This window comes from Hyaena hyaena, unplaced genomic scaffold (assembly GCF_003009895.1).
Source record: "Hyaena hyaena isolate Hyena2069 unplaced genomic scaffold, ASM300989v1 scaffold_334, whole genome shotgun sequence".
Classification (NCBI taxonomy): Eukaryota; Metazoa; Chordata; class Mammalia; order Carnivora; family Hyaenidae; genus Hyaena; species Hyaena hyaena.
Window position 1 is genome coordinate 1,744,974 of NW_024080967.1, and position 216,046 is coordinate 1,961,019.

At 35.5% G+C, this 216,046-nt stretch overlaps 1 protein-coding gene across 2 annotated transcripts; it reads right to left on the reverse strand.

Moving 5' to 3' along the window:
• Positions 1-983: 983 nt before the first annotated feature.
• On the reverse strand, positions 984-175,124 carry CNTN1 (contactin 1). 2 transcript variants are annotated; one of them, XM_039249355.1, is made up of 23 exons: positions 175,044-175,124; positions 173,506-173,538; positions 162,922-163,054; positions 158,745-158,917; positions 156,284-156,379; positions 153,658-153,864; positions 150,242-150,341; positions 149,907-150,088; positions 144,320-144,444; positions 143,585-143,702; positions 137,646-137,796; positions 132,598-132,725; positions 132,109-132,284; positions 112,349-112,469; positions 85,528-85,686; positions 67,565-67,714; positions 57,333-57,403; positions 53,041-53,275; positions 50,201-50,304; positions 41,012-41,198; positions 38,448-38,560; positions 37,508-37,664; positions 984-3,282 (listed from the first exon to the last, which is right to left on the reverse strand). In XM_039249355.1, exons 1-23 carry the CDS (start codon positions 175,102-175,104, stop codon positions 3,206-3,208), a joined length of 3,057 nt encoding a protein of 1,018 aa, XP_039105286.1. In that variant the 5' UTR covers positions 175,105-175,124; the 3' UTR covers positions 984-3,205. The 2 variants fall into 2 exon arrangements, with proteins under 2 accessions (XP_039105286.1, XP_039105288.1); XM_039249357.1 differs by lacking the exons at positions 984-3,282; positions 37,508-37,664; positions 38,448-38,560; ... (4 more) ...; positions 67,565-67,714; positions 85,528-85,686 and adding an exon at positions 94,214-94,518.
• Positions 175,125-216,046: the final 40,922 nt, after the last annotated feature.

The window sequence follows — 216,046 nt, forward strand, 5'->3', positions numbered from 1 at the left end:
CCAGGATCCAGCGTGGAAGCAAGTTTCATGAAACAGGAACAGAGGTTGGAATGCCAACGAGAAATCACAGTCAGAACATGGAAGATTGTAAGGCAGAACCTGAGATTCAGAACTTTGGGCTTAGTCTAAATCAGGATTCAAAGAATCCTGATTCAGAGAATCCTACAAACAAGAAGACCAGACTCTTGTTTGTAGAGACCTGTTTTTATGCAAATTCCTCTATTAGAATTTCAGTTCATTCAGGGTTGAATGAGTGCCCCCCCCAACCCCTGTTTTTAGCTTTTAGCAGCATGCTTTAGTGTCTAGCATTGATTTGAGTGATATTCATTTAAACCCCCCAAATTAAAGTTATTTACCAGATGATCTTATCTCAATGTAATGATGCCTGTGTGTGTTAACATGTACATGCAAGTTTGTGTGTGTGTGTGTGTTTACATCTGTGTGTATACTTTTTGTAGAACCTTTCAAACAATTAACTGTTACTTATCAAGTAATATTTATTACATGCTATTGAACTTACAGTGAAAACCTCCTGGGGGTACCTGGGTGGCTCCGTCGGTTAAATATCCAACTCTTGATTTCAGCTCAGCTCAGGCCATGATCTCACAGTTCATGGGTTCGAGCCCTGCATCAGAGTCCACACTAACAGCACAGTGCCTGTTTGAGATTCTCTTTCTCCCTTTCTCTTTCTGCTCCTCCCATGCACACTTTCCCTCAAAGTAAATAAATAAACTTAAGAAAGAAAACCTTCTAAAAATGAATTGAACTTTAGGTAAATTGAAAGGACAGTTGTTATTTTTTTTGGGTAACAGTAAGACATTTATTTCTTTATAATCTGTTTTCATTCATAAAAAGGACAAAGCACAGTCCTATACTACTCCATTGAAAAAAATGATAAAAAATAACTAAAAAAATCAATTCAATATTTATCAGTATCAAATAAAACTACTATCACCTTTCCTGAAATACAAAGAAACAACAGATGTCTATATCTATATAAAGTTTAATTAAGAATCTTGCGTCTTAAGCAGATGATACATTAGTTAGTTTGACAACAGTTTAAAACTGATGGTCCCAGTCAAATTTATACAATTATATGAGGAAATGAAAAGCTTGAGTTATCAATGTATGAGAGATTTTAATCTACCTTATCTCTGTCACAAATTTAAAATGAAACAACCTCCAAAGTCTGTTTTCTTCTTACCTTTCAGAACCATATCATGCAAAATCTAACCAGTTTTGCTTTTTATTGCAATACATTAGAAAATAAAAGGCGAGCATGCATTTGGCAAAAGATTTTGTTGTTGTCGATTATATAAAAATGCCCAACATGGGTCACATTGCAAAAGGAAAACCCCAAAGTGTAACAATGAAAACACAAACATTTGTACAGAAGGCTTACACAGTATTCATTTCTCTAAAGTATGAAGAGATTTTGTTTCTTTTTCAAATAATTATGTATTTTATGAAATCTGGTAATGATTTTAAGACTGTTGACATACTTCTACTGGGAAATCATCCATTTCACTTATTATTAAAAAGTTTCATTTTATAACAAAGAGTTGAATGTAAACGAATGAAATATTTATTGATATTTTCATAATGAAAGCTCTAAACATTTACACATAGATATATAGTACAAAAATTATACAAATTAAAGGAAAGGGGGTAAAGTAGTAATAGTTCTATTTTGCTTCCTGTAAATATTTTTTGTATGATCCTATAAGGTATCCTTTCTAAAAAGATAAACTCTGTCTCTAATTAGCTAGCAAGGTTGTGCTAATAAAATAGGATTATACCTCCTGAATCATCAGACATTGCACTATTTCATGAGCCAGCTAATCCTTTATTATTCCATTTCTTTCACATACACACTCAAACACATTTCTTTGCACATCATGGAGAATGAAGAAATGTGCATCTTCCTTTTTACAACTTATGAAAACCTAAAGCACCAACATTTGGGAGACACCATTGGACAGACACATTATCTGTCTCCTCCTGGCCTTCCAGATTGCATACTTTCAAAGTATCATTAGCAACATATTGATTTGGTATCTTTAGCCAGTTTTCACTATTGCATTGAAGTGGGAAATGAGTTTAAGAGTAAATTAAAAAAAATAAGGTATATTGTAGATTTTCCAACCTATAGGTGATTTCTTGATACCTTCAATAAAGAAAGGTTTTACTTAGAAATGGAGCACAAAAACAAAGATACTAGAATATTATTAGATCACACTTATACTCACTTAACTGTCATTTATTTCTAGCTGTGTAAAGACTGTCACATCTCAATTAAAAAATGGAAGCACTCTACTTTTCAAAATTCATTATTCCATGTCTGAATAAATACAGCAATATGATGATACTCTAGAGAAGAGCTATGATTTTTGAGGTTTGAAACTGATGACCAGAAAAGCATAAAATAACTTCAGAAAATAATATAAAAGTAAAGAAAAATCTTCATATGGTATGTTAACTTTACCACTAAAAAGCTAACGTAAAAGTGTTACCGTTCTAAAAATCAAGCATTTAGAAAATTACTTACTTCCAAAATAAGAATACTGATAAAAAGTTCTAGAGTTTGGTTTTCAGTATTCAGAATCTTTCAACTCATTCAGTAAAATGAGTTGGTCATGGAATTTATGTCAAAATGTTTCTGTTATACTCTATTTTTTTTTCAAGAAAATTCAAAATGTCATGAATGATAGGGGCCATTCAAAAATATGCGGACCCGAAACAGAGAATAATACAAGAGACTGTTTTACTCTTACATTTACCACATACGATCAACATTTCAACCTCTATTATATTTCACAACTTGTTATTAAATTTAAAGCACCTGTGTATGGTGATTTTACTTTTCACTCTACAGCCTATAGTATTGAATTGAACACTGTAACTTGTCCCATTGGATTAAATCATGCAACTGTCACAGAATCAGGTTAAGTGGCTTATAAGGCATATTGGAACGAGTTAAAAATCATTTTATATCCATTTAAAAGTTTATTCTTTTGGATGAAGGGGTTCCTGAATGCCTCAGTCATAATGTGTGTTGTAAATCAGTTGGAAAGTTTGTTAAAGTATCATTTATTTGGCTTAAGGTGGAGCCACAGAAATTGGAAGGAATTGTATTCATCATGGGGATGAAGGTGTCCTCTGTGTCTTCTAAGCTGGGCGGGGAACAGCAGCTGTCACACCATACTCAGAATTCCAAGTAGACAAGGATGCCAAGGACAGGCAGCAGTAAGCCAAGAAGACTTGGTGATAGGGTGGACACACCTGTGAAGTAAACCAAAACGTGCATATTATTTCATTGAGGATGACTCTGCTTCTCCTTTACCCTGCTTTGGGGGAGGCCATATTATGCAGGCTTGAAAAACAAATGGTTCCTTCAAAAAAACTTCTCGTTCTTAAGTTATATAAAAAAACACAGTTGATCAAGAATTTGTGTGTGAGAGCATGTGACTTTCTACAACATGTTCCTATAAAGCATTTATAATAAGATCACAAATGCTTAGGTTTTCCCTACAATCCAGCAGTCCCAAATTCCTACCAGAAGGTGATAAGTGAAGAAACATATGTAAATAAGCAAACAAACACATGAAAAAAATTGTAAGCTGTTAAAAAAAAATAAGATAAACAGATGTACTAAAATACTAATAATGTTACCTGGTATAAAAACATCATGGATATACAGGCTAGATTTTGCATAATTTCATCTCCCAATGGTTTTAAGGCCTTTAAATGCTCCTACACAAATGATTTGAGGAATATATTTTTGATAATAGTAAATAACCTATTCAAATTTTTATCTAAGGAAAAATTGCTCTGAGATATTATGTTACTAATTAAAAATAAAAACAATGTAGTATACTCTGGACTTGAATTACAGCTTGGGGGGTCTAACCATTAAATCTAGAAGGGTTCCTCCTGTGGTCGGGTTTATGGGTACAGGTCTTCCTGAACATTGGAATTCTTGAGAAAAGGCTAAAAGATGGGACCAAGAAGCCACGCTCTTCCCTTCCACTCTCCACGTCTATTAGGCACTATCTTCAATGAACACACTGCTGGAATGAATGCTGAGCTAAAAACCACAGTCAATAGCTCATAAATATAATAGATTTGTACAAGTTATAGAAGTTATTTTGAAACTTTTAAACATTATTATCTACCATATTAACAATGGCCCCAAACAGCCCTTTCTTTGGAATATTCCTCTTCTATTAGGAAGAGTCAGGGCATTTATCTCGACTGTCTGATCATTAAAAGCACATTCACATTCCCCACAGGATGGAAGATGATTGTGTCTATCTGCATGCATGTTTTCCACTAGCGCCTATTAGTAGCATTGAGTACTGCATGGAAAATGTAAGAAGTATTATTAGACACAGATTAAAAAAAATACACAGGATGGTGAGGATCAAAAGTGTGGGCAAACAAGAAGGGCAATATAAGTAGCTGCTTGTAGCCCATTAATGCCAGTGCTGCATAACATTATCAATAGCAACGATAACACTAATAGCGAACTAGGAACACTACTACTTTTTGTTCTACGGCCATGAGACAGACACTACGCTGGGTGTTTGTATATATTATGACATTAACACAACAGCCTGTGATGGTAGGTCTTACCATCTTGCTTTTATAGATTAGGTTCCTCAGAGTCAGGTAAGATGACTTGCTCAAGGCCAACTGCCAGTAGATGACAGAGCCAGGATTCCATCTCAGATTGACCAGGTCCCAAAGGCCATATTCTATCTTTCTGACACTTTCTACAGATAGCTTTGCAAAAGGACCAGTTCTAGAAATGCTAGGGACACGACCCTCCACACTTTAAAAGGCACAGAAGGAAAATTATATGAGACATATGAGAAAGCATAGCACCTAAGTTGTTTCAAAGAGTCTTTGTACTCATGTAGTATTTTTTTCCTTCTATTTTTCTACATAGATATTTCTAAATATGCCACAATCCACATGTTATTTTATTCTGATAAGGTGACCGACAGTAAACCTCAGTGACACAGAAAAACATGAGTTTTCAATGTTTGACCTAAGTTAAATGAACTGTTCTGAGGACTTCTGTCTGAGAATGAGTGCAGGATCTCTCTGCACTGCTCCGTCCTTTGACCACAAATTGCATTGGTGACGGGTCCACGTTCATGTACTTGCCTAAATGTGTGGGTTGGCTCATACAAACTGTGGCTGCAGAAGAAGTTTAGTCAGTTGTGGATGCCATTTTGAAGTTTTGGTGTTAGTATGAAAACCAAACACAATTTCATAATTTGTGGCTTCAACATCAGGATATTTGATTTATTTTAAATCAACTCTTCATGTTTATGTGTGTTGTATTTAATTTCGCTAATGGCTCAAGCTTATGTAATTGTGGTCTTCATCTGCAGTTCTCTCCCACATTCCAAGCACAAATTAGAGACCCGACTGAATTACTATTTAAAGGGCATGTTAAATGTGGGATACCCATATTCTTGAAGAGTTTTCAATATATATTGGTTTTATATCTAACAAAATGGATATCAAAATAATGCTATCAAGCATAATGTCAGTAATTATATGGTAAGTAATAAACATATACTCTGCTTTCATATATATACTGCATGTCAAACATGAACAAATCATCAATCCTGAGAATCATTTTTCCCTATCAGAACAAAAGCAAAACCAATTTAGAGTACTGTGTCTTTTCCACTGGATTTTCTTGATATATTTTTTTAAATCTAACTTGCCCTGATTTATTCTTTCTTTCAGGAAGGATTCCTGCTGGAGGGAGATATATATTAAGAAGGGAAATTCTAATTAAATGTTAAGCAATGCTTAACAATCTTTGTAAGTTTTATGATATGCAGAGAACCATTCTAGTCAGTTTTAATACAAACCTAGTTTATTTATTTATTTATTTATTTATTTATTTATTTATTTATTTATTTTAAGAGAGTGAGAACAGGGGAGGGGCAGAGAGAGGGAGAGAGAGAAACCTTAGCAGGCTCCGCACTGTCAATCCAGAGTCTGATGGGGGGCTTGAACTCACGAACTGTAAGATCATGACCTGAGCCAAAACCAAGAGTCGGATGCTTGACTGACTGAGCCACCCAGGCATCCACAGATCTCTTTTCTGATGCTTAAATTTGGACACCATTATCCAATACAAATTGCCACTGTTTAGCTTTTGTGCATGATGCCATGCCACTTTTGTGGTGTCACTTCTGTTCACAACTATTAATATTTCTGGACTGTAAACAACTTCAGGACAAGCAATAAACCCAAACTGTGTTTTCAGCTGTGTTGACTAACACTAAGTGCAGCGTATAGCGAGTATGTGACTGTAATGTTATAATATAAATAATTCTTCCAGCTAGAAGTCCTGAATCTTTTCTGATTAAGGGTAGAAGTTGGGAGAGAAAGCAAAAGGGTAGAAAATGGGGCTTAAGGAAGAAGACAAAGAACACCACTGTGATCTTTAGTGGAACCCTTGGTATTCCCTTACATTTTATATTCTTTCTATTGCATGATCTCTCTAACTTTTAGGGATCTGGGGCAAGGAAAGGGGTTATCTATTCCCGTTAATGCTTTTCCTCAGGAAATCACATTCCCCCCCCCATCAGAGAGAAGATATTTAAAAAATCAAAAAGACATTTATTGTGGCACCTGGATGGCTCAGTCAGTAGAGCATGTGACTCTTGGTCTTGGGGTGGGGAGTTTAACCCCACATTGTGGGTACAGATTACTTAAAAATAAAATCATTAGAAAAAATCCCCATCTATCTATTTTACTGCTTGGTCAAGGAATCTTCCAATTTGTCTTGTTGGAATATTACTTTGGATACTTTTAGCTTTATAATTGATCCAGGATTTAGGGAAGAATGTTTTTAGATAAGATGCTTGATTCCCCACTGCCTAGTGGCATGCTTAATATACATTCAGTGTATTAGGTACATTTCAGTGGGTGTTTGGCGTTGAAATTTGTTGAGAGAACAGAACTCTTGTTGGGATAGCAGCAAGCTTAGAGAAGTGAAAGAGTAGAAGTCTGTCTGGGACTGAGAGTGAAAATCAGCTCCGATGGTAAAAGAATAAAGCTACATGTCTTTATTCAGATTAGTATGAAGTCACAGATAATGCCAACTGTAAGCTTAACTGGAGATATTTCCAAGGTCAAGCCACAGCTATGAAATTCCATGACTCCTTCATCGAGTGGCCAGTGTTGTGTTACCAATGATACCCCAGGTCTGCTTTACATCCTGTCTATTACTGGCAATGCTCAATTGCTCAACTGCCATCTGCCCATGATGGCCCCCAACCCTAGTTAATCTCTGCTTCTCCTATCCTCACTTGGGAAACAGCAGATCCAGAACTGATTGCTACCTCCCTTACATCCTGCTCTGAATTCTTCAACAGGAACTCAAACCTTACATAAGAAGCTTCTCCATCTCACGTGAGTGGTGTTCCACAACTGTTCTGATTTCTTTCTTTGCTGCATCCAGTCTGGCTACATGTCAGACTACAGACTTGTGCTTGGTCATCAGCTGTTTAGGTTTTCACAGAACGAAGAGGCAAACATGAGGACCATTAAGGAGGTCACTATCCTGGTAGGAGCTCTAAGGGTGTACTGGCAATAGAAGAATGTGGCAGATAAGAGTATCTTCTGCTTTCTTTGCCTGGGGTGAGGCAAAGAAAGCAAAGTCCAAATCCTGCCTCTGCCTTTTTTAAGCTATGTAATCTTTAGTGTGTGGCTTAATCTTTTTATGCCTTAGTTCCTTCAGCTAAAAAATGAGGATAATAATATGTCTCATGGCTTTATTGTGAGAATTGAGAAGATGTCTATTAATGGTTCTTATATACATTTTAGCAGCAATCTTTAGATTGCAAGCAATCTTTAGAAGCAATCACACATGGAAGTCCATGACCAAACTAAAAGGAAAAGGGATCCTTTATTCAAAGATGTGCCTGGAGCAGGAGACTACAGATCTTCGCTTCCCCAGTGGCCATGCTGGTACCTGTACTCCCCAAGCTGGTCACTCCGCACAACATGTGCAGATCTGCTTACCACAGTTTGAAAACAGTTGCCTTACGTAAAGCACTTCAGAAAATGCATGGCTAATAGAAAATTCCTACAAATTGTAGTAATTCATACTACATTTACACCTGATCTTAGCCAAAAGACCGAGAAGCGATGTTTTTCATACTACATTTGATGCTGTTTATTTTCTTTTTTAAAACGTTTATTTATTTTGAGAGAGAGAGAGAAAGTGAGAGTGCATGTGTGTACACAAACAAGGGAGGGGCAGACAGAGATGGGGACAGAGGATCCAAAGCAACCTCTATGCTGACAGCAGAGAGCCTAATGCAGGGCTCGAACTCATGAACTGTGAGAGCATGACTGAACCAAAGTTGGACACTTGTTTATTTCTTGCTATAGATTTCTTGCACTATATTTTTTGAAAAGTAGATGGGTGAAAAGCAAAGAAAATTTTTTAAAAAGGCAGGTGTCCCCTGCATACAACCTACATTTGAGACATACATGTCTACTTACTGTTCCCCAATCATACACATGTCCTTTTAGAGCACAAATATTCCTTGAATATCCTTCCACCTATCAAGAGGGGACATATTGATCTTTACTATAATGGTCTAGCTCAAGTGTTCTCTCTTCTGTGGCATCATAGTTGGGATCTTTGGTTTCCGGTAACAGGAACCCAACTAAAGAGCCAATGTTATACTGCTTTGGGACACCTGGAGCCAGAGACTTCAACCTCTGTGTCTTCCATGTCTCTGAATTTCATGTCTTCTTCCTTTGCATATTGCCTCAGATTCTCAGACACACTTCTCCTCAAGACAGACAAGGGCTCTGAGCTCACCATCATATAGTGTCAAGAACAAAATGACATCTTTTTACCTGAACCCTAGTGAGAAAATTGTCAAGGGAAGATTCTGATTTGCAGAGTCTGGATCAAACAGCCACTCCCAGACCAACTACTGTGGCTGAATGAGTGAATTTCTATAATAGAACTAGCTTGGAACAGCTTCCCACCCCTTTACTAATCACTGTGGCCAAAGAGACAAGGTGACTTAAGAAAATATCAATGTTCATTCTGATCTCAGGAAGCAGTACTTTCCCCAGTGAAAGAGCTATGAGGATCAAAAAGCAAAATAAGAGTTCTGAGAGAAAATGAGAGTACACTTCAACTAAAAAATACAAATGTCCACTGAGTCACTGAAAGTAACATAGAATAATCCTTATCTCCTAAATCTGTTGACTATGGTATGCTTTTGTCAAGGAACATGTCACAAGAATAATATTCTGCCCATAACTTTGGAAAATGTGTTTTGTGGCTCACCTCCCTAACTTGCCTTTCTCAACTTTTACATATTTTTCCAATTGCTTGAGGCAAATCAAGATAAGAAAAGCAAGTGATCTATTTAGCTACTTAAGATTTAAGGACTAATTATTTCTGTAAACTAGTCACAGTAATGGAGTAATTTTTTATGGGTAAACATTGAAAGTCACTCAGGATGGGTGCAGCATTAGACACTGTAAGCCTGGAGGCTACTTTTTTTTTTTTTGGGGGGGAGAGTGGAGTACACAAATATGTATGGTTATATTTACCCTAAGATCTGGAATTTCAGCAGCAGTGATAATTACATAAAGAATGAGCTAAGAAATTTAATAAACTACTATGGCTGGGTCTACATAAGATCAGCATTTCTGACATTACTTATTTGTATAGGAAGACCTAGAAAGAGTTTGTCATTTTACAAATTCAATCAATCATAAGGCTTTAGTCTGGTTAAGAAGTGGTGAAGGGTTTTATTTTTGGTTAGTCTAACCCACTGGAAATTCTCCGTCTATCTTTTACTAATTATATACCCTTCAGCAAACTACTTATCTGTTTCTCACTGGATGGTTGTATTAAGTTGGAAATGATACTTATTTTCTTAAATTTTGTGGCGAGTGAAAACAAAGATAAAAGGAGGATGAGCTCTTTCTGACTTTGAGGTACTTTGAGATGGGTGTGTTTTCTTACAAAGACAATTAAATAAAAAATTAGGTGATCCAATTTTCTTGCAGGGCTTAACACCTGAGCAATGTTTGCCATTAAGGCAAAACCAAACTACTTTACAATTTTATTTAAAATTTTTCCTTGACCATTGAGATTTTATGAATGTTTTGGATTTGGTGGAGTCATTTCTGGAATTTCCATACTATCTTCGTCTCTTCTTTGCACACTTTCTCTTGCATGATTCTCCTGCCTTACCAGCCGCAGCTTCCCACCCCATTCTTCATCCCATCTAAATGATATCAATAATGAGGGTTTATAATAGAGCTGACATATAAAACTGAAAAACTTATAAAGTAGGAAAGTTTTACTTGCCTGGAAACTGGCACAAAATTTGTAATAAAACGCCTACAATTCAGTGAGGTTAATATTAAAATTTCCTTTAGGCCATATACCAAAATTATTTTTATAAATTGCCTAGTGCTTATTAAAAATTAAAGGAGGTGACTTTTTAGAAAGGTAGTTGGATTTGCTTCAAATAGGACTCTAGGGGGAAATGCTGAGACACGTTTCAATTTTAAATCAATTATTATAAGCATTAACTACATGCCCTTGACAAAATGAAGTAATGGATATTTACCCAGTTGGTTTTAAAAGTTTCTTAAAAAAAAAAAAAAAAAAAGCAAAAGAGAAACCAGAAAATAAAATGAATTTGCTCTTTGAATTACAGCAGATTTTTTCCAAAAATTTTCATCATTTTTCCCTTTAAATATGAAGTCTGTGTATATCAGCTTACTCATTTTGCTTCTGAAAATTTTGTCTCTGTCTGTCTCTTTAAGATAAGAAAATACTAAGCTATGTGGGGAAGGAAAAAGACAGCCTAAGGTCTACTTCCAGTTCTTTCAATAGCTAGTTGTATAACTTCAGGCAAAATAATATTTGGACTCAAGATGTGGCTCTGAGGCTGGTGTGATGTTTGGCTATTTTACTTGTCAAGGATGTGGATTTTCCTTTTGGAAAATGATAGGGTTCAATGTTATAAGTCGAAAGGCTCCTACTATGGCCAGGAGTCTATGATTCTAAATAAGTCATAATGTATTTAAGAATATCAAGCATTGAGCCATCAAATTTGCAAACATATTTGTTATATTTCCCTTCATTTATAATAATCAAATTTGATATTAGTTTATAAATACACATTAAAAGTTTGATCATATAAGTGATAGTGGCTTTGACGAGTTTTTTTCAAATTCCTGAAACCCACTAATCTTTTTTTGGCAAGGGTACATGGTTTGCTGGCAGCTTATCTTGGCAATTGTATTCTTTCCTTACTGTTGACTCTGGCCCTTTCCATGTCAGAACGCTAGATTGCCAGGATGCATTTCCTCTTTGAGAAAGAAATGAGTGTCTCCAATATAGCGATGACAAATATTTGCTGGAAATGTAAAAGTAACTTCCAACTGCCTATTGGCCAATGAGGAATATGCTCAAATAACCTACTTTGATATAAGTTTTGGGCAAGATAATACTGTAACTATGAGGACCTTTTAGATTAGTTTACCTACTCCTTTAGAAATGCAATGTGGCGGTGCCTGGGTGGCTCAGTCAGTTAAGCAACAGACTTCGGCTCAGGTAATGATCCCACGATCTTTGAGTTCGAGACCCACATCGGGCTCTGTGCTGACAGCTCAGAGCCTGGAGACTGTCTTTGGATTCTGTGTCTCCCTCTCTCTCTGATCTTCCCCTGCTCTCTCTCTCTCAAAAATAAATAAAACATTAAAAATTTTAAAAAAAGAAAGAAAGAAATGCAAGGTGATGTTTTCACCAGAGCACACGACTCCACATTAGAAAGAATTATATTTGAATATATTTGCCTTCAGTGTCCTATGTGAATGTATTTGAATATATTTGGCTTCACCAAGGTACTTACGTCTTCAGAACCTCAATTTCTTTATCTGTAAAATGGGGAATATAATACATTGCATAGTATTTGTGATAACTAAATGAAAAATAACTGATAAAAATGTATGGTAAAAGTGGTCTGATAATTATAAATTTGAAATATGAAATATAATCTGTGTATTAAAACAATTCTTAGTTCACAAATTTTTAATAAGAATACACTGAGCCTGGGGTAAGACAGAAGAGACCCAGACCTCAGTATTTGGGTCTCATTCTACCAATGTGCAACATGTATATAATGGATTTCAGGAGTTTATTTTTTTTTCAACTTATATGAAACTTTTAACGAATAACATTCAAATTCTTTATTTGTGATTAATTCACAAACAACCAGAGTCAGCTTGTTAGCTCTTTGTATTTGGCTTTGAAAATAGCTGTTAGAGGGGCACCAGGCTGGCTCAACCAGTAGAACATGTGACTCATGATCTCAGGGTCATGAGTTCAAGTCCCACATTGGGTGTGGAGCCTACTTATAAATAAGTAAATAAATAAAATAAAATAAAATAAAAAATGGGACTCTATTAAATAAAAGGAAATAGCTGTTAGAACATTCTTACATGGGTAGCCCTGGCTTTGTGGAATGCATTATATTACCACGAGAATCAGTTTTTTCGCAACCTTGATTAAAGTTGGAGAGAATGGAAATTTTAAATGCTTATTCTACTTTCCCATACTTGTAAAAACAAATACTAAATTACCTTCTCCTCCTCCTTCATCTTCCTCTCCCCAATCAGTTTTTGAGATTAAAGGACAGTAAGTAGAGTCCAAAAGTTTAAGAATTTGTGTGTGCCCTTTGCTATGGCTAATGGTTCTCTCTTTAGTGCTAGGCTTGAGCAACCACTTGAGCACATCGGTACTAACACCTCCTGGACATTTTCAGTAGCTACAGATACATGAAATTATTATTGGGTTTGCTTACAGATGAAGGAAGATTGTTCTCCGCACCTCCCCCACTGACACATTTGCTTGGTCTATAGCTTTGACTCTTTATGCTTTTGGGAGACCAGCTAGTGTTTTGCCTTGTTGACAATAAAGAGTAAGAGCAAAACCTATTGGTCATGACAGTCAATTTTCCTGAAACGCATAATTATATCTAATCTAAAGAAATCTAACTTAAGGGAAACAGGCAGATAGATATTTGCACAGAGCTCAGTTTGTCTCAGTAGTTCTTTTTTATTTTTTTATTTATTTTTTTTAAGTTTTTATTTATTTCTAGGAGAGAGAGAGATAGACAGCATGAACAGGGGAGGGTCAGAGACAGAGGGAGACACAGACTCTGAAACAGGCTCCAGGCTCTGAGCTGGCAGTCAGCACAGAGCCCGACGCGGGGCTCGAACCCACGAACCGCGAGATCATGACCTAAGCGAAAGTCAGACGCTTAACCGACTAAGTCACCCAGGCGCCCCAGTTCTTTTTTATTTTTTAATTTATTTTTTAATCTGAGAGAGAGCGAGCGTATGAGTTGGAGAGAGAGCCAAAGGGAGGGATGGAAGGAGGTGTGTGTGTGTGTGTGTGTGTGTGTGAGAGAGAGAGAGAGAGAGAGAGAGAGAGAATCTTAAGCTGGCTCCATGCTCAGTGCAGAGCCTAATGAAGGGCTCAATCCCACAACCTTGAGAACATGACAGGAGCTGAAATCAAGAGTTGGAGGCTCAACCAACTGAACCATCCAGGTGCCCCCTCAGTTCTTATTTTATATAAACTTGAGTAAATGACCTTTTGCTGATTTTAATACCCATGTTCAAGGTCAGGGTGGCACACACTGTTTATTTGTATGTGAGACAATGGAATCCAAAAAGTTTACCATGTGGCAGGATGTCATGACTATTCTACTTTCTATAAGCATCCCTAAAAATGTAGGACATGACATATTTCTAGGAGATACATATTTACATGCATATTACTAGTACCAGTATTTGTGGGACGCATCATTCCCCAGTTGCCAGAAAGGATAGGTCTGCAGTTATTTAAAATTTGCTTAGAATAGGAGGCCCTTCAAAAAGATGAGAACTATGAGGATAACATAGGACAGTCTTTGTCAATTGGTGCTATAAGCTCCAAAGTAAGAGTTGTGTCTAGCTTTATGTGGCTCTTTTGTGGGACCCTAATTAGTAGCAGTCACTCAAGTGGGTAGCCTGCCTAGGGGTGATTTCCATGTCTCATGCCTAGTTGTATTAAAGTATAGATGCAGATTAATTTCTATTTAAATTTTACTCTGCTTTTCTTTTTAAATAGAATCTTCATCTAACAATGAAGAAAACTCCAATATTTAAATATGTGGATAGTGATAATATGAGAGTAAAAAGGAGATTTATTTAAAACCATTTCATTTAGGGGCACCTCAGTGGCTCAGTAGGTTAAGTGTCCAACTTCGGCTCAGGTTGTGATCTCACTGTTTATGAGTTCGAGCCTGGCATCAGACTCTGCTGTCAGCACAGAGCCCACTTCAGATCCTCTGTCTTCCCTCTCTCTATGCCCTCCCCTGCTGTTTCTCGTTCTTTCTCTCAATAAATAAATAGATAAATAAATAAGCTTTAAAATTATTTCATTTATTCCTAAATTTTCTGGACAACCTGCCCATAACATAGCACCAACAAATATCTATTCAGTGGATTGATAAGTTTTTTATAATTTATTATGTGCCAACTCTGGGGAAGTTTGTAACATATTATTTTGTGTAGGTCATATAATACACAGTTGAAGTATCATTATCCTCACATATAGATGAGGGTCCTAAGGCTCAGATTTGCCCACCTAGGAAAAGTCAAATGAGGTATTGAACTGAAACCAGTGCTATTTTCCCTACCACACGGATACTTCATGAGTGTCTCCTGCTATGGCTAGAGAACGCAGGGATGCAACCTAGCTAAAGTAATGAGCTGAGAGCTGGAAATTACCACCCAGATCTAAGCACCTCCACAGCACAAACAGTCAAGGATCGAAGTTCTCCACTGGTTTCACTTGGTGATTCAGAGACACAACTATCTTGGAAGCTTTCCCAGAGTAAAACTGTGACAAAAGTATTTGATTCGTCTTTGCTTTGGGGCTCTGACAAATGAGTGACTCACCTGTTTGAGGTAGTATTTTGGTAGTTAAGATTTTCCTTCTTAATAGGAACCTGAACTCATTTGTTTGTCAGAACTTGTGGCCTCACTGCAGGATTCAGTGTCATCCCTCTATCACCAAGGATTAATTGGTGTCTCTCTGTTTTTCCATATGCACGTTCAGTTCTTCTAAGAAATGGTCCAGATTCACTGAATCTCTACAACTATTTTAAGGATCACAACCAGCTGACTCTTCGTTTGCACTTCCCCAGGAGAAACAATTTCTCAGCTGCTTTAACAATAGTCTGAAACATGGAAGGAGTTACTGGCTGAAACTCACCACTGATTACAAGATTTCTAAGTGTGGGCTTGTTTAGCCTCTCAGCCAGAAGATTATAAAATAATCCAAGCACTTTGGATGGTATCTGCATGAAATTTTCCAGAAATTCTGTTTATACATTTTCCAGAATGCTCATCCTCTGTCTTATTGTCAGGTGCTAAACTCTGAAATTATAAGTTCTTTTCAAATTCTTTAGGTTCAAAAAAATGGAGACAAGGAGATTGGCTTTCATCACTTCCACATGGAGTTTATTTTAAAAATCAGCAAAGTAGTTACTCCTTGCTAACCACCAGGAATTCTGGGAAATTCTTTAAGAAACCATTTTGTTTATATTGAACAAGCCAAATTCCCACACAGTGAATGGAAATTGAAATTCTTTCAACGTTTGTCTGTATTCTTACCAGTAGTGCCAGTTTACTTCTAGTCACTTCATTATAAAAGTTTTGGAGTCATTGCTGTCCTTCTTTCCTTAAGACTTATGCCTTGTGTCTTTATGCCTTTTGACAGTGCGTTTTATACAGAGACTTTTAGACAGTGGTGATATGCTAATACATTTGATATAACTCGTAATTAATTTTCTAGACATTGAGACAAGGATTATAAAATCTAGCAACGTGTTTTGAGATAGTATGTCTTACCTGGACTGTCCTACCTCTCATTTACCTGAGCTGGTTTTTCTACATTAGAGTTCTTCAGAATTTGTCACAGCATCACTTCCCTCTCTGTATATTCTCTCTGTTCCATCACGGTCATTGTTCTTATAAAATGTGCCCATCCTACTGAATTTCTGAATTACTTCACTCAGTCAATGATGTTGCCATGGACTCATGATTCATAATAGGAAACACAAAGTCATTTACAAAACCCTTTTTCCCTCATTTGCAATATATCATCTTGGTCACCAAGTACAACTGAACAATCTCTCTGTTCCACCTTCTCTACTACTTCTGCCTTAGTGATTCAGGACCTCATCATCTCCTATTTAAACATAAGAATAAGTAAAATGTGAAAAAAACAAAAATCGTAAATTCAATATGCCCCTTTCTCCCAGTCTGAATAAAATAACCTATACTCTGCTTATTTCTAAACTACCCTCCTTTTTTGAATGCTACATCTTACACTTAAAAGGATGTTATTTTTATGTGTTCTCAGTCAACATTTATTTCCTCGGACTTGAACCCCCTTTTATTCCTGGAAAATTCTCACTGATATTACTAGATTCATCAAACATGCCATTCCTTGAAACAGCTATGCATGGATTTAATCACTTTCTCTCTGTGCTTGCTGCTATAACATTTAATAAATATGCCACAATTACTTTTCTGCTTCTTATTCTCCAGGAGCTTAGAACTCCTTGAGACTAGACACCATGTTCCTATTCTTCTTCAAATTTCCAGGGACTGAGTCTTGTCTAATACATGTTTGGTGCTCAGTAAGGTTTTACTGAATGGGTTGAACTAATGGTAAAAACCTTTTTTTTTTTTTCTTTTTAATTTAATCACCAGCTCCTGCTTTGGTTTCCTCTTCTGCTGTAGTTTTGTGCAGGATATCTCTTTATCTATGCATGTCCCAGAAGGACTATTCCAGAGAAAAAGTAGTATAAAGAATTAGTGTCCCTATAAAACCCCCACTTGTTGTAGACTCAAAATCGAGCAATCGCTCCATCTAATCACATCCATTAAAGTACTCAATTTGTAAATATAAACAAGCAAGGTCAGATGAGCATCCAACTCTGGATTTTTGGCTCAGGTCATGAACTCACAATTTCTGAGATTGAGCCCCACATCTGGCTCTATGCTGACAGTGTGAAGCCTGCTTGGGATTCTTTCTCTCCCTCTTGCTCTGCCCCTCCCCTGCCTTGTTCTCTCTCTCTCTCAAAATAAATAAATAAATATTTAGAAACTACTAGGCATTAATAGCAATTCTTACTTAATTGACAGAAAAATGCTTACAATCAAATATACCTTAGGCTATACTTATAATTCTGAGTTTAATATTGCTTACAATGTATATTCTTTATTTTTCTTTTAATATCAATGCTGTAACTCCTGGCATTTATTACTTAATTAGTCACAATTTATAACTCATTTTTATTTATTTATTTATTTATTTATTTATTTATTATTACTATTTTTAATGTTTGTTTATTTTTTAGAGAGAGAGAGAGAGAGAGACAGACTGTGAGTGGCGGAAGGGCAGAGAGGGAGACACAGAGTCTGAAGCAGGCTTCGGGCTCTGAGTTGTCAGCACAGAGCCCAATGTGAGGTTCAAACTCAACGAACCACAAGATCATGACCTGAGCCAAAGTAGGAAACAACTGACAGAGCCACCCAGGTGCCCCAGATTATCTTATGTCTTTATTTGAACCCAAAGTTCTACAGAAGTGTAATAACTCAACAGATATAAGGCAGTAGCTTTTTTTGTAATGATTTTTAAATATACCTTCGTTAGTTTAAATGTTCTAAAGATCAGTTAAATTTTTTTAGGTAAAGACAGCGTTTCAATTCTAGGTAGAACACAGAAATAATATATGGCCTCAGGGAACTGCAAAAAGTTGTGTTCAGCCATCCAAATCATCCTTACAAAAGGCAAAGTAATTGGGGCGCCTGGGTGGCTTAGTCGGTTAAGCGTCCGACTTTCACTTAGGTCATGATCTCGCGGTTCGTGGATTCGAGCCCCGCGTCGGGCTCTGTGCTGACAGCCAGCTCAGAGGCTGGAGCCTGTTTCAGAGTCTGTGTCTCCCTCTCTCTCTGACCCTCCTCTGCTCACGCTGTCTCTCTCTCTCTCTCCTAGAAATAAATAAAAATATTAAAAAAAAAAAAGGCAAAGTAATTAACAACATCACAAAATAACCTGTGTTCCAGAAATGAGCCATCCTCTAAAAGACCAGCTCTGTGTTATCAGCAGAAAAATATATCAGTGAGAACAAAAGATACAGAAGCTAAATACATTTTCATCTGTGTAAGACTTTATTCTCTACATCAAATTTGTGTTGGGTATCAGGTACCCATGTCAGAATATTTACATGTTTGGAGGTGTAGGCAGCGACTTATAATGACTATATAAAACAAAAGAATGCCCTTTCATTTATAAAAACCAAAGCTCTATACAAAACCTCAGTATATATGATGTTACTACATTACTTGAGGTATTTGGAAGAATATATATAAGAATTATGATGGCTATATATTTCATATATGTTAGCACCATTTTTCCTACCTCCAATCTTTCTCTATTAAGTTGGTTGGTCTTATGTTTTAGGTTTCTCCTTGGATTAAAAGGTCTTTGTAATCTTAGAATCATATATAACAGTTCTCCAGTTGCCATGAAAATCATCATACTAACTAAATTAGCTCTTTTTAATTGTGTCAATTTTTCTTCATTTTTAACATTTTGTCTAGATTTTATTCACCATTATGTTTTAGAAAACATTCTTTATAATTTACTATATTTAAATAATTACTTTTATTTTATTATTTTAATCATATATTTTAATCATGCTTATGTTAGAAATTTGATACATGTGTCTTGTAGTTCTTGAGGGTCAATATATACTCTTTAGACATTTATGATCTGTGTTTTTAAGATGTTTTAACACATTAGTAATTAGATAATATTTTTTTGCCAGTTAATCTGAAAAAATAAATATTGAGTCAAAATGTTTTGCCAGGTTTTTTGGAGAATAAAATATAAATATTTACTAATAAGCTTCCTCATTCTAAAAAGGGTTTAAGATAGTTTGCAAAGATACATAAATTATGACAAAGGAAAAAAATAAGGAAATTGAGAAGAAAGAAAATAAATTTAGGAAAAAAATCAGACTAAGTTAAGAGAAAATGATGCCAAAATAGCAACAGGTACTAATGCTACTACTAGTACTACTAATATTTATTAAGTAGGTATTTAAAAAGTACTTTACCTATATTCACATATCTTTAATTAAAATATACAACACCAACTTGACAATAACTATTTATTAAAAATTTTTTAAATCATAATGTTGAAAATAAATAAATACATAAATAAGTGGTAAAGTTATTAAAACCACAAAAAAATAAAATATACAATGGTCTATATGCTTTGCTATAGGTATGTCAGAAATATGGCTCTGAGCTTTGGCCAAGCAACAAAGAGAAATAGATCAGTCATTAAGTTCATTACCCAAATGATTAAAAAACAAAACAAAACAGGTAATGGGCTCAAGAAAGGCTTTCCTATTCCTGGTCTTGAGATCAGAGGTTAAGGGGCAGTCCATGTGGGTAGGTCCCCGGAATAGCAATCCAACATGATGCTAACACAATACTGGGAATGCAACAAATCAGGAAAGTTATTTATTTAATTTTTTATATGTTTTTATTTATTTTGAGGGACAGCACAGGAGCAGGGGAGGAACAGAAACAGACAGAGACAGAATCTGAAGCAGGCTTTAAGCTCTGAGCTGTCAGCACAGAGCCTGATGCGGGGCTTGAACTCATGAACCATGAGGTTGTGACCTGAGCCAAAGTCGGATGCTCAACCGAGCCAACCAGGTGCCCTGGAAAGTATATTTACCAGGAGAATTTTCTTCTCCCCTCCCTCACCTGAAGTCCTTTTCATGGAAAGTACTGTATTGAAGGAAGATATTTATAACCTATTTAGAGTATATGTGCATACAGCATAGGTTTCCTAATAAATATACTCTAATAAGTAATATCTAGGTTGCCCACAGATGAGAATGGATTTATGTAAGTGTGTATTTTTCCTTTTTGAATGTGTGTGCATGCGTCTGTGTGTGTGTGTGTGTGTGTGTGTGTGTGTGTGTGTGTCAGAGAGGGGAAGTGGTCCTGAGGAGATTGATTTTTCTAGAATTTAGACAACAGTGGTTATCTTTCACACCCTTCCTCTAATAAAATCTCATCCTTTCCATTAAATTGTGTACAAAAATTTCAAGAATACTAATTTAATGTTAAACATTAAATTATCTTATTTAAATATTTACTTACTAGCCTGGCCCAGGGCACTCACTTCTCTAGGTTCATCCTACTTGAGAAAATTTTTAATCATCATTCTTTAAAAGAAGGACACTGTAGTACAGCAAAACATATCCTCTACAATCATGTAATAATATGGTAGTAGATTTTACATAACTGTTTTTTGCTTTTGTTCCTTTTTCTATAACGTCCCTCAGGATAAGCGAATAGCAAAATACCATAGTACAATATGATAACAGTTAATCATATGAAAGAGCAAAACAATGTCTTCTAAAAACAGAGCTCACTGACTCTATTTTGGATTGATAAATTCATAAAATAACTGCATCTCTTGGGAATGGATTGCATCTCTATGTCCCCATAAAGAATGCATTCTCCATAGGGACAATATGGCCTTCATGGAGATGCAAACTAGATTTGTGAGCTGAGAGGATCTAAGATATTACAATGGTTTTTGTATCTCCAAAGGACTACCGTACATAAACAGATACGCAGAATTTCTGTGGGTGGCATGGTTTCTGGGCAAAAATGTATAAAAGGGCTTATTAGACAGCTAGAAATGAAACAAGGCTGAGAAACACCATAATATGGAGTATTAACTCTCCCAATCATGCTTTTGTTTGGAATTGGGTGGCAAAAGTTTAAGACATAAGAAAACAGATTTTGTTATTCATTTATTATTCACAATAATAGTAAAAACTCACTTGTCATTTACTATTTATAATAATAGGAGGTAACAATCTATTCATCACTTATTATTCACATAAAAGATAGACATTTAATCCTATTCTATATATAAAAAATAGACTATACCTTTGCTAAATAATCAGTGCATATAAGTAATACAAATATATACAAATATATAGGAATAGTACAGACATCTTGATTAGAGGAATCAAATTTTGTTTTAATAGAGTATTTAATATTCTATTAAATACTCTTCAGTAGAGTATTTAATAGAGTTTTAATAGAGTATTAGAAAACCAATTAAGAATGTCACAGAAATATATATATGTGTATATATATATGTGTGTGTGTGTATATTTATATATATGTGTGTGTGTGTGTGTGTGTGTGTGTGTGTGTGTGTGTGTGTATATTTCATGAGCTCGGGAGTTAATGGTAATGACCAAGGTTGATACAGCTCAGACAAAATACGAAAATGAATATGGGGACTAGTCCTATTCTGAGTAAGATGTAAAGTCATTGGAAGTTTTTGTACAAGTAAAAGCTGACATATGTGATAATGAACACTGTAGTCATCCTGTTGAGAATGGCTTGTAGGGTGCTAGCTAAGCCAAAGCAGAGAACACAGTATGATGTCTAATGCAAGAATCCTGAAGAGAGAGCATGATCACTGAACCATGATGATGGCAGCAAACCTAGAGGTTTCTGGATATATTTTAGTGGTGAAACCAACAGGATTTCCTGATGAGATGAATATCATATGTAAGGAGAAAAAAAAAGTCAAAGATGACTTCAAGGAAGATTGGAGATGTTTTGTTGAGATGGGTAAAAATGTAGGGAAAGCAAATATAGTGGGGGCAGGAGATGGTTTACTTTAGATACCTAAGTGGAAACAGTGGTTAGTGATTAGGGAGTCGAATAAATCAGAGATTTATAATACAGAGCTTTCAGCATTTAAATTCCTGAAACTGTATAAGATTACTTTGGCACTACAAGGGATATAGTTACTGAAGTACTGATTCTTAGGGCATTTTAAGTTCAAAAGTAGGAAATATGATCAGGAGCCAGGAAAGGAGACTGAGAACAGCAGCTTGTGAGGGATAAGGAAAATCAAGAGAAACTGGTGCGCAGAAAGTCAAGGAGGAGAAAGTAATCAACTGTATTGATGCTACTAAGAGATTAAACAAGGACTGACTCCTGGATTAAACACATGAAGGTCATTGGTGATCTTGACAAGAGATTTTTGATAGAGTGTTAGAATGAAAACATGATTGAGGCAAATTCAAGGCAGAATTTGAGAGAGGAATTACAGATTGTGAAGATGGACAAATCATCTGTTGCATTTTGCTCTAAAGAAAATCATAGAACCATGCGATAACTACAAGGACAGATTTTCCTTCCTTCCTTCCTTCCTTCCTTCCTTCCTTCCTTCCTTCCTTCCTTCCTTCCTTCTTTCCTTCCTACCTTCCTTCCTTTGCTTTCCCTTAAAGATGGGCACTATTGCAAAATACTTGTATAGTGATGCAAAAAAAATATTGGAATAGAAAAAAAGAAAATGATGATGCAGAAGAGAGAAGAAAGAATGGCTGAGGCAATACTCTTGAACTAACAAGAGGTGTTGGAATCTGTATCATGCGTGGAGAATGGACCTTAGGTAATAACATAGAGTTCATTCAAGGTATTAGGAGGAAAGGCACAACATGTATTTAGATGTTGGCTGCTTCTGATTTCTTCCATTTTCTCAGAAAAACAGAAGAAGTTATCGACAAAAGAGGAAGATAGGAAAGATTTGTTGGAAATTTACAGAAGGAGAAGTGCAAAATAGTTGCTAAGAAGAGGAGAAGTATGAATGTTTGAGGAAAACCTAGTGGAATAGCCCAGCAGCACTCTGGTCCCGCTTAAAGTGAGTGGTCATGAATTCAAGGTGGTGTAACCAGTCTTAATGTTGGGTATACTTCTTTAGCCACCTTTAGCTTTGATAGTGTAAACATAGATATAAATGGACGGCTGGACTTAATCCATGATATATCAAGTGAGTATATGAAGTAAGAGAAGCAAAGGGACATGGGGGGCTCTATAAAAAGGAGTAATTATAATTTGTGGCTGTGGGATTTAAGCTAGATATGAAGACATTGAGAAAGAAACATAGAAAAATGATAATATCAATGGCTTATGGTTTCTTGTGGGTCAAAAATTTAGAAGTCAGAGTACTAAAAGATGAGAGGAAAGATAGGTGGTGGTCAGAGACTAGAGTCTTTGATATTATAAAAACAGCAATAATAAGGTTACACTAGAACCAGAGAAAGGACAACATAAATGAGCAGTGTTTCAAGTGAGAGGACAGGATAATGTAAGGATCTATATGCATATTGAAATCAACAAAAAGTGTGACAGAAGTAGTTCTGGAGAGATTCACAGTGATCTGGGTTTGTACCTCCTCAAGGAATGAATAGACACGGTCCAGGGAATTGGTACAACACTTCAAAAAGGGAAAATGAACGAGAGAAGCAAATGCTCTGAGATTCTAAGCAGGGCTTTTGGGGCAAGAAAGGAGAATACTATGGAAGCAACAAAAAGAAGAACAACTACCCTGTCACCAGGCCCCGTATCTAGGGGGTCTGAGTAGATGGCAGGAGAAGCAATATCATTGGGTAGAGCAAGGTTTCAGATGAATTAAGAGGAAGGAAACATTCAGTAAAGAGATGGACATTACAGGAAGCTTTGCTGATGACTGACCATGAATTCCATAGGGCAGAGTGAGAAGGTTTTAAGAGTTATGTATTGATAGAAATGGGGTCATAAAAGGAGCGCCCAGAATTGTATTAATCAGGGACTCCTGGGCTACTTTTGGTTAGTGTCATAAACGAGACCTATGGACATGATTAGACCTGAGGGTCTCCAGGTAGATAGTGTTGGGGAGCTGGTAAATGTTGGGGATGGGGATGAACAAGGAGATCCTGGGCTATTTGGGCCCACAGGACAAAAGGAATTTGTATTTGATCAGAGTTTGGCTTTGGTCATGTGAAGAGCATAAAGGGAGAATGAGGCAAAGTATAGATAAAGTAGTGGTTTTAATTACAGGTCATGGAATCCAACCTCCTTAAGGAGGGAACTGAGGACATGAGTGGAATGAGGGATAAACAAGTAATGGGTTCAATGGGAGGTCTGGGTGGGGGAGGCTAGAAGAAATGTTGGCACTGGGAGGAGATTTGAAGGAATAGACTAGGACAGTAAGAGTCAGTGGTCAGAAAATAAATGCTTAAAATATTGATTTTTTTTGTGGTTATTAGTTATATCAAGATTTTTAAGGACTCTAAATCTCTTTGTGCGTTATAGGCACTTTGGCAGACTGTAAGTCTCTGAGAATGCTGCAAATAATGCTTTCACATTCATTAAATATGATATCTAGAATTAAAGGAAAATAATTATATTGAAATACATTTATAGGAATATCAAGAAAGCAAATATATGTTTATTAGCACATTAAAATACTGTGCTTATTAGCACATTAAATAATAAGAATATCAGGCCTAGTAAATATCATATTTATAAAGACATGATACTGTAACAGCTGAAATATTGTATGAAAATATATGCAATTGTTATTGGTGAGAGTAATTTGTTGCTGTTGCTTCAATTCATATTTGAAGGAATAATACATTTGAGTTAGCAATTAGTGAAAATTAACACGTCATTTTTTTTCTCATTCAATTTTCAATGACCACGCATCTTTTTGTTTTTGTTTCAATGTTCTATTTCATTATTTTTGAGAGAGAGAGAGAGAGAGAGAGAAGGGCAGAGAGAGAGGTAGAGGATTCAAAACAGGTTCCATGTGGACAGCAGTGAGTCCAACGTAAGGCTCACATCCCGAACCATGAGGTCATGACCTGAGCTGAAGTTGAATGCTCAACCTACTGAGCTATGGAGACTGCTCATGTTCCAATTCACATTTAGGTCTGTGAACCCCTGTCTTCTTTGTGATCAGAAGCAGGGGACTGAGACAGGGCAAGAGGACAAGTTCATCAAGAAAGGAATTAAAAGGCCAGGGCATTGGAAGGATCATCCACACAGATGTTCATATCCGAAGAATTCACAACCTTTGGGCACATCTGGACTTTGAGGCAGCCCCCAGGGGCTAAGAGTCTACTTAAGCTAGTCCTCTGTATCCGAAAGCACCCTTCACCCTTCCTGCTTCTTTCGGCCATGTGACCAAGGCTGTTGATTCGCTTTAAAGCCGAGTCAGTTATGCAGGGCCTGGAGTGGTAGGTAACTGAAGAAAGACAACTGGCTGGAGAAATACATACTTTTGGAATATGTTGTAAACAATTTATTTCCTCTTGGTCTGGCTCATTTTGCAGAAGGTGTCTGTAAAAAGTGTCTCTGGAATGTCTTTTGCTTCACTGAATTGGTTTCATACTGTGAATAATCTACTGACGGGGCTGGCTTCTAGCCTTACCTGACTTTAGGAAGGATTTTGAGACCCAAATATTCCTTTCATAAATCACTAAATCTGGTCCCTAAGGTAGTATCAAATGGACCATTTTAATATGCTGATATATCACTTTCCAGGTTAAGTGTTTCATATTCCTTCTTATTATATAAAGGTTTCCAGTTCTATGTGTGAGTAATTTCCAGGGATTTCATTTTAACAATGACAAACTCATTTTCTTTTCTAACTAGTTTTAAAATTTGTGTTGCTGTGGGCAAATATCAAACCTCCAGAGTGAAAACTGAAAGTCAACTCTCTTTGTCAGCACAAATAATTTATCTTTATATTTTCCTCAGAGGGTTACACATTTCAACATAGCCTATAATGTTTCAAAGGAAATTAATTTTGAAATGGTGTCTTGATGGTTGATGTATATATTAAAGATAACATAATTATTTTAATTCATTTATTTGTTGCTCTTATTTAAGGAGAAAATATACCGCAACATCCTATGATTTAAGGGGAGGTACATATATCCTAATATTTCTTCCTTAGGATTATAGAATATTTTCACTCTGTGCATAAGGGATATACATCTAACTGTAATTTTTATGCTACTAACATATCAACATTCATCAGCATGCATAATTGAGCTTACTAGTAATTAAAATTATACATATAAGACCTGCCATTGCACAAGATTATTCATTTTCTCATGACCAATGTATTGATGAAAAATAAAATTTGTTGAAACTTTATATTCCAGAAAGTTTGGAATTACGCAAACAAGATGAACAAACAGATTACTGTCTAATAAAATTGGAATTTTGCTGATACTCAAAATTCAGAAAAATAAAGCTCATCTCTGAAATGAAGGTATCTCCCTTAGGACAACTTCTTTATTTTCTGAAACTTCTTCCGTGTAATTACATTCTCAAAAAATGATAAATTCCTTTAATTTACAACTCCTTTTTTGAGAGCACTTACTTTATGTAGGAGTCTCTTTCCATGCTAGGTTCCATTAGCAATGTTCTTTTCAGATTCTAACCTTCTAGTTCAACTTTCTAAACTTAGAAAACATCACCAAATGTAGCCTTTGAGGGGAAAGGACTGTCTCATAGTTTTGAGTATTGCAGAGTATAGAATTTAAACTACAAAATAAAGCAAAAAGTTACAATTTTCCTACGGGAGTAATTCCTTAAACTCTTCCTTGAATATTTCTGTTTATCCATCTAAATATTCTTTAATGGTTATTGACTTTATTTATTTATTTATTTTAAATATTTTTATTTATTTCTAGAAGAGAGAGAGAGACAGCGTGAGCAGGGGAGGGTCAGACAGAGAGGGAGATACAGACTCTGAAATTGGCTCCAGGCTCTGAGCTGGCAGTCAGCACAGAGCCCGACACGGGGCTCGAACCCACAAACCGCGAGATCATGACCTAAGAGAAAGTCGGACGCTCAACCGACTAAGCCACCCAGGCGCTCCAATGGTTATTGACTTTAAAGCAGACTTCTCAGTTTATGGACATAATCCTTGGTAATTTGTTCACCATTATCAATCCTTGTTTTAATCTCAAAATTCACATTGATTACCATTCCTTATTATGCCAATAAAAATAATCCTGCCTAAATTATCTATTTTTGAAGCTAAGTTTGTGTCTTTCCTATAACTTTCCAGCCCTCTGCTGCACTTTATGAAGCTGCTCTTTGACCCAGTTTTCTCTTCTTCATTTTCATATATCCTCATTAATTTATTTTAGTTATTTACCTCATTATTCATCTTGTTACTTAACTTTTAATACTAAGTAGAAATCTTTTTCTGTTTCCTTGCCAATATACTCTCCAGATTTTGCATACATGTTCACTCCTCAAAGAAAGTTTTACCATCCCCACTTGAGTTAAATCTTGGTCATTGAGAAACCATGGGAATGCCATTTTACTAATTTAGTAAAACCAAGTCTAGACAATATGGAAAAGATTGTCAGAGAGTCTCTGGTAAAGGTCCTTCATTTTAAGATGAAGTTTTTGACAGAGTCATACCCTTTCTTCCTTGGACATGATAGGGTCTGTGTGCACTAGTTCCTAGCTCTGCTACAGCCATACTACAACCACAGAGAGAATGAACCTTAAATAAATCCGATTCTGAGAATTCTCAGGTTAGGATGCAAGAGGTTGGGAGGGGATGAACCTTGATTATATATTTGAGACACTGATTTCACCAAGGCTTAAAAGACACCTATTTCTTAAGCAATTTAGACAGATAGCCAAAAATAATAGATATAAACTCTCTGCTCAGCTACTTAAATTATTCTTCAACTAGAGGTAATGAATCCTTATTTCCCTTGGTCTCCTACTATATTAACCATGCAAGTTGCCAGCTTTGGGTGACATCAACAACCATCTGCTTTCTCTGCATCCAGGCTGGTATGAATTGCAGATAGTTATATAATTATGCTACTTGGTTCCCTGACAAATTTGTTATCTGACCTCAGCTGGTTATTCAGTTTTGCTAGATTATTCTTTTTCTTTTTTAAAAATCTATCTCCACCTAGATGACTAATGGACATAGCATGAACTAGCACATCAAAATTTGAGCTCTTTCTCATTTTCTCCAGTCATCTGTTTTTAGTAGACGATTCTGTTAAAGTAGATGATCCTGTTGGCCCCTTCAGTAGATGATTCTGTTGCCTAATCTAAATTCTTAGGCATGCCAAATCCTCTTTCACATCCCTTGTCAACTCATCAGAACATATTGTTGGGTCTTCTTCCAAATAAATCCTGCCTGTACTTCTCACTTCTACTGTGACCACACTAGTCAAAGCTGACTACATCTCTAGCTTGGACTGTCACCTGTAACCACTCTCCCTGCTTTTAGAGTTTTACAGAGATTTCCCCCTCCTCCCACCATTTATGAGATTTCTACTTCCTTCCAATGAACAGATAAAATAAGACTTGTAAAATATACACCTGATCATGCCATTTCCCATCTTAAAATGCTTCAATGGCTTCTCATAACATTTAGAGTAAATCCAGTCCTTAATCAGGACCTGTAAACCTCGTTATGATTCAGGTTCCATTTACTTCTCCACCATAATTATGTCTACTCGTCCCATGCCTTGCTCAATCTCAGTAACACTGTTCCTTGAACAGCCAAACACACTCCTAGAATAGGGCTTCATATTGTTTGAATAGGAATACTTTTCCTCCAGATAACCGTATGGACCTTTTATATACTTCATATGATTCTCTTTTCCAGAGTTATCTCATCAGAGCAAGCTGTTCCTCCCACTCGTACTGAAAATGTAGGTCCTAGCTATCTTCTATCACTATTTACCTACCTTCTTCTGTTTTACTTCTTCTTCAGGTATTAGCACTATCTGTTGTTATGTATTGATTGATTGATCTTGCCTCCTCTCTTTAGAATGTAAGCTCTGTGAGACTGGCTTAGAGAAATAAGACCTTCATCCACAGTATTTTATGGTAGATTTTCTCTTGAAATTGCCAGAAATTACCAGTAATTTTGTCATGGGCTGAATTTTGTCTCGTCAAAATTCCCATTTGAGGCCCTAACCCTCAGTACCTCAGAATGAGATACTTTAAAGAGATAGTCTTTAAAGAGGTAATTAAATTAAAATAAGGTCATTAGGGTCAGCTCTAATCCAATATCACTGGTGTTCTTATAAGAAGAAAAACTCAGGACACAAACACAGAGGAAAGACCACATAAAAACAGGGGAAGACAGCCATCTATAATCCAAGGAAGGCAACCCTGCTGACATTTTGACTTCAGACTTCTAGCCTCCAAAGCTGTGAGAAAGTAAATTTTTATTGTTTGAACCCCTCAGTCTGTGGAACTTTGTTATGGTAGCACTAATAGACATCTCTAAAATGCCAGATTCAATAAACTTTCTTACTCTTCAACTTTTTCAATCCTCTTTTAACTTTTACAACTTTGAAATAAATTATGGAAATTGGTACTTTTAAAATATAATTTAACAACAACAACAACAATAACAGAACACTTGCATACTTAACAGTCAGGCAAAGAAGTAACACTGTCACCACCCTTTAAGCCTCTTCCTGACTGCCCTCTGCCCCCTCACAAGGCAACATGGTATGACTGTGTTAATCATTTTCTCTTTTGGGGGTAAGTTTTACATGTCATTTATATACCTCTTTCAACATTGCTTCATTATTTTCTGCTTTTGGAGTTCATGTAAGTGGACTTAAATTGTATCTATTATTATATGGCTTCTTTATATGCACTAAATATTTGAAGTTTTTTTAAAATGAGAATTCATTATTTTGTATAAAAATGAACCATATTGATCTAGCATCAATGATTTTGAAATGCAAACTTGAAAAGATATTTACTATAAATATGGCATGAAAATGCTAAAAACCCTGCTTTGTAAAATAAGCATAAAATTTTAAGGAAAATTATTAATGTTAAACAGACAAAAGAATAGAACTTCTAAGAAATGAGTGTAAGTAGCTATTAAACATATTAGTGTATTCATCTCAATAGTAATTAAAAATAATAAAAATTATGAGATGGTACTTGGGCTCAATTAACAAAGAATTTTTGAACACTGAAATGATAGTAAAAATTGTTTAATGATAAAATATGAGCATTGCTGCTTGGATAGCAATTTGGCAATTATCAAATATTTGCCAAGTGATTGAAAGGTTCTGCCTTCTAATCCAGTTATTCTACTTCTAAGAATTGTTTCTAAAAAATTGGAAATTTTGAAAGAAAGATTTATATACAGTGTTGCCCATTATGATGTTATCATAACACTGAAAAAGAAAATATAGAGAATAAAGTCACCACATTGTTATCTGTGATTGTTGGTGATCAGGTGATATCAATCATTATTTTCGATACCTTGGGTAAATCTCCCTTTTAGATATGTTTGTAATGCAGCTTCGGTTGCTACAGGTTTTCTTGTCCTATAATTTTAATAGTGTTTCTAATAAGTTGAATTTGTATATCATGAAATCAATCTAGAACTTAAAAGTAATGTTACTTCTTTTCTCTAATTTCATTTAACATATCCTAAAAAGCCATGTTTGGCTGGGGTTTTCTTGTCAGTTTTGATGGTTATCACATAAACCTACTTATTTTTGGAGAAAGTGTGCTACCTTTCTTCCTAGAATTGCAGCAGCATTTCTTGTGGTCACTTTTTCCTTCTACCTCTGGGATAAAAAGGTGAGAACTACATTTCCTAGATGCTCTTGCCATGAAGAGGCACAGAGTGGGGGTGGGATGTGGAAGGGCCTGGAAAAGCGAAGCCACTGCTGCTCTAGCAGGGTGGGCAGGGCTCTGGGCCTCAAGGGTGTCCAAGGCTCCGGGGGTGCCAGTGCTCTCACAGCCTCTCCTGTGGTTCCCTCACTTTGGAGCTGCAGGCAGATGGACCACCAACAGGGGCTCCTTTCCTCTGCAATTTCTTATTTCTCTCAAAGACAGCAGACGTTCCCTCTAACAACTCTTATAAAAAGTTTTATTTTCTCTTTTAAGAATCTGATTCAATACTTGATTAAAATGTCCAGAGATATTTCATCTCTCCACCAAGATGAATCCTCTTTCACTGAAAGAAGACAGAACAGAAAGAACTTTATAGAAAACTACGGGTTGATCCTCTGAGCTAGATTTTATCAGAAAGTAGCTCAACCACTATCACACTGATCAGAGATCTATAATCTATTGTTTAAAGCTATTGATAAATCTAAGGGCTGCTTGTAAATTGGGTGAACTGACTCCCCATCACAGATAGTATTTAAACTGAGGCTGAGAGAGCATAAGCTATGAATGTCCTCCAGAGAATTCCAAACCTTGGAAAGGAGTCAATCAAGTTGATCTAGACATTTCCCTCCAGCAACTTTATGAATATTTTTGCTTTTCCTATCTTTTTATCACTAAATATCACATATTTTGATAATTTGTGCAAAAAACATTCTAAATGTACATTTCCCCCCTCTGAAGTATATATATTGTCCCCATAAACATTCATTAATCATTTGTCCTAGAAAAGGTCTTGTAATTTGCTTTGCATCTCAGAGCACTAAAAACCTTAAGTTATCTTATAAAATGATTCTTTCTGGAAGGGAATCTTGCCTATGCTGATGGGCTGTCAGACTTGCTCTAATTTCTCAGATTAGTAGATAATTTATTCATGGCCATCTATTTATCCCAAATAATACATTTACAACATTTCAGATTTGGGGGTCCCTAAGTTATATAGTAGCCTATCACTAAAGAAGGCAGAATACAGTAATTCTAAGACCATCATGTTACTACCCTCTCCTCCTGTTATATGGACCACTGTACAAGATTAGATGCCCAAAATAATTTTGGCTTTTGAAATGCTTACACTATTAAATGTGATGATGTCTATATAACATTTTAATTTCATAATGTATGAATTAAATCTAAACATCCCAACTACTCTCTTGTTCCTTTTATAATGTACTACTAACTTAGGTAGTAGAGAAGGGAGGATGTGGGTAACTGAGCTAACATCTAGAGATTGTCCCTAGAGAATGGTTTCCTAGCCCTTCCGTTACTGCAAAGAAAAGGACAAAGTGAGAGAACAAAATGTGTTTTTCATCAGTGTTTAAGTCAGTGGCTTTGGTTATATAGTTTAACTTAGTAACTTGGAGTCACCAAAAGTAGTAGGTTAAATGTTGTGATTACATCATCTATGGCAACATCAGAATAAATTACAGATTTATTAGGAGATACAAAATCAACAGGATGAATATATAGCAACTTTAAATCAAATGGAAAAGATGCCTTGTTCTTTTAAAACCTACCCTAGACTTGGCCACTGCCCTCTTCCCAGTCCAGACCATCATCATCTTCTAATCATTCTATAATAATAACCTTGTAATTCTACTTCTTAAATCTTTCTTCCCTGTTATATATATTTTCCACAATCACCAAAGTGATTTTTCAAGTATAAACATCTGATCATGTTATTCCTACCTCCTTAAAGTTTTCAAATGACTATGAATTGCCCTAAGTAAGAAGTCTGGCCTCTAAAATATCCTTAAAAGTCTTCTTTGATTAGATTAAGGTATCTTATTAAAACTAAAAAGAAAAATAAAAGCTCAAAATATGCACATTCACACATAAATAAGGAAACACATACTTCCCTGTGGATATTTATTTATGACCACAGATCTTTGATAAACTATATTCTTTTAAAAAATTTTTTTGAAGTTTTTATTTATTTTTGAGAGAGAGAGAGCATGAGCAGTGGAGAGGCAGAGAGAGACACAGAATATGAAGAAAGCTCCAGGCTATGAGCTGTCAGCACAGAGCCCGATGTGGGGCTCGAATCCACAAACCATGAAATCATGACCTGAGCCGAAGTCAGACACTTACTTGACTGAGCCATTCAGGTGCCCCAATTATCTACATTCTAAACTTTATAGTGAATATGCAATAAACCAAACTAGCTTATTAAAATTTACTTTCAAAATATTTTGTAGCTTTTAGCACATTCTTAACTCATAATGATGTACAAAAACAAAAGATTCTTAAGAGACAATATAGAATTTCTTAGAGATAGTACATTTGGGATGAAACAAATGTGGTGTTACATTTGCCTAGATGTGAACTGTAAATATCTGATAGGGAATAATGTATTAAGACAGCAGAAACAGTGTTCAGGTCAGAGAGAAGCAGAGATGCAAACTGCCATGTCAAATAAATTTTCTAGACTATCTCTCATATGAAGTCTTAAGTTTTGTAAGAACCAAACTGTGAATTAGCATATGGCATAATACAAACCATGTGCCTAAAGGAGAAAAGAGTATCAACATTCTGGAAAGGTAAATTGTAATTTAAATCACCCAAATTATTCTTGTAACTAAATTGTACTCTATGCAAAACTCATACATTCATTTAACAATTATTTGTTAAGACCCTGTTATGTGCCAGATATGTCCCCGGGGCACTGGGGATTCAGAGGTTAAATAAGTCAGATAAGAGCTTGTTCCTATAGAGCTTACATTCAAATAAGGACAGGAGATAGATGATAAACAGTATAAATTAATACATAAGATAATTTTGAATAGTTATAAATATTATAAATTAAAGGGTGATGTGATAAGATACTGAGGTAGAGTAGGGGCTACCTTAAATGGTGGTCATACAAGTCTCTGAGGAGGTGACATCTGAGCAAAAACAAAAACAGCAAGAATGAACCTGCCATGCCAAGATTCAGAGAATTCAAGCAGCCTCAGGAACAAGTACAGATGCTTCAAGGTAAGGATGCCATCAGAATATGTTCAAGAAGAGAAAGAAGGTCATGGAACAAAGATGCAATCACTTAAGTGAGATAAGAGAGTTTGGCCAGATTATTATAGCTCACTAAAGGCCATGGTCAGGAATTTAGATTTTATCCTATGGGGTGTCTTTTAAAGAGGAGAGTTGCATGATTTGATTCGTGTATAAAAAGATCCCTCTGGCTGCTGCATAGGGAATGGACTGTACGAGGCCAAAGTTGGAAGCCAAGAGAATTGTTAGAATCACCGTAGAGCCAGCCGGATGATAATGATGTGGAAGAGGAAGCATGTGAAATATATATACTGTAGCATATTTTAAAAATATGAACTGTGGGGGCACCTGGGTGGCTCAGTTGGTTGATCATCTGACTTTGACTCTGTTCATGATCCTATGGTTCAGTTCAAGCCTCACTTCAGATCCTCTGTCCCCCTCCCACTCTTCCCCGACCTCGCTCATATACACATATGAACTGTGCCTGACATACTGTAGGCATTTAAAGTATATTTGTCGAACAAATAAATAAATGAATGAATACATGAACAGCATAATGCTTATAAACATTAAAACCTAGCAATGTACTCTATTCCTGGCTACATTTTTTAGTCATGAAAATAGAAACAGAAGAAAGTATTACAAGTCTTTTAAATTTACAAGAAAGCCTAAAATTTTCATTTGCATTTACATGTTTCTCTCATTACAAATAAAATAAATAATTTGAAAATAAATCTAACTTAAGAAAATTTTAGAATTGGATTATCCACCAAACATCTGACATTTCCTAATGTTAATGGTGTAGTTTCTTCGTAGAGTCATGGTTAGAATAAGAAATAAATAATAGAAATTCTGCCTTAATAAGAATATTGCCCATTAGTTGGCAAAAAATGGAAATTATTCATTGAGGTTTCTAAAAAGAGCTTGCTCTGTGCCTGCTGTACGTGGGCTGTTTACACTAGTGTGTCTGGGTGCACTTGTGGTGTGCAGCCGACAGTCTCTACCACCTCCCAAGAACTGACTGTTAATTTTTTGGGAAATCTCTGAGCAAGTTGTTAAAAACATTGTGATTAAAATTGAAATTATGTAAATTTACTAATTAAATGAGGAAATTTAAAACAAGGTAGTGAATTCTCAAAACTCATCACTTTCTAATTACTTTACAGAATTTTTTTCTAATTTTTTAATGTTAATTTATTGTTGAGAGAGAGACAGAGCATGAAAGAAGGAAGGACAAAGAGAGAGAGGGAGACACAGAATCTGAAGAAGGCTCCAGGATCTGAGCTGTCAGCACAGAACCCAACACAGGGCTCTAGCTCACTGACCCTAAGATCATGACCTAGGCTGAAGTTGGACGCTGAACTGACTGAGTCATCCAGGTGCCCCTGTTTGGCACTTAAATTTTTTTTTTCAGTTTATTTATTTTGAGGGAGAAAGGGATAGAGAGAATTTGAAGCAGGATTTCTGCTCTTAGCACAGAGTCCAATGTTAGAACCCATGAACCATGAGATCATGACCTGAGCCGAAATCAAGAGTCGGATGCTTAACTGAACCACCCAGATGCCCCTTTACTGCATTTTTTAAAAGTTTATTTATTTATTTTGAGAGAGGGAGAGGAAGAAGGAGAGGGAGAAGGAGAGGGAGAGGGAGAGGGAGAGGGAGGGGGAGAGGGAGAGGGAGAGGGAGGGGGAGAGGGAGAGGGAGAGGGAGAGAGAGAGAGAGAGATTGGGCGGAGAGACAGGAGAGGGAGAGAATCCCAAGAAGTCTCCCTGCATTGTCAACATGGAGCTAGACACGGGGCTTGAACTCACAAACTGGGAGATCATGACCTGAGCCAAAATCAAGTCAACGCTTAACCGGCTGAGCTACCCGGCTACCCTTATTTTACTGCATTTTAATATCATCGATGTTCTTGAGGTTATTCCTCTGCATCTGTGTGGTGGCAATTACATATATATATCATATATATACATATGTATATATATATGTGTATATATATGTGTATATATACACATATATATATCATATATATACATATGTATATATATGTGTATATATATGTGTATATATACACATATATATATCATATATATACATATGTATATATATATGTGTATATATATGTGTATATATATATGATATATATAGTGATGTCACGTGGGAAGTTTGAAATCAGATCGAAATATTTACACCACAGAAATTAGCAAACTATAAACCAAGGCTTCTCCTCACCCCAGGAAAGTCTGTTGTTTAACATTTACCAGCACATCACTGATTATAACTATGCCGAGGTTACTGTTACTGCTACGGCATCTCTAGCTACAAACTTCCTTAGTTTTAACCCTAGAAACCGGGCTCTGCTTCACATTAGGGATGACAAATGAAGGGTAAGGAAATGAAGAGAGTGAGAGTGGGCTATGGCGAGCTTCTTAACAAGGGAGGTTGGTTTTCAAATCAATTTACTGGATTCTTTTGCACTTTACTACCCTTGAAATAAAGTGCACATTTCCCTCTGATTTCCTTCGTGGATCAGCCCTGTTAAGTGTGAAACTACTGAAAGTATGTGCTAGCAAAGTTCAGAATTAGAAAATGGTTTAAAAATAAAAAGATGTCATTTTCTCCTATCACCTTAGTAATGAATAAAAGGAAACTAATGTTGGGGCAGTGAAATATGAAATGAACTCACGTACAATGATAACAGGAAAATAAACAAATGTATTTTTTTAATTTGGCAATATGAAAGTAAAGTAGTTTATTGAATTATTTCAATTTAAGCTACAGAAAGATTAATTTACAAAAATGTATTCAAAATAGTATTATTTATTATAGTAAAAACCAAAATGCATAGATACATTTTATACTTTTGTGTGAGAGAATATTATGTATAATTTTAAAATTTACCAAATTTTTAATGACATGGGGACTATTTGTGTAACATAATTCATAAAAGTATAAAAGTATGATATAACATGATACATGCAGCAGAAGCAAAAACACAAAATTATACACACACACACTGAACAGTGTAGCTAATTTAGAGTGTTTAGCAAATGACTACGTTTTCCTTCCAAATTTTGGTATTTTAAAAATTTTCTAGAGAGACATAATAATAATGTCTAAACTAAAAAATTTCAATGTAAATTAAATGCATGAGAAAACCTATTTAAACAATTTGCAAATAAATCTAAACTTGAATAAGAAAACTCTAGAATGGTACTATGCACCAAATATATTCATCTACTTAGCTATAAATTATCATTTTTTTCTAAATCAGTGATCCCTGTCATTAATTTAACATCTTATAGTGTTTCACAGTCTCATAAAGCTCTCAAATAAACATCAATTTTAATTTATTATAATTAAACTACAGCACGCAGGATGAGAAAAAAGTACCAAAATTTAAATAATAGAGTTCTACAAATCCAAGCGAGAGAGGAAGTCAATGCCTCAAGTATTTATTTTGGATTACCAAGTGCTGTGAGAAATAGAGTTTGCAGAAAAAGGACACATATGCTGGGACACAGAGAAATTGGAAAGGAAGAATCTACCATCTAGTGTCTTTCTATTTTATTACTATATTAATATATATAGGACAAAGAAAAAGGAGTTAGAAGAATATTAATAGTAGTCTGGTGATATAAGAGAGTCTGGTCATTTCAAATTTACTTAGGAAAACACTGACATTGGTGTGCATACCAATCCCACCTTTACTCTTGAGAATCCATATGGCCTACAAACATACAAGTCCTTAATGGAAATGAGTCTTCAATGACTGGCTTACCTGAAATTTTGACTTGAGACACTACTCCATCTCCTCCATCACTGTGTGCACGAACCTCTACAACGTACTCTCCATCCCTGGGGATTGGAACTTCTATGGAGTGTTTATGAGTTGAATATAGCTTGCCATCATGCTGGCCATCAGGTCTATAGAGTACCTGAAAAAGTCCCAAAATATGGTTATTTAATAAACCAGTAATAAGGAGCCAATGCCAAAACACTAAAACCATAATAAAAATGCTTAAGACTTCTATTAATAATTTTTAAAAAACCTAGGAAGCCATGTTTAATACTTGGTAGAAAGTACATGTTATTTTTAATTCACGGAAATTGATTTCACCCATTTTTTAGGGTAATCCAAGAGGAAATACCTTAAGCATCTGATTTTTTTTAATGACTTAAAATAAAAAGAGGGAATTTTTTGTGTGTGTAATATAAAATGAGGGCTCTTTCAACGTCTTGTAGTCTTAAACACTGCCTTAGAACTAAATATTTTCATGCTATTCCCAAATTTTGGTATCCAATAAAAATGTGTGATATAGAGAATATATGGAAATAATTTTTTTTTCCTTTTTTTGTTCATTTATGGAATGTAACTCAATACACCCAAGTTCACTGTGTGCCAGGCAACACTATCTTAATCATTGCCAAACAAAAATGGATTTTTTCTCCTCTTTATGCACTGATTATTTTAACAACTCTATTCTTTAAACTGGTTATTCTACCTATCTTGCTCACTTGACATAGAATTTTTGTAGAACTCAATGAAGATCTTTACTCATTTCAAAACTTATCACAGTACTATGTCATCTGATTCTACTATATAGCTAGAATAGGAAAGCTGGATGGGTTTTGCTGAAAAAACATCATTCAAGTTCAGACATCAATCACTCTGTAAGAATAAAGCCTGTGTGGGGAAAATCCAATAATCTTTTACATACCTTATATCCTGTCACCGTAGATTCATTTGATAGTGCGACCACATGATCCCAGGTGATTATGTAGCGTGAACCAGACCTTATGGAACTGATGATCCTTGGGGGCTGGCTCGGCGCTGTGGGAAGTAATAATATGCAAGTGACAGCCACCGTATCCAACTTGAATTCTGCAAACTGCCTCTAGTCAGTGATGATAATGATGTGACGACAACAGCTAATTTTGAGGAGTGCTTACTACATGCCAGGCACTATGCTAAGCACTTTATATCCATGGGTTCATTTAATGTACCCATGACCCTGTGAGGTCGGTAATATAACTATCTTTTATTCTCTTCTCATTATTCTTTACTTGGGTTTCTTTCTCCACCAGTCTTCTGTAACTCTTGTTTTCAAGGCCATCAATTATCTCCAGTTGACCAAATAATGCCAGGTTTTATTCTTTTCAGACTTAATATCTTTGTAGCATTCCACAAAGTTGACTTTCTAATCCCTTTCTGAATTTCATTCTTTTCTTAAATACACGATCTCTTAGCATCTGGGTCTCCTACCTCTCAGGCTGCCCCTTCTCATTAACCATCCTGTGCCAGCTCCATATCCTCTGCCTAATTTCTAGATGTTGGCATGACCTAGGACTTGTTCCTGAGCACCCTTCTCTCCCCTTTATCTATGTATCTTCCCTAAATCTGATATCTGGGCCTATAGCTTTAAGAAGTCACAATTTTTTTTCAGGTGTAATCTTTCTCTTGACCTCTAGACATATGTGTCCAATTGTCTCTCTCTATTTAAATGTCTACAAGACTTCTCAAATGTAATCAAGATGGAACATTGCCATATACTCCCAAATCTGCCTATGGTCTTTCCCATCTTTGGCAAATGGTACAAGAGAATCCTCAGTTTCTGAATCAAAAATACAATACTCAGTCTTCCATTCCATCCATGCCAACATCGAAATCAGCACCAAGCTGTCAACTTTCTGCAGAAAAATTTCTACTTCTCTTTATATCCATTATCACATAGTTTTGGTCACCATCATTTCTCCCCTTGACATCTAAAGCCATCCCCTAATTGGCTCTTTTGTGTTTACTGTTAATCCACCACCACCATTGTCTATCCAAAAGCCAGAATGATTTTTTTCAAGCATAACTTAAATATCCCTCTCTGCCTTAATCTCCCAATGGCTCTTACCAGACTTAGAAAAAACTTTAATCCCTAGCATGATCTACAACTACAAGGCTCTTCATATTTCAACCTCAGCACACTTACTCTTTCTCACCTCCAGCCTACATCCCGGCCCAATTGGTCTTTCTACACCTATGGAATACCAAACTATTCCCACCCTTAGGCTTTACCCTAGTTACTTTACCTACCTGACACAGTCCCTTTCCTGACAGTCATCACATAGTGGGTCCTTCTTATGATTCATATACTCATATTTGACTCCAGTGGGATCTTCTCAAAGAAGCTTTTCCTGACCACTCAATTGGAATTCATCTTCCATCCAAGTCAATTTCCATTTTATTATCTGTTTATCTACTTTATTGCCCTGTCATCTGATATTAACATTCATATTGATTTGTCAGGTTTTTTGTTGTTGTTATTGTTGTTTTTAATGTCCTTCCATTAGGCTGTGAATCCCCTAAGAAGAGGCTCTGGATTTGGCTTGATCCCTTCTGTATTCTTAATGTCTAGAACAGTGATAGGCACATAGCATACTTTTGATGAATGAATAAATGGAAAAAAGAATAAAGGGATGGATGGTCCTTTTACAAATTACAAAACTAAGGCTTAAATGTGGGAGGTAATTTGTCTACTGGCACACATTTAGTAAGTGGAAAATACATATCTGAGGCCCATGTCTAATACTAAAGCCTGGTATCTTACCACCATGTTCTCCTATCTTTTCCCCAAGTGAATTTCATAAATTTCTAAACCCTAGTACTGTTCATGTCTTTATATTCTTGAAAATCTCCCTAGAGGCTCAAATATACATTCTCTTCTTCTATATATTCAACTTGAGTTCAAGAAGGAGATATCAAAGCAAAGCCAGGGAGGTGAGAATGACTAGAAGATTTAAGCAGGATGAGCTGTCTTGTTGTATAAACAAAGAGTACATATGGTAATAAAAGATGAAACATAATGCTACAACATTTAACTCACATTTGCAACTGTGCAATGATGAAGGTTTATATAAAAAAAAGTATAGAAAATAACAGAATTTTAACATTCTCATACTACATGCTATTTATGCAGTCCTTTGTTAAAAATAATAACAGAATACAAATTGATTATTTAATGACACAAAACTTACAAAGAGAGGCTCTGTAATATTATTTCTATAGTGGGACATTAAATGTGTGAAGGCATTCTCCACATTTTTTTATCACCTACAATAACTAACAATGATTTTTTGTTTGTTTGTTTTAAATCTTGGGTGATTGTAAAGAATAAAATTTTAAATTCAATGTGCTAAGACCGCTAGGTAGTAAATTTCTCTCAGATGTAACTTGCATCGTGACCAGATGGACTGGTAGCTTTTGACGAGTCTATGTGCAAATGTGGAGACTCACGTGCTTTCTTGGTGAAGGTCTCAATCATGTCACTGGGAGGTCCACACCCTGCACTATTGCAGGCCCTGACTTCCACAAAGTACTGGGTGTCGGGCAGAAGGTTCTCCAGCCTGGCCGAGTATTCTTGGCTGGTGACTTGAACTCGGTGTGCAGCTGCTTCTTTGTCATGGGCAGCCCAATACCGAATCTGCAAGCATTCAAATTGAGGAAGACTTTGTCATGATTCAGTGGTGAAAATCCTGTTCCCTTGCTCTGACACTGGTGATGTTGCCTGAGTGTCATACTCAAATGTTTCTTAAAGCTACTTACACTTCTATCGGTCTTAGAATATGGCAAGGCACATAATGTAGATCTATTAAAGATGTCCAAGAAAACAAAGTCTCACCTCATGGCCTGAATGTTATCATTCTAACATAAAAAAGAAAAAAAGAAGAAACCAAAAACTTCTTCATATGATTATCTTCAAAATATAACACTGGTTTCTGTTTGGAAGTATGTCCATAATAATTTTTATCATTTATTTCCTATTTTATTTCTGTTTATATAATATCAAATTTGTCATGGGTTATTGATAAAACAGTTTGACGGGAATATAACTTTGTTTTATAAAAACATTTATATCAACATGCAAGTGTAATAACTTTCTGCTAGCTCATTTTTAAAATATATATGCAAAATTATTTCCTTTGAACCTACATTGAAGCCAGATATCAAAGAAATATTATGTTTAATAGTTTAATTAGTTGAGGAATTATTATCTTGAATATAAATTTAATTTTAAAAATGTTATCTGTGATTAGAAATTATTATTTGTGGGGCCTCTGGGTGGCTCCGTCAGTTAAGCGTCTGACTTTGGCTCAGGTCATGATCTTAGGGTTATTTGAGTTTAAGCCTCACATCGGGCTCTGTGCTGACAGCTCAGAGCATGGAGCCTACTTCAGAATCTGTATCTTCCTCTCTCTCTGTCCCTCCCTCATTCACACTCTGTCTCTCTCTCAAAAAAACATTTAAAACATTGGGGTACATGTGCTCCTATGCCTCAGCATTTCTGTATCCCTTGGGTAAATGCCTAGCAGTGCTATTGCTGGGTCATAGGGGAGTTCTAGTGTTAGTTTCCTGAGGAACGTCCACACTGTTTTCCAGAGGGGCTGTACCCGTTTACATTCCCACCAACAGTGTAGGAGGGTTATGCTGAGCGAAATAAGTCAGGCAGAGAAGGACAAATATCACATGTCTGCACGTATAGGAGGATTAGGAGGAACTTGACGGAGGAACAAGGGGGAGAAGAAGGGCGGAAATGGTGGGGGAAAGGGAGAGAGGCAAACCATGAGAGACTCTTGAATGCTGACAAAAACTGAGGACTGATGGATGTGGGGGGGGAGGATGGGCATGGAGGAGGGCACTTGTGGGGATGAGCACTGAGTGTTATGTGGAAACTAATTTGACAATAAACTATTTGTAAAAAAAAAAAAAACATTTAAAAAAAGGAAAGAAATGATTACTTATCTCAACCAATTTATTAATGACACTCTACCTTGCCTCTTAAAATTTAAGTAAAAAATTGGGAATTATAATTTCCATCCTTCTAATAAGACTATTTTATTGGTTAGAAATTTCTATATCTGGGGCGCCTCGTTGGCTCAGTTGGTTAAGTGTCCAACTTCAGCTCAGGTCATGATCTCACAGTTCATGGGTTCAAGCCCTGTGTCAGGCTCTGTGATGACAGCCAGCTCAGAGCCTGGAGCTTGTTTCAGATTCTGTGTCCCCCTCTCTCTCTGATCCTCCCCTGCTCATGCTGTCTCTGTCTCTCTCTCTCTGAGAAATAAATAAAATATAAAAAATAAATAAAGAAATTTCTATAAGGTGTATCTAAGGTATAAACAAAATGCTTATAAATATATTGATATTTTATATATTTTACATTCCCTGGCTATAAAATAATGGAAATTTGATTTCACAAATACTCAAAGTGCCTAGACAATTAATTAGACATCTAATATTTAAATAATCTTGAATGATTCATTTACATAAATCAAATGAAACCATTATAAAATAGAACTAGATGGCTCCAATTGGTAACAAAGTAAGGTTTATATGTAGAATGAGCACATTTCAGAACAACTAGTTACTAAATTGCTAATTGGTTTCCTTTGCAATGATTTTATTTTGTTTACTAGTATTCATTTTGATCTCCTTGGCATTTCTGTCATCTGACCAGAAGGATGGCCTCAGAACCAAGGAACTAGAATTGCACCAAATGTCTCCAGAGGCAGATCTCAGTTGGCACACAAAAGACGTGCTAAGGAGGGGAGCCTCCTCGAGAAGATATGTTTCGGATTCTGAAAGGGTTCAGGTAGTGAGTACATTCTCTGGGAAGAAAGACAATGGCCTATATTTTAGTGGGCACTTGAACTAAATAGTACATAAGGCCTTTTCTACTGCTTGACTAACGATAAATAAAATAAAAATTTATATTCTAATGAAATGCCAGGAACTCGAGTAGGATTATCCGTATACATTATCTTCATAATAAATCTAGAATGTTTTTTAGCAATCAAAACAAATCCATGAGGTTGATGCATTTTTATATACATGCTTGTTGACTGAGATGTAGACCACATTTTAAAATGTTCATTCAATTATAACAACTTTTCTATCATCCAGATTAAAGAGCAGAAGATTTTAAGCCAGATTAATATCATAAAGGTTATTTCTAGAAGACAAACACTATGTAGTAAACTGAGGAATTAAAGTGATGAAATTTTTCTGGCTTCTTACTCAGATTTCCATGAGGCATTTTGGCAATATAAAAGAAAAGAACAAAGTTTTCCTTAAGTTACTATTTGTATCTATATCTAAAATGACAAATGACTTCATTCATTTAATTTTAGCATGGATCTGTGTGGTCAATCTCCATTAAAATTCACAATAGGGGTTCCTGTGTGGCTCAGTCAGTTAAGTGTCCAACTTCAGCTCAGGTGATGATCTCATCATTTGTGAGTTCAAGCTCTGCACTGGGCTCTGTGAGGATAGCTCAGAGCCTGGAGCCTGCTTTGGACTCTGTGTCTTCCTCTGTCTCTATCATCCCCTACTTGTGCTCGGTCTGTCTGTCTGTCTCTCTCTCTCTTAAAAATAAGTAAACATTAAAAAATTATAATTCACAATAAATTAAAATGGTGACTTAGCTATGCCTTTGTAACCAGGGAGCAGAAAGAATGTGCCAAATAGTCCATGATTTCCTTATTTTAGAATATGAGATTTGTTTGAACTTTTCACACTATAGTTAATCTTTACAGATGAAAGCATCTGAGACAAAGTGATTCGATTTCATAATCTGTCTCTCCTTAAAATATATGTTTACATAACATTTATAATGTTTTCAAAGTATACTCATGTAAATGGTAGATAGATACATGTGAGATATGGCATCATCTTTTTTCTCTGAACTAGCCACTGGCCATGTACTTCATTTCCAAACAGATAATAAATTTGGGCTATTGCATCTTGATAGTCTCACTGAGTTTCTCCATGTGGTGAAGCACCAACATTAATTTGTGAGCAAATTGCTTAGAGTGAAGGATGCAACCTGTAGTCATGGAACAGAGTAAATGTGTTGCTTTTCATTAATCACTAGGGAGATCAAAAGAGAGCCTAGATGAATGAGTGGAAAGGAATTATCACTACTGGAAAATACATACACATATACATACATATAGCTGGTCTTGCATTATGGGTAGTAAGCCATAAATTCATCTTCATATGCTGCACTAACATATAATGTATTTGTTTCTTTTTTAATGCTGTGGCATTATACAATTTTCTCTCTTCATCTACATGTTTCTATAATCCCCATAGCATCCTTTGTCTATCATAAAACTATCATAGGCAATTATGACTAATTAGATTGCCTCATGACTTGTCTTTCTCCACTTCTACTAAATTATAAGCTCTTTGAAGACAGGTATTTACTATCTACTTTTGACACTATGGGCACTGGACTACATTTGACGTATGATATATTTCATTCATTGGATGAAATATGAGCTATTAGGTACCCATTTTGTCCCACTTACTGTGCGAGGTGCGGGAACGCAGTGAACGCAGGCACACATGTTCTTTGCCATCATAGATCTTATTTTAAAAATGAAGGAAACGAGGTATCTGGATGGCTCAGTTGGTTAAGCATCTGACTTCGGCTCAGGTCATGATCTCGTGGTTCATGGGTTCGAGCCCCGTGTCGGGCTCTGTGCTGACAGTCAGCTCAGAGCCTGGAGCCTGTTTCAGATTCTGTGCCTCCCTCTCCCTCTGACCCTCCCCTGCTCATGCTGTCTTTCTCTCTCTCTCTCTCTCTCTCTCAGAAATAAATAAAACATTAAATTTTTTTAAAGAAGGAATCAAAAGGTTTAAGTTCACATAAAATCACTAATATCTTTGAAAGAGAGATCTATCATTTTGTCCCCAAGAAAACTTACTCTTTACAAAAGTGTTAGGAAACTAAAGAACAAAGCCTTAGCAAAAGAATATTACACTTTCCATGAATTTGTGTGCTGCACTAATACTACTTTTGTACAGTGATTATATAGTTCTATCCCTTCTCAGAAATATTTAAGAAATTTGCAGGAAAAATGGCTCCTTTAACCTCATTTTCTCCAAAGAGTTTTAGGAAATGGAATGGATGTTACAATTATGGAAGTGCCTGAAGATGTTTAGCACTTTTGAAAATTATGCTTGCTCCATTTTTATTATTTTCTACTTCAGTAAATTAAAAATTTTTTTTAACATTTATTTATTTTTGAAAGAGAGACAGAGACAGAGAGTGAGCGGGGGAGGGGCTGAAAGAGAAGGAGACACCGAATCCAAAGCAGGCTCCAGGCTCTGAGATATCAGTACAGAGCCCTGATGTGGGGCTCGAACTCACGAACCACAAGATCATGACCTGGGCTGAAGTTGCATGCCCAACCAACTGAGCCACCCAGATGCCCCTTTAGTAAACTTTTTTTTTTAAGTTTATTTATCTTGATTGAGAAATAGAGAGAAAGCATGGAAGAGGCAGAAAGAGAAAGAGAGGGAGAGAGAGAGAATCCCAAGTGGGTTCTGTGGATGTGGGGTTATATCTCCTGAGCCAGGAGATCATGACATGAGCTGAAATCAAGAGTCAGAGTCAGATGCTTAAATGACTGAGCCACTCAGGCAGGTATCCCTTAAGTAAACTTTTGTATCAGATTTCTAAGTTCTGTCCTTTCAATTCTGAATATGCTGGAAAAAAATCATAATCATGTGACAAGTAAAGATTCTTTCATAAAGGGTTTAATACAGTATTTAGGAAAACATTTAATATGGTTATTTAAGTGAAAAAATGAGACTCTGATACAATAAAGCTCAATCTCTAAAAGTATACAATATCTATATTATCACAATCTTAGACTACATTGGTTATTAGTATGTTCTATGGGAAAGGAATAGCAGTAATATAAATCATTCAAATCTGTATTCTTTCACCTTTTGAGAGCTATTTAAAATTCTTTAATTCCAGCCACTGGCAGAAGAACCAACCAATTCTATGGAGGCTTCACTTAAGTACTTCTCGTAAGGATGACCAGGTAGCATGTCACCTGTGCTAGTACTGCTAGCCCCTGACTCCCAGCCTCAGGTTGTATTTGATGCTGTGATGTGAAACTAGTCCCATAGTCCATGGAAGTGGGAGAGGAGGTGATGCTGATGGGGCCACTCTTAACCAATGGGGGGCAGCAGTGGATGAATGCTCCTCTCCCTTCCATCCCAGGTAGGGCAATTCTGAGCCACATTCTAAAGGTCCTCAAAGATCCCAAGAGATAGAGCACCAGTTGCCCACAGGGTTTGCCAAAAAGTTAGAGCTTCTTTGTATCCAAGCTCCCCCTTTTCCTGTTCACCTGTTTTTTCCTCATTGTTGCTCTACAGGATCATATTAAAACAAACAGATAAACAACAACAAAACACTACCTTCTCCCACACTTGTTTGTCTGACTTTGCTTTGGAGAGATCAAGATGAAGATAGCTGTCTTCTCCAAAATAAGAAAACGAAGCACTTCCTAAATATTATTTTATGCTCACCATAATCAATTAACCTTTAAAAAATTGAGTAGATTACTCAGGATTGATAATCTTTTAAGATAACTGCAAAACTGATTATCTGCATTAATCTCTGATTCAGCTGCTAAGAGTTTTTGCATTCATTATTCCTAATAGCACATTTTGCTTGTTTTCATTACGTTAAGTGGGTGTTGTACCTGCTGGGTGAACAAACTAAGTCTTTTGTGGATTCTGGGCAGGAGCTCAAAGCTCTAATATACCTTTCCTACACTGCAGGAAAAGTTAGTGGCATTAAGGTTAGGAGTGGGAGCTCTTTAAACAGGCAAGAGGAAAAAATGAGTAGAACCTAACCACTCTACTGAGATACATTTTAAAACCACAGGGGAAGAGATTACTTTTAAACTCAATTGCTCACAGTTCTCATTTGAAATATCAGGAAATTAACCTTGAGATGGGGTCAATCACACAGGGCTCGGGCTTCTCCAGGTTTTTATTTTATTTTCTTAATGTGTTACTTTTTTTCCCTCTCTTTCTTTATAACTTAGTCCCTGAGTACATTTTTGTAGGAAGTGCACTGGGGGATTAGTTTTCTCAGTCATCTATCTTGTTAAACCACTGGCTTCTCCCATCATATTTTAAAGTAGAAACAATAACCACATTATAGTCAGTCAAGCTACCCCCACCCAATACAAGGGCATTTTCTTACAGGAGAATAAATGTTACAGATATTCTCTTTTAAACTTTCATGGTTGTCTCTTTGATATTCAAAGTTCTGTGTCAAAGACTCAAAATGTTTTTAAGATAGAACTGGAAACAATAATTTTGTGATTTATGCCCAATATTTTTAATTTATTTGGAAAGGCAAGACCTAGGTTCAAATTTGGTTATGCCAATTATTACACAGACAAATATTTCCAAACTTCAAATTCTTTGTTTCTAAAACAGGGAGAATAATAATGCCTATTCTCTAGAATCATAGGGATTCAACACAATAAGCTTAGCTGTTTAGCATCATAAGGGCTCAACAAATGTTATCATTCTTATCATTAAAATGATCATCATCATCTTCATCACTGTCATTATCATAATATCATCATCATTATTATCATTGTCTTCAAATGTCCAAAGACATAGAACAGGGAAAGGCATAAAATGTTTTCATTTCATTCGACACAACAGTTCTATTTCTCAGCTTTCTGGTGAGAAAACAAGGCTCAGAAAATTCAGATATATTTTACACCAAATTCTTCAGTGACAGAGCTATCAATGCACATCTGTGCTCAGCAAGAGATCTCACAATTTTCTACTTAATATGGAGTAACAAAAAAGTGAGATATCTGTGAAACTAAATTCCTCAATGTCATACATTTGTCCTTGAAATTATCATTTGCAAAGATATTATCTGCTAACTATTATTTTTTGTGGACTACTTAATTGAAAATCCTTAACTGATGTTTACTTCCACTCAAAAAAGCTTATGTTCTGATTATTGCCTAAATTCACTGGTACCAATGCTAGGTCAATGTTTTAAACAAAGTAAAATATATAGTTAACATCTTGATTCAATGAGTGAGTTATATATTAAATAATCTTTTTTCCTTTTTTTTTTTTTAACTTAAGAATGAATAACATGAAAGAAGAAAAAAATCCTATGGTCCAAGATGACTTTCAAGCTCCAAATGCTAATGTCCTCTCTCAAGGATTCGTGGGCTTGTTTCCTAGAGGGGTTTGTAATGCCCAGTGAATTTCTCAATTTTTCCCATTCCTTTTCTATGAACTGTAAATGTAATTGTCAATTTAATAAGTTATGAATATTGTTCTTCCAGTTCACTCTTACCATTCCACTCTTTTCATAAGAACACTTGCAAAGATTATCTGAAGATACCTTGAGATGTGCCCAAATCATAACCTATGTTACCAAAAAAAAAAAAAAAGCTCCCTGATATTTTACATGTTTAAAACTTAAAACCTTAGGTTGGTTTTGTAGTCACATCTCATAAAAATGGGTTTGAGAAGGTCAGTTTGTAACACATGATTTAATTATACTTGTAGCTCTATTTGGTCTGAGTACCTGTTTAGGGCCTACCCTGCACCCAGCACTGTTCTTGGCACTGAGAGCAAAACAGACAAAATCCTGTCCTCAAGGAGCTGATATTCCAACAGATGATGAAGCGAGGGTGCACAAGAATTGAGAGGGCAAGTTGACTGTATGGGCAGTTCACTGTCTGGGGCTGTGAAAGGGCATTCACTCCTAAAACAGAGAGGAATCTGTGGTTTGGCATAAAGCCTGAACTTTGAATCATCAAAGCTGAATTGTAGATACTGCTCTGACACTTAATTTGTGCTGAGGCAACTTGTTGAATTTCTGGCATCCATTTGCTCATCTGCAAAGACTGGATGTTGCCAATTCCTCTTAATTTTCACTCTATGTGCTTACGCATATGAGATGATGTCACATTTCCTGCACAATCCAGTCTAAATTTTGCTAGCATTGTATTAAAGACCCACACTATCATTCTAGCTTCAGTTTTCCAGGTCTTCTTCCTTTCAACTAAGACAAATCTTCCCCTTTCTATCTGGTGAATTCCTACTAGTCTTTTAAGACTCAACTCAAGTAAAATTTCCTTTGGGACATTTTGAATGTTGCCAATTTTCTACCTTCATAGAGAGCATTATAAGACACACATTTGGTATATTTGTAGTTATTTCCTTTATAGGGACTGTTAGAAGTGGAAATGCCGAGACAAACAGAATAAACATTTTAAGAATGCTTCTACAAATTACCAAAATGGTTTCAAAAAAACTTAAAATTCGGCACTCATTTCATGAAATTGACTTGAGATCTTATTTAATCATGGGTGTTATTACCTTAGTTTTCATTTTAGCCAACTCTTTGTCAACACACAGGACTCTACATATCTCCTTGATACACTAGTTAGGAACCTCCACCTTACTCTTAACAACTAGCTTATAAATGCCGAACATATTAGACAAAGAGATTACAGTATTAATTACCATATAATTAATGGCCACAGAACATTCAAAGATACAACATATTTGAAAATGTATGCTAATAAACTAATGAATAAATGTATATAGTGTGATAAAAATTGAACTCACCTGATAGCTTTCCACTATTTTTTCTACAACATGATCCCAATGAACAGATATCTCAGAAGATGATAAGACTTTTACACCTACTTCTGTTGGGGCTTCACTGGGAGCTGAAATTTGATGAGAACATTACATTCTTATGTAGGATACTTATATTCAAACATAACCATTTGCTGTATGAATAGATTAAAATTACATTTTAATATTTTCAAGGAGTTTTCAAATTTGTAAAATAAAATAAGACCAATAATTTTATTAGCTTTTTCTCTAGTTTTGCTAATATTATTTTATTTCATAGTCAGCAATGATATATGCACACACACGTAGTCATCTACCTGAATGTTAATATAGACTCATACACATGCACACACACTCTTTTACAGAATATAAAAGCTTTCATGGATTTCTCCATTATCTGTGAGCAACAACGGTACTAATACTTTCTTGTATTTCTCCCTACTAATCTGCATAAGAAAACCTATGGATGCACATTAAATTCATTAGATTTAAATCAACTCTATATTATCAAAAATAGGGAATTTGGTATTTATTATTAAAAAGTTGTTCATTACAATTAATTTTCAATTTTCTCAACACTTAGTATTTACACAAGCTACAGATACACAGAAATATTTCACTCTTCCTCTTTTATGTTTAAGCTAAATTGTTTTTTTTCACTCCAGATCCTTTGAAACAAGTTGTGACATCCACTGCTTCTTGTGCTCAGGAAAGCTTTTATAAGTCTAATCTTCCAACTGGGCATCAAGTCAAGTATGTATCAAAAAAGGTCTCTGTTCAGTGAAAAATAAAAAAGTAATTTACATCCCTTACGGAAAAAAAACACAAAGAAACTAAGCAAATCTTTAAACAAGAATGATCAATTTTTATTGTCTTTTATTCACAAACTATAATCCTCTTCTACGTTAAAAATGTCCCACACATGAACATTGTTGCCTTTCTAAATCAAGGTAAACGTGTAGCAGTATGATTGATTTCTTAGCAGGAGAAGAAAAGACGAATGCTTATACAAGCTTCAGCACATGCAGGTTTTATGAGACTCATGAAACATTTAGGAAAGAAATATAATTAAGTGCAGATGGCCACGACTACAGAGATGACGAGCATGGCCCTTTGCCTGATTACTTTAGCATCAAATAAAGCAGTAAAAAATTGATATTGGGTGAGAAGATAACTTGTAAAATGCTTTCTGCTTTCATTTCTTCTGTGGGATGTACTCATATTGTTCAAACTGGTAACACGGAGTCAAGTTATTTTTCTATTGAATCAGAACATATATAGAGAATGTAAGATTTATTACTCAGGTCTGAAAATCCATGACCTAACTATAAACTTAAAAAATTTTCCATTTTTTATTCTTTCTATGTATTCAGTTAACTAATTTAATAAATAAGTTAGTTATTTCTTATGTGTGTGAATGTGTGTGTGCACCTACATGCAAATTATATCCATATATATAAGACTGCCCTTCATGTTTGAGTTGTAAGTAAAGATCATGGAATGATGGGAATACACATTAAATTTTTAACAAGTAGGAAAGCTAGTAACTTTATGACTGAAGAGCATATGTGAGTTCTATCTGATAGCTAAATGTATTTTGAAGTAAAAGTTATGGAAATTGGGCAAATGGATAGAGTGTTTTTCCTCTAAGAGATCAGAGGAATATCTCCTGTAGTTTTAAGTGCTCACATTCTTCCGTTTGTGCTTCTTGCACGTGTGTAAAGAGAACTTAACCAAGGACAAATGTGTCAGGTCAGAAGGCAACGGAATCTCCATTTGCTTTTCTAGCCATTAATTGTTTACTTAATGCTCGTGAGTACAGAGCTAGAATAAGGAGGTTTTATCTCTCTTTAATAGGAAAACAATAAAAAAAGGATAGAAATGTAAACAGAAAATCACAGAAATTGATGTCATTATGTTTAATCCAAAACTATATATTATTTAGCAAAGACATAGAAAGTCTTCAGGAGCATGTTCAGTTCAGTTAAAATTTCTAGAAAAACAAAGAGAACCAGTATCTATATACTTTTCCCTCTAAATAGTCCTCTAGACAAAATTTTCCTTTCCCAATAAAAAAAATTCAACTGACTTTCTGGGGCACCTAGGTGTCTGAGTCGGTTAAGCATCTGACTTAGGCTCAGGTCATGATCTCGCAGTTTGTGAGTTCGAACCCCGCGTATGGCTCTGTGCTGACAGCTCAAAGCCTGGAGGCTGCTTTAGATTCTGTGTCTCCCTCTCTGTCTCTGCCCCTCACCCACTCACACTCTGTCTCTGTCTCAAAAATAAACATGAAAAGAAAATTTAACTGACTTTATGATTTGTTCTTCACAGAATTATTCCTAGATTCCCATTAATAAAATTTCAGCACTCTATTGAAATTACAAAGAAGTTACATAAAGGATATAATTATACAGTTTAGGGGTTAAAAAAGAGAGACTTTACTCCCAGAAAAGTATATGTTAAGGAATTTGTAAGTAGTAAGTGTTGTGAATGCACAGATATACTAAGGTACCAACCAAGTATGGAGAATTTCTGACTTCACAATTAGAATCAAGAGGTCAAAAACAGGGGTCCAAAGCCAATTATTTTAGTGGAGATTTCCTAACGATCGTGGACATGATCTAAAGGATGAAAAAGATTTTGGAGGTATTCTTATCTTTAAATGGATAGCATGACATTTTAGTTTGGATCAAAGTAATATTCATTTACTAAATGCTTAGTACTATGAAAAGGTCTTAGCAAGTAAGGCCTGAAAGACAGCAAAAAGAATGCCAGCAGAAAAATTAGGTTTTTCTTCCCTCATCATGTTAGTGAGGTCTTTTACCTACCATCTTGTGCTGAATTAATGACTGCTGTGAGGCTGTAAGGTCCATCTCCTTTGTTGTTGAAGGCCTTAACTTTGACTTGAAATGCAGTGGAAGGGCGCATGGTCTCATCTTTATGGACATAGCGGCCAGTATCTGGATTAGTTACTGTAACTTTTTTCCATTCTTCCCCATCAAAAGGCTTAAATGCCACTATGTAACCAAAATTGTTGCCGTAGTGGTATTCTCTTGACAAAGGCTAAATAGAAATTGATATATTAAATAGGTTTAAGCAATATAGTTCATAGGGGAAAAATCCAATGCAAACAATAGTAACAATGTGTCTTTGTAAAAATGTACCTAAAAAAACATGTTCATAGGTTAGTGCTGCCTGAAAATGCCAGGGCAAAAACATACCCAAACAAGTAGTGACTTTACTTACCAAGTATTCTCTTCCTGGAATATCTTAGGTGGGGGCTCCCACTCTGGGGCTTTTTACATTTAATTCCTTCTGCCCTGAATGCTCTCCCATACATCAGAAGGTCACTTTCTTGAGGTAAAAATGGCCTACTTGTGGTCTTCCCTAGCCACAAGATCTGTCATTTCAAGACCATTTCCATAATACCCCATACATCGCACCTCCCTGTTTTATTTTCTTCTCTGTAACACTACCATGATCCACACTACATAATTTATTTATTTATCCACTTCATTGTCTTTCTCAACTACTAGAATATAAGTTTCATGAGGGCAGAGTTTCTGTGAGTTTCATTTACTTTCATCCCTAGAACCTAGAAGAAAGCCTCAGGAAATATTTAAGAGAGTGCATAAGACTCTAGAATACCTGTCTTGTTATCAAACAGTAGACACTGGCCAGAGGATAAAAGAGAGAAGAGGAAGGAAGAGATGATACTGTCTTCATCTGGAGGAGGCTGGCTATGGGCCCCTGTCTGACACAGCACTGAAGAATGTGCTCTGTTTGGCATTATTTCCTGAGTTTCTTATCTTTACACATGTCACCTGCCCAATAAGGAAGTTCATGTCAGCTTTAACAAGTCATTATTTATAAATAATGACAAACCTAGTTCTAGTAAATACTCATCACTTACTCTCTTTCAGTCAATAAGATAAATAAGCATATTGTGTATTTACTTTTTCACCAGAAAAATCAGTTATCTTGAGGAAGAACCATGAAGTAAATATACCACAGTTACTTGATCATACTTAAACAGGATGCTATAGAAACATACATCCTGAAGCATAATCCCAAGTATGAACATATTGTGATTTTTAAAAATTATTAGATAATATACAATCTAGTGTTTCATAGTAGTTTCAACATTTTTCTTATTGATAGTTATCTATGTGATTTTTGCAGTTTAGAGTATACCAGGATCAGCTTGAGTTTTCAAATCCCAATGAAACTGGAAAAATTAAAAAAAAAAAAAACCCTAGGGAAAAAAATTAATGATTCTTAGGTCATATCCCCAGAGACTTGATTTTAAATCTTTAGAATAGGATTTCTAATTATGAATTTTTGACAACCTCTCATTTTATCTTGAAACAGATACCACCTAATTTTTTTTAAAAGAGTAAAACATTCCTGGGGTGCCTGGGTGGCTCAGTCAGTTAAGTGTCTGACTTTGGCTCAGGTCATGATCTCACGGTATGTAGGTTTGAACCCCGCGTCGGACTCTGTGCTGACAGGCAGCTCAGAGCCTGGAGCCTGCTTCGGATTCTGTGTCTCCCTCTCTCTCTGACCCACCCCTGCTCACGCTGTCTCTCTCTCTCTCAGAAATAAATTAAACATAAAAAAATTTTAAAGTAAAATATTCTAATTTCTCTAATATCTACACTTATGTATGTTACATCGACTAAAACTTACAAATTAAATAACTTGATATTCAGCACTTTATTTCTAAATCTTACTTAATAATGTAACCTAAATGTCAAGAATAAAATATGATGACACAGCAGCTAATGAAGTCATTTTTTGCTAAATATCCACTTATTATTTAAATCAACTTGATTTCTAAAAAAATAAAATCTATTATTGCTTTTTGCACTTCTAAAAATCCCTTGGATCTGGGTTATACTCTTGGACTATCTGCAGTAATTAAACATTAGAGATATTTAATGGGTACACATGAAGCTATATAAACATGTTACCTAGATAAACATCAGATGTCTAATGCAGACAAGTTCATACTATCGCAGCCCTCTCCCCCACCAATATCTGTCTCGTTTCAAAAATCCAGATGACAGGCACTGTTTTTTAGACACTACGGTCTCCAAGACAGACCTCACCTTTGGGTCACAAAAGATTAACAAAACATTTTGGATGCCTCAATAACAAGTCCTTTGGTTGACTCCTGAGACAACATATTGTAATAGATTATACTAGGGATCAAGGTAAGTCTCAAGTAAGAAAGCAAACTTCAGTTTGAACACAGGTGCTAATACAAAAGTTTTTAAACTAAATCTCTGGGGTTTTGAATGCTCAGAAAAATGTTATAAAGTAAAATTGGGTTATTGCACCACAGTGAGCTCAAAATCTATCTGGAATCAAATAGCAGAATGTCAGTTTAATCTTTTAGGCCAGCAGATCCCTTAGCATCCAGGATAAATTTTCGCACAGGAACTGTACACTAAGCCATAGCGACCCAGGTAAAAATCTGATTTGCATCTGAGAAAAAAATACTTTTATTAATTTATTTTTCCTTGTGCTTTGAGCATTGATTTTTTTTTTTCCTCTTTTCTTTTTTTTAAGTAAAGTTACATTTTGGATAGGGGATTGTGAAGCGAACAATTTTCATGAAGAAAAGTCATTATGAGTTTGGCAGATACTCCGGAAATAGATGCCTTATTGGAAGTTCAAGTTGGATAAAACTTGAAGATAAAATTTGTCTTTCAAAAATGCAATTACAAATGTCATGAAAATATGTTGAAATGAAAGTTAGTATTGCCTTATTCTGTGCAAACAAAATAACAAAATCTCAAGGAGTTGAAACACAAAAATTGCATGCAAAATAACATTAAGTTTAAAAATGAATTATACAAACTTTAGGATATCATATGTAAATTAGAAAGACCACCCCAAAATGTCAATTTGGGTGATTTCTGACTTGTGTGATCATGAGTAAGTTTTGTTTACATAATAATTTACCAATGGAACTGTCATTAAATTTTAAAATTGGCTTTCTAACTTAAAAAGTTATTTTTACAAAACAAACAAAAGAAGAACACCCCCGCAGTAGAAATATTACCATAATAATGGAAATGGTGTTTGGACCAGCTGAGATTATATTACTAATGTGTAAATAGACAAGGACAAATACATCCCTTTAGTGTACTGCACAAGAGCAGTGCTGAACAACATCCAGGCTCCTTCTGGATAAATGTTCCCCAGTTGAACACCCAATTATTCCAGCAGCTTTTGCTGAAAAGTTTTTCTTTGCTCTCAGTGTATTGCTTTGGAGCCTCTGTTGCAGATTAATTGATTATATGAGTGTGAGTCTATTTCTGGGCTCTCTATTGCATGATAGAGATATGCCAATATGATTGAGTAATAGATTAATTTGTGAAACCAACTTTGCATTGATGGGATAAACTCTACTTTGTCATATTGTGTCATTCTTTTAGTATTTTGCTGGGTTTAATTTACCAACATTTTGTTAAGTTTTGCATCTATGGTTATAAAGGGAATTTCTTCATTATTCCATTTTAAAATAAAATTCATCTCATTTATATTAAAATACATTGTGAACAACTTATTTGTTTCACCAAAAATAACAGCAACAACTTTTATACTGTTATTATATAAACCACAAATTCCCATTTTTCTCTAGGTAATTCCTGTAAACCAAAAAAGGTGATAGATATGGTCATACAAAGAAAACCAACAGCCAGTATCCTTGGCCTCTGATTCTATCTTGACCATGAATAAACGTGTTCAATGTATACTCACTAGAAAGCTTATGACTGAGTTAAGGTATAAATCAACAAGTGAGTGTAGATAACAACCATATACAGAACAAAGTGGATTGCTTTTCATTCAAATTTCAATTTTCTCTTTATGCTCACTTAATGGAGACCAAATCTACACTGAAATCTCTGGTGAACTCAGTTTCTTCTACTTGTTGATAATTTCCCTGTTGCCAATTTGAATTTTGTAAATTATATTTAAACAAAACAAAACAAAAAACAGCTTATGCTGGGCATTGTCTTTTATTTCACATTATGTCAGGAAACAAAATGGGTTTTAGATTAAGTGTAGGTAAAGCCATCTAGAATATATGCAACTTATTTATATTTACCACCCATGTTATCGTCAGTTCTCTGTTGCTTCCACCTCCACCTCCTACATCTGAAGGAGCCACATTAGGTGCTGAAACAAACAAACAAATAAACAAAACAATAAAAAATGACGTTACATAATTTTTTTTCTGGCACTAGAGTTCTTATTTACTCCCAAACCATGATTTTTTAAATTTTTTTAATAATTTTTTTAATGTTTTATTCATTTCTAGGAGAGAGAGAGAGACAGCGTGAACAGGGGAGGGTCAGAGAGAGAGGGAGTCACAGACTGAAACAGGCTCCAGGCTCTGAGCTGGCAGTCAGCACAGAGCCCGACGCGGGGCTCGAACCCATGAACCGAGAGATCATGACCTAAGCGAAAGTCGTACGCTTAACCGACTAAGCCACCCAGGCGCCCCGCAAACTGTGATTTTTTTTTTCTTTCACTAGGAAAGACAAGCCGCACACATGATCCCCTCAATTATAGTAATAATGCCTCACAGTAGCTGCAATATATATATCTAATATATGAATAATACATGTAATATATATAATGGTTTTCTGCCAAGCTAAAAATTGATTCAGTGCCATAGGAAAGTATGGGTATCCTTCATCAGGGGATAGCAAAGCATTTGCCCTCCCCCCACATATTTTTTTTTTTTCCTGTGTCCTTTCATTTAATATGACTCTAAAAGATTAGATCTACTTTGTTGGGAAAATATTCCACAGCTCTTACTTTTGAAATCTATGACCTTCTCATAATTTACTGTTGTGTTAGTTTTATGCTTCAATCTATAAATAATATTAAATAGCTCCTGTGCATTAACACTGCATAAAGTTTCCCAACACATCTGGAAATATTTGAAATCTAATATTGTTTCTGGTACTCTCACTTCCAGTTACTAAATACCTTCTAGAAACTTGCCCTATCAGGGACTCTGACCCTCCCATACTTCTATCTTTTTATATCTTCCTTTAGTTTCAGTTGTTCTACGGGATTCTACCTTACAGCCTCTTCATCTTTAAACATTATCTGTAATATTGCCTTCTTCTTATTCACCACACCGTTAAACACTTTGTTACTGAAGTGCAAAGAACTGTTATGTACTTCACTTATAATCACTTTTTAATGACCCAAATCTGTTTTCCACTTCTTTATATTACTAAAATCACTTCTCAAAAATCACAAATCCAATACTGCTTCAAATTGCTAAGTCTAATGACCTCTTCTTTGTTTTTCTCCATGTTTTTCCTTCTCCCTGTATGTCCTTCAGGGTAGTTGCTGTATCTCATCAGATTTGTTTACTATATCTTATTGTACTCTGTATCTTATTGGATTTTCATCTAACTGGAGCTGCTCAGATTAATAAAGCATAGTTTGTCTTGCATTGGAGGCATTTAGAGACCAGCTACTCAGCTACATAGATGAAGTCTGTGTTTTTACCCACAACTGTTGTGGCTCAGCCTGAGATATTGTTCCCAGATCTGTTAAAATTTTAAAGAACAGATGAAGGGCACCTGTTTGGCTCAGTAGGTTAAGGGTCCAACTTCAACTCAGGTCATGATCTTGCGGTTCATGGGTTAGAGCCACAGGTCTGGCTCTGTGCTGACAGCTCAGAGCCTAGAGCCCACTTTGGATTCTGTATCTCCCTCTCTCTCTGCCCCTCCCCTACTCTCCTTCCCTCCCTGTCTCCCTCCCATTCTATCTCTGTCTCTCAAAAATGAATAAACATTTAAAAAAAACAGATGAAAGACGAATTATCCCTGGATTCCCCACACCCTTCCCCATAGGAAATAGTCATACCTTCTTCAGAGTGCTCAAAGCAACATGTTTATTTACTAAGCTGCAGATCCCAACAAATAATTATGCCTCAAAGATGAACACTTCACAAGTTCTCCTATGTTAGCCATGTAAATTCTTTGTTGAGATATGTACATTAATTGCACAGAAACAAAATGTATGGCTTTCTTGATGTCTATAAACCATGTGATGATTTCCATTTCTGATTAGGAATTAATATGAATTTGAGAGACTTTATTTTGCTATTCAATTGTCACCACATATGTGTTAGAAACGAAAAATGAATGCACAGAGGGGTTAAAGATAATTGTAGCACTTTAGATAAAATACATACTGAAGGCTGGATATTAAAATAACTCTTGGAAACCTTTTAAACTGCGTAACTCATATTCTGAAGTTAAAACTCTACATGTTACAAGAAATAAGAAATAAAGAATATGTGGTCTTACAATCAATGATTAGATGAGATTTTGTGTGTTTAACTATATGTACAAGTACTGTGGTCACAGGCAAATAATTTCAAAAATAACTCTTAGAATAATTTATTATACTGTAATTTGTTGAATCAAAAACATTGCCTTCATCAGATCAAGTATCTTTTACCAAAACATTTTACTGTAATCCTTTATATTATAATCAAAAGTAACCTCTTTATTTAGAACACAGTTAAAAATGAAATATGTTTACTATGTTAGATTGAATTTTTTTCCATTTCATTATGTTTATCTCAAACTCTTTTAACATGCTTTAATAAATCGAGATTGACTTGCTCTTCAAAGATCATCCACTCAGCTCATGATGCATAAACAAAATGCTGAAATAAAGGTAACTGCACCTTCTAATAGAGTATTTTATAACTTGCCTGATTTATTGACTTAATGTCCATTTAGCTTTGAATGTTCTGCTGTGGTTTAGCAGCTAAGGGACATTTTTTCACAGGTGGAACTGACATATACCCTACATATCTGACAAGAATCTGAACACCTTAGGGCCCTTAAATTTTTTTTAATGTTTTTTATTTGTTTCTGAGAGAGAGAGACAGAGAGAGAGGGAGAGAGAGAGAGAGAGAGAGACAGCATGAGCAGGGGAGGGTCAGAGAGAGAGGGAAAAACAGAATGTGAAGCAGGCTCCAGGCTCTGAGCCAGCTGTCAGCACAGAGCCCAACGCGGGGCTCGAACCCACGAACCGTGAGATCATGACCCGAGCCAAAGTCAGATGCTTAACCGACGGAGCCACTCAGATGCCCTAAAGGTTAAGTGTCTGACTTGATTTTGGCTCAGGTCATGATCTCATAGTTCATGGGTTCAAGCTCCACATCAGCCTCTGCACTGACAGTGTGGAGACGGCTTGGGATTCTCTCTCTCCCTCTCTCAGTGTTCCTGCTCCTCCCTGTTTGCACTTTCTCTTTCTCTCAAAATAAATAAACTTAAAAAAAAAGAATCTGAGCACTAGATACTGTATATTTGTATTCAGCCTTGCAAGAACAGAAGACTCGGGCAAATCATGATTCCTTCCAAGGAAGTAAATATCTCTAACATAAGGCAGCTTATTCAGCATTAGGTTCCAGAGTAATTTAACAGTGAACAAACTAAATTTTCTCATAACATTAATCATTAAAAAGATTTTAATAAAATATTTAGGAAAAAATAGAATATTATTGAATTAATCAAGTATAAACAATATCATTTTACTGTGAAGCATTAAAAATAAATAGCTTTTAAATTTGCCCTTCTGCCTTGAGTTCAGTCTAACAGTGATTTCCTAATGATGTTTATAAGAGTGTTTCTGTATTTCAGTCACAGAACTTAAAATTATTTAAAAGGAAAATCAAGCCAATGTCATAATTATTCTTTCAGTTTAGAAAAAGAAACTGATGCTGACAATTTTACTTTTAGACTTGAAAGCTTAGGCAATTTCCTTAGAAGTACCAATTTGAGCATTGGTGTTTTATTTAACAGTGTACACATTGGTTTATGACAAATCCTAAATTGTAATAATCATGAAGCACATAAAGACAGGCCCTTGATTCAAAATAAACTGTTGACTGCTTAGTTCTCATTAATTACTGTTTAACTTGTATAGTCATTTTTACAGAAATAAAGTTACCATGAATGTAACTTTCAAATTTAATGTGCATCAAAATCTCATTCTGATTTAAAACAAAATTTTTAGGAAGAGATTCAAATGGTTATATATGTGATTTTCTAGAATCTAGAAAATCAAAGGGATTAAAATTATGCATTATAGTCTTACATCTGCTTTTATTCTACTTTTAAATATACATTCTTTCTGATTAGCTGTTAACAAAATCAAATGAACTCCGTAATATTTGGATATTCAAATGAGAGTAGCTATTTGTAACTCTTAATGACCTGTTCTGCTGGTGGAACAGGTTGCTAACATTCCTAATGCATCTACCATGTTAAACTGATGTACTTCCCATAACAGGTAAAAATAATAGGAGGTCTGAGATAGATAGTTCACAATAATGTAATGTCTTAGGGTTTTCTTGAGCTGAAGTTGTAGGTTTATTTCTTAATATAGGCTTTGATCTCAAACAGGAAAAATTTAAATAGGTAGAGCGGAGTATATTTGTTAACTGCTCAACAGCATGATAATCTAAAAATAAATCATCTGAGGATACAAACTGAAATAATCATAATGCACAAAAGTTATTTTGAAGAACTCAAACCAATTAAGCACTATTCATTCAAAAAAGAATGAAATCTAGTTTCTCTCAGTATATTAAAAACAAAAGTATTTAATGCACATGTGAACTTTGTTTTCAAATAGAACAAATTATATTTGGTAACGGGTTCCTCTCAATCATAATGTGCAATTATCACTGTGGCTTTGATCCCTGCTTCTCTTTTTCTTCTCCTCTATTACCTATCAATTTCTACAACCACCATCTTACCCTTCTTGTTCCTCCTTTTCTCTCCCACAAATAATCTTGTAGCACAAAAGACAGTAACATAAATAGAATCTGATTCCAGTACTAAAGATGTACTTTCTTTAATTTAGCAACAAGTGAATATGTACGGCTAATTTTAATTCAATTTGTTAAATATTCCTAACTTGTGAAAGTTTGCTGAAGGGATGAAGCAGCTCAGCTTCATAAAAGACTCATCTAGAACTCAGAAATGATTTTTACATAGTGCACCTAACAGGATACTCAGATCAGCACTCTGAAGTAAGTATACAGACAAGTAGCATTATGCTATTTTTACAGGAAAGGCAAATGAATCCCAAAAGAAGTTCCTTAATTAACCAGGTCACAGTGCTTACATGTAGAGCAGCTTTAATGCAGGCCTCCTCATGGCTTAAAAATGTATACTTTTTGCTACTTTTAAAAATATTTATCTCTTTTAGTACCAATGATAGCAACTAAATTTAACAGTAACATGCTAGCTACAAAATACGCTCTTAGCACCGTTTCTCTCCATTATCAGACATAACTAAAAAACTTAAAAACAAAACTAAATAAAAAGCAGAATGGCTTCATTGCACATGAAACTAATGCTCTATGTAAAGCATGAAAGTGCCGATTCTTGTATTATTTTTTTTCTCTTTTCCTTCTGAGGATGATCCGGCATAAATAAATGCCAAAGCTGTCAAAACAAACCCAAATGCACCATTTTAGGATATCAACTCACCAACTGCACCTGCAGATCCATTAGCTATGAGGGTATGTCTTAATGACACATTACTTTGAAGGATGCTTTTGTTATCTCTTTCTTACAGTCAAAATTAAATGGGCTACAATGAATTACAAACACATCTTCTAATTCTTCATTTGGGACCATCCATTTTATAATGCACTTGTCTGAATCCAAAGACTATACCCAACCTTGCACTGTGATCTTAACATTAAGTAATTGGACAGATAAGGGCATGTGCTGCATTAGATAATGTTGTGTCTTTCAATCAGCATAATGAGGTGCAGGGGCAACCTTTCCATCAAATGGGAACCAGCCTTTATCCCACATAACATATGCTGGCATCTTTTAGAGAGTTGCTATAATGGTACATGGCAAGACAAACATCCCCTTGTTTTAAAAAGTATTTTTATTTTTTCGTAAGAATGAACAATGTGAATGTCCAATTTTGTACAGATTAAATTTTTTAAAAGGGGGAAGAAAAGAGAAACGTTTAAAGATAACTTCTAGTTAATTTTATTATATTAAATGTATATTCCTCTATATTAAATATATATATTCCTCCAAGATGATTAGAAATTACATGAAGTTATATGATTCTCTATATACTTATAAAATTGTAAATACAGTGCCAAATGTGGTGATCAATTACAGCATAGACAATATTTTCTTATAAGCATGTTAAACTGTAAAATGAGAATAGCATAATAAATACATTTTATTCAGCAAATATTATGCACCAGATAGTACTGCTTTAGTTATATGTTTTTAATCATAAAAACCATCTAAAAATAAATAATTTCCACTTAGAGATGAGAAAGCTGTGAGAGGTTAAGTTATCTGCCTCTAATCAAAGGCTTGAAACAACGGTACTAAGATTCTACTGAAGAATCAGTGTCCTGGAGCTTCAATACTACACACTGCTTTCAACTGAGGTTGAAAGGTCTTTAGAGTTACATATAAACTATTGGTAGTGAGTATTTCAAAAGGACCCTGATCTTCTAAATATGATATTAAATATAAATCATTAATGCAGATTCAAAAGTCAGACTAAATCTTTCTCTGAGACGCTTTTTGTTCTTATTCCTAAAAACATATTTAATCATTTCTACTTTGAGATTTTAAAAAAAATCTTAAAATAATTCCTTCCAGTGATCAACCCAGGTATACCACAGCAATCACCTTCTGAAATTAAATAATTAAGATACTGTTTGTAACAGAACTCCTGTGGAGGAGTAGAGAAGGTCTATATCTATTATCAATGCCAGAGAAAGTATCTTCCTTCCTCTATGAACAATTTACTATTTCAAAATGTGTGTTCAAATTAAGTCTTAGTTCATACTGTATTAGTCAAGAGATCATGGAAGGTTAATCAACCTCAAGAGATTTTTTTTTAAAAAGGCCTATATTTAAGAATGATATATTTTTTTATTTTAACTTATTTTTTTATTTTTTATAAATGTCTATTCATTTTTGAGACACAGATAGAGACAGAACACGAGTGGGGGGTGGGCAGAGAGAGAGGGAGACACAGAATCTAAAGCAGGCTCCAGGCTCTGAGCTATCAGCACAGAGCCCAAACCATGGCTTGAACCCACAACTGTGAGATCATGACCTGAGCCGAAGTCCAATGCTTAACCGACTGAGCCACCCAGGAGCCCCAAGAATGTTATAATTTTTTAACTGAAATAAGTTTACATAGGCATAAACTTAATCATTTAATTTTATTTTTGCAATTTTATTTTGAAAATGAATACTTGTCAAATCAAATCAAGAATAAGATCTCTCAGCATGAAATTATGTGGTTAAAACCACCAGTCAGATCATGCCCATGTTCCTTTTTATTTTTATCTTTCAATAAAGGGAAACTGCATTCAGTCCATCATACAGATGTTTCTATTAAAAACAAAAGTGACTAGGAACTAATAATAAAAACCAAATACAAGGATCCTGGCTATATGGTATCTGTACTCTATAAAGCTTCAACTTATATTACCTCTTTACCCTAATGAGATTCTTGTGAGAGAGAACAAAGGAACAGTTGTGTTCATTTCACAGGTGGATATAGCAAAATGAACAAAAAAAAAAAATTAGTGTTTTGTCATATCTAGCTCTATAGTTGAGGATGAAATCTAAACTACTATAAGGACACTAATAAAGGTTTATATAAATACAGATTTTGGGGTTTTTCATGCTTATTTACTTACTTTGAGAGAGAAAGAAAGCATGTACCTGTGTGTGAGTGGGGGAACGGCAGAGAGACAGGAGAGAATCCCAAGCAGGCTACACACTATCAGTGTAGAGCCGTACAAGGACTTGATCTCACAAATTGTGAAATCATGACCTGAGCTGAAATCAAGAGTCAGAAGCTTAACCAAATAAGCTACCCAGGATCCCCTAAATACACATTGTTAGAGTCCTACTTGAGAAAACAGCTTTAAAAGAGAAAGCTTAATATATGAGAAAAGGTGTCAAGCAGATCTGGATTTGAACTGAGTCTTGCAAGTAATTACATTAACTTAACGCTATTTACTGTCTCTGAGTCTATTACCCATTAATGAACTTTGGATAGTAATACCTACCTTAAAATATTATTAAAAGAATTAACTGAAACGTGAAAATACTCAGTGAGGATCAGTATTTCAGTGTTTATTATCTTCCTATATTACAGAATCATCATTTTTATCTGGTAAATAATGTAGCAGACTACATGAAACTTTCAGAGATTATTGACGGCAGTCCTGTGAATAATTTATCTCTAAGAACTAAGACATTAGAGTTCATAATTCTATTTAGAATTTAGGCCAAGAAATTGAGGTAGCCCAAAATGTGGATTAGTGATATTAAGATATCACAATAGAATTTTAACAGCAGTCTGTCATTTTTAAAATTTTTCTCTCACAGGCACCTGGGTGGCTCAGTCAGTTATTGTCTGACTTCAACTCAGGTCATGATCCCATGGTTCATGGGTTTAAGTCCCATATCAGGCTTTGTGCTGACAGTGCAGAGACTGCTCGGGATTCTCTTTCCTTCTCTCTCCTCTGCCCCTCCTCCACTTGCACTCTCTTTCTCAGAGTGAATAAACTTAAAAAAAAATATTAAAATCTCTTCTCCCAAATAAAGCACTAAACTTTGGCAAGGCAAAGTAAAAATAAATTTAGAGAGCCTACAAAACATTTTCTTTTTCATAGACAAAGAACAATAAAATAAAAGAGCTATTAGTAGAATCAGAACAATATTTTTGCCTGGTAATGCAAGGAAAAGGAAAATAGAGCTGAGTACTTCTGTACCAAAGACTATTAATGGAATTGGTATTTAGCATAAAAATGTGAACCTGAATTGGAAGACCATCCAAGGTTGAGCTGGGGTCAAAGAGCATATTTAGAGTGACACCTAGTATGAAAAGAACACATTCTAGCTATTTCTCAGAGAAACTATGACTCCCCTCATGGTTTAGATCTGAGAAGTTCTAATCCCATGGTCTCCACTCCCTGTTCGCCTAACCCACCCCCAAACACTTGACCACACCACATGGCCACACAGTTCTAAATGTCTTTGAGGGACATCCAGAATTGTGAACCTTCTAAATCACAGAACTTACTTACTTAAGGATCTCCCTGGTTAAGATTCAAAATTTACATGAAAGTTTATATTCTATTTTTTAATGTTTATTTATTTTGAGAGAGAGAGAGAAAGACAGAGAGAGCACAAGTTGGGAAGAGGCAGAGAGAGAAGGAGAGAATTGAGAATGATTAATGGGAGTTTGGCTCTAATATCTGCATAGAGGTAGACATATATTCTGAGAGAGAAGAGAGATTAAGTGCAGGTAAGGACTTAGTTCCATTTTGGAAAGGGTTCTCCATTTATTTATGTAGAACTGTATTTCTATCTAGTCTAACTTTCCTAAGAACTTTTGTAATATGTCTAATGCAGTTTGCTGGAGTCAAAGAAAGAGCTTCAGCCTTTGTACATTAAGAAATTTTTCATTTCATATTTGTGGTAATTTTTTGAATATAAGTTATAAATTGGTTTTGAGCATTTGAATTTTTAATCTTTAATTTTTTTAAGTTTATTTATTTTGAGAGACAGAGAAAGTGGAGGAGGGACAGAGAGAGAGAAGGAAAGAGAGAATACCAGACAGGTGCCATGCTGTCAGCATAGAGCCCGATGTGGGGCTTGAACTCATGAATCATGAGATCATGACCTGAGCCAAAACCAGGAGTTGAATGCTTAAATGACTGAGCCACTAGGTGCCTTTTAATTAATTAATTAATTTTTTAAGTTTATTTTGAGAGAGAGAGTGCGCATGCAAGGGCATAAGAGTAGGAGAGGGGCAGAGAGAAAAGGAGAGAGAGAATCCCAAGTAAGCTCACTCAGCATGTCAGCTCACAACCCGACACAGTGCTCGATCGCATAAACCATGAGATTATGATCTAAGCAGAAATCCAGAGTCAGATGCTTAACTGAGTGAGTTACCCTGGTGCCCGAACATAAAGTTTATATTCTAAATACTAACTTCATGTTAGTAATGCCTAGCGGAATTTGCAGTCATTTCTACTTACCTGTTACCTTACATTAATTATGTAAAAATATTCTTAAACATCATACTACCTCTTCTTTTATTTTTTACTGTCTTGTCACAGAATACACACACCTGTGTGAAATACATACACACATTTTTGATAAATTACTTACCTCAGAGCATTATTTATTTCCAAATACATTCAACTATATATGAAAATGGCACCATATATATAAACCTTTTCAATTTTAAAAAGTTTCTTCAACATACCAGCACCATCTGTTTTAATTCTGTTTGATGGTATACTGGGCTCTCCTATACCCAACGTATTGGTTGCTACCACACGAAATTCATACTCCATCCATGGGATTAAATCCACTGCTCTTGCTGCCTCCATATTTCCTTCAATGATTGGGGGATCTAAACAAAATGAACATTAAACAGAATATTAGTTGAATAACATCACTTTTGTAATCCCCCATTTTAATTTTACTATTTTGAGAAGATGGCACATATTCCATTGAGCTGAAATAAAAATAAATACTAGACATGACAGAATATTAAGTTCAAGGGAGTAAGCAGAGAGGTCATTTATAAATAAAAAACTACAAAAAGTGATATGCATGTGGATCATCTATCTCATAAGCCTAAGGTCAGAGGGTTGAAATCTGCACTTCTATTGAGCTCCCAGGTCATGTATTTACTGCTAATCCATGGGGCTTACCTGGAATAGCAAGGAGCTATATTCTAAACATAGAATCTAGAAAGACTTCCTGAGGCAAAAGTACAACTGGGGCAGTTAAAAAACTTTGTGGACATCCACTGACATTGCACATGGGCAGTGAATAATTTATTGTTAGAGTACCTATAGGTTTATACCCTTTTTTAGTTGGTTTTGTATATTTCTACACAAAACATTTGGGGCAATGATAACACATGTTATAATAATTTATTAAGAACTCATGCTGCTAGATAATGAAAAGATTATAAATTATGGAAAAAATATGATCTGAGATTGTTTATCTCATTGAGATATGATAAAACATACAACCAAGGCAGGACTATACAGTATTTTAAGCTCTCTTAAAATATTTCCACAGGGGCGCCTGGGTGGCTTAGTTGGTTAAGCGTCCGACTTTCGCTTAGGTCATGATCTCGCGGTTCGTGGGTTCGAGCCCCGCGTCGGGCTCTGTGCTGACTGCCAGCTCAGAGCCCGGAGCCTGTTTCAGTCTGTGACTCCCTCTCTCTGACCCTCCCCTGCTCACGCTGTCTCTCTCTCTGTCTCTCTCCTAGAAATAAAAAAAACATTAAAAAAAACATTTCCACATGTGTTTTTAATAACAAACATAACATACATATGCATGTAAATACCTGTACATCACTTGTTTGGAAAATCTGTTCCTTTAGGCTTGTCTATGACTCATTATCTCATTATTTAGGGAATTTTTTCTGGCAATGTAGACCATGAATCTATAGTTTTTCAAGATGCTCTTCCCATCTCTACAATAAATGCCCAATGTCCCAGTTTCTGCTTTTGGTCAAATTCCTGTGTGGCTCAGACCATGCCATGCCTCACCCTGGCATTATAATTCTCCTGGATACTAATTTTTCCATCTCTTCTGTTATTTTGTTATGAACTTATTCTATACATTTGATGTTTATTTTTGACTTTCTGATGGAAAATTTGGCTTCGCCTTCTGCTGTTTTGATTCTGCCTCTTTATTTTCTATTTCTTCCACCCTTCCTTCACACCAATTCAGAATACGCTTTGCTTCATATACCTAAGGACTTCTTTTAGGTAGCTGGAGGAAGAGAGTGTAGTTTTAGTTTGTAAAGTGCTCTTCGTAAAGAAAAGAGAAAAATACAGCTGGTTGTTATGACACTGGGTAGTCCTCTTTCCCTCTAGAGGCCTTCAAATAATTTTGAGCCTACTATGAAAGAAAAAACTTTTATAGTAGTGGGTTGAACTGTGCCTACCAAAAAGTTTTGCCTATGCCCAAATTACAAGAACCTGTGAATGTAACTTATCTGGAAAACCAGTCTTTGTGTATCCTTTCAAGTGTAAGACCAGAGTTAATTTAAGGATCCTGGGATGAGATCAGCCTGGATTACCTACATGGGCCCTAAAACCAATAATAAATGTCCTTATAAGAAAAACATAGGGGAGAGACATATGTAGAAAAGGAGGCTGTGATGTGACCACAGAGACAGAAGTTGAAGTGGTGTGGCCACAAGCCAAGGAACATCTGGAGTCACTGGAGCCTGGGAGAGGTAAGGAATTAATTGTTCCCTAGAGCCCTTGGAGAGGGTGCAGCCTTGCAAACACCTTGATTTTGGACTCTGGCCTCCAGAACTTTGAGAGTCTAAATTTCTGTTGTTTTAAGCAACCAGTTGGTTACCACAGCCCTAGGGAACCAATATATGGTTTTAAAGTCAGAATCTGATGGAACTATTTATGAGTTTGTAATCTTATGAGTTTGGGGCCTAAGTAAAAACATATGGTAGAAGGCTCAAAGAGGCAGTACACTCTTTCCCCTTCCTGTGCTGCAAAATTCCAGCACCATTAAAATGTTTATTTATTTATTTTGAGATAGAGAAAAAGAGAGAGTGGGAGGGACAGTGAGAGAGGCAGAGGGAAAATCCCAAGCAGGCTCTGGAACTGAGCCACCAAGATGCCCCTTAATCCCAGTACCATTTAAATGCTTGAAGAATAAGAATGTTGGAAGCCCTCCAAAGGGTCTCTCTTGACAAGTGTATGGTATTCTCACGATGGTCAAAGCTAATCAGAACTTTTCAAGCAGCTGGGCAGTTAACAGGTATGGGTAAGGGTAGGTTGGCTCAAAACAAAAAGAACCAGAAGGATTTGCAGCAGAAACTGTAGCTGATAGACTAATTTTGAGCATGTGTCAACATCCAGGATGAAAATACTCCCAAATAAATGGAAGGTCAAGAATATGTTCAAAAAGTAGAAAACCATACTTGACCACAGCAAATATCTGGAGGAATGGTGAAAGGTAAAGAAGGAAAAGTCTACTGGGGTCATTTTGTGGTGAACTTTGGATTCCAGGTGAGGCTGTCAGTCTTCTGATTTAAAGACTGAGATGAAGAAAGAAGGAGTAAGCAAAAAGTCTTGGAGTTACTACCATAAGATAAACACCAGTGAGAAACCATCAACTCAGGGATGCAAGCAACTCTTTCAGAAGGGGAAACAAGAAATTGATGGTAGCAAGATGGACTTCTGAAGTGAATCTTCTGAATGGTTAGGAAAGAATTGGTATCTGTAAGTTAAGGATAGTATTCTCTACCAGTATTGCTAAAAGTATGAAAAGTGCTCTTTCTGGAACAAAACCTATTACAATCATTCTTGTTAATATACATTAACATCAGTACTTATGAGAATATATATATCCCAAACAAAAATGTTTTGGTATACTTTTATAATACCTCCTAAATAAAACCATTTATGTAAAAAGTAGGGGTAACTTAGTAAAAAAAAAAAAAAAAAAAAAAAAAAGACTAACATGTTCAGTTTAGAAAAATGTATCTAGAATTAAAAGTGGCTTCGGGGCACCTGGGTGGCTTAGTTGGTTAAGCGTCCGACTTTCGCTGAGGTCGTGATCTCGCGGTTCGTGAATTGGAGCCCCGCATCGGGCTCTGTGCTTACTGCCAGCTCAGAGCCTGGAGCCTATTTCAGAGTCTGTGTCTCCCTCTCTCTCTGACCCTCCCCTGCTCACGCTGTCTCTCTCTTTCCTAGAAATAAAAATAAAAATATTAAAAAAAAAAAGTGGCTTCTATCTGGCCTGTTTTCCATTCCACAAATTGGGGCAGGACTTTTGAACAGCTCATCATAAGAGGATTTTAAAGCTTGTGAGAATTTCTCTTTAATTTTTTCCCAGCTCTAATCTCAACACAGGCAGTCCACACTAAACATTTCTTCCGCCTCCTCTTGTTTGTTGACTTGTGCACATTCACATTTCTTCTACTTCTTCTACATGTTTTGGAACTCTCTGGGCCTAATATACCTAGCATAGTATTTTGCAAATAGTACTACTAAATAATTATTTGTAAAAATATAAATAAAATATAAGTACCAAAGTTCTACTTATTTAGAGAAGACAGTGTATCAATGCAAGAAGCACAGCCTCGTGTATAACACTCACTACAGTCTCCTTCATCCCTGAATCATGTAGGCTACTGGTGAAAGACAAGAAGGGCATTCCTTTACCCGGCCCCACCAAAGAATATCCAACACTCTGTGGCTTTGATGCCGATATGCAGTCCATAAATTATCTTCATTTGTCAGACAGTACGTTTTGTCTCAATCCACTTAAGTAAGCCCTCTCCCAATCTCTTTAACTGTAAGTTGCTCTTTTCTCCTGGACTGTTATTGTTTGTTACACCTCTATTATACATTTTTATTTGTTTTATTCTGGCCCTGAATATCCCTATAAGTGGATTTTTACCCCATGCAATCCTCTCCAAACTCCTTCAGCCTTGGTAGGAACCATTGGATATATTTTATTTTTCCCAAACCACCCACAAAGACAGGTTAGAGACAGAGTTCAGCTTTGCTTTGGAAGCAGATTCAGTCTGAGCTGAATGAAGAACAGTCCGAAGCAGAGGGACTTTGTGTTCCCTCTCTTCAGCCAAATTCCTTGCAACCTGTTTGTTCTTCCTAGAGTTAGAAAGAGAGGACGTTACTTTGCACAATTGAGGCAAGTGCTAGGAATCAGGACTGGGGTCTCAAGATCCCGAGTTTTAAGTGGGTCAGTTCTGAGCCAGGCCATTGTTTAACAGATAATTTCAGTATTGAAAATCAGATTTTAACTGTATCATGACTGTCAGAGGCTTCTTCGTGTAAAAACTATACTGAGTATTAACATGATAGTTACTTAAATCTTGATTTTACTCCTGACTATAACTCTCAATCAAAGGGATATAGAGCAGGAGACATACTCTTTACTTTTTTTTTTCATGAAATCCAATTTATTCATTTTCTCTCTTTTTTTTTTTTTTTTACAAATAGTTTATTGTCAAATTAGTTTCCACATAACACTCAGTGCTCATCCCCACAAGTGTTCTCCTCCATGCCCATCCCTCCTCCCCCCCACATCCGTCAGTCCTCAGTTTTTGTCAGCATTCAAAAGTCTCTCATGGTTTGCCTCTTTCCCTTCCCCCCATCATTTTCCCCCTTCTTCTTCCCCTTGTTCCTCAGTTAAGTTCCTCCTAATCCTCCTATACGTGCAAACATATGATATTTGTCCTTCTCTGCCTGACTCATTTCGCTCAGCATAACACCCTCAAGGTCCATCCATGTTGCTACACATGGCCAGATTTCATTGTTTTTCATCGCCATGTAGTATTCCATGGTATAGATAAACCACATCTTCTTGATCCATTCGTCTGTTCATGGACACTTAGGCTCTTTCCATGTTTTAGCTATTGTGGAGAGTGCTGTTATGAACATTGGGGTACATGTGCTCCTATGCCTCAGCATTTCTGTATCCCTTGGGTAAATTCCTAGCAGTGCTATTGCTGGGTCATAAGGGAGTTCTATTGTTAGTTTCCTGAGGAACCTCCACACTGTTTTCCAGAGGGGCTGTACCAGTTTACATTCCCACCAACAGTGTAGGAGGGTGCCCGTTTCTCCACATCCTCGCCAGCATCTAGAGTTCTCTGATTTGCTCATTTTAGCCACTCTGACTGGCGTGAGGTGGTATCTCAGTGTGGTTTTGATTTGTATTTCCCTGATGAGGAGGGATGCTGAGCATCGTTTCATGTGTCTGTTGGCCATCTGGATGTCCTCTTTGGAGAAGTGTCTGTTCATGTCTTCTGCCCATTTCTTCACTGGGTTGTTTGTTTTTCGGGCGTGTAGTTTGGTGAGTTCCTTATAGATTCTGGATATTAACCCTTTATCTGATATGTCATTTGCAACTATCTTTTCCCATTCCGTTGGTTGCCTATTAATTTTCTGGGTTGTTTCCTTGGCTGTGCAGAAGCTTTTAATCTTGATGAGGTCCCAACAGTTTATTTTTGCTCTTGATTCCCTTGCTTTTGGGGATGTGTCAAGTAAGAAGTTGCTGCGGTGGAGGTCAAGGAGGTTGTTTCCTGCTTTCTCCTCTAGGGTGTTGATAGTTTCCTGTCTCACGTTCAGGTCCTTTATCCATTTTGAGTTGATTTTTGTGCATGGTGTGAGAAAATGATCTAGTTTCATTCTTCTGCATGTTGCTGTCCAGTTCTCCCAACACCATCTGTTAAAAAGGCTGTCTTTTTTCCATTGGATATTCTTTCCTGCTTTGTCAAAGATCAGTTGGCTGTATACTTTTGGGTCCACTTCTGAGTTCTCAATTCTGTTCCATTGGTCTATGTGTCTGTTTTTGTGCCAATACCATACTGTCTTGAGGATGACAGCTTTGTAGTAGAGGCTGAAGTCTGGGATGGTGATACCTCCCGTTTTGGTTTTATTTTTCAGTATTACTTTGGCTATTCGGGGTCTTTTGTGGTTCCATACAAATTTTTGGATAGTTTGTTCTAGTTTTGAGAAGTATGCTGGTGCAATTTTGATTGGAATTGCATTGAATGTGTAGAGTGCTTTAGGTAGTAATGACATCTTAACTATATTTATTCTTCCTATCCATGAGCATGGAATGTTTTTCCATTTCTTTGTGTCTTCTTCAATTTCCTTCATAAGTTTTCTATAGTTTTCATCATACAGATCTCTTGTATCCTTGGTTAGGTTTATTCCGAGGTATTTTATGGTTTTTTGTGCAATTGTGAATGGGATCAGTTTCTTGATTTCTCTTTCTGTTGCTTCATTATTGGTGTATAAAAATGCAACCGATTTCTGTACGTTGATTTTGTACCCTGCAACTTGGCTGAATTCTTGGATCAGTTCTAGTAGGCTTCTGGTGGAGTCTGTCGGGTTTTCTATGTAGAGTATCATGTCATCTGCGAAGAGTGAAAGTTTGACTTCCTCTTTGCCAATTCTGATGCCTTTGATTTCCTTTTGTTGTCTGATGGCTGATGCTAGGACTTCCAGCACTATGTTAAACAACAGTGGTGAGAGTGGACATCCCTGTCGTGTTCCTGATCTCAGGGGGAAAGCTCTCAGTTTTTCCCCGTTGAGGATGATGTTAGCTGAAGGCTTCTCATAGATGGCTTTGATGATGTTTAAGTAGGTTCCTTCTATCCCAACTTTCTCGAGAGTCTTTATTAAGAAGGGATGCTGTATTTTGTCAAATGCTTTTTCTGCATCTATTGACAGGATCATATGGTTTTTATCTTTTCTTTTATTGATATGATGGATCACATTGATTGATTTGCGAATGTTGAACCAGCCCTGTAACCCAGGAATGAATCCCACTTGATCTTGGTGGATGATTCTTTTGATATGCTGCTGGATTCGATTTGCAAGGATCTTGTTGAGAATTTTTGCATCCGTATTCATCAAGGATATTGGCCTATAGTTCTCTTTTTTTGCTGGATCTCTGTCTGGCTTGGGAATCAGAGTGATGCTGGCTTCATAAAATGAGTCCGGGAGTTTTCCTTCGACTTCTATTTTTTGGAATAGCTTGAGAAGAATTGGGATTAATTCTGTTTTAAATGTCTGGTAGAATTCCCCAGGGAAACCATCAGGTCCAGGGCTCTTATTTGTTGGGAGATTTTTGATCACTGATTCGATTTCTTCACTCGTTATGGGTCTGTTCAGGTTTTCTATTTCTTCCCGTGTGAATTTTGGTAGTGAGTGTGTGTTTAGGAATTTGTCCATTTCTTCTAAGTTGTCCAATTTGTTGGCATATAATTTTTCATAGTATTCCCTGATAATTGCTTGTATTTCTGAGGGGTTGGTTGTAATAAGTCCATTTTCATTCATAATTTTGTCTATTTGGGTGCTCTCTCTTTTCTTTTTGATAAGCCTGGCTAGAGGTTTGTCAATTTTGTTTACTTTTTCAAAAAACCAACTCTTGGTTTCATTGATCTGTTCAATTGTTTCTTTGGTCTCTATGTTGTTTATTTCTGCTCTAATTTTTACTATTTCTCTTCTTCTACTGGGTTTAGGGCGTTCTTGTTGCTCTGCCTCTAGCTCCTTTAGGTGAGCTGTTAGATTTTGGACTTGTGCTTTTTCTAATCTCTTGAAATAGGCCTGGAGAGCAATGTACTTTCCTCTTAGGACTGCCTTGGCCGCATCCCATAGATTTTGAATTGTTGTGTTTTCATTTTCATTTGTTTCCATATATTTTTTAATTTCCTCTCTAATTGCCTGATTGGCCCATTCATTCTTTAGAAGGGTGTTCTTTAACCTCCATGTTTTTGGCGGTTTTCCAGACTTCTTCCTGTAATTGATTTCAAGTTTCAAAGCATTGTGATCTGACAGTGTGCATGGTATGATCTCTATTCTTTTATATTTATTGAGGGCTGCTTTATGTCCCAGTATGTGATCTATCTTGGAGAATGTGCCATGCGCACTTGAGAAGAAAGTAAATTCCCTGGCCTCAGGATGTAAAGTTCTAAATATATCCGTCAGATCCATCTGGTCCAATGTGTCTTTCAAGTCCATTATTTCTTTAGTGATTTTCTGTCTGGTTGACCTATCCATTGCTGTAAGCGGAGTATTAAAGTCCCCTGCTATTAGCACATTCTTATCTATAAGCTTGTTTCTGTTTGTGATTAATTGTTTTAGATATTTAGGTGCTCCCATATTCGGTGCGTAGACATTTATGATTGTTAGTTCTTCCTGATGGATGGACCCTGTAATTATTATGTAGTGCCCTTCTTCATCTCTTGTGATTGTCTTTAATTTAAAGTCCAGTTTGTCTGATATAAGTATCGCTACTCCGGCTTTCTTTTGATTTCCTGTAGCATGATATATATTTCTCCATCCCCTTACTTTTAATCTGAAGGTATCTTCCCGTCTAAAATGAGTTTCTTGTAGACAGCATATAGATGGATTTTGTTTTCTTATCCATTCTGCTACCTTATGTCTTTTGATTGGAGCATTCAGCCCATTTACATTCAGTGTTATTATTGAAATATGTGGGTTTAGAGTCTTTGTATCCTTTGTAGGGTTCATGTTTGTGGTGGTGTCTCTGGTATCTTTGTTCCTTGCAACCTTTCCTTCAGAGCGTCCCCCTCAGGATTTTTTGTAGGGCTGGCTTCGTGGTGACAAATTCTTTCAATTTCTGTTTATTTGGAAAGGTTTTTATCTCTCCTTCTATTTTGAATGACAGGCTTGCTGGATAGAGGATTCTTGGCTGCATATTTTTACCGTTCATCACATTGAAGATCTCCTGCCATTCCTTTCTGGCCTGCCAAGTTTCAGCAGATAGGTCTGTCACCACTCTGATAGGTTTCCCTTTGTATGTGAGGGCCCTTTTCTCCCTAGCTGCTTCCAAAATTCTCTCTTTGTCCTTGTATTTTGCCACTTTTACGATGATATGCCGTGCTTGCATATGCCATAACTTGATCGATTCAAGTTACGTCTGAGGGGAGTCCTCTGAGCCTATTGTATTTCAACATTTACTTCTTTCCCCAGGTCGGGGAAGTTCTCTGCTATAATTTGTTCCAGGACTCCTTCAGCACCTTTCCCCCTCTCTTCCTCTTCTGGGATTCCTATGATACGGATATTGTTGCGTTTGACCGTATCGCTGAGCTCTCGAACTCGTCTTTCCTGTTCCTGGATTAGTTTGTCTCTTTTTTTGTCAGCTTCTTGTTTTTCTATAATGGTGTCTTCTAAATCACTTATTCTCCTTTCTGCCTCTTCAATCCGTGCATTGGAGGCTTCTAATTTATTATGTATCTCATTTATCGCATTTTTTAATTCTTCATGCCTATTTTTATTTTCCATTCTGTCTGTAGCCATAGTTTCTTTGATGTCCCCTATGTTTTTTTCAAGCCCGGCTATTAATTTTACCATTATTATTCTAAAATCTTGTTAGTTATGCTGCTGATATCTGTTTTGAGCAGTTCATTAGCTGTCATTTCTTCTTGGAGTTTCTTTGGAGGAGAGCTCTTTCATTTCGTCATTTTAGTTAGCTTTCCAGCTCTTGTTGGTTTTAAAGACATGTTATGCTCTCTGTATCTATGAGCGCTGCTATATTCAAGAAGACTCTTTGACTGTCCGGGGCCTATCCTTTCAAACAGTGTTTGTTTTTTTTTTTCTTAATTTTTTTTAATGTTTTATTTATTTCTAGGAGACAGAGCGAGCGAGACAGCGTGAGCAGGGGTGGGTCAGAGAGAGAGGGAGTCACAGACTGAAACAGGCTCCAGGCTCTGAGCCGGCAGTCAGCACAGAGCCCGACGCAGGGCTCGAACCCATGAACCGCGAGATCATGACCCAAGCGAAAGTCGGACGCTTAACCGACTAAGCCACCCAGGTGCCCCATCAGACAGTGTTTTTTGAATGGTATCTCTTCGTCTTCCTTGTTTGGACCTTACTTATTTTATTTTCCTATTCGTAGTGATATTTGGGACTCTCCACCTTGTGTGCTCTGGCTTGTTTCTTGAGATAGCCATTAGAAGACTTTCTCAGTGGCTTCTGCGTCCTTTTTTCTCCCAATCTCTCAGGTTTCATAAGGTTTCCAATGGCTTCAGATCTTTTCTGTGTGATGTATGGGCGCGAGTGCAAGTACGGAGCTCCTTACTTCTCCGCCATCTTGCCCCCTCCTCTCGACATACTCCTTACTTTAACATTCAGATCAAAAGACCCCCATGAGAAGGTCTTATTTTAACAACCAACCATACACAATAATCCATAAATTTATTTGCAAATGCCTTGAGTCCATGAGGCTTGGAAAAAAAAAAGATTCTTACTATTCTTTGGAGGAAAAGAGCAGCAAGCCTCGTGGGTATCCTAAGGTCAGTAATTCAGATTGTTTTGGTTGCCTGGAAGCCACACTTATGGTATTCTGCTGTCAGACTACAAGCACTAACTGAAAAGCTTCAGAAATAGCTGAATGCCTATATTGTTTCAAGAATAACTCTAGGCAATGTAATTCCACCTGTTCTAGATTCTTTGAAGTTGACTAGTAAATCCTGGTATTTCCTTAGCATATAAATAGATTCAGAATCTTTAGGTTCTTCCCTCTCAATCCAAAATTCAAGCATTTGAAACTATCCAAAATCCACTCAGAGGTTCTAAGTGATAAAGTAGGTCTGTGTTTGCGAATGGAAAAGGGGATCTACAGGCTTCTCATTGGCTCTGTGTTATATTAGAGCCTCTAGACCCAATCCACAAGGTCTTCTGGCAGACCTTTGCAAGAAGCCAAAGATTTGGCAAAGTTCTCTGCAGCGAAAGAGAAGCAAATTGTGCTCTGGCATCTCAAAAGATGTAATTCATTGATTTTTTTCTCCAAGGAAATTTTGATTGTAACCTCATAAAACCCCAGAAATTCATATTTGAAATAAGAACAACAAAAAGTGAAGCTACAGAAAGGCAGAAGAGAAAATGGTAAATTCTATACCATTGCACCCGACAATGAGTCTAGTAGTTTTTTTTTTTCCATCTTTTGAAACCTATCAATGTGGCAAAGAATTTTTAAAAATACTAAAAACTAAGTAAAGACATGGTAGAAGAGATACTCATATACTGGTGGCAGGAATAAAAATTGTTTCTAGCTCTCTACAGGATAGTTTTTTAGTATAGTGCATGGGTTTAGGCATGTTTACTCTCAATAATTTAGTTTACAAATATCTATTCTAAGGAAATAGTCTGACTTTAAAGAAACATTTATATACTAAGATGTTATCACAGATTTTCAAATGATAAATTCTAGGCTTCCACATGACAGAATTTTAAATATAAAGACATTTTTCTTCTTCGTTTTAGAGAATATACCCCAGGTTTGTTCTCTTAATTGACCTTCATAGCATGTTTTCTAGGCCTCTTTATGTTCAATCCCCTTCCACATATACATCCTATCACCAACAATATTCTGTGAAATTTCCTAAGTAGCAGCATAGAATCAAACACAACATTATACATCTTATCTATGCATCTTGTAGAACCGTGAGAAAATGGCATCAAATTTTGGCTGTCTATCCCCTAAAAAATCCAAGAGAAATAATATTTACAGTAGATTGTCTCAAAGATATGTAGACTATTATTTCATTTCATTATTCTAAATGTAATCCTTGGACTGCTGAAACATGCTATCTTTGAAAAATATTTATTGAATACCTTAAATAACTACCTTCATAAAATGGTGTTTAGTCTTATACATTCTATTTTCACTGTAAATAAAAACTACATAACTGCACTTATTGCAAAAATATTTTTCATTTCTACTTAGCACTGTCACAAGAGAATTTTACTTACATAACTAACAACAAGAACGGGTAATACAATCTACAAAATAATTATTTTTCAGAGCCTATCAGAGAGCTGAGTTTGTGAAGTTTGTGAAGAAGAATAGGTAGAGGAATGGGGAGAGGAGAACGCAGTCATTAATGTTCAGAAGAAGAAGAAAACAGTTTAACTTTTCAAAGATATTGAAAGACAAAGTGTAGGTTTACATGGCTCTTTAGAATCCCAGGAGGTCCCAAATCAAGGAGTATCTGTACCCATCAGTCAGTTCTTTTTCTGCAGGCCTTCACCAAGCATTCTAAAAATGGTTGCGGGCAGGACAAGAGAGCCAAAAGAGACCTTCTTCTATGGCACAGACATCTCAGATCTGTTCAAGTCTAAGACCAAAGCAGGAAAATGGAGACTGCCATATGCACTCCAGGCCTTATACTGAATACGTGCATGGCTGTGTGTGGTTGCATGAGTGGCAAGAGAGCAATGGCAGATCTGCTTCCCTGGAAAGAGACAATGGCCTTGGGTCTGCTGAAGTCTGAATGAACCTAAGAGAACTAAGAACCTCTCCCATCCTTGGAAACTCTGGGCTTTCGACTAATTATCAGACAACAGCTGCCGAGGGCAGAAGAAAAGAAGCTGATAGAACCCTCCCTGAGAGCCAGGCTAGAAGAACAAGCTGAAGTCTGATGGTAAGGCTGGAAAACATTCACATGTGAGAGAGGGTTTTGATCAAATTTTCTTGACCCTCTCTCTACCGAATTGAATCTAACTGCAAAGCTTAGATGACCTCAACTACAGACTATAGTGACAAAACGACGATTTTGGAAAAATGACATGCATTTTCCAGGGTAAAAGTAATATCCGCTTTATGTTCTACTGTTCTTTTTAACACAATGTTTGGATATTAAAAAAGTTATTAGGACATGAGAAAACAAGGAAACGTGAATCATTTTCAGGAAAGGAAAAGAAAAAAACAAACAAACCAAGAGACAGAGCCAGACTTAAAGATGGCCAGATGTTAAATGATCAAAGATTATAGAACAACTAGTAGAAATATGTAAAATTATCAAGTGAAATAAGGTGCACAACTTGCACGAACAAAAAGGAAATTTCTATGGAATACTATGTAAACAATATTAAAAGGAACAAAATGCTGGAAACAAAAAAATCCTGGAGATAAATAGAAATAAAAAATCTAAATTATTTTTATGGGATCTTCAGCAAACTGAATGTAGCATAGAAAAGAATCTGTGAAGGTGAAGGCAAGTCATTAGACACTATCCAAACAGAAGCAAACATACACGTCCATGATCTATGGAACACATCAAACAACCTAGTAACATGGCAACACAGACCAAGAAGACAAAGAGACAATGAGACAGAAGCAGTATCTGAAGAGATAATGGCTGAGAATTTCCAAAGTTGAAGGAAGATATCAACTCAAAAATCCAGCTTGCCAGTAAATCCCCACCAGGATAAATATATTTTCATCAAACTGAAAAGCAAAAAGGAAAAGAAATCTTGAAAGCAGCTAGACATCATGGACCCATTAAACATAGGAATACAAAGTAAAAGCAATAAATAGTTCACTTCTTATCAGAAACAACGAAAGCAAAAAGACAAAGAAATAATATTTTCAAAATGCACAAGGGATGCCTGGGTGGCTCTGTCAGTTAAGCCTCTAACTCTGGATTTTGGTCCAGGTCCTGATCTCATAGGTTGATTCATGAGATTGAGCCCAGAATTGGGCTCCATGCTTTCAGCTCAGAGCCTGCTTGGGATTCTCTCTCTCTCTCTCTCTGCCCCTCCCCTGCTTTCTCCCTCTCCCTCTCTCTCTCTCTCTCAAAATAAATAAACTTAAAAAAATTAAAATAAGAAATAAAGGGGTGCCTGGGTGTCTCAGTTGGTTAGGCATCAGATTTCAGCTCAGGTCATGACTCACAGTTTGTGAGCTCGAGCCCCACATCGGGCTCTGTACTGAGAGCTCAGAGCCTGGAGCCTGTTTCAGGTTCTGTGTGTGTGTGTCTCTCTCTCTGCCCCTCCCCCATTCATGTTCTGTCTTTCTGCCTCTCCAAAATAAATATACGTTAAAAAAAGAAATAAATTATCACAAATATGAAATGAAAGAAATTTCCAAAGGCTGAAGGTCATTGACTCCAGCAACCCGAACAATTGAAAATATTAAAAAAGTTCTTCACTTAGGAAAATTATACTAGATGGAAATCCAGTTCTACATAAATGAATGAAGAATCCTTTCCAAAATGGAACTAAATCCTCACCTGCACTTAATTGCTCTTCTCTCTCAGTGAATGCTTCTACCTTCTACAGTGAATGCTTCTATGCAGATGCTAGAGCCAAAATCTCATTTCTCATTCTCAATTCTGTCCTTTCCTTCAATCTCCATACTCAATTTGCTAGAAAGTTCTGCTTTGCCTTCAAAAATATATCTCAAACCCATGCACTGCTCTCCATGCGCATCACTATCCCACTGTCGTAGCCTCTGACATCTACCACCCAGACATCTTTCACCTGCAATGTCCTCCTAGCTATTCTCCATGTTTCTAGCTTCAGCCTCTAGAAATCCCTTCTCCATACATCCGCCAGTGACTGTTCTCCCCTTCAAATTAGAAATCAGATTATTGCTCCTTCATGTAAAAATTCCTTATAGGATCCACAAGCCCCCTGCATATCTTGTCATCCACTATTGTTATTTGCATTATAAACTACCCCCAAATTTAGTGGCTGACATCAACTGTCATTTTGCTCTGTCTCATGAGTTTTATATACACAAATTATTTATTATAAGGGTGCCTGGGTGGCTCAGTCAGTTAAGCGTCCGACTTCGGCCTACGTCATGATATCATGGTTCATGACTTTGGGTCCCTCATTGGGCTCTCTGCTGTCAGTGTGGAGCCTACTTAGGATCCTCTTTGTCCCTCTCTTTTTGCCTCTCCCCCATCACACTTTGTCTCTCTGACACACAAAAATAGACATTTAAAAAATTATTATACATATTTTATGAGTAAAATAAAAATTTTTGTTGGGCCTAAAACATACAGAAGTGTAATATATTTGATAATATCTTAAAGGCAGGTGGATGCAAAGTCCTATCAGAGTAAGGATGGTAACTCACATACACAAGAACAAATGAGAAGGACTATATAAATAAAAATGTTAATTTAACAAACTCTATAAATAGGTACTTGCCTTCCTTCCATCTTGTGGCTTCTTTAGAAGACATTAACAGAAGAATAACAGGTTTGTAACATATAAAGAGGTATAAAAATAATACATAGCACCAAAAAGGGGGGTGAAGATGAGCCTTATAATAAATAAGCTGTCTAGCAGTAATATTTCTATAACTCACTGAAACTAAGTTCCTAAAAATAGAAAGTCTATTCTTATAAGTTCAGATATAGCTGATAAGCCCTGGAGTAACCATTAAATAAATATATATTTAAAATTCATTTATTTATATACAGTTATGTATATGTAGTATATACACAGTAACCGTTAGCTATATATATGTAAACATATATATGTATATTCATTAAAATAAATAAAATGTTATACTAGAAAATATTCACTTGAGCAGTAAGGAAGGAATAAAGGAACAAAAACAAGTGAAACACTTAGTAATCAAAAATACAATGGATGATTATCAGAGGGGAGGTGGGAAGAGAATGGGGTAAAATTGGTGATGGGAATGAAAGAATGCACTTGTGATGAGCACCAGGTATTGTATGGAAGTGTTGAACCACTAAACTGTTCACCTGTAACTGATATTACATTGTATGTTGACTAACTGGAATTTAAATAAAAACTTAAAAAAAATAAAATACAATGACAGATATAAACCCAACTATATAAATAATAGCATTAAATGTTAATTGATTAAAGAATCCAAAAAAAAGGTAATGAGTGTCAGAATGGGTGAAAAATAAGATGCACCATATGCTTCAACTGAAAACATACTTTAGATTCAAAGACTGAAACAGGCTGACAGGTCTATAAGACATAGGATGTAAACAAGAATCATGAGAAAGTTGGGGTGACTAGATTAATATCAGAAGCATCCTTTTCTTCAAATTCAACTCCTGCATCCTGATCCATCTTCACTATTATTTCATTTCTCTTTAGGAGAAATCACCCAAAGTACACCATAGGACTTACTATACATTTTAATCTTTCCTACTAGAATGTAAACTCTTTGAGGGTATAATTAGTGTGTGTGTGTGTGTGTGTGTGTGTGTGTGTGTGTTTTCTCTGTTTTGTTCATGGATCGCCAGGTGTATATCAAGAATCTAGGACATGTTCTTGCATACAATTGAAACCCCACAAGTATGCGTTTAATAAATGAGCATTATTGGTCCTGATCTAGGAGTGAGAGTTAGGGCAGAGGATAAAACAAAACTTCATCCTCATGGAACTTAGTTTCTCATGGAATAGATATTGATATAGATGTAGACATAGATAAAGACATAGCCATAGTTATTTTATTGACAAGTATATTTCAATTCAGCTACCTAGTAAGAATATATATTTAATGGAAATGATTATAATTATTACTCCTTTTTCAAAGCAAACCAAATTTAAATTTTTTTATTGCATTTTGTTCTCCAGTATATATAATCAGTGTCAATTAGGTTAGATATCTAATATTATTATCATCCATTTTCATTCTGTTCAGAGAAATAGAAACTATTCATACTTTAGGTTTATCAAATATCTAAATGGTTTTTATATTATTTTTCAAATGGTCTGATTATGCCAAGTTTATTTATAGATAACTCTTACATTCACAAGCATAATGTAGTAGAAATATTTTACCTGTTTCTAACTCATGTGTACTTTATATATTATATGGAGAATACTGTGACACTAAAATATATCTAAACCCTCATAACAGGCTTCAGGTTTATATTTGGTTAATTTCCCATGATAGGAATAAATTATCAAAGAACACTAAATCTAAACTAAAACTTCTCAGTGATCTATACCATTAAATCCCATTATCTTAGTTAAAGAAAAAATAAGAGCAGGTTTGGGATATGCTGGGACTTCTTCTTAGATTTTTTAAAGGATAAACATATTACTCATTTTTGTTTTCTTTTTCTCTACTTGTGACAACTGAGCACATATTTCTATGTCTCTTCCTTACATCCAAAAAACTCTACCAATTATAAGTTTTTTTAAAAATAATGTCACAATGACAAACAGAAACAGGTTATTTTATCAAAGGGATCCTCTATTTTCTTCGACATTATAAGAGATAAGCTGATGTGTGATATTGTAGTCTAGTCATGACAAATGGCAATGGTGATAGTTATAAAGGAAGGAACCCACTTACTCATTTATTTTTCCTGATCAATTTTTAGAATACCTTAGTATAAGAAAAAATTGATACCCAAAACTTCATTGAAAATATGTTTTGAGGAAATTCAAAGCAGGTATAATCATCTTCAAAAGACAAAGGATATAGTAATGAGAAATTGGGTGCTTAAATTATTTATAATCAAAGTGGCTTTTCTAAAAATGCAGAATCATAGTACCTATAATTGCAATAATTGCAATACCTATAATTGGGATAAATGGGTCATAAATAATAAGCTATGCATGCCATTTCCCAGAAAAAGTTTTCCCAAAGTTTTTTTCCTAATAAATCTTAGAATTGCACATAGCAAACTGGAAAACCAGGAGACCTCTCTTTGCTTTCCCATTGTTGATTCAGAAATGTCACTTCTCCTGCCACCTTTAAAAAAAAACTAAGTTCCTTGTAGTTTTCTTCACTACCAATCCACATGGATGCTTGAAAAAAAAATAGAAAAGCATTTCAATGTAGGTGATGAAATCCTTAAGAAGTCCAGATATTCACTTTTGCAAAAAAAAAAAAGTCATTTAAAAATATGTACAGATTAATCAGACAAATGAAACTCACCTGTCTTTGCATCTTTCCAGTCATCTGAAAGAATAGTCTTGGTCTGAATAGTGTACTTAGATATAGGACTATGATTGTCTGAACCACGGCTCCAAGTAAGTGCAACGGAAGTGGCTCTAATGTCTTCTATTCGCAGACCACCGGGAGGGCCTGGAGGGCCTGGAATGAAAATTTGGGTAATGAACCAATGAATCCCAACTAGCAAATTAAGTGCACTTTAAAATACAAAAATGTCTTCTATAAAATTAAAAAACCTTTGTATGATATAATCAGTGGTGCTACATTCCTTTTGGAATATATAAACCATAATAGGCAATAATATAATATTTACGGTCTTTACTAAATGGGTTCATGGTGTCTCTTTAAAAAAGGAGATAAATGCTATCATTTAAAAATGGCATTATTAATCAGGATAAATATGACAATCATTGGCTCATAAAATGGATATACATGAAAATCTTTGAGTTACAAAATCTAATTGGCATTATAGGACCCAACAGAGTGTAGCGATTTAATAAATGTTTGCTGAATGCATAAATCAGATATGGTAGCACAATTCAGTCCAGATGTAGAGCAGTTAGTCAAATGTTTCATTGTACTTTCCTCAAATGGAACAAAATCTTTTGATAACCCTAAATGGTATAGTAGTTTATTTTACTTGTAGTGGGAAATTCAGGGAATGATTGTATCATTTTTGATAGCACATTTCATATTTTTTACAGTAATGGGAATAAATAATATTTAAAAAAATCTCTATTTCCATAAAATATAGTATATATTTAGAGATATACTAGAAATGTTCTGAAACACCAAATAATATATTGAGATGTAGGACAGAAAGATTATTAATGCAGAACATAAAACAATGTTAAAAATAGGTTTTCATAGATGCTCCATAACTCAGTACCAGTATTATTCATTGAGAGCACTATGACAGGTAGTAGAAAAGAAAAGACACAGGATGCATAACTTTCGGGTTTGGAAGAGCTGTTAAGGGTCTTGAAAAGGGTGAAATGGATCTGCAAATAAAAACTATAATTGTCCACGCCAGTAAGTGTCACAATGATTGCAAACAAAATATTTATACTTTGCATTATATTTTCTCATTTTCAAACATGAGAAAAACATCCTTTAGGTGGTAGAGTGGCATCCATTGCTTCCAATACTACAGAAGGTTCTCAGTGAATAGAAATATCCTTGTATAGGCATTTCAGAAAATACTCTCATTTGTTTTTTCTGGACCAGAAAGGAGTCCATCCCCAACTAAATGAGGCATATTAAACATAATAACAACTTTGGCAAAATGATACCTTTGGCTTTTCATTGTGAATGTAGTACTAAAGACATCTGTTTTTATCTTGTAGCTAAATATAAATACTTTACTACTTATTTACCAAATCAGATGCTTAGCCTGCATGGCTTTTTTTTTCTCCAATTGGGTTTTGGTTTTGCAAAGTTATAGACGGTTTCCTTGAAGTTGGGCTCAAGGGGGAAAATGTGTAGATAGATCCACACAAATATATTACTGCTAATACTAAAATAACACAAGACACATCCTATTGGTGGTAGTAAATTTTATTATTTGGAGGTTTATATAACATATAAATAAACTTTTATAAATGGATCATCTCTAATAGTTTAATTATATTTCATTAGGTTAATTAAAACTAACATATATACATCATCCAGAATAAATGAAAACAGACACATAAGTAATATAGAACACATGCAATATTCTGAAAGATAAAAAACTTCATTTTTTGTGTTTAAAAACCACATTGATCAGATACTTTTTATGAGCACAAAGGTATGGCATCAATAAAATGTTAAGGGGGATTTAAGGTATAATTGCCATAGGTTAGTCTATAATCATTAAAGTATAAATTATTTCTCTGCTGTTTTTCTCTGAAGTTCTTGGAGTGGCAAATGAATAATATTTTAAAAGGTCAGATTAGAGTTGCATATTAGGAACATATTTGTTGGAATACAACATGCCAAATAATTTCACTCAGTCATCCATTAATTGAAGAGTAACACTGTAGTGCAAGACATTGTAATTAAATTTGTCCATTCTTTTCCTCTGATGTATGTGTGGCTGCTAATGGGTTTGTAACAAATATTTTGGCATATACATAAGTGCATATATCACAGGTGAACTGCACACAGTTCTATAAACATAGCGGTCATCCACAATACAAGCTCCAATCTTCCATTTGCCTTAAATATCATCCTAAGGAGGTGAAATTGAGAGAACAAATGGAAAGGTGGTGGTTGAGATCCTCAAAACCATGGCGTGGTGATATTACTTAGTAATGTGAAGTAGACTTTTCCATCACTAAGTGACTACAAATATCTCCCGGAAAATACCTGAGAGAAAAATACTATTAAAGGCAGGTACTGTAATGTTTAAAATAGGCTTGACTTTAAATTCTGTGCTCTTTTCCTGGTGACTCAGTTGATTAAGTGTCGACTCTTGATATCAGCTCAGGTTATGATCTCACATTTGAGATGAGATCTAGCCCCACTTCGTCAAGTTGGACTCCATGCTGAGCGTGAAATCTGCTTAAGATTCTCTCCCTGTCCTTTACCCCTCTCCTATGCTCATACAAGCTCTCCACACACTCTCTCTATTATGTATTATTATATTATATTAATTATATTAATTACATTAATTATATTATGTTATTATACTTGTATATATAATAAGTTCTATGTCTCATTTATCATGGGCAAATTTTTAAAATTTATTAAGTTTCCATTTTCTCATCTGTAAAATAAGAGTAATAAAAATTTATCATAGTATTGAATTGTTTCTTAGGATTGAAACAATATCTGGGGCATCTGGGTGGCTCAGTCGGCTGGGCAGCCTACTTCAGCTCAGGTCATGATCTCACGGCTCGTGGGTTCGAGCCCTGTGTCGGGCTCTGTGCTGACAGCTAGCTCAGAGCCTGGAGCCTGTTTCAGATTTGTGTCTCCCTCTCTTTCTGACCCTCCCCTGCTCATGCTCTCTCTCTGAAATAAATTTAAAACAATGTTAAAAAATTTTAAAAAAGGCTTGAAACAGTATCTCTAAAGAATATAGTGGTAGATCTGGTCCATAGAAAGCCCTCAGTAAACTTTAACTACTAAAGTATTATTGCTGTTATTCCTGTAAGAGTTTCCTGGGCATCTGAGCTACATAAGAGTAATTATTGTATTGGGAGTGATCTCTTTATCAGCTTGCTCATTTACCACTTGTTTTCACTTAAAAATAAAGTTTTTCTAATACATTTGTTGAAGGTGCAGAAAGGTTGGCAATGTGAAGTCCCTTAGTTTGTACTAAGAAATCAGGATGTAGCAAAAACCTAGGAGTGGTGCTATCAAGAGAGACTTGCAAGCCCGGGAGGTCAGCTCAGGGCCAGTACTGTACTATCTCCCAAAGGAATATTTTCAAAGCAGCGTAGCTGATATTACTTGCTCTTTTTTTTCTGTTCATAATGGAAAAAAATGTTCTGGTAGAATATAAAATAATGCAGCTACGAGTCCGTCAGCACTCACACAAGAAGGCATTCGGAACTGGTCACCTTTGTTATTCTTCCACCGATGGGGGAAAAAAGCAGTACGATTCTGATTAAGAGCATCTCTTCCTCTCTCCCTCCCTTCCTCTCTCTCTTCCTCTGCCTCTTCTCTCTCTCTCTCTTCCTCTCCCTCTCTTTAAGCTCCTACTGTTGTACAAACACTCTCAAGAAATATACAAGCAATGAATTGAAGCCAAGGAAAAATGTAAGCAAATGGACTGTGACATGCAGCTTATTTCATTATTACCCTACTAATAGATCTTTCCAATTTCTTAAGAGGTCCTCAGGCAGATAGCTAATGGTTCCTAAGAATGTTATTTATGGCATGTTAAATTATAATTAGACAGTGACATTGCTCAGATACAAAGGAACTTTGGAATTTGACATGCATTTTCAATGCCTATATACATTAGATGAAAAATTGTTTTAGTCTTTCATTTTCTTTCGTTTTTCTTTTCTCTTTTTTAATTTTTAAAACTTATTTATTTTGAGAGTAAAAGAGAAAGTGCATGTGAGTGGGAAAGGGGTCAGAGAGAGAGGGACAGAGAATCCCGATGACCTGAGCCTACATCAGGAGTTGGATGCCTAACCAGCTGAGCCATCCAAGCACCCCCATTCTTTTGTTTTTAATCATGACAGATCTGGGACGGTGTGGGGAGGGGAGGCCTGTGTGGAGGAACTGGGATATTTCTCTGACTAGCCCTAGCAAAACTTTGTTTTGATTCTTCTCACTATCATTAAATACCTATGAAGCTAGAAAGAGAAGGGTAAGGAGAAAAATAAGAAGGATCTGGGGGAATAGATAAAAAGTTAGTTAAAGGACACTTTTTGTTTTTAGTTTTTATGAAGAGAGTCGGAACAAATTCTCCTAGGATAAAATTACCAGTGCAAATATCAGTATTGATTCTCTCTATTCCTTCTCCTATTCAAAAGCATGGTGCTCTATCACTATTTTTCTTGGAGCTACCTTTCTGTACCTCAGATGGAGGCTGCCACTATGCACTTCCTTCTCTATTTGCATTATGCTCTCTCTTACTATTCTGGTTTTTCACTCATGTTCTTTTCCTCTGACTTTAAATATCCCTCGCAGAGATTTCTGCCTGAGAACACTCCATAAAAATCTCACCTATAGGGGATAATTAGTGGTCTGTCAAGGTCCTTGTTAGTGCTATGTTTCTACATTGTGGGTTCTTCCTCAAAGTTAGGCAGAAGGAATCTACAATTACTGAAGCTGGTTCTTTTTTTCTTTTTTCTTTTTTTTTTCCCCAGTGAAGAAGGATTGTAGGAAATAGCCAGAATGGTCTTCTACCATCTGTGGTTCAATGCAGTCTCATCTGCCATATCAATACTTCCTTCCCCTATATCTCTCCAGGTTCTCGATGTTTTAACTATGAAAGCACTGATTTCAGGCAATTTCATTTCAGTATGTAATATGGGGCACATACGTTTTAGAGTGCATGTAAGCGAACATCTGTACATTTACCAAGGGATCCAGAAGTCTAAAAGGGTTATTGCCAGACCACACAGTTAGTCTGTAACAGAGTACAGATCGGGACAAGAGACTGGGTTTTTCCTGGTATAATCTCATATCCTGGTATATGAGATATGAGATTTCTCATATCTCAGAAAATGAGAAAAGGTCCATCTGAAATTTAGATCCTGTAGCCCAAATGTGCCTGTCTGCAAAAGTCTTCCCAAAAGCTACCTGAACATTGACAGGTTTAATCCTGCCATTTTCTTGGATTTGTCCGTATTTTTTAATGTTTTTCTTTTTTTTTTTTTTAACTTATTTCTGAGAGAGAGACAGCGTGAGTAGGGGAGGGTCAGAGAGAGAGGGAGACACAGAATCTGAAGCAGGCTCCAAGCTCTGAGCTGTCAGTACAGAGCCCAAAGTGGGGCACGAACCCACGAACTGTGAGATCATGACCTGAACCGAAGTCGGACACTTAATCTACTGAGCCACCCAGGTGCCTCTGTCAGTATTTCTTAAAATAATATAGTGTATTTTTTAACAAGCATGAACTCATAACAACATAAAATTTATATATGACAAAATGTTAGTGAATACAAATTTTATATGTTTTATTTTAATAAAAATAATATCTTTTACTGAGCCCGTATTATATTAAAGTCATGCTAAATCTGACAATTCTTACAAATAACCTTATGATGTAGGTGCTATTATTTTTGCTATTTTATCAGTGAGGGAACAGAGACATGGATAGGTTAAATGATCAGAGTGATACAGCTAGCAAATGACAAAGCTAGGATGTAAACACAACCAATTTGCCATGAGACCAACTTTTCAATAACTATAGCACAATGATTTAAAATTTTGCATTATCGGAGTCAACTTAAAGAAATGGTATTGAGCTTCCTTTGGAGACCTTTCTTGTTGGGGATAATATGAATATCTTGGGCACAAATGTATATTTTAGAAAAAATGATAAAAACTGTTATATGATGACCATCACTTTTTAAATCTTTGCTTGATCTGTTAACTCAGATGAATAAAGATAAATTCATCGCCCATCTATAAATTCATATTCAATAGATCCCCACCATAAAGCCATCTATTAATCTTTCCTGAGTTTTACCGGTGTCTTTCGGTAAAAAGGCCTACGTATAAACAAAATATACGTGTGACTTCCACTCAATTCTTGTTCATAGGTAATCAGAGGAAACACTGAGCAAGAACACAATTATTATCAATCTGGCCATTTCTTCTTTGGGAATGTAGTAACATTCTATGAAACTCTATGAAAAGGAGTTTCGACACTTGAGGAAAAATTGCCAGGAAAAAAGTATTTTCAAGTTTCTCCATCAATAACTGAGACACATTTTCTGGTGAATCCAATGGGATAGAAGATTTGAAATTAGGACCCTCCAGAATTAAGCAGGATGCACACCAGCCATGACTCCACCCCATGCACTGCTTGAGTCTGTGCTGACACTTAGGCAGTAATTACCAATGTACTTTCTTCTTCTTAAACACTGACTTTCTAAACAACCGGACCCAAAACCTCTGGTCCTTTTGGGATCTCCTTCCACACGGCACACATATTTAATATAAACCTTCATGTTCCAGAGCTGCTGCAAGCGTCAAATGCCTCTAGCATTACTCTCTACCTGCAATTCCCAATAAGTAATTAAAGCAAACATCACATGCAAATACTCTGTAGTTCATGGTTAATTTTTACTAAAATAGCAAGCTTTAATGAAAAGTTTGAATGTTAGGGAAACAAAAACTTTTCAAATTTAATTATTTTCCCTTTTAAAATAAAATTATCTTTAAAAATCACATCACTGAAAGGACACCAGTTATATTAGGAGAGGCGACTTCTTTCTTTACCAGAATGTTTCAGCTAAAGTCCTTTATTATCGTAGACCTATTTCTTGTCTCAAAATTAGATAAGACCATGGCTCTACCATAATGTTATGAAACACAGTTCAATGTCATGTGGTCTTGTCATGTTTAAAACTGCACTAAAATGAAGCTGAATATTAAATACCCCTACCATTTCAAAGGTATGTGGTAATTTTTAAACCTCTAACATTGAGAAATGTGAACTTAGATCCATTAGTAATGAGAATAAGGCTAATGAAAGAACAATGAATCTTTATAACCTCCACTTATTATCGATGCAGTTTATTTAAACAAGAATATTTTCCCTTTCCTGGAAGCAGGAAAAGCACACTTGTTATGTGATTTCCTTTCAAATTCTTATTCTTTCTTTTTAAAGCTATATCCCCATCTAGGGGCACCTGGGTGGCTCAGTCAGTTAAACGTCGAACTTCAGCTCAGATCATGATTTCACCACCTGTGAGTTCAAGCCCCGCATCGGTCTCTGAGCTCACAGCTCAGAGGCTAGAGTCTGCTTCAGATTCTGTGTCTCCCTCTCTCTCTCTCTCTATCCTCTCCTGCTTGCACTGTCTCTCTTTCTCTCAAAAGTAAATAAACATTAAAAAAAAATTTAATTAAGAAAATTATATCCTCATCTGATCTTGGTGGTATACTTTCAATTATGATCTATGAAAGGAGATGCCCACAATGATGATTCATGCACATGTCTCTATGATGACATTTATAGGTACATGAGAATCTCAAATACATTTGAAACATCTTATTAAAATGGCAATTGAGCTGGATCCCTAGTCTAAATTCTAAGAGTTCCATCTGTGACAATAATTGAGACTAGAACATTAAAAAGATTTAAAAAGATGGAAATTAACAACATCTTGAGCCAGAGACTTTTATTCCTTTATGATGACTAGTGAATTATTTTTAAAAAGGCACTATGTATATATTTAAGAGTCATATCCACATCCCTCAAAACTTTCTTGAAAGTTCTTCCAACAACAGATGGGGTTGCTTGAGTTACTAAATGAGAAGTTTATATAATACCCTATACCTAAAAATAAACCTGTTGAAGAGCAAAAGTATTTCTGGTAAAGAGACAAGAATTTTAAGCATGTCTTTTTGACCAAAGGGGGAAAAAATGAAAGCATTTTCAAACAATGAAATTTAAGCACTTCCAGAAAGAATTATATACACTTCATTTTAACCCTTCACTTCTTCTCAAGTCCTTCCAGTCACAGTCTCAAATTTCCTGCCCAAATTAAAGATCCAAGAAGGTTGATGGGAGGAGTTAATACAATTAAATACACATGCATGCTGCTAATGGCTTGGTATCTTCCCGTAAGCCTTGCTACTGAGAGGAAAATTTTCTCCGCATGCTGTCCATTTTCACTAACCAATCCCAGGAACTGTTCCAAAAACCCTAAAGAGCCATGGACGGTGTTGAGTTGTTTATTGCCGCTTTTCATCCACTCTTGCCAAGGAATATACACACGGCACCAGGATACAAAGACCACTGGAGTAATGCCCCTTAGCCTGCATCCTAATTAAAAGGACACCTTAGTGAATTTGACAACAACACTGTTCATTACCTGCTTGGCAAAATCAAACAGTCCTTTCAGTAGCAATACTCCTGTATTATAATTCACCAGTTCTTCATTTTTTTTTTTTTCAGATTATGAGCTAATTTCTGAGATATGGAATTTCAATGAAAAACAGGACATAAAAACACAAAAATTTCACTTGGCCATTATAAGATGTACTAGGTTAGTTCACTAGCCATTTTTCATATTAGTGAAGCTGTATAATTATGTTTTTAAATATCTTCCTGCTCAAAAGTATGTTTAGAAGTTTCAAAGGGGCAAAATCCTCTAAGATCTAGATTGGAATGGAAAACTGCAGAGGCTACAAAATTGAGTTAATTAGTAAAATCTAGAATAATATGTTAAAAAAAGGAAAAAAAAAAGGCTTTCACACAAATGGTGAGTGTCAACGATCACCAGGTTGGAGGCAGGCTGGCACAGACGGGGAGAAAAGGATCCACCATGTTTTTCTCTCCATCTTTTCTGTTTTTACCTGCAAGAGGAAAGATCAAGGCTGAAGGGACAGTGTGGATGCCCGGTGAGGGGCAGGAAGCCATGTACTTTGGGCTTTTGTCATGAGTCCTTGATGGATAAGTTGAACTAATGAGCAAAGAAAATCATCTTCTCTGAGGCACTGGAGATGGGAGTCTAAAAGAGAGAAGGCTAAAGTGACAAGCTTTGGCCCAATCAAACCTCCCTCCCCCAGTAACAGTGACTGACTTTCTGGAGAACAAGAGCTCTACCTGGATCCCGTCCCTACCCCCCGTTAGCAAACAAACAAGCAAAAACTCTTAGAACCTTTGTAATTTAATTCCAGAAGTGCAAGTCTACTTGTTAAAACATGTGCTTGAAGGGTTCTACTAAGAAAAAAATACTGAGGGTGAATTCAGCAATGCTTCTAAAAAGCTAATCAGTGTTTGGCACTGTCTGTTATGGGAATTTATATTTCGAGATATATGGTATTAATTTTTTATGTCTACATATACATTAATAGCAAAGGGGGAGGAAATAAAGGGAGATATTTATAAAACATCACCATGGTCATTGTGTGAACTATAAGTATTATTATTGTCTTCCATAAACATGCATTCTGAGGCTTATAGCGATTAACTGACTAGCCTAAGACCACAGCTTAGTCAGTAGGTGAAGTGGCTTTCGAAGGTATATTTGTCTCATGTAGCTTCATGAGACAAATCATCAGCGCAGAACCTGATGCAGGGCTCAAATTAATGAAGTATGAGATCATGATCTTAGCCAAGATCAAGAGTTGGGCGCTCAACTGACGGAGCTACCCACGCGCCTCACAGCATATAGATCTTTTAATGATTGTATGCATGTATTTGCTATATTACTAGAGAAAATCATGTAATTTATAGGATGACCAGCCACCTCTTTCCCCTATCAAAGTATACTTTGATTATTAGAATCAGACCACTTTACAACCACTATTATCTCCCTGGAGGTAACTATTTAAGTATGAGAAATAATATCTAAGAAAACTTGCTTCTGCTGACTGCTTATTGCAAATTTTATCCTTATGATAAATGGTAACAGAGGACACAAAACTTACTTACTATTTTAAACACATGAGATTTCTATGTCTTTTCAGCGAGAACTGAAAGTACTAATCTTGGATACATTCTATGCACACACCAGTCTCCTCACCCCCTGGCCTTTAAATAAAGTTTTGGTAGAACTTGTTATATTACCAGAGTTTGCTTCTCTGAAACCTAAGGTTTTATGTCTGATAAGACGGGACTCTGTACAGTCACACAGCAAGTCTCCCTAAACTGCTGAACAAGAGACTGTCATTTCCTCGATTTAGGCACCTTGGCTACCAGCTGACTCAGGAACATATCGCATGGCGGTCTTCCACGTTCTTTACAACATCCACATTAGACAGATCTGACATACTCCTGTCAGTAATGGTCCCTTTTTCCTGGAGAAATTCACAGGAACATGTGAAGTTGCTCAAGCTCTGGTTGCTGATAGCCAGTAACATGGGAGGGAGCTGAAGTTCAGAGGTGTGTTCTTCAGTGTGACGGACCGTAGACTATTCAGGGACACTCATCTCGGCATGGCACAAGTTACTTGCTACTCAGAGGTTTCTGCACTCACTCTTTTCTAAAATTAAGTGGATTCAAGGTTTGCGCTGCAACAGGCTAACTCTTAGCTCACGTGCATCATCCCAGTGCACTTTCAAACAGAGGAGATGGTGCTCCAACACTGCCCTGGAAATTCATGTAAACCACAGCCAGCTTCCTCGCCTCCTCTCATGTCCTTAGAGTAACCATTACTGATGGCTAATAGTGGACAATTAGAAATTAAAATAGTGTTTTACTTTTTAGGGAAAAAAAGCCTTGGGATTCATGGCAGAATAGGCACTGACTTATAAGTGTACTGGGCAGTCAAATATTATAAAGGAAAAGTGAAGTAGCAGAGGAAAGACAGAAGTCACTGCTGTGCTGATGTAATGATAAGTCCGAAGTCAAACTTAGATAACACATGGGGTATTTAGTCACACAAGTATAGGAACCTGTAGTTACCTTTAGGGAGGAAGTGGAGAGGGTGCAAAATATGGTTGCATCATAGTTCAAATCCACAGCTAGATTTATAGGATATCAAGAGAGAGTCTACAGAGTCAGTTACAAAATACTTTTCACATTTCTTTCTCTCTCTTTGAGTGTATCTTAATTAATCCCAGTGATGATGGCAGTATAAGGACTTGTGTGATAGGAATTCAAAAGGACTAGAATCTCTTTTCTGCAACTTGTTTATTTTTATTTTTATTTTTTAGAGAGAAAGAGAGCACAAGCAGAGGAGAGAGGAAGAGAGAGGCAGAGAGAGAGAGAGAGAGAGAATATTAAGCAGGTGCCATGCATGGAGGTCAACACAGGGCTCACACCCACAACCCTGGGAACTCTGGAGCTGAAATCAAGAGTCAGATGCTCAACCGACTGAGCCACCCAGAAGCCCCTCTTCTCTGCAATTTCTTAAATTGATCATAGGTTTAGAGAGTAAAAGCTTTTTCTGAGTTCCTTTTATTCTCATATGTTTAAGTGTAAAAAATCTGTGACCTAATCAAGTACTCAGGGGGTGGGCTGGTGAGAGTTGGCTGGTGGCAGAGAGATGTTGGTGGCAGGAAGCCAGTCTGCAAAAGGCACCATCAAGAAAGAATCGGATGTTCCAGAACCTTGAAACGACAGTACCACAAAAATATATAAGAAAATTGTTCAGTTTAAATGGGATTTTACACCATTAAGTCTTCCCTTGGTTATAATTTCAGTAATGAAGCTAAGGTGTTTTTGTCTTCTTTTGTTTGACGAAATGAACCGAAAAGAAAAGATTTTAAATTCTAATTTCAAATAACTTAAGATTTTACTCTCTTCTCTAAACTAACTTTGAATTATCATCAGTACCTCGGAGTGGTTTTGGTAGACAATTTAGTTCATTTGATAAAATAAACCAGATGCCAACAGTAAAACAGACGTAAAATAAAAATTGTATAATCTGGTTTTTATATTTTGGGAAGTGAAACATTCAGTGGAGTAAGGTAAGTTGTATAGTAAATTTAGAGCACTGGTATCTGGCCACATTCTGGCTTTATAAGGCGAGAGCTGAAGATTATTTCTTTTCCTTTTCTAAACTCCCTTTGCTTATAAGTTATTGCACTACTACCTCAGCAATTTTAAGATACAACAATAAGATGACATGATAAAATTTATATGATAGTCCTGTAGGCATATACATTATAAAGGAAAACACTGAAATATTTGAATGAATGAATTTTATTTATTTTTAAACAATTTTTAATGCTTATTTTTGAGAGTGAGAGACAGAGCGCAAGTGGGAGGAGGGACAGAGAGAGAAGGAGACACAGAATCTGAAGCAGGGTCCAGGATCCAAGCTGTCAGCATAGAGCCTGACACAGGGCTTGAACTCATGAACCACAAGATCATGACCTGAGCCGAAGTTGGAGGTTGACAGAGCCACCCAGGTGCCCCTTGAATTAATTAATTTAAAAACAATTTTTAATGTTTATTTATTTGCAAGAGGCAGAGAGAGACAGAGCATGAGCGGGGGAGGGGCAGCGAGAGAGGGAGACACAGAATCTGAAGCAGGCTCCAGGCTCTGAGTTGTCAGCACACAGCCTAACTCAGGGCTCAAACTCATGAGCTGTGAAATCATGACCTGAGCCGAAGTTGGACGCTCAACAGACTGAGCCACCCAGGTGCCCCTAAATGAATGAACGAATTAATTAATTAATTAATTAATTAATTTTAAAGCTAAAGAGCACATTTTAAAATCAAGCTTTAAAGCCATATACTATATTTATTGTTTTTGCTCTTATAATTGTATGACGTTGAGTAGCTAAAAATATGGTGATATATATATGTATATATATACGTATATTAAACTACTATAATTTTCCCTGTTATTAGGCCAGACATAAATTATCATGGGCAAAAATAAAATTGCAAAATCTGCATCAGTTACTTTCTATAGAATAAAATGTCTTATCAATAAAGAGGCCTAATTTTTTATTTTTCCACATTGATTATCTCATTGAATATATCTGGTTATATTGTGTTACAGCAATGAGCTAGATGTTTGATCTACAGTCAAGCATCTTGGATTCAAATCTTGTTCTTCTATTTAATAGCTATATGACCCTCAGCCTCATTAAGACTCAATTTTCTCATGTGTAAATTGGGGATAACAATAGTATCCATCACTTAAAACAGTGCCTGTTAAGTAATAAGCCTTTAATTAATATTATATATCTTTATATAAGAAATAGATGATATATGGTCAGTAATATGTATCTTAATAACATATGTCTATTATGATATTGTATGTTCTATATTATACATTAAATTATATAACTATATATCTTCATTTTTTATTTTATATTCATAATATAATGTTTTTTTCACAGCATAAAGATTGGAGTTGTAAACATAATATTCTGCCAACATACACTGAAATTATTTTTAAAATATGAACTAACTGCCATTTATTTATGCTCATAAGGACTTTTAGATATCTCTGATTATCTGTACTGCTATTATAATCTGATATAATTGGCAGATATATTTGGCACCATCGGTAAATACACCAGATGTATAAAACCTACCATTCTGCACTGCAGTGGAGCATATAAAAGTACACATGGCTATTAAGTTCTGTAAAGCTTTCCTCCCTTCTCTCCTGAAATCAGAGTGAGGGGGAGCAAGTCTGCCAATTATTTTTTAAGGGAGCCATGGGTACAGACAGACTGTGTAGCAAAGAGTAAGGTTCAGCTTGCCAAAAGCTGATCAGTTTGATTATGAGATTAAAAAAAAAGAAGTCAGGAACAATTAGTTAACAAAGAGGAGAAGAAATCCACCAAAAAAACTTCTCATTGGATTCCACTGAGGAATAAGATAAGTAAATTTTCACCAGTGTTTGCACTATAGTGTTGTGTACAACTTATGATTGTCACACGGTTCTGTTTTAATTTTTGACTTTGTAAAATGAAGTGTTAAACTAGATCATTTTCAAGACCCATCTTAAAGCTCAGAAGAGTATGACTCATTCTGAATGAAGCACATACTTTGTTGACATATTTGAAAATTTCCTTGAACTTTTATCAACTTACATTGAACTTACACTGAGGAATACAATTTCAAATCGCTGGTGTACTTTATAACTTTAGTAGTATTGAAAAAGTTGTTATTTTTATTAGAGCTTCAAAAAAATTAAACTACTAATGAGTTCTAACTTTGAAGCAATCAAGCTACTTTCTAAATTCTGTATTTATTACAAACAGATACACATTCCAGCTCATTACTTCAGTATCAGTGTGTAACAGTTATGGAGAAGCGTCCCTTAGCAGCTTTTGAATCTGTAGATCTCAATGGAAAGGAGAATGCTTAAGTTCTGCGCAGGCTTTCACTATTAATAGATGTATCACTGTGGTTTAGTGCCAAGTGGGGTCAGGATGCCTCAGAATGGCGCCCAGTCAGTCATTGTTCCAGCCAGTGTGGGCAGCAAGGGCCATTTTCCTGTCTCAGTCCTGTGAGGGCTGAGGAGATGGAATCTTTAGTCTGTCTATGTGGCAAACTTTCTTGGACAACACAAGTGGAAAATAGAGGCAATTATCCAAGTATCTGAGGTAAATGTGTGTTTTTCTGACCCAAATACTTGAAAAACTACCTCAACTCTTCTCTTTGGTTTGACTATGATTATCTGGACACATTATTATGCCTTTATAAGTGTATCTCTTCACATAAGTGTGTATGGGGGCAGAGGTCAAAAGGTGTGTGTGTACTGGTATGCCTGTCTAACTTGGTATATATGGTACAGGAAACTTTTTGTCTGTTCTTCCTAATTTTATAGAGACTAAATTGATTAATTTCAAAGCCCTATGTAATTTCATTTAGGCATGTCATGTCTGACTAATTTTGAATACAAACCCACAGTCTCACAGTTAATAATAATTTGAATATAGGATTTCTTAAACACAACAGGAATATTTATGCCAAGTACCACAAAAAAAATCTGGTGATTTAACACCAGAAGTTCCACAAATCTTAACATGACAGCAGACTTTACTAGCCAAGGTCACTGGGTTAGCCATACAAATAGAATTCTAAATAATCCAGGAATTAATGATTCAATATCTTTTTATAGACTGTCTATGGTTTTAACTTTTCCCACAGTGTTTTAAAACCTTAACTCCTATTTATTAGCATGTGCCAGATAATGGGAAGGGAAAGAGAAAAGAGCAGAGCTGTAATCTCTAACTTTTGTTACTTAGTAGCAGCAATTCTAGAACAGACTTGGTCACCTTTCTGACACTACACCAAATTAACTATAGAAAGCTTTAGAGTAAAAGTATTAGCTACATAAGTTTTAGAAATTAACTATAGATTTTATTGATTCATTTTCTTTGGAAGAAACTCTAATACAATGACAAAACTGGACTGATTATTACTAGGTAGATGGGTAATACAGGGCAAATCTATCTCAGAGTCCAAATTTACAAAATGAAGGGATAGGAATTGTCTAAATGACTTCTAGGATTAATATTAAATTAAAAATTGTGTTTTCAAATTTGAACATAAATGCAGAGATTTCATGTAGTTACTGTGAAGAGGAAACAAGATGTAATAAATGCATGATTTGACAATAAAAGAACCAATAAAACTTTTTATCTTAAAGAAAATGTTTATCTATACCATATTTAAAAATTTTTTGTTTTCATTTATTTTTGAGATGAGAGAGAGCACAAGTGGGGGAGGGACAGAGGGAGAGGGAGACACAGAATCTGAAGCAGGCTCCAGGATCTGGGCTGTCTGGACAGAACCTGATGCAGGGCTTGAAGCCATGAACCGTGAGATCATGACGTGAGCCAAAATAACCAACTGAACCACCCAGGCACCCAATGCCATATTTTTTTTTTAAAGAAAGAGTACTAATTAACCTAAAACAACAGTATCTGAGTAAATGCATTAAAACTAATTTTGCCTGGACAGCAAACAGACGTATGCTCTGGATATGAACTCCGCTAATATAAAGCAGCTAAGCATTTCCTGTAGAAAAGACCACTAGCCAACCATTGATTTAAAATATAGCAATACTGGGGCACCTGAGTGACTCAGTCAGTTGAGCATCTGACTTTGGCTCAGGCCATGATCTCATAGTTCATGAGTGGGAGCCTCTCGTCAGGCTCTGTGCTGACAGCCTGCTCTAGATTCTGTGTCTCCCTCTCTCTCTGCCTCTCCCCTGCTCATGATCTCTCTCTCTCTCTCAAAAATAAATAAAAACATTAAAAATAAAATAAAATAAAATATAGCAATATTATTCAGATAAAATGTATACTGACAGTTTCCATCAGGTTATTTATTTGGCTATGTTATCTTAAATTATTCAATGAAGGGCTTAAAAGTGAGTTAGTCATCAGCAAAAATGATCTCCTTAAGAAAGAATCTGGTAACCATGTCATTAGACCAAGTAATAAAAACTTCAATGAATTACATCAAATAAAGATGGCATCTAGCATATCCATTTTCATTCTGAAACTGTACTCTGGCTTTAGGAATAAAGTGAAAAGCTTCACACACACACACACACACACTAATCATCTAAATAAAAATTAATTTCAGCTACTCTTTTTTTTCAAAGATTTCCAAATTTCATGTAGCAGATGTCAGGGTTTGAGAATCAGACCAAAACAAAACAAAAGTTTCAGATAGTGAAAGTCTTTTTCTTTTGTGTTTAAACTCAGACTTACACTAAGAAATTTTGTTTAATATGGTATTTAAGATGTAAAAATAAAAAGCGTTGGCATCTGAAAAGTATAGTCCCGGTTGCATTTTCTGTTTTGGCAATTTAAGTGGAAAACATTATGTTCAGCTGGGTGTCAGCAAGGTCTTCCTAATAGTTGGTAGAAATGCCAAGAATATTTATAATACAACAGAAATACCATGAAGAGTGGTAAAACACGGATGTCAAAGCCTAATTTCTTGCTATTGTGACCTAATTTTATGGTCCAGTTTTGAATGTTGCCCAAAAGTACACTCATGAAAGAGAATTGAGGTTTGGCAAGCTGCATAAATATTCCCACAAGTGCTGCTAAATAAATCCTGAAAAACCTTTCCCTCTGAAGGACACTCTTTTAGCTGAAGAGCTTCGGCTCTCCAGAAATGTCTTTCATTAAAGGACATTCATACAGGGCTCCTCATTTCTGTCAAAGTTTGTTTGATGAAGCAACCTGAAATACATTTTTATGGCACCTAAGAAGTAAAACATTTCTTATAACAAGGACATCTGTATCAATTCTCTTAGTTCAGGCTTTTATTAAGAGGTCTAAAAGCATTTGAAGTTTAATAACTGATTCTTTTTTTTGTAACTAAGAATAGTTTTAAACTATAAAGTTTTTTTTTAATATTAAGCAACTTATATTTGTTGAGTTCTAAATCCCTTTGGCTATCCTATACACATATCTGTTTGAAAAGGTTAATTCTGAAGTTACCTCCTTCACTGATACAATATTATTTTAAACTGAGTTTATATATGCTTGCTTGGTAGAAAAAAGCTTTCACTAAAATCTTCTATAAACAAATTTAAATATCATAATACCAAGAATGGTATTATAATGTCTTGTAAGGTTACCTTAATTTTTATATTAGTGCTCTAGTTGGGGGAATGTTTCATCATATTTGTTTTTTGTTTTTTCTTTACTGCTGACACATAGTCAGATTGAGTGGTTCTGTGATTAACTGTAGAGTTTTTGAAGGTAAACTACCTTACTTAGTGGGACTTAGGATTTAAGTCCAGTTGTGCTAAAATGATGATGAGGGTGAGGGGAAAAACTCATGGATTAGTTCTTTTCCCCATCTGGGCTGGTCTCCTCCATTCCCATGCCACTCCTGGCCTTCTGTGCCTTTTGGCAAAAGATTAATACCATTTTTCAACTGTCTTCTGACTGACTTCTATTTTGTTTGCATAGGACACACTGGAGGAAAAGAGGACCTTACTATTTTATGAAACACATTTCTAAAATAATTTATCCCCCACATACAGTTGATAAACAAAACAGGATTATGTGCAAACTATTTTCCATGTATATTCCAGAACAATGATTTCCAAATACCAGAGACCATGTTATTACAACCATCTTGGAACACTATTGACAATAGAGTTTGGCTAGCCCAAGCCAGGTTTGAACATTTGGTCACTTCGATTTGCTATATTAATTTGATGTCCCACATAATAAAAATCAAAAATATATTTACTTCAAGGAAAGACAGAAATGCATAGAGGGGAAAAAGAATGAAGAGGGATTTGGGGGAAGAAAGCAGAAAACACACACTGTCCTCTGTTGCTTTTCAGTAATTCAGCTCTGGTCCCAAATCTTCAAGCCCCACTCACTTTTTTCTAGGTCTGGAGGCTAACTGGACACACTTCCTTAGAAGGTAGTTTGTGGCCATCACTTGTTCAAACATTACCTCTGAGTGTACCATACTCCACTTCTTCTAAAATTATACTGTCCTCGAAACAAAGAGCCCACAGGTACTTATTTTCTGTATACTTTCTGTATATTTTCACTGTACCATATGTTCAGTGATTTTTAAAACTTCCTGTTTTGAGATACTTGTAGATTCACATGTATTTATGAAAAATAATACCAGGAGATTCTGTATCTCCTTTGTTCATCCCTCACCATATCACTAAAGTATAACAGCACAACCAGAAAATTTACTTTGCTATAATTCGTCAACCTTAGTCAGATTTCACCAGGTTTTTTTTTTTTTTTTTTTAAATTTATTTCTGAGAGAGAGACAGCATGAACAGGGGAGGGTCAGAGAGAGAGAGAGAGACAGAATCCGAAGCAGGCTCCAGGCTCTGAGCTAGCTGTCAGCACAGAGCCCGACGCAGGGCTCAAACCCATGAACTGTGAGATCATGACCTGAGCCAAAGTCGGACGCCCAACCGACTGAGCCACCCAGGTGCCCCCAGATTTCACTAGTTTTACAGCCCTCATTTGTGTGTCTGTATATTTATGTAGTTCTAAGCAACTTTTCGTTTTATCCAATGCATAGAACATCACAGTTACAGAACGATTTCATCAAAAGAATCCTCTGTGGTGCCCTTTCATGGCTACAATCTACTTCCCTTTCTCAGCCCTCCCTAACCCATGCCAACCATTAATCTACTCTCCATCTCTATAATTTTGTCATTTTAAGAATGCTTCGAAATTGGAATCACACAGTATGTAATGTTTGAGATTGGCTTTTCTTTTTCACTCAGCATAAATCCCTCAAGATACATCCAAGTTGTGTGTATCAATAGATTGTTTCTCTTTTATTTTTGAGTAGTATTCCATGGTACTCATGTACCACAGTTGAACCATTCCCCTATTGAAGGACATGTGGGTTTTTTCCAGCTTTTGATTAGTGTGAATGAATCTGTTGCATTTGTGTATATATTTGTATGTGAACGTAATGTTCTTACGTCTCTGAGACAAACGTCCAGGAGCGCAACTACTGGGTTGTATGGTAAGCACATGGCTAGAAACTGTCTTACTCAGAGTGGCTGTCCCATTTTATATTTTCAACAGCAATGTGTGAGTAACTCACAGTCTCTATATCACCATTTTTTTTTAATTTTAGGCATTCTGATATCATTGTGGTTTTAAACGTACTTTCCCCTAATGGCTAACAATGTTGAACATCTTTTTTATGTTTATCTCCTGGGGTGCCTGGGTGGGTCAGTTGGTTAAGCGTCTGACTCTTGGTTTCAGCTCAGGTTAGGATCTCACAGTTTGTGATTTCAAGACCGACATCAGGCTCTGCACTGACAGCTCAGAGCCTGCCTGGGATCCTCTCCCTCTATCTCTGTCCCTCCCTTGCTCACACATTCACTCCCTCTCTCAAAATAAATAAACTTTAAAAAATTAAGTGTTTATTTCCCATTTGTATATCATCTTTTGAAATGGCTGCTCATGTCTTTTGCCATTTTTCACACTGGATTGCTTTAGGGTCTTGAGAATTCTTTACGTATTCTATACACATATTTTTTGTTGGGCATGTAGTTTGCAAATATTTCCTCCCAATCAGTAACTTGTCCTTCATAATCTTCACAGACATTTTCACAAAGCAAAAGTTTTAAATTTTGATGGAGTCCACTTTATTACTTTTTCATCTTATACACTGTTTCTAATGTCAAGTCTAAACACTTACCCTACTCCTAGATGCTAAACATTTTTTTATGATTTTTCCTGAAAGTTCCATAATTTTACATTCTACATTTAAGTCTATGATTACTTGGGAGTTAATTTTGTACAAGATTTGAGGATTAGGTCAAGGCCCTTGTGTGTGTGTGTGTTTTTTTTCTTTTTGGTCTATGAATGCTCAATTGTTCCAGCATCATTTATTGGAAAGACTATCTTTTCTCCACTGAATAACTTTAGCATCTTTGTTAAAACTCATTTGAGCATATTTATATGTTATTTTCTTTGTGCCCAGTGCTGATGCACCATGGTTCATCAGGCCAATCTTTAATCCAACTTTGCTAGACTCATCCCAGCACTATTAACTCAAAAACCTCTTTAAAGAGGACTTAAAATTGTGTGTCTTTAATCATAATAGTAAATCTAATGTATAACCATGTTTGGGAATTCTGCCCAGAGGTTACACAAAGATCTTTCATGAATCTTTGCTGAGGTTGGTGGTGAGGAAGTAGAGGGTATCAGGTGACTCTCTGACTCTTTTATTAAATTCATTAACAAACATTTAACATTTAGGGAAAATTATAAAAAATAATAAATGGCAACCTATCTTCTCTCTACTTGGCTTAAGAAATGAAACGTTACTTATAAATATGTAGCTTCTTGTGGGTCCCTCCCTCTTCAATCACATTCTCCTCCCCTTCTGTCGCCAACCTCAGAGGTAACCACTCTCCTATATTTTATGATCATCATTTTCATGCATTCTCTATATTTGACCATATAAAATATGCACACACATATGCATGTACATACATATAAACAGATATATATCTAATTTGTTACTTTAACGGAAATCTGAAATAAAAGCAGCTTCCAACTTGGTCAGAGGGGAAGTTATCATTCTCATCATCCCTCAAACCCAGATGACAGCATATCCTGAAATCTGGTTTATTAGCTCAGTTTGATTAGATTTATCCACATGCTTACTGGCTTCTTCACCATGCTTTATGACATCCCAGAACTTTATTCTGGGATTACTGTCTTTCTTCCTGAATTTTACCCATTAGACATCCCTTTATATATACCACTTTCTTGGAGGATAAACTCTGTTATTGCTTGTCCAAATATAACGTTATTTTTCCTCATTATGAATGATAATTTGTCTAGATATACACTTTTTGGTAGACAGTTACTTTTATTTTAGCACACTGAAGCTATTACTCCATGGCTGTAGTAGTATCTACAGCTACATAACAAATTATCCAAAACCCAGTGGCTTACAACAACAATAAACATTACCTCTCCCATTTTCTGTGGATTAAGAGTTTCTGACTGGCATAGCTGGAGAGTTCTTCATCAAGATGTTGACCAAGGCTACAGTCATCTGAAAGCCTGTCTGGAGGATCTGCTTTCTAGATGGCTTCCTGGAATGACTGGGAGATGGATGCTGGTTATCAGTAGGAGGTCTCATCTCCTCATGCAGGTTTTTTAACAAGATGCTGAAATGTCCTCATGACATGGCAGCTAGCTTCTTCCAGATATCGAGCTCCAAGAGCCAAGGGAGAAGAAGTGATGTGAATTCTGACACTGTTCACACTCACTTCTGTTGGCATACAGAGCAATCCCTAGTGTGAAAGGGATTACACAAGGGTTGGTATACCAGAAAGCAAGATAGGTGAGTGGAGGCCATCTTGAAGTCTGACTCCCGCAGTTACCTGGTGACTTGTACTGCGGATGATGAGTAGTACATCTTTTATTGATTTTTACCATCTTTTATTGATTTTTAATGTTCTGCAGTTTTATTTATTTTTAATAATTGCTCTCGTGTTTCATTCTGATTCTTAAAAATGAGAAACCATATTTGTCACTAATTTCCCAAAATTTGTAGTCATTATTTTTTGAAAGCTTTTTCTCTCTGACTTTATTAATTCTTGTGATCATCTGATTTGACAAATATTGCTTTTTCATTATATCCTTAATATCATAATCTCATATTCATAATTTCTTTTTGTTTCTCTGTGCTGAAATGTGTTAATTTCCTCATATCTGTCTCTTAGGTCCCTAAGGCTTTCCTAATCTGTCCCTAATTATTGTTTAACCTATTGATCAATCTATTGATTTTTTATTTTCAATGTTTATATTTATCATTTATAGGAATTATCCTTGCTTTTTCCCTCCAAACTGTCTCATTTTGATAGTATCTTGTTTCACACTCATGTTTGCCATTTCCTCTTTTATTTATTTAAAGACATGTGCAGGATTATTCTCATTCTTATTCCAATGATTAGAATTTATGGAGTACCCTGAACTCAAACACTGTTGTTGTCCATCAGTCTAACTCCCGATTCCCTCTCATTACGGCCTGTGTGTCATTATTTGCATAATTTCATATTTGATTTATCTAAATTTGTTGGAACCCTGAGGGGGCTGGTTTGAAGGTTCACTATTTACAGAGGGTATTCTTTTGCCTTTGCCAGGGCTGTCAGGAAGAATGTATGCTGGTTTACCCAAAGATTTGGGTGCTTTTAGCAAAAGAGGTTTTAGCACATTGAATGAACATATTGCCAATAAAGTAAATAGTTTTGATTTCTTTCATTCAGTACGATTTGAATTCTGTATATAGGGCTTCTGGGACCATACAGCTTGAATAAAAGTTACTTTTGGAAAAAATAATCTCTATTCTGCTGAAAGACTAGCAGAAACCTATCCAAAGTGAAATGATAGAAATACTATAAAAGGCAGCTTCAGAAATCAAAAGTGAAAATTATACAGTCAATATGACCCCATGATTTGAAACTGTTTGCATAAGTGGAGGAACTGACAATGTGTACCACTTTTATGGTCTAATTCTTGAGCATCTGTCAACTCATTTAGTGGGTAAATAAATTGAAGTCCTATAGATTTTTAATTGTTTATGTTTAGTTTTTGAGAGAGAGAGAGAGAGAGAGAGAGAGAGAGAGAGAGCGAGCAGGGGAGGGGCAGAGAGGGAGGGAGACACTGAATCTGAAGCAGGCTCCAGGCTCTGGGCTGTCAGTACAGAGCCCAACATGGGGCTTGAACTCATGGAGTCGCAAGATCATGATCTGAGCCGAAGTCAGGTTCTTAACCAAATGAGCCACGCAAGCACCCCTGAAGTCCTATTCATTTTTAAACGTAAATATTTAAGGTTGTTACAATGACTTATAATTAATTATTAGACCATTTTCTATAAATTATTTTTGGTTGACAACATTTCCTATTGTTTTCCTTATACCTCAATCCCATTATACATTAAACAGATAAAAGGTGGGAGATGAGTTTTCTTTGGGTAAAAAGCTCATGAAATCAGATCCAATGTTACATTTGTTTTGGGCTGTGTTTTTCCTATATTTAATTTTAGTTTTATGTTTAGAAGCACTCAGATTTAACTAATGCATTGCCTCAATTCTAAACTCAGTTTAAAATAATGATGAAAGATATAAGCCTGAAACACATTTTCTCTCACATAGAAATTCCTTTTATCAGACTTTATGAACATACCCACATTCGCCCATCCATGGTTGTTAAAACATACACACATAGATGGTATGAATAACAATAATAATTTTCATTTGTATTTATTTCCTTCAAGGTAACAGAGGCTAAAAGAAACCACAATGTCTAAGTTATGACTGAATATTTCTACCTGTATTTCAGCCTTCTGATAAGGCACAACAGTTTATGCACTAAACCAGTTTTATTGTCCAAAACATTTATCAGTGATCATCAAAGGAAATTACTTTCCTCCCTAACCTGTTCACTGCCCTACTCCAAACACCAATTTCAGAATCAGCAGTTTAGATCACTGACATCTGAATATGAATTAGAATTAGTTCATCTCAAATCTGGCAAGTTCTTATATATATCTAATGTCTAATATATAACATATTCAATATGTTTTGAGACAGATATATTCTTGCAAGGTTGAGTGAAAACTGACTTTTTCAAAAGCAGTTCATAACCTAAATATACTACAAGACCTTCACTATATGGAACTTGTTAGTATTTTTTATTGGCATGAAGTGAATAATCATCCCTTAGTTTCTCTTTTTAGAGAGCCTTGATCTACAAAAGGTAAAGAAATGGTCTTTTAGGCCACTGGTGGCTTTGAAAATCTGATAAAATTATAAATCCACAATACACAATTATGAATCCGCAATGCCATAGACACATGAAGTTTTGCATATAATTTCAGGAAGTCCATGGACCCCTTAGAGCCTGTCCATGGACTCCAGATTATAATTTCCTGGACTAGATGAGAAAATATAATTAAGTGGATAAATGAACCAATAATAATATTACTTGGGTCATGCTATATTTTCTTATAGATTATTCATCATTACTATAATAAATGTAAAGGAAATGTTTAATTTTATATCCCATGACTTAATATATAAAGCATATTTGAAGGTCTAGTTTATATATAATTTGTGGAATAAGTTTTGCAAATATTGGCTTTTTTAATAGCAAATTTCTCTTGACATAAGATGAATATCTTTTATTTTAATAGAAATAAAGTTTGGAGAATGATTATAACTTGCAGACTTTTAACAGTACTAAGCAACACTTTTCATCTACCTATATAGCTGTTTTTTAATATCCTGCTATAGTGTAGGGACTTAAAATGTACTATCATGTTTTTACTGTGTACACTTGCCAGGTTCCATTGCTTTAAAGTATTTTTCCTACAACTAAAAAGCTTAAAGGAAAACATTGATATTTGCAGACAATACAAAGGTTTTTCTTTAAGCTTTTTATCTTCTTTTTATTGGTTTTACCTCTGTAAAAAACATGCTCTATGATGATTATTAATTACCTAAGTATGTGTGGATAGTACTATTAATACCCTGATTGTATTTGCCAAACTTCTTCTTCCCTCTAAATACTGGGAATTTACCACATTGTAATTACATGAAAACACTGGTGTTCAAGCATTGTAACAGAACCCCTATTGTAGCATTAACACTAATTCTGTTAATATGCAAACAATTTCAATTAAATAGATACATAGGCTATTGCTAAGAAAGGCTTAACAGCTAGTAGTCTGACTAGAAAGTACAGGGAACTGGTCCCTCTCTCTGATAACTCTTGAATACTAGATGCCCCAGATCATAAAATACTTTTAATGGAAATACAGAATTTAAATGAACTTTCTTCAAATTCACATAAGAGATGTATGGAATGAATGTGTAAATTCATTTGGATATGAAGTTCAGCTGGACTTCTATTACTCTATTGGAGAATATGTTAACTGGATTATAAGTCTTCTAAGCACTTCCCCAGTATGACTTGGGGATTCCATATTACCATTGCCCTAGAGGGAAATATGGGAGATGTATGAGGTTGAGCGAAACTATATTGATCCAGAAAGGGTATGAAGACAAACCACAGACATCATGTCAGTTACTAAATATTTGATTGTGCAAAAACTGTCTGAACAAATGTGCAATAAATAATAGTCAATAAATATTTTTAGTAGATGAAATATGAAAATATAAAAACCTTAACATAAGAAGAAAATTAAAATGTTAATATGACACTGAGAGAGAATAAGAGAGCTATGAAACTATGAAATGAAATTCTGCAACTCAAGGATTAATAAAAAGACATATGTGAATTTCACAACCTAGTAGAGAAGATAACTCATATGTACAGATTGCTGTAAAACACATTATAAAAAAGTAGTAACTGTTATGAAAGTTAGAAGAGAAGGGATTATATTGGGGACATTAGGAAAGGATTCATTAATTTGGTAAGACTTGAGCCTAGCCTTGAAGGATAGCTTAAGATTTGGGCAACAAATAATGACTACAGGAAATGGAAACAAAGCTGTGAACCAAGGAACAGAGGTGGAAATCCTAGGATATTTTTGTAGACTGCTTGGACAGTGGAGTTGCTTACACAGAATGGTAAGAGATTAAAGTTACACAGGTTAAGGTCAATACATGGACCTTCTTGGTGCTTAGCTAAAAGGCGTGGTCATTATTCTGTAGGCAGTGAAGGAAGAGCCAATGAATGATATTTCCAGGTGACCGTAAGCTACGTAGCAAAGACCAGTATCAAAGTAGCTGTATTTTCAAAAAGGGCATATTCCAGCACATTCTCAATTATGTATAAGAAAAAAAGCACTAGGCTGAAAACTAGCAACAAATAGAAACACGATGCATGTATAAATTAACTTTTTATTCTAAGATTATAGTAATAGATACATAACCCTTGAAGTTACAGTAAACAGTATCAGTATGCTTTTCCATAAAAATAAAAATGGAAACAACACTATTCTTGACACATGAAAAGTATTAGCAGAAATTGAGAACTTCTGGTAAATACTGAGTTTAAAAGCACAAACATTTAGTAGGAGGTATGTGGTGTAGGTTTCTAGAAGATATGTAGTTAGTAAAACAAACAAAATCAGTGTTGTTTACTACATGTCTGGCAAAAATCATTCTTAGGCATGGGTGAGGAGCTGTTCTCAAGGACCAAGACTCTAAATATATAAGAATTCATACCAGAGTTACCAGAAGATTATACATAGTTATGCAAGTCAAATACCTTTGGTTTCATAATTTTAAAATGTTGAAACTCTTACCTCGCACAACAAGGTCAGCTGAAGCTGAAGAATTGTCCACGATTGTCTGAGCAGTGCATGTGTATCTCCCAGCATGCTTCAGCTGGGCATTTCGGATGAGCAGTTCCCCATTGGAATCCAGCTGTTAGCAAAGACAGCAGTCATTCATGTCAGTATAATCATCACTAATTTTATGGCATTTGGGAGATAAGAGGTACATTTTTTCCCTAACAAAATTGAGTGCCATTAAAAGGTATGTCTTTCAGATATGCTAACTCTGTCCTTACTTAGGTTACTTAAAGTTTGGGTTTTGGTACCTTAAGTAAAAATAAAGTGAGTGAATTAAGTAAGATCCTTTTAGCCCTAATATTTTTAACATTCTTGCTTCTATTATCAGAAGGCCATACAGAGATAAACTATTTCACTGATATCTTTAAATGATAAATGATAAGGTCTAAAACTCTTCATGGTAAATATGAACAAGGGTAAATAAATGGTAGACAACTAGGAAGAATTATTAATTTGGTTTTGCAAAGCCAATCAAATTGATTACTTTCAAGATGTACTAACAATAATTGCACAAAGATACTGATAGTGTATAGAAACTATCAAAATGGACTATTCTAACATTTTCTGTTTTGGTCAAAACATGAGCTCCATATAGGCAAAGAATTTCGTTCTGTCACTCCTCTATTCTTAGCATTTGGCTCTTCAAAATATATTTTCTGAAGAAGGTTGAAGGAGTATTTCTTGTGAGAGATAAGGCAACATCTCAATACAGTTTCTAAAAATAGTTAATATTTATTAAATGCCCACTCTATATTCATTTAGAGAAAATTTTGGAAAACTCAATTTTTAAGTAGATATTTGATTTTCTCAAGAACCAAATATATTGATTTACTATTTTAATCATAGATATCCAGCTATGTTAAAAGATGAAAAATTGGTGATTAGGCTAACATCAGACATACTAGAGAAAGATAAGTTTTATATGCTATGATAGACTTACACATTTTTAAGTTTTGATTTTTTAATAACCACTTGTGGAATGAATGCTCTACTTCACCATAGGTTATGCAAATGGCCCTTTCATATATTAATCCCTGTTGGTTTTGGAAAGTGTCTGGGTTTGGTATACTTGTTTAGTTAATGAGGTTGAGAATGAAGGCATATCTTGAAGATATTGCAGGTTTGGTTCCAGACTACCACAAGAGAGCAAGTCAAATGATTTTTTAAAATTTCCCAGTGCATATAAAAATTACATTTACACTATTCTAAAGTCTACTCAGTGTGTGATGACATTGTGTCTAAAAAAGCAGTATACATACTTTAACTTAAAAATACTTTATTGCTAAAAAACACTAACCATCATATGAGCTGTCAGCAAGTCATAATCTTTTGCTGGGGGAAGGTCTTGCCTTATATTGATGGTTGCTGACTGATCAGGATGGTGGTTGATGAAGTTTGAGGTGGCTGTGACAATTTCTTTTTTATTTTTTTTATTTTTAAGGTGCTTATTAATTTTGAGAGAGAGAAAGAGAGCAGGGGAGGGGCAGAGAAAGAGAGAGAGAGAGAGACAGACAGACAGACAGATTCCCAAGCAGGCTACCCACTGTTAGCATGAAGCCTGATGTGTGGCTCAAACCTATGAACCCTGAGATCATGACCTGGCCAAAGCTGGATGCTTAACTGACTGAGCCAACCCAGGCGTCTACAATTTCTTAAAATAAGACAACAGTGTAGCTTGCCTCATAGATTGACTCTTCCTTTCATCAAAGATTTCTCTGTAGCATATGATCCTGTTTGATAGCATTTTACCCACAACTCAACTTCTTTCAAAATGGGAGTCAATCCCCTCAAAACCTGCCCATGCTTTATCAACTACTGTCATTTCAACAATTTTCACAATATCTTCACCAGGATTAGATTCCATCTCAAGAAAACGTATTCTTTGCTCATCCATAGGAAGGAGCTTCTCATCTGCTCAAGTTTCATTATAAAATTGCAGCACTTCAGTCAAATCCTTAAGCTGCACTTCTAACTCTAGTTCTCTTGCACTTTCCACAATATCTACAGTTACTTCCTCCACTGAAGTGTTGAACCCCTCAAAGTCATCTATGAGAGTTAAATCAAATTCTTCCAAAATCCTGTTCACATTGATGCTTTGGCATCTTTCCATGAATTTCAAATGTTCTTACTGGCATCCAAAACTGTGAATTTTTTTCAGAAGTTTTTCAGTTTTCTTTGCCAAGATCCATCAGAGGAATCACTATCTATAGAAGCTATAGTCTTATGAAATGCAGTTCTTAAGTAATAAGACTTGAAGATTTAATGTTCATTTTAAAAGATATATGCAGGGGCGCCTGAGTGGCTCAGTCGGTTAAGCGTCCAACTTCAGCTCAGGTCTCGCAGTCTGTGAGTTCAAGCCCTGCATTGGGCTCTGTGCTATCAGCTCAGAGCCTGGAGCTTGCTTTGGATTCTGTGTCTCCCTCTCTCTGCCCCTCCCCCACTCATGATCTGTCTCTGTCTCAAAAATGAATAAACGTTAAAACAATTTTTTAAAAAAGATATATGCACCCATATGTTTATTGCACCATTATTTACAATACCCATGATATAGAAGCAGCCCAAGTGTCCACTGATAGATGAGTGGATACAGAAGATGTGGTGTACACACTCACACACACTCACACACACACATAGGAATATTAGTAGTAAAATGAAGGAAATCTTGTCATTTACTACAACTTGGCATTATCATTCAAAGTGAACTATGTTAGTTAGAGAAAGACAAATACTATAGTATTTACTTATATATGAAATCTAAAAAGAAAACCCAAAATAAATGAACAAACAAACAAACCAAACTTTTAAATACAGAAAACAATCTGGTGGTTGTCGGAAGGGAGGCTGCTGGGGGAGGAGGGCAAAATAAGTAAAGGAATTAAGAGGTACGAACTTCCAGTTTTAAAATCAACAAGTCATAGGGGCGCCTGGGTGGCTTAGTCGGTTAAGCGTCCGGCTTTCGCTTAGGTCATGATCTCGCGGTTCGTGGGTTCGGGCCCTGCGTCGGGCTCTGTGCTGACTGCCAGCTCAGAACCTGGACCCTATTTCGGAGTCTGTATCTCCCTCTCTCTCTGACCCTCCCCTGCTCACGCTGTCTCTCTCTCTCTCTCTCCTAGAAATAAATAAAAAAATATTAAAAAAAATAAAATCAACAAGTCATGGAGATGAAAAGTACAGTATAGAAAATAGAGACAATAATTTTGTAATGGTGTATGGTGACTGTGCTTGTGATGAGCACTGAGTAATGTACAAAATGCATTGAGTTACTATGCTATACACCTGACACTAATAAAACGTAGTTTGTCAGTTATACTTTAATTATAAGTTTAAAGGAATAATAAAGCTTGAAAGTTGAAATTGCATCTTGATCCATGGGCTGCAGAATAGATGTCGTGTCAGCAGGCATGAACACAACATTAACCTTGTTGTACATTTCCATCAAGGCTCTTTGGTGATCAGGTGCATTGTCAATGAGCACTAATATTTTGAAAAGTGTCACTTTTTTTCTGAGCAATAGATCAACAGTGGGCTTAAAATATTCAGTAAATCATATTGTCAACAGATGTGCTGTCATCCATGCTTTGCTGTTCCATTTACAAAGCAAATGCAGAGTAGATTCTGCATAACTCTTAACAGCCCTAGGATTCTCAGAGTGGTAAATGAGAATTGGCTTCAAGTTAAATCCGCCAATTGCATTAATCCTCACAAGAAAATCAGCCAGTCCTTTGAATCTGTGAAGCCAGGCATTGACTTTTCTCTAGCTATGAAAGTCCTAGTTGGTATCTTCTTTTTTTTTTTTTTTTTTTTTTAATTTATTTCTAGAGAGAGAGAGTGAGCAGGGGAGGGTCAGAGAGAGAGGGTCAGAGAGAGAGGGAGTCACAGACTGAAACAGGCTCCAGGCTCAGAGCTGGCAGACAGCACAGAGCCCGACGCGGGGCTCGAACCCACGAACCATGAGATCACGACCCAAGCGAAAGTCAGACGCTCAACCGACTAAGCCACCCAGGCGCCCCATGGTATCTTCTAATATAAGGCTAGATTTGAAAATCTCTTGTTTAGTGAGGCCACCTTCATCAATGGTCTTAGCCAGAGCATCTGGATAACTTGTTGCTGCTTCTCCATCAGCACCTGCTGCTTTACCTTGTATTGGTACATTATGGAGATGGTTCTTTCTTTAAACCTCATGAAATGATGTTTGCTAGCTTCCAACATTTCCTCTGCTGTTCCCTCATCTCTCTCAGCCTTCAAAGAATTGAATAGTCAGGAACTTGCTCTGGATTAGGCTCTGGTTTAAGGGAATGTTTTGGCTGGTTGGATCTTCTATCTAGACCACTAAAATTTTCTTCTTATCAGCAATAAGGCTATTTTGTTTTCTTATCATTCATGTGTTCACTAGATTAGAACTTTTAATTTCCTTCAAAATCTTTTCCTTTGTATTCACAACTTGGCTAACTGACACAAGAGTCCTAGATTTAGGCCTATCTTGGCTTTCAACATGCCTTCCTCTCTAAGCTTCATGATTTCTAGCATTTGATTCAAAGTGAGAGATGCTGGCTTCAGCTCGGGTCATGATCTCACAATTTGTGAGCTCAAGCCCTGAATCAGGTGAGCAGAAACCCTGCTTTGGGTGGGACCTGCTTCTCTCTTTCTCCCTCCTTCTCTTTCTCTCTTTGCCCCTTGTGGGATTCTCTCTCTCTCTCTCTCTCTCTCTCTCTCTGCCCTTCATTCACTTGTGCCCTGTCTCTCAAAAAAATATATATATATTTAAATATTTATAAATATAAATACATATACATACAGACATATATATATCTACATATATATAGAGAGAGACAGAGACAGAGACAGAGACATATGAAATTCTTTCTTTTATTCAAATACTTAGAGGGCATTTCAATACTGGTGAATGTCAGGGAATGGTGTGGGCCAAAGAGGTGCAGAAACAGCTAGTCTGTGGAGCAGTCAGAACACACACAACATTTACTAAGTTCACTGTTTCATATAGGTGCAATTCATGGCAACCCAAAACAATAGTAACATCAAAGATTACTGATCACAGATGACCATAACAAATATAATAATAATAATAATAATAATAATAATAATAAAAGTTTGAAATAGTGTGAGAATTATCAAATTATGACACAGGGACACAAAGGGAGCAAATGCTGTTGGAAAAAATAGAGCTGGCAGACTTGTTCAACATAGAGTTGCCACAAACTTTTAATTTGTAAAAACACAGTATCAGCAAAGAGCCATGAAGTGCAGTAAAACAAGGTACGCTTGTGATCGCTAGGTATAATCTGAGCAGACTGATTCAGTTGGTTATAATAGAACACTACTATCTCCATATAAAGAACTGGTCAGTAGCCACACACATTGTTCCTTGACATTAACCAATCTTAGTCAAAATGAAAATAGAGTTAGGGTAGGAGAGTATTTTCCTTCTGCTCTATTTTTCAGTTATTTTTATGCCATACCAAGGAGCACCATACAAGAAATTTAACCCTTTCTCTATTTTGTCATAAAACCTAGTAACAAGGTACTCCCTAGTAAGGTGGGTTTACTGAAGTGAAGATAATGCATTTGGCTGTATCCCACAGGGTGGGGCATATCAACATTAAAATGATCATTCACTACATATTTCTATTCTTAAAAGTCCTGCTGGCCATATTTTTACCAGGGGTTTCCCAGTGACTTTATCTTTCCCAGCGCCCTGCGATCTTGCTGACACCCACTCTTACGCCCATCTCTTCTCTCTGATCTTCTTTCCTTGGCAGTCAGAGAATTATTCTTCTTTTTTTCACGTTAAATTGCTTAATTCTTTGGTGGCTGCTTGGAATGAATAATATCTATTCTTTAAAACCTGAATTTCTGTTCTTAGGTTTTTTCCCCATTTTTTAAAACCTCTTAATCCTCAATTCATTTTAACCTCGTTCCTACCTCTTCAACTTATTTTACTGGGCTTCTAATAGCATTTGAACTTTCCCACACACTCAATTTCCAATCATCTCTGATGACACTCTTTTCAGAAACTTTGAGGGCATTCTCAACCCTCTTCTTCAACTCCCTTGTAATTCCATCATAAATTCTTGAATCTGTCCATTCCTTCCATTCCTCCTGTCTCTTTCCTTTTCTAAGCTCCCAACGTCTCTCACTGAAGTACTATATCCTATTTGATCACAACCTCCACTCTTGCTCTTCTCTATTCTTTACTTGGTACCTAGAATGACCTTTTAAAAATGTAAATATGATCAAATCACCCCTCTTTGTAAAAATACAAGTTATTGAGAGCTTTAAAAGTTTCCCCCTTCCTGGAATAAAACCTGTATGTGTTATAATGGCCAATCTGGCTCCATTTTCTAGGATCTGTCCAATATTCCAGCTCACCTCGTGCCCCCATTTCACTTACTCTGCTCTTTAGGAGAACATTCCCTTTTTAGGACCTTAAAGGCATCTTGTTCTCTTCCATCTCTGGTTCTCCATGGTGTTTCCTCTCCTGGAATGTGATCCCCTCATTCACCTAAGTAACACTCTCCACTCACCAATACCACTTCATTTCCTCAAGCAAGACTTTCCATTTTCTCTTGTTATATTTTATCTCAGCACCTTTTACCTTATGGCATATAATTCATCTCAATTGCAATAAAATATTTGTACAAATGTATGGTTAAAGTTGGTCTTCCTGAAGGGCTGTAAGTTTTATGTGGGGAGGAAGCATGCCTGTTTTGTTCATCATTGCATCCTTGTGTTATATATGTGTAAAGCTGTCTTGTACTAACCAGTAATTTTTTGAGGGGGGAATAGATCTTATATATTATTATATACAAGTTAATTATTGTAATATCTGATATACAGGGGAAATTCAATATATATTCACCAAATAAATATTGCACAAATGAATAATAAATATCTATTATCTAAAATGTTTTATTAAATTATTTTAGTAATTTTGTATGACTTTTTCAGGTAAGATAATGATAATATTATAAGATAAAATAACTGAATTAAGAACAACTATTCTTAATTCATGTACATGAGATCAACTGCCATTAATAATATAGTTCAAACCAATGAACTAATTTCATTAGGAAATAAAGTTTTAGCCATAATATATACATTTATAGAAAAAAGAATGCAGTTAACATATAAGAATGGAAACCTCTGAGTTTTCCAAAAACCTATATGTGTTGTAAAGAATATGGCCTTGCCCGAAGAGAGGTCTGATATTCCCTCAGCTTCTGGAAGGTGATCTATATTGTCTTTCTTTGCCCAGATATCTTGGATGATACTGGATAGACTAACAACGTGATTTAGAATGGGTAGTAGAGACATCTATATAGGTTTAGTCTAAAACTGTCTAGTGACTTAGGTAGGGGCTTTGGTCATGTGGTATCAGTCAATCTTGAGACTGCCATTAACCACTTGGGCAATCAACAATGCCTACATGGTTAAGCCCCAGTAAAATCTCTGGACACAAAAACTCAGGTGAGCAACCCTGGTTGGCAATACTCTATGCATACCACCACACACCTAAGCTGATAAAGTATCTTGACTCCACACAGAGAGAACAATGGGAGCTCTGTATTTCGTTCTTTTCCTAGACCAAGCCCTACGCACTTCTTCCATTGGTTGATTTTAATTTGTATTCCTGTAATGAACTGTGACCATAAGTATAATAGTGTTCAGGGAGTTCTGTGAGTGCCTGCTAGCAAATAAAAACTGAGAGTGGTTTTCACAACTCCTGGAACTTGTACTTCATTTCAGAAGGAAAAATACTGTGATCCTTTGTAGTTGGCCTGACTCCTCATAGTGTCTTACTAAATAAAGAAATACTATTGTCTTATTTATAAATATTTTGTTAAAAATATTTGAGGTAAGGAGAGAATAAATGTGTGTTAGTGAAAGTAGTAACAAATTTTTCTTGAGCTATCATAGAAGCTAATTGGCACATTAGCCAAAGTGTGTATGTGGTTCACCATGTAGAAATTTCCCAAATTTAAATCAAAAGACTTTCAAAATATAATCGCCCATTCCTCCCTTCCCCCTCCCCCATGAGTAATTATCTAGTGAGGAAAACTAAAATAATTATAGTAGAATAATAGAATTTAAACACTATATATTTGTAAAGCATACTGCTTCAGTGTGTTTTCACGTTCTTAATAGCACTGTACTGTAACACTAAATGTTTATTAATGGAAGGATATTAAGAAAAATCTTTTTAAGTTTTTATGACATGAGACAAGTTATAATTGAGGAAACTATTGTTTGCATAAAAATAAAAAGCACTTAGTTCTACTATACGCTTGCATTACGTGAACTCACTACTCTGGCTGCTCCCTATGCATAAATGAAGGCTAATCCTGTTGCTTAACTCACACTATTTCAATGAGTCATGTGATTAGACTGGAATTTAAAAAAATAAAACACTTCAGAATTTAAAATGTTTTGATTCAACCTCAGAATAAAAAAAGTTAAGGGCAGAAAAATAATATAAAAATAAACAAGTTGTGACACCATAATTGCCTTTGTAAAATATTTGCATTCTCTATACCTAATATTCCTTTTTTTCTTAATAAAATACCTTTTTTCCTCCAGAATCTCAATTTGAAAGATATTGCTGTTTACATATTCAGTTATTTTATTCTCAGAGAAATAATGTGGCATGATTTTTATGCTTTTCACATGTAATGAAAACACAAACCATTTTATGTCTTAACATATTATACTAAAAAAATTTTTTATAGTTTATTTATTTTTGAGACAGAGACAGACAGAGCATGAGTGAGCGGGGGGCCAGAGAAAGTGGAAGACACAGAATCCGAAACAGGCTCCAGGCTCTGAGCTGTCAGCACAGGGAGCCTGATGCAGGGCTCGAACCCACGAACCATGAGATCTGACCTGAGCCGAAGTCTGATGCTTAACCAACTGAGCCACCCAGATGCCCCAACATATTATATTAAATGTATATATTTGAATCTTTAGAATAAGCTTTTTAAACTTTTAATTAAATTATTATAAAAGTTTAATGTTAAAATAACATAAATATCAGATGTGTTTTAAACATTAGGACTTAGATAGGTAATGATAGACTACTTGTATATCATTGCCTTATACTTGTAATAATAAGCAACTTTACATTTATTTCATTTGCTCTATATTTGGTACAGGTGTGGCACTGGAACATCTCAAGAAGGAAAGCAAGGGAAAAATATACTATACCATTTCCAATATAGTTGTGTGTATATAAGAGCTTTCTTGAAGTTTTTATAAATGGTAATAGCTCTTTCCATACCTCAGGAGAAGCTGAGGTTCTCAGTGGGCAGCAGAACGCTTACAAAGCAAGTAAAGATCATGGACCTCAGCACATTCTAGCCACAAATTAGATATGAATGCTCTCTATATTTTCACTAAAAAACCACAGCTTGGCTGAATTACAAAATGCTTCTCTTCATGTGAGGAGAGTTGAATCACATACTGGAAATTGTGATAGCACAGCTCAGGGATGTTCCAAAGTGTATATGTGGTTTACCACTTAGAAATTTCCCAAATTTAAATCAAAAGACTTCCAAAATACAAATGCCCATTCCTTCTTTCTCCCTCCCCAATGAGCTAAATCTACAAATTCATCTCTGCAGTATAAATGAATCTGAATTACTAAGTTGTAAATTGAATTAATCATAGTGAACAAAGAAATAGGTTATGTGGTACATACAGGGTCTAGATAAAGGTTAGAGCTCAAAATGGGTATATATCAAAAACATCAATTTTGTTCCATTGAATTTCAGATGGAAGAGGCAGTACAGGCTGAAGGAAAGAATATCCTTTAAGAAGAATGTTCTAGAAACTTACAAGCAAAAGCTATTAAACATGTTTGATACACACTATATCTATGAGAAATTAAAGGAATTCTTTTTTAGTTTTGGCTTATTAGATTAAAAAAGGAATATCTATAGCAGATATATCGCTGCAATTACAAACTTCAATACCACTATCACCAACACAATTTATAGCAAAAAGTTAGGGTTTCATAGGTGCCAGGGACTATTATAAATAAATATTCTATGTGTGCAGACTCACTTGCTATTGACAGCAACTCTGTGAGGTAGAAATTATTCTTAGTCATATTTTAGGGAACAGGGCATAATAGTACTATAACTACAGCCACTACTACTGCTAATACTGTTGCTGTTGATAGAATACTTCTGCTACTAATATTATTATCAAACAGCACCTGTTAACTGTGTTATCGCTGCTTCTACTGTGGTCACTATTCTTGAACTCCTTGGAATATCTGATCTAATTTATTAAGTGACTTTATATGTCTGGCAATATGCTAGCTACTTTACAAACATTTTCTTATTAATATTTATAATACGCAGGGAAATACTATTTATATTTCCATTTTAGAGACAAGGAATTTGAGATTTTAAGTTGAAAGGTTGGTGGAAGGCTCCACAATTAACACACATTACTGGCTAACCACTGTTAAACTGTTTCCAAGGTACTGCTTTATGAATCAGACAATAGGATTTAAGTTCACAGTTTTGTAGGTAAAAATGGGTATCTTCTCATAGCAGAAAGAATACAATGCTATTATTTTACATATTTATTTATTAAGTTCTTAACTTATTTAAAGGTCCAAACATAAGAAAATAGAATACTACCATGGTCATCTGTATACCAACCATTAGATTCAACAATTATGAGTTTACCATGTTTGCTTTATCTAATTACTGGCCAGCTAGCTCTGTCTTTCCTTGTCTCTATCTACAATGAGTCCATCTTTTATTGAACACTTGAAAAGAGAATAACTGATATTATCACACTTTCATTCCTCAAAATATTAGATTGAATCTCCAAAAATGGTCATTCTCTTACATAATTCCAAAACCATTTTCACATGTAATATAGTTAACACTAATTTCCTAATATTACTCACATCAAGTTAGGGTTACTTTATGTAATGCTTCAGCATTAAGATTGAATGTGAAAAAAATTTTTAAAGATATAACTTAAAAATCTTATGAAAATGAAGTAATATCATCATAAAACTTAAATTAGGGAAGTGCTATAAGATGTCACTAAGTATTTACAGAATCAATGGAAATGTTGAATATCCTTAAATTTGGCCATTTTTATGGTTGAGGAGTCCAGTTTTGATTATTGGGGACAATATTATTTATTTATTTATTTATTTATTTATTTATTTATTTATTTATTTTTAAACACAATATTTGCACTCTTTTTTTTCTTTTTTAAGAGGGAGCATGCAATCAAGGGAGAGGAGCAGAGGGCGAGAGGGTGAGAGAGAGAGGAGAGAGAGAGAGATTGAGAGAGAATCTTAAGCAGGCTCCATGCTCAGCACAGAGCCTGACGTGGGACTCAATCCCATGAAGTTTTGTGGGACAGCAACCTCACCTTCATCTTTTTTATTTATTGGGCTTCTGATTTAAATTCCCTTTTCAAAAGGATTCTGTTGCTAAAAACTTATTGTGTTATTTTATTCTTTTTTTTTTTTTTTTTACAGAGCAATCTGTAGGACTGGCTCCATTCTTTTTTTTTTTTTTTTTTTTACATTTTATTTATTTCTAGGAGAGAGAGAGAGAGAGAGACAGCATGAGCAGGGGAGGGTCAGAGAGAGAGGGAGACACAGACTCCGAAACAGGCTCCAGGCTCTGAGCTGGCAGTCAGCACAGAGCCCGACACGGGGCTCGAACCCACGAACCGCGAGATCATGACCCAAGCGAAAGTCGGACGCTCAACCGACTAAGCCACCTAGGCGCCCCTGTTGTTGTTATTTTAAAACTTAAGAGGTGGACTAACTTCCTTATATGATAGATGAGAAGCATAAGGCTCAAAGTGACTGTTTTGACCAAGGACATAAAACTTGGTCAAGGGCCAAACCAGAACAAAACTTCATATCTTTAGATAATGTTCTGTTCTTAAAAACAAAACAAAAAAATTATATAGAATTTTTAGGATATGCCAGCTAGTGAAAAAATAGTGTATTGCTGGTGTGATATAAATAAAACATCAAAGTCCATGATGTGAAATTATAAAATTTCACATTTTATAATTAAGATACCAAAATATTAAACATTTATTTCTCCCTCTTTTTATTTAAATGCTTATCATATTTTGCCAGAATGATGCTTAAGTATGTAAGGAGTTCTATGTAAAGCAGAGGGGACTTTAACTTTACATTTAATTTTTGGACATTTTCCAAGCCAGGACATTTCTGAAGAACAAAGTCTTGCTGCTCTATGTCCTTAATTACACTTACTTAGCATTGACATCAACAAATGTGTACTAAGGACCAGACTAGGGGGTGTTTGCTACAGATAGAAAATGGCAAACAAAAGACAACAGTTAGATGTTAGTAAAGGTTTATTAGGGCAGTGAAAGGAAGGTCAATAAAGTTATATGTTTAGACAGAGCGAAGTATAACAGAATGCTCCATCTGTTTATCACAAATGCTCTAATGCTTATCAATTAATTACTCAAGAGCAGAAAAAGGATTTAGCAACAGGAAGAATGCCTTTGAGTTTTGTGGGGGTCAGAAAACTATGTTAGGGGACTATATATGTTTTACACATTTCCTTCTTTCTCCCACTGCCCATCAAAATTTAAGTCTTAAATTCACAAAACACATGAAATCTATCATCCTCTAGCACTCATACTATTTTGGAAAATGTTTTAGCTAGCCCCTTATATTTTTTTTGTCCTAAGCATTCTCATCTGCTCAAAATAATATAATTTTTCCAACATGTCATACTTAAAATCTTTCAGTGGTCACTCTCTTTATGTCTAAGTCTCCCTTTTCATCGTCCTTGACAGTAGTTTCTCAATCTTGGCACTACTGACAAGGTGGACCAGATAATTCTTTGTTGTGAGGGACTGTCCTCAGCATTATAGGATGTTTAGCAACAACTGTGCTAATCAGATGCCCATAAAACATAGCCCTTCTCCCTCCTCCTCGTAGTAGTAACAATCCAAATTGTCTCTACATATGGCCAAAGTCCCCCGGGGGGGGGGGGGGGGGGAATTGCTCCTGGCTTAGAACCACCACTTCAGGGCCTGCATCATACTGCTGTGCTTGCTGGTCTTCTGCTCTACTTTCTTCAGTTCTAATTCGATCCTTGTCTGGATGACGGCCTAATCTCTTTCTCCTCCAACTTCTACCCCATCATTCTGGACAATCATCACCTTCTTGCTTAGGAGTAACAGAGAACCAATAAAACTTTTATTATTATTCCTTCCTTTCCTGTCTCCCTCTCCCCTTCTGTCTCTCCCTTTGGATGTGCAGAGGCAAAATTTCTGTTCAAATTCATAACATCTTCTAGTATGGAACACATAGGACTCAAATTTAAGCACCATTTTGTGACATGTTCTATAGAATTAATATTTCACTCATATGTGGAATTTGAGAAACTTAACAGAAGACCATGGGGGAAGGGAGGGGATGGGGAAAAATAGTTATAAACAGAGAGGGAGGGAGACAAACCATAAGAGACTCTTAAATACACAGAACAATCCAAGGATTGATGAGGGATGGGGGAAAGGGGAAAATGGGTGATGGGCATTGAGGAGGTCAATTGTTAGAATGAGCACTGGGTGTTGTATGTAAGCAATGAACCTCCGTAATCTATTCCCAAAACCAAGAGCACACTGTACACACTGTATGTTAGCCAATTTGACAATAAATTATATTTTAAAAAATGTTTAAATATTTTCTTTTAAAAGGAAAACCATAGGGTAAGAAATCTTTTCATGTTTTGAATGTATGTTTTGTATGTTTCATGTTTTGTATGTACAGGCAAAACAAATGTGCACCCATACACATGCAAACACACATACATACCTATCTACCTAAAGGAGATCAGAAAGAATTGCCTACAACTAAAGACCAGTGGAAATCACGTGGACTTGATTTACAATGTATTGCCAAGTTTGCTAATTGTATAGGGAAAGTGAAGTAATTCAGATAAACTTGAGTAAACATCAAAAGTTCATTAAACACAATTATAGAATAAATTGTGAGTTGCACAGTACTGTCTTATAGTGCTTCAAACAACGGGAGGGAGATCATATAAGTAAACATAGACATGAGTATTAACCAGTGGATGAGAAATCAAAGTGGTGAAGGCCACACAGTCTGCAGACAGAGCTTTTTGGTTTCAAATCCTCCTTGTCACCAACAAGTAGTACGATGACTTTGGGCAAGTTACTTAACCTTTATAATCCTCAATTTCTTCAACTTGAAACTTAAGAAAAATCACAATAATACATGTTTCATATAGGATTGCTGTGGAGATCAATGGAGAAACACATGAAAAACATTTAACCCAGTGCTGGCCAAACAGAAAGCACTCAATAAATGTTAACCCTCCCTACTTCTCAACTGCCCGCAACAAGGATGTAGCTAGAACTTTTTGTTTCAGACTAGGTATCCAGTACAGCAGCAGAGCAACAATTAAAGTATGAAAAATTGAGATTGGTAAGCTGAAAAAACCAATGTGGGAAGAGCCTCTGGAAATTTCAATGCAGAATGATTGCTCACAATACAGCGTATTATTAATAATAGCTGCTTACAATCTGCCAACACTGTACCAAGCACTTTATAGGCATTCTCTCACTGAATCCTCATAAAGTATTATGAAGTAACCAGTTTTGCAAACCCAGTGAAGCAACTGAATGAAGTAAGTGAATTATTAATAGAATTTTGTGGAGACAGAACTCTGAAAGTTTAGAGAGGTTTAGGTACGGGCTCAGGGTCACACAATAAGAAGTGACAAAATGAATCCTAGATCCTAGGACTGGTCTGAACAATTCATAAGCTATTTGTGAATTCAAAACAGATACACAATAACTTCTTGCCAAATTTCAATTTTAACATTTGTATTAAGAAAAATGGAAAGAAGATATTATTGTGGCAGTAACTAGAATTAGAAAGTTTAAACTCATGTGGTTAACTAAGATAATGGCTCTGATAGGAAGACTGTTGTCAAATATTTGACAGAAAATGACTCAAAGTCTGCGTCAAAAGTTAGATGGTTATTGAAAAAAAAAAGTAATTTACACAGATAAGGTACCACTGTGGGAGAGGCATAAAATTGTATATTACAAGTAAGTTTGTGTGTGTGTGTGTGTGTATGTGTGTGTAGTCTTAAGTCCTTTCCAGAACAAAAGGGATTATAAATTAAATTGATAAGTGAAATGATACTGTCTTTTATATTTAAGGGAGTAAGCAGCAATTAAACTGGAAAATCAAAATAAAAGGCATTTTATAGTTGGACTTGAAAATTTTATTTGCCACATACCTTCGATAGAATAAAAGAATGACAGATAAACTGCTTATAAGCATATTGTATCAAACCTTCAATTTTTTAAATTTATGATTCATATATATAATTCTTTTAATTTTTTTAATGTTTTATTTATTTCTGAGAGAGAGAGAGAGAGAGAGAGGCAGCGTCAGCAGGGGAGGGTCAGAGAGAGAGGGAGACACAGAATCAGAAGCAGGCTCCAGGCTCTGAGCTAGCTGTCAGCACAGAGCCCGACGTGGGGCTCGAACCCACGAACCGTGAGATCATCACCTGAGTCGAAGTCGGATGCTAAACTGACTGAGCCACCCAGGTGCCCCTCATATATATAATTCTTACTACCCTCTTATGCAGAAGTTCAAACTTAACATTTACTGAAGCTGATTACATAATAATATAACACTAAGTGACTATTTACTGAATGAATGAAAGAATAAATGACATAGCAGGTAAGTTAGATATTTACTTTTTTCTATAATCAGTATGGTGTTTCCACACACACATATTTAAAGTTAGTATTTATATTTTTTAAATAATCAATTCAAAAGAGTTTTGTGTAAAGCGAGATCATTAAATGTAATGGCAATGTAATTTTTATTTTTTTGTGAGCTTACTATAAATTCTTAAAAGAAATGCACCTTGGGGGTCCTTGGTAACTCAGTCTGTTAAGTGCCCTAATCTTGATTTCCGCTCAGGTCATGATCTCACAGTCTCTAAGATGGAGTCCTGTGTTGGGCTCCATACTGACAGCATGGAGCCTACTTGGGATTTTCTCTCTCTTTCTGTCTGTCTCTGTATTTCCCGCACTCTCTCTCTCAAATAAAAATAAATAAACTTAAAAAAAGAAACACACCTCTTCAAAAATGTAGTTACTTTTTTCCTGATAATTATATGAATATAATTGAAAAAATATAAAGTAAAAATTTTTAATTACCTATAATCACACATCTTAGACCTAAGTATGGGAAAGTATATTTGTTTAATTTCATAAAGCTTCAAGTCCCAATAATTCTAGGCTGTGAAATTTGAAACCTTATGTAAGGTTGCCACGTTGTGGTCAAAGTCAAGAACAGCAAGCTAAAATCAAAGCCTACTTGACACTGAATAAAATTTGTCATTGAAACTAAACTGGAAAATAAAAACTTACTTTCTGGAAATGAAAACCTTACATTTTGATTTATATATTCATTCTTCATTAATTAGAGCTTCTGATATTAATTTTTAGCAATTAAATTTATTAAAACTAATGAAGACATCGGTTTTGATAGCTATCAGATCATTTACATGTGAATTTTAAACTCACAGGGTGCCTCTAATTCATTTTGGACCAGTGCCTGTGTTTATCTTATACAGGGTTTTATTCACCCTAGTGCCCATGATGGTCCCTTCTTTTGGTATGTGCTCAGTACAATATTTTCAAATGAACAAAAGGATATACGCTAATTGATGAAATGTGCCAGAATTAAAAATCAAAACATTATCGAAGAAACCACCCCCCTAAAATTATGTACTGACATATTTGCCCATGCAATGTAAATAATCAAGAAACACAGTAAGCGATGTCCCTTCCTTTGTGCTACCTCGCTGCGCTTGACGTAGGAAGAACCACTCCTTCTTGAGAGTGGTCTGATAATGCACCCAGCGGCAATTACCAGTCATTAGCATGATCTACTAAGAGATGGATCAAACACACATGCTGTTTTTACTCAACCTTCGCATCCTACATTTAGCAGTGAAGTGGGACTTTGAAGTTGGCTTCAAAAGGGAAGGAAGATGCAAGGGAAGACTTTATTGGTCTTTGGTACAAAAGACAGAATTAAGTTTAATAACTTATTTTAAAATAAATGTCTTATCTAGGTTCTTTTAATTATTTAAAGATCTGAATCAGGCCGGCCTGTCCATCTAATGTGCTCCAAACGTGCATTTTACATTTTTACTCAATTAAGTTACATAGTTAGCTAGTGAATATGTGTTCCAACAGTGATCATAACTTGGTGGAATAAAGCTGAAACCCGAGTTGGTGAGGCCAAAGCATGGCCTGCAGTGAGCTGTGCTCTGGATTAGCTGAGGAACAAGCACATGAACTTTTGTGGCTGTCATCCGCAATAGGACTCCAGTAAGTAATTACCAAAGTCTTCTATGTTTTTATGATCAAATTTTTAATTTATTTCTTAACTATTATTCCAGTTGTTTCTTTATTTTCATCTCTTGTTAAACCACCAGGCTCTTTTTTCCCTTTTTTCCTTTCTTCCTTTCCTTCTTCTCCCTGTCTCTTTTCCTTCCTTTTCTCCTTTATTCCTTTCTTTTTTTGAAATGTTTATTTACATCACAAAACATAATGTAACTATTATTTTAAAGTACATAAAGGAGCTCCAAATATGAAGTTTCAGCAAATTGTTGCAAAGTCTTTTTCTTTTAAGTAAGATCTCTATTTAGCTCACTTTTTTTCCCCATAAAATGAGTGAAAACTGAGTAGCACTCGCCTTACTTGCCAAATTAAACACAATTTGAGGAAATTATTAAAGATATCAGTCCTAATTTTACTAATGTTGGGAACATGTATGATTCAACATACCAAAATATCTTGAGAGATATCATATAAGGAATATAATATTAAAATAATTCCTGGCCAATTCCCTGTTGTTATTTTTTAAAGTTTAAGTTTGGTTCAAAAACTGAAAGACAATCAGCAGATTTGCAGTAAATTTCCAGTTATAGCTAGATCTGTTAGATTTACATTTAAGATGTAGAAAGTATACATATTTATTCTTACATTGATAGTAGTTTTATGAATCTATCTAATAAAAATTTAAGAAGATATGTTCCTTCTAGTTAAAATAAGTGTCACTCAACCTGGTTGAATACTTGTTTTGGCCTTTTAAAGTATACATTTCTAGAAGAATTTTTTTTAAAGCTAGACAATTTGAAAACATGCTATTTTAAGTATATATGAAATCTTAAATATATAGGACTTATATATTTTAAATCCTATGAAATCTTAAGGTTTCATAGGACTTCAAAAATCCCACATATTCCATAGAGTTAATTCAAACTTCTATTTCTATATTGATAATTAACCTCTAAAATTAAATTAGTTTTCTTTAGTAAGCATACATTCTAAGGACGTTTTTAGGCTCATAAAAAATAGCATTTCTAGGAACAGACAGGTAAGAATGTGGCCAATTTACCTTTTTAAAATTTTTTTAATGTTTTATTTATTTCTGAGAGATAGAGAGAGAGACAGTGTGAGCAGGGGAGGGTCAGAGAGAGAGGGAGATACAGAATCTGAAGCAGGCTCTAGGCTCTGAGCTAGATGTCAGCACCTTGGGATCATGACCTGAGCTGAAGTCGGATGCTTAACCAACTGAGCCACCTCGGCGCCCCAATTTACCTTTTATATAGAGCTGACTGTTGAACAATATGGGGGTTAGCAGCACTGAACCTCTGCACAGGTTGAAAATCCATTATAACTTTGACTCCCTCAAAACTTAACTACCAAGAGCCTTCTACCAACCAGAAAATTTACTAATAGTTAAGTGGTCAATTAATACATATTTTGTATGTTAGATGAATCATACACTGTATCCCGACAATAAAGCAAGCTAGAGAAAAGAAAATATTATGAAGGAAAAAATCACAAGGAAGAGCAAATACATTTATAGTACTGTACTCACTGAAAAACTTCCACGTGTAAGTGGACCTAGAAGTTCAGATCCATGTGGTTCAAGGGTCAACTGTTCACTGTAACCTAGACAGTCCTCTCTTATACCAGCGATGTTCCTATGCACGTCAGTATTCTTACATTACTTACCAGTCTTTTCCTTTTCCTTTCTTTATTTCTGTACAAGGACACCATTATGTTTAATTATAGGATTTGTGTCATGTATGATTTCCTATTCTAAAAATACAGCCATTCAACCCTTCTAAAAATCACTTGACTCGTTCTTCAAACCCTCGTGTATACATATTTTGTCTATTTCTTACCCTCAAAGAATAAGAGAAATGCCTTAAAATCACCATTATAACCAAAGAGCAGCTCAATGCTATTATTTAAAATGAATACAAAGGCACTAGATCCAAGAGTACAGATACAATGAGCCAGAGTAAACAGCAATATAAAAATTACATTAAAATTAAATGAAAAATGGGTCTAAAGCCCAATGAATATGTACTGATTGATATCTCTACCAGAATCCTTACAGCTAGCCATTTTTAAAAAGGTTCAGGGGTGCTACAGTTAATTACTATAAGTAAACCCATGAAATGCTTTTTTGTTTATTTTTTTGGCCTGTGTTTCAGTCTCGTATAAATGACTGTAGTAAAAGGAGCTGCAATGTAGACACATGGGGGTCACTGGAATGTTAATAAGATGAAACTTAAAACACATACCATAAAATTCCTCTGGTAATGAATGTTCTCTTTGTTAAAATCAATCACATAGCCATTGAAGGACCAAATAAATGTGAGATCCAGGGCGGGATCAAAGGATGCAGCACACTGCATGGTAGCATTTTCTCCAACGGTAATATCAGCATTAATTGGGGCCAATATAATTCGCGTGGGATCTACACATTTAAAAAAAAAGGAATAAAGCACAATTCAAGAAAACATTAGATATCATATTATCTGATACATTAAAAGAATACAAATCAATGCATTTTTACAATACATCTGAGCAAAGGGAGAAAGAGGTTTTCAGATTCAGATTCCAGGAACAATTTCATTAAGCAAAAGATTTGTCCACAAGGCTTTTAAGGTGGAAACTTATCAATACATGGAATGTCTTAGAAGCTTAGTGGTAAATCATGTCTTACAGTATATTAGAAACTAAGTACTATTAAACTAGCAAAAAATGATATTGATCAAATGGTCTCTTACCTGTAATAACAAGAGTGCCAGTATTATTAGCCCTTCCTCTATTATTTTCTGCAAAGCATGTATAGATCCCTCCATCATTCCTTGTAATGTTATTTATTTCCAAGCTGCCATCTTCCCAAATGAGTATTCTATGCAGATGAGAGAAATACATTCTTCACAAAACTAATTTAATGAAACATTCTGCTATTCTGTCTTAGATTACAAACACTATCTTTTGATCATTACAATTTATACAAATTACTAGACAGTAACATTTTCTAAAGATGAAACATTCTAGCCTTTGTTTATAATATTTTCTTCAGCATTGATGAATTGTTTTAGAAAGCCATCTTCATCTTTTTCTTGGACTACTGCAGTCGTCTCTAACTGGCTTCTTGCTTCTACCCTTGCCTGTCTCTAGACTCTTTTCCACATCATGTCAGCCAGACATGAAGACATAAGTGACATAAGTCACATCATGTGACTCTTTTGCTCAGTGAGATCACTCTGCAGCTCAGCTCCCTCCAGTGATTTCCCATCTCACCCTTTGATTGCCCTTTTAGGCCCTGGACAATCTCAAAGCTTTTTGCATGTTGGCACCTTCAATAAGGCTTTGCTTAATAATTCTAGTTAGTATTGCATGCATGTACATGGCACCACTGCTGTCCAGGCACCCCCCCCCCATCCCACCCCTCTTCCAAGATCTTCTCTCCTAATATGCATGCCATCACACATACTTCAGTTTTACTTATTAATCTATCCTTCCAATAGATGGTAACATCCCAATGTCAGGAATTTGTATCTGCTTTGCTCGTGTCCCTGTCTTCAGCAGGTAACATATCTATTCATTCATTCATTCGTTCGTTCATTCATTCATTCATTCATTCATTAGGAAAGGAAAATCCGTGTGTCAGGAACTTAGAAGGAGTAAGACACTAATTACTGAGTAAAAGTCAATCAACCTTTTCTCGAATGAATGCACTTCATGGAGTTTAACTGAAGCAAGTGGTTTTTCATACACTGCCATAAAGTGACTTAAAAACTGCTGTGGAACACGCCTGAAATAAAGGAGCCCAGGTCTTCCAGAAATGTGACCTCAGGACTTCATTCAGACTTTAAGGTTAGCACAAACTGTCATTTCCACAGCTACAGAGAAACACAAACATATGCTTTTAGGGATGTTTGAAAAAGGATATTCTAAAACCTCCCTTAATAACAGCTTCTGTCACAGATTAATATGTAGGAAATTCTTTCAAGGGAACTTACATCTTTCATACTAACAGAACCTCAATCTATTCCCCCTGTCTCCCTCTTCCTCAGAGGCTGGAGACTAAAAACTCATTATATATAACTATGATGTATTTAACTTGTGTGTTTATTAAATAACTTTACTATGTTATATAATACTTTGCATTTTGATTCAATATTGAATTACCTATCAATAGATTTTCACTTTCCTTAGTGTACCATTCCAAAACCTTAATTTATCTCTGAAGTTTAGCACAACACATGCCAACAATTCTCCATCTATTCTACCTTAAGGGCAGAGCTTTATAAAGGAAAAACACCATATATCTATCTTATTAATAAAAATCTCCACATAAGAAAATACCAAAAAGTCCACCAATAATACATTCCAGGATTTCCTTTTGACTCTTTATCCAGTTCCAACTTAAATCCATTTCAGAATACTTTTGATTTCTTGAAGAGAAACTGCAGTATCAAAATAATATAACCACAAAAGTAACTATTTGATACTGCAGAGGCTTAGACATGTGACTCTAAGTTCTCCACTGTAAGGGGTGGAATGGATCCACACAGCTGTCAGACTCAGAAATTCATCACTGTGTTTGAGCCCATTGAATCCAACACTCGTTGAATCCATATTAACCAGTACCAACAGTAACGTGTCACACTTTTTTCTCACTAAAACCTAGTGTAAGCCCTTAGCCAGTGTTCCACTGCACTATCATTTCATTATTTTGCAAGTGAAGCTATAAAAATTATAGTCAATGTGCAATGGAAAGAACAACAGCAATCGTTCTTTCTAGAATCCACTCTAATATTCCATTTTCTCACATTAGCTCTCAGTTAACCTAATATCCACAGTATATTCTTCTTCATGTCATTCATTTCACCTATTCTTTCAGGCCTTTATTTCATGACACTAAAATTAATTTTGGGTAAGAATATTTAGTTAACTTGATTTTTCTCTCATAAAACAGGGTCCATAATGGTCCCAATTCTTTTTTATATAAATTTTTTGTTTATTTATTTATTTATTTGGACAGAGACAGAGATGGTATGAATATGGAAGGGGCAGAGAGAGAAGAGGAGAGAGAGACAATCCCAAGAAGACTCCGCACTGCCACCTGAGAGCCTGATGCAGGGTTTGAACTTACAAAAACCAAGCTGAAACCAAGAGCCAGACCCTTAAACAACTGAGCCACCCAGCTGCTCCTAATGGTCCCTATTCTTAAATCAACATAGATTAAACTCCCATGATCTTATCCTTATTTTCAGATAATTTGATATGGATAAGCAGTCCAATAAACTAGGAACTACCTAGTCTTTAATAAATCAATCACTCACTTTGCCAAAATTACTCCAGGATAAACTTCATCTTATTTGTTAATTGTTAGAGCATACTTACTCTAGAGAAGAAGACAATTTTATAGATACTCTCACATAAATGACTCAGATGAAGATCACTTTAGAGCTGATAGCAGTCCATTAGATATGAAATGAACAACTACTAATAAATTCTGTTGTAAAATGTATATCATTTAGCTCCAAATAAAATCATACAATTGAGGACCCAACTACAATTTGTCAAGATTTATGTTTCCTTTCTACTGATAGGAAATATTACATAAACCATTTTACAAGCCACTAATCAAGTGTGGCTAACTGTACTGTGGAACCATTTTCTGTGGTTGTATTAATCAGAATGAGATTATAGTTATGCTTAAAGATAGTTATTCAGGTGCTCCTTGAATATTATTTTTAAACAGAAATATTTTATGTCTCTAAAACCAATTTATTAGTTGAACCTTTCTTTCTACATACTATTTTACCACATTGAACTTTGTTTTTATGTGAAGAACTGTATCTATTATAAAATGGTGTTTATAATCTGAAAAATTAATGGATCAAAGCAGTGAGCAAAAATTGGATTTATAGAGTCTCTTTATCAAGAAGTAATAGAATTTGATTCAAAGACTAAAAATATTCTGACAGGATTAAAATAGTAAGATTTTACAAGCTAGACATTTCTTTTCCTTTTTGAACACATGTTGACATTTAGAGAAAACAAGTACATGAAACAAGGCTCTGAGAAATCCTTGGTCAGAGAGGCTCATGACATTGATCCTCATCAGAATCAGAGCAAGATTTTTTTCATGTAGCGGAGAGAGTTAGTGGTGGGGCTTAGGGGAGGCTGTGCTACAAGTCTGTTGCAGGGGTGGTAAATACCCAGAAAAAGGACTTCCCTTTGATCACTGTCTCTGCAGTGCTCATTGTTTGATCATTTATGTTTCCACAGAAAACTGAACAAATTAATTCTTCCTTTAACACTGAGTTTTCTAGCATCATTTTGCTAAGGTCTTAATAACTCTTAGTCAAGTGTATTCACTTTAAAAGTTAATGTGTTTGTGAAAGTAACTACTGTCCCTCTGCACTCCCTCCCCTCCACTATCTCTGTCCCTTACACAGCCACACTTGTGGACATCCTAATAAGAGAACTGTGTTCATTCCATGTCAATAGGACACAAGTTGAAGTTTCAGTATGGAGATTATCAATATACTTTCAAAAGTTTATTTAAACTTTCCAGGCTTTAGATATATCAAAATAGAGATAATACTACCCACCTTGCCTACTTTTTATTGTTATTATTGTGAAGAAATCTATCTTATACACTTCTGCTAGAATATTCTTTTTGAATGCAAAAAGTTTATTTTTCTCCCTTATTTAAGCCTTTAGACAGATTTGGTTAGTCAAAGATGGGGTCCAAGCTCCCTAGCATAGAAAACATTATTGATGAGCTGGATTACTATGTTCTATTTCTTAAAACTCTCCTCCATTTTCTTCTAAGGGCAAACCATAATTCTTGAATTTTCACCATCCTATATTCCCTGCCTCAGGGCCTTTTTATATGCTCCTTTCACTTTCTATAGTACTTCCTTCTCCCCCACCTTCACATCCCATTTCCTATCCTGACTTTCTCTTCTCCTTAATTTTGTACTCAATATTACCTTATCTTCTTCTAGGAACTTTATAGAAACCATTCAATGTGGCTTTTAAATAAATACTATGGAAGCCACATGCTTTATGTTTTATCCTAAAGCTACCAAAACATTGGTAATGTTGTACTTGTTAGGAAGATGAGAAATTCCAATTTATTTAAAATGATGAGGAGGGGGTGCCTGAGTGGCTCAGTTGGTTAAGTGTCCTACTTCTGCTCAGGTTATGATCTCACAGTTTGTGAGTTTGCACCCTGCATCGTTCTCTGTGCTGACAGTTGAGAGCCTGGAGACTGTTTCAAATTCTGTGTCTCCCTCTCCCTCTTTGCCCCTCCCGTGCTCATACTCTGTCTCTTTCACTCTCTCAAAAATAATAAAACAAACATTAAAAAAAAATTTAAATAAAAAGATAGGAAGGATGATTTATTCTTTGAAATTACCTTTATATTTTTTCTACTGAAATATTTCATAGGCTAACTACATAAAATTAAATCAAATATAAATGGATACAGAAGTCCTTGTTAGGGGAAAAGTAAGTCAGAGATCCCATTTTGTTTCCCATTGTTCATTATTTCCTGAGGGCATGGGCAATTTACAAAACAAATCCATGAGTCTCAATTTTCTAAATTCCTTATAAATTATAGAAGCCTAAAAGTTGAACTTTTTTATAACATAACAGTGAAGGGTATTTCTTACTTCCGTTTATCTTAGAATTATGGTGTCTTCTGCACAGAGAAGTTGGAAGAACCAACATGTACAGTAGTCCTCTTTAAAACGAACTTAGCCAAATAGTACATTGCGATTGGATTTCTAGTTTCCGAACTGACCTGCTGCTGTTGACGAGCCACTCTGTCCCTTTACTCCATGAGAATTTTGGCTTGGGTGCTGCCTTCGGTTTGCATTCAATTATGACCCTTCCTCCTTTAGCAGCCAAGATCTTTTTCTTCATAGGATTCATTTCAAACGTTGGAGCCAAAGCTGAAAGGAAACAAATGATTATTTTTCTCTTTCACTAAAAAGGAAGAATAAAACATTTCTTCTATAGCATCTTTTATTCTTTTGATTAATAATCAACAGAAAAGATTAATCCCCCAAATAGTATCAGATATAACAGATATTTCATACTTAGTATTCATACATTTCTTAATTTAATAATTTTAATGAGGTATATATTACTTAATCAAATTCACCCACTTTAAATGTATAAATCGTGGTGATAACAGAATTAATTATTATGAAGTTTAGCAATTATTATGAAGCACGCATTGTTGAGCACCAACTGTGTGCAAACACTATGAAATGCCAAAATGAACAGATTTCTGCCTTCAGACCTACCTGCAAACAGCTATGGGAGTGATGGATGAAATTAACTGAAGGGTACATGATCCACCTATAGTTTCTTCTTACATTGAAGTACAGAACAGTAATTATGAAAACAGGATATAGTCTCTTTAAAGCTGACTTCAGTGATGACATGCTCTATCTTTCTTTAGGTCGCCCACATCTGGCTCATCTCTCAATTTCTTTGTATTTTAGCAGATTTCTGAGGGGGGGGGAGCATCCACTTATTTTTATACATCCAATCTCTGCATGTAACAGTCTTCATTTTATAGACTTTCCCAAGCCCAAGTATATCTTTACCCAGACGTTAACTCTTCATCGGTAGTCCTGTGATTCTCAAATTCTATTTGTGCATCAAAATATTGTGATGATCTTGATAAAATGTTGGTTGAATAGACCTGGGGTGGACCTGAGATTCAGCACTTCTAACAAGCTCTCAGGTGTTGTTATTGCTGTTGCTGTTCTGAGGGACACACTTTTATAGCAAGGATTTAGTTTATCCCATTGCCCCTTTAGTCTGAGTTTTAATAACTGACAATAAATAAATAAATAACCAACTTGTGTTGTACACCTAACGCCACGTGTAGTATTTTGTAGAGGCTCAATAAATATTCTGGGCAACACACTATTTGTCAAATATGTAAGAGAATTTAACAGAATTCTATTTTAAAAATCTAAATTCATCTAGAAAATTAGAATTTTTCTTGAGTCAGTTAAGTTTTAATGAAAAAGTTGACTTGGTACAGTTGTTTAAATGACTTCATACCTATCTAATATTTGAATTTATAGTAATATAATCCAAACCATGTTACTATATATTTTAGAAATGAGAAAATGAGGGAATATTTTTCCCCAAATTAAGAAGACATACATTTTTTTTGTCTCTCATTCTTTACTATGCCTATTAAAAAGAATAGTATCTGCTGTAGAACAAGTTCCAAAAAAATATTTGGTGGATGAATAAATGAATTACTGATACCAAAGGAATATACAGAGAGAAGCATTGTTTCTAATGGTAATAAACAAAAATTGATTCAAAGAAATATAAAGATGCCCAGAAACATTACCCTAACGCTGAAATGCTCAAATGGTTTGTTTAATAATAGGCATTTAAGTAATGAAATATTTTGTGCTAGAATATGGAGAGACCTTTCAGTCTGAGCTGTTGAATTTTCATATTATTTTGTAACATAGGACTATAAATAAATTTTAATAAAAAATAGAAAGCTAACATTTGGAAAAACATTCAAAGTCACCTCATATCTTGTATAAGAGTCAAAACAATTTTATTGTACGTTATACAAAAGTAATATGGTAGGAAGCCTGAGCCTGAATGTTTGTTTGATACCCAAATAGACTAGATGAAACGTATCAGCAAAGAATTTTTACCTTGGAGGGAATAAGTGGAATATGATCATCAGCATTATAATAAGAGACAGGGAAAATTAAAATTAAGACGGCCTCAACTCTTTTTAAAGTTAGCTTTTCATATTCTTACATATTCTTTTAGTGTCATTCAATTTATACAGATAGCAATATTTTAAAGAATTTCCCTTTGGTGTAGCAATAATAAAATAGGCCATACGTTATAGCCACTGGTTTATCTTTTTGGTAGTCAGTTGTAAAAAAGAGAGCCTAGCTATATCTAGATTCATTACTTATAACATGACTAAAGCTGATGACAGCTAATTCAAATAAAATGAAAAGGACATATTATAGTAAGACCTTAATTAAAGTAGTTGTAATGAAAGTAAGGAGAATGTGAGATTTATGGGGTAACATTGAGAAATTTAGTAGATGTGATAGAAAAGATGTTGTGAATTATGTCATTCTATAGAACAGAGTTTTTCAGGATAAGGAGGGTGAGAGATAATGATTATAGCTTCAGACACACTAAGTTTGGGTTATCTCTGAGGATACCAGATGAACATTCCTATTAGGAAGCTTTATATTGAGCTTGAAGCTGAGGATAAAAACCTGAGCCAGTGGTAAAAGGAATCAGCGATAGTTAATGGAAGAAGAAGAAATTATCCAGGATTTCTAAAAATTTGAAAATAATAAGTTAGGAATAATAATATAGAATATGAGAAAAAAAGTGGGGAAGAGAATAGAATGAAACCATAGGAATGGAATCTGAGAGCAAGATTTCTAATTGAGCAGAGGAAGGGGTAAAAAGGGAAAAGTAAAAGTGATCAAGAAGAAATAAATCTGGGAGGTATGAAAGCATGGAGTTACCAAAGCCAAAGAAGCAGAGAATTTAAGAATAAAATATGATTAAAAGAAGAAGCAGCATGAAAGATATGAACACACATACGCACAGGGAGAAGACATATCTGTTCACATCAAGTACAGGGTGAGTGAAAAGAAATGAATATAGGGCAGAGGTGGGATTATAGGCATACCTCAGAGATACTGCAGGTTAGGTTCCAGACCACCCCAATAAAGCAAGCAAGTCAAATGAATTTTTGGTTTCCTAGTGCATATAACAGTTATGTTTATGCTATATTATAGTCTATTAACTGTGCAATGGCATTATGTCTAAAAATAAACAACATACATACCTTAATTTAAAACTAATTTATTGTTAAAAAATGCTAACCATAATATGAGCTTTCAGCGAGTCATAGTCTTTTTGCTGGTGGAGGGTCTTGCCTCCATGTTGATGGCTGCTGACTGATCAGGGTAATGGTTGCTGAAGACTGAGGTGTCTGCAGAAATTTCTGAAAAAAGACAATGAAGCTTGCCCCATCGATTGATTCTTCCTCTCATGAAAGATTTCTCTGTGGCATGCAATGCCATTAGATAGCATTTAACTCAGAACTGATCGTCTTTCAAAATGGGAGCAAATCCTCTCAACCCAGCCATGCTTTATCAGCTAAGTTGATGTAATATTTGAAATCCTTTGTTGTCATTTCAGCAATCTTCACCAGGAGTAGATTCCACCTCAAGAAACTACCTTATTTGCTTATCCGTAAGAAGCAATTCTTCATCTGCTCAAGATTTATCACGAGATTACAGCAATTCAGTCAAATCCTCAGGCACCACTTCTAATTCTAGTTCTCTTTCTACCTCCACCACATCTACAGCTACTTCCTCCACTGAAGTCTTGAGCTCCACAAAGTCATCCCTGAGGGTTAGAATCAATTTCATCCAATCTCCTGCCCGTTCATATTTTGCATCTTCCCATGAATCATGAAAGTTCTTAATTGTATTCAGAAGAGTGAATCCTTTTCAGAAGTTCTGAAATCCACTTTGCCAAGATGCATCAGAGAAATCACCATCTGTGACACCTAGAGCCTTATGAAATGTAGTTCTTAAGTAATAAAATTTGAAAGTCAAAATTGCTCCTTGATCCAAGGGCCTCAGAATGCATGTTGTATTAGCAAGCATGAAAACATTGATTTCGCATATACCTCCATCAGAGTTCTTGGTGACCAGGAGTGTTGTCAAGGAGCAGTAGTATTTTGAAAGAAATCATTTTTTTTTTTTTCCTGATAAGTAGTTTTCAACAGAGGGCTTAAAATATTCAGTAAACCATGTTGTCAACAGATGTGCTGTCATCCAGGCTTTGTTGTTCCATTTACAGAGCACAGACAGATTTAGTATAATTCTTAAGGGCTGTAGGATTCTCAGAATGGCAAATGTGCATTGGCTTCAACTGAAAGTCACCAGCCACCTTAGCACCAAACAAAAAAGTCAGCTGTGAAGCCATTTCCTCTCTTCTCTACTCTAAAAGTCTTAGATGGCATCTTCTTCCACTATAAGGCTATTTTATCTGCATTGAATATCTGTTGTTTAGTGTAACCACCCTCATTAATTATCTTAGTTAGATCTGCTGGATAGCATGCTGCAGTGTCTACATCAACACTTGCTGTCTTACTTTGCACTTTGATGTTATGAAGATGGCTTCTTTCCATAAACCTCATGAACCAACCTGAGCTAGCTTTAAGCTTTTTTCTTCTGCAGTTTCCTCCCCTCATTCGGTCTTCACAGAATAGAAGAGAGTTAAAGCCTTGCTCTGGATTAGGCTCTGGCTTAAGGGAATGTGGTGGCTGATCTGATCTTCTATTCAAGACCACTAAAACTTTTTTTTTTTTTTTTTTTTTACGAATAGTTTATTGTCAAGTTGGTTTCCATATAACACCCAGTGCTCATCCCCACAAGTGCAAGACCACTAAAACTTTTTCAAATCAGCAATAAGGCTGTTTTGCTTTCTTACCATTCACATGCTCACTAGAAGAGCACTTTTAATTACAAGAACTTTTCCTTTGCATGCACAACTAGGCTAACTGGTTAGCTCAAGAGGCTTAGCCTTCAGCCTGTTTCAGCCTTAGACATTCCTTCCTCACTAAGCTTAATCATTTCTAGCTTTTGTATGAGAGACGTCTGACTCTTCCTTTCTTTTGAACATTCAGAGGCCATTGTAGGCTTATTAATTGGCCTCATTTCAATATTGCTGTGTCTCAGAGAATAGGGAGGCTCGAGATGAAGGAATGTGGGCAGTCAGAACACAGACATTTATCAATTAGGTTCGCCGTCTTATATGGGCGTGGTTCATGGTGCCTGAAAACAGTTTCAATAGCAGTATCAAAGACCACTGACCACAGATAAACATCCCAAATATAATACTAGTGAAAAAGTTTGAAATATTGTGAAATTATCAAAATATAATACAGAGACACAAAGTAAGCAAATGCTGTTGGAAATATGCCTGCTTGCTGCAGGGTTGCAAAAAAACCCTTCAATTTGTAAAAAATGCAGTATCTGTGATATGCAATAATACGAGACGAGGTATGCCTGTTTTAGAGAGGAGAGATACTTCTCTGGATGAAGAATATGAAAGGGCAAATGTAGTTAAGATTAAGGTACTTTTGAATGTGGATGGGGAATTGAAATATTTTTATATCAAAGGGTTTCAATTTTCATGGCAGAGTAAGAAAGCAATACCAAAGTCAGACTCAGGGTGGAGTAAAAGAGATTGAGGAATGTCCTGAAAATTTTAAATGTCAATTGTAGGGCATGAGATCCAAAGACTGCTAAAACTAGCAAGTGCTCCAGATCCATCTGAGACTGGGTCAGGTGCACTGTGGAACCATCAATCATCACAATGGGATTTTCAGGAAGTATTTGACAGTCCACACATAGAAGAGAACAAGACCTGTAAAATCTGGCATGCATAAAGTTTGCTTTACCTAGAAAACATTTTTTTAAACGATCGTACTCCATGTTGCCTCAAATGTATTTACTGCTCTGTAGTGAAAGAAGGAAAATAAAACAGTATCATCCTGTTCCAAACCACATTTCAAAGTTGTTAACTTTAGCGATCCAAGATATAATGAAATGTGATCTACAGAAACCCTAATGATCATCAGATACTGTGCTGCTTTCTTGCTGAATGTTAACAGAAACCAGAAACGATACTGACCCAAGATCTTCAACTCCGCATTTGCGTATATGGCTCCATGTGTGTTTTCAGCTATGCACTGGTACATGCCAGCATTTTCAAAAGTCACATCATACAGTCTCAACTCCCCTTTATGATACTGAAAAGAACACAAAGTAAAATGCATTTCCTTGATAAGCTTTAAGAGAAGTGCTTTTATTTAGATCTGGGCTGGGTTGCCTTTTCCTTTAGATCCAATATTTTGCCCCCACTGTGAACTGGGGAGAGGGTAGGGTTTAAAACCCACTTACCATGCCCAGTGGCTCTTGTTCTATTCTCCTACAGAGCTTGGCCCAGCCGGGAGATTACAGAGGGAAGGTACAGAAGGGCCCACTGCCGCTACTTCTCCCCAGGGCTAAAGGTAGAACCCTCCTTCTTACCTCTGTTTCTGTGGGGTCAGGGAAATAGTGGCCAAAAAAAAGAGGACAATATCAGGTAGCAGAGACGGAAAATAGGAAGAAGGATAAAATGTGGAACAAAGGGAAAAATAAGGAGAGAGAGAGAGAGAGAAGGTGGACATAAGATTGCAGAAAAGTTGTTTAAACTGAAAGAAGATACTTTATTGTTCATTTCCTTGTTTGCCTTTTTTAGAAGACTTTTTAATTTTAGGGCCCAGATACCCTTACTCTATTGATTCTCTTGCTATCTTTATTCCAGGACCACTGGAAATGGTGCCTGAGTAGGGACTCAAGAACTGAAAAACACTTAAGCACATACCGCGTATCCATTTTTCAGCCATCGGATTGTGGGGATGGGCTTCCCTGTGGCCACACAAGGCCAATAGAGGTCACTGCCTATATCCACCTCTGTGTCGTTGATATGTTCTACCCACTCAGGAAACGCTGAAAAGTAAATAACATTCTAAGTTTCAGACTCAAATCTCAACACTCACAATTATTTCAAGAATACAAATCACATTTAATTGACCTTCTGGAGAATAGATCAGATATTGTATATGCCATAAAATGAGTGTTAGAGCCATTGAAATTGCATCCCCATAGGTCCTCAGGTAAACTTTATCCTACATTGTTATAATATGAAGTAACTATAATTCAATTCAAAATTATTTTTCTATTTGTGAGCTGTGTTTTGTTAGAAAGCTAAATCATGAATAACTCTACAGTAATTTATCGTTTTCTTATAACTTAAATCTTTCAAAATGACAGGGTTTTAAAATCTTATGTCTTGGGCACCTGGGTGACTCAGTTGGTTGGCCATCTGCCTTTTGCTCAGTTCATGATCCTACAGATTGTGAGTTCAAGCTCCATTATCAGGCACTGGGCTGACAGCTCAGAGCTCGGAGTCTGGAGCCTGCTTCAGACTCTGTGTCTTTCTCTCTCTCTGCTCCTCCCCCCTCACACTCTGTCTCTGTCTGTCTGTCTCTCTCAAAAATGAATAAACATTAAGAAAATTTAAAATCTTTTGCCTGCAACATTTTAAAACAATGTTTTGGGGTACATGGGTGGCTCAGTTGGTTAAGTGTCCAACTTTGGCTCAGGTCATGATCTCGTGGTTTGTGAGTTCAAGCCTTACATCAGGCTCTGTGCTGGCAGCTCAGAGCCTAGAGCCAGCTTCAAATTGCGTCTCCCTCTCTCTCTGCCCCTCTCCTGCTTACTCTCTGTCTTTCTCTCAAAAATAAATAAATATTAAAATTTTTTAAATTATAAATAAATGTACGTAGAGGTGTCTGGGTGGCTAAGTCAGTTACGTGTCTGACTTCGGCTCAGGTCATGGTCTCATGGTTCCTGAATTCAAGCCCTGAATCAGACTCTCCGCTATCAGCACAAAGCATCCTTCAGATTTTGAGTCCCCTTTCCTGTCAGCCCCTCCCCCACTTGTGCTCCCTCTCTCATTCTCAAAAATAAATAAACATTAAAATAAATAAATAAATAAAATGTAGGTAAATAAACTCCTATAAAATAAAGAAGGAGATAGGAAGAAAGAATTGTGAGTGGAGGGTAGCATTTTATTTTCTTTTAAAAAGAAAACATTGATATTTTAATTTTATGATAAAATAATATACACATAGAAAGTATTTAATGCAAATAAATAAAAAAGAACATAAAAAATTTTTGGATCTCACTGAACCCCATCAAGATTATATGTGTGTATTTATAGTACAATAGTCTGATTTAGTATATTTTCACTTATCATTACATTTTGGTAACATATGTAGACAGTTATAAAAATTAAATATTAATAAGAATGTTAATTGAGAGAGGTTTTATTTTGTAGACAATCTTGGCAAAACATAAAACAGGAATATAAGAACCCTTCATTCCATGGCCTCTAACACATAATATATCACGTTAAAAAATACAATGAGAAGAATAAATCATTGAATCCGTTTGACGCATTCTATCTATGATTTAATTATGAAAACTTATGGTTGTTTGATTACACCAAAAGATTACAACTGAGTGTGCTTCATTACTGAGTGTGGTTCATTAGTAAAGGAACAATAATAGTGCTCTTAATAAAATTCCCTTATAAATGTCTGCTGTCACCTTGATTCTTCTAAGAAATTAGATATTAGACAGTTTAGAACTTACTCTGCTAAGAACCTAGATTGTAGCTTTCTTACTATGTTGAATAAAAACAAATCTATAAGCACTAGAAACCTGGTAGAATGACAGCTTTGTTTAAAAAATATAGTGTAAGAGTCTATGCAGAATTTTCCTCTCTTCAGGCCACTCATGTATACTTGAAATTTATCAAGTGAATTTTGTTGGGGTACGGAATATACAAATCTAGAGTTTCAGGAAAGTATCTGGGTCAGAATTTTCAGGTATAGAGCCTAATTAAAGCCATGATCATCGATGAAATCACCAAGGTTGTAATCGAAATAGAGAAGACTTTCAGAGACAAACCCTGATTGCTCCCATGTTTGAAAGGCAGATGAATTGAGGAGGAGAATGCAAGTGGTGTACGAGGATGTTAGCCAAGTGTGGGTTCCAGATGCCAAGCACAGAGAGTGGACAATGGATGAGCCCACAATCAACAGGGGAGACGGCTGCTGCCGGGTCAGGTAAGACATAGCTGCAAAGTGGCCACTGGCTTCAGCAACATGACATCACTGGTGATCATGACAAGAGAGATTCCAGCAGAGAGGAAGGTATGAAAGTCAAATCAGAGTGCATTTTAAAAAGAAGAAAAATTGAAGACAACGTAAGTATAGACAAATCTGTCAAGATCTTTATTACCTTTTAGGGGAGACAAGAAGAAGGGAGATGGGGTAGCAGCCAGAGTTAAAAAGATTTTAAGGAAATCAGAAATAAGAGCCACTATACACTAATGGGCATGATCCACTGAAGAAAAATGATTACTTCTGCTGAATGGAGAGGGAACAACAGCTTTGAGTAAGTAGGAGGGTAGAATCAAGCACAGAGTGGAGGTGTTGACCTCAGATAGCAGCTGAACCCAGAGCAATAAGAGATGTGGGTAAAGATACCAGTATTGGATAGATGTGGGGTGGGAGCTTGGGGAAGTTCTAACTTGATCTTTCATTTTCTCTGTGAAAGAAGAAGCCAAGTTATCAGCTGAGAGTAAGGCTGAAGGAGGAGGCGTTAGGATTTGAAGGAAATGTGAAGGCACTAGTAGGTCATCTATGAGACAGAGAGTAAATGGGCCTGTGGAGCTATAGTATAATTGCCAGGCAACACTAAGGGTCCACTTGAAGTTAGTGATGAATAATTCAAAATGATCTTATCAGCATGGTGATGTTTATCTCAAGTCACGTTCAAGCCCCTGGGTTCAGGCACTGATAGGCAGAGACCTAGATTTTTCCAGGGTTAGCCTTTTATAAAGGCAGTAAGACAAAGTAAGAGTGGTGAGTGCGTTGTGGAAGAGTGAAGAGGAACAGTAATGAATAGTCACAGATTTAGGGAAGAGATGGGTGGAGGTCAGGGGAAGTGAAAGAATGATAAATCATTGTTACATTAATTGATTATAGTTCCTGGTAGAGTCAAAGCATATTAGAAAGACTGAACTAGAAAGATAGGAGGTAGTGGTTTGAGAGAAATGTGTGAAATTGAGATTATAAAGGGATTATAATTTTTGAGGGGCGCTTGGATGGCTCAGTCTCTTAAGTGTCCAACTCTTTTAAAAAATTTTTAAATTTTTTATTTATTTCTGAGAGAGAGAGAGAGAGAGAGAGAAAAACAACGTGAGCAGAGGAGGGTCAGAGAGAGAGGGAGACACAGAATTCGAAGCAGGCTCCAGGCTCTGAGCTAACTGCCAGCACAGAGCCCAACATGGGGCTTGAACCCATGAACTGTGAGATCATGACCTGAGCTGAAGTCGGAGTTTTAAGTGACTGAGCCACCCAGGTGTCCCTTAAGTGTCCAACTCTGGATTTTGGCTCAGGTCATGATCTCACAGTTGATCATGAGATTGTGCCCCACATCAGGTCCATGCTGAATTTAGAGCCTGCTTGAGATTCTCTCACTCTCTCTCCCTCTCTGCACCCACACCCCTCTCAAAACAAATAAATAAACATTAAAATAATAAAGGGGTTGTACTTTTTTGTAACATTGAGGTCTGACATGTGGCCATGGGAATGGGGTGCTCAGGTAGGTTGATGGACAAGATCATTAGGGAAGAGGAGTTCAATAGAACTGAGAGGCAAAACTACTAACAGATAATCATAGTCTAAGTTGATTTTGATAAAGTCATTAAGAATGTCAAAAGTAGTGCTCTAGTTTGTAAGAGCTGCTAAGAGCAAAATCTTTAGAGGAGTGAGGGGGTTTGTCTTGACAGATAGTTAAGTGGACATTTAAAGGAAAAGAGATGGAAGGTAGTCTAGAAATAGGGTAAGGAGAAAGATGAGCAAGTATATGTCAAGTCAAACGCAATGAGAGCTGTGGAAAAAAAACTAGCCACTGCCTGAGAGGATTGCAGGGGAAGCAGCATCTTTAAGGGAGAACCATGTTTTAGGTAAGGTGAGAAGTTCAGAATAGAAGTTACAGAGAAGTTGAGAATATAGGGGACTGTTATGATAACAGCCTATGAGTTGTAGAAAGCATAGTGCAAAGGTTTCAGAAGTTAGGGATGGGGGGGAGACAGAGACTGAGCAGGACACGTGCAGAGCTGTGTGGGTGTTAACTTTCAGGTGATGAGAGAAGCCTAATCTGGTGAATTCTATGGGATGGTGGTGGTGAGAATTCACGTGCAAAGTCATTGGAGGCACTTACTTCATCCCTGTATAGACAGGGCCCTGGGGTCTGGGTAGGGGCCACCATGCCCCTTCCCCATTCTGATATTACAGTTTGGCTGGGGGCATCTCAAGCTTTTCCTATCATCCATCTTCTCAGTGTGGCTAAAGTATCCCTCACCAGGCATTTTATCAATATCCTATGTAAATTTCCATAGTGCACTCTCACACGCGTGTGGAGGCATATGTTCATTTGCTTGTGTATACTGGTATAAATGTGGAGATATTATATATAGGAAGAAAACAGTATGAATCCCTCAATGACAGAGTATTTCTCTTATGTAGCTCTACTTGTTCCCGTCACAGTGTATGCCTCTGAGTAGACACTCAATGTATGCTTATCCTTTAAATGAATGGGCTTACTGAAGCCTTAGACATTTACTTAGTTGTGTACTTAGTTTACTTCGTTTATGTGATCTTTTAAGTTTTATGTTGTGCAACAGTATAGAAATGATTTCAGCCTGTAAAATTTTAAGTATTCCCTGAAAAACAACATTCTATCCTCTAAACATAAGTTTATATGTATGTGTCTGAATCAAACACTGTGCCAAGAAAATGGCATCAAAAAATGGTTCCTTTTTTGGAAAAAAGGAGGTTCTCAAACTGTGATTCCTGATCTGGTAGCATTAGCATCTCTTAGGAACTTGTTAGCAATACAAACTCATGGGCCCCAAATAGAACTTTCCAACATAGAAACTCTGGGAACCAGCAATCTGTGTTTTAACAAGCCTTCCGGGTGATTTTGAAGCATACTCGAGTGTTCAAGTCAGCAGCTTAGACTGAATAATGCATAGTTTCTTCCACAAATAAAAAGGCATTAGGAAAAAACAAGGAATTACATTCATTGTATTTTCAGAATATTATCAAAAACACCACTATCAATCCATTCGTTTTATTATGATGTTAACAGAAGTTTATAACTTCTATAAGCCATATTTGTGACTTCATTAGCCAAGATAAATATTTCGCCTTTTTGCATAATATAATATATATCACTGTTTTTAAACTATTATATACTAGCTTTTCAAGTATGGAAATGGCTATAAATAAGATACTGATGCAATTTACAGAAAATTAAAATAACATGTCTACCTTGAACATAAATTCTTGCCTGGTGTTTATCCTTTCCTCTATTGTTCTCAGCCTCACATTCATATGTGCCTTCATCTTCTAGCTGAATATTGAAGATCTTGAGGACAGCCCCAGAGGTGCTTATCTCAGCAGTACTTGGCATTGGTTCTAGGACCTTCCGCCATCGGATATCAGGAACGGGACTTTAAATAGGAGATAACAAAAGCTAAGGGTCCACGACATTTCAAAGTAAATTACTTTGTTTGTCTATAGCTAAACATTTACATCATTTCCTCAAACAGTACAGAAATTAATATATTTCTATATATGTTAGTAAAAAATATAGGTATACTTACTTGCCAAGGGCAAAACACTCTAGTGTCACATTTTGGCCCATCAATGCATAAATGTCCTTGAATTGAACTACAATATCAGCAGGGTATGGCTTTGTTGTTCCTAATATTAAGAAAAATACAACATCCACTCATTACTAGGCAGAATGAATAGAGTTTGTTTCAATATTGTGATTTTGATAGAATTACTGCAGAGTGGAAGACATTTCTCAAGTTCTGGGAAATACCTGATTGCATCACAATGCATAGATTTATTTGTTTATGCATAATACATATATAGCATAAATTTCACCAAGCATTTCCAGTCATATTGACTCATTCTGAAGCTGCGTAAGTAATTTGATTCAATTCACTAAAGAAAATTCAAGAAGTCTTTACAGAGCATCAAAAAATATGTAAACCATTGTGCCAGGTGCTAAATGGGACATAGGAAGGAAGAAAAAGAACAAAGGAAATGAGGGAGCAGTATGGCAAGAAGAAAGAAGAATGTAAAAGAAAGAGGCCAGGCAAGAAAAGAGGGAGAAAAGAAGAAAGACATGCATACAGAGATGAAGGTAAAAGGGAAATAAGTTGAAAAGCGGAAAGGAGAGGTGCCTGGGTGACTCATTCGGTTAAGTGTCCGACTTTGGCTCAGGTCATGATCTCACGGTTCATGGGTTTGAGCCCCGCATTGAGCTCTGTGCTGACAGCTAGCTCAGAGCCTGGAGCCTGTTTCAGATTCTGTGTGTGTGTCTCTCTCTGACCCTGTTCACACTGTCTCTCTCTCTCAGGAAAAAAAAAATTTTTTTTAATTAAAAAAAAAAGAAAAGTGGGAAGGAGAGAGGGAAAGAAGAAAAGTGTTTATTCAGACATCACTCTGGTTACCAGTATAGTTATTTTATTGAATATATTGTGCGCAACTGTACTGAGAGATGCATTATTCCCTTAATCTTACAGGGGCAGAAACAGGCTCAGAAAAGCAAAATCCATGGTTTAAGATTGCAGTATGAGTGTGTACTTTGCATTTAATTAATACTAGAGAGACAAATACATACACAATGACTGAAAATATAAGCCAAAACAAAAATAAATGGCCTGAAAGTGTGGCAGCTAAGGACTACTGTTGAAGGGAATTTCAGGCATGAAGAGCAGCCAAATTCACCAGACCAGTTCAGGCTAGAGGAAACAGTATATTAAGACAAAGTTTCAGGAGTATGCAGGGAATTTTTTTAAGTTTAGGAATTCAAGTAATGTCAAAATATATGTAGTTGAAGATGAGCTTGAATCTATCACCTAGAAGGCTTGAAACTGTGACATTAAACATTTTGAGAATAATTTCCTTCCTGGGTAACAGCCAGCAGGTTTGGGAAATAGAATTTATATGAATATTACCTTTGATTTAAGTAGAAAATGTTGGAAGTTTTAAAGAATGGAACATGGAGCAGAGAATTATAGAAGAGATTTAAGGAAGGCCGTGTCATTAATTCAGGCCAAACAGAGGAGGGCTCGAGCAGCGGGAATAAAAAGGAAAAAAAAAATTAATCCAACCTGTCTTTTAGAGGCAGAATCAACAGGACTGCCTTTTGAGTCAATGTTTTCATAAAGTGTAGATAAAAGACCCAGTTCAGCATAATCTCTTGGGATGCTTGCTGAACCTACAAATTCCTAGATCATATCCCAGTCCTAGTGAATGGGATTCATATTTCCACAAACTTCCCAAGTGCTTACATACTAATTGGAAACCACTGGATTAGCTGTCTGGAGGATGAGTGGAAGAAAGGAGCTGATGATTAAAAATGCTATCCTGAGATAGTAGAGATAGGACAATATTACCAAATGAGATGAAGAACACCAGAAATTTTAGAGATGAGATGACAAATTTGCCTTGAACATTTTGAGCTTCACATTGTCAAAAACCTTCTGTATGATAAGTCTAGGAGGTAGGTAGAATTAAGTCCTAAACAAAGAGAAAAGTTTCGGACACAAGAATATGGACTCATCTCAAGAAGGCTGCTGTTGAAAGGCATAAAGAATAAGAAAAAGAATATCTGAAAGAAGATTAAAGAGAAATATAAGAAGGAGGAAGATCTGGGGAAGGATGCTGCATAGAATTTGTCAGAGAGGCAGGTGGGAGATAAGGGAAGGGCAGGAGTTGGGAAAATTAGGAAAAGAAAGAAGAATTCAAGAGAAGCATAGGAGACCAACAGTGTCAAAGTTCATACAGAATCAGAACTGAAAAATTTACTTTGGCTTTAGCAAATAAAAAATTGGCAAGATTGTTTGCATTGAATACAGAAGAATAACAGATGGAAAGGAATGGGGGAGGGTTTAAAGATTCAGAAAAAAAAAGTAGGAAATAAGTGATATAGTGAAGACCTTAATGAATCAAATGGTAAATGAACCAATGCAACTGGAGGAATTAACTAGAACAGGAAGAGAAACACTTCTTTCAGAGATGTTAGTAAAAAATAAATAGATGAGATGAACTTCTGGGGTAGAGTTAGGAAAGGAACTTATAGAAGTTTTCATGTGCTGGCTCCTTATGATTCCGTAAAGTAGTAGATCTCAAGTATCTCCCAAGATCGTGGAGAGAAAAAAAGAGCCAGAAATCAAAAAATATTTATCGAATATCAACTACATGACCACAATCTTGAGTAGAAAAATGCAATTACAGTGATATGATAACATTTGCCTCATTTCCTACTTAGAGCAGAGACAAGAACCAGACCTAGGTCTGTGAACAACAATACCCAGTATTTCTTCAGAAGCCTGAACTCCCTGATGTGAGTGGTAACAGAAGGACTATGCTAAAAACAATGTGAAGTAAGCAAAATGTTGAAGTCTGATTCTCTTAGGAAGTGATGCATTAAAAAAGGAATGTAGTTCAATTGGAATCTTGGAAAAACCATTCAGGTCTATAGGTGATCATCAAATATGACGTCACTTAGTGATACCCCATGCTACTTACTTATAGCAGAAAGGCAATTCATATGCTTATTTGCTCCATGTAAATAGTTTCTTAAAGTATCAAAATAATAAAACTGTATTTTATTTCCCAATCCTACAATCACTATACCTTGTTTTGATCTAAGAATTTGTTCTCTTTCATGAGGTTACCAAAATGTATGCATGAACATGAGAAAAAAAGCAGAGGCCAGGGATTCCCACTGTAACCAATATATGGATATTGGGCTAATGAATCAGTACCCTACACATTCTCTGAACTAGAAGCAACTAGTTTAACCTGGACCATCTTAGGGCCCTTTTAGCATGTAAATTTCCATCCAAAAAACTAAGGAATGACCAAAACGTTCAAAGTCTTCTGTTTACATATCTTGTGTTTGCCCTGACTGGGCACCCAACTAGTCTTCCCACTGGATATTTCTTTTCATATTGTAAGCACTCCATAAGCAGACAATCTGTAAAAACAAAATACTTACGTTCAGGTAGTGGAATGAGTGGGATAAATTTGCTGAACACACTCTTTGTAATAGAAGGACTGGATACAAAGCAGGAATAATTGCCTTTGTCTGATGCCTCAACATTTGCAATGTAGAGATTTCCATTTGTCTGAGACACAAATCTTCGTTTATCCATCGTGATAAATACAGGAAATTCATTTAGAAGCCAGCGGTAGCTAAGATCATCTGGAAGAAAATATATTGTCTCTTAAATATTAAGTTCTTCAAAAGCAAAAATGTTGTTTCCTAGCAGTAAGCTAAGGCATAATCTAACCTAGGCTATTCTGGAACAAATGTTGGATGTAAGCCAAGACAAACACAAAAAGCTACCTTTTTCTTTTTTTCTTTTTCTTTTTTCTTTTCTTTTCATTTTTTTTTTTTTTTTGAGTGAATAAAGGCATGGTGCTAAGCAATGATATCTCTCTCACTTATTTTATGGACTATTAATGTTCTTACTTCTATTTCACTGATCGAATAAATCAAACTCAGAGAGGTTAAATGTTTTGCTTAGAATTTCATGACTCATAAGTAGAATCAGACCCTGTATTAATCTAGGTCTGTTAATTCCAAAATTCATGACCCATCTCCCCTACTGCATTCTAAAAATAAAATGAAGATTGCTAACCAGACTGTACCTTTATATCTTTTTTCTTTTGTACTCCTATTTTGAATAACAGATTTAGAAATGAATTTCCTTTAAGTCTTTTCTTAAAACAACAGCCTGACTCATCTTTCCATAGCTTAAGCAATGTCATGTGACTCCTCTGGCCCAAGCCCTCCAATGTAAATCTCACTCTAGTTAAAGCCAGGGTAATCACTATGAATTATAAGGTCCTATGTGATCTAGCTCTTGTATCTCCCTAATTTAATTTCTTACTACCTTCTACCTCATTCACTCTATCAGCCACCTTGACTTCCTTGGCCCCCCTCCATAGTCCCATCTCACCCCTAGCTCCTGCTGTTGCTTCCACCTGGCATGCTCTTACCTCAGACATCTGCACTGTTAGCTTCTTCATTTCCTTCAGGGCTTTATTCAAAGTTACCTTCACAGCAATATTCCTTATAAAAGTTCAGCTATCCCTTTAACACTTCCTCTTTCCCTTCCCTGTATTAATTTTCCTCCCTGGTGCTTACCTACCAATATCTAGGTAGCAATGTAGTTCAAATGGAATCTTGGAAAAACTATACCTATGGCCTATGGATCTTGCCTGTTGGCTGTCTCTTCCAGTACCGAATCTCTGAGGGCAGGTGGAATTTCCTGTTTCACTCACAAAGGTATTCTTGTGGCATAAACGGTGCCTGGCACGTGTAATTGTATAGTAAGTACTCACAGGAGATTTGTTGAATGAATGAGTGATTAAATGAAGCCCATCCAGTGCTGAATGTAGTCAAATGTAGTCATTGGCTATTTATGATCATTTACTTTGTTTGTGGGAAATGCTGTGAAGAGGAGGGGATTTGTTCCCCCATAGTTTTAGCAGTTCTTCATAGAGAAAGACTATTCTCTCATAGAAAGATTGTTACATAATTTTGAATTCTATGTTCCTCCTATGTTTTTCATTTAATAGCCTTTCTCCTGCTTTATTAGAAAATTACTGACATTTGATATATAAACAATCAGATTTTATATACATATAGTTGGAATGGAATATATTCTCTATGAAAGTCTTTAAAGACAAATTTATGACATGATTTTAGAATAGAAAACATTGTTTTTTATTGTTAAAAGTAGTATTTATATATTATTTCAAGAAGATATTTTATAAATAAAACAAGTGAAAATTAATGAAAGTATATAAAGTGTTCAGCTTTTAACTAGCACTTTGGTGGCTTTTATTTTAGTCATATCAAATTACAGAAAACTTTATTCAAAGGCTGAATCTTATTACAGATGACACTTAATTTAACCCTTTTCTAAATTGGATGGTTATTCTTTCAGATAGATGTCCTAAAGAGATTGGTAATTTATTATATCTTTGTCCTTTTCTAGCATTTGTATAATTCACAGTATATTGTAGATGTAATATTTTTAATGAAATGACTGACTCTATATCACTTCTTGGCACTGTTCTATTTTTTTTTTTTTTTTAATGTTTTATGTCTGAGAGAGAGAGAAACAGCATGAGCAGGGGAGGGGCAGAGAGAGAGAGGGAGACACAGAATCAGAAGCAGGCTCCAGGCTTTGAGCTAGCTGTCAGCACAGAGCCCAATGTGGGGCTCGAACCCACGAGCCGTGAGATCATGACCTGAGCTGAAGATGGACGCTTAACCGACTGAGCCACCCAGGCGCCCCTGCACTATTCTATTTTTAAAATAATTTGTAAAAACTCTATCATGTTTTTTCCTATGTAACAAGAATGTTATTAATAAGGGCATAGTCTAACATATATGTTCTTTATAAACCAAAATTATCACAGACTTTTGCACTTAGGGCCAAGTGACTAAAGAACCTGGGAAGTGTCTATAACCATTATTAAGTGATGCATTACAAGGTTAGGCAAATATTGAGTCTTATTTAATCATAAATGTACCATTATTGTTAAGAAAATTAAAATGTATGCATTCATTGCACAGATGCTTACAGTCACAGAGGAACTTTGTTTACCTGGAAAATGGTACGGAGGATCGCAGAGAAGCACCATCCCCTTCCCTTCTTTCACTCTGACCTCAGGACGCTCCTCAGGTGGGAAAGGGTCAAGATCTAATTATGGAAGCAAAAAGGAAAATATTCACTCTCCAGTCAATAGAGATTTTCATTAAAGTATATCTTTCACCTACTAACTCACTTTTGGATATAATTCTTCTCAGTAGCTTTGGTGGAGCCTATGCAAGTCAATTCTGTTTTTACACACTGGCATTTGCATACACTCTTTTAAGACTTCTGTGGTGAACTCCAGCAACTGGATATTGGTAGCAGCCTACGTACACATGCTGACAACCCTGAGGATTACAAATATCCTCAAACTTTCCTTCAAATTTGGGTAGAATCTTGTAGGTAATTTCAATCTCAGTAAGTAATTTCTACCTGGAAATACAATCGTCTAAGGCAAAACCAGGACTCTACCAAATAAGTAACATTAGGAGTGACTTGGGGGCACAAACTTCTATGAAAAGTCTATTTCTCTTCCTGAGGAGAGGACTGCAAGAGGAAAGGCAGGATCCTAGTCACCAACTTTTTCCCCTTTTCAAATTCTGAGTTTTCCTTAGTCTCATGTCCTTCATTCTTTTCTGTTACATAGAATTCACATTTTGCTTGGTTTCATGATATTCTATTTTTTTTTTTACTTTTAACATTACTTCATTTTTGAGAGACAGAGAGAGACAGAGCATGAGTGGGGAGGGACAGAGAGAGAGGGAGACACAGAATCCGAAGTAGGCTCCAGGTTCTGAGTTGTCGGCACAGAGCCTGATAGGGGCTCAAACCCACAGACTGTGAAATCATGACCTGAGCTGAAGCTGGACCCTTAACCGACTGAGGGGAGCCCAAGTGCCTCTCATGATACTCTGTTCTTTATTTGTTTTACTCATGCTCATTCTGTTTCAGCCCTGCTTCATCTCCCACTTCCTGTTTGTGAGCAATACTAAATTATAAAATCAAATGTTTACCTCTCTCAATATATTTACATCTCAGAAAAGTCATCATTCTAATTGTTACCTTCTTGCAGAGAGCCCTTCACATCTACATCTCTCATCCTGATGCCTCACTTGAATGTCTCCTTACACTCAAATACTTAGTTGACATTTCAACAACGATAACAATGTCACTATAACCTCTGCATGTGAAGCCATCATTTAAATGCTTCCTCCCAACCTTGAAATTGGTTTTACTTGCTCTCATTCCATTTTTAAAGAAAGTAGAATGTTTCTTCCCTTTGACTCAACTTTCCTTTAAAAATATTTAAGTCACTTTTTCTTCAGTGCAAGGCCTCCACAGTGACCACAATAATGTAGCTGATTGCTCACTCCCTCCTGGTAATCAATGCCACATAGGTCCTCTTGAAATATAATTTTCAGAGTACATGGTGGCTCAGTTGGTTAAGTGTCTGACTTTGGCTCAGGTCATGATCTCAAGTTTTATGAGTTCAAGCAGGGCTCCAATGCTGAGAGCTCAGAGCCTGGAACCAGAGAATCCTTCTCCATCTCTCTGCCTCTCTCCCACTCATGCTCTGTTTCTATCTCAAAAATACATAAACATTAACATGTTTTTAATTTAAAAACATAATTTTCATCCATTTTGCAAAAGATTTAAGTGCTGACTCATAAAATCACATACTGGAGATCATCTAGTCCAACCTGTCTTTCAATGTGCAATTTTCTTCTAGAATAGCTTCTTTCTATCTTTAAGTTTAGCACAAGGTTCCTGAAAACATTTTTTCATAACTGCCTCCACAAGGGAAAGTTTTAACTTAAATTTAAAATAATTTAATTAGTTTCATGTAATGTATTCCTAATAAGTAAATTAAATACTGTGAAATAAGATTGTATCAGGTAGAGTTGAGCTTTAGAGAACACAAAGTATTATGTTACAATATTGAAGATGGTTGCTGATCCCAAGAACCCCCACTGAGAACATATGGCTTGGCACTTCCACTGATGCTAGTTTTTAGAAAGTTTTTCAGGATCCCTCAGAACATGGCCTTAGTTTCATGATGCTTTTCTCTCTCGAAATTTTTTCTCCACAGTCTTTTTAAAAATATTTTTATCTTTATTTTGGAGAGAGAGAAAGAGAGAGACATAGTGAGTGGGGGAGAGGCAGAGAGAGGAGGAGATACAGAATCTGAAACAGGCTCTAGGCTCTGAGCTGTCAGCATAGAGCCCAACACAGGGCTCAAACTCAAGAATTGTGAAATCATGACCTGAGCCTAAAGCAAACACTTAACCAACTGAACCATCCAGGTGCCCCTCTCCATGCAGTCTTAACTGTGATCATATAAGACCTACTTTATGTATGGATCTTTTCTCTCATTTTCTTTTCATCCTGATTTTTCTTATTGAACTCTTAGGATGACATCTAATTTTTACATCACCTGAATACACTTAACCTTGTTAAAATTACAGTTACTTACATCCAAAGCTCAGGGTTGCTTCAGTGCTTCTGACCATCCCATAGTTATTTGATGCCAAACAGTAATATATTCCAGCATCTTTCTGCTTGTCGGGGTTGTTGATAACCAGGTTTCCTCCTACCATACTGTACCGGTCACTTGTCAGATCAATGTCCCCATTATTCATTCTCCATCTATGAGAAAGAAAAACAAATGTCGTATCAAAGGTCATGAGGCCTGCAGACAGCATACTGGGCTAATGTCCTTCTAAAACAATATGAGTATGGCTCCATGTGGAATCAGATGATGAAGTAGATCACTTGGTGTGGTATTTCTTCACACCCTATAATTCCGTGTCTCTGGGCTCATGATTGATAATTTCATTCAGGCACAGAAAGGCAAATATTCAAGTGCATGAAATATCTTCTCTTTATTAATGAGGCATCTGTAGAGACATACATTTCATCAAATTTTGCTCCATGAATCAGTTTCTTAGCCGATAAACATAGATTATAAATGATAACCATCTATGTACTAGTTAGATTCATGCATATCCATGTGTTGCAAAATATGTAAGGCATTACTCTAGTAAAAATAACATATAAAATATCAATATCTAATTCTATATATCAAAATAATTTTTCAATAAAACTAAGTGAAGTCAGGGTTCTTCTCAGTATATGTCACATTCTGACCACTAGAGGTCAATCACACAACTTGAAAATTGTAAAAATCAATTGGATCTTTTGTTTCCAAGCCACCAATAAACTACTGCAGATGTATTTATGGGATTGTGTTATTAATAAACTGAGTAACAACAAGAATCTAACTTTCTCAGTGAGATGATGAGAATAATAAATGTAGAAAATTGTTTTCAATTAAGATGACCATCTGTGTAATACACATACTCATTCTGTATCAAGGTTCATGTCTTCAGCAATGTCAGAGGGAAGAGCCATGGTCAGATAATGGGCTGGGCCTCATGGCTCATTGCCTTGCACACTTCTGATGAAGGTCAGAATCTTACTAAAAAAGCTTAATTATTTTAGAATACCTTTTATTAAATCAAATTACTAGAACATTTTTAGTTTTAACTTTTATAATATAGGAGGTAATTTAAAAGCAAACCCCAAAATCGATGCTTTTACATTCTGAAAGCCTACCAAATTCCAACCCAAAGAATAAATCTTCCTTTCCCCCATTTGATGGCAATGTTGGCCCTACTTGAACAATCCATTGTCAGGTTGCTAAGCACTTGCCAAGGCAATGGGTTTCCTGGTTGAGCAATTTCAATTGTTGTTTTGTTTTTCCCCTATGTTCACTCCAAAGTTTTGCTTATTGCATTACCTGTTTTCCAGTGGATTTGATCCTGCCTTTTAGGTCATATACTGAATAAGTTTTTCTGTGTTTGGGTAAGTTCACTGGTTTATTTTACTTTCAAGGATATACACCATTCTAGTAACTCCTTTCAAACAGTTTTAAATGCAGTTTTATTAGCGTTCTTATTATGTTGGGGGTCAAAACAAGGAGATAAAAGTTTCAAGGCTGATAAGTAGATGGTAAAGTTCACTGTTGTACCTTCAGGGTGTTTCCAGGAATAGGAAATTATCATGGAATCTGCCATAAATATAAAACTACTGTGTGAATGATACATTGCATGATGACCAAGGCTAGTATGGCCCACTCTGAATATTAAGTAAATGTTTAAAACTTCAAATGTTCTTTTCCATCAGACAAGCTGCATCATAAGGTGAATTATTTCTTTCTTTCCCTTTCCTCCTTTCTTCCTTCCTCCTTTTCCTTCTTTCTCTCTTTCTTTCTTGTTGTCAAATGTAGACTGCCTTCATAACATTATTAAGCATCCACTTCTCCTTTCAGCTCTCTATATTAATGTGCAGAGTCAGGAGGCCACTCGTCCTACGGACTTCAGTGCTGGTACAATCTATGGAAAGGAGTTAGTGATATATTTGTCAAGCAAAGCTTTATCCCCTATTTTTACACTTTACATTTTGATTAGAACACTTAATATGAGATCTACTGATATAAGGTATCTAAAAAAGTCAAACTATAGAAGCAAAGAATAGAATGGTGGTTGCCAGAGACAGGAGAAAAGAGGAAAAACAGAGTTGCTAATCAATGTGTATTAAATTGCAGTTATGCAGTTTTGTTCCCCACTGTGTCTGTGGGGTTGGGAAGAGGTTGGGCACAGGGAGAAACACCCATTTCTACAACACTATCTAAGAACAATCTCTTCTGTTATGGTGCCTCCATTCCAGCCTACAGACCTATCTGCTAAGTTTCCATGTATGAATGTCAAGGACAAAGTGTCACAAAATAAGCATCACTGAAATAGCTTTTGAGATCACCGAAATAGCTTTGGAGATGTTATCAACCTATCTATATAGATACATACAGAAAAATTATATGTTTCTTTGAAAGCCATAAAACCCATGTTTTAGTGCTGGATCTGTGATTACTAACTATGAAGCAAGCCAGCTTATGTATTCAAGATTCAGCTTCCTTTCCTATAAAATTATTTGCCTGGATTAGATCTCCTCTACAGTCCCTACTAGTTGTACAAATCCATGTCCATAAGTAAGTAATATATAAACTCCCATCATGTATGGCTTAAGGGTAGAAACAAGTCTAGCTCATCAAATATTTTCAGACCAAATATGTTACTTACAATTTATAAACTGTCTAGGGGCGCCTGGGTGGCTCAGTCGGTTAAGCATTCGACTTCAGCTCAGGTCATGATCTCACAGTTCGTGGGTTCAAGTCCCATGTCGGGCCCTGTGCTGCCAGCTCAGAGCCTGGAGCCTGTTTCAGATTCTGTGTCACCCTCTCTCTCTGACCCTCCCGTTTACTCTGTCTCTCTGTCTGTCTGTCTCTCTCTCTCTCTCAGAAATAAATAAAACATTTTTAAAAATTTATAAAATCGGGGTGCCTGGGTGGCTTAGTCGGTTAAGCGTCCGACTTTCGCTTAGGTCATGATATCGCGGTTCGTGGGTTCGAGCCCCACGTTGGGCTCTGGGCTGACTGCCAGCTCAGAGCCTGGAGCCAATTTCAGCGTCTGTATCTCCCTCTCTCTCTGACCCACCCCTGCTCACGCTGTCTGTCTCTCTCTCCTAGAAATAAATAAAAAATATTTAAAAAAATTTATAAAATGTCTGTTTGTTTTGTACTCTCATGCATGAAATTGAAACAATAAAAATAATTTAAAAGGGATGATGATTTTGTATATAAATTCATTATTTATTTTAAGAATAATTTTGTAATTTAGTCCAGAAACTTAAGAGAGTCTCTTGAACTCAAGAGAAAATATGTTCAATTAGAATTAAATTTGATAGCAACTTTTCATAACAATAGAAAGTTGTTTTTCTACCACGAAAAAAATACTATGAAAATCAATCTTTTTGAGTGACAACCTTCAATTAAATTAACTGACATTAACACACTAAAGTCCCAATTTCCCCATCAATCACTTGCTTTGTCTTCATGGAACCATTTCCACAGGTGAAATTCAAATCCATTGCTGTTTGGTTGATTTTTTAAATAATTCTTTGTATCAGGCTAGGAATTGTTAGTATACTTTCTGAACCATCTGAAGCAGAAAAACCCATTGTTATTTTTTGTAAGATAAATATGTACCCCAGAGAAACAGAAGGAGATATATTTATATGAATTGTCTAATAGGCAGGGATATTTAAGAAATTTGCTGTATTGTCTGGAATATAGATTTAAGACCACTGAAAAAAAGTGGTGCCTTCAGGATTATAAATGCAAGCTCTCCAAGTGTACTTGATATAGGGATATCATCTATAATATGTAAATATAAATTATCCAGGTTAATGCATATAAGAACATTTTGTCCTCAAATGTGTATATTTAAATTGTGCATGATTCTCTTATAAGCTGATTACCATTAGACAGTTCTTAAGTGGATAATATCAAAAGGCATTAGCATTATCTGTGCAGAAAACAGCTAAGTGGATTATTTACATATATTCAAGGAAACTTACTATCTGGGCATTAAACAATGCTATTTTGATAACTTGTATGCCAATATTTTTGTTAAAAACCCTGTATTTTGTTAACAGCCTTACATTATAACTTTTTCTATCATTATATGATCACAGATGCTAATCTGTAATCTAGTCTGACACACCATTGTGAAAAGAGCAGTGAGGTACATTACTTGTAAACTGGGAAAGGGCTGGCTCGTGCTCTACAGTTTAGTGAAACTTTTCCTTCTGGAGATTCCTCTGGATAAATGGTATTGATTGGCTGCTCTTCAAAAATTGGTCCAAATCCTTTGTCCTCCTCAGAAACTACAAGAAAAATAAAATTATGTTACATTGTGCTGTTATAAATGATAGAAAATTTGGATATGTTTAAAAAGATCTTGCCAAAGATGCCAGTAACACAGAATCTCCACTTCCATTTGAAATGAAGATATTGTCTTCATAATCCTGAGGAAAACAGCTGCTTGATTCACAATTTTTTCTGCCCATCTCTCATTATATCTCCCAAAGCACCCAGTGTTGTCATGCTTAACTACTTATAGCCCCTCAAGAGTCACGCTTTCATGCCTCTGAGCTTTTGCAACATGTTTTTGCCCCTTTCTGGAATCAGCATCTCCTATCAGTGCTGAAAAGGTCCTTTATGATGCAACTGTAATCAGTTCCTCTAGGAAGCCACCTCTCAATCCCCCTAGCTTCAGTTGGTCCTCATTTGTGTTCTTATAACTCCTCACACAGCTTATGGTACCTAACACACCTTCTGTGATTCTTGATACAATTGTCTGCTCCACAAGACTGCAAATGCTTGGAACAGGTGGCTGTGTCCATAATCTCCCAGCTAGCGGTCAAGCAGTCTGGAGTACAATAGCTGCTGAATGATTTTTTAATAAGAGAATGGATGAATTTCTAGACGCTCTGGGGAAGTCTCTTCCCTGAGTCAGTTCTTTATTTTTTTTCTCTAAACATGTGACCAATACCTGTACACAGGAACATCTAGAACAGTCAGTGAACAAATTACATAGACATGGGGTCTGACCAACTGGTTTAGAATTCATCACAAGCACTCCCATGTTGGGAAGCAGCTGTTTGTCTGGAAGGGAAGAGTGATGCTTCACAGCAGGAAGAGGAGAAGAGAATTACTCATATGACATCAATATGGCAGCATTTATAGAGAAGAACTAAGTGCCATATGCCCTACGTGAATTAACACTAGTGTGTATGGCTAGGAAGGAGGATATTCTTACATAAGATCATTAAAATGTCTCTGCTAGAGCAAAGTTATGATTTACCCACCCCAATTTATATTTTAAGAGAGAGCGTAAGGTGAAAAACACGGAGACATTTTTGTCTCCTCTAACAACAACGTTGAAAATGAGAGTTTTGTTCCAGCTTCCCTTAATGAGTAGTTTTATTATTATATTATTTAAATCCTCTCTCAGTAGTGTTTACAATGTCTATGGAAAAATTATTTAAACTCTACAAGCCTCAATATCACCCTTCATAAAATCAGGATAATAAAATCTATCCCATTAAGACACTGAGAGAATTATTTTGAGACAATCCACGTAAGACAGCAGTGTACCTGGCTCACAGTCAGCACTGAATAAATGATTTTGCCAACGTTCTCGGGAATTTGCCAATCCTTTCAAAATTTAATTTATACATCCTATGTGTATCTTATGCATGTATCATCATACGTACATGCATATGTATGTATTTGTATATGAACTCAAGAAATTTCTAACAGCAAGAGGCATTTTATTCCCTCTTGTTCTAGTGTCATTAGTGTCGTAGCAATACCTATGTGTGTACACATAGCTGATTAACAAAATCCTCAAGTTAGTTTCTCCTAGTAGGAAACAATAATTTTTCTAAACTTGCCTGAAAGATTTTAAAAGGAGATGACTCATTTTTAGTTGGAATCACTGAAATTTCCATTCGAGAATTTACAGACCTCAGTTACATTCCATATCACCATTCTATTTCCGAGAACAAATTGCTGGATCTGAATCAGAGGAACCAGAGGAACTGAGATTGAGTTTCATCAATGCACTTCTCCAAACTGTGGTTTTATGCAAGCTATTTGGTTTACATGGAGTCAACATTTTAAAAAGAAAGGAAGGAGCAGGGGCATATGTCCTAAGGGCCCACAGGCCTAATACAACCATAAATAAGATCAGAAATGTGCAGTATTCACAGAAGCCCTCTGCTAATGACCATGAACGTGCTGCTGTGAGCAGTGTGTAGTTCCATATCCTTCTTGAAGTTATAAAAGCCAGAAATGCACATAATGTTTTCTGCTGCGCTTTGACTAATTTTCCTGATGATGCCCGGTATTTCCTGGCCTTTTGAGATATAACTGCACACCAGGGGAAATGAGGAGTAAATTCCAAATCTGTGATAACTAGAGACTTTCATTTGGACGTAGGCTCTAGATTTTTCAATCTCTGAAAGAAATGACCTTGTGTTTATCCATGATAAAAATCATATGCCATTTTTCTTCCCACTTGGACAACGTTATAAGCGCTTCCTTGAGTCTCTCCCAGTTGCACAGCTTTTCTGATTGGAACAATTTAGTAACACCTGCTGATCTGGAGATGCTTTGTTTCTTCCTAATTCACATGAAAATGCTTAAAATGACAAGCAGAGAAGTGCAATTTTATCAGTATTTTAGGTTCTCATCTTGAAGGCAAGATGACTACTATTTTAACTCTATCATCGATCAGTGACATTTTAGTGTGAATTTTTCAAACAATTTTTTAAAAATTTAAGTAGACTAGATATGTAGAGAGTAAAAGTAAATATTATTTATAGAAGTTTAAAGCTCAGAAATGTCTTCTAAATACATTGTATTTATATAACGATCCTGATGTTTATGTCATTACTGTTACTCCTAATGCATAAGATCATTAAATTTAAGGAGAAATGGATGTTTTATGCAATTATGCATATAATTTAAACAGAAGATCACTGATCCGCACTGGATTGAACCTTGAGTTTCCATTTGCTACTTCAGTGGTAGCATAACAATTTCAGATAATTATCTGGGAGGCCTTTAATGAACTATAGGTATTAGTTGTCCTTAGTTCAGTATCTGATTTTGGGTATGGCAATGGATTTTTAGACGGAACACAAAAGGCAAGATTTATTAAAGAAAAAAAAAAAAGACAACCTGAATTTTATTTAAAAATTTTAAAATGTTTTCTGTCAAAGATACTCTTAAGAGAATCTCAGGTCTTCAAGGTTAGGGGTTTTCCTTTATATTTTCTTCAACTTGTATTCCACAAGCAGCAAACTGGAGAGACTTGCAACTAACTAAATCCTTGTAGTATTTAGTAAGAGGGATATATTAGTGATTGCACACTATTTCACAAAATTTGTCCTCACCTCAACAGGTACAGGTTTGTAATAGCTAAATCCTCTTTAACATTACTGTATTTTGATGTAGAAATAGCCAGTCCTGGCCGTCTAACATCTGCTTCTCTAGTGCTCTCTGGCAGTGCCATGAGAGAGACTGTAATAATCACATTTCTCAATTTATAATCTCATTAGCTTCCTTGAAACAACTACTTTTATAACTCTGAAGTAGTTATGTTCATTCTAAATTGGCTTTAAATTATTTAAAGTACTGTATGGTGTGGGGGTGCCTGGGTGGCTCAGTCAGTTAAGTGTCCAAATTTGGCTCAGGAAATGATCTCACAGTTCGTGAGTTCAAGCCCTGCATGGGGCTCTGTGCTGACAGCTCAGAGCCTAGAGCCTGCTTCAGATTCGGTGTCTCCCTCTTTCTCTGCCCCTACCCAACTCATGCTCTGTCTCTCTCTCTCTGTCTCTCAAAATTAAACATTAAAAATTAAAAAAAAAATAAAGTGCTGTATGGTACCGTCCAATTCAACAAAGACATAAGCGTCTATCTATGTGAAGGTTGAAATTATATTGGTAGACTTGAGTATTTTAATTACATGAATAATCTTAAGTATTTCATTTGATAGTGTGTCTTTTGATTTTAAGGCATATGCTTTTGAGATAAAAGTTGGTCAGCTTTTAGAAAACCGAGGATGTTTCAAGCTGTTTCTTCATCTTGATCATATGCATTAAAAAATAACTTTTTTTTCCAGAAAAGATACCAGCAATGAAAATTTCCATGAAAAATAATCAAATGTCACATACTTACAACAATGAGATTATATCTATTGCGAGGCAGTACCTCAAAGGGTGTTTGTAAAGATTAAACACTTTTTGGGTGAAGTGGGTTGAAATTTATATGACAAACTGGTACTTATTATTAGTACCCCATGCTATTTTTGTTTCTCGAAGATAAGTACTCTTCATAAATTATATGTATACTTCATACTCGACATCCATCTGGCCTTTATAGGAACAGAAAACAAAACATTCAGAAGACAAAAATATGAAGCTAATTTCCACCAAAATATTGGATTTATTTTTCACACTGAGAAAAGATTGCATTTAAGATAGTTTCCTTGTCTCATTCCTTAGGTCAAAAGCAGAATAGGACACACTTCACATCACAGTAGTATTCCTGGTGAAGTATTATTTTATAAATATAGGTTCCTTGCTTTTGTTAAATGTTCAGAACACAAATAATAATACAATATATTCTATTAGACAGTTTAGCAATTACTTTATATATTTTATTTGGGGAACATATTTGGGTCCTTGAAAGATAAATTACTGAAAACAAGCTTTTAATGGCACAGGCATGTGGTGAACTTCTGAGTGTTATTCCCACAACCCCTTTGTAGAGTATTTGAGCTCATCATTCTGTTCACTCTACTAGGACACAGAGGTCAAGGGAAAAGAAATTTCTGGGAGGATACAAGGCTCATGAAAGGATTCATTAATGCAAGCATCACAGTCTTAGCCAAAAGAAAATATGGCCATCATACTGTTTTTTTTCTACAGCCATGGAAGTAATTAGATGATAAATGATGGTGCTTTGGATGTATTATGAGGTTATAGGGCACCCAAGACAAGAAATAAGTATTATGTTTCAGAAAAAGAGGATTAGCTTTTAAATATGTGCCTTTTCCTTACTGGGTAGATTCTTCTAAATAGAAGCACAAAATTATAGATGACTTCTCAAGCTAACTAAAAGCATTTCATATCACACTTTCTTTTGCTTTGCTCTTAATGGAAAATTACCAGTTTTCTACCATATGTTAGTCTTTTGCAGAAGTAAGTTCTTTGCTTTAAAATATTTGTTTGTTTGTTTGTTTAGAGAGTGGAAGTGTGAGAGAGGGTCAGAGGGGAAAGAGAGAGCAAGAGAATATTAAGCAGGTTCCATGTTCAGTGCTGAGCCTGAAGTGGCACTCGATCCTACATGACCCTTGGGATCATGACCTGATCCAAAATCAAGAGTTTGACACTCAACCAGCTGAACCACCCAGCACCCCATAAGTTCATTTCTTAAATTTGATTGTGAAGATTAATAAGAATAAACTCATAAAGGATTATTTGTTGTCAAATTTACAAATGTGAATGACAGGCAAAAACTACTGCTTTTTCCAGTACCATTCTCAGTTCCATCACTAACATAATCAATTGTATTCTCTAAACTGGGATTACCTCACATCTCATTATGTGGAGATGGTCCACTATAATCTTGCTATTCTATTTTTGAAATTTGAAAGTATAATTATGATTTGTACTTTACAGAATTTTTATTCACTTTATATCTATTTTGAAACAAATTCTGTTTCTCATTCTGTAATATGTCATCTCAATCTGTTAGTTATAAAAACATAATTTTACATAAGTATAAGATGAATCTCAGGGGGTAAAACTATTAGAAAAAAAGCAATGGCAAAAATTTTTGAACAGTCTAACATGGGGATTTTTACAGTATTTACAATGCTACAGTGATTATGGGATGGGGAGTGTTACAAGTCTCTTAAAATACGATAAGTTCTCCAAATGAGGCAGTATTTAAATTGTCTCAATAAATGCTTTTTCCTCCTATCTTCCTTGTCAACCATTCTCCACTGGTAAGGAAACAAGGCTGTTTGGAGCTTGGGCTTTGAATACTTGGGTGCCCCAATCCTTTAGGGTCATGAGAAATTTATAATATTGTAGTAATTTACTATAACTAAAATGTAAACGAATTGGTTTGAAGAACTTGTAGCAACCAAATGATTAGAATAGAGAGTAGGGTCAGGTTAGCAGAAAGGCTGACTAAATTTCCCTTTGCATGGTTTTACTCACCATAGAAGAGCGTATCAACAACTCTCTTGATAGCAGCCACTTCCTTGACCACTGCTGAAGCCTCTACATACTGTTTCCCTTAACTGTCTGGGCATCTTCCCACACCTGCTTCATGTCTGACTATATCCCATTATGTAGCATGCTCCAGTTAGTGGGCTTATTTTTATGACTTAGCCTTCTCAGGCTATCTGTCTAGTCTATTTTAACTTATAACAGTGATGATAGCACAAAATAATGAGAAGCCAGTGAATGTTATAAAATCCCAGCCATAATTAGAGATAGACTAATGCTATATGAAAGGAAAATAATGCTAAGTAATTGATGGGACTCTAATTGAAAACATATCATGAAAATTTGGGTGTAAGTGCTGTGAAGACAACAGAAATTCCTTATTTGCTCTCTCTTCAGAATTTTAGTTTTCCTTAATATTATCTTTGAATATTATAGTTCTATGGTAATCCCATTGCTGCACAAAGTATAGATTGTTTTATACTCTAATTCTGACAGAATGAGTATTGTACTGCTATTTTATCTCTTCTCCTAAACTTTTTTTTTCACTAAATTACAAAGAAATTAAAGAGATATTTATTTTCATTTTAGGTTAGTATAGGTGAATGTTGATCCTGCAATAACTGTATCATATATATATTTTCTTATTATTAAAGTAAATTAAAAGCAGAACATAACTGAGAAAGCATCTAAAATAAATATTTACCCTCAAATATTTAGTTATTAATTAAATATATGAACATTACAGGTTCATTATATGGAATTTAGTTGTATTCATTCTCTTATCTCAATAGGATACATGTTGGTTTCATACAATCTAAAAAATAAAGAGGGAAGAAATTTTTAAGAGACGTGGAGAAGGGTGGAGTTGGGTTTTAGGATTATTAAAACGTTTTGATGCATTTTATTTTTCAAACTAAAAGTATCTATGTGTTGTTTTAATGCATATATTTTATTTAAAAGCCAGTCACTTGGGCTATTAAGATTACAATGAAGTAATAGTTAAAAACTATTGTATATCCAAAATGGTATATTGGATAGAACTCTCCCATTCATAAGTGAAAAAGCAAACCTCAATTTCAACTCACCTAAGTGATGTAGCAGCCATTGTTGTTTGACTAACCAGCGCCAGTCCTCTCCTTCTACCCTGATGACCAAGGTCAGATATGCTCAAGGATCAAATCCTCCCTCACATGACTCAGAAGTATAGGTTGACTCTCATTAATGCCATTACATTACTCCTTCCTATAGGTGGTAGATGTGTGACCCAACTCTGGACTTTGAGGTGACTGGAGAACTACTGAAAGGTCTCTTACTTTGAAAAAGAAATAGATATGAGGAAAAAACACAACCTGTAGATGTTGTTTTGTGTACACGTAATATCTGCAACTACAGCACTTTTCCAACAGTTCAAGTAGAAAGCCTGAGCATTGACCATTGGATTCACAATGTGTACATCGCTGGTGACATGGACAAGGCATCTTGGTAGAATGCTGGTGTGAAAGTCTGACCAAAGTAGGTTCAAAGGAAAATATGGGTCAGAGAATTAAAGACAGAAAGCACAGTCCATTTTTTTGCTTAGTAATAATGCTGAAAAGAACAGGAAAGTGGGATATTAGCTACAGAGTATGGGACTAACAGAGACATGATTATTTAAATGAGAGAAATTACTACAGAATGTATGTTGGCATCAATAATCAAGTAGAGAGGGAGACACTGATGATGAGGAGACACAGCGGGCAATTACTGGAGCAACGAACTTCAATAGCCCAGGTGGGATAGGACAACTGCATAGGTACAGGGTTTGGTATGGAGAGATCAGGTATAAAACAGGCAGGAAGACGAAGTATATGAGGATAGATGTGGAAGGAAAACCACATGTGGTGGGTGAACTTGTGGAAGTTCTCTTCAGATGGTCTCTAACACGCTCTGTGTAACAGAAAGTAAAGTAAGGACGGCAAAAAGCTGTTGGAGTTTTGAAGAGAAGCAACTCTGACATGATGTAGGAAAATGAGAAAATGAATTCACTGGGGAAGTGGAGTTCGTTTGCTGGGAAGTACCAGCCGTTAACTTTAAGTTGGTAGTCATGAATTTAACTTGATATCAGTCAGCATAAATGAGTTTTTTTTTTTTTTCCTTAGTAACTACTAGCTGTGTGGGCAAATAAGCTTGAGAGTATCTGGATATTTTACAACTCTTTTCCCCTCAGAGAGTCACAATACTTTTCTCTCAGTGTAATACAGCTGGTTGAATTGTGCTCCCACAAAAAGATATGTTGAAGTCCTAATCCCTGGTACATCAGAATGTGACCACAGTTGGAAGTAGGATAATTACAGAAGTAAAATCAAATTAAAATGAGATCATTAGGTGGGCCCTAGTCCAATATGACTGATAACTGTAAAAAGAGGGAAATTCAGGGGCACCTGAGTGGCTCATTTGGTTAAGTGACCGACTCTTGATTTTGGCTCAGGTCATAATCTCACAGTTCATGGGATTGAGTCCCATGTTGGGTTTTGTGCTTACAGCACAGAAGCTGCTTGGGATTCTCTCCTTCTATTCCTCCCCTGCTCACACTCTTAAAATAAATAAGTAAACTTAAAAAAAAAAAAAAGAGGGCAATGGAGACACAGAGGTAAACATGTGAAGAGACACAGGAAGATGATATATGAAGATGGAGGTGAACAGCCATACTGCCATGAGCCAAAGAATGTTCAAAGCTACCCAAAGTTGGCAGAGGGAAGGAAGAAGCCTTCACCTACAGGCTGCAGTGGGAGTATGGCCTTGATACACCTTGCTTTGGACTTCTAGCCTCCAGAGTGTGAGGCCATACATTTCTATTGTTATAAGCCACCCATGAAGTACTTTATTACAGCAGTCCAAAGAAGTAACATATGAATTATAATTATTATATACATTGTATAAATACTCATTACTTAAAGTTAACAATAAACCATTGAACTTTTATGAACTCGCCTTTCCCAATTTATTTTATTATCTTTTCTAATGTAATTCCTACGAAGATCCTGCAGAACAACGGTTTTCTGAAATGCTTGGAGAAACACTGACTTAACACAGCCCATATTTCCCTTTGTATTTTTTGTTGTTGTTGTTGTTCCACTTCTTTTATTTGGAATTAGTTTCATTTCTAACTTTTGAAATACTTCAAGATTCTCTTATGTACCACACCCATGATTAAATATTCCGTTATGCCTCAAGGAAAATCTTTTAAAATGCACATTATATTTTTCTTATAAATTTTCTATCTACTTATTTCATAGTTTATGGTAAGGTTCTTGAAGTCAAGAAACGTATCTTACTGATCTGTATATAGTGTGCATGCAGTGATCCCTGACTCACAAGGTGGAAACAGAAATGGCTTTGGTGGAATTCATGCTAAGTTTTTGCTTTCCCATAATCTTCATGGCAACCTACAGATGAAAGTTCCTCTCACCTTCTCTAGCATGAATATTGCTGATTTAGTATGCAAGTTGTAGCACTGGTTGTTCAGTGACTCTTTCTAAGTTTTCACTCTCCTACCACTATGCAGTGGCTTTTATAAGCTACTAGTCTTAATGTGTTCACTGAGAACCATCACATAGATCACTATGCTAGAAGCTATCACCAGCATTCTTTTTTAGTCCTCACAAAAATCCTGTGATTTTTATATATGAGCAGGTCAAAGCTCACAGAAGCTGAATAATTTGTACAAGATCACATCACTAGTGAAGACCAGATTGAATATGCAAATCCAAGTTGGTCTTACTCTAGATTCTATTTCTCCAGTATACCATATTCAGTGGCTGAAGTAGTATCTAAATTAGCAGAATCACTAGCTGTATTTAATAAATCACAAACAATAAATTCTACACCATCTGTGGAGTCCTAATTAAACTGAATCTTAAGGTTCCAATGTCATTAACTTTAGTTCTCTCTCTTTCAACAAAGCAAGAGGATTTCAAAAGTAAGTTAGGTGTTTACAATATTTAAAATATTGCTTCAAAACTTAATGGCATTATTGTTACAAAGCATGCTAGAAAAAAATAAAGGACATCTAGAATATATTTTCTATCTGCTACAATCGTCTCATAGCATATTTGTTTGTAGTGCATCCATTCATTCATTTTGGTACTCAAACAGGTTGTTTTATGATACCAGATAAACTATCTCATAAAATCTCCAGGTGATCTAACATTTATTTGCCTTTAAGTTTATAGAGTTAATAGCTTAAAGTAGAGATAAAATATGGGTCATTTAAAAAAAGTTATTTAAGAAATTTGCCCTTGGGGTACCTGGATGGCTCAGTTGGTTAAGCTTCCGACTTCAGCTCAGGTCATGATCTTGTGGTTTGTAACTTGGAGCCCTATGTCGGGCTCTGTGCTGACAGCTCAGAGCCTGGAGCCTGCTACGGATTCTGTGTATATGTCTCTGCCCCTCCCCAGCTCTCTGTCTCTCTCTTTCAAATATAAATATTGTTAAATTTTTTAAATTTAAAATGTAAAAATTAAAAATTTACCTTTTTATCAACTTACCTCCATGACCATATCTTCTGTACCATGTAAACTCTACAAAGAAAAGAAAAGGCAATTTCAATCTCAAAGCAGCTCTTCAAGCTGTTGTTTCAAACATTATACTCAAGTAACTGAGATACTAGTTAATGAAATTACATTCCTGGCCCTTTCTTATTATGGTTGCTGTATCATCGCATGTTGGCAACTACTTCTTTCATGTCACATTTTATAGTTGCATTAAAATTTGTGGTCAATAGAATTAGGAGGAATTTTTCAGTACTTATAAGGTTATTCCTTCATTTTATTCCCAAAAATAAGACAGACAAAATAACCCTACCACAAAACTTTATTATATTTGTATAATATGTATATAAATATGCATGTAATTGTGTGTGAGGGTGTGTGTGTAATTCCTGTTGTTATAGCAATGCCATTAAAATTCTCAAGTACTGATGGAATTATTATATTTTATGGATTCTGAAGCCGGCATAATAAAATCTACTCCCCAAAATAACATAGCATTTTTATTTCTTCAGTAATAAACAAAAAATACAATAGGAGGCCTATGAGGTTCATCATTAAAACCATCAATGGGGACTGATAAATGAAAGATAATTTCCACCTATGTATTAAACTTAATAACATCTGAACAAGTATTTACTGAGTTAAGGCAACTGAGATGAAGTTATTAGAAAAATTGATTGTTAGAAAGTGTTTTGCTTTAGATAAAAATATAATGCCCTTTCCTTATAAGAAATATTTCTGAATCCTTTGTAGTTGTATTTGAAAGACAGAGTTACAGTATTTTTCGTAAAACTGGAGCACTTTCATTTTTTTTTTTTAATATTTTTTATTTATTTCTAGGAGAGAGAGAGAGAGACAGCGTGAGCAGGGGAGGGTCAGAGAGAGAGGGGGAGTCACAGACTGAAACAAGCTGGAGCACTTTCAAAACCGCTTTGTTGTTTTTAATGTCCTTGAACACACTGTAGATTATTTTAAAATTGCTTTTCACAACACTAGCCAGTAGTAAAAATTGAATATTAACTTATAAATAGATTGATTAAAAACAAAGGTAACAAATGCTTAAATAAGCCTATTATTCTCTAATTATTTTACTACATTTTACTTTTATTATACAATTGAGGTTACTTAAGGATACTGTAACTATACCATGAAAATACTATATAATAGTGACCTACTGTTTCTCTTTTCCAATGACACACTGAATTCTGTCAATTTGTCAAGATTGGCCATAGCAGTAATATTTAGTCCTGAGCAACTGACAAATGCTACGCAGCAGGGTTATTTTTCTCTCCCAAAGATCCACATTTTAAACACTGACCAGCACACCACTACATAAAATTGATTTAATCTTGTGAAATTTTAATTGAAAAGAAAAAGAAAAATGGGGTCAGCTTTAATATATATTAATTTACTTATCTGACACAGATGTCAAAAATATTAATTCTAACTTCATGCACCATATTTAATATGGTGAATACACACATACTGATTACACTGACATAATTTATGGAGAATATACAAAGGAAATTTCTTACCTGATAAGCAGGTTGTAAAAGATATTATTACAAGGTGACTGACCAGCAACCACATTTTCATCTTGTGTGGAGTAAAGGTTAGTTTTGATTTTCCAAAAAAGCTTTAGTTTTATGATAGTTGGATAATAACCACCTACATCAAAAACAGAAAAGAAAGAAGAAAAGAAGGAAAGAAAAGGAAGAGTAAATGCTCATCATTTGGGGATCAGCAACATTATCAATTCTCTTTTATTTTAGCTTTCTTGTTCATAGAATAAGCTTTAGTTTATTTAAACACATTTGTAAGTACCACGTCATATGAAAATGAGTAGACGTGGTATCAGAGGGTTATCAGCTGCCTCCCAGCCTTAACACTGTAGGAACATGAGCAAGTCACACAATTGGTGTGTTCTAGATTTTAACTCTAACAGTTGAGCATAACAGTACTTTTTTTCTAGAAATAGCACAATAGTAAACATTTCAATATTGATCGATTTAACTAAAGATCAAATTTAAGCAAAGGGGCTGGTAGGAAGATTCAATTAAAGATATGTTTGTATAAGAGCTTTGTAAACTCATCGACATTATACAAAAGTGGTATGTTAGGATTACCTGTTGGTGGCTTGGGGAACATTTTTTGCCAGTAATGCTAATTTTCAAATACTAAAATATATTGATTAATAACACATTCATCCATCTTCCTCCCCTTCCCTTCTTTATTCATTCAACAAAAAGTAAATTAAATCCTATGTTTAAATCTAGGTTTTCTGTGGCCAAATCTTTAAAAGTTGGAAAGTTGTATTTAAGAAGACAAAAAATCACTAATGTAAACTAAACCACTAAACTATGCAGTAGTATAATTAAAATATCTTGCTTTTATAAATTTTGCAAAAGCTTAGGATCATGTGACTGACTACACTGGTAAGGCTTCACCCAGTGGGGCCTTGGAATAGCGTCTTGAGAGCTGTACAACACAACTTACGCTTCTTTAGATTTGTGGCAAATCCATCTCTGTATGTAAGCATACAGATAGAAGAATCAGAAGAGACACAGTTGGGTTGCCCATAAGAAGCTCACAATTCAGTGGGAACACAGATGTGTACAAAAATCAGTGTGGTGGAATAGTTGTTTAGACTTAAATGCTCTTAAACTTGAAAACATCTTAATTACTTTAATTAAAAGCATTGTAAAACACATCATGGTGGCAATGGATCTGACTGTGGCAGCCAGAGCATTAAGGTGAAAGTATTACACTCTTAGATTGGAGTCATTTGGTGACATCAGAACCCAACCACTTCTTTCTGTAACTCCTTGAGAGCAACATGGTCCAGTGCACTAAAAAGAGACCTCCTCAACCGGGACACAATAGGAATTCCAACTCTGAAAGATACTAAACCATGTTTTCAAAGAATGTATAATAATATTGGGAACTCTTATGACCTAAAGTTGAATGTAAAATTTAAATTAAGATAGACCATGAAAATAATTCTGAAAAGAAAATATCTAATGTTATGATGTTCAATATATAAGTGTATGTAAACATTTTCCTAAGTAGCAAAAACAAAATGGTATTAATTGCTTACATCATAAAGACAGGTAAAAAAAAAAAAGTAAGATGCTACTTATTATTTTTCAATGGTGATGAATTTTAAGATCACATTTACACACACACAAAACACACACACACACACACACCAATCTGCTAGAACTCTAGCATTTTCAGAGACTGGTAAAAATAGTTAGTGGTACTATATGGACCAGGATAAACACATTTTTCTCTTTTGGTATGTAGATTATTCTGCACTGAAAAATCAATCAAGAATCAATGATTTCAAGAAAAAGTTGAGTTTAATTTTCAACTTTTAGAGAAACATAGAAACAGAGAGAAAACATAGTGGAAATGGGTCAAATTAGCATCAGGAAATGTTTAAAATATTCTTGCCTGAGTAAAAATATTAACAGTTAATTCTGAAATGCCAGGGTCAATTTATAAGCAATTTCTTTCTGTTGGACATAGGGGAGAAAGTAAGAACTACAGGTTTGTACACACTGTATTTCCTGGACTTTTAATTTTAATTTTCTCTCTTTTACTAAGCAGAGAAAAAAAGATAACATTTCTTCAGAAATCAGAGAAATCAATTAAATGATCTATGGAAAGATTTCTAGCTGTTCATTTCTATGATATACAGTATCATTAGAATCTAAGGATAGACTTAATGTAAAACCTGTATACATTGCTTCTATCTTCTAAAGTTTGTCTAAAAAATGTACATTTGAGCATTTTCTTGATCTGCTAGATCTTATTTCTTTTAACGGAGTTATGTACGCTAATTAGAATGAGTTCTTTTCATGAAAAGGAAGGCAGGGGCATCTGGCTAGCTCTGTAGGTGAAGCATGGGACTCTTCATTTCAGGGTCATGAGTTCAAGCCCCTGCTGGACATGGAACTCATTTAAAAAAAAAAAAAGAAAGAAAGAAAAGAAAAAAAAGAAAGGAAAGAAAATGAATATAGAAAAAGCAAATAGATAAACTATACCCAACTGTTGTGTCAATCACTTATTTTTCATAAAGATTAACTTAGATAATATACTGCAAAATTTTACAGATTACACAGCATTGCAGTTTAATGTGTTAGTAATTATTAGATTTCCAATAGTTCTAATTTACCTATTAATAAACTGTTATAATTTGCAAACACAATAATTCTCACAGATAATCAACTTTAAGAGCAATGGATGGTGCAGCAATTTTGGTACTGAGGGCAGTGGGACCAGCAATGACCAGAGAGAACAAGAATCATGTAAATAGAGATAGTGAATGAAGAAAAATTTCTATGAAAGTTTCCTTGAGATTTATAACTCTGAAGAAGTATGTCAGGGAGATTTTGTTCTATTTATCATTAACTTTACAAGTGGTCTCAGAAAGGAGAGCTAGTGTAAAGGAAGATCAGCTATGCCCACACAGAGTGAGTGACTTCAGAAAATTGGGGGTAAAATACGTAAATATTTTCTTGGTCTGGAATGTCATTTGACATTGCCTTCTTATGTAACAACCACAGTATGTGGGAAAGGATGGCAAGGTATAGTCAAAAGAGAACAAGGGGAACTCAGTCAGATCTTGTCAGAATTTTGGCTCACCCAGTTTTTATGATAAAAATATTTTTATTTGCCATGTAACTAGATTCTCAAAAGAAACATGAATTCAGTCTCAGATGTTTCAAAAATTCAGAAATTCCCCATGTTAGATTGAGTGGACATATTAATATAAACTGATTAAATTACATTTTAGGTCCATTAAATTTCTCTCTTTAGAAAGGGATGTATGGGGGTGGGGGTGCCTGGGTGACTCAGTTGGTTAAGTGCCGATTTTGGCTCAGGTCATGATCTCACGGTTCATGGGTTCCAGCCCCACGGCTGGCTCTGTGCAGACAGCCAGCTCAGAGCCTGGAGCCTGCTTCAGATTCTATATCATCCTCTCTCTCTGACCTTCCCCTTACACTGTCTGTCTGTCTGTCTCTCTCTCTCTCTCACACACACACATACACAATTAAATAAAAAACATTAATTTAAAAAAAAAAAAAACAGAAAAGAAAGGGATGAATGGGAGCATGTATCCCGTGTAAATAGAACTCATCTTACCTCCTGCCAGATTTGGATTTTACCATCTAGGGATGTCACAAACCAAGAGCTTTCCATACTTCCTCTGTCAGAAAATGTTAATCAAACATTTTTGCTATAAAACTAAAGCTGATGGATGTCATTAACCAGCTTTAAAAACTATAGCGGGGTTTTCTCACAGTTACTCAAAACTGGCAGAAAGGGGCATCTGGGTGGCTCAGGTGGTTGAGCATCCTATTTCAGCTCCTCATGAACTCACAGTTTGTGGGTTTGAGCCCTGCATTGGGCTCTGTGCTGACAGCTCAGAGCCTGGAGCCTGCTTTGGATTCTGTGCCTCTCTCTCCCCCTGACTCTGCCCCATTCACACTCTGTCTCTCAAAAATGATAAGTGTTAAAAAAATTTTAAACTGCTAGAGTAAATATTTATCTATATGAGTGTATATGTTCTGGGGCGCCTGGGTGGCTTAGGCAGTTAAGCGTCTGACTTTTGCTTAGGTCATGATCTCGCGGTTCGTGGGTTCGAGCCCCACATCGGGCTCTGTGCTGACTGCCAGCTCAGAGCCTGGAGCCTATTTCGGAGTCTGTGTCTCCCTCAGTCTCTCTCTCTGACCCTCCCCTGCTCACGCTGTCTCTCTCTTTCTCTCCTAGAAATAAATAAAAAAATATATTATATGAGTGTATATGTTCTAACAAAACACATTATCCTTATTATTTTTTCCAAAAATTAACTATGCTAGTAGATTTGGCTACTAGAACCAGGCCATAACTCAAGTCTAAGGGTTGAATACACCAGACATATAAGATTTTTTGATTGGTTGTTTTTCTTTTCAAAGTTATTACAAGGGGTGCCCAAGTAGCTTAGCTGATTAAGTGTCAGACTCTTGATTTCAGATCAGATCATGATCTCATCAGGAGCATGGAGTCTACTTGGGATTCTCTCTCTCACTCTCTGTCCACCCCTCCCCCACTTGTGTGTGCAAGCTCTCTCTCTCTCTGTCTTTCATTCTCTCTCTCACAACAAATAAATAAACTTAAAAAATTGATTTCAGTGAAAAATTACTAATGTACTAAATAATGAACTCCATTAATGGTGATGTCTTCTTTTTTTATTGTGGGAAAATACACATAATTTATGTAAGTTACACATAAAAATTACTATCCCAACCATTTGAAGGTGTACAGCTCACTGGTGTTATGTAAACGCCTATTGTTGAACACCACCATCATCTATCACCATAACTCTTTATATCTTTCAAGACTGTAACTCTGTACTCATTATACAATAACCCCCAAGATGTCCTCCTCTAAGACCCTGGCACCCAACAATCTTCTTCATTTTTTTTTACCTCCCTCTTTTCCCATACCCTAGCATCTGGTAACCTCCATTCTACTCTCTGTTACTATGAGTTCAACTTTTCTCACCCATTTTTTAGCTTGCAAGTTTTGACAAGTAATTCATTCAATCCCCAGCCCTCATTTTCCTCATAAGTATTCCAAAGTATTTGCCATAAACAATGTGAAATTTAACTTTAATTCCTTACAATAACGGTAGGATGATGAAAATAAGTAACAAAGAATGTCTCCTAGGCAAACCATTAAGAAACTCTTAGAGAACAAACTGAGGGCTGATGGTGGCAGAGAGGCGGGGAGGTTCCAGGACGGAAGGAAGAATGGGTGAGATGAGCTGGGGTGAGAAGAATGGGGAAGATGGGTGCTCATGTTGGGATGAGCACTGGGTTTTGTATGGAAATGATTAATCATGGGAATCTATGAAGCCAAGAGCATACTGTATACAATGCATGTTAGCTAACTTGACAATCAATTGTATTTAAGAAAAAAAAAAAAACAGAGAGAATGTCTCCTTTTGGAGCTCTTTTCTGTTAGGGATTATTGTTGCTTTTAAATATAGTCTAGAAGAGATTTTTCCAACTAGCAATATTTTAAAGCATTTTTAGTATGCACTTTATTAAGTGTTGTTGGAAGTCTCTTCCAATATAAATATGCACATTCTAGTCAGAAGGAAAAGTTTTTCATTATTTTGAGCCTCTCTGTGTCGTACCATGCTATCTTTTCCTTCGCTTCACAATATTGCCTATTTCTATAGTAGAGTGAGTCATCAGTCTGACGGCATTTAAATTATTTCAGTTAATGAGTTTCTTGCTGTTCATATATAAGAGCATCTTTCACATCTTGTTCACACAATTGTTTTCTGCTAGTGATTTGTTCTACCAGTTATCCCATCATTTGTGACTCTGGGATCACATCCCCTCAGCAGTGCTGCAGAGGACAGAGGCAGTGAGGCTGAGCCCATTCCTGCTAATGCAGAAGAGACTGCTCTTTTTACTTCGCTCTGCAGAACACACCATTCAGTAATTCACAGCTTGCTCCCCAGCCCCCACAGACCTGAATGTGTTGTAGCAAATGAAGTGACAAGGAAGAAAACAACCTGACAAAGGTGTGTCACTTACAGGAGCAGACATTTTTCTTCTCAAAAGCTGAAAATACATAATTACCAAGAGCAGGAGCCAGGGATGCATTCCTGTTCCTGAGGCCACACTGTGCACCTGAACCTGTTGGCTTTCAGAGCCCTGTGGCTTCTCTACTCTACTCGGGCGAGGCCTCCCAGCCAGTTCCAATGCTGCATCTCCCAAACCATCTCAGATCTCTAGGTTTCTAGTGACTGCTGGAACCCTGACAGGTATTGGCAGTACATTAATTTCCAAGGGAATTCAACTTCACTTCCACTTCTTTTCTCCAGCATCCTTCACTAAATCTCTTAGCCACACATTAAAACAACAACACTTTAAAGTAAGACAACACAGCATAGCATATCTCTCCCTTCCTTTCTTTTCCTTCTTTTTTTCCCCACACTTGTCTTTTCCCCTACCTCTCCCTTTTTATGTTAGACAATGCAAGTACTTTCCTTTGAGAAATTTGGTCCATATCTAGATATTCATTTTTCTTTTGGACACAAACCATCTAGCTCTTGTGTTTAGCTCTGGCTTAGGCTAACACACATAAGCTATTTAAAAGCCTCAAAATACATTAGTGGTAAGCATTTGGGCTCTAACAATTACTTGAAAATTATTTAGTATTGCTATATACTTAAAGGATGTTTCATTAAGGCCAAAACAACTAATATTTCATTGCACTGATGGTTGTATAATCATTTACACTGATAGAGAACAAGATCCTATTATTGACAAATAATATGTATAAACAAATGGTCACATCTCTATTTTAGAAAGAAAGAAGAGGGGCGCCTGGGTGGCTTAGTCGGTTAAGCGTCCGACTTCGTCTCAGGTCATGATCTCACTGGTTCGTGGGTTCAAGCCCCACGTCGGGCTCTGTGCTGACAGCTAGCTCAGAGCCTGGAGCCTGTTTCAGATTCTGTATCTTCCTCTCTCTCTGACCATCTCCTGCTCACGTTCTCACATTCTCTCTCTCTCTCTCAGGAATAAATAAAACATTAAAAGTTTAAAAAGAAAGAAGGAAAGAAAGAAAGAAAGAAAGAAAGAAAGAAAGAAAGAAAGAAAGAAAGAAAGAAAGAAAGAAGAGATATGTGAATATATCAGGAATCTATCCTGATCTATTCTCAAAACACCTCTTGAAAGCCCATGTTAAAAAGAATAGTTACTTATGGTGCTCGTTGTTCTGCTCTGGTTCAGAAAAGCATTTGCTAGAAAGTACTTACTATTTCCAGAAAAGTTAGAGGAAGCTTATTGGAGTAGAAGAGGGATTAGTCTAGGTGAAAATATACCAATGTCTCCTACTCTATATTTTAGTTTTGTTAATGTTTTTATTTATTTTTGAGAAAGAGGATACACGAATGGGAGAGGGGCAGAGAGAAAGGGAGACAGACACAGAATCTGAAGCAGGCTCCAGGCTCTGAATTGTCAGCACAGAGCCCAGCGCAGGCCTCAAACCCATGAGCTGTGAGATCATGACCTGAGCTGAAGTCGGATGCTTAACCAACTGAGCCATCCAGGTGCCCCCTACAACACATTTTAAAAGCAGAGGACATTTTATCCTGAAATGTATCATTCTGAAATTCTGCCTCTGCCGTACAAGTCATTTAATCTTTCCAAGGGGTCATCACCCAGTCTGTAAAGTGGAAATCCAAGTTCCTTCTCCACAGGATTATTGTGAGTACTAACATATTTATGTATGTGTGTGCAAGTAAAAGCCCCACAACATCTGTACACAATAAAAGTAAATATAAAAGTTGGGTAAATTAAATTTCTCAGAAAAAATTAGTTTTTAAACTTAAAAAAATGCTACCTCTTTAGAAAGGGGATATTATATATTTAAATGTTAAGTCCATTAAACATCTTCATATCAGTATTCTCTTTAATTAATTTTCAGATTATGAAACATAATTTAAACATAGGTGACACATCCCCTTCTAGCTGAATAATCATACCTCACATGTTCTTCTCCACATCTCCAGATGTGACTTCTTTAAACTCTATCATCAAATTATTTATTACCTCAGTTCACTAGTTTTTCTGCAGTCATTAATATTTTAGCAGCTTACTGCTATGATCAAATATATTTAGTAAAATTTCTGTAGAACCTGCTGTCTAAGCCAAAGAATAACAGCATACACTCAATAAAAACACCCCATTTTCTGAAAGTGATTATAAACAATATCCTTTTCCAGAACAGGGTCATACGTTGCTCAACTAGCAGGTATAGTATAACATTATTTAGACTACAATCTTCTTAGTCCCTGAAACAGTCTACCACTTGACTGTGTGTGAAGTATATGTAAAAAGAGGAGCATTACAATATATTTTAAAACATTTCAATAAATATGACATCATCAGATTGTGCAATATAACTTAAGGGCTGCTGAGGAAAAAATATCTGAAGGCATTTTGAAGATACATATATTAACTGAGTGCTGACAGCGCAGCTTATATTTAACAGAACAATTGACTCCTCACATTTTTAGATAATTGAATTTATGATTAGGTTAATTATCCATTTATTTTTTAAATTATAGAAGGCTTGCAGAGGAACTCAAAAATAGTAGAATCCCTGTTTGTGATATTTATAGCACATATTTTTTCACAGGCTAATTTAAGCCAATGATGTCATACAAAACTAATTGATGCAGTCATTGTTATTCATCGAGACAGTTTCAGAAAACCATCACTTTTAGGTAGTAAACATAAAGGCCTACATTTATTTTGTCCTGCATTTGAGTAGCACATCTATGTGTGGTTAGGTAGCTCTTGACATTTGAGAAAATTCAGAAGGGTCTTGCTGATTCCAAACGAACCTCCCTACCCTCTCATGAAGACGATTTGCTGCTAATTCTACCCAGTTATTTTGCTTGAAATTACAAAAGTGAGATGCTAATGGCAAATGGAGACAGTGATCATGAGCAAATCAGACAACATGGTTTCGTAAGTAATTCTAAAAATTACCAATTCAGTCAATGAACAAGGGAGGAGCTATTTTATCAAGAAAGTTTAAAACTCAAAGGTATATTTATGAATTCCACTCAATCTCTTTCCTATCAGTGTATCAATATGAATCACTTTGTTACTCAAGGGCAAACACATATTTTATTCTACTTTGAATATAGTGCTACATTTGGCAAAGAACTGCTGCTCAAAAAAAAAAAAAAACCAGATGAATATCAAATGAGAGGTGAAACACAGCAGGAAAATTTTAGTATAAGTTAGGAAGGATACTGGGAAGCTGAACTGATTGCTCCTGTTATAAAGAAAGGACAGCTGAAGCAACTGAATAGAGCCAATGAGTAGGAGTGTTGACTGACGGTAACAAGTTAACCTCAGCTACTGGGAACACTAAAGGAGCAATAATAAGCATCTGTGCGAAAATTTTACAGATTACTAATCTATGTATCATCTCATCTGACCCTACCAAATGTCTGTAATACTTTCAGAGATGAACTGAGGTATTGGGATCATCTGCATTGCCCAAAGATACACAGAGCCAGCATGTGAATCATTCTATTCCAGACAAATGTAAACCCTTTACTCTTTATTGTTTATTTTTTAAAAGATTCTTACAATTTATCCTCACTCTAGCTTACAAAAAAAAGGTTTTTTTGTATATTCATGATCAACATATTTTTCAAAATGCTTAATCAGTGCTTTCCAAAATATGATCTATGGGCCACCTACCTTAATGGCATTTGGATGTACTTGTTACTAAAGTAGATTTCTGAGAAATTCCTAAGCACAATTAGAGCCTCTGTGGGAATAACCCAAGTATCTACATTTTAATCAAGCTTCCCGGGTAATGTGTAGGCATACTAAAGTTCAAAAACTATTGTAATTAAGCATATTAAGTGAAAGTCAAACTATTTCCAACACTCACAGATCAAATGTGTTCTGAATTCATTAGACCACATCTTTAACCAGTGCACACTAGAATTCAGAAGGCAGTTAACATTGAACATTCACTAACTCATCTCTTAAAATTATGTCTGCACTGTACTTTGTTGTGGCATTTGGTCTGGTGAGAATTAAATATCATATATGTCTACATCTGATTTACTTTACCACGTCATAATGAATAAGGTGTCTTGATGTATTGCTTTAATACTTAGAAGTTTTCCTACTATTAAATGAGACTTGGTGGACTACAATGACGTGAGTGAATGTGCTATTAACTTCTCTTGTTGCCCAACAGCAGTCCACACTGATCTGAGGTAGCTGTACTGCCTCAAAGTAATGTGTTCTACGACACTTTCCTGTGAATCATATCTAACAATCCAAAACAGAATTCAATAAGTCTTTGACAGGAGGAAAAAAATTCCCATGCCAGCAAGACAGAACTTTCAAATTTCTTTTTCTTTTGCTCTCCCACAGACTCGCAAGAGAATAAAACCTGGGAAGAAACCATACCAGATGGAAGCATGCACTCAACCTACACTGGGAGCTTTAAAGACTTCCTGGGCTGCAAGCTCTCCTCTGTATGACTTTATTCCTCTGTAGAGATAGCCATGTCTAATAACAAGACTTCACTGCTACTGCCACTCTGCTTTCTGAAGCTTCATTTGTAGCCATTCTCCCTAATGCAGCTGCAAAGGCTCAGAATATTAGCAGCTACTTCTTGCTCCACAGTATCTGTATGTCTCACATGTAAAGGAGCAGGTATTTATGTTACCTCACTAACCTCGAGGCACATAAAATTTCTTACTGTCTTCTGATAAGAGACCCACCCACGATTGAAGAATAAGGCTAATGATCTATCTCCTAGTAGCTGATGTTCAGGTTGAGATACCGTGCAAAAGGAAAGAGCAGGATATAACCTCGACATTCTATTCTTCAAATAACAATGAAGAGCCACTAACTATAGGTCATTATATCAGAATTTAAACTGATGAGCGATTCCTACCAAAATAATTTAGGCCCCTATTCCTAGAAACAATATAAGAGAATAATTTTTAAATGCACTTCAATTAAACAATTCAATAAGTATTTAGTTTAGTTTAGTTTTTCTGAGAGAGAGGCAGTGTGAGCAGGGGAGGGTCAGAGAGAGAGATACAGAATCTGAAGCACGCTCCAGGCTCTGAGCTAGCTGTCAGTACAGACCCCGACATGAGGCTCGAACCCACTACTGTGAGATCATGACCTGAGCCAAAGTAGGATGCCCAACCGACTGAGCCACCCAGATGCCCCAAAAAGTATTTAGTTTTGAAACATATAAGAAGGTATCTATGAACATTTGTGCAGTTTAATCAGACATCAGTTTTTATTGTGTGCTGTTCAAAGATCAAGAAATTTGTTTCATTTTCTTTCAAGATTATGAAATAATACAATCATAAAAAGATAGATAGATGGTAATTTTTAATTATTCATTCATTCCCTACTACTTATGAAGCAACTACCAAGTCAGAACATTTTGTAGCAACAGCAAAAGTATTGGCAAATCAAGGATATACATTCAGTGAGAGACTTTCTAGATTTAAATGTCTCAGCAACAGCTTATCTCACTCCTTTTACCATACTCCATATTTCCTAACACAATGCCTTATACATTAAAGGCACACAATTAACATCATTTGAATAAGTTCATAGAGTAATTACTAAAAGCAAATCATTGGTTTATATTTGACAAATAGATCCATGCATGCAGGTGGAAGTAGCAATACTAAAAGCATAAAGAAGGAAAGTAAAGATTAAAGTCAGAGAACTCTGCAGAGTTTAATATGCCCAGGGCCTGCACTCATGGGAGAAATGTAAGAAATCTTAGAAAAAGTGGGAAGAAAATGTAATCACATTATGGAACTTTAATGCCAAATACTGAACTGTTTGATTCCTTCCAAAAGTGGTGAGTGAGTTTCCCTTGCTGAATTGCTCTACAAGAAAATATCATCATTTTATTTGATCCCAAATGCTTTGGTTGATGGACACTTTGTTCTTCAGTCTCCTTTTCAGTGTTCTGTTGACAGAAGAGATACTGGGGAAACTCCCTAACTCCTGTATTCTGGTGCTCTTATGTGGAAGTTTCCAATTTATACCAACAATGTAGTCTTGAGCTATTCAAAGAATTTTACTTCTTTTTATTCAGATTTGTGTCAAACATTAATTCAATTTCCCATAAGAGTGGCTATATCCCTCCGCTGAAATACAATTTCAGAACAAAGATGTGACGGATACAAAGCCTGAAGTCTAAAGGAAAGGAACTCCACAGTTTCTGATAATGACTTTATTTTCTCTTAATGTAAGGAATTATTTCTTTATATCAAACTCAAGTCTTATCAAACAAGTATTTATTTAGCACCTACTATATGAAAGGGCCAGACAAACCCCAGTTAGTATTAGAAGTAAAGACAAATTCTCAATGTTTAGATACTTGGAGTCTAGTTAAGCACAAGTATCACAACAAACTCTCTGGATCTATCCTTGATCCCTGTTACCAAGAGGAATCCATGACAGAAGTTTATTATTTTAAGGAACATGTATCCAAATATCTGAAGCTCAGTGAATCTGATCTTCAGAAAAATTAACTCTTTTGTACTCTGCCTCAAAATCTGCCAGTGGAATACCATCATTTCATAATTCCTTCAATATCTGCTGAGTATCTATTTTATGTGTAATACTATACATAACATTAGGTTACAGAAAGTTTAATACTATAGCATATTTATACTTTATAATACTATACTCTAATTAGAATTAGAAATATCTTAGAAATTAAAAGATCAATTAAATAATCCTTAGTTTCATAGTTAAGATAACAACACTCCATTATCTCTCACCTTGCAAGGCAGGTTCTGTTCCAGAAGCTTAAGAATTAAGTAATATCCATATGAACTCAAATGATGTAGTTATTATTATTAACTTCAGTTTATGAATGAGAAAACAAGTTTCTCTTCTATATTTCAAGACTTAAATCAAGCTTTCTCCTTATAGGAAAGTCTAACCTCTGGCAATCTCCTATGAGATTTTCTCCCTTGTCTAAAATCATGCAGCAGTTGTTTGACTCACTCATAGATTCCTTATTATTAGGTTCTTGCTTGTCTTCAAATGCAAGGCCACTTCCAACTGAATATAGAGACACGTTATTAGAAAACATATTTGCAGACAATTTCAGGGGCTGAGGGGAAAGAAATGTTTTGGAGAAGTGGTTTCTTAGCCAAAAGTTGGTATTTTTGACAGATCTTGATGGCTTATGAAGATAAATATAGCAGAACATCTGACTATAAACCTGTCTTGGAAAGTCTGTGCATATGGTCACAGCATTTTAGATCTTTTAGATCTTTATATTATCAAAAGGCGATGAGATTAAAACACAAGAATGTAGATACAGCCAGAATTCTTTCACATAAGGGTATTTCATTTGGGCAAGTTATTTCAGCAATTGGCAAGTGGGAATACTAATATGTACCTTTCTTGTGAGAACTATATGAAAAATGTACACAAGACACCTGTATTTGTCTTTCTTAATCCCTAAGTACACTAGAATCTACTGAGTAAAAATAACATGCTTTATACATATCTTCATAGTACTATTGGGGCTTAAAAACTTTGCACAATGTGATATCAATAAATACACGTGTGTGCATGGAGTGTGTGTGTGTGTGTGTGTGTATGTGTATGTGTGTGTGTATTTAATGCCACTGAAGATATGTCATGCAGAAAGCTTATAATTGAAAGAAAAAGCACTACACTTGTGAATGGCTATGTAACTGCTTTCATTTAGAAGTCTTTAAGCACAACAATCATTAGTAAACAGTTAACATTGGTTTGAGGATAATCCCATGCATTTCTACAATTGGGAGGAATGATACAATATCATTTCTCTTCCAAGATCTAATGAATTCTCTAATGCAGTGAGGTTGTCAATACAATTTGCACTGTAGATACGTAAAATCAGTAATTATGATTTGGTTAGCAAATGTAGAAATAGTTATATAAGCAATTTTATTTGTTTTAAAATATTTAAGGGTCTATCATATACCCTGTGTTAGGTCCTTAGATATTCAATAGACCGCAGATCTATGGTCCTCAGATCTGTGAGACATAAACACTGTTTAAAGCAGCAAGTGAGGGAAAAAGAGGAGGTCATGGGTGAGTTCTCAGTTCTTGGCTTGTCTACTGGTGTGGAAGATGCTGCCACTTGGCAAAGGGAAGCAGAGCTTTGATGGGAAAGTGAGTTGGCCAAAAATTTAGTTTTCAATGTGCTGGGTTTCAGTTTCCCATTATACATCCAAATGGAGATATAAACATATGAATAAATGAGACCAGAATCTGGAGGGGGTTGGGGTTGGGAATAGGTACCCGAAAGGGATCTGCATAGAGATAATATTTGAAGCCCAGTAACAGGTAGAACCTCTAAGTCAATTTGTATTATGCAGCGGAAAAATGAAAGAAAGATAAAAGAACCAGGAGAAATATAAACCTGAAATGACTTTTCCCCCATCATTAACTAAAAACACAAATTAAGGGAAGTATAAAAGCAGTGACAGCTTTATCTATTGGCAGGAGCCCTGCAGCCCTTTGCTCTATTGCCAGAATTATTTACTTTCTTCGAGTTTCTAAGAGTTTACAAGAAATAATTTTGGATTTTGCTCAAAAATTCTTGCTAAATTAAAACAGATTTTTAAAATGTTTCTCAGTGTTGTGAAGATTAAAGGAATATACCATGACTGTAGCTTCGGTTTCTTAGAATAAATATATTAGAAATTCATAGGTTTCAGAATATAGAAATTTGTCCTCTCTTGTTTTTGTGAGCTAGTTTTGAATGCATCAGACTTATTAGGGTTATTAAAAGGTTTTTAATCTTATTCAATAAAGTATCAGTGCTGAATTCAGTATGTCCATATTTATATCCCCAAATCTCAAATTATCATTTATATTTGAAGAAAACTGATTTAGCTGGAAAATTAAACTCCTTACGTGACTACACAGAAATGATATAATGATCATCACAGTTAAGGTACAAAAAAGGTTATGCAATTGTTTTATTATTATTTATTATTATTATTAAGCAGTAAACTTTAGGCAAAGGCAACATTTTCACATGAATTATCTAAGTAACCATCCATTCTTTATTTGTATTTGAGCTATCTCTGAAATCGTTAGTAATAATAATAATTATAATAACGGAGATATCCCTGCTTAATATTTTTCATATTTTAATAAGTATTTTTTTCTATCAATAGATGTATTTTGCTTCCAATCTCATCATGTTTTTGTTTATTCACCCTCCAGTTGTTTTCATTTGTGTTTGAGTTCCATTTACTTAGAATAATGGGTCTTAAGTTTCTGGGAAGAATAATTTGTAATTATGTTATATCATTACAAACTGAACCTCTCTGACTCTCAGCATTCTAGCAGAAATAAATGCACCACCTACTGCCTTTTATATTTCCTTTCAAATACATTGTATAATAAGATGTTGGCAAATTGCCTCATAGGTCAGGTAAAACGTTCAACATTTCAGGTTGCAAATCTCTTGCCCTTGCAGAAGTGAGCCTCTTAAGAAACTGAGAGTATACAGTTACTGGATAAGTTACGTCCCCCAAAATGATCAGTATTTTTATCAAAGGAAAATATCTTAACTAAATCAGGTATTATTCCTAATACACACACAGGAGATTCGCCAATTCCTATAGGTACTCATCCTCAGGTCTTCCTTTAAAATGCCAATAGTAATGATTGTTTAACCATGGTTCTGTCATCCTGTTAGTGCGCCTCCTTGTTTGGGAAGGATTCCATTTTGTTTTTGCAATTAGTATTTTTATTTAAAAGTCAGTATCTAATGTTTTGCTGAGAACGAGAAACGCCCCTGAGTTATCTACAACAATAATATACATATTATTTTATAAAGCTGAAAAACCCCATGACCACAGCATCTTTAGGGGTATACATAGTGACATTTTTTAGCCTGAGATTAACTCAGCTACATTGTTAGGTTCTTCCTGCCACTTTCTGCTAATTGCATCTAATCTATACATCTTTAACCTTCAGACATGCTTAATACAAAGATGCAACTTCTCAGTGGTAGATATTTAACTTTATGAGCCAGCTGGTTCTTTGGCTACAACTAAGCTGAAGAAAAAGGGAAAACTTTTGTGATACTGTTACAGTATGGAAGAGTTCTGTTTATTCTTTCATTAAACAAGTATTACAGCAAACTTTCATGCAAAGATGAAAAGGTAGAAGACTCAATAGTGTCAAGATGTCAGTTCTTCCTAACTTGATCTACAGATTCAATACAATCCCAATCAAAATCCCAGCAAGTTATTTTATGTTATTTTGTGTGTTGAAAACCAATTCTAAAGTGGATGGAGAGGTAAAAGACCCAGAACAGCCAACACAATATTGAAGGAAAATAACAAAGGCAGAGGACTGACACTACCTGACTTCAACACTTACTACAATGCTATAGTAAACAAGACAATGTGATACAGGTGAAAGAAAAAGAGATCAATGGAACAGAATAGAAAGCCCAGAAATAGACCTACATAAATATAGTCAACTCACCTTTGACAAAGGAACAAAAGCAGTACAATGGAGCAAAGATCATCTTTTCAACAAATGGGGCTGGAACAACGGGACATCCACACGCAAAATCTGACTCTAGGCACAGACTTCACACTTCACAAAACGGATCACAAAGCTAAATGTAAAATGCAAACCTACAAAGCACCTGGGAAGTAACATAGGAGAAAACCTAGGTGACCTTGGGTATATAGTGATAATTTTTAGATACAAGACCAAAGGCATACTCTCCAGAGAAAATAATTGAAAGGCTGGACTTCATTAAAATTAAAGCTGTAGTTGTCCAAAAGTTAGTATCAAAGGAATTAGAAGGTAAGGGGGCGCCTGGGTGGCTTAGTCGGTTAAGCATCTGACTTTCGCTTAGGTCATGATCTCGCGGTTCGTGGGTTCGAGCCCCGCGTTGGGCTCTGTACTGACTGCCAGCTCAGAGCCTGGAGCCTGTTTCAGAGTCTGTGACTCCCTCTCTCTCTGACCCTCCCCTGCTCACGCTGTCTCTCTNTCCCTCTCTCTCTGACCCTCCCCTGCTCACGCTGTCTCTCTCTCTCCTAGAAATAAATAAAAAATATTAAAAAAAAAAAAAAAGAATTAGAAGGTAAACACCAGAATGGGAGAAATTATTTGCAAAAGACCTGTCTGGTAAAGAATTATTATTCAAAATATACAAAGAACTCTTAAAACTCAACAAGAAAACAAATAACCTAATTTAAATGCACAAAAGATCTGAACAGAGACATCAGCAAAAATAAAGATATACAGATGGTAGATAAGCATATGAAAAGATGTTCAATAACACATGTCAATAAAGGAATTCAAATCAAAGCAGGAAAACACCACTTAGGGTGGCTCAAATCCAGAACACTGACAACATTAAATGCTGGTGAGGGTGTGGAGCAACTGGAAATCTTATTCATTCCCCCATGGGAATGTAAAAACAGTACAGCCACTTTGGAAGACCAGTTGACAATTTCTTACAAAACTAAACATACTCATAGCATATGACCCGGTACTCTTACTCCTTTCAAATGACTTTAGGAGCAGTCCTGTATCTTTGTTATTCTTAGCATTTACAATTGGTAGATTTGTATTTGATTTTTATTGATAATTTTTGTATAGTTTTAGGGATTAATATCCCATGAGTAGAAGTCCATTAAAAGAAGTTAACTTATTTGTTGAACACCTCCTAAGTCCCAGATACTGGACAGGTGTTTTACATATCTTTCATCTTCACAATAACCAATAGGTAACTGCTATTAACTCCAATTAACAAATCAAGAAAATGAAGTTAAGAGCAGTTACACAACTTGCCAGTGATAATAAATGATGGTACCTGGATTCTAACATCTTCATCCACAGCACAGTGTTCATCTTCAATATGCTTATCATTGGAATATGAATATAGTAGTTCAATTCTCCCAGGGTCCCTGTCAGGTTCTTGATGTGAATTACCTCTTTTAATACTATCATGATACACTGAGATGGTTAATAAAATTATCCCCATTTTTTATGTGAGGTCATACAGAGAGATTGAGTATATTTCTTTTGTTATTGTGACAAAATACGTGCATCATAAAATTTACCATTTAAATCACTTTTAAGCGTACAGTTCACATTGCTTTGTAACCATCACCACTATCCATCTCCATATATTTTTTAAATGTTTACTAATTTTGAGAGAGAGAGTGCACGTGTGCACAAGCAGGGGAGGGGCAGAGAGAGAGGGAGAGAGAATCTCAAGAAGGCTCCGTCAGCACAGAGCCCAACAAAGGACTTGATCTCACAAACCATGAGATCATGACCTGAGCCAAAATCAAGAGTCAGACATTCAATCCACTGGGCCACTCAGGAACCCCTCCACCTCATTTTAATATTCCCAAACTGAAGCTAGAGTGTTTTTTCATGTTGGAAATATGATATGGTCCTCCTCCTTTTATGGCCCACTAAATTTAAAATAATAATAATAAACACATAACATGGGTGACAAGGTTCTGCTTTGTTTAATTCCTGCTTGCCTATCACATGTTTTTCATTCAATTCATGCATTTCTCAGAGTGCAACCGAAACTGACTTTACTTAGAGAAGCTGTCTGTTAATCCCCAAGTGAAGTCAGGTTTTCCCATTGCACCTTCATAGATCCCTGTGCCTTCCCTTCATCGCAAGGTGTGTATTTTATGATTAAACACTTACTAATGCCTTTTGCTCCCATTGGTCTATAAGCTTCAAAAGGGAAGCTTTAGCTAGAAGCTACCACCTATTTCACAGGAAATGCTCAATAAACATTAAAAAATATCTGGGTATATAAATTAATAAATGCCTTGAGAATTATAATTATTTCATTGACCTAAAAAATAATGATTACATGTTTGTACAACACATGAAGTGATAAACCAAAGAGACTGAAAAGAGAAGAAAGACCATATCAATTGCCCTTTTCTCTTTCTTCAATTACATTCTTACTGTACTGTTATGTTTAACTGTCTTGGTACTTTTTTGTTTTAAACCACTCATGGCATCCACTATCTTTGTCTATTCTTCTTCATGTTATAGTGACAATCCATTCAGTGAGGCTCAGTGTTTATTCCAATTACAACTCTAGTCACTTGTCACCAACCTTTTAAAGAATCTCCCTAATTTATTTGTAAATGAATTAGGTGGACAGGTAGAAACTGAATTTCCTAATATAACAGGTTGAACCCTTATGGATAATCTCTTGAGAATGGAATCTTCAATGCTGTAACTTTTTATAGTTCCATTCAAAGTACTTTCAAGAGTTCCAAGTGACTAGCTCCATGAAGCAAAAAATCTGTTGGCACAGGCCTACAAACTTACTGGCATGCTATAGCGGGGTAGAGTGAGAGGCAGTTGTGGGAGTGAGGCTTGTTCTTTGTCCACATGAAGGGGTATCTCTCACACTGTTCAACCTTGTTTTGTTTGTGGAGAATCACCTAGCTGGCTAGATTCTTACTCTGTTGAACTGATAAAGTGCTCCCACAGTCACTGCACCAGACCTTGAGAAAGTCCGGCTGTCTTCCCTAGCAATCAGGTAATAGAAATGTGCAAAGAATAATTGCTGGCAAAAGAGAAAACAAATAAACACAGACAAGCCTATCTGTTTACTTTTCATTTAGCACATTTCTTTAAACCCCTAATCTTTAGTTTAGAACAAATAACCATAAGCTTTTTTTAAATAACCGTAAGTTAAAATTGCAAACCGTACACTAATTTATTCCTTTTTCTTAGAAACCAGGGATAAAAAAAATCTGACATGAATTGCATTTCAATGTTGATTTTTTACACTCAAATATTACAAAATATTGCTTTTTAAAATTTAAACTAATGTATCTATAAAGTCTTTTTTATAATGAGTATGTTATTTTAACAGATTTCTATGAAAAATTAGTAAATGATTTTTCAGAATGTGGATAATTTTTTAAATGTGAATATACAAAGGAAACTGATATCACTACCATAGTTGCTTTCAAATATAAAAAATCTATAATAGAGAATAAGAATACTTAAATCATTATAAAGTAAAATTATTTAGATATAAATAAGGCTTAAATTTGTCACCATATATTCAGGACTAATGGTTCTCAACCTTTCACGGTCATAAACTGTTTTTGATATTCTAATGAAAGCTATCTAATATCTTCTCCAAATAATGCAAGCCCACACACAACATTTGATAAATACTATGTTAAAACCATGGGGTTGGGGCACTTGGGTGGCTCAGTCGGTAAGCCTCCAACTTCGGCTCAGGTCATGACCTCATGTTCATGGGTTTGAGCCCTGCATCAGGCTCTGTGCTGATAGCTCAGAGCCTGGAGCCTGTCTTTGGATTCTGTATCTCCCTGTCTCTCTGCCCTTCCCCCTCTCATGCTCTGTCTCTCTCTGTCTCAAAAATGAATAAAACATTAAAAAAAAAAAAAACTTATGGGGCTAGTTTCAAAGTTCTGTAAGAACAGGACCTATGGCTATGCTGTCTGTTGGTTTATCCCAAGTACTCTGCACAGAACCTAAAACATGGAAAACACCCACTGAGTATTTGATAAATACATGAATTTAGCATTACTCTGGAAGCTTGAGCAAATACAGTTCAAAATGAAGTAAAACTCAGATTTTAAACAATTAGAAAAGAGGAGGCAAAACTATTATTTGCCTACTATGTGATTATATATAAGAATAGGAAAGATAATGGATTTAAATAAAATACTAGAATTAAGAGTAAAGTGGCAACACAGAAGATAAATATAAACCAAACAATGGTTTCTTGAGTACTAATGATAAATATTTAAAAATAAGAAAAGTAAAATATTTAATTTAAAATATTTAATATTATAAACTACTCATAATATTAACAAACACAATTATCTAGTGGTACTTTTTAATTTTTAAAAAAGTTTACTTATTTATTTTGAGAGAGAGAAAGAACATTAAAGAGCAGGGGAGGGGCGGAGAGAGAGAGAGAGAGAGAGAGAGAGAATCCCAAGCGGACTCCATACAGTCAGTGCAGAGCCCAATCCAGGGCTTGAACCCACGAACCATGAGGTCATGACCTCATCTAAAACCCAATCAGACATTCAACTAACTGAGCTACTAGGTGCCCCTCTAATAGAACTCTTAATACATAGTGTGGAAAAAAAAAAAAAAACTATAATTATTTACTGATCTAGAAGCAGCAATGAAAAATTGGAAAAATACACCTTTTTCCTCAGTAAGAAGACTCAATATTATAATTCTTTTCCAAAGCAATATACTTGTAATCAAAACAAAAATGGGATTTCTCTAAACTTGACAGAGTAGATCTCAATTTTACTAGAGGATAAAAATGGATGAAAATGACATTAAGAACGTGTTGAAACAAGTAATAGCTCATGCTAGCAACAGACTTACCACTAACCACTTTACATATATTTAATCCTCATTTAATCTTCACAGTAAATCTCTGAGGCAAATGCTATCTCAATTTTATAGACAGGGAAATTAAAGAAACAAATATGTAAAGCAATTTACCCAAGGTCACGTAATTAATTAGTTTGGATGTTGGGATTTATATGCAGGCAGTTCAACTCGAGAGTTCATGTGCTTAAATACTGTGCCAAATTGTTTCCCAAAGCTAATAAAATGAGAAAAATCCCAGCAGATAGAAAACTATAAAAGTGATCTCCATATATAAAAGTGTGATGCTCTTCCAAGATAAACAGATTCAGTAATAGGTAACGTTTCCTGAGCATTTCGTACCATATACCTTACTTAATTTATACATTAGTGCCATATCCCTTATATAATTTACCCCTCACAATTACCCTATGATATAGACTCTTTGTACTCATTCTAGAGATGACAAAGCTGAGGTCCATAGATTAATCAATTTGCCAAAGATGATGATGTTATTACATTGGGGAGCTGAAATATGACCCCAGGCTTACACTTAACAATGGTTATATTTTCCATTTTTTAAAATGCGAACAGATAAAGATATGAAATATGATTTAATGGAGGACACTGAGGCATTTAGACAGTTGGAAAACTCAATAAACATTCTAAACTCACTTTAGATATCAATATAAACTCAGATGAATTAAAGGTTGAAATGTAAAAATCAAACACACTGAAGAAAAAACTAAGAGAAAAAGGAAAAGCATTTATCAATCTCTGAATAAAAGAAAACACAAAGGAGAATTTCAAAATGTAAACTGGAGAAAAGCTTCAAAACAATTAGAGACATAGTTATATGGAGCTCATAGCAAAAGATGTGAAAAAATATTAAGATTACAAGAGATAAATTTATAAAAGACATGGTTAGATACTTATATGAAGGAAAAATATCAATGATTAAAAAATAAACCAAAAGGGGCACCTGGGTGGTTCAGTTGGTTAAGCATCCAACTCTGGATTTTGACTTAGGTGATGATCTCACGGTTTATGAGTCTGAGCCCCAAATCAGACTCTGTCCTGCTTCAGATTCTCTCTCTCTCCCTCTCTCTCTGACCCTCCCCTGATCACGCTACTCACTCTGTTTCTCTCTCTTTCAAGGTAAATAAACTGTAAAGAATTTAAAATATGCAAATTTTAAAAAATGCTATGTATATTTTACTTGATCAAATTTTCACAGCATTAAAATTAATAATACATATTGTTGGCATGGATACAATGATTAGTATTTTCTCATATTGCTACAAGAAGCAGTAACCAAGACAGTCTTTTGAGAAAATAATTTAGTAATATGCATTAAGGTTTTTTAAATAAATCTAGTCCAGTGAAATAACTGGAGATATTTAGATTATACTAGAGCAGTATGATAAAATATCAAGGAGGACTTAAAATTATGCACCAAAATAATCAGAATCACAGAAACTTAATATACTATCATGTAAAAAAAGCACTAAATATAATAGATTATGCTTCAAAATACAAGGTATACGAAAGATTCTCAATTGAATAGAAGAAAGAAAAAAGAGAAAAACATATTGGCAGTAAAACAATAAAACATGATGTAGAAATACATCAAGGCACATAATAAATTATAATAAATATAAATGGATTAAACTAATTTATCTGCAGAAGACCAGAAATTTCATAACTTAAAAATAAACTTTAAAAACTTTTAGCTAGCATTAGTGAATATTTAGAATAAATAAAATAATGTCATAATACCAAAATATGGTTATTTCTATGTGGCAGTATGGGTAATCTCTATTATTTGCTTTATATTTTCTACAATCCAAATTTCCCTGTGATGAAGGATACATTAATAGTAAGAAATTTATTAAAGCTAAAATTAACATGAGCTTATTTTTATGTTTATGTGTATTTCCTTTAAAAGTGACTATTTTTACAAAATATCATTATATGCTTACAATGTTATCCTTGCCCAAATAAATAACAAATTATGCAAGAGTTCAGTGCAACATAAATAAATCAAAACTATTTCCAAAATGAAGCTATTTAATTACACAGATAACAGAGTCCCTCTGGGTACAGCTTTAATAGATTATTGTTCTATTTTCTATATCAGAACAAGCTACCACTACACTCTTTTGTTTCAGGATGGAAGATTGCTCTGTAAGTGATTTAATCTTCAAATTGTGTTTCCTAGAAACTTCCTTAAAGCCAGAGCCTTTTTAATATCAATCACTTGTATGTGTGGAGAATGCTTAAAAACATCTCTTATCCTGTGAATAAATAATGAAAATTGGGCCAGGAGAAAGTTGCAAAGTGAGAAAAGTAATATAAATTCTATAATCACTAGAATTCTCTTATTCACCTTGGATGTCTGTGCTTTAAATTTGGGAAAATATATTTGCATTTCTTCAGTCATATAATTTCAGTAATACTTCTAATTGTCAAGAATCTAGACTGAAAAACAACAGACACCATAACTATATCATCCTTTTTTTCTGAAGACCAGAAATAATTAGCAACTGATTGTAAGGAATACCTTTATCATGGGGCGCATGGGTGACTCAGTCAGTTGAGCGTCAAACTTTGGCTCAGGTCGTGATCTCATGATTTATGGGTTCAAGCCCCGTGTCTGGCTCTGTGCTGACAGCCAGTTCGGAGCCTGTAGCTTGTTTTAGATTCTGTGTTTCCCTCTCTCTCTGACCCTCCCCTGCTCATGCTCTCTCTCTCTCTCTCTCAGAAATAAATTTAAAACATTAAAAAATAAAAAAGGAGTACCTTTATCTTAAAAGAACAGTATTCTCTTTAGATCAGTCATTCTCTACCTTGAATGAAAATTAGAAATATTTGGGACTCTGTTTAAAAACTTTTTAATGTTTATTTACTTACTTTTGAGAGAGAGAGAGAGTGAGAGAGAGAGAGAGACAGCATGCACAGATGGGGAAAAGACACAGAAAGAGGGAGACACAGAATCCAAAGCAGGCTCCAGGCTCTGAACTGTAAAAACAGAGCCCAATGAGGGGCTCGAACTCACAAACTGTGAGATCATGACTTAAGCTGAAGTTGGACACTTAAATGACTGAGCCACCCAGGTGCCCCCTGAGCCACCCAGGTGCTCCTAACTACCTGGGACTCTTTTAAAACATACCCATGTCCTGCTTGGAAACGTCAGTGATTCTGTCTTGAGTGATGATTAAAAGCTCATCAGGTGATGCTAACATATGTCCCTGAAATGAAAACCACTGTATTGTTACAGTGTTCACAGTATCAGTCTTTCTTTCCCTCACATTGTAGTGTTGTAAATATGTAGTAAGTGATGTAGTAAGTGATCCACAAACTAAAGCTTGTGGAATAAATTAATAAAATATTATCCTCAGGCCTATCTTAAATATATTAATTTATACATAGATTTGCTATAATGATTCAAATGTAAATTTCAAATAATGAAACCACACAGAACCCAAAATGGAAAGTCAAACCCTTTCAGAATGTCTTTATTTTACTACAAAATATTTTACTTGTACTAAATATTCACTATGCTGAATTCAAAGCACTTTAAAAGGAGATTATGTGTGTATGTATGTTGATAATTATATTTCCTTCAGAAGAGTGTGTATGCCACATGGGTTTATTCAAGATGGCGTTCTATTTTGAGCTCTAACATACCATGAGGTAGAAAGGGTGAACAACAAGTGAAAGAGGTCCAGATATGATTGTGTCCTCTGAAAGGACTAGTCCCTATGGTCCTAGAAGAGAGAAAATCTGGAATAGTGTTCATATCACTCAGTTTTCTGTGTTGCACATTCCAGTCAGTCTATAAAGAATTCTCTGGGAGAGTGAGTCAGAAAGCAAAAATACTCTAAGACATATACCATTTATTTTCACTCTTCACAGCTTTATAATTGTCTACTTTTATTATTGTTAATGACATGTTTCTTCTTGTATGTAACAGTCTTTGAATCAGATTAAGGCCCAAATACACTGGTGAGATTTATTTCACCCATATGTCTAAATAATCAGAATGAATCACTAATAGAATTTAAAGTATTTCAAAATGTTTATTAGCTCAACTTGTTCTCTAAACATCTATCGGTATGCCTATTTGACAGATACTTAATTAGCTCTTTTGTTGACTTATCCAATCATAATCAGGGTTAATCCTTGGAAAATTAAGAAGTGATTCAAATTTATCTTAGGTTATTTTTGCTCCACTTCGAAGTCTCTTTCCTGGCCCTGTACCCTTTCTCTCACCACCTATTGCCCATTATAATAAGGTTCAATTCTCCTATCTTTTGTCTCTTTATTCCCCACAAAAAATTATTTTCTGATCACTCACAATAAGTTATATATGACATAAAATCATTTCGTATATCCAAAACCAACCACATTGTGCAAAAGGGGCAAACCGTCTAACCTGAATATACAGAAAACAAGTTAAATTTTCCCCAACTATGAATGCCTGATATGTGAAATTAGTTTTCTCAAATTTGACTTTCTAATCAGAATCCATTAATCAGAACTCAAAATGGGCAAAAGGTGGACAAAATGGCATATAGTAATCACCTAGTCAATATCTGTATGAGTGAGTATGGTAATATTTTATATGTAAGGCTACCAAACAAGTATCTGTGAAACTCATGTTATCTGCTTTTGATGTCCTGATTACTCTCAAAAACTAATGGTCCATTTTTATATGAAAATGGCTATAGCCAGAGTTTACAAAATAGGGGTCCCAGAGGGTGTTTGAAAATTTTAAAGTGAAAACCAACCACATTATTTCATAGACTTAAGTACTTATTGAACAGATCTCTTAGGTGTTTATTTTGGGGTAGGGGTGCCATGAATAAAAATAACTGAGATATTAATTGTGATGTAATTTGAAAAAGGTTGTAAACCTCCGGACCATAGTATAAGTCTACATCATGTGTAACTATGACAATACCTAATATTGGAATAGCAGTGGATCAGCAAGTCCATCATCATCACCACCACCAACAATAGCTAATTAATCACAAGTTCTACCAAGTCAACCTTAAAAATTTTTGCACTTTGAAATCACTCTTTCCATTTCAATTTATATAGATCGAATTCATATAATTTAAAGCAATAGTATTTAGTGTTCCTATCTCCAGACTTTCTTTCTTCCAATCCATTTTACATACTGCTATCATACAACAACATGAAGTAAACATGTGGATTGATTGCATCCTCTAAAATCCACATTGCTCTGGGTTCATTCTTTCTCTCTCTCTCTCTCTCTTTCTCTTTCTCTCTGGCTCTCCTTGTCTCTGTCTCTGTCTCTTTCTCCATAATACAAAAAAATTTCCTCTGGGAAACAACCTGCCCTCTATTCTTATTTATTTGGAAGTAGGGAATGATACATAGGTTCAAAGCCCAGCCAGTGATAATATTAAATTATTGAATTATTTTATCCATAGGAGTTATGGTTCAGGGATAGGCTTATGATCCACACCTGGTAAATCTGTGTATGTGCATTCTTTTAGCCACAATAATTGGATCAGAGATGAGTTTATGATTCCAGAAGTTTCAAGCATAAAATATAACTTTATTCAGGAGTCAACAGAAATTTCTCTCTCTTTCATTCTGGACTTAATCCTAGAAGAATGTAAGCCAGAAACTGAAGGAAAGTACCATATGGAGCCTGAGATTTAGAACAGAGTTAAGAGAAAGATAAAAATCAATTCCTTATTATATCATCTGTACCCTCAGGATATTCCTGAAACCCTATTTACCTCTAAACTTTTCAGTGATATGTACAAATCTTTTCCTCCTTCAGTCAGCTATTGTTTGGTTATCTGACAATTATCAGCAAAGGAGTATTAAGCAATGCTCAATCTTGCATTATGTCATTTACGTGCTTAAGAGTAAATTCTTTTTTGCCCAGAACACCAATACAAATATCCTGGCTAGTGACTAAAACGTGTCTTCTCCGGGGTGCCTGGGTGGCTCAGTCCATTAAGCATCATTTCGGCTTAGGTCATGATCTCACAGTTCGTGGGTTCAAGCACGCATTGGGCTCTGTGCTGCCAGCTAGCTCAGAGCCTGGAACTTGCTTTAGATTCTGTGTCTCCCTCTCTCTCTGACCCTCCTCTGCTCATGCTGTCTCTCTCTCTGAGAGGGGGGAAAAAAAAGAAAACATTAAATAAAACGTGTCTTTTCAAAAGCTTTCACTTGTTTCTCTTTTTTTTTTTTTCAATTTTTATAAAAATGTTTTATTTATTTTTGAGAGAGATGGAGACAGAGCACAAACAGGGAAGGGACAGAGAGAGGGAGGGAGACATACAATCTGAAGCAGGCTCCAGGCTCTGAGCTGTCAGCACACAGCCTGACATGGGGTCTGAACCCACAAACTGGGAGATCATGACCTGAGGTGAGGTTGGACACCTAACCAACTGAGCCACCCCGGCACCACTACTTCTCTCTCATTTAAACAAAAATCTGTTTGTACCCTATAGTCCAGTCAAGTGATTTACAATTACTATACCCTGAAAACCTAATGGCTTTGCTTTACTTAGTAAATGTATTTGTATCTACTTAGGAAATAATGCTTTCCTACTACCTGTTCAAATCTACCTGTCCATACAAATTCAGCAAAAGAATCCTCTTCCTAAAAAACTTCCTAAATCATAGAACTCAGTGATCTTCAACCTCTAATGTCTAGTTCATTCTAGATTTCTTGATACTTAACAAATAGTTTAAATGAATGAATACACACTCTTAGTATGTATCAGCTAAATAATTAGCCTTTTCTTTATTGCTATGCTATGTAATGTCTCTATTGTAAAATACGCTGTTTATGAATATTTATCACACCAAGTAAATTGCTCTTAAAAAGAACACTTTGTATTATAATACTTTGGATTCCTTACAGTAATCAGCACAAAACTCCCTGAAGCACAGGTATTATTATAGATATTTTTACACTTTGTATTTAGCTTACTCAATACTAATGTTGTTTATTTTCATATAGCATACAATTATCACTAAGAATTTCTTGCTTCTAAAGAGTTAGCTACTTTTTCTTGTTACAAACCTCTAAAGGAAAAAACTATGAACTACAGTTGTGCTCAAGGGAAAAGTTACAATATACATAGGATTGATTATGATGAAAAACTTATGTATCTCTATGATCCTCTGATGGTCTACTATTACAGTCAATTTCATTTTACTCCTATGCATAGGAAATCAAGAACAAGACTAAGAGGATTTTCTTTTTCCAGGCTCTAGTTCGTTTTTCTATTTCCCTCCCTATTTCCTGACACATATGTCTTGCTCTGCTGTGGTGATAATGCTACTCCCTTCTTCATTTCTAATCTTCTCACTTCTTTCCTGATTTTCTTCCTCTTGTTTCTAATTTCTGTCACTTGACTCATTTTGCACAACATGTAGAGAAAAGAGAGAGAGAAAGAGGACAAGTCTGGGTGCAGTTTAAAATGCTTTGATTTATTTCTTCTTCTCAGGAACCCCCATGTCTGGATATTTCTTCAAACAGCAAAATTTTTGCTGTTTTCTCAGAATTTTCTCTTTAAGCTAAGGGACTCTCGAGAACATAAACCAAAGAAATGGACTTTTCTTCATTTTAGAAGGGATACAGGGAAATCTTCTGGAGAGGGAGTAAATAAAATACTGATTAGATGGTTACTCTTCCAAAAGAGATGCTGTCGAATATTCTATAAGGAAAGGGCAGAACCACAATGCATATAAATGATTTTATGTATGTAGTTAAGGTCATCATCATGCTTCAAAATCTCAATTTGAAAAACCATGACATTGATTTAGCTCATGCACATTAGCTAACTCCAAAGCACAGCTTAGTTACTAATCAATCTCTTAGTAAACCAAGGAAGGGAGATCTGACCTCATTGCCCTTCAGACTCCCCAGCTATGTTGATTTTCTTTTCATAATAGTATTAATATCACATGGAGTTCAAAAATTAATCCAAAACATTTCATAGGAATAGTGTAAACAAATCTAACTGACACATAGAAAGTACATTAACCATGTCTAACTCCTGAAGATTAAGGTGATCTGTTCTTTTATGTTTAGATTTCTTTTTTTTTTTTAATTTTTTAAGTGTTTTTATTTATTTATGAGAGAGAGAGACAGCGTGATCAGGGGAGGGTCAAAGAGAGAGGGAGACACAGAATCTGAAACAGGCTCCAGGCTCTGAGCTAGCTGTTAGTACAGAGCCCGACGCGGGGCTCGAATGCACAAACGGTGATATCATGACCTGAGCCGAAGTCAGACGCTTAACCGACTGAGCCACTCAGGTGCCCTTATGTTTAGATTTTTTACTTTGATTCTTTCACAAAAGATTCTAGGTTAAAAACCAATGTTCTACTAAAGTTGATTTAAAAACTACTGCAAGATGTTGTGGGTGCATTTATTTTTTTTTTAATGTTTTATTTATTTCTGAGAGAAAGAGACAGCGTGAACTCAACAACGGTGAGATCATGACCTGAGCCGAAGTCAGACGCCCAACTGAGTAAGCCACCCAGGCGCCCTGTGGGTGCATTTATTAATCAATCATACCATTTTGGGTATTAACCTAGAACAGTGACTAAATGCACAGTAGCAATTGCAAAAAACAAAAAACAAACAAAGAAAAAAAAACCCTCAAGGTATAAACTTGAAATGCTTATGCAGAAAATGTCAACTAAATATCCCTGACCCTCACTGAGTCCACAGTGGGGTGAGAATTATATATAAGTGTTAAGTTGGTATAATGGTACATTGGCAACAGGGAGGGCTATTGAAGGGAAAATATGCCAAGATGTTCAGATAAGAACATCACAAAACAAGAAAGCTCACATCCACAATTATTTTGGTGAATTTCACTTTTCAGGGCATCTCAAAACCAAGTGATTAATTGCAATAGAAATGAAAACACCCTTGAATTTTAGGTTTTTGAAACATTACACACATATATAGTTCAAATGTATCTAAGCTACATATTAGAGAAGACAATGCATATAGGCAAACACACTGGACTTATCAGTTCCTTTATAAATGTACTGAACGCATGAAAATGGTATCATCACAAAAGTCTTCTATCAAAGTTTTAGAAAATGATAATGTGTCCTACAGATATGCAATTATATTTGTCTTGAGGAAGCAGATAAATCTCTTTTTGCAGCATGTGAGAAAAGAAAAGCTGATAACTAAAATATCTTCATTACATATATTTAATGAAATGTTTTGAATACAAATAAACATTAAAATATTTTAATAATTATAATGGACTTATTTTTTTACTTCTTTAATTATTTAATTCTATTTCCCTTAAAGTACTATGCTGCGTTTTTGTTAGCTCTGATATCCTAACAACTTTCAAAAATAAATGTGGCCACAGTGGTGGTTTAGTCCTATTTCTGTTAAAGAAGACAAATTGTCCTAGGAGTGATGTGTGAACATCACTCAGTGCTAATCAATTAATTTTTCAATGACATTCTATACAGTTTAAATGTAACTTTATATCCAAATTACTCTAAAAGGTGTTAGGTAATTTTTTCTTCAAAGCATTCCTTTCGCCTTAATTTCAGGTCAATGAACACATCATTATAACTATATACCTTTTTTCATTTGGTTCTAGGAGACTACAAAAGTGTTTAAGCATTCGATGTTTTTTTTCCTCTCCCATGCTATATCCAAAAACAAAGCTAGTATGGATGTTTACTGGCATCAATCGTACTAAATTTGTAGTATGCATCACAGATTGGAAAACCTTAAACAACAAGTTCTGTTTTTACTAACCCATGTTAGCAATATTTAACCTGTGGCTCTTTCATATTTTCCAAGGTCTTAGAAATAATGTTCATACCCAAAATTACAAATAAAAGTTAGTGATAAAAGTCATCATTAGAATAAGAAAACATATATATATTTTCACCGAGACATTTTTACCTTGAAGTATGATTAATAAATTCACATAATTTCCTTAAAAGTCAAGACAGATTCAGGATGTCTGCCTCTACTCGTTCTATTCAACATTACACTTGAGCCTTGTACCACAAGGTTAGAAAAATAAATACAAGGACTAGAAAGGAGGAAGGAGAAATGTCATTATTCATAGACAATACAATGGTCTAAACAGAAAATATAAAACACAAATTAGAAAGTAAAACTAAAATAACAGCAATTTTCTTCATATAAGATCAATTCTGAAAATCAGTTGTAGTCTTATAAACATGCAGAAAACAATTAAAATGTGATTTCTCAAAGCATCTACCTTAGCAACAAAACTATTAGAAACATTAGGAAAAATTTTCACAAAAGTGGTATAAAACCTTTCTGAAGAAAATTGCTAACTTTATTAAAAGGCTTTGAAGAATTGCTAACTAAATGAAGAACCATTATTAAATGTCCAAAAATAAGAAAACTCAATATATTAAAGGTTTCAATTTGCTCCCAAATTAATCTATAAATTCAATGCAATTCCAGTCAAAATACCCAAAGTATTCTATAGGGAACTTAGTAAGATGATTTTAAAACTTACGTTGAAGAGAAAACAGTCAAGAATAGTCAAGACAAGGGGAGCCTGGGTGGCTCAGTCGGTTAAGCATCCAACTTCGGATCGGGTGATGATCTCAGGGTTTGTGGGTTCGAGCCCCGTATCGGACTCTGTGCTGACAGCTAGCTCAGAGCCTGGAGGCTGTTTCAGATTCTGTGTTTCCCTCTCTCTCTGACCCTCCCCTGTACACGCTGTCTCTATCTCTTAGAAATAAATAAACATTTTTTAATTAAAAAAATTAAAAAAATTTAAAAAAAGAATAGTCAAGACAATATAAAAAAAGAAGTCGGTGGGGTCCTTACTTCAGCAGATCCCTGATTTATTATGCTATAATGAAGGCAGTACAGTAACAAGACAGGGTGGAACAACAGTAAGAGGTGGAAAAATAAATTAGTAATTCAGAAGAGAGAGTCCAGAAGCAGACGCACAGACATGGAGACCAGACAAATGATAGAAGGTTGTCTAAAACTAGTAAGGGGGAGGATCAATTAATAATTGGGGGCTGGGGCAACTGATGATCCAATCAATGATGACCCTACCCCCAGATTAATTCCAAGTTTAATAAGGAAAATAATTTGTGACACAAAACTTCCAAACTTCCAGAAAAAAATAGAAATATATTTATGACCTGATAATGGGAAAGGATTTCTTTCAAAAATGAAAGCACAAATTAAAATGGAAAGGATTTATGTTTGGCTATTATTTAAAACAAAACAAAACTCCTACTCATTAAAATTTACCATAATCAAAGTAAAACAGCAAGCCAGAGCTCAGAACTGATTTGCAATTCACATAACTACCAAAATTTTCACATCCAGAATACGCTGGGAAAAAAGCCATACTAATCAATAAAGAAAAAAAGACAAAAGAGAAAGAAAATTAGAAAAGGAGCAGAGACTTTGACCAGGCAACTTAAAGAAGATGAAAGCCGCAAACTCAATAAATGTATAGAAAGATGCTTAATCTCACTAGTAAGTGGAAATAAATAAAATAAAACCATAATAAAATGTCATTAAGCATTCATCTATTTGCAAACATTTAAAGATTTTTAAAATAATAAGTGATGGAGAGGAAAGAGCACATACTCACTTATACGAATACAATGACCACTCTGATTTTGTAAGCCAGTTCGCCAAAATCTTGTAAAGTTGAAAATATCTACACCCTTTGTCCTGAAATGCCACTCCTAAATAGAACCACTAGCACCATGATGCTCAAATTATGAGGAACTCTAAAAATACATTAGGGCTATTTAAAAGTTAAAAAAAAACAAAACATGCAACTACCAGATGACTCAGCAATTGCATTCCTGGACATGTGTCCTAGAGAAATACAAACACAAGTTTAAACAAAAACTTAAAAATGAATATTCATAGCAGTTTTATATGTAATAACCTAAAAACTGGAAACACTCAAGATGTCCTTCTACAGATGAACTGTTAAGCAAACTGTGGTACATTCATACCATGAAATACCACTAGTAAACAGGAACAAACTATCTATACATGCTACAAATTAGATGAATCTTCACAGGATTATGCTAAATAAAAAAAGGCAATCCCCCAAATTTTCATATATTATAAATCTATTTACATAGTATTCTTGAAATGACAAAAGTATAGAAATGGAGAATAAATTGGTGGTTACCAGGGTTTAAGAAAGAGAGTCAGTGGGAGAGAAATGGATGTGGCTATAAAGGGGCAATAGGAGGGATCCTTGTGGTGATGGAAATGTTTTGACTATTAATGTCAATCCTGTACTGTGATTTTGCAAGATATTGTTACTGAGGGAAAATGGATAAATGGGACTGTTCTGTATTGGTTTTTTACAATTGCATGTCAATTTGCAATTACCTCAAAATAAAAGTTTAATTAAAAATAAGATTCAAAGACATTTATGTCTAGACCCTATCTACAGAGATTTTGAGTCAACTGATCTGGAGGGAAATCTTGACATACCTCATTTTTTAAAATATTTGTTTAAAGTTTATTTTATACTGAGAGAGAGAGAGGGAGGGAACCAAGCAGGCTCTGGGCTGTCAGTGCAGAGCCCAATGTTCAGTGCAGGGCATGAACTCACAAACCATGAGATCACAACCTGAGCCGAAACCTAGAGTCAGACGCTGAGCAAACTGAGCCACCCAGGATCCTTGGAATAGATCATTTTTAAGTGCCTAGATAATTCAGATGTTCAGAAAGGACTGAGAACCATCTCAGAGCCACTCTGACGTGTAAGCCCAAAGAGACATGTGGTTAAGGAAACTGACTCTTGAGCCTGATTGTCAAATTGATTTCTAGCAACGCCATGTACTAGCTGTGTAAAGTTGACTGAGTTTTCTTGTCTATATTTTATAATGTACTCGTTATAAATTATTGTGGGACTAACTGATTCAGTCACTTATGTAAGTCACTTAGAACAGTGTCTGAAACATAATAAACACTAAAAAAGTGTTTTACATTAATTTCATCATTAGATTATTGCTATAGGATAGAAATTTATAAAACTAGAATTTATTTATAAATTTTTATAAATTATAAAATCATAATGTATAAAATGATTTTTATACAAAAATGTATATAATGTGTAAACAAATCTATATATACATCAATAAGAGAAATGAAAAAAACGAGTTTCACTCATAAAATTCAATACTGTGTCCTCATGAAATTTAGTGAAATTTAAAAAGCCAGAAGTTTATGTATCCACTATAATGACTTTTGCAAACATAATTATCACGAAACGCAGGTTACAAAAAAATATGGTCTCACCATTTAAAAATTTGAAAATGTTTCTTGATATTTTTAATAATATATACACCTGTAGTAAATGTATGAAAGTAGGCATGGGAAGGAAAAATATTTAAATTAAAAAATAGCTTCATCTGTGGAGGATAGGAGTGAACATAATCAGGGATAGGTATATCTGTATTCCAAGTGTATTTATGTATCTTTTCAATTTCACTGTGAGTACTCTCACATTATATTATTTTATAACTTTTTACATATATCTGAAGTATTTTATAATAACAATAATAATAACCTAAATTTATTTTTCTATATGTATTGGGCTCCATACTAAACTCTTTAAATGGGTTATTCACTTCATTCTTCCTATAACCTGATAAAAAGTAATCTTATTTGCCCTACTTTATAGATGAAGAAACTGGCGCTAGGAGAGTTTGGGTGATGTGCCCAAGAGCACACTTAGGAAGTGGTAGAACTGGGATTTGAACTCAGGCAGCCCAAGCATATAGTGCCTGGAACATGGGAGACCTTTACAAAGTGGGAGATGCAATTTCTGGCAATCATCATTTTCTAGTGGAAAGAATTCGAAGTGAAATAAGACATACCTGAGTTTCAAGTTTATCTCTCTGAACTCTAATTATCCTATATCTATAGTAGGTGGTTGGGAAGAATAGAAGCAATATACATAACAGGTCAGAAGATAGTCAATATCCAATGGTTGACAGTTATTGGTTGGTGTTTAGTTTGGGGGAAATGAGGAACCATTGCAGGTTTTTAGCCCAAAAGTGTTGAGCTGGGATGCAATTTGTAGAGGATGGAGAAGAAGAGAAAAAATTGGAAGGATTAAATTTATGTTCTGATTTGTACAGATGTAGCCTTTAAAACATATTGGTATATTTTAAAATTGTCTTGTGTTTTTAAAGCAAGATTTTTGGACAAATATCCTAGAATCCACAAAGATAGTTAAAATGATTCACCCAATAATAAATGCCCTTTGGCCTAAAACACTAAAACTTAGTATGAATATTTGGAAGCAGCAAAGGCAAATTGCTAAGTTTTATATGCTTTTCTTTGAAAAATGTTCTTAGAATCAAAACAAAGAGGAGAGTTTGCAACATAGTTTAAAATACATGTATTATAATATATATATATATGTATTATACATGTATTATACATGTATTACAATGAGAAGCTTAACCAAGGGAAGCTCTATCAAAACTGCACTTAATAAAAGAGGATTATATTAATGGAGGTGTTAGGAGACATTTGACAATTTATCTTCCTTCTCAGAGTAAGTTTATGACTCTGTTAAAGTGAAAATAGAACCACGTTCATAAGATTCTTATGAGGATACATTAAGACAATGCATATAAAGTGCCTAGTGTATACATTAACTATTATTATTATTATTATTTCCTAAAGGCCAATTGAATACCAGATAAATTTTACTAATACCTCTCAAGATGTCTGTAAAATAGAAAATACTCAAGGTATATTAAAAACAACATCCAGTTATATTGTGGAAGCCTTTATCAAAATCCACACCAATTCATTTAATGGTTCTTCTATTTGATGCTGATTTGTTTCACTTGATGTAGCTATAAACTACAAAAATTTTCACGCTAACAAATAAGTATTGTGATTTTTCTATATTATGATGTCACAAAAAACAAAAGACCACAAGGGCAAAACACTACTGGAATTTCAAAAGATTGAGATCTAGTTCTGACTGATTAAATATATGTGACATTTCTGTCAATTCATTTGGTATTTATAGTTCAATTTTTTTCTTATCTATAAAATTAAGAGTCACACTGGATGATTTCTGAGGGAACTCCAAGGAATGGGTCCAAGCAAACTGAAAATACTTTTTCATCATTCCCTCTCAACAAGTATCCAACCACAATCAGCAATGGACAAAGAACAAATATAAATGCACATTGTAAAAATAGAAATACCTTTCATCTACCGGAAATCACTCACTATACCATATTTTTTGTCTGTCTGAATTTCTACTCCTCCTGGGTGGCAAAAAAAAAAAAAAAAAAAAAAAAAAAAAAACCTAAAAGTCTGTGTTAAACCACCACCACCAACAACAACCTCCAGGCAAATAAAAATAGTGGATGATCATTCAAATTATTTTAGAATGAGGCAAGTTGGTCTTACTGTATTCAATCCAATAATTTTTGTGAAACTGATTTTATTCTGTTTTGGTGATATCAAATGTAAAACATCACCTTAAAATTTTACATAAAATATTTCAACCTCTCACTCCTCCCTCATTGGGGATCACCTCAGAGGATGGAATTATCATTCACTCAGTTGATCAGACATAAAACCTAGAGATCAAAATTGATTACTTCTTTCTCTCCTTTGATATCCAATCTGTTAGCAAGTCCTCTAGACTCTAGCTTCAGAATATCCTAAATCTAAATACTTTGCCCAATATCCTCTGTTAAGATCCTCATCCACCCACCCCTGCTTAACTGGCTTTCCTATAGTCTACTCTCCACAACATTGCTAGAGTGATCTTTAAAAAAAAAAAAAAAAAAGGTAAGTCATATTCCTCTCCTCCCTAGATTCAGAAAATGAGTGTTCATCTCAATCAAGCATCTTATAAGGCCCATAAGACTCAACCTGTCTCAGCTCTAATCTACTCCCAGAGCATATCCCATAACGCTTTCTCCTGTGTCATTGTGTCATTATCTTCCAGCTTCTTTTTCTCCATCTCATAGATGTAAGTGCTTCCTTAGGGTCTTCATACTGGTATATAATCTACTCCTAGCAAGGAACTGTCTTTTATGGTACCAGGTAGAAATATAAATGGCATTTAATCAGTCAAGAGTATAAATGATTGTGAGACCTTGCTTTATGCTTCGTGGATGAGCAGGATCCTCCTTTGACTATTTCCTCCTGAGGGACTGACCACAAATTTAGATATGCCTCTCAGTAAGTAGTTGTGCATCTACTTACTCACTTGTACCCTTAGCTTCTTGTTTGTTTGCTGTGTAACCCAACAAGAAAATATCCTTAAACCCAGACGTCATAGTTCTCGTTACTCTTTTTTCTAATGTTTAATTATTTTTGAGGGAGAGAAAGTGGATGCACATGTGCAACTGGGGAGTAGCAGGAGGCAGGGGAACAGAGGATCCCAACTGGGCTCTGTGCTGACAGTGGATAGCCTGAGAAGGGGACTCAAATCCACGAACCATGAGATCATGACTTGCCCACAAGCCATGAGAGCCAGGAACTGTGAGATTATGACCCGACCTCAAGTCTTAACCAACTGAGGCACCCAGGTGCCCTTCTCATTAGTCTTTCTACTTAAACCAAACTTGATGATCTGACCAAATTCAATATTTTAAGCTGTGTGTGTGTGTGTGTGTGTGTGTGTGTGTGTGTGTGGTCTATATAACCAGATAATAAGCTTCTTTGGATCAGGAATTGTGTCATAAATTTATGACATTCCTTCACTCATATGAATCCCTACTACAGCATCCGTCCATCTTAGTATGTACTCAATACATACTGACTAAGATTTGATTTATTAGTTCCCTTCAAAAATGATGCCCAGAAGTTGGAAATATTAGTTTTAGTAATTACCATCTATGATCCATGTAATTATGAAACCATATTACATATGCATTTGCAAGTTGAAAGAAATTTGATGGTTGGAGAGTCAACCTTAAGAACTTAAACTAATTCCAAATTTCCTTAGACTGAAAATTAATTTAATGTACATATCACACTAATTTTTGCTCCAAGAGTTAAAAAAGAAATCTTCAGTAAAGCAGCATTTTAAACCAAGTGTAATCATTTTTGCTATACTTAATGGATTCTGCCTTGTGTACCTCCTTTTTTTCATAATTATGTCATTTTATGTTAATTTATTTTTGCTTCATTCCTTGAATAATTACAGTGGAATATGTACATTTTATATGAGAAAAAGTGACCAGCTTCAAAGTATATATTTGTATCTGCAGTTCAAAATAATGTGCTTTCCATTCCAATATCTTCCCTAAAGAACAAAATAATCAGTGGTAGTTCATTTGTATTTAGTTTGAAAACTATGATAGCAATATGAAATGAAAAACCAGTACAGACTTTTCAATAATTTTAGCATAATAATAACCATCATTAATTGGGAAACTATATATAAAATATTTTAGAAATATATTTCTATAGTTCTACAGTCATTTTGGTTGATTATAATAATGTGTATATGCAAAAGAAATGAAGTGATACATTTAATTTTAGTATCCTGTTATTTAGATTTTTTTCAATATGTGAATATACATTTAAATGTCCCAGGATCAGATCTCATAAAATATCACCTAAATTATACATTATACGAAATAGACATAAAATGTGGTATCTTATTTAAAATTCTCCAAAATAAAATTTAATTAGAAAGTTTTTCCAACTTTTACATAAATATAGAGCTTAATATTTTTAGAAGGAATCTGAAGTGAATTACGATAGAGTAGTGTTAAAATTCTTTAAGTAACGAGTAACCTCAAGATCCACAACTCAAACAAAACTGTGAATTGGTTTGAGTTTTCTTCATTTGACAAATTTTTCATAAGCATTCCAAAATAAGACTAGTAGTGGGAACTCATGAGATTTCAGCTGCTGGCAAAATATAGTACAGTTGATCTCCATCTATCTCAATCTCGGTGTAATCTATAATCCACTAAGATATATGGACAAGTAAGTGGCAACAACAACAACAAGACGTGTAGGCTACAAGGAGTGAAATGCAGCAGGAGGATCAGTGGCAGCATAAAAATTAAACAAGAGCATTTGCAAAAGCATCAAGAGGAGAAAAGTGCACAATTTTTGGAGAGGTGAAAATAGTTCCAAGAGTTTGGAGCAGAAGGGCAGGGCTGGTAGGGATTGGAAATGAAGAGCCGATGCTACTGAAGAGCTCATTGTTTGTTTTGATTATCTTTATGTAACCTTTTGTGGCTTTTATGGAAATTGTTATGGCTATTGTACTTCAGGCATTCTGGGTTTCTGATTTATAGTCATATAGGTAGATACCCACTCAACCTGAATATCCGCTCCCACCTCTCAGTATCGTGCAACTGCACAGTGAGTCCAACCTATAGGCAATCGTAATAGACCCAAGAATAAACATGAATACTAAGCTTTCCTGTAAATTAAATAAATGAAAGTAAACATTTTTTACTTATGAGGGGGGCTTAAACTTTTCCTCATACTGCTAAAGAATTTATATCACCGTTTTTCTCTTCCCCATAGAAATCATTTCTAATGAAAGTATAATGATTTGTGTTCCAATCTCTGGAATGTTTTGGGGGTGCAGGCTAGTATAATGAACTCATTTGTGTTCTTGTGATAAGAGATCATGATGGCTTCAATGACTGCTATTTCCATTTGGCATCTTAAGATTTGAACAGAGATTTTTCAAGAGAAAATTACTTAACTAAAATGGCCCAGTAATGTGAAATTAGAACACAACGGAAGACATACGGGAGACACAATAACCTAAAACAAAAATTCTATTAAGTAAATAACTACCTTTTTGTTTTGCCATGGCTTATAAATCTTTTTTTAGGTCAGATATGGCTATATTTATATAGGTAGATCCCTACTACCTAGCACAGTGCTTTATATAAAGGTATTTTAAGAATAAATTAATAGGGCCAATAAACAGGCTGTTGATAAACAGTCAGTGGCATAATTCAACTTAGATAAATGATTTTATAATTCACCTAATATCTTTTTGAGCACTATTAATAATGCTAATCATTCACTATGATTCAAGTGTTCTACATAATTAACTTATTTAAGTCTTACAGCAAATGAACAAGAAAGAGGATAGGATCCTTCAGAAGATATTAATGCTGTGGATGGAAGGGGTAACAAACAAAAAATTAATCTAGCAGCATGTAACAATACAAATCAGAGAAAAATCTACAATTCTTACGTGTAAAAATACAGGAATATGTCTATAATTTCATGGACATTTCTTAATCTGATAGATTAAAAAATTTCTTTTTTTTTTTTTTTTTTACAAATAGTTGATTGTCAAATTAGATTCCACATAACACCCAGTGCTCATCCCCACAAGTGCCCCCCTCCATGCCCATCACCCCTCCCCCCCACATCCATCAGTCCTCAGTTTTTGTCAGCATTCAAGAGTCTCTCATGGTTTGCCTCTCTCCCTTTCCCCCACCATTTCCCCCCTTCTTCTCCCCCTTGTTCCTCAGTTAAG

Excerpts from the sequence above, each read along its gene's own strand:
- CNTN1 (XM_039249355.1), bottom strand. The coding sequence starts at position 175,104 with ATGAAAATGTGGTTGCTGGTCAGTCACCTTGTAATAATATCTTTTACA. Across the intron at positions 156,380-158,744 it reads AGCAACCCTGAGCTTTGGAT|ATCTTGACCCTTTCCCACCT; the intron begins GTAAGTAACTGT and ends TTCCATAATTAG. Across the intron at positions 41,199-50,200 it reads AAATAGTGGAAAGCTATCAG|ATTCGGTATTGGGCTGCCCA; the intron begins GTGAGTTCAATT and ends GAATGCTTGCAG.